Source organism: Myotis yumanensis, unplaced genomic scaffold (genome assembly GCF_028538775.1).
Source record: "Myotis yumanensis isolate MYYU_CA2020_CCGP unplaced genomic scaffold, mMyoYum1.0.hap1 SCAF_22, whole genome shotgun sequence".
Lineage (NCBI taxonomy): Eukaryota > Metazoa > Chordata > Mammalia > Chiroptera > Vespertilionidae > Myotis > Myotis yumanensis.
The window spans coordinates 13,558,969-13,803,420 of record NW_027223773.1 but is presented as its reverse complement, the minus strand read 5'-3'; the positions used below and the strand labels follow the sequence as shown (position 1 = coordinate 13,803,420).

The 244,452-nt window shown below is 53.6% G+C and overlaps 1 protein-coding gene and 2 pseudogenes across 1 annotated transcript; 1 reads left to right on the top strand and 2 right to left on the bottom strand.

Moving 5' to 3' along the window:
* Positions 1-4,721: 4,721 nt before the first annotated feature.
* LOC138999351 (kinesin-like protein KIF26B) lies at positions 4,722-235,222 on the bottom strand. Its single transcript, XM_070401463.1, has 19 exons — positions 235,213-235,222; positions 234,210-234,274; positions 232,477-233,013; positions 196,189-196,355; positions 104,401-104,581; positions 61,510-61,716; positions 56,450-56,543; positions 55,110-55,372; positions 51,585-51,768; positions 41,809-41,968; positions 15,021-15,183; positions 13,171-14,178; positions 11,576-13,127; positions 10,831-11,541; positions 8,299-8,502; positions 8,055-8,062; positions 7,696-7,846; positions 6,530-6,674; positions 4,722-6,058 (listed from the first exon to the last, which is right to left on the bottom strand). Exons 1-19 carry the CDS (start codon positions 235,220-235,222, stop codon positions 5,896-5,898), a joined length of 5,973 nt encoding a protein of 1,990 aa, XP_070257564.1. The 3' UTR covers positions 4,722-5,895.
* On the bottom strand, positions 163,285-164,327 carry LOC138999330 (5'-AMP-activated protein kinase subunit gamma-1 pseudogene; annotated as a pseudogene).
* Positions 235,223-238,261: 3,039 nt separating the features above from the next.
* Positions 238,262-238,737, top strand: LOC138999350 (large ribosomal subunit protein uL23 pseudogene; annotated as a pseudogene).
* Positions 238,738-244,452: the final 5,715 nt, after the last annotated feature.

The following is a 244,452-nucleotide window of genomic DNA, read 5'->3' as shown; positions in this document are numbered from 1 at the left end:
TAATGCACCATCATTTGATCTTCTTAAACACCAGGATCTCTTTGACAACACTGTGCACCTCGTATGCCGCAGACAATGTCTCACACGGAAATGGCAGCAGCTCGTGGCTCGTGGCCCCAGTCTACGCGACCATCGCTCCCGGTGCCTGGTGGTCCTCCGGTCGCCTGCCGTCCGGGCCCCCGTGGGGACGGCTGACTGGCCGCCGAGCTGTGCGCAGGCCCAGGCACAGACCAGCCTCCTCCTAACGGGCTGCCGGGCCCTGCCCACGGACAGAGTCGCTGCATTTCTGACTTTAACAGATGAACTTTATTAAACATTTTTAACAGCAAACACTCGTAAGCTAAGAACTCAATGTTCAAAACGGCACCAATCTTTTGTCCAGTTAAACAGTGAATTTCAAACAATGACATTAAATACAACCATTGACTTTGCCAACAGGATTTCATGAACTTGGTGAATGTTCTGTTTCAGACACGATAAATGCACTTGGGCAGGCCTTGCCGCCAACGTCCGGCGGGCCCGTTGCTACGCGAAGCATATTTACATACACATACGTACGTGACGGAGCTGGAGGAGCCACAGTCGCATTTAGCACAACGTCCCCGTTTTACAGACCAGACAGTTCCAGGGAAGTCAGGCCATCGCCCAAAGCCACAGGACTAGGGTCAGAACCGGGTCAGAGCCGGGCTCCTGTCCTGCGCTCCTCACCACACCGCAGACCTTCTGCACACATGCACCCGCCCCGCCCCATGCACACACGTCAGCGCCTCCGTGTGGTGCATCACCGGACACACACCTGGAGCCGCAGCAGCTCGTGGGAGGAGCCCCAGACGCACGCGGGCTCGAGCCAGTCCTGCCAGGAATCCCGCGGTGCCCGGCCACCTGCTGACTCAGCGCTCTGTCTCCCGCCGCAGCTCCCATTTCTTCAAAGCCCGTTACCCCTCCGCTACCCGCTTTCTCTCCACACGACCCCAGAGGGCAGCTCTCGGGACCCCGACCCTCCATGGGGAGCCCGAGGCTCAGCACAGTCCAGCGACCCGTCCAGGCTGCACAGCAGGTGTCCTTGGCGTGAGGCGTCCCTTCTGCTCACCTGTCTCTGCCATGAGCCAGGGACCCCAGCCCTCCCGCTCCAGCCGGGGGAGGGGGGGACCAGACCCCTCACACATTTCGGGCTGTAAGACTCACTAAAGTGCTTTGGCTTCTCCAGGAAAAGGCGGTGCTGTGTGTCCCAGGTAAGGAGCTCTGGCTGCTTTTCCACACCCCTCAGGGGCAGCGGGTAGGCTTTAGGGGAACGCAGGAGCCTAACCCTGTGCCATTTTTCAGATTTCAGCCTCGAACCAGCCGGGTCCTCTCCACCCCCCGCCCCCCGCCCCCCTACAGGCCCACGGAGGCAGATTTCCAAGCCCCTCATCAAACTCAGAAGGAAGGTACCTCATCCCTGTCAGCTGCTCACATAGAAACAGCTCAGCCTGGAGCTGACCCCGTGCTGGCAGGACTGGGCCCTCATCCCTGTTCTCCTGGCTTCTTTCTTTCTCTTCCCTCCCTGGCCCCCGACTCGCCAGAAGCAGAACAGCCCCCGCAGACCCACCGAACGCATGCGGATGCGGAGGCGCGGACGGCAGCGCCCGCCCTGACGCACAGGTCAGTGATAAGTCGCAAGCGACGCTCCCGAGCCACATCCTGATTTACAAGTAAATTGCAGCCTCGTTAGTTGGAGGTGACGCGGGGGTGTCGGGCAGCAGAAGGGAGGATGCGAGAAATGAGCCTTTTTGGCTGCGGAGGTGATTTCTATGTCCACGCGAGAGGGGCGCATGCGGGCCTCGGCCTCACCCCTCCACATGGGCGCGGACGGCTCTATGGAGGGAGGGAGGGAGGGAGGATGTCGGCTACATGCAAGGAAGGCTTGACCGCCTCCAGCTCCATGTGCCCCCGCACTGTGACACCATCCAGTTCTGAATCGGCCGCCCAAAGCAGGGGTGGGCAAACTTTTAGACTCGAGGGCCACAATGGGTTCGTAAACTGGACCGGAGGGCCGGAACAAAAGCATGGATGGAGTGTTTGTGTGAACTAATATAAATTCAAAGTAAACATCATTACATAAAAGGTTACGGTCTTTTTTTTTTTTTTTTAGTTTTATTCATTTCAAATGGGCTGGATACGGCCCGAGGGCCGTAGTTTGCCCACGGCTGGCCCAAAGGCAGATGCGTTTGTTTCAAGGTGGATTAAAGCAGCTTCTAAGAATCTTCAAAAAGCTTTTTTGGGAGAATATGAGTTTGAATGGTAAGCACGTCTCATGGATTGGAACCGTGTTTTTATCTGGAAATGATAAGCCGTTTATAACAGAAAAAATATGTGTTTGTCAAGAAGACTGCTGAGCGACGCAGTTTGTGGGTTTTTATGGATGTTGACGGATTTGCTGGAGGAGGAGGAAGAGCTATGACAACGCAAGGAAACTACTTCCACCTCCTGTGCGTGCCCGTCCCCAGGCCAGACCCCTCAGTGCCCTGGCATCGCGGTGTCCTGTGCTGCTCCCCCCGGCCCAGAGGACAGCGGGCAGGGCCGGCCCCTCGGGCAGACGGGGCTCCGTGCCGCTTGTTGAGTTGCACCCTCCGCCGTGGACAGGCTCCAGGGACAGGGGCGTAGACAGTTTATCCAGCATCGGCCGGTCGTGGACAGAACTTTCCACATGCTTCTTCCTGGCCCAGTTTCATGGCCTTTGACTGTGTGGAAACCCCTCCAGATGCGCTTGAGGGTGGGCCAATGCCCCGCAGGAAAGCGGGGCCAGGAAGTCTGTGAACCGTCTGGTCTCAGCGGGAAGAGAACTCCTCTTCCGTCATGTCTCTCTCAGGCTAAGATCCCTCTTAGAACAAGGAACTGAAGAACATTCACTAATCGGTATTTTGGAAGCGAGGAGGGGTCGCGGTGGCCCAGGACAGACGGCTGCCCAGGCCGAAGGCTGCTTTCCCATCGAACGCCGGAGAAAAGTGATGGGAGAACCAACCCAGATCAGCATGAGAACCGAAGCCCAAAGCAGGGCTTCTTGCTCAGTGTGAAGGGGAACCAGAACCAGCACCGGTGCCTGCCTGGGGCCAGGGCCACCTGCCAAAGCACACCCTTCGGCTCCAGCTGACATGACAACGGCCGATTCCTGCCTCCTGTCCCCACGCTGGGCTGTGGCCTCGGTCCCCTCCCAGCCCGTCAACATGGGGCCGACCTCTGTCTTCACACAAGGCCCCGCGCCTGGAATAGCAGCCGGAGATGAACCTGGAGGAGACGAACGTGAGGGGAATTCAAGGACCAGATCAAACATGCAGCTCGCGGGCGGGGACAGACTTCCCGGGAGAAAGCGACGTCGCTTCCGCACGCAACACCATCGTGAACGCATGGCCTCACTCCCAGGCGACAGCTTCTCGCTCGGTTCTGGGATCCCAGCTTGTTCTGCTGCAAATGCTTCCTCTTCGCCCTGAACTAAGGGGGGGGGGGGGGGGGGGCGGGGGGGGCGGGGGGGGCGGGTTTCAGGCAGGGGATCAGGCTCTGCCTCTAGGTGCTCATTTCAAGTCCCAGTTTCTGTCCTGTCACGTGTGAGTGATGACACCCCTCTGCCTTCGTGGTTCTCTGTCGCTCAGACCGAAAGGAGGCGGGGCCGCCTCGCGCTGGTCACTGCAGCCCCAGCCCTGCTCCTCGGGCCGGAGGACCGACCGGCTTCTGTGTGGCCCACGCACAGGTGGGGCCAGGACACACCATTGCAGCCCAGATTCGTGTTTCGTCCGTGTTCACAGGACTCTCCTAAGGCGGCCACAGTGCCCTGAGGTAGCAGCACCGACAACGGCCTCCACCCGCTGCTCCTGCTCCCGCTGCCGGCGCCCTGAGGGTTGGCTCACGTGCGGCGTCGGGGACAGCCAGGCCGGCGGAAGGCAGCTCCTGGTTCACGCAACCATCTGACCTCGCAGAGGCCACGAAGACCGGGCCGTGTGGCAGGAGGCAGGTGAGGAGATCTGGGAAGAGCGAAGTCTGTGCTGTTTCCACTGGGGGACCCTCCAGGCGAGGCGCCAGGCCCGAGGCGTCTGCCCAGGAGGGACCCGGGATGTGCCCGGGGAAAGGCCAGGGGCACTGACTGCTGACCCGGATTTGTTCCCAGCAAAGACCAGCCCCTCACTGTCAGCACCCCCGAGAAGCTCTCCTTTCAAACCGCCACCAAAGGGCGCCACGTGGAAACTCAAACCCAGACTGGGGTCCCCTGGGGCCCAGGCGCTTCCACGACGTTGCTGGCTCATCACATGCCACGACCAGGTGGGCAGAGCCTGCGGGTGGGGAGGCCAGGGGACGGGGAGACCCGCCCCCCAAAGGGACAGACGCCTGGGAAACGAGGGGAAATGTTCATTTGGAGGAACCCTGTCCGGCAGGAAGATCAGAGACTGAGAACTCACCGATCTCGGGTCCTACAGCCGAGTGGGGCCGAGCGGGGCTGAGCGGCTGGGCACCTGTACCCAGAGGCACATGGATGAGGAGCGCACAGGCTTCCCCAGGGCCCGGGCTGCGGGCCGGTGCGGGGGCTGGGAAGCAGGCTCATAGGTATGCTGAGCTGGAGGGTACACATTTCTGCAAAACCCTGGCACCTCCCAGTGGGCGAGGGCAGGGGCGGGGGGGGGGGGCGGGCAGAAGGCAGGGGATGCCCTGCTCCCCGCTGGTATCATGAGACAGTCCCCCCACGCTCTGGGCCACGGTTCCCTTCACTAAAATGGGTATAATAACAACCTCAGGGAGCGTGGCAGGATGAGTATCCTCATCTGAGAACAAGGCTCAGAGTTCCCGGAGCCAAGCCCTGTCTGTCCGTCTGCCCGAAGGGCTGTGCTCACAGATGTGATGAGAACGCCTAGGCGCCCAGGCAGGGGCTGTGGGCCGGGGGACCTGGGCCGGCCGTGTCTGAGCAGCACTCTGGACAGCAGGACGTGTGTGCAACCCCCTGTCCCTTCTTGCTCTCCAGCAGAGGTGCGGAACCTTTTCCCCACCATGTAGATACTTATCACATCATCTGTGGGCCATACAAAAAAAATCAACTTAAAAATCAGCCCGCTCTACTTGGCCAAATGTTTAACTCACCCCTCATGCCTTGGCAGGGCCAGACCACATGACGTATGGCCCGCGGGCTGGCCGTTCCCCAAACTGCGAGTCTCCAGCGGCACAGCTGGCGCCCCCGAGCGCATCCACGCCCAGGAAGCCCCGGAACCGGCAGACTCCCTGCTCTAACCCACGCACAAACCCAGAGCACAGAAGGGACGGCGCCGGTGTGGGTTCAAGCTTCCAGTCCAGAGTCTTTGGAATGAAATGAGAATGTTGCAGGGCCCTGAACACCGGATGATCGGGTAACGGAACCTGAACGTGCGGGACTCGGAGGGACCCTGTATGGACAAGCACCCGCCCACAGGACACGCGGGGCCGGCGCAGAGGCCCCTCCCCTTAGAGAAGCCGTGTCTTCTCATCGCTCCAGCTCAGGTGCCCGCCCCGGACGCCCTGCCGCTACCACCTCCTTGGGAGAAACAGCAGCTGGGCCGTGGGGCCTCCACGTGCGGCTGGGGCGGCCTCAGCAGAAGAGCCGTGAGAGACGGGTAACATTTATTCATACGCAACACCGACTAGGAAACAGCTCCACACACAACGACTCAGAAACACAAGTCGGGATCAGGGCGCAGCACCCGGAGCAGCGAGCGGGGACAGTCCCGACGGCTCGCTTTGCGCTGTTTTGTTGTTTGCGTCGTGACTAGCACCATCTGCGCACAACCAAGGAGGACGTAAGTGGGTAACAGTGAAGATTTGCAAGGCACTTAATCAGTCGTCTGGGTGACGATCCGGCGTTGTCTCGGCTTCCAACAGCAACCCACGTCCACCTGCCCTTCCTCACCAGACCAGGGCCCGAGGGAGGTCTCTTTTGCCAGCGGTCCTTATGGACAAACAAGTTCTAGAAAGTTCCTCAAGTGCTTTTTCAGTCTCACGGGGCTTCCACTTCCCTTGGCCTCCCATCGTTCTCTCCTCCCACGCGTGTCCGGTGTTGGCACCGCTCCTACAGAAACAGCACTGCTCAACGCCACCGCAGACTTGCCACCAACCTTCATCCTCCTTCCGTGGTCTCAGCGCCGCCTGCATGGGGTCTCCAGCATGGGCCTGGCTGCGGGTCCCAGGAGCCTGGAGTGGGGGCCTGGCTGTGGGTCCCGGGGGCCTGGCTGAGGGTCCTGGGATGCTGGAGCGTGGGCCTGGCTGCGGGTCCCGGGGGCCTGGAGCGTGGGCCTGGCTGCGGGTCCCGGGGGCCTGGAGCGTGGGCCTGGCTGCGGGTGTCGGGGGCCTGGCTGTGGGTCCCGGGGGCCTGGAGCGTGGGCCTGGCTGCGGGTGTCGGGGGCCTGGCTGTGGGTCCCGGGGGCCTGGAGCGTGGGCCTGGCTGCGGGTCCCGGGGGCCTGGAGCGTGGGCCTGGCTGCGGGTGTCGGGGGCCTGGCTGCGGGTCCCGGGGGCCGGGGTCGGGGGCAGCGTTGGCTTCACCGGCGCCGGGAGGTGATGTCGAAGCAGGTGATCATCATGAGGTGGGCCTTGCAGAAGTTGACGCGGCTCTCCAGGCGCTCCGTCACGCACTCGAGCGCCTCCAGGTACTCCAGGGAATCCAGCTCCCACACCTGCTCCAGGTCAACTGCGAACGAGAGAGGCTGGTGGGAAAGGCGCCCGCACGGCCCGGTCGGAGCTGCACCCGTCACCGTGGGAAGCTCGTCCCCCTCCCGTGGGCCCCGCCCTCGCATGCGGCTGCCCCCAAGCAGGTGAGGACTAGGCTCTGCCCCTTGCTGTTTCCCCCACCCCCTCACCCCCTCCTCCCTCAGCCTCAGGGCCACACTCTGCCCGCTGTGCCTCCCCCACGGGCGAGCGGGTGACGTGTGCCGGGCGAGGCACGGGGCCAAGGGCTGGGGTGGAGCTGGGAGGCCACGGGGAAGGAGCTGTAAGGGCAGAGATGCGTGTGCCCCACACGCTGTCTTCCCGCATCGGGTCCCCAATCAGTGCAGCCTTTCGGGACCAGATTTGGGCTTTGTTTTGTGGCAAAGGGGACGGTTAGGAACAAATACATAGGAGACCAGGGAAGCCGTCTCTCAAAGACAGAGGTGCTGCAGGTGTCACTCATCCTGGGCTTCCTGCCGAGGGGAAATCTCACTGCGTGTGATTGTTTTCACTCAGAATGCTCGTCTTACTTCTGCACAGTCTGCAGGCCTCCCTAGGCCTGCGGTTCTACCCTGCACAGAGCCCGTAAACCCTTGTCGGTTTCAGGCCAGATGACGGCGTGCTTCCGTGGCCGGGAGCAGGCGTGCCAGCCGCCCGCTTGTGGGCGCCCTTCCAGGAGGGAACCCTCATTGGCAGGGGCTCTGGACTGAGACCCAGAGCAGTCATCTTGCAAGAGCGATGCTCACATCCCTCCCCACTGCCCCCGCCCCCCACCCCCTGTGAGGGGGTGACCGTCTCCGTGTGATGGGCACCGAGGCCCTGGGATTCGGACTAGACACGGGCTCACCCCGCTCACAGGCCAGGCTGCTCGGCGGCGACCCCGGCTACAGTGAGGTTAACAGGGTCGTTTTAGGGGTCAGAGGCCTGGTGCTTGGCCGTGGAGTGACAGGAGGCCCAGCGACACTCTGCTAATGAGGATGATACATCAGCGACCCGGGCCTTACACTCGCTGAGCCACTGGTCGGGGTCCAGCATCAGGTGCTGCTTGGTCGCCTCCAGCTCCTGCATCAGCCACTCGTACTTGGCCCGGACCTCGGCGATCCTCTGCTGGCGGCGCTCCAGGGTCCTCAGCTTGACGTTGAAGCCCATGCCCTCCTGGGCAGGTGGGGGGAGAGGCGGGAGGTGGTGGGGAGAGGCAGGAGGTGGGGGGGAGAGGTGGGAGGTGTGGAGAAGTGAGTGAGGAGGAGGAAAGGACTGGTCACAGGGAATGTGGGGGGCCGGGGACACCGCAGCCCACTCTCAGCTCAGACACCCCACCCCGGGCAGGGCCACCACAGGCACCTGTTACATTTAAAGCAGCTGCATTGGGAGCTGGAGCCAGAAAAGCCCCCAACACCACGACCTCCCAGCCCTGGAGCCTTGAAGGCGTTTAGACGGGAAACGTGGAGCCCTCCCACATCCTGTGCTTGGACCGAGCCCTGAGACCCACCCACTGGGAAGCCGGCTGGGGAGTCCCCGGGCCCGAGTCCCCCGCAGGGCATGGCCCCATTCCTGCCCCAGGGACCTGCCGGGGGGACACCCCACCCCGGGTGGGAGGAGGCGCTCACCTTGCCGCTGCCCCCCCCGCCGCCGCTGCAGCCGCTCCACGTCATCGATCTCGTAGACTTTAATCTCAAAAGGCTCCCCGAGGCCCCTCTGGGCGCTGCGCAGGGGCCCGTCCACCCAGCGAAGCCCTGCACCCGGGGCCGGCTTCCTCGCGGGCGAGGGCGTGTCCAGGGACAGCGCGGGGATGAGCCTCCGTCTCTGGGAACCTGGAGGGGTTGAGCCCAAAGTTCATCTTGTGAATTCCCATCTTTTAAACAGATTCTCTGTGATGCATGCGGTGGGGCCGTGCCAGGGCCCAGAACCTACGGCAGAGGTGAGTCTGAAACACCCCAACGCCCCTCACTGAGCCCCTCAGCACTGATCCCCTCAGACGGGCTGGGCTTTACCTCCCGAGGCTCGGGGAGCCCGTCTCACCGTAGAACCACCTGCAGTCCCACCTGAGATGCGCACACACCCGCATGCGCCTCATCACAGCCCCACCGGGCACCTAGGCTGACACGGAACTAGAAGTGCAAGTGCAGTGACACAACAGCCCAGGGAGGCCAAGTGCAGGTGAGGAGCAGTCACTCACACGCAATCACACGGCAAGAACTGTGTGCGCTGCCAGGTGGCACTGGAATATAGGGGAACCACTTCGTAAATTATGTAAATGTCTAATCACCTGAAACTAACCCTCTCCTATATAATAAAAGGCTAATATGCAAATTGACTGAACTGCGGAATGACCGGTCGCTATGATGCACACTGACCACCAGGGGGCAGATGCTCAACACAGGAGCTGCCCCCTGGTGGTCAGCGCACTCCCACAGGGGGAGCACTGCTCAGCCAGAAGCAGGATGGCGCCTCTGCTGCAGCGCCAAGGATGCCCGAGGGCTCCTGGACTGTGAGAGGGTGCAGGCAGGCTAAGGGACCCCCCACCCCGAGTGCACGAATCTCGTGCACCAGGCCTCTAGTGCCAAATAACATTGAACGTAAAGGGCACTAGTGAGTGGGTACCTTGGACTTCCTGAGTGGCTCGGATTTGGTTACCAGTAAATCCATTCCGAGAACGAACTGGCGTCACCCACCAACCACTGCGGGGCCTCCCTGCCCTCTCGCCTCCCCCACAGGTACTTGGAGCCCAGTGTAGGTGTGTGTTGGGGGGGCAGGGACCCCAGGAACTGCGAGTGCCAGAGGGTGGGACGGGCCACAGGCTGCACCCTCCTGGGAGAGACTGACCACAGGCCTGGGTCTGGGTCCTGCACACGCCACCCCCACTGCAGACCTCAGTCTCTGCCAACGACCACTGCCTTCCAGTTGCCAGAAGGTCAAGGGAAGCAGCTCAACGGCCAACGGCGTGGGGCCCGGCCACAGCCTGAACCAGCCTCCTGCCGCTGGGTTCCTCCTCCTCCGTCCCTCCCTGCTCGTCAGCCCAGCCCGTGCCCAGCACAGAGGGCAGGTAGGGAAGGTGTGCAGGCTGATCACTAACTGCGCGAGCTGTTGCTGCCTGAAATGGCCCAGATCTGACCGGGAAAGCCCGCCCCCCAACAGGGACTGAGTCCCCGCAGCCCTGGCGGCTGACCACACGCACGGAGGGGCCCTGACTGCTCACAGCCGCTCTCTCCTCCGCAGCACGCGGCCCCGGGAGAAGTCTGACATGTTCAACATCGGAGTCCGGACAGAAGAGCCACACGGAGTCTGAAAACTTGGCCTCTTATTCAAATGTCGGGAACACGGTGCCTGGGCGCGAGGCCTCACAGCATCGGGGAACGCTCGTCGGTCTGGGCCCCGAGAGCCCCCTCCTCAGCCCGCCCCCGTCTTCCCTCTGACTCGGGTGTGGGGCTAGGAAGACATGAATCTAAAAGCATGAGGCCCCAGCGAGGGAAGGAACCACAGACGTCAGAGGTAAGAGGACAGAGGAATCAGTCTGAGTGATCGCACAGAGCATGAGCCGCGCTACCACATTCGACCAGTAAAAGCACAAAGCATCTCCCACACTCAGTGCCCACACCCATGGCCACGTGACCAATGCCACGCAGGGCTCTGACCACCGGGACTGCACGTTCAATGGGACACAGTGACTCACCCAGTCCCAGAGCCTCGGGGCCACCAGCCCCACATCAGCTTCTGCAGCCACAGGTCAGAGAGCAGCTGCTCTGACTGCTCCCTGGGGCTCCAGCAGCCACATTCCTGGGCCTGGGCGCTGGGTGGGGGAGCCGAGGAGGGACAGGCAGCCTGTGCCCACAGGGGTGAGTGTGGGGGGCACCGCTGGTTGCCCCAGCTCCCGCCTTTCACCAGGCTGCTGACCAAGGGGCAGTCCCAGTCCTGAGGCCTCATCACACCCCAACAGTAGGTCTGATTCACAGTGAACCCTCCATGCTGTCCCGGGTGCGGCCGGCAGGGGACAGGCTTGGGGAAGGAGAGACCAGGTGTCAGTGCCACCAGCCTGGGCGCCCTCACCACCCGCAGGGCAGGCAGCATGGGGTCCGGCCCTGTGCCCCTCTTTGCCCCATGTGCCCCCATGGCCCCGCTGCACACTGGGCCCAGGTGCCTACCTGAATTGGAGCGTTTCTTTGGGGTCTTGAGGCTCCGGCACCGCCCGCCCACGGAGCTGCTGTTCTCGCTCATGGAGTCCTGGGCGGAGGACGCGCTGCCCGTGGCCTCGCTGTCGCGCATCATGCTCTCGTAGCCGCTGCTGCCCCCGCTGTGGTAGAACAGCGCCGTCTTGCCCATGGCGGGCGGCAGCTCCCCGCTCAGCACGCTGCTGTTGTCGCTGCCGTGGCCGCTGCTGCAGCGGTGCGGCTTCCGGGGCGGCGTGACCTTGCTGTAGGGCGAGGGCAGCAGGGGCACGGAAGCTAGCTTGTCCTCCGGGACCCCGGCGCGCTCCTCCTCGGGCCCGGCTCGCGATGGCACGGCCCTGGGCCCCGCGCCACCCTGGAGCAGCTCCGAGATGCGCCCGTTCACGGCCCGCAGCGGCAGCTTGGCGGCCAGGCCCGCGCCCCGGCTGCGGCTCAGGGACTGCGTGGACCAGGACATGTGCCTCCCACCTGTGGCCTGGGCGCAGCTCTGGCCCACAGACTGCGGCAGGGACTTGGTGGAGAAGCTGAGCGTCTTGGTGGGGGGTGTGGACAGGCTGCGCGCTTTGGGGCTGGCCAGCAGCAGCTTGCTCACGGCCGAGATCTTGGACTGGCTGGCCTTGGGCGAGGCCCCGGCCGAGGGCGGGGGGGCCGGGGTGGGTGGGTGAGGCCCCGGCGCTGCGGCCCAGGCTCCGGCCCGCGCGGGGCATGGTGCTGTCCTTGCCCGCCTGCAGCCGTGCGCTCATGGAGGCCAGGCTCTCGGCCCGCTCCAGCGAGAGGCATTCGTAGTGGCTGGCGGTCGCCCGGCCCAGAGAGTTGGTCCTGCTGGCCAGCTGCTCGAGCTTGGCGCTGAAGAGCTTGCTGCTGCTGCTGGCGTTGGTCCTGCCGCCCGGTTCGTCGGGGAAGCTGGCCAGGAAGGGCGGGGGCTGGTTCGAGGGGCTGCTGGTGCCACTGCTGCCGGCGCTGTGCTGGGGGCTGGCCCGGTTCTTCTGGTCCAAGCTGGACTTGCGGACGGGGGGCAGCGGCGGAGTGCCTTTGGGCCGAGCCAGGACGCTGTGCTTGGGCGACGCCACCTTCCTCTCCAGGGTCGCCCGGGAGGCCTGGCCGCCCAGAGCGACGCCGTTGGTCTCGGGGGCGCAGTGGTAACAGAGGCCGTCGAGCTCCTGCCGGCCGCCTTTCTGGAAAGCCCGGGGCAGGCTGCTGGACTGCAGGCTCCTGCTGGGGGGCACGGGGCTCTGGGCAGCCCCACTGGGCTGGGCCGTCTCACAGCCGTCCACCACCCTCCTGACGCTGTCGGTTCCGGGGGAGGCGGACACCTCGCCGCTCAGCCTGTGGCCTGGGCTGGTCTGCCTGGGCTGGTCCCGCTCGGCTCCCGCCTCAGGCTGTGCGGGGCCCATGGCCGCCTCGGACCTCACTCCGTCTTCCCTGGGAGGTGCAGTCTCTTTCTTGGCCTCCTCCTCTCGTCTCAGCCACGGGTCCTCGAAGGTCATCTCCTTCCTGGCGCTGGCCTCCTTGCTCTCCTGGGGCGGGGCTACCTTGGGGACGGTGGCGCCGATTGCCTCAGGCTCCGGGCCGCGCCGGGGGCTCAGGGCGATGCAGGGGTAGACGGTGATGTTGGTCTTCACGGGGACGCACCCTCCGCCGCCCAGGTGTGCCGTGTTGGAGATGGTGACCATGGCCTTGCCCAGGGCGGAGACCTTGCAGCCTTGGGGGGCGGTGGCTTTGGGGAGAGAGTCCTCCCCCAGCTCGGACAGGATGAGCACGCTGTCGGGGCCCGCCCCGGGCTTCTCTGGGCACACGGTGGCTTTCTGGACACTGCCCACGAGCTCCGAGGCCGGAGGGTCCGCCAGCGCCTCCCCGTGCCCGAAGCAGGTCTGCGCGATGAAGCTGTGGCAGGACTGCTCGCCGTCGCTGCCCCCACTGGTCTCGCTCAGCCAGGAGCTGATGGAGGACCGCCGGCTGCCCGCCTCCCGGCCCTTCTCCTCCAGGCCCAGCGTCGGGAGGGGCAGGAACTGCGTGATGCTGACCTCGGAGACAGGGGCCGTGCCCGGGCCGCGCTCCAGGTCCTCGCTGACGCTGCCGATGATGCTGACGGGCCGTGAGCCCGAGGCCAGCGCCTGCACTGAGCAGTCGCTGTTGAAGCTGATGATGCTGGCGGGGCGGCCGCCCAGGGCCCCGCTGATGGTCAGCTCCTCCACCAGCGTGAACACCAGCTCGTCCTCGCCGTTCAGCTCCAGCGGCTGCTGCACCGTCACTGTTGTGGTGCTCACGACCCCCTTGGAGCCCGGAGACGCCGCCTGGCGCGTGTCATCGGAGGGGCTGAGGGGGGGCCCCTGGCTCCCGGCAGACAGGGACTTCTTCAGGACCTGGGGGCTCATGCCCACCGGGGGGGTGCGCCCCTCGGGCGGCGGGGCCTCCCCGGACACCGTGCCCGAGTCCGTGCTCAGGGGGGGACGGGGGCGCGGGGCTGGGCAGGACGCCCTTCTGGGTGTGGACTTTGCACCGCTGCGAGGGCGAGCTGGCGGGCCGGTACTCGGCCGTCTTGGACAGGCTGGCGACGCCCAGCCGCGGGGAGCCCAGGGGCCGGGGCTTGCCCTCCACGAACCCACAGGAGGTCAGGCTTTCTCGGCTGCTCTGCAGGCTGGGGCTGCGCACGAGCTGGGAGGCGCCCTGCTGGCTGGTGCCGCCAGGAACACTCCGGGGTGAGGCAGGGGTGGCGGCCGGGACAGGCGAGTGACCCCTGGGCATCCCGGAGGCTGGGGCATCGGCGCCTCCTCTGTCGGTCAGCTGGCCGTCTGACCCCGCGTCTTCCTTGTCAGACTCACAGAGCAGGCTGGCCCGGGCAGTGGGGCTCAGCGGGGGGCCCTTGCCCGCCTGCTCCGCCGCGCCCTGGGCAGGCAGCTCCGGGAACGGGAAAAGGCCGAGCTCCTCACGGCCGTCGATGCAGTCCAGCCGCTCCTGCAGCTCCGCGAACGTGTTGCACTTGAGGCAGTCCCTCTCGGGCTTGCGGGCCGTGGCCGCCCCAGCCTCGGGGGGCCGGCTGTCACCCCTGGGCTTCTGCAGGGCCGGCACAATGGGCACGAAGTCGGGGGGGCCCTCGTTGTCCGTGAGCTCCTTGTCGGAGAGCGCCGTGCCGCTGGGCCCGATGTAGATGACCGTGTCGCAGGACTGCTCGCTGCTGGACGAGTAGTCGGGGTCGCTGGACAGCTGCGGGACGGGGAAGTCGGGGTCCACGGCGGCCCTGGCCTGGAAGGGCCGCAGCTGCGTGGGCCTGCGCATCCTGCCTTCCTCACAGGAGCTCTCTCCCCCCGACGAGCTCGACGTGTACTGTGGGTGAGAGGACAGTCAGCATGGGCTGCCCCAGGGGCCTCCAGGAGCCCCCAGAAAGCTGCCAGGGACCCCCAGGGAGCTGCCCAGGGACCCCCAGGGATGCTGGTTGGCTATAGGCTCCCGGCTGCGGGCTGGCTGCCCTGCATGTGGGCAGCTGCCTGGCTGTGCCTGGCCAGTGCACCTCCTATACCACGGGCAGCCCGTGCGTGGCACACAGGACAGAGTCCGCTCCTGAAGGGGTGACCAGCCGGGCCGGGCTGAGCTCCTCAGGGCGGGGAGTCATGAACTTGGCCCCCCAGTTTATTATTTATGAAAAGCTACAGAAAGGAGGGGAAAGCCCACGTCACCAGCCGGCCCTGAATCAGAGCGACCAGCATTGGTCACTTCCTCACACAGTCGTCTCACGCCCCCGCTGGCTGGCTTGGCCTCTGCCTCGCCAGGTGAGCCCAGGGTTGTGTCGCAGACTCTGAGCATGAACCAGCAACCCCTGACCTCACAGGGCAGAGCCCAGCAGCCTGAAAAGGCCTCCTGGACACGCAGGGGGAGGGCCACCTGAGCGAGGGATGAGCAGTCGTCCGGGGCCAGCCACTGAGGGACACGGGACACGGTCTTGGTCTCCATCGGACCAAGGCCGGTGGGAGCCGCTGTGCGTGAGTCCTTCCGTCCCTCCCATGTGGACGTGCACCCCGGTCAGGGGTCCGGGCTGGATGACCCCGAAAGGCAGCGACGGTGGGGCCCGGGAGTGACGGACGCTCCTGCCCCAGGTGGGCGGGGAGACTGCTGAGCTGTTTTTCTGAGTGGCTCCCACACCCCTCCCCCCGACCGCACCAGCACCCTACCTTTGTTTTCTTCTTCTTCATCCTCAGGACTCGGGAGGCGATCTGGATGGTGGACAGGGTCTCAGCGTAGCTGCCGGCGGCGGCCGAGATGTGCGCGATCATGGTGGTGCGGCAGTTGACGTTCCCCAGGGACTCGCGCAGCAGCATGGTGAGCTTGCTGTCCCTGCGGGCACAGGGCTGCGTGAGCGGGCAACCGCCCGGGCTCGGGCCTCTGCAGGCTGCTGCTTGTGGGCAGTGGGTTTTCATGGCGGACTGATCAGCTCACTCTCTAGCACGAGGCTCTTCGCACTTGGCAGCTGAGCAAGAGATTCTCACCCCAAGGACAGAGCTCATGCAAGCGCCTCCCTTGGCCCCTGCGCCCGGCCGTGATGGGCACCCTGTGTCTGTACCCAGATGGCACACAGAGGCCTGGGAACAGAGCGGGAGGACGGCTGTGGCCAGGGATGCCGCCGCTGGCTGCACACACGGCCCACCCCGCTCACGGCCCACCCCTGCACACAGCCCACCGCTGCTCATGGCCCACCCCTGCTCACAGGCCACCCCTGCTCACGGCCCACCCCTGCACACAGCCCACCCCTGCACACAGCCCACCGCTGCTCACAGGCCACCCCTGCACATGGGCCACCTGTCTCAGGCCACCCCTGTACACGGCCCACCCCTGCACACAGCCCACCGCTGCTCACAGGCCACCCCTGCACACGGCCCACCCCTGCACACAGGCCACCCCTGCTCACCGGCCACCTGTCTCAGGCCACCCCTGCTCACGGCCCACCCCTGCACACAGCCCACCCCTGCTCACAGGCCACCCCTGCACACGGGCCACCTGTCTCAGGCCACCCCTGCCACAAAGGCAGCCCCCGCCCCGCCCCGTTGGGAACTTGCATTGAAGATCTGGGGTCTATAAAATGCACAAAGGCCCTTTGCCACAGAGTCGCACCCCGTTTCTTGCTGTTGTCGTGTAACTCATATTTGCATGGAGTGGTAATAAAGGAATTCCTGTTCCTAAAAGTGACGAAACACAGACACAGCCCGAGCACTCAGCCAGCCACGGAACAGAACCTCCTAGAAAAACCTCCTCTGGGGACGCTGCGGGGCTGAGGGGCAGGGCCCTGAGCCGTGAGCCGGGGCCCAGGCGTTTACACGGTTTCCAGGATCCTTAAACATGGACGTGGAGGCAGCTCCGGTTCCTCCCTGTTCTTGTCCCCGCTCCTCCCTGCCTGGCTTCCGGAGGGCGGCTCACATCTCCAGCCACAGGTCTGCTCAGCTGCTGCCACCTCATCTCACTTCGGGAGGCAGCCCACTTCCCAGGCCCCTGTACACACTCATCTCACAGCCCTGCGCGCGCTCACACTCCTGTGTGTGTTCACAGCGTCATCTGAGGGGTTTGTCCTCCCCTCAGTGCCCCTGTCAGCCCCCCTGCACAGTTCCCTGAGGGGAATGGGCCCGCTTGGCTGACTCAGTGTGAGACGCAGGCCACCATCCTCAGAGATCAGACCTGGGAAATGGGAAGACATTTCTCACGTGACCTGCATCCGCCTTCGGGGAGGAGAGACGGGTGTGAGAACAATCGTTTTTCCTTTCCATCTGGGACCAATTCAGGTGCCAGTTTGGGGCTGCTGGGCTCACTCAGGCTCAGTTCCAGGGCAATTTAAAAATATACCAGGGTTTCCTTTCAAGCAAAATAACCAGTGACAGAGTGAGGAAGGAGAGGGGCTGAATGTGTGTCCTCCCCAGATTCATGTGATGGTGTTAGGAGGTGGGCGTCTGGGAGGTGATTAGGTCAGGAGGGTGGGGCCCCCATGAACTGGTTAGTGCCCTTGTAAACGAGGCCCCAGAAGCCCCCTCACTCCTCCCACCACGTGAGGTTATGGCAACAAGACGCTGTCCAGGAACCACGAGGTGGGACCTCTCCAGACCCTGAACCTGCGGTGCCGTGATCTTGGACCCAAACCCCCGACTGTGCGAAATAAACTTCTGTGGTTGAAGCCACCCCATCTGTGGTAGATGTCACAGCAGCCCAGACTCAGCGAAAGGTATGGGGTGTGGAGGAGGAGCGGGCCTGGTGGCAAATATCTAACGCCTTTCACAACATACCCAGAAGGGACGCCACAGCCACCAGCAGCGCCGACGACCAAGGGGAAGTCATGCCTGCTCCGCTCCGGGCAGACAGGCTCTGTGCAGGCGCTGTACCTGGCAGAGCCGTGACGGGCCCTGGCGGCGGGGGGCGGGCAGTGGAGTCGGCGTCCATGGGGTCAGCTGTGCGCACATACAGCCAGTTCTTAGTTCTCATGACAGCAGTTCTGCTAACACTGAATCAGTGCACACGGCACGGCTGCTCCCGGGAACACACGGTGAGGTCCCGGGGGCCTCGGTCCCAGGGCGTCCGTTGGTCAATATGTAACCTGGCTGCATATGTGTTTCTGTTTCAAGACACCATATCGAATGGGTATTTCTTACAAAGGCTGAACTAGAAGCACTGGTTTCCTTCTAATAAAGCACTGGCTGAGGAGGGCGTAACCCGCCTGACCCTGGGCAGCAGGACATACATTCCTGTGGCCTCCAGCTCACAGCGATCCTGCCCACTAAACTTATTTAGTCAGTCCTCATCTTGTGAACCTCCAGCACTTTCCCATAGCTTCATCATGCACTTTATTTCTTAAATTTATTATTATTTTTAACCCTCACCTGAGGGTTATGTTTTTATTGATGTGAGAAAGAAACATCGATCGATTGCCTCCTGCACGTATTTGGACCAGGGATCAAACCCACAACCTTTTGGTGTACAGGACGACGCCCCAACCAATTGAGCCACCCAGCCTGAACCATCCATCATGTCCTTCAGATGTAACTTAAGACTGTCCATTCCAGCCTGACTACAGGTCCATGAATCCTCTTCCTTTTCCCGGATGCACATTGTTGGTTCGTGAACATTAAATTCACACCAACAGCGAACGGAGGAGCCTCGGTAACCACGGGTGTCCTCTGGAAGGCACGCCCAGCCGCCTTGCACAACAGGACTCTGGACGGCACCACAGGCCACACCGGGGGCGGGGGCGGGGGGGGGGGAGGGGGGAGCAATTTAAACAGTGAAATTGCCAAGGGAAAGCTCACACATGCAGATCGCGAGCACCACTGCACAGACTGTAAGAGGACGCTGTTCCCAGGCCGAAGGGGGTGAGGGCAGAGCGAGGCCTCGTCCAGCCCGGCTGGGAACACGCTTATCGGCAACTCAGCCTCAGCACCGCGCACGTCGGTGAGAGGCGAGAAGCGACACGCGTCGCGATTCGGGTTACAAATGCATCTTAGCGAGTTGGCAGGTTTGCCACACGAGCTCTGCAAGTGACATGACTCGGCCGCCAGGAAGCTTCTCATGACAAGCCCTATAAGAGGTGCATTTTACTCGCGTGACCCCGTACGTTCTCAGGAAGACACCGAGGACAGAAGAGAACGGGCGTGATGCTGTTAGAGCGAACCGTTTGCCCCGTGTACCCCACGTGATCCCCATTCATGAGCAACCAGGACATTTTTTAAGTCCACGTTGCGGGAAGAAGCCAGGGATGTGCGTTGCTTGGCAACCAGCAGCTCGGCTCCCCTTATGGGAAGCCAGAGAAACTGCCAGCAACACGCTCACCTGGGCCTCCAGACTCCAGAGCACATCGTCATGGGAGTGAACAACGGTGGCAGTAAAGCTGAGGTTTCCTCCCTCATCACCCTGATCCTGTAACTCGGACGACGGCGTTGGGGACGGGGTGAAAGACGGGGCAGGGGATGGGAGGCTGCAAACGGCAGGTTTAACTCGGTGTCTTTGTGGGAAAATAAAAGGGTTTAAAGAGCTTCTAGGGCAACGGTCAGCACAAACTCAGTCCGCACCTTTGCACCAAGAGTGAGGCCAGAGGAGGGGAACTGGGGTGCAGAGCTGCCGTTTCCCAGCCCCACGGCCGGGCTGGGGGAGGGACTTAGGAACTCGGGGCTGGGGGAGGGTCCTGGCTGGGGGAGGGTCCTGGCAGGGCAGGGCAGCAGGGGCCCGAGCAGCGACGCTGGGGGCAGGAGGACAGAGCCACTCTTCAAACAGCCACGTTCTATCTGCACACATTCCTCCCTCCCACCCTAACCGCACAGTTTTTCAGAATGACGTTTTGTTGTGGTGGTTAATCCTCACCCGAAGATATATATTCCCCTTGATTTTTAGAGAGCATGGAAGGGAGGAGGAGAGACAGACAGAAACATCGGTGTGAGAGACATCGATTGGTTGCCTCCTGCACGCACCCCAACTGGGGCTGGGGATCGAGCCTGCAACTAAGGTACGTGCCCTTGACCAGAATGGAACCTGCAATCCTTCAGTCTGAGGGCCGACGCTCTAACCACTGAGCAAAACCAGCCAGGGCTCAAACCGCAGCCCACGATAAGGAAAGATGCCTTGAGGCTGGAGGTGACTCCCTCCCCCCCCCGCCCCCCCCCCCCCCCCGTCACTGTCCCTTCCTGCTGGAGAACACCCAGGCCTCAGGGGTACCAGGCAGTCCTGTCTTCTGCCCGGGGTCTCCCACACGGCAGGATCCAAGGCTGGAGGGAGACCCTTTATCTGCTGAGGCCCCTACAACACCCAACGAACTCACCTCCTTTCTAAAGGGGCAGCCGCTGAGCTGGCAGGCTGCCCTGACATGAGGTCAGGCTGCAATGGTGGCCAGGTAATTCCACAAGAAAGAGGCCATTCCTCTCATGACAGTGTTGAGTCCACTTCTCCAGAAAGGAGGTGGCGGACTTGGAGGGAGAAGGTGGGCAGGTGTAGCCACGGCTCCTGCAGCAGGAACCAGCGCTGGGCTGGGAGCACCAGGGCGGCCCTGCTTCAGCACCACGGACAGCCCCTCCGCCATGGCCTGCTTCTCCCGGGAGAAGCCCATCTCTATGGAGGTCGCCGAGGTTGCCACTTACAACAGACACAGTGCCCTTCAGTACAAACACCGACAAGCAGAGGCCGGCCTCTCCTCTTACCTCACTTCCTAATACACTGAAAGGAAGGAGCTGAGTTAACCCAGAAACTAACTCAGCTCCAGAAGAATTTGCAAGAGAAAACCTGGTCAGCAAGACCCAAAGCAGACATAGAAACCGTAACCGTGCGCACACATGCCCAGGTGTCAAGGTAACAACTAACATTAAATGTCAAGAAGACCCCCGTACCCCTCACGTCCTGAGGGTGTGAAGCCACTCTGCGTCCCAGGAACCGTCCCCGTTTCAGCCCCTCTACCCGTCAACTGCCAGGGTGTGTCGTGGAGGCTCACAGGGACGAGATACTGGGCAGTTCTCAGCCCTGAGCCCCAAGCCCCAGGCCCTGCCCCCACCCGCTGGCCATCAGGAGGGGAGAGGAGAGGAGACGGGGAGGGAGAAAGAATGGAGAGGAAAAGCAGACAGAGGGGAGGTGGGATAAAGTCACGAACTTGACATCGTTTCTGGCTCCTCGAGTGGCACTCGGCACCCTCCCTCCTACCTCCTTCCCGTTCGCTTGCTGTTGGTCTGTGAGCTTCCTTTTCTACCGGCACCTGAAGGGCCACCAGTGACCTGAAGCCCAGGACACCTGGGACCAGCTGCTGAGACACCGGCACCCGGGCCCAGTGCTCTGGCCAAGGTGGGACCATCTACAGGTTCCTTACCCATCAGACAGGCTGTGCCGAGGACACATGGTGCCACATGAGGATACTTGATCCTGCTTACCTTCTGGGTCCCAAGCAAGCCCCTTAGTGACACTGTTAAGTCACAAGAGACTGAAAGCCATGCCTCCACAGGGCAAAGCCACTTCCCTTGGGCTTATGTGTTTGTACGGGACTCGGTGAGCCCCGGTCATGATGGCTTCATGGACATTCGCATCTTTGGGAGAAGACTTTATACACCTTCCTTCCAGGTAACAGACGCAGGCTCGTTGGTGAGTGCGTTCGTTAGCCGACCTGCAGGACCAGGTTAGCAGTAATAACAACTTTTGACAGGATGCAACTTACAATGTGAACACTGCTCTTTCATTTGTCACATTATCTGAAATCTCACTTCCTTCTCCACGTTTACCTGGCCCCAGCCAGCGCCATGACTTACGGTGCTTTGCCATAGACACCCACCCGGCCCTGCGGCTTCGCGTAGAGCCTTCCTGGTGGTTTGTGACCGCTCTGCTGGGGGAGAGTAAGGAAGCGTCTAGTTCAGTGACGGCGAACCTATGACACGCATGTCAGAGGTGACACGCGAACTCATTTTTTTGGTTGATTTTTCTTTGTTAAATGGCATTTAAATATATAAAATAAATATCAAAAATATAAATCTTTGTTTTACTATGGTTGCAAATACCAAAAAATTTCTATATGTGACACGGCACCAGAGTTAAGTTAGGGTTTTTCAAAATGCTGACACGCCGAGCTCAAAAGGTTCGCCATTACTGGTCTAGATTATGGTGCGTTCTCACCATTATGCATATCTGAGTAAGGATGAGCTCATTGTGCTATTAGAAACTTAGCTGCTCTCCTCAGGGTTAAGAGCTTCTTTTCGTTCCAATGTCGGAGGTCGCTGCAGGATCCCAAAAGGGAGCTGGGCACTGGTGGGGGACACAGATGGACTCCGGAGTCATGTTGTCATGGTAACTAGAGCCTCCCCCCTGATTTCCGCTCACGCCTGTCCTTTCCTGTGGGTGTTTGAAGAATTCTCCAGATGAAAGAATGTGAAGATAGTAAGCGGAATGCTTGATATAACGAAACCCTCTTGCCTAGTGCCTTCTCTCAGATCTCGCCCACCACCCCATCCCCTACCCCCCGGGTCACCGCAGTGATCGACTTGTATTTTCAGGACATCCCTGCGCTTTCCCTTGAGTCTTACTGTTGGTTTCAGGTGAAGCTCAGGGCTGACTGGCATTTTGATGGTGCTTCTCCCATAGCTCGGTCTGCGATCCCCTTCGGGGTGACCTCAGGCCTCGGTGGAGTCGGGCTTTGGGAATCTGCAAGCTTATGTCACGTTCTTTCTAAAGAAACGTGTTTGCAAAAAAAAGGCAGGAAGACATCTGGAAGGGCCTCATCTACTTTCCCACCGTCTCTCTAAGCAAAACTCGGGGATGACAGAGCAGCCTGGGTGCCGGGTGCACGGGGGGCGTTTCTCCTCCCGCTCCGGATACCCGGCCAGCTGCCTGGCGCCACGTCCCAGGGACAGGCCAACAAGGGGTTAAACGGCATTGATGCTCATGCTGGATTACAATCGGGACTATTCCAGTCTCCAGGGTCCATTTGGCTGATTCCAGGCTTTCTCTCTTTCAAAATAAAATAGAGAAAATGCAGAGATGAGCCGGAGCAGTCCCTTCATTTGCATCCACGTGACCATGTCCTGATCTCTGCTCAGTCGGCCTGCGTGTCCGTGTCCGGGGTGCCCTCGTGTGTAGGACAACCTTCCGAGAGAAGACATCGCTGGCGTATCAGGCGAGGCCGGCGGGATACAGAGGCCCCGTCGGTTGGACAGGTGGGATGACGAACCATGTCCCGTCCTGTGATCTCGAGCTCATCTCCCTGCGATGGCCTTTCTCTGAAGTCAGTTAAGCCACGTGGAGCTTAACATGGGATCTGACGTCAAGGTCAGGATGAGCCACTCATGCTCTCCCCTTCCAGCCGTGGCCCTGCCCCCAGCCAGTGTCCTTCCCAACGCCCTGGGGCTAATGCCATGGTCCTAGGGGGAACCGCGGTCCTAGAGGCCCGGGGATGCATCATTGCCACCCAGTCCCGCTATTCACCGCGATGGCGCCTTGGTGCCGCCCGATGGGCTGCCGACCAGCATGCCCACGGCTCTGACCCCTCATTACCTCACTGACTGGGTCTGGGAGGCCTCCCCCTGCACGTGGGTGGCAGTAAAGGTGAGTTAGTGGCTTTGGACTGGGTTCCGGGCAGCCCAGTAGCGGGGAGGAGTCACAGCGAGGGGGCGGGGGAGAGAAGCTGCAGAATACCCTGAGGTCGCTCCGGGCACCGGGGACTCCGGCTGCACCTCCCCTCGCGGCTCCTTGACTGAGGCGGCTGCGTGCCTCCCCTGCCCGTGTTCACCCCGGCGCTCAGCCCCGAAGGCCCTTCCCCGTAATGTCTTTGTGGGAGCTCGCCCACACCCAGCACAATCCACGGGCCCAGGAAAAACGGGGGAACAGTCCCAGCCACTCCTGGGGACCCAAGTGCCAGGAAATCACCCGCCTTTCCTCCCCTTCTTTATTGTAGGAAACAGGCACAACATAAATGCCCTGTTTTAACACTGTCCGTGTTTGGTTCCCTGAGTGACTTTCAGGTGCGGACACGCCACCTTCTGTCTTCCATTCCCCTGCCCGAGGGCACGGCACTGTGCCCGCCCGCCCGTTCTAGGGCAGCTGCTGTGAGCGTGGGTGCCCACATACCTGGTCGAGGTGCTGCTTCCGTTGTTTTGGGTGGGCACCCAGGAGGGGAGCTGCTGGGTAACAGGGCGATTCTCGTCCGGCGCTTTGAGGCACTGCCACGTGATTGTACATCGCAAGCCTCTGACATTCTCAGCGCCAAGCACAGGGATCCGCGTCCCACCTCCCTGCTGACACTTCCTCTCTCTGTTTACAACAGTCTTCCTAACGGATGGGAAGTGGTCTTCATTGTGGTTTTATTGGTACTTCTCTCACGACGGGGTGCCTCTTTTCACGTGATTATTGGCTATTTTGTACATCTTCTTTGGAGAAATGTCTATTCAAGTCCTTTGTCCATTTTCTGTTGTTAATCCTTACCAGAGGATATTTTTTCCATTGATTTTTAGGGAGAGTGGAAGAGAGAGGGAAAGACAGAAAAATCGATGTGAGAGAGACTCATTGATTGGTTGCCTCCTGCATGAGCCCCGACCAGGGTCCGGGCCAGGGAGGAGCCTGCAACCAAGGTACGTGCCCTTGACTGGAATTGAACCTGGGACCCTTTGGTCTGCAGGCCAATGCTCTATCCACTGAGCCAAACTGGCCAGGGCCTTTGTCCATTTTTTAATTGAACTGAATTTGATGATTGTTGTTGAACTGTAGGAATTCTTCATATATCCTGGAAATGAATTGTATATTCAATATATGATCTGCAAACATTAGCTCACAGTCTGAGGCTTGATTTTCAATCTCTCGATAGTGTCCTTTGATGCCCAAACGTGCCATTTCATCTTTTGGTAACACTTGCAGGGTTTTAGATTTTAACCAGCATTTTGAGCATTTGTGGCCCATGGCCTTCCCCTATTGGCTTTCCTGTGGTAAGCTTGTCCATGGAGTGACCTCAGATCGCCGATGCTCTCGGTGCTGAAGATGCTTGTCCAGCGTGGTCCTTGTTACTTGCTGACCACCAGCCAGTCCGCAGCTGGAAACCTTAAATGACGCTTGTTAAGCACATGTGCCTGCGCTGCCCGGGGATAAACCTCTTTTGAGATCAAGTGTAACCGACTCCAAGGAGGGTAGTGAGGGCAGCTCCGTCAGAGTGCCTTCTGGGCGTCACGTGTGGTTTGAAAAACATGACTTCACGCTCTTCCACAAAGGCACCGATTGGATTGGCTTTTGGCACAAAGACCGGTGTTTAGAGACTAGAAAGAATTTAAGGCAGTGACGTTACAGAGTGGGTTCCGTGACTCGTACAAGTCTGGGGGCAGATGTCGCACGGAGGCCACGTTTCGTTTGTTTAATAACTTACAACGGAGCCCAGGGGATTGTAACGGGCAGTGACACGAAGGAATCGTGCATTTCTTAAAAAAAAAAAAGAATGAAGACAGACTTGCTTCCCAGTGAGGTTTACTTTGCTTGATAAAAAGACAGGCTGCGGCACGTTTGTTCGCATCGTTTACGGCGATAAGTTCAATCCCAAATTCACTTCTTACCTGGGTGACTGTGGGCTCAGAGCCTCATCACTGTTTCCCCTACAAACGCTTCAGTCGTCAATTTCTCAAAATCCCGCCAGTGGCACGGCGTACCCATTAGGAATGGGGGTTGTCTTTCTGTAAATATTTGAACCCACACCTAATGGGCATTTAAGTCTTTCCCAGCTTCCTAACTCCGTAGCTTCCCAAACATCCTCCTTTCTTCGTCCTCATCACAGCCGTTGTTAGAATGAAACCAAGGCTGACCCACTGCCTTGGGCTGGAAGCAGCGCCAGCGCCCGGGCTCGGTCGGTCTCCCCCACATACGGGCACCCCTTCAGCCTCCCTGAGTGTCCGGAGGACACACACGGCCCCTCGGGTGCACAACCCACAATCTTCAAGGACAGATCACAGGGGCACTCACGCCGAGGCCACCACCAGACCCCTTCAGGCACCTGTGCAACCACAGTCCCCAAAGAGGAGGCAGCAGAACCGTCAGCATGTGAGTCAACGTGGCCACGGCAGGCAGGGCCGTCTGCGAGGACCGGCGTTCCTCACACAGACCACGTGGGTCCGGAGGGCTTCAGTGCAAACCGTTTGGTCCCAGCAGGTGTGTGGGTTCCGAGGGCTGTCGGCCAGTTTGTGGGGTCCAGCTCAGTCCCTTCGGCGTGAGGAAAAGATGTTCTGAAAGGCAACAGGTCCAAGCAGAGGAAGCTGCTCCCTGCTAGGTGGGGCCTGGGAGGGTCTCATGGCAAAACCAGAAGGCGCCCATCCTCAGTCCTTCGCACTAGCAAGCATCCACGTGGGTGGCTCACCCAGCAGGCGGTGGTAGGGACCTAGGATGGAGGCGGGCCCGCTGCGAGCCCTGGGGTTACCAGCACAGATGAGTCACGGCCCGGCTGCGGAGGGCTTGCCGTTAGTCGAGGCAGAGGTCCTGTTTTGCCCCGAAAGGTCTCAGTTTATGCCTGTTATACTGCATCCTGTCTGATGTATTTTGTCCTGAATCTCCCACTTTTAAAAATAATGTGTTATTATGAAAACTTACAAAAAATAAGAAGGGGAGACGTAGGCAGACCCTCACTGCCTATTTCACGGTCTCGTTGAGCAGCACAGGCAGATGAGCAGTGGACGGGGCTCAGCGTTCCCACCAAATGGAGAAACTTGTGCTGAAGCGCATGGGAGTCGGTTACCGCACACACGCTCCGTAACTGCCGAAACGCAGCTATTTCTGCCCGAGAAATACAAGCTGTCGTCAAAATCTGCCCCGTCTATACAGAGTGAGAGCGACTGGCCACGAAGTTCTGTGATGAAGCTCACGGGACATGAAAACCACGCCACTCAGGGAGCGAGCGGGTCTCTTGCTGTCTGTCACCAGTTGGGTTTGAGAAATATTTGAGACTTTAAAACCAGTTTAAATGACATAAAATTAAAAACCGACAGATGACAGTCTTTAACTTGTTTTTTTTTTTAGATTTTTCACAGAGAAGGAAGCCGTCAACAAAGCCAGACAGCTTTCACTGTAAGACATGGTGTATGAGTCTGCCTGAGTGGCTTACAGACAAGGACTGGAGTGTTGGAAACCAACTAAATTTTGATTCCATTTTGTTCCAAAGAAGTTGCCAACCCGGAATGAGGTCAAACGCAAACACCTCCGCCTCCGTAGCTTGAACTGAGCTGCAGTTACTAAATGGAACAGAACTGCCGACAGGGAGAGCTACCTGCACCCTGCAGAGGCGGGGGCAACGGGGGAGGGTCAGACACAAACCCACAGGAGAAAAGGGTAACTTGAAATTCCACAATTGTGCTCCTGAAACAGACTTGGGGGAAGATCTTTGGAATTTTTTTTTAAAATATATTTTTATTGATTTCAGAGAGGAAGGGAGAGGGAGAGAGAGATAGAAACCTCAGTGATGAGAGAGAATCATCGATCAGCTGCCTCCTACACACACACACAACCGGGAATCGAACTGTGACCTGGTTCATAGGTCGGCGCTCAACCACTGAGCCACACCAGCCGGGCTGGTCTTTGGAAACTTTAACATAACAGTCTTATGAATTGAGAAACTTGTCCCACTGAAATGAACGTCGGCTGGTTGTGGCGCACATAAATTCTAAATCATTTTCCACCAGACTACGCTAATTCTATCAGGAGAAATAGATCATTTTGTATGTTAACACACATGCACATACATATACACAAATACACAGGTAGGCAGTTAGGTAAACGAAGAAGAAAATGCTGAGGCTCTAAGACAATATCAGAAAAAAATTCTTCTTAAGGAAAATACCATTAACATGTACTGGGTACAGGTGTGGTAAAAACAATAAAAACATACAAAGGCGTCTCAAGAAAAATTATTCTACTTTGTTCTAATGTTCTAACAAACAGTATAAAGACATTTTTAATGTTTTACTTTGATGCACATGGATTTTTTTGTAAGAAGTTATTTTATTGTCCTGGCCAGTTTGCTCAGTGAATAGCGCATTGAACCATGGACTAAAGGGTCCCAGGTTCGATTCTGGTCAAGGGCATGTACCTTGGGTACAGGCTTAGTCCCTGGCCACAGTTTAGGGTGCGTGCAGGAGGCAACCAATTGATGTGTCTCTCTCACATCGATTTTTCTCTGTCTCTCTCCCTCCCTTCTACTCCCTCTAAAAATCAATGGAAAAATATCCTCAGGTGAGGATTAACCAAAAAAATATATATATTTTATTTTTGAAGGTAATTTTTGAACAGAACTATTTTATAAGTCCATTCATATAAATGGATTTGTCAGAATATATTTCAGAAAATTAATAATATTGATGGCTACTTTTCACTCTCAAAAGTATCCAGGTTTGGATAGTAAATTCTGTGGTTCTCTTAGTTATAATTTAGAACAGGGATGAGTACAGAAAAGTAGCACAAAGCAATACAGTAGCCTCCTTAGCTAAGAAGTCCTTCAAGCACCAAGTACAATTAAACATTGTGGGTAAGATATTCTCACAAATCTTATTAAATGCATTGCTGGGCTCGTAAGAGAGTAAGGAATTCTGTGGCCAAAAAATAAATGAATTGGCAACTCAGAGAAGTCAGCAGAACACGGAGGCTTGCTCTTACCCTGAAGCCATTTGCCAAACCAGGTAATATCCGGCTTAATTTCATGGAGCCTTAACGGGCGTGGAAACAGAAGACGGAGCCCACAGCCTGCCCAACGTGAGAATTTTAAGAGAAAATTCCCCTCCACAACCACTCCCCCCGCCCCCCTCACATCTACAAGACACAACTGTCTGGGAATTCAGCCCTGAGCAAAAAAGACAGAAATTATCGCGAGAGTTGGGACCACAGGCCAGATTAATGCAGGTCTGTAGCTTTCATTCTCGATATCTGGGTGGTGCGAAGTATTTCAGGCTGAGGACGTCATGCAGATGGTCCTCAGCTGCTGGAGATGCCAGGCAGCAGGCAGAGCAAACGCGAAGACGAAGGCAAACCCTCGTCACCCATGTCTCACGGAACCGCACACGCGAAAGGCCAGTGAGGTGTGAACACCCCACGGGAATAAACACACGAGAAACAGGCGCCTCGACGAAGACCCAGCCGAGCAGCCGGGGCAGCACAGGCCGAGACGTTCCTACGTAGATCACAGATAAACAGCAGGAAGTTGATGGGCTTGTTTAAGTAAACTAAGATGTCTAAGGAAATAAACAAAACAATATCAGGAATGACCAATTTCTGCTCCTGGCCATGCTGGAAACCAGAAACTAGATGTACTTTCCAGACTAAATAACTAGCAAACGAGAGAGAATATGAGAGAGAACGGGTGTGGAGACGGGAAACAGCAGCAGAGAAAGGCGATGTTGGAGAGAAGGGAGCAGACGGCGCTGAGCGGCGTGCCCGGCTCCTGCCGAAGAGGGAGGCCCGCACCCAGCAGGGCCCTCGCCTCCCGGAGCGGCTGCTCTGCTCCCCCGGCTGCTGTGAACACGGCCCGGGGCCCAGACCTGTGAGGTGGTCCCCGAGCAGAGGCCTGAACCGGGGAGAGTCCGGCTCTGTGGGAAAGGCTTTCAGAGGAACCATCCCACGGCTCTTTTCATTTACAAATTACAGGTCACACGAGTGACTTCGCTGAGGAAAGGACCTTGGGGTTTTGGAAGTCAAACTGCATGATTTTTAAAGGTGGCCTTTCCCCGTCTCCACAGGAGATTGTCAGGTGGGGGCCCCGCTGGTTCCCAGGCTCCCAGCCAGAAGTCCGGCCGGGAGGTTTCCTTTTTGAGAATCCGATCGTCACGGTGGGGAGGGCGCTGGGCTGTGGGTTTGTCCGCGTCCCTGGAGCGGACGGAAGCTAAGTGAACCAGGAGTGAGAGGGCCTGCAAGCCCCTGGGCTTTCACCAAGAGAGGCTCCATCTCGAGTATTCAGGAAGTTCACTGTGAGCGGATGGAGCCCACCCTGCCTCGCCGGGGTGTCCGGGAACCAGGGTGCGTGGCCTTCCAGGTGCAGCTCAGAATGGATGGTCTTGTCAGAGGGGGGCTGCCACCCACATCTGGGGACATGGGTCATGGCAGCCTCGCCTTAGACTCACGCAGTCCTGGGACCTCCTCCCACCAGCCCTCGGGCACCAGCTCCGGAGCCTGCAAGCAGCCTTGTCGCCACGAGGAAGTCTGAGGAACTAACCCTCGTCAACGAACGTGGAGACTTACTGGTTCCAAACAGATCCTAGGCACCTGGAGAGCCGCGGTGACAAATAAGGATCTGCAGCCTGCATTCATCGCCATTTGTTATTGCACAGCAAACACCTTCACAGACACTTCCTGAAACCCTTACCTCTCCCTAGAACAGTGGTTCTCAACCTTGGCTGCACATGAGAATCACCTGGGAATCTTTTTTAAAATCCTGATGTCTGGGCCTCATCCTCCGGAAATTCTGTTTCTTTGTGACTCATGTTGTGGCCCCACCCCAAAACAAAGAAACAGAATTTCTGGAGGATGAGGCCCAGACATCAGGATTTTAAAAAAGATTCCCAGGTGATTCTCATGTGCAGCCAAGGTTGAGAACCACTGCGCTAGAACGTACTTTACAATGTGCCTCGCACCCTCCTGTTTGGAATTCATCCCTCACAGGGGCTGGATGAATCGTCGTAACAACCCGGCAGAGCGGACGTATTTGCTATTTGATTCAGGAAGTACGGCTCTAACCCGGAGCCTCGCCCGCCACACTGAGATGGGCACGTGGCGAAATGGCCGCAACTGATAAAAGCTAAGAACTGCCAACCAGGAAGGAGGACCACCCCCCAGTGAACTTATGGCTTAAAACTGGCAGAGACCCGCTCGATCCAACATGGTGACTGACCCGCCCTGGGCACCCCCAGCCTCACAGTACACTCGCTCTAATACCTGAGCATCCTACCCGACACGCCCCGGCCACGGTGACCGGAAACGGGAAGCCACACGAGGACACAAAACGGCCAGCAGCTCTTCTGAGAATCTCCGCCCCTTCCCCGGAGAGATTCTGATACCCCTCCCCCCAGGGAAGGTCCTGTCCCCCTCCCTCAGTGAAGGAGCCTCAATAAAGGAAGCAAATGGCGTGGAAGGGGCTGCTCAGCTGTGGACCCCCTCCCCCTCTCACTGCTTCACCAGTAAACTCACTCTCACTTGCTCCGCTGGCTCCGGTGGGAATTCCTTCCCGCGGGAAGCCCAGAACACAGCGGTTGCCCACCCTCAGGCCCCCAGAACGCCTGCATCAGCTACACTATGAAAGGGCGCCCGGTGTACTCGTCGGGAAGGGGTTCTGACAGCCACAAAGCAGGTCTCGTGGCCCAGAGGCGCCTCCAGGTCTGAGGCTGCCATCACAGCGGTGGAGGCGATGTCTGACTCGTGTCTGCGCCGCAGGAAGTGGCGTTAGAGCAGGTTGGTTCGATTCAAATTAGTGCAAGACAAGAAGGCGCCTGAAGAAAACCCCTCCGTCGTTACCCTGATGAGCTCGTCCTGCAGGAGAGAGAGTGAGTGAGCAAATAAACAAAACTCGACACCAGTGGCTACAACAAGCCCCACAGAACGACGGGTTAGAGCCGGGACATGACTGTCCTGGAGCGGAAAGCAGAGGAGCAAGGAGAGCAGGTACGGCTCGAAGAGGAAGCCGTGAGAAATACTAGGGAGCAGGCAGGAATGCGAGGGTTTTTAGTGTTAGGAAACCGATGAATGCAATTCGCCGCATTAAAGGACGGAAGGAGGGAAACCACGTGATCCTCTCATTAGATGCAGAAATGGGCTCCACAGAATTCAACAATCAGGTTTTTAAAATCTCTTAGCCATTCGTCAACAGAAGAACAAGTACCTGTGATAGTCTTCCCACAATGGGAAGTGATGATCAATGGGAATTAATCAACATCCATCTGGCGTCAAAAATGAAATATCGGTTTTAAAACGCAGGTTACCGAAGGGCCGGGAAGAGAGTGTGATTCCCTTTACGTAAAGGCCAAAAACAGACAAAACTAAACAACGTATTTTAGGGGCATAAACGGAGGTGGTAAAACCGGAAAGGAAGCCAGCGGCCTGTAAACACACAATCAGCAGGTGGCCCCCGGGAAGGCAGAGCCACAGGCCTCGAAGACACTGAGGTGTCCCAGGTGCTCACCTGGGGGTGGGCAGGTAGGGAGTCGATTTGCTACCTTCACCCTGGGCAGCGGCGTCTCTATCTGTATCTGCGACACGTTCACAACACACATGTAAGAGAAGAGGGAAGGCGCTCACTCAGGGGGAACCAGGACAGCCCTGGGGCGCGTGTTCTGGTCGCCATCACTGAAGGACACGGAGGAGCAGACCATGGCCGTCTGCGTGAGTGGCATCTCCTTCAAGCAGGAGGGTGTGAGCGGGGAGGGATCAGGAGGCTGGGCCCCGTCTCCTGGTCAGACGGTGGGTGGGGCCTACATTCTGAAGCATTTCATGGGCCCTGAAAGGGTTTGAACCTGTCCTGTAACCAGCAACGCGCCCCTGCAGGGTGTAGGGAAGGGGACATGGGATTGCATTTTCAAAGGGCATCCTGGCCGCCCTGTGGAGGGCGCGAAACCACAATAGTCTCTGCTTCACCCAAAAGAAACAACAGAAGCGGCTACGGCGCTCTCCCATGGGGAAGAGAGCAGGGCAGGAGCTTTAAAATGCTCGCAATACACAGGGCAATCGCAGTGAGTCCTCGCGAGGGGATTCATGCTCGGGGAGGGCGGGGTTCCTGGGAGACATGAGGCCGGGGAAGGGCTTTGAGGGAAGGGCTGGCCTGGGCCTCAGGACAGGACTGTTCAACACGCATGTCAGGGCGCAGCCAGGAGACGCATGCGCGTAACGGGGCCTCCAACCCCTTCCTTCACTCAAACCGGGAACCCCCGACAGTTCTGACCGACTTCGCTGGTAGGATGAGAAAGAGTGATAAGGACAAACAAAAGTAACCAGCGATTGTTGGGGTTGTCGCCCCAAAGACATGACTATCGTAAAGTCTCTGCAGCCCCCGGCTCTTCAAACCGGTACCCCCGTTCACCGTCAGCGTCTCCATCTCTTCAGCTCTCTACTGAGTCAAAATGAAACCCAGCTCAGCTTTAGCTAGAGAATTACCAGGTACGCTAGGCAACTTGGTGCACCGTAGCTGCTGCACGGATAGGACTGTCTGACAATTGTGCAATGACACATGAAATGAATTAGCACCTCATTTGCGTGGCCCCAAAAATCTATTCATGCTCAATTGAGCCCGACCCAGTTGTGAAGCAGGTGAGAGTTTATGGCTGAATGCTCCCACGAACGCTCTATTAACGTTCACGGCGGTTTTTTAATGAATTAAGCCCCGACTCATTTGTACGCACCATCCCCTCGGCGGCCTCGCTGTGCCTAAGCAGGCTCTCCCGGAGCAGCCGGAGCCCCCGGGGGCCCTGACCCCGGCCTCCCTCCCCTGTGGCTGTTCTCCTCTGGTAGCAACAGGACTTGCGAGACGATGATTGGTTATCGTCAAAGATAACACTCAGCGATGATTGGTTATCGTCAAAGATAACACTCAGCTACCTCCTCGGACTTGCACCTGGCCCAGGAGCTACATCATCCCAGCCAATGGCAGGCCAGCTGTGGAGGGCTCCGCGGTTAAAGGATGGACTGTGGGCGTTTGGAAAACACGGACGAGCGAGGATGGAGCAGGAGCGGAGGGGAGGCGGAGAGGCATCAGAATCAGCAGCTCCGTGCGGCCGGCCTAGCTGCCGCCGCTGACTCCATCAGCCTTCCCTGGGCCTCTGTCCTCGGGGTGGCAGCCCTGGTGCTCACCTGTCACCAGGGTCACCAGGCGTCAGACTTGGTTGTCATGTCTGCATCTCCGCTGGACGGCAAGTCCTCCCAGAGTGGGTCAGACTGCGTTACTCTCCATTCCACCTCAGGGCCGTGAGCACACGCAGGCGTCCCAGCAGCATTTTTGAATGAATGAATGAATGAATGAGGGAATGAATTACCGAATTGGTAAAGGAACAGGAATTTTGCTCTGTGTCTCCCAAAGTAGTTCCCGGATACGTTCGCTATCCTCTGTCAGACCTGCAACAAACCAGCCGCTTACACTCCCAGCCAGGGCCGCCGGCTGATGAGAACGGCACCACGCGCCACGAATCATGGAGTTGAACGCCTGTGTCACTTGGGGCTGAAGCACAAGGTTGTCAGCCGTGAAAATCAACGGGAAAGAGAACCCTTCTCCCCAAGCCCAGCCCGGCCCAGGCTGCCTCAGAGCGGGCCTCGCCCTGCCTGCTGAGCCAAAGTACCTGGTTAGCACTTACAGGCCAAATCATGAAAAAGTCGTATCTTAAGTACCTGAATCGAGCGCTAGTCCGCGGGGTACGCAGATAGGACTGGGGGAGCAGCAGCGTCTGCCCCACGGCGCTCACCCTGCCCATGGGCGGCCTCACTGGGGGCCACTGGTGTCTGTGCATCAGGCACACGAGTCCCCGGTGAGACCGCCGACGCCTCGCCTCCAGGGCAGGAACCCCGTCCGCTTGGCCAAGGAGACGGCGCTCTGAGCGTCACGGCGCCGATAAAGACGGGACAGCGCGGGCCAGCCTGGGTCCCTTCCCGAAACCCCGTGAGACCCAGTATTTCCGTCTCAGAGGCTCGTGGCTTTAAGGGGCTGCCACTCACATTGTCCCCACGGTCCCCACGGTGTCCCTGAGGGAGAGGAGGCCGAGGATCAAGCCTACCACGGAGGTACATGCCCTTGACCGGAATCGAACCTGAGACCCGTCAGTCGAGGGCTGACGCTCTAACCACTGAGCAACGCCAGCCAGGGCAAAGCCACCAGCTGGACGCACGCATTTCTGTGGGAGCCCGGCCTGGAGAGCCCCCTCACATCCCAGCGCCAGGCGACTATCTTATCCCGGCCCCGGGGTGGCCGATGTCCTGGAAGCTCCTTATCTCCCCTCTGACAGCCCTGCCATCAGGCTCACCTCCCGCCCATCCCTCCCTCAACTCCCTTGTTCTCGGCCAAACGTCAAGCCACAGACCGGCGATAGCCTCCGCTCTCCTGGCAGATGTCTCCTCTCTCAGGAACGCTTCCAGGAGCCCGCTGGGCACTGCGCAGGGAGGGGGCTCCGAACCCCGTCTTATCAGGAGGCTGTGGGAACGGCCAGCCTCCGGGCTGAGCCCACCCAGCGAGGCAGGGCTGCCACTGCCCCGCCCAGGGGAGCCCGGAGCGCCCTGCGCTTTTCCCCACCAACCGGGGGAGGAAGAGGGGGGGAGGGTAAGGGGGGGCTGAAAGGTCCCCACAGACTCCCAGGCTCTGAGGTGAGGAAGGGGACAGCAATTAAGAAAGAAGAAGAGACTCGGGAACTAGCTGAGTGGCTGAGATCGGCCGCTGGGGTGCCCAGAAGGTGAGGTTCAGCCTGTTGTCCCCCCCTTCCCCCCCAGAGCCCCTGAACACGGGAGCCCACGTCCCGCCTCCCACCTGCTCCCGGGCCCTGCACACACACGCTCTGAGCAAAGAGCCTCAGCGATTCTCACTTTCTCATTTAGTATCTCTTTTTAGATGTTCTTATTGACATCAGAGGAAGGGTGAGGGAGGGAGAGAGAAACATCGATGGTCGCTGCCTTCTGCTCGCCCCACACTGGGGATGGAGCCCGCAACCTGTCCTGTGCCCCGACCGGGAATCGAACCGCCACCTCCTGGTTCATAGGTCGACGCTCAACCCCTGAGCCACGCGGCCGGGCCTCACGGCATTTCTGGTCCAGCCCCGTGAGTGGCTCAGGTTCTGAGAGGGAGACTTTTCTCCTCTGTCTCCCCATTTATTCCCACTCTCCTCGCTGCCAGGGTCCAGACCGTCAGCTTAGCCATCACAGAGAAGGGGAGACGGGGAGACCGCCCTGAATGTCACCGGGCCCAGCCGGCCGCCCCCTGGCCCCCCGTTCCCCTCAGCCAGCGACACACACTGAGGGTTTGCAGACACGCGGAACCTGGTCTTGCCTCATGTATGTCAGCAAACGCGGGCTGCACCCCATGGCCCCGCAGACGCCGCGTGAGGACGCGGAGACACACGGGGGACGGTGAAGCGCTGTCACTGCCTGGCTGTGTCCACGTGGACAAGCCCCTCACCCCAGCCTCAGTTTCCCCATCTGTGACACAAGGATGAGCATCACAGGACCCACGTTGTTAAGTAAGTTAAAGGCCCATAAAGAACTCAGAACAGCTCCTGTGCCGGGAGAGAGCCATGACCTGAGCGGTTCGTTCCGGTGATGCTCACGGTCAGCGTAGACAGCCGCCGCCTGAGCTCCTGGGTGCACCGTGCGAACTGCCTGGAGCGCAGGCGAACGCGGACGGTGGATACCGGGGGTGACATTCTCCCCGTCCCTACGACCCAGCAAGTGTATGAGCCAGGAACCTCATCCCCTGGAAGCAAGAGAAAAAGGTCCCACTCCTCCTCCCGCCCTGTTAGTCTCCTCTCCCCGTGGGAGGAGAGGGCCTGCTGGGAGCTGGGAGTGTCCCGGGCACGGACAGCCGGGGGCTGTCTGTCTGTCTGTCTGTCTCCCTGCCGGTCACACACAGTCCTCCACTTGCGCCCCGAGACTCTCCGGGTGAGTGGCTGCTCTGCCGACACCTGCCCACCCCTGAGCCCTGGGGTCCTCGCTGCGGAGGGACAGGCGGGGACCCCCTTCACCTGCCAGGACTGAGCAGACGGGGGTTCGAGTCCCAGTCAGACTCCTGTATCGATCTGCCGGTTGGTTCAGCATCTGCAGAGAAGCGTTTGGTAATCAAGGGAGAAACCTGGGAAAGCGAAAGGCCAGGGAGGAAGGCTTCTGCCCCGAACCGATGGCCCCTGAGCCCAGAGGGACTCGCGCAGGCGACAGGGAACAATGCGCAGTGCGGTTGCTGCCGAGCGGTGAGGGGAGCGGGCCCAGCAGCCGGCCGGCTCCCATTCAGAGGCCAGAGCGTGGCTCTCGGGAACAGAGAGGGTGGCGTGCGGGGTCTGCGTGTCCACCCAGCAGCGAAGGACCCGGGTGGTGACCCCAGCGGGGTCCCCGACGGCCCGTCTCTCCCGGGACGTGGTGGCTCTGTGATGAAGCTGGCAGAAGTCATGCCCGTAGTTCCCTCACGGCCTCCGCTCCCAGGGAAACAAGACCCGCCTCTGGGATTTTCCGTGATTGAATGTGGAGATGCCCTGGACAGGAAGTGCGTGGAGGCAGAGGATGAAGGGAGGGACCACAGGGATGTCTGTGTCCCGACGATGGCCCGGACCCAGTTTCTCCGCATCCTTCCTTACGGCCATTAAAATGTATAAAGATGAGTATTTTTGAAGCAGCCGCACTGAGAATTAGCATTGAGGCCGTTGCTTGGCAACCGGAGACTTTGGTTATTTTATTTCTAAACAGGGAATGCTACAAACTGGGAGCTGGAGTTTGTGCAAATAGCTCCAAATTGACGCTCTCCCTGTAAATCGAGATCATACAGCATCCGCGTGCATGTAAAGGCCGCTAAATGCACCTGTGTGTGTGGGCGTGTCTCATATCACACACACACACGCGCACACACACACCTTACACAGAGCTCTCTCCATTACCTGCCGTCTTATGCAAATCCGAAACACTGATATTCCTTTGCATTTTTCCTGGAAAGTATCTATTTGATCTGATGTTAAGTATAAATGACACACATTAGGTCCTGAGGCTCACGCCTTTCACTCCCACAGAGCCGGAAGCTACATATTGAGGCTGATACCAACCGTGAGCTCCTCCCTCTCCCTCCCTCACTGGCTACCAGGACCTTGGCCGGGTAGCTCAGTTGGTCAGAGCGTCGTCCCCATACGCCAAGGTGGCGGGTTCGATCCCCAGTCAGGGCCCATGCCAGAGGCAACCAATGAATGCAAAGGGAAGTGGCACAGCCCGGCCGGCGGGCGCAGCGGTTGAGAAAGGCACAATGTGACTCCCGGTCGGGGCACAGGCCCGGGTTGTGGGCTCCATCCCCAGTGGGGGGCGTGCAGGAGGCAGCCGGTCAAGATTCTCTCTCATCATTGATGTTTTTCTCTCTCTCGCCCTCTCCCTTCCTCTCTGAAATCAATAAAAATATTTAAAAATAAATAAATGGCCCAACAAATCCGTGTTTCTCTCTCCCTTCCCCTCTCTCTCCCTAAAAATCAATAAATAAAAATTGTAAAAATTAAAGTAACCGGCCCCAGGAGAAAGCAGGACGGGAATGTGTGCTTCCTCAGCGCTGCCCGCGCTCAGCCCCTCCTGCCCTCCGACCGCCCGTCCTGCCTGCACAGGGCGAGGTGAGCGCTACCTGTAAAAAGCCGCCTCTGTGTTAAAGCTGCCATTTCTCCACCATCGCTGACGCGAACGTGCGTTTCCAGGCTGCTGGTGGTGTGGATGACGGCTGGGCCCCGAGGCGGCTATGCCCCCAGAAATGACCTGGGCTCCTGACCCCTCGCCAGGGCTGACAGCCACAGCCCGGCTCCACCCGCTCCTCTGGGGAGACCGGCCCCAGAGAGAAGGGGCAGCAGGAGGGCAGCGACTGAGTCCAACCGACAGGACCAGCTCTGGGTCTCAACCACAGGCCACGCCATAAAGGAGGCACCGAGCACCCCCGCATGGGGCTGCGTGCCCAGCCATGACGCCTGGGGCCGACAGCGCGGCAGGGTCACGGAGGGATGGAGCCTCCATGACCTCCTGCTGCATGCAGGCCAGACGCGTGAAAGTGCCTGTTGCTCAGAACCAGAGTGCGAGCACCTGGCCGGCAAACAAGCAAACAGATGGTTCACTCCTCACCCTCCCCCCAGAGCAGCCGTCGCCAATGGAGGGGCTGCGTCAGGGCCTCAGGTGTCCCGAGGGCAGCTGTGCCTCCTCGGGGTCTGTCCCCCGAGGGACCAAAACCCTATTTTGAGAGAACCGGGTGGTGGTGAAAATGCCCAAGTGTCTGCCCTGGCCGGTGTGGCTCAGTGGATAGAGCCGCGGCCCACAGACTGAAGGGTCTGGGTTCGATTCCGGTCAAGGGCACATACCTCGGTTGCAGACTCGATACCCCACCCTGGTCAGGGTGCGTGCAGGAAGCGACCAATCGATGTCTCTTTCTCATCAATGTTTCTCTCTGTGTCTCTCCCTCCTTCCACTCTCTCTGAAACTCAATGGAAAAATACCCTCGTGTGAGGATCAACAACACAATGTCCGAGTCTGAAGACAGCAGAGACAGGACTTCAGCCACGGCTGGTTTGGCCTGGACAGACCCGTGGGTGGCCCCGCTGGGGACCGGCTCCGGCGCTGGCTTTGGGGACGGGAATCCCTTTATTGCCTCTGCTTACTTTTTCTAATCTAACGGGGAGAGTCTGTTACCTCGGTGCCCGGGAGGTGGGAGGAAGAGCAAATGGCTGTAATGAACGATGGAGGGAGCCTGCCAATGTGCCGCCAAGCCGCTCAGGACTACAGCAGATTTCCCCAGACAGGGGTCCCCAAATTCAGGTCACCTGTGCAGCCTCTCGGTGCAGGACCGACTAGGGGGTGGGAGCCCTGGGTGTCTCTGCCCCCCGGATCCTCTTCTGAAGGGTCTCACCGTGGAGCGCTGACTGATGGCGCGTGGACTGGCCAGCAAGCCTGGGAGACGCGATGGCCAAGCTGGGAACCCATATGCGCCTGCGTCTGTCATTCACAAAGGCGGGGCATCTGCAAAGTCAGCAGCACCCTGGGCACCCGGTGCCGGGCGGGGCGGCGGGGGGGGGGGGGGGGGGCACGGGGACAGCTAAGGGACCCACCTCGCTTCCCGTCCTGCGCACACAACAGAGCAGGGGTCCTCAAACTACGGCCCGAGGGCCACATGCAAATACAAATATTGTATTTGTTCCCATTTTGTTTTTTTACTTCAAAATAAGATATGTGCAGTGTGCATAGGAATTTGTTCATAGTTTTTTTTTAAACTATAGTCTGGCCCTCCAATGGTCTGAGGGACAGTGAACTGGCCCCCTGTTTAACAAGTTTGAGGACCCCTGCAACAGAGTCTGGTCGGGGGTGAGGAGAAGGGACAGGCTATGTGCATGTTCCCGTTAATGTCCCGGAAGCAAGCACAGACCGCGGCTCCGCAGAGCTGCAGGTGACGGGGGAGGGAGCGGGTCCCCCTGTGTGTCGTGGGGGGTGGGGTGGGTCACACACCTGGAGCCTGTTTTCTGCTTTTCTCCTGTGAGTGAGCAGCAGGTAACAGGAAAGGCCCCTCTAAGAGCTGCCTGCGCCTGGAAGGCGTGCAGGATGCTGCGTGACATGGCCATAGAGCCCAACAGAACAGACAGAGGAATCCGGGCCACCCCTCGGGCTGAGCACCCTCCCACGCTGGGCGGAGCAGAGGCAGCTCACGGTCCTCAGAGCTGGACCAGCCGAGCGGACGGCAGCCTGGGCTCGGAACCCCCGTCTCTGCCGCTCTGGGAAGCGGAGCCGTGTGGCCCGCCACGGATGGGCTGGGGGTTTGAGCACATCCCTGCCTGGTCTTCCTGAGCCGCGGAAGAGGGTGGTTTCTCGTTGGTAACCCCTTTGCACACACCGGACTGGATCCAGGCCGCGGCGGAGCATTGGGGACACGGACGCAGCCGGGTGGCCCATGAGGTCCCCAGGAGTCCTGGTGGCTGGGCCAGCGCAGAGGCCGTGGCCGCTCAACACTGCAGTCAGGCCAAGTCTGCACCTGCGCCTGCTTCAGGCCTGGAAACATTGCAATCGCCCTCCCTCAGAGCCAGAGCGCAGGCGCGAGCCAGACAGGCGCCTGCCGAGAACGGAGCCTCACACTTCTCGGCCCTCCCGAGGGACGGGCCGGTCGCTGTGGCTGGCTGGTGTTTAAGTGAACCAAAACCTTGAACTAGCTATAAAAACAACTCATATATATGTATGAGGAGGTGGAGCCCACAACATGGGCATGTGCCCTGACCAGGAATCGAACCATGACCTCCAGTTTCAAAGGTCGATGCTCAACTAGCCAGCGATGCCAGCCGGGCCTAAGACAGTTCTTAATGTTTCCCTACATGTTTATACTAAAGCCCAACTCTAACCAAAAGGAAGTTTCTTCATCTAAAGCAAAAGTAATTGCATGGGCTCATATCCATCCATCCTTCCCAGCATCGATCCAACAAATACTTACTGAAATCATAAAAGCATGTCACTCTGCAGAAACAACGGGGGAGAGAAATAAGTAAAACACTTCATCGGTGACCTCAGAGGGTGGTATCTGGAATTTTATCCGCATCATTATCATTTATGTTACCATAGTAACAGGCACGTTTCCATTTTTAGGGACGAGGAAACCAACTGAGGTCAGTAACTCTCTTTCTAAGGTCTCCACCCGGACAGTACCAAACAGCCTTCCTTTTCCTCTCTTTCCTTCCTTCCTCCTTCCTTCTCTCTCCTCTCTCTATGACAAGTTGAGCATATTCAACTGTAGAAATAATATTGGATGAAACTTCATAAATCTTCAACTTGGATTTTTTTTCTCATAGAAAAGGGCTGGGGGAACCATTTCTAGATTTATCCAAGTAGAATTCCAAATTTCAAGAATCAAAATTGCCGGTTAAGCTCCTCCTGCCAGTCCACAGCGATCCTGGTGGGAATGAGACGGTGCTGGCCTCCACTCAGGGCAGAGGAGCGAGAGGACTCGAGGACGGTCCGAGTCTCAGTCATGGGAATACACTGCCTGCCCCCCACACACACACACACACACAGCAGCACCTCACAGTTGGAGGCTGTTACAGATGGAAACCGTGACCCCAGGTATACTGCTTAACCCTCATGGCAACGACATCAGGCAGGTGTCATTTCCGTTTAAACAGACGAGGACGGCTCCCGATTAGTCTCGTTGGTTTCTGGTCACGGTGTTCTGAATTTTACAAATCCTTTCCCACGCATTGTATCATCCCGAGACACGTCCTCGGATGTACAGCTACAACCCCAGTTCACGCCGAGTGAAGGTTCAGAAAGAGGGAAGGAACCCCCACAGTGGGAAACGCATTTGCACCGACGATGGGTGGTAGACCCCAGCTTTCTAAGCTCTGCTCCGTAGGGTTCTTAGATAAAATACAGGATTCCCACACACCGCCTGCAATTCTGGGCGGCACAATTATACTAAAGGTGATTTGCTGTTTATCTGAAACTTAACTTGGCAGCCAGTAGTGTCATTGGTTAAATCTGGCCGCCCTCGTCCTAAGGGGTGGGCCAGCCCATCATCTGCCCCTTGCTCTCATCACCATGAGACAGGGACATCCGTGCAATGGGTACACACCCGCCAAGGGCCATTGCGACTGGAGACCTCAACTCAGACGCCTTCCTGTTCCCTCTGACTAGAGCAGCCTAAAGCCAGGACGGGGTGGACGTCAGCATTCCCATCGTTGTTGAATTTGGAGGATCACGCATCACACGGCTGTCAGCGAAGGCTGGTTTCTGGCACTGAACTAACACGCGGTCCCGACCGTCCACACCCGCCCGGCACCACACCGGCCCGCCCCCCTCCGCGGGAGCGTCGCTTACTTGTAGGGGATGTGCTTGCTGCCGTTGACGAGGGCCAGGATGACGTTGCCCAGCGCGGACAGGGACAGGCACAGCCCCGCGCTGCCGTCGCGGTTCTTGCTGAGCGCTTTCACACAGCTGCCCAGGTCGATGAGGTGCAGGCGGCTGCGGCCTCCGGACACTGTCGGGGAGAGAGGACCAGAGAAGGGTTAGGGCCTGGCAGACACTCACCTGTCCTTCAGTAGCTGCTCGGGGAATCTGAGGTTTTGGAAAAAGAGAAGAGAAAACAAAAGGTTGACGTTCATGGTCTAGTACGGTGGTCGGCAAACTCATTAGTCAACAGAGCCAAATATCAACGGTACGACGATTGAAATTTCTTTTGAGAGCCAACTTTTTTAAACTTAAACTATATAGGTAGGTACATTGTTATGAACTTAATGAGGGGACTCCTAAGCTGGCCTTTGCTAAAAACATCCTCAATCTGATTGAGGTACGCTCGCTGAGGTCGACCCCTTCCAACTCTCCCATCCACACTCGTCTTGTATACTTGTTTCGTCTATCTCCTTTCATTCATTCTCTCTATATGTCCACCCTCCACTTCTTCTAACGCCACTTCTTCAAAATAGACTTGCCCAGGCCGAAAACCGACTTCTGCGCATGAGCCACAAAGTTTCAATCGCACTGTACGTGCGCGCCCGCACGTGGTATTTTGTGGAAGAGCCACACTCAAGGGGCCAAAGAGCTGCATGTGGCTCATGAGCCGTGGTTTGCCGACCACGGGGCTAGTAGAAAACACAACAAAATCACGCTGGGTGACAAACGCCATGGTTCCCTGACATTCCATCCAGCACACGTCACCGATCTCTAACATGTACCGATTCGTCCTATGAGCGAACGAGGAATGCCTGTGGGTGGGACTGGAGGGGATTGCAGGGAAGGAAATTCCCAGTGAAAGGAGAACAGGTGTGTCCTTGGGCCGCAGGATCCTGGAACTGATCGAGTTGGAACCTGAAGGACCCAGGTGTGACCATCTGCGTTGGTTGCTCATCACAGAGACCCTGACCGGAGCTCAGGTCATCGGGGTATAACTCAGGGTCACACCAGGCAGAGGCCAAGCCGGTGCCGAGAAGGAAGAGCCCACGTGTGAGCGAGTGTCTGCCACTCGCCAGGCACCGCACAGACAGCCGCATGCGATTCCCTCGGTAAAACCGTAAGCCAGACACCCTCGTCCTCTTCATAGATGAGAACACAGACGTTCAGGAAAGTTCAGAAACTTGCCCACAGGTACTACTGCTTCAGGCCCAGATGAAGTGACAGGGATCAGATACATCCTCTCTGAACCAACTAGTGAAACAGCCCAAGTGTCCATCCGCAGGTGGACAGGCAAACGGTGGCCCATCCACCTAGACCTGTGGTCGGCAAACTGTGGCTCGTGAGCCACATGCGGTTCTTTGGCCCCTTGAGTGTGGCTCTTCCACAAAATACCACGTGCGGGCATGCACGTACAGTGCGATTGAAACTTCGTGGCCCATGCGCAGAAGTTGGTATTTTGTGGAAGAGCCACACTCAAGGGGCCACCAAAGAGCCGCATGTGGCTCGCGAGCCGCAGTTTGCCAACCACTGGCCTAGATGATGGGCTGTCCCTCAGAGATATACATAAATGAACTACGGACAAGTGCCACAGAATGACCGCATCTCAAAGTAAGTATGCGAAGTGACGAACACACAGAGGACAGACTAGATTAGATTCCATTCGTGTAAGATCCTGGGAAATGCAAACCAATGTAGAGGCGCTAAAGCCGGTCAGTGGGTGCCTGCGGGTGGGAAGGGAGAAGGGAGGGGAGCTGGAGGGAGTGACCGCAAAGGCCCCAGGGACTTTGGGGTGATGGGTATGTGCACTCCGGGCTGTGTGCTGGTCTGTGGGTGCACACATCTAACAAATCTTACCAGATTATACACCCGCCCTGCCCCCTCTCGCTCCCCCGGCCTCTGCATCCCCACCCGTCCAGGTGCCCAGCTCACACCTCCCACCTGCCCACCCCCGTAGCTTCCTGTTTCCACCGCCTTCCCCTCCTCTGTGTGGAAGGGACACGGCAGAGGTAGCCATGGACGCTTCCTGTGGGCACCGGCTGGCGGGGGTAGGGGGGACGGGGTTGGTAGAGAAAGCTGACGCAGGGTGGGTGTGGCCGTCTGGGTCCTGGTGGATGTGTGGGGAGCGGGGTGGGCGGGGTGCAGTGTCTGGGCAGCCTCGGTTCTGCAGGCGGGGCCACATGACAGGGCTGACTTGGAGAGGGAGGGTTCATGCTGCAGGGCAAGACATCCGGGGACCTGGGTCCTAACCTCGGCTTTCTCCCTGCTCCCCTTCAGTTCCCACCTCTCGCACTGAGAAGGCGAAGGAGGTGATGCTGGCCGCAGACATTCCTTTCCGGGCCTCGTTACCCGGCGCATCTACGGCAGGGAACGCCTCACACTCGGCACGTGATGCCTTTTACCTCCCAGTGTGTCCAGCAACACATCCTTAGGAGGGAAGATGCCCTATGTTCCTTCTCTTTCACCCATTTCCTATCCTGCCAGGTCAGGTCACGGCACCGTGCAAGTAAAATAGTTATTCTTAAAGCAACATATCATCTGCTTTGCAACCTAATTATATAGACAGGAGAAGCGCGGATATCCCACGTGCCCCGCGGATTAAAGGGCAAAGACGGGCCATCTGAGGTCATGGAATCAAGTGCGTGACGTGCAGGCAGTGAAACAGAGAACAAAGGCGCAGTGTGGGCTGTGCTGGGGAACATTACGAAACGCCGGTAATTACACCTGCGTGACTCGGACGGACGGGCCAGGCAGACACGGGAACGGGGCGCGGCTCCACCCACCACAGGGTCTTGTCGCAGGATTCTGAGTCTCACACGCGGCGTTTCAGCTGGAAGGCACGAGGTGCGCGAGCAGGGCCATCGCTGTGAGCAAGAATCGCGTCACTATGGGTGGCCGAGAGGGCAGCTCTGGGAGCTGTGAACGGAACAGGTGACGCCTAACAGCAGGTTCCTCAGAGACTTTTCAGGTTTGGGGGTCACAGGGCAGGGTTACAGGAACATAGCTAGGTGAGCCCTGAGGAATCCTTTGTCTATCGTCCAATGTGGGTATTTTAAGTCGACTCTGGCCGAACCAAATTCCTCACAGGTGTACTCGCCCATAGAGCAACATACAACCCTGCCCACCCCCACCACCGTCCCGGGGGCTCCTGACCACCTGCAGGTGCCAGGAAACGCGAAATTCTCCTGCTGTCACTCAATTCCTACAACGACCGGTCATGCCAGAACCGGCTCCCGCGTACAGATGAGGGAGGCGAGGCGCACGGATGCTACGTAAATGGCCTGAGTCGCACAGAAGATGAATGCTGAGCGTAAGACGAACGCCCAGAGCTGTCTACACAGCATGGGGCTCTTTACCTCCCCCGCCCCTAACCAAGTGGTTCTCAACCTTTGCTGCCCATTGGCATCACCTTGGAACCTTTAAGAATAACACGTATGGCACGGCCAGCGTGGCTCAGTGGTTGGGCTTCGACTTATGAACCAGGAGGTTATGGTTCGATTCCAGGTCAGGGCACATGCCTGGGCTGTGGGCTCCATCCCCAGTGTGGGGTGAGCAGGAGGCAGCCGATCCATGATTCTCTCATCATTCATGTTTCTATCTCTCTCTGCCTCTCCCTTCCTCTCCCCCTCTCCCTTTCTCTCTAAAATCAATAAAAATATATATTTTTAAAAGAAGTGCTATTAGAATTAGACATGGCATCTTAGCCTCTTTATATTTAAAAAAATAAATAACCCGGATGCCTGGCCCCCACTCCCACGCCTTCCAATGTGACTGATCGAGTGTGACCCGGGCACTGGGAGTCACTGAACAGCTTTCCACGTGATTCTCATGGCGGCAAAGCGTGGGAACCACCACCTTGTCACCTGGCCAGGTATACCAGCGCTCTCCACGGCAACCACGCTCGCCAAGGCCGTGTCCCCCACTAAGCATGTGCACTTCTCCCCACAAGTGAGCTCTAGGTCAGCGGGGCTTCTCCCTAGGTCTAATCATGCCTCTTTCACTGGCATTAGAGATAGAATATAATCATCCTATATAACAAAAGGCTAATATGCAAATCAACCAAACAGCGAAACAACCAGTAGCTATGACGCACACTGACCACCTGGGGCAGACACTCAATGCAGGAGCTGCCCCCTGGTGGTCAGTGCGCTCCCTCACGGCTGGCGAGCACAGCGGCGGTGGTGGGAGCCTCTCCTGCCTCTGCGGCAGCGCTAAGGATCCTGGGGGATGTCCGACTTGCCAGACTGCGAGAAGTGGGTGCAGGCTGGGTTGAGGGACTCCCCCACCCCCCAGTGCACAAATGTCATGCACCCGGCCTCTATCTGTTATGAAAAGCAGTAACAAGATTATGTGAAGACTAATGTTTCTAAACTAAATCCAGTGCTTTGGAAAGATGTGATAAAAATGAGTTGTTGTTTTTTAAAAAGATGCTAAATAGGTGTGAATGGAAAATTTCAGAGTGGAAAACCGGGTAGGAATCTAGAGCAAGTCTCTCCCGTTGGCTGCACAGGGCATGTGAAGCCCCTGAGTCACGGAGAATGAATGTAAAGAACAGGCCAGACGATGACCATAAACGTGGTTTACGAGGGGCAGAACCTCAGCCTGAACAAGCACCTCAGAGAGGAGGCCCCGCCCTGGACCTGGGACCGATGACTGAGGCGCGCGTGTCGTAAGCTGAAATCACATGTTGATGACATGCACGGACCATTTTCTATGACTTCCCTTTCTACACTAATCCCCTCAATTACTGCCCGGCTCCTGACGGTGTTGCAGACGGGCGTGTCTCTGAATCACAGGATGACAGGTTGGCCTCTCTCTCGGAAACGCAGCTGAACTAGACGAGAGAGAAAGTCACTCATTGTTCACAACACAGCACACGCTCCTGCGACTGAATGTAAGGACCGAGCGCTGACGAGCAGGCACACAGTAGGCCCGTGGAGGACGGGCAGGCGGACAAAGGTCCTGTCCTCAGGGGCCGGGGAGTCTCCGGGACTTAGACGCGCCCACAAATGACTGAATTGCAAGGTGGACGAAGGCTCCGGCTCCACCCAGCCTGGCCCGGGGCCAGAGGAGAAAGATGGCGCACGGCCGGGAGTCGGCAGCGCTTCATGGAGCGGGCAGCTCAGGGGGCAGTGAGACACACAAGGTGCTTGTTTTCACTGTTGATGTCACCGTCCCTTCCCTTCTTTCCAAAAGGAGGCAGCCCTGACCTTGCTGGGAGGGGAGATGGAAGATGAAAGCCTGAAAAGAGTTGATGGGGTCCCCGCTGGCGGGTCCCAGAGAGGCCAAGGGGCAGGATCGGGGTCCAGGGGACGGGGCAGGCTGGTCCACAGGAGGAGGGATTCTGAGTCCGAGAGGAGAGCCGCCGAGGCGACACCAGCTTAGCGCTCGTCCCTTGCGCGGAAGCCGGCTCTGTGCTCGTTGCCGGGCACGAGGATCGAGGGTTTGCCGCTCTCGTGAGGGTGACGGGAGACCATGCGGACGAGCGTGGGGATTCCAGGCTGCAGTGTCTGCAATGCTGTCTCCTGGCCGAGGAACAGGACAATCACACTACAGAAACCTAGAAATATAAAACTGACACTTCACCCGGCCGGCGAGGCTCAGTGGTTGAGCGTCAGCCTATGAACCAGGAGGTCAGGGTTCGATTCCCTGTCAGGGCACATGCCTGGGTTGTGGGCTCCATCCCCAGTGTGGGGCCTGCAGGAGGCAGCTGATTGGTGATTCTCTCTCCTCATTGATGTTTCTCTCTCTCTCTCTCTCTCTCTCTCTCTCTCTCTCCCCCTTCCTCTCTGTGATCAATAAAAATATATATATTTGTAAAACTGACATTTCATTCCTGACCAAGGGGCCGTGAGAGCCGGTCGTGAACCTGCGCGTGTGCTGTCCCTCCCGCGCGGGCTCTGCTGGGCGGACAGCAGGTTCGGCCATGCCTCCCTTGGAGGCCACATTCTTTCCTAGATCTCGCCCTACATCCACACCCACCACCCAAGCGACACACAGCCGGACAGGGCACGAGTGATTCAGCCATTCCCGCCACGTGAGGAAGGAGTGGCTGCGTGAAAAGAAAGCTGAGGTCTGGGACACCGTGTGATCAGACTTGTCAACAGCTGGGTGCCCACGTGCACACACCCCCGTTTGACCACAGCCGGGCCAGCCCACACCGCCTGGAGGCTCCCGGGGGCAATGAGGGGAATGAACGGATCGGAGACTAGGTGCCACCCTTGGCCCTGGACCACGTCGCTTGCAAGCTGCGGTCGCTCATCCAAGCGAGGCTTTCAAACAGCACCTTTGTCATCTGGACTCTAAGTCTCTGGACCAGGGACATACTCCCAGGAAGTAATGACTAGCACCATCTTGCTTTAGACTCTGAAGACAGAGCTGGACTTCCCAGGGGGCCCGCAGCCTGGACAGATTAGCAAAGCGGGGGGGCGGGGGGCGTGTTGGGTGAAGAGTGGGTCCCACTAATGCTCCACAGACTCTAAACCAGGAAATACTCTAAGCGTAACCTAGTGCATCTGCAGAGCAGTGCACGCCCACACGGAACTGCCCTTCCCATCCTGCCTGGACACGTCTAACACATGTCGATCTGTGTGGATCCGTGTGTGTACAGCACGTACGCGTGTGTGTAAGATGCAGGCGCGTGCTCACGGGTGCTTAGCCCTTGCCCTGGAGACCTCGCTGAACCCATCCTCTCCGCTTCCCATGGCCAGTGGACAGCGACCCGCTGCTCTCTGCCTCCGGGCAGGTGGCGAATTAATAACCGTCCCCTTAACCAAGTCTGAATGCCAGGCCCACAGGGGTTATTCCCTACATATAAGCAAACAACATTTCCATTTTGAACAACACTCCAAACCTCCTCCTTACATGTTAAACAGATTTAACGCACAGAGGTCACGCGAGCCCTGGGCTGGGGGCGTGCATTCTGGCCTGACCCCTTCCCACAGCCAGGCACGTGGCCGGCAGGGGCACCTCCAGGGCCTCCGGGCTCGCCCCACGGGCGCCTGGCCTCTCCCTTCCTTGTTCTCATCTGCAGATGATTCGGAACGCCGAAGAGGTGTGGGAAGCCATTAACGGCCCGTGCCTTTCTCTCTACCCTGAATTTATTATTTACGAGCAACTCGCGCCCACGGCTTATCAATAGGAAGACGATGAGGTAGAGGCTAAGTATTTAGCGAGCACCCAGGGTTGGGTAAGTGCTGACGGGGTGGACGGTCGGGTTAGGGAAGGTCCTAGCCGGCACTTCTGTGGAGGCCGAGTTCTAAGTTCCGACAGTTGAAATAATTTCATTAACGGCTTCTTTGCTTCCAAGAGTCCTCCCGACGTTCTGATTCCGAACTGACAGCAGAACCAGGAAGCACAGGCTGAGAAGCCAGAAGCAGAGCTGCCGCCGCGAGGTCTGCAGCCCCGGGAGGGGACCCACCCGAGCGCTCCCCTCGGGCGTGTGGCAGCCGTTGGCCCGAGATTCAGGCCTCTAGCGAGTCACCCTTTGCCGAGAGGACCCCGATTCACTGCAGGCTCTGACCATTATTATTATTATTATTCTTACTAACAGCTTAAAAGAATATATCTGGATCCTCTCACCTCCCTCCTAATCCCTCATCGGTTCCTTCTTTAAGAAAGTTATTCTAGCCCGAGCCGGGTTGGCTCAATGGATAGAGGGTTGGCCTGTGGACTGAAGGGTCCCTGGTTCAATGCCCAGGTTGCGGGCTCGATCCCCAGTGGGAGGCGTGCAGGAGGCAGCCAACCAATGATTCTCTCTCCTCATTGATGTTTCTATCTCTCTCTCCCTCGCTCTTCCTCTCTGAAATCAATAAAAATATATATTAAAAAAGAAAGTTGCTGTACACAAGGAGTGGGGAACATCCGGCCTGTGGGCCATATAAGGCTGCAAACTCATTGGGTGAGTGAATTCAATGTTTGACCAATACAGCAGGCTAATGTTTAAGCTGATAACTGTGTTTGGCCCGAGAATGACGTTATAAACACCCACAGGGCCCTGGGCAGGAAAGGGTCCCCACCCCTGGTGTACACAGTGCGAGCTCCTTGAGAACCCATTTTCCTGAAAGATTCCTGCTCACACCATCTGACCTTCCTCCCCCATCCCCCAACCCCCAACCCCTGCTGGTTGCCAAGAGAGACCCCAATGGCCCACCCCCTGGCGCCCAGGGCATGAATGAAAGGGAGGGCCAGCGCCGGGCCAAGGCTGATGGTCAGTCGGAGCCACGAAGCCAGCCTCAGGGAACGGGACTCCAGCCCAGGTCAGGCCCACGCTCGCTGAGACTTCAGTCCTGGGAACAGGGGTACGGGACGCGACCTCAGGCCCCGTCAAAGCTGAGTGAGTGGCAGCAAGAACAAGCGGACGACTAGTACAGGCGACAACGTGGGTGGACCGCAGAAGCCCCATGAAAGAGCCAGACCCCAGGCCACCCATGGACCACGCGATCCCACGTGTCTGACGTTCCGGATGGAGGCAGAACTATCAGATCCGCTTTGCCGGGGGCCGCGCAGGGAGCGGACGACAGGGACCCCAGGGGACTGCATGTGGGGGGCTCTGCTCTAGATCTCAATAGCGGGCGCTGGTCACCCAACCGCACAGATTTCCCAACACTCACCCACGGACACACAGCAAGGGTGTTACTGAGTGTGAACCGGCCTCATTAAAGCGGAATTAAAACAGCAGCCGAGGAGCAGGAACAAAGGAGGAACGAGTGGGTCACGGAGGCGCTGAGATGGGGGAGGGAAGAGCTTCCACGTGGGGGCAACAGGCACCCCTTAGCGCACCCCCAGGGCAACAAGGAGACGTGGGAGGAGTTGGGGAGCCCATCCCCGGATCCCAGGGGGCTGTCTGAATTCCAGGCTCCACTCCAACCAGGCGAGTTGACTGCCTCCGTGTCAGTCGCTGAGCTCACAGTTTCCAGCTCCAGGGTGTCTCCTCAGGCAGGGCCACTGGCATTAAGCACCCTGAGACCATCCTTCCGGGAGCCCTGGGCCCAGCTGCCGTGGGGTGAAAGCCCTATAGAGGCGGACGCTGAGAGACGGGGAAAGCCGCCGCCCGGCCTGCCCCGCCGTGGCCCACACCTGCCGTGAGGCAGCGGGCCGCCCTGCCCTGGTCCCAGGTCCCCGCTGAGGAACTCGCCACGGAGCCTGGACAGACACGCCTGGCAGTGCAGGCCAGAGCGCGGCCCATGGTCAGCGCGCCCTGCAGACAGCCCGGAGGGCCTGAGCCTCCCCCCGGGCGGGTCCTGGCCCTGCAGCTGCCACAGGACTCCGAGGGGCTGACAGGGCACCCCCACGAGGGGCGGGGCCTGGGGAGGGAGGCAGCCAGAATCCGCTTGGCTATTCCATCGCCTGATCACAGGCCACTTAAAGAGCAGGACCTGCTTCCTTCCGGGCCCATACAGCGGACTCAAGCTCACGATTAATCACACTGCCAGGTGCCTGGCGGACAAACGTTGGTCTTTTATGATGGGCACCTTCAGGGTTTGGGAACAAAACGATACCACGAAGCAGCTGCTTGGCCTTTTAACTGTTCTCTCCACGCCCATGGCAGGGACACTCACAATTATCTTCACCAGGAGCACCTTCCCCTCGGCCAGGTCAAAGGTAGGCGTCGGCCCGGACTGCACAGGGGGCGCCGGGCCGGGAAACCCGCCCGCGTGGACCAGGTCAGGGCCCCCCGGGGGTGCACGGGGGGGGGGGACACTTACTGCCGCCCTTCCCGCTCTTCTCCATGCGGTACTGGTAGATGTGCAGCGTGAAGAGCATGTGCGAGTTGCGCAGGTCGTCCTCGTCGCAGTCCTGCCGGTGGCCCCGGCGCGCGGCCAGGGCGGCGTCCAGGAAGAAGGCGGCCTTCTCGGCCGTGGGCGCCCGCAGCTCGCTCTGGTTCTGCAGCTGGAAGACACAAGCCGAGAGCTGACGCCCGTCCGGGGGCCTGGGCTGCCCTCCCACGGCTGTCTGCTCAGCACCGAGAAGCTGCGTGCCCCTCCACGGCCCCAGGTCCTTCCAGAACACGGGCCACACGCACGTGCAGGTCTCAGCTTCATTCACTCATTGCTGACGATTCCCGTTGGGCACACTTACTGGAGGGCATTTCCCCATTTTACAATTTAAGCCACATCTGTAAACAGCAGGTGTGGAAAGCAAGGGGATGGCCCAACCGTCGACCTGCAAACCAGGAGGTCACCATTCGATTCCCGGTCAGGTCACATGCCCAGGTTGCAGGCTCGATCCCAGTGGGGGCGGGCAGGAGGCAGCCCCTCAATGGTTTTCTCTCTCTCTCCCTCTCCTTCCTTTCTAAAATCAATCATATATATAAATAAAAGCATCCCTAGCTGGTTTGGCTCAGTGGATAGAGCATCGGCCTGTGGACTGAAGGGTCCCTGGTTTGATTCCAGTAAAGGGCACATGCCTGGGTTGTGGGCTCAGTCCCCAGTGGGTGGCATGCAGGAGGCAACCCATCAATGATTCTCTCTCATCATTGATGTTTCTATCTCTCTCCCTCTCCCTTCCTCTCTGAAATCAATAAAAATATAAAAATAAATAAATAAATAAATAAAAAAGCAAATGGGTGTATCTGAGTGGGAGCAGAAGGCCCCAGAGGACAGCCCACCAACACGTGGGGCAGTCCGTTCACCTAAGGCCGTGGTCGGCAAACTGCGGCTCGTGAGCCACATGTGGCTCTTTGGCCCCTTGAGTGTGGCTCTTCCTAAGCCTTAGGTGTACCCTAATTAAGTTAATAACAATGTACCTACCTATATAGTTTAAGTTACAAAAATTTGGCTCTCAAAAGAAATTTCAATCGTTGCACTGTTGATATTTGGCTCTGTTGACTAATGAGTTTACTGACCACTGGCCTAAGGGAACCCCGGGGAGGGGCCTGCGTCTGACCTCACAGGTGAGACGGCTGCAGGCAGGCAGGCGGCGAAGTGTGATTCCACTTCTGTGATTTACTGCATGGCGCCCCAAAGAAGTGGAAGAACTTGGTTAGCTTAGCTCAACTCTCCGTTTTTCTCAGCCGTTTAATTAAAGCCAATTCTAGACCACATTTCCTGGCATGGTTGTAAGCAAGACGTAAGTGTCAAAGACGAATGAAAACACCCGGGATACTTGGATGCCTCCTCTAGGCTATTTAAGGGGCGTCTATTTTTATCTGCAGTCACTCAATCCATGTGCTTGGCATCCTCATTAATGGGCTAAAGACAGCATCGTGGGCAGCGGGTCTGAGCCCCGGGACCCCCTGGCGATCACAGTAAACCCTCAACAGAACAACGGTGCCCTTTCTGGGGAGAGAAAAGGAAATTCATTATTTCTGATTTTTCTAAAGAAATGATTTGCAGGAGGTCTTAGGGTCGGTACAAATTCTGAAAACGTTCTGCTCTGACTGTAGCGATCCCTATCACTGAACTGTGAGGGCTGCTATCTGGAATCTGAGACCATAAAAATCCTCAGACTTCAAAGAGAGATTCTGTTGTGTTCGTTGTTTTGTACTCAGTTTGACAAAAACTTTTCACCAAGAAGAGTGAACATAAAGAGCAGGTTGGTCTCTCTCTCTTCACCTTCAGTTAACCTGCACCTTCACCTCCAGGGACCTGCATTAAGGCACAAGTGGGTGGACCCTGTAGCATAGTTGAGGGTGCAGGTAATTCTTGGAGCAGGAGCCGGAGGGGTGGGGGGGTGGCGGGGGGGGGAGGGCTGATCTCCATCGTAGGTGCCGGGTAGGTGCCTCTGAGCATGTCCTCTGCTACAGAAGGGTGGTCCTCAAAGTGGGTCCCTGGACCAGCAGCAGCAGCAGCACCAGGAACTCGCTAGAAACCCACACTTTGGAGCTCTGACCAAGGACCACTGACTGGGGGAGGCTGGAGGCGGAGCCCTGGTGTCTGTGTTAACAGGTCCCCCAGGGGGCTCTGATGAAGACTCACGTTTGAGAACCACGGCATTAGAGTTTCCCCGACCAACTGGTTTGCGTCCTAATTAGGTTCCCCATCCAAAGGCGACGGATGCATCTGTTACAACTATGAGCAGCCAATCCTGGTCAGACACGGTGCCCGCCCTCTGGGAGTTGCCGAGAACTCACCGGCCAACACAATACAACTGCTAAGCGTGTTCTAGTGACAGGAGAAGCATCTGGGAGGGCTTCCTGGAAGAAGCAACAAGCTAGCTGAGACCTGAAGGATGAGGAGTTTGCCAGATGAAGAGCGAGGGGAGGGGGAGTCTCCGTGCATAAGGAATAGAGCGTGCAAAGGCCCTGGGGTCAGAGGGAGCAATGCCGGTGCCTTGGAGCTCTGCTGCTGCAAGTGTGGGCATCATTGGGAAGCTCGTGGGAGAGGCATAATCAAGGCCCCGCCCAGACCTGCTGAACCAGCGTCTGCATTTGTAACAGGATCCCCAGCGATTCATAGGCCACTGAAGTGTGCGGGCACCGATTCCTAGGTAATCCATCAGGAGCGGCGGGAGGGGAGGGTGAGAGATGACGCTAGAAGGTCCATGTAGGGCCTTGTGAGCCACGAAGAGCTTGGGGGAGGAGGACTCACAACAGGGATGGAAGCCTCTGTGCAGGGGAAGGACGCGGTCCGGTGTGAGAAGGGGATCCTAACCTTTGCCTGAACGCCTGTCTGAACAAGGAGGCATCCGGGAGGACCAGGCAAGAGAGCCGACTGCCGGAGCCTGGAGAATGGTGTCGGGACGTGAGCCAGGCTGCCCAGCCTTGTGCCATCTCGTGGAGCAGCAGGAGAGCAGCACTGGACAGGCGCGCAGCCTGACAGAGCGTGGCAGCTTCCCCTGGCTCCCACGGTCCCAGCACTCACATCGCGGTTCTAACCGCACAGCGGGCACGCGTGTGACGGCCAGGAAGGCCGCACAGAGCCGTAAACAGCCCCGCAGTGGCCGCAGCCATGGGTGCAGAGCAGCAAATATTTCCGTTTGTTGTTAAACAAAAGAAAGATTGCACTTTTTCCCTCCCCCCCTCCCCCCCCACGAAAGGGGTGTAAAGGATGTAAATTCAATTTCCTCCAAATGCGACCACAGTGGTGAGTCCTGCTCACTGTCAATTAGGTCCGAGGTACAAATATTTAGGTTGGGCGAGCAGACGGCCCATAGCTGGCGGCCGTGAAGGTCCAGGCCACGTGGGCGTAAACACGCGTGAGCCGCCCTGTTCCCGCCCTGTTCCCGCGTCCGGGAGTCAGCCTCGGAGGTGGGCTGAGCCCCCGGAGCCCCGGCCCCGAGCTGTCAGTCACCTGCGTGCCGCAGATGGGGTCCTCGCACAGGTACACGCCCGGGGACTGGCCGTCCTGCAGGCTGCCCGTGGCCACCTCGGACAGCAGGTCCCGCAGCTTCTCCTCCTTGCCCCACACCTCCACGGCCGAGATGCGGACGGAGAAGCGGGCGCCGGTCTTCTCCTTGCGCTCGTTGATGAGCTTGAAGAGCCAGGCGATGGCGCAGGGGATGATGCCCAGGCTCTGCGTGGAGTCGTCCCTCCCGATCATGGTGTAGGACTTGCCTGGGCGGGGGAGGGGAGAGATGGCGTGTGAGTGTCCAGGCGGCACTACAGCCTCAGGAGGGGATGCCGAGGAGGCAGGCGAAAGGCACGGAGGCGGGAGAGGAGGGAGAGAGGAGAGGACGGTGAACGAGATAGTCAGCATTGGCGACAATGACAACAGGCCACTTCCTGGCGCTTCTGATGAAATGGCTACAGTGAAGACCGCAGAGCCCTGGCAGGGGACGAGACTGAGTCACCAGGTACCTCCAGGAGGACCCCAAGGCCACACGCCCCCCAGCTCTGCACTGTCTTACCCAGAGGGGGAGGCAGGGACTCCTCGCTATTCCTGTGCGTCATCTCACCGCCCACCTCCTCACTTACATCCCCCCTCAGGTTCAGTGCTGTGCGTCTCTTTACAGCGTGAGCAAAGCCCATTAAACCGGTCATGGCTCTGATCAGAGATGGAGAAGAGAAGGGGGCGGTGGAAGGGCTCTCCGTTCCGGCTGGACCTGCCCTCCAGCACCGGGGCCTCTGGCGGCATCTCGGCCAAGGGACACTTCTTACTAACCCCCGGCCTGAGGGACGGCCTGTGAGCAGGCGGCCAGGGGTCAGGGTGGAGGAGGCACCTTGGAGTTCAGCTGCCTCCCTCCCAGGGCCTGGTGGGCTGTGCTGGGCTGGAGGTGGGGCGGGGGGGAAGCGAGGCTGCCAGAACCGCCGACAGGGCAGCCGTGGCCTGGGCTCCGCTGGGAGCTGCTCCTCTGACTGTTACGCCGGCTCCATCTCCAGCCCCCACCCTCCCGGCAGCCCCCGCTCAGGGAGGGTACGTTGTCCTCTGGCTTTCTGGGCGTGACCCTGACCTGGACCAACGGGAACACCCACTGCTCCCCTGCTCGTCTCCTGAACTCGAGGGCTTTCCCAGATGACGGGGATCCAATCAGAATGGACATCTCATCTCGGAAGCAGAGATGCTCATTCGGGGTCATTTAACTCGGCACCGAGGGGACAGCCTCTCCTCTGGCCTGAGGACCGGACGGTGCAGCGGGAGGAGCAGGGTGACGGGACCCAGGAGCAGCGCACGGGGAGCTCGGGCTCACTCACCCAGCTTGGCGTGGCCGAAGCAGAACACGCAGCCGTCCGCCCCGTTGACCACGGACTGGATCACCTCCGCCACGGTCCCAGCGCACACCTCCGCCTGCGGACACGAGAGGAGAGCGCAGTGAGTGGGCCTCGCTGGCGGACATGAAGGAGCCGGCTCTCCCGGGCTGGGGTCACGGCCCTCCCAGACGGGACGCTAACAGGTTCTGGAGATGCTCACCCTCGGAGCCTCCTGCCCACCCCGCCGGGCGTCACAGGCAGTAACTGCGAGCCCCTCTGCTCCCTCCCGGTGCATCTCGGTGCTGTCCGCAGACCAGGCAGGAGCCGCGGAGGGGACAGGAGCCTCATGGACCTCACGCCGCCCGACACTATTCTGGCCTCCGGACGAGGCATTAAACTTTCCATTTGCTCTCTGCTAAGTAGATCCTTCCTTACACACAAACACACTCACACACACACGCACATACACAGGCACACACACACACGCACACACACGCACACTCACACACACATTTACACACACACTCACAGCATTCACACACACTCACACACTCACACGCACTCACACACACATACACACGCTCACACACAGGCACACTCACACACACACGCTCACACACAAACACACACACTCACACGCACTCACACACTCACACATACACACACTCACACACAGGCACACACACATGCATGCTCACACACACACGCATGCTCACACACACACTCACACACACACACACGCTCACATGTGCACACACACATGCTCACACACACACGCACACAAGCACACGCTCACACACAGGCACACACATGCATGTTCACACACGCACACTCACACACACACGCTCACACGTGCACACACACATGCTCACACACATGCACTCACACACACACATACACACACTCACACACACACACGCACACGCTCACACCCCCCCTTATAACCAGCCTTTTAGAGAGGAAGGGTGACCCGCCACTTCAGGAAGGTGACCTTGAGAATCACTGTCATTCCAGTCTAAGCAGGAGGTTGGTGATGTCTGTATTCTCTCTCCATCTCCCTCCTCTTTCCTTCTTTTCAGCCTTTGCTTTCTTTCTGCACTGATACAGTCAACGTATACAATTCCCCCACAAATAAATCACACTAATCCTGAGATGGGGGGACGGGGGAGGGGGGCAGCAGGGGGGCAGGCTCCTGAAGACCCTGTGCAGTTCCCACTAACACTCCTGCGCTGCGCCCTGTCAGCCCTAGGGCCTCGGTCCATTCTGGGGACCACGCAAGAGATCCAGGACCCGCCCTGGCCGGGCCGAGCTCACAGCAGCCGGGAACAGAGTGATCCACTGCGCCCGCCGCCTTCCTCTCCATCCCAGCGCAGAGCCCGATCTCTCTCGGGAGCATCCAGGGGCTGTGCGAACCAAAGGCAGCTCTGCAGCCAGTGCCATGGCCTCCGATGGCATCCGGGAACCGCGGCCTCGCAATGAATGGGCTATTTAGCGCCAGGTCACCGCAGCGCCGAGAACCAAGTATTCAGAAAGCAACCTGCTCTCCTGGCCCGAAATGGAAAGCCACACTCCCAGCAGCTGTGAACTGTCCCGGTGTCGCCAGAGCAGCCCTGCTGGGGGCACCGCCCAGGGGAGGAGGGCCAGACGGGGCTGACGCGGGGTGGGGACTCCAGGATCCATCACACGCCCGGGCCCCAGGCCCCGCGAGCCTGGGGCTGTAGAATCTCGGTGGAATTTGCCGGAGGCTAAGCGACTCTGCCTTCCTGGGACATGGGGGAGACAGAGGCTGGAGGCTGAGAGCCCCCCATCCATCCCCCAAATCAACGGCACAGACACGAGGTCAGCAGGGAGCACGCAGGCTGAGTGTGGACCACAGGCCATAGAGGAGGCAGGAGAGGCCTCCGTGCACAGGACAGGCTGAGTCCTTGCCCCGTGTCCACCGAGAAGTGTGGTGGGTGACTGTCCACCTGGGTTTGTTAGGAAATGTCCGCAGCCCCAGGGGCCACAGGCTGCTTTCCTGGGGCCCAGAGACGTAGGCGACCCTCCTGAGCCCAGAGCAGGGAGGGCCCAGGCCCCAGGGAGCCCTGCTCTCCCACAGGGGAGCCCTCCCCACCCTCCTGCAGGCCTGGATCTGTCCCCTCCAGTCACCTATGATGGTGTCAGGAGGCGGGCATCTGGGAGGCGATGAGGTCATGGGGTGGAGCCTCCTGAATGGGATGAGGAGAGAAGCCCCAGGCTCTGGGTCCCTTCCACCCTGAGGTCACAGCGAGCCGCTCTGGGTCCCTTCCACCCTGAGGTCACAGCGAGCCGCTGTCTATGAACCAGGAAGGGGCTCTCGCCAGACACTCTGAGCTCGGATTTCCAGCCTCCAGAACGTGAGAAATGCATTTCTGTTGTTATGAGCCACCCAGAGGGACTAGGTCACCTCCGCGAAGCCAGGCCAGCAGGGGCTGCCCCGGCGCAGGCAGCTGGCGACAGCCACGGCCACTGAAGGACATAGGATGCTAATAAAGGCCACAGGAGCAAGAAGGTTCTGTCATTGCTTAGCGTCAAGAAGCTGGTGTCCGGCCCAGCCGGGGTTGCTCAGTGGTCAGCGTTGACCCTTGAAACAGGAGGTCATAGTTTGATTCCTGGTTAGGGCACATGCCCGGGTTGCAGGCTGGATCACCAGTGGGGGGCCTGCAGGAGGCAGCCGATCAATGATTCTCTCTCATCATTGATGTTTCTCTCTCCATCTCCCTCTCTCTGAAATCAATACAAAAATGTTTAAAATATTTTGTTTAAAAAAAGCTAATGTCCTTAGAGAGGAGAGAAAGCACAATTCATCGCTGTCTGGGCCGCTCAGGGCCCCTGCAGACCCACAGGCCGACAGCAAGGCCTCGGCAGAGCCCGCCTCGCGCACCGCCGGCTTCCCTGCTGTGCGGGCTCGAAGGGCGCTCGCCCGGGAGGCTGGGGCTGGCCATGGCCAGCAGAGTGACGTCAGTGGCAACAGTGATGACTGAATAGCAACAACAACTCACATGTGCTGGGCACTGACTAGGTTCTAAGTCCCTCATGTGCATTAATTCCATGAACCACCACAGCCTGAAGGAGGTGCACTCGGCTCTGTCTCCATCCACAGATGGGGACACTGTGACCGTCCACAGACACGCTGCTGGGAAACGTGGGTGAAGTGACAGGTGGTCACAGATGAACCCCCGACGGAACAGGACACACAGAGGTCCAGGGGAGGGAGCTGGGAAAGATCCCGCGCAGGGAAGGGGTCATGAACAAGACGTCAGCTCCGAGTCTCAGTTTGCTTGTCCATATGTGCAACGAGCAGTGCCTCCCTTCCTACACCAGAGCATTCTGGGAAGGTGAGTGGGTCAAGTTAGAGGAAACTTCTTGACACTAGATTTTTTCGAACTGTCACTGATGATAATGTTGGAAATGTTAGCAAACATTAAGCATCTAAAGAGAATGCTCTGTACCATCGAGCATGCGAGCTCTGAACCGAGCACGAAGTGTAAATAAAGACTAGCAAGAAAGGTGCCTCCTTTCCCTGGAATGAATCTGAAATGCACTCGTAGTCCGAGCTGAGTTTAGGGTTTGCGTTGGAATTCTTACAACTTGGGGAGATCTGCTTGGCAAGTGTTCGCTGCGTTAATGAAATGATTTGTGGGGCATTTGTTAGACCCACTGTCGGGTTTAGATGGAGGAGCCCAGGGGACGGTACAAAACACAACCTATGCAAAGAAGAGGAAAACTGTTTAGAGGCTATCGGTGCCCCTCCTGACACTGCCGTGTGTAAGTGTTGGAAAGCGCTGGGCAGTTATCAGGGAGGCGCAGGTGTCTGGTGTGAACATGCGGGCTCAGCAGGCCACTGCACCCCTACAGCCTGGGTATAGTCTCTACGAGAAGGTTCAGTCGCTCCAACTCATTGCCCAGGAACTGCCCCAGATGGTGCAGCTAATCTCCCATCAGACATCTGCTCCTGCCGGGATGGGCTCCAGGAGCGTGGGTCTGGGAATCTTGGCACCCTGAGCTCCCAAGATTATAGTCAGAGCCGATAAACAAAAATGGCCACAATTCCCGACCCGTCCGTGTGCGCATGCCCCTGGCAATGTGACTTTGCAACCCCTCCAATCAAGAGGCGGAGTCTCTTCCCCGCCCCTCGAACCTGGGCCAATGGGACACGCACAAGAGCTGGTGCTTCCGTTCTGAACCTGGGCCTAAGGGCTGCAGGCTGGGGCCATGCCACGGCCACGAGAGTAAGTCCAAGACGAGACGATGTGGAGGGAGACCAGGTGACCAGCCAAGGCCGTTCTAGAACCCCCCAGGCATGTGACAGCATCCAGCCTAGCTCAGCAGAGCTGATCACAGACACACAAGTGAGCCAAGCTGGGAGCGGGAGGACGCTCAGCTGACCGACTCATGAGCAGTAGTGAACACTTATCGCTTTAAGCTGCTGAATCGTAGGGTGGTTCGTAACGCAGCAGTAGCTGACTGACTCAACAACTACCCCTACCCCCTCTTCTCCCCTCTTCCCGTCCACTCCACGGGTCCAGGCCACAGGACTGCAGGCCACCCTCAGTTTCCCTGCCTGTGCTCCAGTTCCCCGTCAGGACTATAGACCGGCCTCCTATAGCTTCTAGGATCCTGCCTAAATCTAACCCAGCTCCCGGAAATGCTTTTCCCTCTTACACACCCACACTCAGAGGTGGGGGCGGGAGTGGGGTCCTAATAGGTCTCCAGGTCGTGGTCCTGAAACTTCCAACTCTCTCCACCACCACCCACTTCCCGGTGGCACCCACTGGCTGGCTCACCCCTCCTTCTCCCCGGGATCTGTCTTGTTGAAATCCTGGCACAGTGGTCCTGCCCACAGTGTAACTCCAGTTACTCAAAAGAACAGACTGTCCAATGGAGCCCAAATGGGCTCTCGTAGGTGGAGGGCCTGGTCCTGCGGGTGCTCTGGGCGCCACCTCCAGCGCATGGGCCCCAGCGAATGAGCAACAGCTCTGGCAATTGACTGGGCACTGCCTGGCCCTGGGGGAGGGGGGCGGGGGGGGGGGGCCCGCACCCACCTGAGAAGCGTCCTGCGGGAAAACCGCGTCAAAGGCGAACATCTTGGGAGGCACCTGGCTGCCTCTCTTCTGGAAGGCGCTTTGACCTCCGCACGCCAGGGGGTCGGACAGCGTGACCTGCTTCTTGCGGGGGTCCACCTTCAGGAAGGAGCTGGACTCCGAGGTGTCGCGGGCCAGCGTGGAGCAGATGCGCAGCATGACCTTCACCTGTTAGGGAACAGGGAACGGGACAGACGTGGACTGAGGCGGATGGAACATGCATGGGGCCTTCACGTGATAAATGGCGGTGCGCCCGATGAACCCGAAGCACGAGCCTCCGTGGGCTGTGGGGGAGCAGGTGCGTTCACAGTTGCCGGGTGGCCCATTCTGTGTGCCCTGGGCTTTATTACAGAAACAGCACGCAGGCTCTTTGCCCCCCTGTTCATATAAAGCGGGAAGAGCGGCACCCTGGTGGCCCAATTACGTAGGGGAAAAGGTCGCCCGACCACCGCCTCTCGGGGCTGGTGTCGTCCCCGAAGCACACAGATCAATGAGCCCGCACATAAAAGTCAGCTCCGCGATCTGCTCCTCGCCTCCGCGCGTCGAAAACCCACATGATTAGTGTCATCGCTAAAGGCCTGCGCAGGGTCAGTGTTTGAAGTGTGTTCCAAGGGAGCCGCGAGGAGAGGTTTGTTTGAGCTGGTATTTGGGGTCCCATTAAGTGAGCGCATGGAAGTCGCCTCTTCAGGGCACAGAGGCACATCTCCGTGGGGGACGGACCCACGCCTGGCAACGGCACATGGACGTCTCCAGGGCTCATGACCGGCCCCCTCCCCACGGCCAAACGTGCTACCTATGGGAACGCCCGCCTGCCCTGGGCCTGAGCTGAGCGGAGTCGAGCTGAAGCCACACACGCAGCTCTGGAGACTCGGGTCCTGGGACAGGGACAGCGCTGACGCCCTGACCAGCTCTCTGTTATGATGCCGCCAGTTCAGTCCAATGGTGTTGAGCACCTACTATGTGCCAGGCACCAGCCTAGGCATGAGGGCTGCAAAGACACGCGATACATAACGTGGTAGGGCAGACAGACCATTTCCGTGACAGGATGGGGCCCATTCTGAGCCTGTGCACTGATGTCCAAGTTCACTGATCTTTAATTTTTTAAAAAATATGTTTTCATTCATTTCAAAGAGAGGAAGGGAGAGGGGGAGAGAGATAGAGAAACATCAATGATGAGAAAGAATCATGGATCGGCGGCCTCCTGCACACCCCCCACTGGGGATCGAGCCCACAACCAGGGCATGTGCCCTGACCGAGAACTGAACTGTGACCTCCTCGTTCATAGGTTGATGCTCAACCACTGAGCCACACCAGCCGGGCAAAGTTCACTGATTTTTTAACAATCAGCTTAGTAGAAACTGGTCAAAGCAAGGTCAGATCACCTAACCCAGTGGTCGGCAAACTCATTAGTCAACAGAGCCAAATATCAACAGTACAACGATTGAAATTTCTTTTGAGAGCCAAATTTTTTAAACTTAAACTATATAGGTAGGTACATTGTTATGAACTTAATTAGGGGACTCCTAAACTGGCCTTTGCTAAAAACGTCCTCAATCTGATTGAGGTACGTTCGCTGAGGTCGACCCCTTCCAACTCTCCCATCCACACTCGTCATGTATACTTGTTTCGTCTACCTCCTTTCGTTCATCCTCTCTATATGTCCAAACCGTCTCCACATACCTTTCTCAATCCTCGACACTACCTCTTCTTTCACTCCACAACGTTCCCTAAAATTAACTTAATAAACTTTACTTAAAGTTTTAAGTCAACTTCGCACTGTACGTGCGCGCCCGCACCTGGTATTTTGTGGAAGAGCCACACTCAAGGGGCCAAAGAGCCGCATGTGGCTCGCGAGCCGTGGTTTGCCGACCACTGACCTAACCAGAAAGTCCACTTGGCATCATGCTTGCCTCCATCCCAGCAGGCCTGGGATTACCTTTAAGCCTCCGCATCTATTAAGTTCCTGAAAAGTGTCTCCCAGGCAAGTCAGGGCCAAAAAGAAGGTTCCTCAGAATCCACCAGCCGGAGGCGTGGTGGGGAGAGTAGAAGAAGGGAGGCTGCCAGGGGGACTCCACATCCTAAGGAGTCCTCCACCCGCTGGGACAGAGCAGCCGACCTGCAGAGCACGTTCACCACCGAAACCCATCCGGGGCCTGCTTCCCTCCCCCGGGGCCTGCTTCCCTCCCCCGGGGCCTGCTTCCCTCCCCCGGGGCCTGCTTCCCTCCCCCGGGGCCAGGCCGGGGCAGCGACGGGATGCTGGTGTCCTCACGTGAGTGTGCGCCCCGGGAATGCCGGCCATCATGTGGCTCACGGGGGACTCTGCTCCGATGGGAGAGCCCAGGGTCGCAGGCCCAGCCTGATGGCAGCAGAGAGCGAGCAGACGCAGGCCCTGTGACCCTCAGTGCAGACCAGGAGGCCTTCCCGGGTTCGAGGTATTTGGGGGGATTCAGCTCTTGAGGGAAAAAGGTGGAGGGACATCAAAAGGGTCCATTGTACCTCATGAGCGCATCTCCTTTCTTACAGGCTCCCGGTGCAACGGCCCTGCAGTGAAGTAGAAGCCAGGAGACCGGGTTCGAATCCAAGCTTCACCCCCTGAGTGGCTGTGTCATCCAAGGCGTGCGCCTCGGTTTCCTTACCCCCAAAATGGGCCTGTTGCGCCACCGCCCTTGAAGGGCATTTGCGAAGAAACAATTAAAGAGCCCGGCCGGCGTGGCTCAGTGGTTGAGCGTCGACCTATGAACAGGAGGTCACCGTTCAATTCCCAGTCAGGGCACACGCCCGGGTTTCGGGCTCAATCCCCAGTGGGGGGCGTGCAGGAGGCAGCCGATCCATGATTCCCTCTCATCATTGATGTTTCTATCTTTATCTCCCTTTCCTTCCTCTCTGAAGTCAATAAAAATAAATTTTAAAAAGAAACAAACAAATAAAGACAAGGAAAGCAGCATAAAATGTAAAATAATGTTCTAAGAAGGAAGGGAAGGAGGGAGGGGAGAGGGAAAGAATTTGTATTCCTTTCTCTATCAAATGACTGACATCAGAAGCCTTTCTCCTAAGCTTAATTTTAAAAATTAAAGCAAAATATGCTTTCATGCACACACACATCGCAGCAGAGAGCAGATGATCCCTCCTCCCCCAACGATTAAATCAAAGGCTACACGTTTGCTGCATGTTTGTAAAGGCGAGTAACCCACGTGAAACCTGCTCTGAGCATCTGAAACGGAAGTGAGTTCTTCCCTTACTTTACTCCCTTCTATTCTGTCCTGATCAGCTGTGATCCATGTGCTCACAGTGTCTGCTGAGGGTCCATCAGTCACTCCAGGGGAATTCTCCAACCGTTCCACGTAAGGTGACGGAGACACTGAACTTTAAACCCACTCCTCGATGTGTGCGCTTCCAAGCACACTCGCGTTTCTGATCAACCAAGATCAGCAGTCCTCCCCGTCCTTCTGTGCTCAGGACAGGCTGACAGAGCGACTGGGAAAGATTTAATGAAGGGCCCATTTCTAAACCACACTGCAGGGCGACGGGCGATTCCCAGGCCTGACTTAAAGAGCACGTTCCTCTTCTGATATAATTAATGTACCACTCCCTGCTAGCCCACACGGGCACGCTGAGCCCCACTGCTAACCCGCCACAGTCACACTGGACCCCAAGGCCAGCCCACCACGGGCACACTGGACCCCACTGCTAACCCACCACGGGCACACTGGAGCCCACTGCTAACCCACCATGGGCACACTGCACCCCACTGCTAACCCACCATGGGCACACTGCACCCCACTGCTAACCCACCACGGGCACACTGGACCCCACTGCCAGCCCATCATGGGCACACTGGGCCCCACTGCTAACCCACCATAGGCACACTGGACCCCACTGCCAGCCCACCATGGGCACGCTGGACCCCACTGCCAGCCCACCATGGGCACACTGGGCCCCACTGCTAACCCACCATAGGCACACTGGACCCCACTGCCAGCCCACCATGGGCACATTGGACCCCACTGCCAGCCCACCATGGGCACACTGGACCCCACTGCTAACCCACCATGGGCACACTGGACCCCACTGCTAACCCACCACGGACACACTGGGCCCCACTGCTAACCCACCACGGGCACACTGGGCCCCACTGCTAACCCACCATGGGCACACTGGACCCCACTGCCAGCCCACCATGGGCACACTGGGCCCCCTGAATGAGACCTCCCCTGCCCCCTTTAACTTACCCAACGTGCCCTCCTAACCTGATAGGAGAGAGAAGCAAATTAAATTTGGGTTTTACAAAAGGCAAAGGTTTAAATACTTCTCTAATAACATTTCGAGCAATGGTCAGAAGTTATTTTCTCTGAAGGAAGATCTTAATTGTTTCATGGGACTGAAAGTTTCTAGAAGTTTCCTAGGAGACCGCAAGAACCAGATCCCTGTAGCAATGACCTTGGAGGTCCCACCCCCAAGCCTGGGAGGGAGGCCAGCGGGCCTGCTCCGGAGCGACTGCGGGCGCTGTGAACACATTTGCAACGTCAGTGTCAGTGACACATGAAGACACAGTTACCGTTAAGAATCGCAGATCCACACCTGCCGGGACCCCAAAGACGCTAAGCTCAGTGTAGCTGCTAGTCACAGAGCAAAGCCAAACGGGATGGAATTTCTCTGCATACAACACAGCACTAATCCGACGCGACCTATTCAAAGGTCACGGGGCTGTAGTCCCGGCAGGAAGTGCTGAGTGGGGGGATCCAGCGCCGAGTTTGGGGGTGGGGTGGGGTGAGACCCCGGGCCTAGTCTGGGGCCGTGTCTGCTCTGCTGACAAATCAACACCTCAGCCAGCCAGCCCTGGGCACCACTGCCATAACGTCTCTCAAAGTTCCACAAACTCACATTCACTAATGACTACTCCACGTGGCTCCCCACAGCTGTGTTAGGGGACATCATTCCCATCACCACCTGCACCCCTCCTGAGGCTCAGGAGGCTGAGGTCCGGGCACTTCGGAGGCTGGTCCAAACCCACTGCCCGGCAGAGGGGCAGGGGCGGTGGGAGGCCTGGGACCGGCTCCCCTGCGGTGAGTGTCCCGGTTGAGCCCCGCCCAGCAGGGCCAGGGCACGCTCTCCCCGGGGCTGGGCCTGGGTGAACCTCCTCTGAGGAGTGGAGGCTGTCCCTGCGCTGGGGACACCGGCTCTCAGAGGTGTCAGCGGGGCCCTTGTGTGGTCCCAGGCGGCCAGTAATGAGCCGCGAGGCCCTCCGAGAGGAAGATGTTCATGCGTGGATGCCGGGCTGGGGACGGTGACAGAGGCGGCACAACAAAGCTCAGTGTGGCCAGAACGGAGCCGGGTAATGAGATGTTCTCCGGACAGAAGCGCTCGGAGAGTGGGGGGACGGAGACTCCCCAAAGCTCCTCGTCAGCAGGAACCTGTCGCCAGCAGGGACTGCGGCGCGGAGGGAGGATAAAGCCAGGGAAAGCCCTTCTCAGAGGCGCTGCATGGCACCGCAATTAGCAGGTGGGCACAGCTGGCCCGGCTGGGAGACGAGACAGGCGTCCCGGGCCGGGCTGTCAGCAGAGGCCGGATCCTGACAGCCGCCTGTCGGAGAGGCCTCGCTCTCGCTCAGTGCTGGGAGCTGGTTAAGGAGCTGATGAAAGGCACGCTCAGGTAGAGCAAGCTGGGGTGGGAGGGAGGCGGGGCCTGGGGCCTGAGGAATCCCTGGGGACTCCTTCAATATTAAAGGCGCTGGATGTCAGCGCCCTCCTGGACCGTGTGGAGTAGGGCCTGGCTCAGTGGTTGAGCGTCGACCTATGAACCAGGAGGTCACAGTTCGATTCCTGACCTGCAGGCTGGATCCCCAGTGTGGGGTTGCAGGAGGCAGCCGATGGGTGACTCTCTCATCATTGGTGCTTCTATCTCCCTCTCCCTCTCCCTTCCTCTCTGAAGTCACTAAAAATGTTTTGTTTTTTAAAAGAAAGCCTTCCTTGCAGGCTGCGTCTGACGCAACGCCGGAGCATGCATCACGCGTCAGGAGGGACGGGGGGGGAGGGGGGGGGGGCAGCTGCACTCGCCGAGCGACAAGAGCGACTGAGCTCAGGCCCACAAAGCCCTCGATAGGCCCTTGTGTATCGTGTGGGACCAGCATCATCGCGGCTGCGGAGGCAGGAGGAGCCCCATTGTGGGCACCACCCAGGCTCTGCTCCTGCGGGTCCCCCCCACGGAGCCTGGTCCTGGGCTCCAGCTCACACAGGCCTGTTTAATTCCCCTTCCAGCTGACCCGCCAACCGCCCTGCTTGTGTTCCCCAAGGGCCTGCTCTGCCCCATCAGAGCAGGGCACTCAGTTCATCTTGCTTGAACTAGGAAACCTCAGGCCAGAAGAGACTTGCCCAAGGGACAGAGCCTGGCCAGGGCCTCTCCCAGACCACCCCCCGGAACTATTCTAGGAATAAACACCAGGTTGGGAGTCGGGAGCTCCAGCCCTCCCTTCCTCCCTCCCTCCCTCCCTCATCCATTGGTGCCTCTGACTCTGGGCCAGGCACCATGCAAGGCTCTGGGGTTGTAAAGAGCTTAACAGCCAGCTGTTGTCTCCCCGGGGCCCACAGTGTAGCGGCTAAGACCCAACCGTGTAACAGCGGGGCCCTCTGCCATCTGCACCGGGCATTCCCGCCAGGGGGGCGGGGCCGGGAAGAGGCCCCAGGGACCTGAAGGGGAGTCAGTGTAGCCAGACACCCCGGGCGGGGCCCGGGCACCCTGTGCAGGGGGAGTGTGCGGCAAAGGCAGGGAAATACATGGCTGTAACCTGCAAGTAGCCACGGGGCCTCGCGTCCCGTTTCCTAGCTTCTCCGGCCTCGGTTTCCTCATCTGTGAAGTGGGGATGGAGCTGGCCTACGCCTCCTGGGAGTCGTTCTGAGGGCTGCATGCGAGGCTGCCGGGAAGCTCCTGGGTGTTGCTGTGATTTCCCTCTGACGGAGTCTCAAGGGGGGAGGGGGGGAGGGGGGAGGGGGGAAAGAGATTCAGCTGGAAAAAGAGGTGGATGTCAGACTGTGGGGAGACTTCTATTCCAAACACAAGTCTGTGCTTCACCCAGACAATGGGGGGCCCTGAAGGACAGAGAAGGAAGGTGACTGGGAGGCCCCCGGGGCCACGCTTTCCCATCTGGAACGCAGTGCTGCCAGCACTGCCTACATCCTCCACCCGGGGCTGCTAGGACCTCAGGGGGCAACGCTGGTGCAGCTTGTACTTTACAGCCCACGTTCACAAGCGTGCCGGCCGCCTGTGCCACGTGTGCACTGCGGTCTGTGTCGATGACACGGCCGTGCAGTTAGGAGTCTGTGTGCGAGCGCCAGCCACGTGGCCTGACCAGGAGAATAATGAAGCACTCAACACAACGATAAATATTAAAATGCCAACCCGCGAGGCTCCCTCCTGACCCAGGAGAGCAAGCACGCCGAGCTGTTGGCCTTCAAGATGGAAGACAGCTGTGCGCCGGGCTCTCCGGGAGCGAATGTTTGCTCTGTGTGTGCACGCGGGTCCACAGGCGGCTGTCTGACCAGGAGCAGGCCAGGCCGGCAGCAGGAGCTGCCTGAGGGACACACATCTCTTTCCTCTCCCCCCGGACACTCCTCTTCCCTGAACCTGATTCACGTCCCCAGTGAGCGCCTGGGTGTCTGTCCCCCAAGGTGCAGCGCGGGCTCTTCCCTCTGCAGCCTCTTCCGAGCCCCATTGGGTTCAAGTAACTACGGCTTCCCAGGAGGTGATTTCACAGAAGCCCACAGGGAAGCTCTTTCTCTTTCTCTTCTCTTCTCTTTTTTCCTTTCCTTTCCTTTTCTTTTCCCTTCCTTCCTTCCTTCCTTTTCCTTCTTTCCTTCCTTCCTTCCTTCCTTCCTTCCTTCCTTCCTTCCTTCCTTCCTTCCTTCTTTCTTTCTCCCTTCCCTTCCCTTCCCTTCCCTTCTCCTTCCTTCCTTCCTTCCTTCCTTCCTTCCTTCCTTCCTTCCTTCCTTCCTTCCTTCCTTCCTTTCTCTCTCTCTCTCTCTCTCTCTCTCTCTCCTCTTTCTTTCTCCCTTCCCTTCCTTTCCCTTCCCTTCTCTTTCTTCTTCCCTCCCTCCCTCCCTCCCTCCCTCCCTCCCTCCTCCCTCTCTCTCTCTCTCTCTCTTTCTTTTTTAATATTTTTATTGCTTTCAGAGAGGAAGAGGGAGGGAGAGAAACATCAATGATGAGAGAGAATCATTGATCGGCTGCTTCCTGCACGCCCCCCCACTGGAGATTGAGCCTGGAACCCGGGCACGTGCCCTGACCGGGAATCGAACCCGGACCTCCTGGCTCATAGGTTGACGCTCAGCCACTGAGCCACGCCGGCCAGGCAAGTTTATGCCTCCTTACTCAAGGACAGCAAACCACTCAAACTGAAGTGACCTGTGGAAACCCAGGGGCTGGAGCCCCTCCCAGGGTTCAGATTCAGTGGGCTGGGTGGGCCTGAGGGTGCGCATTCCTAGCGAGTCCCAGCTGCTGCTGATGGTCTGGGCCCCACCTTCTCAGGAAGTTCACGGGCTCATCCCCCTGGAGTCTTCCCCTCAAGCCCCACTGCGACTCACAACACAATTCATGCGACTGTCCTCTCCTGGGCAAGCGACAGTCGGATTCATTTAAAGATTCTGGTTTCTGGAGAAAGAAGGTTCTTGCACTGTGAAAACAGAAGTGGTGCCCGGCCAGTGTGGCCCAGTGGTTGAGCATCGACCTATGAACCAGGAGGTCACGGTCCGATTCCCCGTCAGGGCACATGCCCCAGGGTTGTTGGCTCAATCCCTGTGTGAGGCGTGCAGGAGGCAGCCGATCAATGATTCTCTCTCATCACTGATGTTTCCATCCCTCTCTCCTTCTCCCCTTCTCTCTGAAATCAATAAAAATATATTTACAAGGAACAAACAGAAGTGGCTTCTGACTCTATTGCATGATCGGCTTGAGGAGAACTCTTGCGTTCTCACATGCAACAAGATGTGTCAACCTTAGGAAGGAGCAATAGTTTAAGAAACTTTTCTAAACGGAACCCAAGTCCTGCAACCGTACTATCTGGCTCTTTAACTTTTGCCTCCAACGGCTTTTACTACCGTCATGGACACATCAACTTCCCACAGTAAAAACCAAACCAACTCGTCCTATAGATTCTTTTCTTCTTTCCGCAAACAAACAATTATTTGGGACTGGATGGAATTATACTCATCAGAAAAATCAATATGAGAAAAAAAATCAGCAATTGTTTCCAGACCATTTCTCCCCCTAGAGACACTCCCCGGGGTTCCGCAGTGTGTGTACGCGTGTGTGTATGAGTGTCTGTGAGGACAACGTTTAACGCTTTGATCTAACATTTTCTAGAATCAATAAGCATGTTGGTTGGGTAGAGCAGTCAATATTTACTTCGGATGGAAAATAGTTATTCAAATGAGAAGACGTGGGCTCCCTTCTCCAGGGAAGGCCCCTCCGCTTCTCGGCCACAGTTCGCCGGAACGATGTCTGAATCTGACGGGAGGATTCCAGAATCAACCCGTCACTGAGAACACGTGGCCCTCACAGGGTGGGCCGAGGGCACTGCTTTGTTGGGGAGGTGGAAACTGGCAACCTTCCAGCCCTTTCCTCCAGCTCTGACACTGGAAGTGAGGACGCTGATGTAACCCAGATCCTCCGTGAAGGCCAGCTCGGTACCAGAAGATCTCATTACGCTGCTGCCCACCTGTGACACAGTCCAGACGGCGAAGGGCCCCGGGCACATGAGAGAGGGCGCCAGCGTCTCCAGGCGGCAGGAGCTGATGTCATACCCTCTCGTGCGTGATAAGAAACATTCATCTATAAAACTAGAGAAAATGGGGCTGTAATGCGTTTTCCCAGAAGGTCGAGTTTAGGGTAGGGACGTCTGGGTGGCGGCTGAGAGAGACTCTTAGCCGGGGCTGGTACAGAGTTGGCGGTTATGCTCCAGGCAAAACCCCTCATGTTCATTCCAATTTGTAAAACTGCGAGGGCTTTGAAAGCCAACCGGCATCTTAGGTGTCCTTCCCTCCCCAGCATCCCTGACAGAGCTGCCCCCCCACCTCGCCCCAGCTGAAGCTCAGCTCTCCAACCTGAGAGTCAGAAAGGAGAGATGGAAGTTTGCAGAAATGGGGTCTTTCCTGGGAAGGTTCCTGATGAGGATACAAAGGGAAATGAAAGAATGAACGGAGATATGAAGGAAGAGGAAGAGGGCTGTAGACATGATCATGACCAATTAGATCAGGGGTTGGAAATGTTGTAAAGGCAGCCTGCCCAGATTCTAAACTCTTCTATATTTTTAGGGAGATAGGTAGGAGGGGGTCGTTATGCTGACTGGCGGGGTAGGGAGTGTGTCTGAATTTACAAAAGATATGGGGCAAGTGCATGCTGACTGCTGGCCTATCTGAGGGACGGGGTGTGTGTAGGGATGTGAGGGTGGCAGAGAAAGCTGCCTGCCCGTATGCTCAACGTCAGCTCTTGCACGTGGTCTCCACTCAACAAGCATCTCCTAAGGTCCTACCTCTGCTGAACCAACCCTCCCAGCCGCCCTGTCCAGGGGGCCTTTTCCTGTGATGCAAGAACGAGGTCCCAAGGAGCAGAATGGCTTCCCTAAGGTCTCACAGGAAGCAGCAGCAGGAAGGGATTCAGCCCCCGCTCTGGTGAAGGTCGTGCACATGTCCCGTCTACCGACTTGCCTACCCGGTGGGGACCAGGCAAGAGGACGTAGAAGAATTTGAGATCAAGCCCAACCCATCGCAGCTAAACTGTGCACAGAACAGGCCCCCGCCGAACGTATTTATGGTGCTTTGGCAAGTTTTACGAATTCCCTCGAGTCCCCTTTTCCTTGTGTTGCTGCGCTTTATGGAAACGTATTTCATCCCTTTAAGAAAGCACAGGCTATGATTAGGGATATTAAGGGACTTTTAAAACTTAAATTAATGGCCTGGTACGCTGTAAAACAACTCAAACTTGTGTAAATTTGTATTCAGGGATTTTCAAAAATTGTAAGTTATTGGCGCGATGGGCTGTAACGAGACTTTTGAAAACTGTTCTGCTCCATTACTCAAATCTTTACGGCGCGGCTTATGGACAGGTTGCCAAACACGATGCCCCGCTGGTGGGCGCATGGGTAAACTCAACAGGCGTTAGCCCTCAGTCAAGAGGGTGGCTGGTCACCCAGCAGGCACAGGGCGGGGCTCAGGGTGGCACTATGGCCGCGTGACGGTTAGCAACCTTCATCCTTTCTCGTGTATCCATTGGTCTGGCTTCCAATGGCCATAACGTCTTTGTCAAGTCTCAGCAGTTGTCTGGATGAACGGTTACCCCTGTGTTACGTGCGGTTGCGTCGGCTCTGACTCCCGGCCACCCACCGAATGAGTGGAGCCCACCGTGCCCTGTCCTCAGCCCCTGCGGACCCAGCCCATGGCGTTTTTAGGGAGTCAGTCCATCTCCTGTGTGCGGTTCCTCTTTTCCTTGTATTTTTCCCCAGAATTATTGTCTTTTCCTAAGAACCCTGCCTTCTCAGGGCACTCGCATTGCTCTGTTGGAGTAGGAGCCACCTTGCGCTCACTGTCACATTTACAGATTCGACGCCTGAGGCACAGAGAGTTCCAGTGATGTCCCAAGTTCAACACTTCCATGTGCTGAACCAGCATAGCAAGCCGTTGATGAGTCTGTGGCCATGGACTCTTGTAAGAACTGACAACCCCAAGGCTGAAACCCCATTCAGCCATCTTGCCCATACAAGCCACTCACTGAACGGAGGTCATGGTAAGAGAATAGATGGCTGCCGAAACCGGTTTGGCTCAGTGGATAGAGCGTCAGCCTGCGGACTGAAGGGTCCCAGGTTCGATTCCGGTCAAGGGCATGTACCTTGGTTGTGGGCACATCCCCAGTAGGAGATGTGCAGGAGGCAGCTGATCGATGTTTCTCTCTCATCGATGTTTCTAACTCTCTATCTCTCTCCCTTCCTCTCTATAAAAAATCAATAAAATATATTTAAAAAAAAAAGAGAATAAATGGCTCTAAGCCAACTGACTCCGCTCTTTAAACCACACACACACACACACACACATATCTATCTATCCATCCATCTATCTCTCTATCCAGCTGTCTTTGTCATTATAATGCTCCAGGATGCATTTGCATGAAACTCAATGCTATTTGGCTCTAGGGCCACGTCTCATCAATGCTCTTGGTTTGAACTTGGGGAAAAGAGGGGGCAGAGCTCCTGGTGAATACCCTCCCAGGCAGCATCAGCTCTGGCAGGTCTCTTTGGTGACAACGTACCTGAAGAAACCCTTTCTACTTGTTACTCAAGGAGGCCAAAAGGATCGACATCCAAAGGGCATACTGTTGGCTCTCTCCCCACGGTTGGAATCCACATTTGAGCAACCAAACTAGCGAGTGGGCCAAAGCCATCCCTGCCCACCGTGTCCCACGCAGCCAGAATCTGGTCGGCCAGGGCTGCCGAGAAAGACCGTCTGCCTGGAGGAAATTGGTGCCATGAGCTCCGAGTAGGTGCGGGTCACTCGGGTGGCAGAACAAACGGCGTGCTGTTAGCAGCGGAAGGGATGATCAGAAATAGCCTGTGGCTTCTCCAGCCGTTATTATGGCACAGAGGAAGGAATGAGGGCAGCCAACAGGATAGAAATGACGGGGAGGCAGGGGTGGGAGGTGTCAGCTATACCCATCAGGACACAGAAGGATGGAGAGAGGAGGCAGGGGTGCCTCTTAGTCTCAGCGAGTGGAGGGCTATTTTGAAAGAATTGGTCCGATCCATGCTGGGCCAATTTTCCTCCGTGCCCTTCAGATGCACGGTCTGCCCTTGGCCATCCTGCTGGTTCCGGGGAGGCGGGCTTCCGGACCACATCTGGAGGGAGGAAGGCAAGTCTCTGGATACTTCCGTTTCTCTGGGTCAGAGACAGCTCCTCCTCTGAGCCTGAGACCTAAGGGGTACGGGCAACCGGTGTTACTGGCCCTGGGCGACTGTTCTAGTTTTCTGTACGCATCCTTCTGTGAACAATCCTTTCATGACACTCTTCTCAAAATTCCCAGTTTGAGGATGACAGCCCTTTCCCTGTCAGGATCCTGAGATACCCCTGATACTCAGGTAGCATCCTTCTCTCGGCTTCCCTCAGCGTGCAGGCCATGGCTGCTGGGGGAGGGAAGTGGAGGGGAGAAGAGACTCTGCTTCTGATATTCCATCAGCAAAGGGAAGGATGCACGGGGAGGAGTGGGAAGGGCCCGGCCCGGCCGGTGTGGCTCAGTGGTTGAGCATCGACCTATGAACCAGGAGGTCACGGCTTGATTCCCGGTCAGGGCACATGCCTGGGTTTCAGGCTCGATCCCCCGTGGGGGCATGCAGGAGGCAGCCGATCAATGATTCTCTCTTGTCACTGATGTTTCTATCTCTCTCACCCTCTCCCTCTCTGAAATCAGTAAAAATATATATTTTTAAAGTAAATACTGGGGGAGATGCTGGGGTTTTGACCTGATGATATGACATCCATGATAAAAGTCTGAGTTCTTTAAAGCTGTTAGAGCAGCGGTTCTCAACCTGTGGGTCGTGACCCCTTTGGCGGTCGAACAACCCTTTCACAGGGGTCGCCTAAGACCATCCTGCGTATCAGATATTTACATGACGATTCATAACAGTAGCAACATTACAGTTATGAAGTAGCAACGAAAATAATTTTATGGTTGGGGGTCCCCACCACATGAGGAACTGTATTAAAGGGCCAGAAGGTTGGGAACCACTGTGTTAGAGCCACTGTGTCCAAGCATCACAGACAGGACGGCTGGACAGCTCTGTCCCCACGTCACTGGTGAGGGACGCGGCCGAGGGAGCGAGAGCCTCCCCCAGCCACACGGTCACGGAGCAGACAGACTCCGCGGAGCCCCTCACAAACACAGGCTGGAATTAGTGAAAAGTGAGCTCCCTCTACTCACCCAGCTGCTATTTCCCCCCTAGGAAATTTCAACTGTGGAGATAAACACGACTTTTTCTTTGTTCAGAAGTTTCCAGAATGTCCCTCCTTTATGTGGTGGAAAATGGGGCACTGTGGTCCCCGTGTGCATGGCGATAAAATGCAGCTCACAGCACCAACTAATTGCTTTTTCCCTGGGGACGACGACCAGGTGGCTGCACAGGAAACACCTCAGAAACACAGAGAATGCTGTTCCCTCAAAAAGTCAAAGAAAGAAGCAGCGCAGGGCACGTTGAGAAGCCTTTTCTTCGCAGCAACGATTTCTTAGAACAAAACCACAAATGCTAGTAGCACAACCAGAACCTCTTATTCCTCAGTCCATTCGCTATGTTCTTGGAGCCTCTGGAACTATCTGGAAGTCATTTCAGCCCAAAGTTCTGTGTCTATTTTGGTATTTCTAGCACCATGTCAACAAGAGGCTCAGAGGGGTGAGTGGCTTTTGCTTGGCATGTGGGCACGGCCCCCGGATGAAATCCTGTCTCCTAGGAAAGGCACCTCCGACAGCTCCATGGAGCTCAGAGCCAAAGACGGTGCAGTAACCAGACTCCATGCCAACCTGTCGCAGGGAAACCAGGCTGAGAGCCGGCCCAGAAGCGCCCAGCTGAGAGCTGACCTCTCGCCTATGAAATCCTGGGAACTACACTCGTCCTTCTCCATCGGAAAGTGGCAAAACCCTGGGCCTTCATTACCTGCCACGGTCCGCGTGTCGAGGGCCACAGGTGTCCGCTAAACCTGCAGCCACGAGAGAAGACTGACCCAGACTTAAAGGAGAAACGGGAGGGAGCCCTGTACACGTCGGTTCGGGGAACAGCCGAGGAGGAAGTGCCCAAGAAACCGAGACTCGGGCCTCCACGAGGGGAAGGAGCTCGGAGCCGAGCGGCGTCCACCTGGCGGAGAACGAGCCACGCTCGCCGTCTGAGGCTGCGCAGCCCCTGCCTCGGGCTGGTCCCTGGTTCTGGCTGCGTGGACGGTCAGCACACACGGAGGACAGTCCTCTGCTCCCTGCATTCCTCCCTGGAGTCTGTCTGCTCTGGACACACACCCTCTGCACTCCTGAGACATACCGGCCCGCAGAGAAGTTCACGCGTGGAAACTGAATCAGTGAATCATGGGCCGGTTCTACCCGGAGGCGGGAGACCGGGCAGAGAAACGCATCTGCCCAGAGTCCCACAGAGCTCGTGCTGGCCCTGGCTCCTGAGCCGCCTGCGCCCTCGCCCCCCCTCGCGAGCCGGGAGTGCCCTTGAAGACCACCTTGAGCTCGGGCAGCCAGAGCTTAATTCTGCTGCCCAATCTGGGAGCCAGGGCACCGGGGTCCCACTCCCGACTCTGCCACAGCCTCACTGTGTCCACCGCCAGGCCAGTGGCTCTCACCTGGGAACATCTGGCAAGGTCTGCAGACACTGTTTGTCACAACTGCGGGGGGGGAGGGGGGAAGGGAGTTATTGGCATCTAAAGGGTAGGAGCCAGGGTGCTGCTAAGCACCTACAACGCACCGGGCACCCCCCATAGCACTCAGCTGGCCCCAGATGTCAACAGAGCCGCTGTTGAGAAACCCTGATGCAGAGTTCTGCTTTCTAATCTGTAAAATAAGAGGTTTGGATTAGATCATTTTAGAAAAACAACATTTTCGGAGACAAAATTCTGAAATGCAGATGAAGTATTTGGGCAAGTATATAATTTTGTATCAGATTTAGATACGAATCACATCAGAGATGAGGCTGAGAAGCAAAAACCAGTCCCGCCAAGTACACAGAGGCGGTGAGGCCGCTCATGGGGGAGGAACCAGGAAACGTGTCCTTGAGGCTCGAGTGGCCCTCGTGCTGTAAACATGCGAGAAGCCGCACTGTGTCAACAGCCTCCCCGACCAGGCACCCACTTCGAGGCCGGAGATTCCCAGGTCCGAGTCCCAGGCTTCCCCTGGGAGAGTCTGGTGGGCAGTGATACCTACAAACCCCTTTGTCTCAATTATGTTCCGAACAGCAGAAGGTGGAGGCGAGCCACGTGAAAATGGTTTCAGAGGCGCTGCCATCAAGGCCTCCCTCCCCAGGCCCTAGCGGAGTGCGCACCGTGGAGCCCATGTACCAGGCAGGAGGGCGGGGAGGGCCCAGGGAAGCCCGCCCGAGGCCCAGGCACGCAGCGTGCAGGTCCGGAGGCCGCCAGGAGGCTTCTGACCGTGACGGTGGCAGTTAGATCAGAGCAACCCCCCATCGCAGAGGCTGATGTCATAGGTCTCTTTGGAGGGCCTCAGAGTCAGCATTTGTCCCTAAAAAAGTCACTAAATCCTCCCAAAGACACCTGACGGCAAATATGATCACTGGGAGTGGGGGAGGGGGGGAACTAAGGTCATAAGAAAGAGAGAGAAGACCCCAGCGACGATGACAGGCGGGTGCCAACCGGGGCGGAAAGCGATGCTCTGGTACCTCCAGGCCAGGTCCGAGGCCGCCCAGCTCAGGGTCAGGGGACGCCTGCCGGGCCTCCTCGCTGACAACTGTGCTGTGAATCCCGGGGGCTCCTGCTTTCATTCTCTTAAATATCTCGTTCTCTCATTTTCAGATTGGAGAAAAACGGGGCCAGCTGGACTCCCCAGAAATCAGGGCCTGAGAGCCGGCCCTGGAGGGTGATGGGGTCCTGACTCCCTCAGGGGCGCCGGCAGCCGGCAGGGATGGAGCCCAAGCTTTGACCCGTGTGTCCTGGCGGCTGTCAAGGGCATGCAAGTGGGGCAGAGCGCGGTCCTGAGGAGACGGGCAGGAAGGCCCCCAGGATAAGGAAGTGACACAGCAAGAGGCAGGACAGAGTTCAGGGCACAGACTTTCTTTGGACCATAGGCTCATTTGCATAATTCAACAAAAGTCATTCCGGGAAAATGTCACACAAAAACAACATTGATTGGAAAGGTAGCCCCTGTCCCTGATGGGGCCGCTTGTGAAATTACTGAATTGGCAGCGCTAATAACGCTACAGATTTCAAATCTTCATGTCCCACCATCCTCACCACCTGACAGCATTTGATTGAACAGTCACCTGGGAGGGGCAGGTAGAGAAGGCAGGCGCTACTGAGCCACGGCTCCCGCAACCGGCTCACCTGGGAGTCGGAGGCAGAAAGACCCAGACAATGCCCGCGAGGGAAATGGTTTGTTTTGGGTTTGTTTGTTTTTTAAAGTTAACACATTTTAAAAAATATTTTTTATTGATTTCAGAGAGGAAGGGAGAGGGATAGAGAGAGAGAAACATCAATGATGAGAGAGAATCATTGATCAGCTGCCTCCTGCACGCCCCACACTGGGGATCGAGCCCGAAACCTAGGCTTGCGCCCTGACCTGGAATCGAACTGTGATCTCCTGGTTCATAGGTCAACGCTCAACCACTGAGCCACACCAGCCAGGTGGAAATGGTTTTTTAGAGATATATTTACTATATTACACAACATTCATGACTATCCCATTCCAGAATATTCCATCCCCCAAAAGAAACCCCATACCTGTTAGTAGTGACTCCCAAGTCCCCTCCCCCGGTCCCTTGGTAACCACTAGTCCGCCTTCTGTCTCTATGGTTATGCCTGAGGATGGATGCTGAGAGGGAATGCCAATGGCTGCCTCAGCCACATGCCCACTGTCCTGGGAACAGGACGGCACAGAGGAGCCCGAGGGTCTGGGCCACGGAGAGGGTCCCCGTGTGGTCAGCGCCAGTATGGAAAGTTCATGCCTGAAAACAGCTCAGGGGACAGACGTGTGTCTGGCCCCCATCCAGGGCCACACCCTCCCGCCAGCCACACCCCAGCAGCACCTCTGTCCCCAGGAAAGGCCAGCCACTGCGAGATGGGTCCCCAGGGCCCCCACACCCTCCGTGTGTGAAATACAATAACATCCTCCACCTCCTTCCGTCTCCAAAAGCGACTGCTGCCATGGGAGCCCCCGCTGAATGTGACGGGAAATCTGGAACATTCTGGGCCGGACGACGAGAGGTAGGTGAATCCTGCCTGCCCAGGGCAGAGCCCTGGCAGGAGTGGAGGGGGAGGGGCCGTCTGCGGAGCTGACACACAGACCCTTGGCCTGGCAGCCTTTCGGAATCGAGGCCACGAGGGCTGGGCCTCCTGCGCTCGCACCTGCCAGCCGTCACCCTCAGCCGGCAGGGCTGCTCCCCAGGACATTGTTCTAGCGGAGCCTCCATGCCGGCTCCACGCAGAAGCCGGGGGCAGGCTCATCCTGTCTCAGTCCGGTGGTTTGGAGGGACGGCGCCGGGGGATCTGTCGTGGGGACGGTTAACCCTTCGGCAGCAGGAACCGAGTGCAAGGCTGCCTCTCCCAAGCCCTGGTATCTACGGCACCAGGAAGTAACATCTTGCGTCTCTCAAGGGCAGAGAGGGACGAATGTCCTCACGGGCGGATCCAGAGGTTCACGGGAATCCGTACACACACTAAAGGTGCCCAGGACCTACCACCAGAGACCCCAAGCCTCTGGGAGGCAGGAGGGGCCACAGCCCAGGAGCCACTGGGCGCACAGAGCTTCTGCTTGCTTGTCTCGCATCGGGAGAAAGGCTTCACTCATTCTGTGCCTTGATGTGTGGAGGGAGCCTAACGGGAGGAGAGCGGAAGCTGAGGGACAAGCACCTCCCAAGGAAGCCAGTGGGTATGGACCTGGGAAGAGGCTGCACTCGTGATCCCTGACCAGCTCCATCTGTGAGGGAGCAGGAGGCCGGGGGACAGAGGCTCTCTCCAACTGGGAGCCTGGCTCAGCTGCTCCTCCATCGTGTGGAAACCTGGTGCATCTGCCCCTCCATCGCGGGACTGTGTCATAACTGGGAGCTCTCTCACAGACAACGACGTGTGGAAGCCACATGGTGTCATGATAGAGACACAGGTGGGACTGGGGAGCAGGAGCCCCATTCAGTCCCAACACCATGAACCCCCACCCCTGGGCACATCACTCATAGCCAATGACACCACTCGTACAGGGCCAGGGGGTAAGTGCACGCGCCCCACACACTGGGCACACAATATTCTACTAACAGAATCCGCGAATGAAGACGCCTCTTTGTCATGGAGGGACTGCCCATCTAGATGGTGAGGACGGTGTGACAGAAACAAAACACGACAGAATGCAATGCTGTTCTTTCATACAATGAAAATGCGGGTTGAAAGGTGGGCAGTATTAGCATCCTCATGACACACTTTAAATTATTATGATGGGCACTTAAAAATATTAGACGTAACTAATATTAGACATGAGAGAGGCCACAAATTACTTATAATGAGCCTTGGTGACATCCGCAGAGTCAGGTGAACATGATATAACAAGATGAGTAACGTGCCCTGATACCCAGTTTGCAGCTAGACCAGTGGGTCCCCGTTCTGAGAGCACAAAGCCATTTCGGCTGGAGCTCTCACTGACTCCGTGCCCTGAGGCGGTTGGCTGCATGGCACAGAGGAGAAGTGCAGACGCGTACAGCCCTGTGCCCGCTCCATGCAGAGGCCCGCACTCCAGAAGCGAGTGCTGAGGGCTGCTGGGAGTCGGGACGAGGTGCCGAGAGGCGCAGCATGTCAGAAACCTCCGCACAGCCTTTCCTGTCACAAGCACCCCAAGGCCGCCTCCACTCTGTGCCCACAACCCACTGGAGGCGGCCAATGCAGGGCCCGGATGTGGGTTCATGTTCCCAAGATCCAGAAACTCAGGGGAGGCGTCAGGAGGAGCCGACCGGCCCCTGGGAGGCAGTACAGGAAACCAGTATGGATACGGAGAGAAAGACGCACGGACACTGCAGGGGAAATATGAACAGATCTGGTGATGGACTGACTGTGGGATGAGTAGAAGAAACACAAAAACGAGGCTCCCGTCTCAATCATGGGTGGCTCGATCACCTGACACGCTTGAGTCTCAGTTTTCTCATCTAGAAAGTGGAACCGGAAGACATCTGTCCCTACCTAACTCCTAGTGCAGGGGTGGGCAACCTTTTTGTGAGTGCGTGCCAAAACCAGCAAAATCTCTGACTCAAAATTCTTCTGCGTGCCAACCCTAATTTTTTGAGAACATGTTATGCCTACTTGTTATCTCTTAAGGTGTACGTATGTGAAGAACCTTGAAGAAATAATAAAATTCATTCGAGCGACAAAAACACAGTATATGATGATGAAAAATACATTTATTTTTTAATGTATACATGTTCTGTAAAATTATTTATTTAAGATGCACCTACACTGAATTTATCTGAAATATAAAAAAGTCGATATTAAGAAAAAAATTGTAAATGGAAGATTATAAGAGAGGGTTTCGCGTGCCAGCAAAAGTTACTGGCGTGCCATGTTTGGCACGCGTGCCAGGGGTTGCCCACCCCTGTCCTAGGGGAAGGTCATATGAAAAGAAAGTGCTCAGAAAAGAGACAAAAAGAACTCCTGATTATTCAAAAAGGCCGTAGCTGGATTCTTCCCTTCTGTACCGTTAAGGGGACATTTTCCTCAAGGCCCAGTGGGATCTCCGGAAGGCGGGCAATGCACAGGGGGGTGAATTATACAGAGAGAAAGAAGGGGAACTCGGGGGCCATCTGCCTAACATTCCATCCAAACCAAAGTCCAAACAGTTCCCAGCACGAGGCTCCGCACTCCCCTGGCGGCCTAACAGCACTTATTCGTTGCCTACACGGATTCTTCTTCTTCACACCCAACCACACTCTTAAACCAATGCCTCATCTTAGTCCAGCGAACGTGGACCAGAACCAATCACCTTCATCATCTTCCACGTGGCATTAGCTGTGCCCTCCCCTTGGCAGAGCGGGGAAATCCCAGAGCTCGGTCTCCAGTTTAAACCCACTTGTGCCGTATTCCTCTTGTGCCCACACGTTCCGCTCAATTCAGGCGCACAGCCTGCATGGGCGCTCCGGTCCTCGGAGCTCACGAAACTCCTGGGATTGTTTATTGTTTCCCATGTCCCTGACCCTTGCTTTGACACCGAGCGATGAGTCAGGACACGCAAGAGAACTCAAAACAGGGACCGCCTCTCCATGACCTCCGTTCCTTGTAAGCAATCCCTCAAGGAGCCCTGTGACCCCAAAGGCCAGAGGATGACGCCACTGGACCAGACCACCGGCTACTCAATAAACACTCAGGCAGCTCCACCTCCTCCCCCTCACCCCGCCGCCCCGCACCCCCCCCCCCTTCACCGTTCCTTCTGATGCCTTTACACACAGCAGGGACGAGCCCGAGCTCTGTGAAGCTTCATGTGCCTTTTAGTGCTTTTAAACAAGGCCTCGGGCGCCCTTCCCCCTTTCATTCTAACCTAAGACTCTGATTTACAGGTAAACATTGGGCCAGGGAATGATGACAGAGAACAGAGGCAATGACACACTGCCCCGCAGCCCTGTCCTACTTGCACGCTTAGTATTTAAAGAGAGAGATGTGTTGTCCTGACACCCAGCTACACAGCACCCCCGAGTTCGCAGAGGTCAGCTAAGGGGACCCAGGCAGCAAGGGAGACGGTTCATCCGTTTCCTCAGCACGGTTTGCTCTGAAGAATGTGAGAAAGCCCCACAACCAACCAAACCTCCCTGTAAGGACAGCGTGTCTTCCTGCCACTGGTCATCCTGTAAGTTGTCAGCTTTGGTGGGGACGGGATGGGTCACTTCATGCCACTGTCTCTCTCCCATGGCCCCACTCCGCAGCTCCTGGGGACAGGAGGAGGGACGGGTGCTCCGAGGGGGATGGCGGCTGGAGAAGGCACGTCTGCCATGTCACCGTTTGGGAAGGTGGGACTCTGGGGTTCAGCTCTGCCCAGCACTGGGCTCCGAAAGGGTGGCCGAATCAGAAGCTGTGAAGCAGCTCCTGAAACCCACCAGGGCTGACCTCTGTGGGAACTCCTGGGAGGAGGAATAAATCAGCAGCAGGAAGGGCTGCCATGTGGGTCCCGCCGCCTCTGGAAGGTCTCCTGTCATTCCCGTTGCATCTGGAAGGTCTCCGGGGAAATGCTAATTGCTGGCCTTTACAGGTCTGGTCCGCAGAGACAATAACCATTGACCTGATTCATCGTCGGTGGCTGCTCCTGACCCTGTGCCCTGGCTGGGGGCGGGGCTGGCCACTGGGAACCGGATCTGGGAGTGGGCAGCTGCCATTCCGAGCCGGACCCCGCGCTCTGGGCTCGAGAAGGCAGGGTTAGAAACCGGGGTGGGTGACGGAACGCGTTTGCTTTGGAGGAAGGTGAGGAAGAGAATACGTTTGCCCATCTTTTCTTTCTGCCCCCCTTCGTAAATGTCGGCATCAGCAGTTGTAGTTGGCATTTATCCACTCGCTCCCTCTTTCATGCACATTTCGCCTTCTTCCAGAGGAGACTTTGGACAGTGAGCGCAATTATCGTTCAATTTGCCTTTAACCTGCAGGACCCTGAGGGAACGGACAATGAATAGTGGAACCTATTTGGGGGTAGGAGGTGGCGGGCGGATGTGGCGGGAAGCAGGTAAAGGCTGAACCGAAGAGAAGAGAGGCGCCACAGCCCAAAGTAACTACTCCACGTTGGCCGGGGGCTGGTGTGACTGCAGCAGGGCTCATGCCTGTGGGAAACGTACCCGTTATCGCCATGAACGAACTAGGAGTGTCCTCAAGGGAGGACCACGTGGGCAGGCGCTGTCACCTTTGTTCCGTGTGGACACATCTCGGAGGTGAGACAGTGTGAGAAACTGTTTATTGCCTTCACTATCTGATAAGCATAGACAGAGAACCCCCTGAAGGCTGGGTGCCTTTGAAGCCTTAGCAAAGGCCAGAGCTAGGCGCCACCTGTTTGTCCAGACAGTGGTAGCTGAAACCACTCCCCCATTTATTATTATGTAAATCCTTGCTGATGGGCTAGTCTGCCTGTTGCCAGGGGTCACCTGGCCAAGGGCTATGCTAGGGGTGTATCCCAGATCAATAAAAGCTTGGTGAGGCCTGAGCACAGGAGGAAGTCCTTCCCCTTGAGTTGGACTTGCCCGCCTGGTCCCCCAATATTTCCAATGATCTCTTGTCTTTTCATTTTCATTTGTGTGCGGCTCTGCTTCCAGTTCCTGAGCCCTGATCCACGCGGGACGTGGGAAGGAAACACTTACGACAAGACAGTACCTGGCAGCACCATGTCTCGCCCTTAATTTCTCCCCCAACAAGAGCACACGACCGAGGAACGCTGCACAACCGACTGGCAAGGCCCGTCAGAACCGAGAAGGTAACGTGCCCTCGGGCCACCAACAGCGCCCTTCCTGACAGTGACGTCTGAATTAGTAAAACCCTCCACCACCGCGAGCTCCCAAAAACGGTGGGAATTCGATTGTTGCTCTTTAAAATGTTGCTCTGGAAAGGAGAGCGGTCCCTGGTCCCGGGTCCCTGGACTCTGACGTCTGCCGGGGATGGGCGGGGCCGTGTGTGCACCTGGAGGCCTGGGTTCCGTGGAAAAGCCTCCGTGTCTGCCTGATGGAGGATGCCGAGCCGAGGCAGCCCCGTCCCTGCGTCCACATCCCTGCAGCCAAGCCTCGCCGTGGCTCTCATACAGGGGACACTGTGACAGCTGAAGGGGCGGGGGCAGCACCGCGGGTATCACATGGGGGCAGGAATCGTGCTGGTGACCGGGCCCAGCTTCTGCCGCCGGCAGAGGGCTCAGTGTATGGAAGGCAGAGGCCAGGATGCAGACCGTCCGCGAGATGGAGGAAGGGCAGGACACTCTGCAGGCAGAACCGGCCACAGGATGAGACCGTGGGAAGCTCTTCTAACACAGAAACAGGCGCAAAGATTCAGAGACACAAAGGCTGTGGCCCGTTTAGGGGACACGGAGGCTTCCATGTGGCTGCGGTGGGAGGTGGCATCGGGGGGCAGGGGGGGGCAGGAGGGATGCTGGGAGCCTCGCTGTGCCTGAGCCTCGCGTGACCTGCTTAGCTGTCCACCACAATCCAGCTGTTCAGGGTGGTGATGGCTTTGGGCTTTAGGAAAAGGATGAGGCGGCTGGGAGGACACTTTGAAGAAGGAGCAGAAACAGAGAGAGGCACCGACAGGAAGACTGACAGAGCCCTACGGGACGTGGAGGTGTCTGCAGGGGCATCTGAAAGGGCCGGCGGGGCACGTGGCCCCGCAGGCATCCGGCAGGGAGGATGACGGGCAGCCATGGCCGAGGCAGCGCCTGACCAGATAGGCGCAGGCCCGCGGACGCCCAGAAGGACCCGGGCCACCCTCCTCGGCCTCCGAGTCACTTTCGGGCCGAGCAGCGGGCGACCCAAGGGCCAGGCGGGGTGGTGGGCGGCCCGCCTCCCGGTGACGCCCACGGCGGCAGGCCTTGCATGGGAGCCGAGTGGCTGGCTTCCCATCCATTAAGGGACCTCCATTTTGTATGGAACCATGTGCTCAGCGAAGGCTCCTTCCCCCTCAGAAGGAGCCTCTGCTAGCCACACCCACCATTTCTCTGGACTAACCAATGGTAATCAAGGGAAGTGCACGCCATCGCTATGACCACATCCTGTGTAATGGGTCACCAGCTCGCACCTGGCCAATTGGCGGGGGGCACAGCCCCCTCTCCCACCCCTACTCCAACCCTCTATGAAACCCCTGGTTCGAGCAGACTGCTCTCTCTTTGCCACCTGCTGCTGCGTCAGTAAGGAAGGTAGAGGAGCTAAGCCCGGGCTTAAAATAAAAGACTCTTTGCTTTTGCATCGGATTGGATGGCTCCCTGGTGGCTTCTTGGGAATCTTGAAATCTGGGCATAACAGCATCTAACGCAAGGCGTGTGGATCTCGCTGGCTCCCACCGTTAACAGACCCTTTCAGATCCATTCGCCGGTGACCCACATTCAATCCCTGAGCAAACGCATTTGAAGCGCCTGCTCCTGTGCTGGGGGTGGGGGTTGGGGGGGGGGGAGGGGCGAGCAGGATGCAAAGATGATGATGAGCTTATCAAACTGCTCTGAGGAATTCTCTCTCTGATGGGGACGTTGGGTAAATAATGACAACACAGCCTGTAAGCGCTGGGGCACAGAGGAGGGGGACTCCATGGCGTTTCTCCAGAATTTCCCCAAGAGCAAGGGGCTGGCCAGGCAGAGAGCAGGGCCTGGGTGGAGGGGCTGGGGCCGCAATCACGTGCAAACAGGCAGATTCAGTGACTGTTCACAGATGGGAACTGGCTGGTCATGAAGACATGGCTGGAATCAGCGCTCACAGAAACTGGGAACAGAGCTCCACCCCCAAGGCCCGCCGAGCTCTCCTGGTGAGAATTTGCCAACACACAGAGCCAGCCATGAGATTTGGGGTAAATTTCTCCCTGAAGATCCCTTAAGGCAATGTGAGGGTCCTCCTCTCTTAAGGGTATAACCTAAGAACTGCCATTTGTTGCCACCCAGATGTGACTTGAAGAGTCTGTCATATTAAATGAAAAAGGCAAGTCAGCCACACACAAAATTAGTGTCCCTGACCTTTCCCCACCCGCATGCCCGGCCCCTCCCAGGCTCAGGGCTTTGCTCTCGGAGGCGGTCACTAGCACCACCGGGCGGTGTTTCCGAGCCACCAGCACAGCCGGGCGGTGTTTCAGAGCCACCAGCACAGCCGGGCGGTGTTTCAGAGCCACCAGCACCGCCGGGCGGTGTTTCAGAGCCGAGTCCCCTGGAGGAGACAGAGAGCCTGGAGGGCCAGTCCCAAGTCTGATTCAGCCCCTCCTGAGGTTCCCATCAGCCATCCAGGTGTGGACCCGTGTCCGCAGCTGCCTGGGGACACAGCTGGACAAGCCCTCTCGTCCCCCCTGAACCCGCCACGGCTAGGGATGCATCTCTGCCTCCCTTGCAGAGTGCTCTGTGGGTCTGCTGTGCGGGTCGGGGGCTGAGGAAACTGCTGCTAAACCACGGCACCTCCTTACAGGGGGGATCGTGGGTGAGACTGAGACGGGCCGTGGACGCAGGTCCAAGCGGCAGAGGCGGGGGGGCCGCGGGCCAGCGTCCAGGAGCTCGGACTCTGGAGCTAGAGGTGACCTGCTTAACCTCAGGCAAGTGACTCTGCCTCAGTTTCTCATCAGGTGGCTTAACGAGTGAATGCATGTAAATGGCTGTGTATGTAAATGAGTTCATGCATGTAAGTGGCATGTGTGTAAATGAGTTAACACATGTAAATGGCATGAATGCAAATGAGTTAATGCATGTAAATGGCATGCGTGTAAATGAGTTAGCACATGTAAATGGCATGCATGTAAATGAGTTCATGTATGTAAATGAGTTCATGCATGTCTTGTGGACTGAATGTTTGAATCCTTCCCAAAATTCCTATGTTGAAACTACCCCCAATGTGATAGTATTTGGGGTGCAGCCTTTGGGAGTTGATTAGGTCATGAGGGTGGGGCCCTCCTGAATGGCATTAGTGCCCTTTAACAGAGACCCCACCCCCAGAGCTCCCTCGGCCTTCCCACAGTGAGGACCAGGGAACAAGAAAGCCGCCTGGGAACCAAGAAGTGGGCCCTCGCCAGACACCGGATCTGCCAGCACCTTGATCTTGGACTTCCGGCCTCAAGACTGTGGGAAGTAAACGTTTGCAGTTTAAGTCCCAGTCTATGGAGTTCTGTTATAGCAGCCTGAATGGACTAAGATAGTATGCAAATGCGTTATGTATGCAAATGATTTTGTGTATGTAAGTGCTCTGTGTGTATTACATATGTAAATGAGTTAATGTATGTAAATGAGTCGATTATATAAATGTATTGGTATGTAAATGAGTTAATGTACATAAAGCACTCAGAAGAGCATTCAATATACAATAATAGGTGCTAACTACTCTTATCAGCTACTATTCTCATTACATCAGAACAGGAATGCTATCCCCTTGGCTGGGACTCAAATGTCAACAAGGGTTGGAATCCCAGAGAACGTTCCAGTGTCCTCTCCGCAGTGACGCTGCGTGACCCTCAGCGATAAAGCCCGTCACTAACGTTTGGGGGTGTGCGTGAGGATGACGCCCCTTTCTCTTCCAGGAAGAGAAGCTACACACACCAAAGGGTCCCCGTGGCTCCCCTGTGTCTGCAGCGGCCCAGGCTGCTCCCACACACCCACTGCCTGTCCGCTTGTGCCCACACCACTGCTTCTCGTTGTTATCAGGCCAAGCTCAAGTTGGAACAGCGTGGTGTTGTGGGGTTCAGCACCACCCCTGTCTGCCTGGTGCCCCTCCTGATAAACAGCCACCAGGAGCCGAGAAGGTTCCAGCCCCCTGGCGCCTGGCGACGGGCCGGGGGCAGCTCTTGCCCCTCCCTGGGGAGCTTTGGTTTCTCCTAAGGGGCAGGGGCACCCTCTGTGTGTCGCATCTGCGCGGGCTGCTACCCACCAGACCTCCCACGGGACCAGATGGGCGTGACCTGCATCGTACCTGACACCCTTTAAGGGCTGTGATGCTGAAAGTGAGACTCCAAAGTCCAGAACTGATTCTCTCCCGGGCACAGAGGGGTCTGGGGAGGCTACCTGGGTGGAGACAGGGCCCCACTGTCTGAAGAAAACCCTGAGGGACAGGGAGTGGGGGTGCGGTGGGAGGGAGCTGGGTGCTGGAGGCAAGATGCCTTCAGGGGAGACAGCCCACCTGACAGCCAAGTAACAACCTGAGATGCACACCAGAGTCCCTGGGCAGGGGGGCAGGGCTGACAGAGTCCCTGGGCAGGGGGGACTGATGGCTTGCGGTCCCCCCTTTCCCAGAAAAGTGAAGATCTACAGAACCTCCATGAAGGCAGTGAGATGCTTTACACCCCTGTGCCCCGCGGAAGCCGCACAAAACCCCAGATCCCTCTGTTTCTTCTCATATAACTAACAACAGACGATAATAAAGCAAATTAACATCCGGCGAGCTCTGAGCTTTACAACAAATATCATGGCGGGATTAAAAGGAAGCAGCATCCGCAGCTACACTTTTCTCTCCTGGGAAAGAACTAGAACAGCCAGGCCTGTGCGCGGTGCACACCCAGCTCACAGGCTCTCTTCTCCCTCCGGGGAGGGAAGGCCGCGTCTCGGGCCTGGGTCCCGCCAAGAGGGGAACCGGCAGACAGCGGGTCTCCGTGGCTGCAGTGAGTGGGGGTCTGTGTCCATGTGAACCCACCCCCACACGGTGGGCCCCAGCCCTGCCCCTCCGCTCACGGTCTGCAGGGGGGTGCGTGGCACGTGCAGGAGCGTGGCGGAGGGGGCAGGTGACATGGGAGCCGGGCCTCGAGGGGTGAGCAGCAATTTTCCAGGCCAACATGACGGAGAGATGAGCGTCCCTGGCAGAGACGCAGGAGGGAGGCGGGGAGGGCCTGGCACGTCCGTGGCACATGGCGCCTCATCAAAACCTCCCGTCGGGAGCCAAAATGTCGACGAGCCTGATCGCAAAAAACAGACGAGCCCCAGAAAAAGCAAAGCCCTCTGACTCGCTGTCCATCGGGCAGTGAAACTTTGAATAAAGAAACCAGAATCCCTTACGTTTGATTTCCACGCGATGAGCCCGCAGCCCAGAGGCTGTGAGAACACACGTGGCGGCTTCCACGTGAGGGTGACGAGGAGCTGCTTCGCTCACGTGACCTGGCAGCATCGGCCTCGACTCCTGTCACAGGTTGAGAGCATCGTGGGCGACGCTCAGTCACCTGGCGGAGAAGGCGCAGCCTCCCCTCCCCCTGTCACCACCTCCCGCGACGCCCAGGTCTCCGAGTGACACTCAGGCGTCCTGCTTTGCAAATAGACGAGTCTTTCCCGAGCATGAGTTACACTGTTAGCAGGTCAACAGTGATGGAACTCCCCACACGGAATGTTCCGGGAGGGCAGGCCGGGTAACGACCGGGGGGCGCCCAGGCCCTGCCCCTGCCTGAGCTCTGGTCCTGAGTGAGCGGACATCATCCAGCCCCTGGCTGGTGCAGGGGGGATGGGGAGGAGGCCTGGTCTGATGCTCCCGAGGAGGGGAGGAGGCCAAGCTCAACCCGGCACAGTACATGCAGCGGGGGCCTCGCACAGGGGTGGGGGGCAGCGGGGGCCTCGCACAGGGGCGGGGGGCAGCGGGGGGGCCTCGCACAGGGGCGGGGGGCAGCGGGGGCCTCGCACAAGGGCGGGGGGGCAGCGGGGGCCTCGCACAGGGGCGGGGGGGCAGGGGGGGCCTCGCACAGGGGCGGGGGGCAGCGGGGGCCTCGCACAGGGGCAGGGGGCAGGGGGCAGCGGGGGCCTCGCACAGGGGCAGGGGGCAGCGGGGGCCTCAGGGGGATGTCCTGGGGGAATAGCGACCAAAGTCAAGCCTGAAGAAGATAAGAGTGAAGGAGGAAGCTGGCGGGGGGCCGGGGGAGAGACAGAGGCTGGAAGTGGGAAGAGGCAGGGCCTCCCTGCAGCACTGACAACCGGTCACGGGCGTCCAAGGGGCAGTCAGGGGGCAGAGCTGGAGGGCAGCAGCTCCACAGCCCTGCGCTGAGTAATTTCGAGTGTCCACTGAGCAGCGTGTCCACTGAGGAGTTTGAAGGGGAAGCCGTGCGGTCACTGGGCAGAGCGAGGGGTCATCTGGGTTGGAGCGGAGGCAGGGCAGCCTTGGGCAGTCCTGCTGGGCCCGCATCCAGGCCGTGGCCGCTCCATGCTGCCCTGGCTCTATCCCAGACCCCAATTTTCTATAAATCACAGGCCTTGTGAGTATCCAAGATGTATTTCTCATCCTCAAAACCCAAGGTTGCCGGCAACCGGGGTCCTGGAATAGCGGCCATCACTCCCTCCGCATCACCTCGTGCCCCTTGACCTTGGAGAGCTGCGGGCTAATTGCCTCGTCTTGGGTTGGGTGGGAATCTCTGAGATGGGCCTCAGTTTGGACCTTTAGGCAAATGCGCCTGTGTTTCACCTGTGCTGCTTCTCCTCAGAGTTTAAATCCCAGTTTGGGTCCTAAACATGGACTCACATTCCCCACAGCCATCTCTCCAACACCGACACAGCGCGTCCCCAACCACGAGTCACGGCAACCTCAGCCCCGCCTGCCTGCTTGGAGCATCCACGGCCTGAGCCCCACGGGCCCACGGGAGAGGCCTTCCCACCCTCATGGCTCAGGCCCGCGTCCTCCAGCACGGCCGCCGGAGCCCTCAGTCACCCGGGAGAGAGCATACTTACTGGCCCCACTTTGCCTGCATTCCCTCCAAATTCATATACTGAAATCCTAGCCCCCAAAGGTGACGATGTTAGGTGGTGGGGTGTTTGGGAGGTCATTACGTCACGAGGATGGAGCCCTCGTGAATGGGATTCGAATTCTTTTTAAAACTATATATTTCTATTCATTTCAGAGAGGAAGGGAGAGGGAGGGAGATGGAAACATCAATGATGAGAGAGAATCATGGATCGGCTGCCTCCTGCACGCCCCACACTGGGGATTGAACCCGAAACCCAAGCATGTGCCCTTGACCAGAATCGATCCGCGACCTCCTGGTTCATAGGTCGACGCTCAGCCACTGAGCCACGGCGGGGCTTGCCTGGGGCTCCTGGTCCAGGAGTGTTTCCTGGTAGCACAGGGAGTCAGACTGGCTCGGATTGAGAGGCCTCACTTACTACCTTGTTCAGGCGTGTGTTTCACAAAGAACTCTTAGGCCGGTTGATTTCAGAGAGGGGGCTCCTCCGCCTTGAGTTCCCTCCCGCTAGGCAGTGGGATGGCTGTGGGAGCCGCGTGGGACTGGGGTAACCGGAGAAACAAACCTTTTCATTAAGATTAACGTGCAGAAATGAGGGCATTTTTGTTCTACAGGCCGAGCAGGTGTGGCCCGCACTCCCCGGTGGACGTGAGACCATCCGCCTGAAATCGATGCCCCACAGGCAGGGCGCTGGCTCGGGCTGCACCTGTCTATAGAGCAGTGGTTCTCAACCTTGGCTGCACATTAGAATCACCTGGGAATCTTTTTAAAATTCTGATTTCTGGGCCTCATCCTCCGGAAATTCTGTTTGTTAGTAATGTTGTGGCCTCACCCCATAACAAAGAAACAGAATTTCCAGAGGATGAGGCCCAGAAGTCAGGATTTTAAAAAGATTCCCAGGTGATTCTAATGTGCAGCCAAGGTTGAGAACCACTGCTATAGAGAGATGCACCTGTCACAGGGCACCTAGGCCTCCGAGGGTTTAGACCAGTGATGGCGAACCTTTTGAGCTCGGCATGTCAGCATTTTGAAAAACCCTAACTTAACTCTGGTGCCGTGTCACATATAGAAATTTTTTGATATTTGCAACCATAATAAAACAAAGACATATTTTTGATATTTATTTTATATATTTAAATGCCATTTAACAAAGAAAAATCAACCCAAAAAATGAGTTCGCGTGTCACCTCTGACACGCGTGTCATAGGTTCGCCATCACTGGCTTAGATTCTCCTCCCGCTGCACGTCTCTCCCCTCACTCCCGGCTAAGCTCTGCACGCCACTTCTCCCTAAGCTCTGAGAGTGACTATTCTCCCACAGAAACTGCTAGATGACTGTGGAAAGGCTGTCCACAAAGGGAGCGCCCAAAGAAACCCTCGTCTCAAAAGCACACGGTCAACACTCAGTGCGTGCTGGCTGGCTCGGCATGGGCCACGCCTGCACTGGAGGCTCATTATCTCGGCCTGGGCTCCCTCCTGAGCGCTCAGGGACGCCTCCTGCGAGTCATCTGGAAATTCAGGGTGGCTTTCATGTGTCTGCCAGCCTTCCGAGGGTGGTGGCTTTCTCTCCTTGGACATGCTCCTCCTCCTCCAACCCTGTGGTGACAGTGGGATCGGCCACTTCCTCCCACCCACCCACCCCCTGGATCTGGGCGATCCCAGCCCTTCCTGGGAGTCTGAGCTCAGGGCAGAGAAGACGGGGCCTGTCTGGTCGGTGGTCGGTCGGCTGGGGGAGCTGTGAGATCCGACACTGCAGGGCTGCCCGGCTGTGCGAGGGGGACGCCGGCCTGCACTGAAGAATGAAGCCAAATGTGGGGGGAGCACAGGAAGAGTGCCCTGGTGCCTCAGCGGCTCCTACGTCAGGTTCCAGGGACCCCAGTCCCCTCCAGGCCCTTGCAGCTCCTGAGAATTTGAGTTCCTTGTTGCTTGAAACTAAAAAGTCTTCTAATTAATATAAAATCCCTTTCACTCTCCTCTAGCCCCATCTCCCACCCCCTTCTAGGATACTGCCCTCAGGTACACATAGCTTTCACGGTAACTCCACATCTCCCATCGCTGATGCCATCTCCTATCTCAGCAGCAGCCTCCTCGCAGAAACGAGGCAGCACCAGCATCTGACAGGCAGGGAAGCAGAGTGGGGAGTGCACGGGGATGGAGGGCATAACCTGAGGGTAGGCGGCTTTCTGTGTGACCTTGAGCAAGCCCCTCGCTCCACACCACCTGTTGGGGGTGGGGATGGGGTTACAACTTCCTTATCACACGCGTCAGGGAATTCTATCCATAAGCAAAGGGTGAGTGAGTTCTCTCAAGGAAGAGCCTGTGTCAATGCAGGTGTTTTGCACGCCCCCGAGATTCGTTCATACGAAGGAACTGCAGGGACTTGCAGGCAGCACATCCAAGTGTTAAAAATGGAACAAGAGTACGTCCTGCCGCCTGCCGCCTCTCGGGCGGCCCCACGCTGCCGTGTGAATACGCGGGACAGTGCCGTGCACTCGGCAAAAAGGAGGAAACTCGCCGGGAAGCCAATTATCCTGCACGAATTGCGGCCGTGTCGGCCCTGAGAATCGGAGTGATGATGACGAGAGGTATTTTTAGTTTGCCTTGTCTACCTAAAGAATGGCTTTTAACTCTTTCGAATGGCAATTTCTGGGATCCTTGAGGACAGAGACTACTTTGAACTCCTCTGTGCATCCAAAGTAGCCAGCATACAGCAGGTGCCTAATACATGCCTTATGCATGAATCGATGGACAGACACGTGGATGGATGGATGATGGATAAATGTATTCAGAAAATATCTGCTACACTCTATGTTCTCATGGCTTTTGGTTCAGGGAGCTTTGTCTGCCTGGCATTGGGCTAAGCAGTTGGGGGGTATGAAAGCATAGAAACCAAGGTCCCTGCCCTCAAGACTCAGCGGAGAAGATAAACTGCACCCATGAAACACGACAGCAGTGCTGCATGAAGCAGCAAGTGGGTCATGACAAGAATCAGTACAAATATCAGAGAAGCGAGGGAGCCAGTTTGGGGTAGATACGGCCTGTGTCCTCATCTTTCAGCAGGGCCTAACACTTCCCCTCCCTCCCAAAGCCCACCTCTGAGGTGTGTGTTAAAGATCCAGGGACATGATACAGGTAAAAGGGGGTGTGAGCAGCAAGGCCTCACACAGGTAGGAAGGATCATCAGAGCAGGAGAGGAGGCCCAGGTCGTGGTCCCTTCTATCCATTCACTCACCTAGTTAAGTTTATGTGTCAACTTGGCTGGGTCCAGGTCCCCAAATATTAGGTCAAATATAATTCTAGATGTTTCTCTGAAGGCAGTTGTTTTTTTTTAAAGATAAAAATTAACACTAAAAGCAATAGACTTTGAGGGAAGCAGATTGCCCTCCATAATGTGGTGGGCCTCGTCTAATCAGTTGAGGTCTTAGTGAAAAACGAAAGACTGGCCTGGAAGGAAGGAGAGGAAACTGTGTCAGCAGACTGTCTGCCTTTGCACTTGAACTGTAACTCTCCCCTGGGTCCCCATGTGCTGGCTTGCCCTGCCGAGTTTGGATTTGCCAGCTTCCACAATTGTTTTCTCTCTCTCTTTCTCCCTGCCCCACCCCCAATGAGCCTTTCCAGGACACTGCCTGACCCCCAGCAGCTACTCCGTCAGCACCAGCTCAGCCAAGTTCACTGCATAGTCTCAATCCTCTGCCTTCCTCCCCAACCTGAACCGCTGCAGGCTTTCAGACACAGGCACGGTCACAAGTTCAGGACAGGTAGTTGTGTTCTAGGGTTTACTGCAGGGCCCTGGCAGTCAGCCGGGCCACCTGGGATGGGGCAGATAAACACACCTCTTCCCCCAGCAGGTGGCATGCCTCTGCGAGCTCACACTCCTGAAGAAGAGAACAGAACTTACCAGCCCAGGAAGCTAGCGCCGGGAAACAGAGACCAGATTTATCATCGCTGGCTTGCTTCGCAAGAAAAAAATCTGATAAGCTACAGCTGGTAGAGTGCCCACTAAAGAATCCACCAAGTGCTCACTGCTGGTGGCAAAGAGATCTCAACTGAACCACACGTGGACGAGACTTCTGAGTAGTTGGCTGTGGCAGGGGGCACTGAGCGGACCAAGGGAACAGGGAGGGAAACTTGAAAGGACTTTCGTCTCTGGCACTAACAGCTACTATAATGGTTCTACTTCTGTTTTGTTTTTTTTTAATCTGGAAAGTCAACCACTCTAATCCAATGCTGGGGCTTAGAGGTCAGTGTTGCGGACTGCGTGACTGTGTCCCTCCCAAACGTACATGTTGAAATTCTAACCCCCAAGGTGATGGATGGCATTCGGAGATGAGGACTTTGGGAGATAATTAGGTCAGGAGGGTGGTGCCCTCATGCTGGGATTAGTGCCCTTATGAGAAGAGACTGGGGAGCTGGCTTTCTCTCTCCTCTCTTTCTCTCTCTCCTTTTCCCCTCCCCATCTCTCCTCTCTACCATGTGAGGTGCAGCAAGAAGATGACCATGGTCCAACCAAAGAGACCCCTCACCAGGCACCAGGTCTGCCATCACCTGGACCTTGAATGTCCCAGTCCCCAGAACTGTGAGAAATACATTTCTGTTGCTTGAGTCACGCGATCTATGGTATTTTTGTTACAGCAGCTGGAGCAGACTAAGACAGTAGTACAGAACAGAACTGGAGGACTTGTCAAGCAATTTGAGCGAACACAGGGGGTCTTATATTGTGGATCTGAGTAGTTAGAGGATTTTTAAATCAGAAACCATTTACCAATCTAAAGAAAATTATATTTTGCTTTTAATAAGGTATCAGAGTGACTCCCCCTCCGTAATGATACAGTTCAGTTCCATGAAGCATGAGAAAGGAATTCAAGTGTTTTGTTATACAAGCCATTCACTAGGCAAGAGGAGCATTTTCTACTCTGAGGCACAAAGGAAAACTTTCTAATTAACTCAGCAGTTTGGACTCACCATTCTTTATAAAAATGACTATCAATCCCATTTTAATGGGATAATTACAGCAAATCACGATTAACTTCCCTTTCAGCCATTAGCAAGAGAAAGACACAGTAAGATAAGATGCTGGAAATGTTAGCTTAAAATATACCTACTATTCCCCTTCTCTTGGTATCAGTAATTGTCTAATTGTGCTGAGCTGACTAAAATGTGTGTGTGTGTTTTGGACAAAGAATGATCAAAAGCCTTATTCTGGCATTATAATCCATCTTATTGCCCTTTGGTTAATTGAGAAAGTGGCATTTATTCCAGAGAGAATTCCCTCATTTTATCTCATGTTTTCATTCCATAATTCAGGATGCTAATTAGGGATTACAGGTGTTCTGGGAGGCCCCAGACCTATCCTTCAATTACGATAAAGGTTTCTAGTTTTTATAAGGCCCCTTAGAAAAATCACCTCCCTATTCCTCTCTCTGCACATGTACGTACACACACACACACACACACACACACACGCCTACCATCACCACTTAATGTCTAAAAAACAGAGTCAGCCCTGGCTGGTTTGGCTCAGTGAATAGAGTGTCAGCTTGCGGACCAAAGGGTCCCGGGTTCGATTCTAGTCAAGGGCACGTACCTCGGTTGCAGGCTCCTCCCCAGCCCAGGCCCTGGTCGGGGCTCGTGCAGGAGGCAACCAATCAATGTGTTTCTCTCACATCGATGTTTCTCTCTGTCTTTCCCTCTCTCTTCCACTCTCTCTAAAAACCAATGGAAAAATATCCTCTTGTAAAGAAATAAATAACAGAAAACAGAGCCAATAGAACTGAGGCTGATCAAATTCTGCCCTAAAATCCTCATGACTGACCATCATTTACACTCAAAATTTAAAATTCTCCCAAGTAAATGGGCTAGCAAGTTAGTTCATTTTGTTGGGGCTGCAGTTTCCTGGTTTTGAAAATGTGATGATTGGACAAGATGCCCTAGGAGCAGAGTCCTCCTTGCAGTGTGCTAGTCCTCCAGGAGGAGGCAGCACCTGACGGCACTCTGCCCGGGTAGCTCCCATGCTGAGGGAGAGTGGGGCCGAGGGCCAGTGGGGTCTTGTCCTTTGGATGCCCGTAGTGTTTGTCTCATCATCACAGCTTCATCCCACAGGGTGGGTCCTTCCCAGCGTTGACTACCTGCTCGGGACTTCACAAGTTCTCCAAAGAATTACGTAAAAATACTCAGTATTGGTTGTGTCCTTTGTGTAAGCGGACACTGATGGGGCACAAAGATGAAAAGAACATACTCCCTGCTCTCACTGAGCTTACGACCCGATGAGAGAAACTGAGAAGACCATTTCACCAGGGATGCAGGGGTGAAGCTAGCTGGCCCACATGCTTCTTGTGCTGGTGGCTGTAGATGTCAGTGTCTGGAAGGCCAAGTGTCCCAGGAACGTAAACCAGGAGGTTTTCAGAAGACCCCAGCTCCTGCCCTAAAGCAGGCCGGGCAGTTCAGAGAACTGGAAAATGCAGGACTGCCATAAAGAAAAGAGATGGAGCCCGGCCGGTGTGGCTCAGTGGTTGAGCGTCAACCTATGAACCAGGAGGTCACAGTTCTGTTCCTTGTCAGGGCACACACCCGGGTTGCGGGCTCGATCCCCAATAGGAGGTGTGCAGGAGGCAGCCGATCAATGATTCTCATCATTGATGTTTCTCTCTCTCATTCTCCTTTCCTCTTTGAAATCAATAAAAAAAAAATTTTTTTAAGAAAATGGATATAAACTTGCTTCCTCTTTCTATGCCCCCAATGCTACACTAATGCACCTGGGCTATCAGGCAGGTCACTTTCTGGGGTCAAGACCACAGGCCTCCTCCCTGCTTAGCCAGTTTCCATGCCGTTTGCTCCGTGTGGACATCCTGAGCAAAGAAAGCCTGAAAACGAGTATTTTATGTGGAATACTGTGCCATCTTATCACGATCTAATTAAGCTGAAATGTGCTGCCTGCCCTTCAAGCGCTCCACCTAACAATGAAGACAAGAGAAAATTATACCCAGACAACTCGACCAGCGGTGCCAAAGGCCGTCATACTAAGATGAAAACCAAACTGGCACGGCCCTTTTTTAGGCATGTTTTACCCTGGCCTTCCTGTACGGTGGCCCCTAAATAGAGAATATCCCCCTGACACGTCCCTTTCGTGTGCAAGAATGAAGAACGCTAACGCCTTTTAGGGTGGCAGGGGGTGGAGGAAAAACTCCCCCCGACTTAGGTCATTCGGGTTTGGCCCCTGAGGGTCCACACCTGCGCTTGTGAGCCCTGAGTTTCGGGGATGGTGCAGCTGCACACTGAGCATGTGCGGCCGGAGAAGGCGGCGCTGGGACTGCGCGGACACCTCGGCCTCCGTGGGAAAAGGAGACCAGACGGCGAAGATTAATGAGTGGAAAGATTTCCCCAAGTCCCCTTTCTCTGGAGACGCAGGCTGGAGGAGGGGTCAACATAAGGAAGAAAAGGAGAGGAAGACCCGAACCCGAGCTATGTACGTGGCCTTCGCAGGCTCGACCAAAGCCAACGGAGCGCAGAAAAGGCAACTGTAATTAGGAGGGAAGGTCACACGAGTGTTTCCCGGGAGAGCTGACGATTTAATTTACAAAGCGGCCGGCTTGCCATCCCGATGAATGTGCACGTGTGCGTTTTCACAGTCTTCCCCTCGGCTCGCACACACACACCAAAACAGAAAACTCACAAGTCACCTTTCCCATCTGTACGTTTAAGGAGGGAGTGGTCACAGGTGAGTGAGACGTGGAACCCGGAATTCTCCATCACAAGGGAATCCACTGCTGCACAGCTCCTTGAAATGGCTTCACAGCTCCTTGAAATTAACCTGCCTACCTGTTCTCTCTGACAGAGCTGCAGGACGAGGGAAGGTAGAAATAAGGATGAGGTATTCAACAATCTGCACACTGTTTGTTCAAACACCCCGGCCCGTGGTGGGCTGGACGGCGTGACAGTCCCTCCTCAATGGAACGTGGCATCGCTTCTTGAACAAGGGACCCTGCACCAGCCACGTCTACTTGCTGATAAATGAGTAAGAGCTACGTTAGCAACTCGTCAAGGTCTTAAATGCTTTTCTCTCTTTGTTTCCCCTTCTTCTCATCAGAATGTCAACTGGACAAGACTCTTGGCTTCCTTTTCCACGCGGTGTTTGGTAAGGGCTCGGTAACTGAAGGACTTCTACCCTAAAAAATGGTCGTAACTCTGCAAAGGGAGTGGTGCTTTTAGGTGCCTTTTTCCCTAGGCCAGCGGTTCTCAACCTGTGGGTCGCGACCCCTTTGGCGGTCGAACAACCCTTTTATAGGGGTCACCTAAGACCATCCTGCATATCAGATATTTACATGACGATTCATAACGGTAGCAACATGACAGTGATGAAGTAGCAACGAAAATAATTTTATGGTTGGGTCACAACATGAGGAACTGTATTTAAAAGGCCAGAAGGTTGAGAACCACTGCCCTATGCTATTAGTTTACATACCAAACAAGAGAAAGTTTAGAAATAGACTAATTATAGACAATACAGGACCTGGTGACATGAGCCAAGTAGTGAGCGTGTGTGTGTGTGTGTGTGTGTGTGTGTGTGTGAGAGAGAGAGAGAGAGAGAGAGAGAGAGAGAATGAATACATGTTCATATGATTCAACAGAGGTCAAATATGCTGCTACTGGGTTTGAAAACAGAGCCAAATAAGAGACAGGTATGATTTCGACTCCAGGACTGAGAAAACAGAGACGAATGGCTCCAGCCTTTAATGCGTAAGAGGCATAATCTGGCCAGACAAGCAAGTCTGCTTCTCAACTACCAGCTGGAGGATTCCACCAGATGCCCTGCCCTGGGCCACACCGTCCACGGAGGAGGAAGCTCAGTGAAGCCACTCAGGAATGCCCAGGCGGATGGGCATGGGCATGGCCGGTGATCCACAGCGGATGCCACACCCCCTTCTGCTGCCCCGACGAGGCTGAGAGAGGACCTGAGGAGAAGGAACCATCACTTGTAGCCCAGGAGTGGTGGCTGGGGCTGATGCCAGGCAAACATTTCATGGGGACCTAGAGTTCATGGAGCTCAGGATACGTTCTCCTTCCTCTCCCTTCGCAGGGATGTGGCCTGAGTAGCTACTCAGCCCCTATGTGCTGTCCCTTGTGGTGACACCTACTGCAGTACCGGGAACACACTACGGCTGTGGATACTCACTGAATGAGTCAGGTATGGCAAACCCCCCTCAATCTGTCCCCAGCTTAATTTCCCATCATCCCCCTTCACATTTGTTCCATCCAATTTTTAATGAACTTTCCAAATTCCACAGTCCATCCTCTTGCTGCTGGTACTGACCTCCAAGAGTTTTCTTTTATCCCCAAAACATGTTGGGGTTGGCGGAAGGCATTCCTAGAGATTATGAAGGAATTATTATGAAGACATTATTTCCCTCCTGATATTCTTCTGGGAAGAGAATTAGCCAACACCCAGGTGGACTGTCATCACCAATGCAATTTCACCATTACCATTCTTACCTTTAAAAGCGTCCATGAGTTTGTTTGTTCATGTATGTTGGTTTTTTAAAGATTCCACGTGTAAGCAAAATCATATATGGCATTTGTCTTTCTCTGCCTGACTTATTTCACTTAGCATAATACCCTCTAGGTCCATCCATGTTGTCACGAATAGTAAGAGTTCATTGTTTTTTTAGGGCTGAGTAATGTTTACTTTGTAAGGTATATAAATGTCTAATCACTATGCTGTACACCTGAGAATAATAAATAATATAATACTGTATGTCAGCTATTGTTGAAAAATAAATTTTTTAAAGATAAAAGCATGTATGCACCCATGGTATGGCTAGAGTCATAGACATAGTGAGTTAACAGATCATGGGAATTGCTCTAGAAGCTCATCACTCAAGACAAAGAGCTCTGACATTAAGCTGTGACACACTAATACATGAACCTTAAACAAGGATGTTAATTAATTGTGCAAACAAATTTCACTACGAGTGGATACTGACTTAGGAGAAGGAACCATTTCCAAACAGATCAGCCGTATCATTTACATGTAAGCCAAATCAGTGAAATATAAACAGGGACTAAACTGCTCCGATCCACCAATCATCTCTATCAGTTCATTATGAATGTCTTTACAAGGCCACTCAGTAGCACAGTTTCATTACATCATTTCAAAGTTAGGCAGAAATATTTTAAGTCTGTAATTCCACCTTCTTAGATCAAACTGTCCTTCATGTTGGTACAGGTTGCTGAAATGTCCAAGACTAATTGGAACAATGCAGATTACAAGTGTTGTAAGAGCGGGATTCTGCCTCATCTGCCTAGGCTGAGTTCAAGCCTAGCGCCCAGCACCGGTGCCTGACACATAGTAGGTCCTCAATAAATATTCGCTGTGAGCCAGGATCTGCTCTAGGTGCTGAGGAGAAGTGCTCAGTGGCCAGCAATGGCTCCAAGTAGAAGGTGGCTGTGGGTAGCTACCCCGGAAACAGCAGGGAGTGGGAGCCAGGGGAGGGGTGGCTGGAGCGCCCAGATCTCCTGTGTCTGCTCTCCCAGTTCCTGCCCTTTCTCTCCCAACCATGACTCTGAAAAGGGACACATGTCCTCCACTGGATGAAGGCAGCTGGTTCCCAGCGTTAGTCGGCTATCATCATGGCCCTGTGACACGCTTATCTCTAGTCCAGATTCTGAAAGGGCTTGTGTATCTAGGGGCAGCCCAGTGAGACAACAGAAAATAAAGGACTCCTTGGATTAATTCAGGAGGCACTGGAAAAACTTACCTTCTCTGGGCCTCAGTCTTCCTGTCTACTTGATGAGAGGGGAGCTCTCAATGGACCCCTAAAAGCCCTCCCACACTGCCCCTCCCCTGGGAACTGCCCCGAAGACCACGTCACCACCCACACTCCCTTTCGCTTAGACCACATTCCAGTGCTCAGACCTTTATCTTTCCCCTCCTGACTTTCCCAGGATCCGGACCCACCCAGAGAGTTCTCTGCCGAATAAGCCCGCCTGGAGTCCCTGACAACCTCCGCCTTCCCACCCCTGGGTGCTGGCATCATTTGGGGGCTCAGCCCATCTGGTCTCCAGATGAACTAATCCTATATAATAAAAGACTAATATGCAAATTGTCCCCTCGACCAGGAGTTCAACAGGGAGTTTGACTAGGGGATGGGGCCAACCAGTCAATCTCCTGCATCCCCTTCCCCCGGCCAGCCTGGCCCTATTGGCCCTGATCGGGGCGGGCCCGCCAGCTGGACCCCACCCATGCACGAATTCATGCACCGGGCCTCTAGTAAATCCATAATTCTTTACCCCTTTCAGCCTCGTGCATTCCGCCTTCAGTGACCCTAACACTGAGGAAGTCCTTGGGGGCTGGGCATGAGGTGGGGGTTGGGCTGGGCTTGCTCCCCTCCCCCACCTCATGAGGCCCCTGCTCTGGGGTTTAAATAATTAGGTTGCTTTTGGCAATTGAATCAAGTTTATTAACATCAAACATACCGATTTATATATATACTAGAGGCCCGATGCACGAAAATTCATGCAAGAGCAGGCCTTCCTTCCCCCAGCTGCTGGCACCGGCTTCCCTCTGGCACCTGGGACCTGGCTGGCTTTCCCTGGGCCCAGCTTCCTCAGGAAGGACGTCCAGAATGACGTCTGGAAGACGTCCGGTCTAATTAGCATATTACCCTTTTATTATTCTAGATGATATGTAGCATCAACTACTTATGTTCTATATTAAACTCCATTGTATTTCCTTAAGAGGGCCCCAGGTGAGGCCCAGAAGGACTGCCTCATGGCTGAGGCCACTGACAACCATGAACCTGGGACAACCATGTCTGAGGGCCCAGGGGAAAGAGCAACAGTGACCAAAATACACGGCCGCAGCTCCCTTCGGCCAGATCTGCACATTTCCAAATGAAGCCGGGGCCTCCCATGGCGCTGGCACTGACTCCCCGTGCCTGCTGGAAGCAAGGGACATGGAACAGCCACCTCGTTCTCTCGCTCAGGTTTCTACCCACCTCGGCTTCTTTACCAACTGAAGACTAAACCGCAGTTGCTTCACCCAGATGTTTATCAAAGAGAGAGCATTGAAAAACCAATTTATCTCAACGTGGTTGAGCAACACTTGGAAACAGTGCTCCTGCTTCTCTTTCTAAGTCTTCATCAAAATTCAAAATTGCATTTCTTGGCTAGAACAGGACAACTGAAGTCGCTCCCCAGAAACCCCACCAGCAGTCAGGCCCCAAAGCAGAAGCAGTGATTTCTCTGAGGAGGAGGAAACAATGAGCATGTCACTGCATCTACGAAGCATCCTCAGGTCTTATTCCCGCGCTGTGTCTGCGCGCGGCCTCCTGCCTCTGCCTGCCGTCTTTGGTGTTTCTTTCAAGGGTGACAATTCTGTCCAACAAGGGAAACCCCTTTTTTGTGCCAAAATCAAATCAGATCTCCATTAACTGGAATGTCTGAATTTACTGTTGAGTACAGGTAACCAAAGAAAACCCTACAGGACTTCCAATGAATTCCTTTTCTCCCCGCCACCTCCTTTTTTCTTTCTTTCTTTCTTTTTTTTCAGAGAGGAAGACAGAGGGAGAGAAAGATAGAAACATCAATGATGACAGAGAATCACTGACCAGCTGCCTCCTGCACGCCCCACACTGGGGATCGAGCCCGCAATCTGGGCATGTGTCCTGACCAGGAATTGAACCGTGACCTCCTGGTTCATAGGTCAATGGTCAACCTCCTGTTTTAAACAAATGAACCGGAGCCCTGGTTTTCTCCTTTCCCCGCATACAGAGCCCCACACCCTGAGCCAGTGGAGACGGCGGGGTGCCTACCTTGCCCAGGCCCGGCGTGTCCTTCACCTTGCTGACCGCCCGCAGCAGGCAGGGCGGGGCGGGGGGCGGGGAGGTCTGCAGGATGCCACTGAAGCTGGTGCCGAAGAGCGGGGGCTCGGCCACGGAAGTGGAAGGTCGGTGCTTCTTCTTCTTAGAAGACAGATTCAACTTCTGGGCAGCTCTGGAGGGAGAATGCAGAAAGTGAACAGTAAGGGGAAAGGCTGGCACCATCACAGATGTGCACGTGACTTCATTCTCTCGCCCTTAAAGAACCTCCTCGTTCTCGCTGAAGCTTAATCGTTCTCTCTCCATCCTCCGTGGGCTCCGTAGCCACCCTAAACTACAGTGGAGTTGACTTAACGAGCTCCCCAATCATTTCTACGGCAGCAAAGAGCAGTAAAAGTGCCCGGGTCTGCGGTGGAGATTTACACAGGAGTGTCTGTTACCCAGAGACACGTGGCTTAAGCAGGAATAGGCCGGGCGTCTTTAGGGGTAAACAGTACCTATCAGGCTAATCACGCCATAACTTCTCCAGCGTGAACTCCAGGGGAGAGGCCTTACGCCTGATGTAGAAATTCGGACGCCTTGTAAAGCCAGGCCGGCCTGATGAAGGGCCACAGGTAGGCCGATCAAGGCACCCTTTGTACGTGCCTGTGGGAGAGAAACACACGCCCCAGCAGTGGGGGAATAAACCGAGCTGCTTTTAGGAACGGAACAGCAAATCGGAATGAATGCGGCCGGCTGTGCAGGGCTGGGGTGGGGCTGCCGCCCGGAAACAGGCTGGTTGTGCAGGGTGGTCTCCCAACACAGAACGCGGTCCCCAGGCACGTGGGAGGGTGAGCAGGTCGGAGCCAGCGAGGGCACCGAGGGGCCGGGAGGGCGGGGGCGAGGCTGCCACATCACTGACAACACTGGCTATTTCCACCGCATCTTCCCTCGTTCAAATGTTCTGTGTCAGGTAACGCACCATCGTCTGATCACAGCGAAGAGGGAGAACACAGGGAACAGGGTCAGGAGAAGGCATCTCACGGACTATCCCATACTCATTTCTGGATTAATTCTCAGTGTTTCCAGACTCTTGTTCAAAGAATCCCCATGTCCTTATCGAATGTCATTCAACATGGTGAGCTGCTGCGTAAGCAAATGGATGGCCAGGACTTCCTTCTGCAGATCAAAACCTGATCACCACCCGGTGTTCCTAGCGGTAACCTCGCAGGTCGCAACAGCGGCGATTCGAAAAGATAAAATCAGCATCGTTTCCACCTTCCCGCTCCCTCCCCGGCCTCCGCATTGGGAGGATCTGGAAAAGTTAGTTTTACTTTTGTATCAGTGGTTATCATGCCTTTTTTCTACTGTTAATCCTCACCCGAGAATGTTTTTTCCATTGATTTTTAGAGAGAGTGGAAGGGAGGGGGAGAGACAGAGAGAGAAACATCGATAGGTTGTCTCCTGCACGCGCCACAACCAGGCCTGGGGATTGAGCCTGCAACTGAGGTAAATGCCCTTGACCGGGATCAAACCCGGGACCCTTCAGTCCACGGGCCGACGTTCTATTCACTGAACCAAACCAGCTAGGGCCGTGGTCAGCAAACCGCAGCTCGCGAGCCACATGCGGCTCTTTGGCCCTTTGAGTGTGGCTCTTCCACAAAACACCATGTGCGGGCACACACGTACAGTGCGATTGAAACTTAGTGGCCCATGCACAGAAGTCGGTATTTTGTGGAAGAGCCACACTCAAGGGGCCAAAGAGCCGCATTGGGCTTGCGAGCCGCGGTTTGCTGAGCCGCAGTTTGCTGACCACTGACTAGGGTAGTAATTATCATGCTTTTGATCGACCAGTCCCCTGAGCTATAAAGCTGCCACGGCACACATATAGCGAAGAATTGCTATTTCATAGCTTAGGTTTTCTGAGCCATAAAACTGAACATCGGATCCACAAGAGTGAATAGAGGAAGAACAGATCTTGCTGGAATGACACCTCACAGCCCCAATCCCGAACGTAGGGAACCCTATGGGCACTCAGGTGAAGGGCGCTGGAAGGTTTCCACAGAGCTCCTCGCGCCAGTCGGCGGAGAGAAAACCTTGGAATCGTTTCTTTTCATGGCCTCATTGTCACGCTCCCTCCAGCGAGGCAGAGCTGGTCAGTGAGGGGTCGGGGCCGCGAGGCAGCTTTCATTCCGAGATTCTCTCCCTGAACCAACAGTGACTCGTGCGGATGGACGTGCGTGTCAGCGTCATGCTCTCCTGGCACCCAGTCCTGCGCTCGGCGACCCCTCCCGCCTGCCAGCCCGGCTGCCTGTGCCCTGGAGGGTCAGGAAGAGGGGGAGATGGTGACCTACGACTGCAGGTGCTGCTTCTCCATTCACAATAGGATTCTTTTGTCCAGGCGGTTGCTGTGGTTCCCACTCCCCGACCAGTTGGGGTTCCCAGTCCAAATGGGGGGACAGAGAGGAGAAGGGAGGAGAAGGAAATGCTATTGAAAGGCAACTGAGAAGGGCCGGCTGCTGCTTTCCTCTTTCTTATCTGTCCCACCCACACCCACACTCCCTGCCCAAGGGGAAAGTGAGGGTCCTTGAAATTGAAGCACATGAAAGTCATACCCGAGAACATAACACCAGGGTTTCTCTCCTCTGCCCTCCCCTCCCCTCCCCTCCCCTCCCCTCCCTCTCCTCCCCTCTCCTCCCCTTTCCTCTCCCCTCCCCTCCCCTTCTCTTCTCTCTCACAATATAAACTTTCCCTCTATACTAGATCATCTCCAGTGGCATACAAGTTTGCTGTTATGTCTTCCATCTTCAAAGCTAAAACACAAATCCTTCTCTTGATTCTTCTTCCCTAGTCAGCTACTGCTCCGTTTCCTTGCTCATCTTTTTGAAGGAACTCATGGGACGTGTGTACACTTGCTTCTCCAACTCTCCTCCCGTTCGCTATAAACTCATTCCAATGAGGTGACTGGCCCGCTGCTCCTCTGAAACTGCCCTTGTGAGGCCCCAACGACCCTCAGGGCTCCTGGGTGCGACAGTCTCAGCCCCACCTTACGGGACCCCTCAGGGCACTGGGCACATCCTGCCGGACACACTTGCTTTCTTAGGCCCTTCCTTCGCAGTTTCCTCTTCTTCTCCCCAGCCCTCAGCGCTGTGTGCCTCGGGGCTCAGTCCTTGTCCCCGTCCCTCCTACACTCAGTCTCTTCCTGTTTTCTTCTGGGATCACAATTTTAATAACATCATTATACCTATGATGCCTGACTTTTTATTTCCAGCTCAGGCCTCTCTCTGGAACACTATGCTTATTTGTTCAACTACCTCTTCAACAATTCCACTTGGATAACTAAGAGACACCTCAAACTTTCATCTCTAAAATCGGATTTCTGATCATTTCCTGCAAAGCTGTGTGCCCTCAGCCTCCCCTTGCCGTTTTCAGAAAACGGCAATTCCAAGCCTACAATGACCCAGAAGTTCTATGCCCCCTCCCCCTCTTCCTCACACCACACAGCCAGTCCATCGGGACATGGTGTTGGCTCTAGCTTCAAAACAGACCTATGACCCGCCCACCTCCACCACCTTTACTGCCACCATGTTGGTCTGAGCCACTAACCGCTCTTGCCTTGATGACTACAGTAGCCTCCCTTGTTCTGTCACCTCCCCGCCACCCAGTCTATTCTCTTCACAGTAGCCAGAGTGACCCTTTTTAAAATATATATATTTTTATTGATTTCAGAGAGGAAGGGAGAGGGAGAGACAGATAGAAACATTAATAATGAGAGAGAATCATTGATCGGCTGCCTCCTGCATGCCCCTTACTGGGGATTGAGCCTGCAACCAGGGCACGTGCCCTTGACTGGAATCAAACCTGGGACCCTTCAGTCCACAGGTTGACACTCTATCCACTGAGCCAAAGCAGCTAGGGTGCCAGAGTGATCCTTTTAGAACATAACTGCTCAAGACCCTCCACTTTGCTTCTCATCTATATATATAAAAGCCTAAGCGACCATTACAACCAAATGACCAGAACGACCGGTTGACCAGTTGCTACAACGCGCACTGACCACCAGGGGGCAGATGCTCAATGCAGGAGCTGCCCCCTGGTGGTCAGTGCACTCCCACAGCCAACCTCCCACTGCCCCTCCCCCTGGCCAGCCAGCTGCCATTGCCCCTGGTGCTAAACCATTCCTGGAGACCTGCTTCTGGGTCGGGGTTTCCTATGTAGCAGAGCAGCCCCCTCGCTGCGATCTATTGAAAGTCAGCCCTCGACACAAGGGTTTATCTCGCTCCCATCCTCTCCCTTCCCTGGGAGCTGCCTGCCTGCCTTGGTGGCAGCGTGGCAGCAAGGGAAGGAGGAGGGGGGAGGCAGGGAACTGTGCAGTGGCGGAGCGCTGACGGCAGCGTACAGCGTCCAATCCTTTCATGCCCAGCCCGGTGACTGTCGCCTCCTCTCCTGACCTCACCAGGGCCTTCAGGCCCAGGCTGGGATGGGGAACCAGGGGAGGGTGGCAGCAGACACAGCCCCTTTCCTAGGTGGGTGCCGGCCAACCTACTGTGCGCCCCCCCCCCCCCCCCCCCCCATGCACAATTCATGCACCGGGCCTCTAGTCTCATAATAAAAGCCAAAGTACTTACAATGGCCTATAAGGCCTCCCATAGATCCTCCCCCATATCTCTCAGACCACCTTTCCTGCTCTTCTCTTCTTTGATTGCTCTAATCTAGCCATCCTGGCCTCCAAATGCTCCTGGTACACTCCCCACCCCCCAGGGCCTTTGCCCAGGCTCTCGCCTCAGCATGGAATGCTCTGCCCCATATAGACAGGCATATGGATCACTCTCTTACCTCCTTTAATCATTGCTCAAATGTTACCTTCATCCATGAACCTACCCTACCTACCATGGCAGACTACATTTCCCAGGTGGCTATGCCAAGATGGATTCCATCCCATGTATTCTTCCTATGATACAACACTGACACTTCTCCAGTGGGAGGTAGAGTTCATTTTCCTTCTCCTTGAACCCAAGTGGACCTTTGAAACTTCCTTTACCAACAGTATATGGAGGGAATGATGCTATATAGCCTCCAGGGTTAGGTCATAAAAGGTAATATGGCTTCTACCTGACTCTCTCACCCTGGGATCCCAGCGTCCATGTGGGGAGAAGCCCAGGCCACATGGAAAAGGCCATGTGGAGAAGACATGAGGCCTCCAATTGGCCACCAGGGTCAACCAGCTGACAGATAAGTAAATGAGCTTCTAGATGATTCCAGATGCCATCTTCACATCTTCTGACTAAGGCCCAAGGCATTATGGGGCAGAGATAAGCCATCCCCACTATGTCTTGTCTGAATTTCTGAACTCTGGAAACCATGAGCAATCACTGCTGCTTCAAGCCACTACATTTTAGGAGTCACTGGTTACATAGCCATAGTAAATGATACACCACCCACTCCCAGTGTCCTAATTTCACCTGCCCTGCTGGCCTTACCCACCCCTCCTCCCCACCATGGCAATGATTACCTTCTAACATAATAGACTAGAGGCCCGGTGCACGAAATTCGTGCGTGGGTAGGGTCCCTAGGCCTGGCCGGCAAGCAGGGCCGATCTGTGGGGCAACCGGTGGGGCGATCAGGGAGCCCTCACTGGCACCCACCTTGGCCGGCCTGGCACCACCCGCTTGTCAGCCCCACCCCCTGCCGCTGCGGCCAGTCGCCTCCCTCTGCGGGGCAACCTGCAGGGTGATCGGGCGGGGACTGGCACTCATCTTGGCTGGCCTGGGCCTGCACGCTGGGGGCAGCTCCTGCATTGAGCATCTGGCCCCCATTGGTCAGTGTGTGTCATAGCGACTGGTTGTTCTGCTGGTCATTCTGTCGTTCGCACGATTTGCATATTAGGCTTTTATTATATAGGATGACTAGTTATCATGTGTGTTGTTTAGTGGCTGTTTCCTGACTAGAGTGTAAGTTCTGATAGGACAGAGTTCAGACATATTTGTTGAATGAATGACTCAAGACTGAAGGAGCTAGGGATATTGAGACTGGGGAATATAAACCTGGGAAAGGGGGAAGGAAGCCAGTTTTTTTAAAAATGTCTTTAAAGATGTGAGGAAATGATATGTGGCAGGAAGAATTTTTCAAGCAAGACTTCTCGATAATTTCCTAGGCCAACTTTCTTAATTTCAGGAAGCCGTGTGAGGAAGATAACAGTACTCCCATTCACCAGACAAAGAAATGAGGCTTAAAGAATTAAATTCAGAGTCCTTTTCATATCTGACCTGATTTTGAACATGCAGCTTTTTCAGATACTAGGCAGATAATAGGCAAGTCACTCAAATCCTGGTAATGTTTATAATGTACATAAAGGGCCTCGCGCAGCACCTGGCACATAGCTGGCATTCAGTAACACTATCATCATTATCATTATCACAAATATTAGCAGCAAGCCTCGCTTTCTGCATAGCAAGATACAGCAAAAATAGAACCCACTTTTATAGACTCTTTATGAAAATTAAATGAGTGCATATAAAGTGGCTAGTACACAGGAAGAACTTCATAGGTGGTACTTCAAAGGTATATAATACTAAATAGTGGAGACCAGAATGAATCGAGGTCTGTGTGCCTCATACTGCACCCTAAAATCTCTACCCAGGGATCAAAATAAGCAGGTGGGATATAACAGTAGGTATAAGGGGCATCTTGGTAAGCTTGGATAAACCATGAGCAATGGATCTGCTTCATGGAATAGTGAGCCTTCTGTCACTAGACGTTTCCAAGTAGTGGCTAAAAACCCATTTACATGGAATATGGGGATAAGTGAGCACGCATCTGGAAAATCAGACGATTCCAAAATCTCTGCCAATGCCGAGACTCTGCAAGGATCCTGGAATTTCTATTCCATTTAGGGAAGCCCCTGTTGGCCTCCATGCAGAAAAATAGTAATGGAGGAGTTTATTTTGACATTACATTTAAAAATCATTTTCTTGCGGAATCACTATGTTGTATACTGAAACTGATATGATATTGCATGCCCACTGCAATTGGAAAATTTAAAAAAAACATTTTAACGGTTATGTTCTTCTTAAACATGTATATAAAAATACATGAGAATTCCACAACTTAGAAAGTAATAAGTCACATTTTATAGCCATCTCTATAATCTGTAGGAACATTTATTTTAATTTTGACATCATCATAACCAGCTGTTGGATCTCTATTTCATGTGTTCCAATTTCTTGGAAGTCAGCATCTTCTGTTCTTTTTATATAGTACCTCAGACACGCAGACAGGAGAAGGTGAAGGTCAGGAAATCACTCCTGTATAATTGTATTACTCAGTGACATAAAGGAGAAGCAGTCAGGAAAGAATTGAAAAGGTAGAGAGACATTCTGGCTAGAGGTGTATTTTGTGTAATTAATGCCTTACAAGTTCTTTGTTCATACGGAGAAAAAACAAATGAGTGGTTGCTTTACAAGATTTCAAACAACAAAAAATTAATCTCAACAGCCATTATAAGCAATATTTCCTTGTCTCATTCCTAGCACAGATAGTGTCACATTTTTCCTAAAGCTATTCATACAGCTTTAAACCTCCATGAGCTTCATTTCATTCTCTGCGCCTTATTTCAGAAAAAAACAAGACAGGTCCTCTAGCAGGATGAAATTAATATTTACTGAACACCTACAGAAAAGTCGGCGCCACGCTCAGCATGATCGCGCTGCGAGAAGAGCGATGGTGTGGACTTGGCAAGAACGAAACCCTACTGAGCTCGATTCTTCCCTCTGGGTTCTCCCCCTCTGTCTCCATAGCCTTCCGCATCCCGCCCTGGAGACAGCCACCCTCAAACATCAATGTGGTGGTACATGAATTCAGACACCAGCGTAGAACTGAGGTGACCTTCCCATGGGTGGGTGACTTTTTCTCCCTGTCCAAATCTACCCACATCTAAAAAAACAAATCCGGTCAACAATTACCTGTTGAATTTCACTGGTTTAGGTGGGGAAAACGCCTTAGGTCTCTACGTAGATTGGAGAACTTATGGAGATTTTCTGTTTTTTAAATTTTTTGGCATTTGTGTGACAGACTACCTGACCTTGGGTTTTCGGAATTGTGAAATGCTTCAACGGAAAGCCCTTCAGCCTACGTGCCTCTCATGAGAACTAAATTGGGGCCTCCCAACCTTAGTGTCAGGGATTCCTGAAATATTGACCTATCGATCTTCTAAGAATGATTAGTTTCCTGAGGATCAGAACTTTCCTTAGGCAACAGGCAGGAATAGCAGGCGGCACAGGCATTTCTTAAAAGATTTGCTTTCCTTTGAAAAATTCTGACGCATTGTGTGCTGCTAACCACGCCCTGGGCGCATTTCATCTTGCCCAATGGTGGTGGTGGTGGGGGAGTTCCAGTGTGAGATGCTCTGAGAGGTGGGTAACGGTTTGTAAAAATTAAGAGGTCATTCAAGCGCTCCTGGATTGGACCAGGCGATTGATTGGCGAGATGGCAACTGGAAATCTGCCCCAGAGGAGCCCGGGGGAGGCCCTCAGAGCAGCCACATCTGCTGCAGAGAAAGGGTCCTGACCCCGGAGGCAGAAATCTCCACCATCAGCACGAAAAAGACAATCCAAGCTGTGATTGAATGTGACAATGGCCGGGCCGCCATGGGCTCCGTGGCCTCCGTGCCATTAGAAGGCATGTCAATGCTCTGAGGATGGAGACTACCTGATAATGAGCAATGACGTGACAGATCGCAGCGGCTCCGGGAATCCGTGGGGTCAGTGACACGGGGGAGAGGGAAATACAACAGACTGTAAAGCAGGAGGCCACGTGACAAGCTGCAGTGGTCTGGGGCAGAGCTGGCTTCCGGAAACAGTGAAGATGTCCGTCTACATGGAAAGAAAACACGCCAGCCCGGCTCCATCCTGACACAGCACCTGTTTCACAGTCTCCTGGCTCTGCCACAAAGCACGGTAGCCCTTTTGGAAACTCTCCAAGCGGGAATAGGGCATCCTCCCTCACCTCTCCCTTTTCTAATTGGCTGTCACCAAGGTCATTTCCATGTCCCCAGAGACCCAAAGCATATGGGTCTGGGGTTTTTTTCCCCCTGATGTTTATGTAAATGATCCATTTCATTAGTGCAGGAAATAATTCATGACATGACTTCAAATAAAATGTTTACTGCTAGGAGGCAAAACATGGCCGGCCGGCAACCTCCAACAATATTGTGGAAATGCCATAGCCAGGCACGGTTGCAATTAGAAAATGGATTGATTTTTGCAACTCGATGCATAACGTTGACCCATAGTGATGATGGCTCCAAATTTCCCTTCATTTTTCTCTCTAAAGTGAGCCCATTCTTCAAGGGCTTGGGCACATGGCCCTCACTGACTCCTTCAAGGACCACCTGCCGTTACCCTGAAACCTCACAGCCATTGGACTTGAGTATACGCCTTTCGGTCTAACACCTAGCCAGATGCTGCTCTGCTACGAGGCCTTTCACTGCTCTACGTTATTAGTATTCCTCCATCACTGCATTGTTAACTTGCTGAAGGTCAATACCACGTGTTTCCTCCCGTCTGCGGCTCCCGGACCTGCCCGTGGCTGTGTGCCCTGTTGATGGCATAGAATACGCTCACTCGGTGCTTCATGGCTCCACTTTGGATCCACACCCACACAGGCTGAGTCCCGAGAGGGAGCAGCCTGCAGCTGTCGGTCATGCTTGGACCTCGGCATGCTTCACTCCTCCTGATGCATTTTCCACACATGGTGACATCCATCCTCACTCGCCTGTGAGGTGAGCAGAGGAGGTGATCGGACTGCAAATGACAGGTTTTTAAAACGAAGGCTCAGCAGTTCCCTGATTTCATCCACGGTCACAGGACTAGTGCTTCTCAGACCTGAGATTAGGATTTAAGTTTTCTGTCTTCCAGAGCCAGGGTCTTTCCAGTGCATCGTGCTATTATGCAATTTGCTAAATGAAAGCGGTTATTTTATTTTATTTGGGCAAAATAAAACCAAATGATAATCACTTGCCTAGTAATAAAGACCAAAAAAAAAAAAGCAGTTACATATTTTTATATGTAACTCAAATCAAATCATATATAAGCATTTACCAATTACTGATCCAGTTGCTTAGCAACATAGCTCCGTATCACAGGGGGAAAATGTCTCAGCTGAGTGAGCTAGGTCATGCCCAGAATGAGGATGAGAAAGGCAAATTACAGGGAAATGGCTTCTCTGTTTCTATAACCCCAACCCAGAGCGAGTCCTTGCGTGACGAGAACCATCCAACCACAACCACCACCATGGCACATCGCTAGGCCCCCTCGTGCCTCTCCCGCACCTACAGAATGCTGGAAGTTGCTTAGGAGGCAGTCAATCAATATTCACTGAATGCACAAAAGAACCATGCAATCCCTAGGCCATCCACATCCCTAAGGTCACCCTGCATCCACCAGCAATTGCTCTGGGTTCGACAGTCCCCCCCTAAACTGCACAGGGAAGAAGGACCCACATCACCAGCAGACCCTGATCAGGGTGTGGGCTCCACCACATGCAGCAGAGAAGGAGAGACGCTGGGAGAAGCCTGCAGGCACGCAGCCGGAAGCCCCGCACCCGCTAAAGAGCTTCCCGTCACGTTGGAGCTGAAAGCTTTTCCTGGACTGTGATGTCTGGGGAGCAGAGCACTCACTCGGGCCCAAAGGCACGACAGGAGAGGGCGGGGGAGAAGGGAGAGGGGAAAATATCGTCAGTAGCATTGTGGTAAGTTCGCAGGGTGACAAATGATCATTAGAGTTAGTGCGGTGATCACACTGTCGGGTATAAAAATGTCAAACCACCAGACTGTCACCTGAAACGAACAGAACCAATATAACATTGTATACCAAATATGCGTAAGTATTTAAAATCCATGCTGTTGGTGGATGTTGCTGATCCATGTGTGTCTGGATTTTTCCATGGACAGAGTGACAACATGTCGGGTAAATGAAAATATGACTCAAGGGGAGACTCATAGGAGAAAAGGGAGCCCATTCAGAAACTATTTTTTTTTACAAAAGCTATTCAAAGGCAAACCTTCTCCTCTGCGTAAAGCCTGGCGCCTGTACTAACAGCTGAGATGCCATCTGCAGGGGGCTGGGTCCAAGGGCCCAAGAGAAGGATGGGAACCTACGTTCTAATGGACTAAATTTCACCCAGAACATGACGACTTGTTGCCACACTCTATGGGCAGCCTGCGGACGGGTGGCCTTTCTCATGACACGTCTCTGTTTCTGTGTCTTCGGCAAACCCAGTAAGTCAGCCCCAGGCACTGCTAAGACATCATGTTCCAAGCCACGACCCTAGAGGAAGACACGCCCCATCCCACCCCCCCGGCCCCGCAAACAGGGAGGTTCCGTTTCTGAGACGCGGTGGCCTCAGCAATGCCCTCAACTTGCTTGAGCCTCAGCACCTCTCTTAGTTTAGGAGCGAGCACCCCCACTCTTTCAAGGCCGCTGGAAGATGGACTAACCCAAACATATCCTCCCTCACGTGTGCTGGGAAAGGCTAAGGGAGCACTGCACGTGGAAACTGCCTTTGAAGCCACGTGCACGCACTTCAGCTTGTGACTCGGAGGCAATCGGCTTCATCCTTACGGCCGAGTCAGTGTTCCTCCGAGGCCCCTTCCTCGCTCCCTGGGGTCCTGGAGGGATGCGCTCCAACCCGCTGGACACACTCGTAAGAAAGAACTGAAGTATCAGGGAGGACAAAGCCTAGGAAACGCACAGGCTGGAGGGGCCTCTCCAGGGCACTCTGCTTGCAGAGTGTGGACTGAGGTCCCTGGGCAATGCCAGGGGGCACAGCCTGGCCTGCTGTCTGACCTGGTGCCAGCGGCCATCACCTGGTGTGACAGCCTAGCTGCACCCCCGTTCCTCCCGCTCTTATCCCTGCTGTGCAGCCCGGGCCACGCCCTGGGTCTGGGTCCTCCAGCCTGGACAGACCGCACTGGCGTCCTTCCTGTTAGCACGCAGGTCCCCGGGCTCTGGTTCCTGCGCTCACTGGCCTTTCCAGTCATCCATCCCTCTGACCAGATGCTCGCCGTCTGCAGGTCATTATGGCCCGGCTGGTGCCTGCTCGGTACCAGGGAAACTGGGCAGCTTAACCTCCTCCGGAGCCAGGCCCTGGCCAACTGGGCTCAACACAGAAATTAACAGAGGCCTCGCCGGTTTGGTCCGTGGATAGAGCACTGGCCCTCGGACTGAAAGGCCCGGGGTTCGATTCTGGTCAAGGGCACGTACCTCGGTTGGAGGTTAAATCCCCAGCCCTGGTAGGGGCATGTGCGGGAGGTAACCAATGGATGTGTCTCTCTCACATCGATGTTTCTCTCTCCCTGTCTATCCCCCTCCCTTCCACTCTCTCTAATAATCAATGGAAAAATATCCTCAGGTGAGGATTAACAACAACAAAAAATTAACAGAACTGTGAATACCTACGACGCCAAACCTACGAAAAGGTGAACGTATGTTTAAAAATCCAGACTAGATACGTCTGGTTTGAGTTCATTGCCATTCCTGGTATCTGTCATAAACATGAGTACATGAGAGCTGTCTAGCCTTATGAAATGGAATTGATGAAACCATGTAACTACAGCCCAGCTAGTACACTTGCCCGTAAGTATAGACAGAGAAAGAGACAATCCTACACTATTAAAGCCCATTTCTTGTGGGCCAGCAGTGCCTGATTTTTCTGCTGAGAAACCACTGTCCATAATATATGTATATATAAACCTCTAGAGTTCAAGGGTGATCCAACTAAAATTAAGATTCCTTCAAGGAATAAGCATATTCCAGATAATTCGATTTCAAGAATCTAATGAGTCTAATGTTCTTTTCATTACATCATGCTGCCCCTTAGATGCTAACTCCAGTAGTTTCTAGTTAAGCCATTCATATATATACATATTTATGTATATAAATATGCTAATGTAATGTAAAAAAAGGAACCCACATGACCTACCATAAACAGATGGCCATTTAAAGGCCAAGGGTGACCACTCCTTCCTTAGGAGTTTTCCTTAATATTTATCTTCCTCAGCTGTTTAGTAGAAAATCGTCTTGCTTGAAAAGCATTGGAAACTGGAAAGCAATTTCGTTGTTCACTTTTAATGTCTTTTACAAAAAACGGTGTACCAGTCTCACTGTCCTCCTCTGTTGATCATGCGAAATTGCAAACTGACGTGAAACCCCACACTTTGCAGGAGCTGTGGCCTGAAGCAGCACGTGGCCATCAAGGTGTGGAGCTAGGGATGGACAGCGCTGGCAGGGAAAACAGCGCCTCGCTTCCGACCTCCCAGCTCAATGCCTGCAGCTCCTTCGGAGCAACGCTAATTAATCGTCAATGCGGGGCGGCACGTTCTGGGGTTTGGGGGCTTCCTGGTTAATTAAAACTGAATACCACCGTTAGTTTTGCTTGCTAAAGGGAGTTTTTTCTTCTTTGCCCTTTCATATCAAAATCTCTTCTTGTTGAACAAATTATTTACTACAATTGAAATCTGAAGAAATAATTAAGCTGTTTCAAAGAACAGCACTTTGCATGGGGTCTGTGCATTGCAGGGATCAGACAGTGGTGGCTGGGACACCTGCCCTCTCCCTCTACGCCCCTCCCCCCGAGCCCCTCTCTTCTCGTGGCGAGGCTGGAGGGCCCAGACCCGAACTGTGTGCTAGACTGCCAGCCCGCAGCAGCCCCACGAGAGGGACAGAGGCAGGAACTCACAGCCCTTTCCCACCCACTGCCCTGCCAGGCCCCCTGGGATGGAGCCTGCGCAGATGGCGGGAAACCATGGCGAATGCACCCTGCGATGAAGTACACCGCTCACGGTCAGGTTCGGGAGCCCGGAGCAGAGGAAAGAACGCAGCTTTTGTTTTCAGTAGAGACGTAGCCTCCACGAAGCAGACGGTATAGATGAGCGATTGATTACTCCAGCAAAATAACTTGTGAAAGGAAGTAGATCCCATAGGAATCGTGGCCTATGGAGACTCCACGGCCAAGTCCTTTTGCTAACAAAGACCTGAAACTTACATTTTGTTGAGCCGACCTGCTTATTCGCCTATTTCTGCAGGTGCAGGGCGGTTACGCTGTGAAGTCGCACGGGACAGGAACAGCCACCAGGGACAGGACATGAACTAACTTGGGCATGAAGAAGGGACTCCCTCCACCCTTCCTATTCCCTTTCTTACAATGATTTTCTCTCTAATGCTATGGCTAAGTAGCTTGGGGGTGGGCATGAGTGAGTGAGTGAGTGTGTGTATATAGTCTGGGGAGGGAGGGAGAAGGCAGGGAGAATAAGCAAATTAAAAATAAGCAGATAACTCAGTGGATTCCCCTCAAGTAATTCATCTCTCTCAACTCGTGTCTTTATTACATCCTTCATGGTTACTTTTTTGTCTTGTAGCTAATAAGTGTGTGTGAAACAATTAAACACAGACCTACAGAAAACAAATTATTCTGAGAGAAACTGTAGGCAACAGAGAGATTTATCTAAATCGAGTGAAGACGTTCCGACTTCCTGGTTAACTCTGTTATGACGCTAGAGCCAGTGGAACTGCACACGTCACTGAAGTTTCTTCTAGGGCAGTGATGGTGAACCTATGACACACGTGTCAGAGGTGACACGCGAACTCATTTTTTTGGGTGATTTTTCTTTGTTAAATGGCATTTAAATATATAAAATAAATATCAAAAATATAAGTCTTTGTTTTATATGGTTGCAAATATCAAAAAATTTCTATATGTGACACGGCACCAGAGTTAAGTTAGGGTTTTTCTTTTTCTTTTTTTTTTTAATTGATTTTTTTTACAGAGAGGAAGGAAGAGGGATAGAGAGTTAGAAACATCGATGAGAGAGAAACATTGATCAGCTGCCTCCTGCACACTCCCTACTGGGGATGTGCCCGCAACTAAGGTACATGCCCTTGACCAGACTCGAACCTGGGACCCTTCAGTCCACAGGCTGACGCTCTATCCACTGAGCCAAACCGGTTAGGGCTAAGTTAGGGTTTTTCAAAATGCTGACACGCTGAGCTCAAAAGGTTCGCCATCACTGAGATAGAGGCAACAAGTATACAAGACCAGTGTGGATGGGAGAGTTGGAAGGGGTCGACCTCAGCAAACGTACCTCAATCAGATTGAGGACGTTTTTAGCAAAGGCCAGCTTAGGAGTGCCCTAATTAAGTTAATAACAATGTACCTACCTATATATTTAAGTTTAAAAAATTTGGCTCTCAAAAGAAATTTCAATCGTTGTACTGTTGATATTTGGCTCTGTTGACTAATGAGTTTGCCGACCACTGGCTCTAGTCTCCTGAGGGTTCCCAGGCCCACTCGTGCCCCTGCCTCCCTACCCACACTCACTCACGCCACAGTGCCCCTAAGGGAAGGCGGTGGTCAGGGCTCTTACTATCACCTCTCCAGTGGAAGCCGTGCCAATGAGAGCCAGGGCTTTCATTGTGAATGGTGCCTGGTACACAGTAGGTGCTCAGGAAACACTTGTAGAATGAGCGAACGAATAAACAGATTTTTCTGTTTGTTTTTAAAGTTCATTGGCTTCTTAAATGACGACACTCCATAAGAGATTTTGTGGCACGGGGCTTTGCAGGCTCTGCTCATAAAACAAATATAATTATTGTCTTCGTTGTAATTATTTGTCCATGTCCTTATTCGTCTGCATCGAGGGAGGGATGTTTTGAAGTTGCCTAATGAAGCAGACATCCTCCCCCGGTTCTCCAGGAGGTGAAGGCTGTGGATTTCTGCTTTATAAGGTTAATTCCAAAAGTCAATTTGATTAGACGATCCTTTCCTCCATTTCCGACCTTTAGGGGAGAAACCATTTGCTGCCAGGCTAGCAGGGGAGGGCTCTCTCTCTCTCTCCTCCAGAGGGGGCTCCGAGTCCACGTTCCTGAGCTTGTCCCTGGGGTAGTTGGGATGGGAGACATGCCTTTAGGTACTGCTTACATTTATTATTCCCTAATGAATCCTCAATTTTTAAAAAACTTTTTTTCAAAATTGTATTTTCAAGGTAATTAAACCAATTATGCTCTTGTGCTTGAACAACATGTTCTTATTAGAGTGACAATTCAACAGCTCAATGTCACCCTGCTCTGCCTCCCCCAGCACAAAAACAGGCGTTAAGTCAAAACACTTAATTTCACCAACTTTTTCTCTCTTGCTGGAGACTCTAAATTCCTTACATAAAACAAATACGGGCATCAAAGTCCGAGTTAATGCACACATTCTCTATTTCAGGCACCGTCATCCATTTTGCTTGGAAGCAATTTTCCATTTCTGAACTTTCGTTTCAAAAATAACTTTCCACTTACATTCTTTTTTTTTTTTTAAATATATTTTATTGAATTTTTACAGAGAGGAAGGGAGAGGGATAGAGAGTTAGAAACATCGATGAGAGAGAAACATCGATCAGCTGCCTCCTGTACACCCCCTACTGGGGATGTGCCTGCAACCAAGGTACATGCCCTTGACCGGAATCGAACCTGGGACCCTTCAGTCCGCAGGCCGACGCTCCATCCACTGAGCCAAACTGGTCAGGGCTCCACTTACATTCTTGACCGCATGTCTCACCTCCTCACAGGACGGTAAACTCCTGGAAGGCACAGCAGTATCTCATTTAAATGTTTAGTCTGCGTGTTGAAACGTCTTTAAGAACATTTGTGGAATGAAAACACTCGGGTGCCCAGATGGACCCAAGAATGAACGTGTCGGAGCGTGGGAGTGCCCACGCTCTGCTCTCAGACATCTGCACCGTTCCCACACCCGGAATGCCATTCTCCAAAGATGTGAAAAAGTCATCAAAACAGATGATCCCGAACGACTCCCCGAGCTCTCAAATGCTACAGCTTTTGTAAGCAACGTGACACTTCGCCTTGCTATTAAAAGCATCCAAAACATCGATTCCACCCTCCCTGGGTGTTTTAGAAGGCTCATCAGTACTTTTTCCCAGTACCATGAATTTGGGGTGCACACCTTAATAAAGTAACCGGCCCTAGCTGGTCTGGCCAGTGGATAGAGCGTCAGCCTGCAGACTTGAAGGGTCCCAGGTTCGATTCCGGTCAAGGGCATGTACCTTGGTTGCGGGCACATCCCCAGTTGGGGGTGTGCAGGAGGCAGCTGATTGATGTTTCTCTCTCATCAACGTTTCTAACTCTCTATCCCTCTCCCTTCCTCTCTGTAAAAATCAGTAAAATATATTTAAAAAATAAAAAAATAAAGTAACCGGTTAACAGAACACTGACAAGTAGGTAGATATTCATTGCAACTGTAAAAAGACTGAATTACTCAATCCTGTGCTGTACTGTAGACAGTTTCCGATTTCTTCTGAATTCTCAAGTGAAATCAAGTTCTTAGGACTCAATAGTCTGATCTCTCTCTTCGAGCAGTGACTTGCAGGAACGGATATTCAGTGAAGACGAGTTAACAAGTAGAATGAGACACCCACCCCCTGAGTCACAGAACCAAGGCTCTCAGCACAGGCGGGGGTCCATTCCTGTATCCTTTCCTATGTCTGACCCAGGATCCACCGTCTCTAATCGGCGTGAAAATGTGACATAACGTTGATTCTTATCTGATACAATTGATCATCACCATCATACCATCCTAATCGATGTGACCTGTTTTACTAACCATTGCCTATTTTGAGAATCTGGAGAAGTATTTTGTTTTAATGTGCATGCAATAGGCATATAATTGCATGATGCCTTACACCAGCGGTTCTCAACCTGTGGGTCGCGAACAATGAAAATACATCCTGCATAACAGATATTTACATGACGATTCATAACAGTAGCAACATTACAGTTATGAAATAGCAACGAAAATAATTTTATGGTTGGGGGTCCCCACCACATGAAGAACTGTATTAAAGGGTTGCGGCATCAGGAAGGTTGAGAACCACTGCCCTACACGTTCTTGCCTCTGTGCATAAGCAGAGACTCGTGCCAGCTCCCTTAAGACGTCCTCCCTCCCAGCCACCTTCCTGCTCACCCTTCTAGACCGAGGCTCCCGGCATGTGACCCCTTCCCTGCCACTGTGCATTACAATAGGATTGTTTTAATCACTCCTCTCCTGGATTCATTGCAAAAAGTGCCTGTAAGGTATTAGGTGTTCAATAAACGTTTGTGTCCCGAATATCTGCTTCCTGCCCTAACTCCCATCTGCAGGCCTTTACTGTAAAGTTACATGTACAGTAAACCATTGAAATGATTGTTATTAAGCACCTGATAGAGTTTAAAACATAACACAATAGAGATTGAAACTTGTACAGATGCAGGCTCTATGGCCGAAAGCTAAATGCTAGCAGCTACTTTTCCCGTCTCCATTTATATATTCAACTCTTTTCCTATTCTGAGTGCCATCCTGTAAAAATGTCGTCTACACGGAGGAATCAAAATACCAGGAGAGACAGCCCCTGCCGGGAGGGGGGGATGGGGGCAGGGAGTGAGGGCGAGGGAGAGGGTGAGGACCGCAGCCTGGAAAGCAGCCAGCAGTGTCAGAGCGACCAGCCAGCCCCTCCCCACCCACACCGGCTGGAGTCCCCAGTGTCCAGGGACGGTCTGGCGACGGGGACTTTGTGTTCAGCTGACGAGAATGTGCGAATGACAGCTCGGCTGTCAGGGAGCTCATTACCTAGCGAGGAGCTCACATATTTATGAGCTGACAGCTCCGATCGATCGGTGGCTGCGCAGGATTCCTCTATCCCCTTCGGAGCGGCCAATGGGGGCGGGCAGGCCGGTGGGCTCATTACTCCCACATCCCCCGCCCTGCCCCCAACATGCAGCAGGTGGCTCATTTGTGGAGACATCGAGGGTCAGGAGAGGGAGTGAGGAAGGAGCCCCAGGCTGGGCCGGGAGGATGAACAATAGAGTCACCGTGTATCCGCTCTGGTGGCAATGGCGCTGCCGTGGGCTTTCCCATACACATGCACAGTGTTAGCAACACGCATCCCCACAGAGCGGCCCATTCACAAAGCACGTGACCAAGAGCGCGGTCACCCACTGGGCCGCCTGGCGACTCGGCATCAGGACTGGCCATTGGGAGTGACTACTGCTGTGAAACATGCCTTTTTTCTCCTGCAAAGGTCATCTTCTGAAGGAAAAACCCACCTAACACCAAGAAGAGCCTGGTTCACCCGAAACCAGATTCCAGCATTGCTCCAGAGAGAACCTGCGAGAAGCACAGCAAAGACCCAAGTCTGAGGCTGGAGACCAACCCTGGCGGGTCAGACGCAAGATCCCCGCTCTTCCCGGGATGGGCCACCTCCACCGTGAAGGCCAGAGAGGGGCCAGCGTGTGTTGTCGGACCCAGCACCTCTTCTCTCTCCCCACCACTGATTTTATTTATTATTTATTTTTTATTTCTTTAAAATATATTTTTATTGATTTCAGAGAGAAACGGAGAGGGAGAGAGAGATAGAGACATCAATGATGAGAGAGAATCATTGATCGGCTGCCTCCTGCACGTCTCCCATTGGGGACCAAGCTAGCAACCCGGGCATTTGCCCTTGACCAGGAATTGAACCTGGGACCCTTCAGTCCGCAGGCCGACGCTCTACCCACTGAGCCAAACGGGCCAGGGCTCACCTCTCCTTGGGCACCCAGCTCCTTCCCACCCCCTTGGGCGGGATGGGCCGCCACCCGCTCACCCAGGGGCAAAATGAAGTCGCAGAGAGACCCTCCCAGGCCCTGCTTCCAGTCTTCTCTCTCTCTTCGGAAGGAAAAGTCTTGTCGCTCTTGGGGTTTCAAACCTCAGAGCCCCGGGTCCACCAAAACCTGTCCTGCTTCTATGACAAACAACGGCCCCATCCCGCCAGGACAGCACAAGAAAAGAGTATCATTTTGTTTCACTGAAGTTTATGAACCTTAGTATCTAAGAAACCCACTGAAACATTGGGACTAAAAGTGCACTGTGCTCACACGAACGTAAAGCGAAAGGCCACGGCGTAGCATCGCTACTCGTCAAAGCCTTTCACGCATCCTTCATTTCATCTCCACACGGGGCTTGTGATGGGGGCTGGGCAGTGTCCCATCCTTTCTCTCATCCAGGCGTCCACTCAGCACAAGCTTGTTGAGCCGGGCCCTGGTCTATTTTTTTTTAAATATATATTTTTATTGATTTCAAGAGGAAGGGAGAGGGAGAGAGATAGAAACATCAATGATGAGCATCATTGATCAGCTGCCTTCTGCAAGCCCCCTACTGGGGATCAAGCCCACAACCAGAGCATGTGCCCTTGACTGGAATAGACTCAGGACCCTTCAGTCCGGCAGGCCCATGCTCTACCCACTGAGCCAAACCGACCAGGGCCAGGTCCTGGTCTTGATACCAAATGCAGAGCTTCAAGACAGAGGGGTCACGGCCAAGGTGACTGCAGCCTAGTGAGAGAGGCGGGCAGGCACACTGATGTCAGGGGTGGGGGCTCAAATAAAGCAGGCAGGGGTCCCGGAATTGCAGAGGGGGCCCTGACCCAGGAGCAGGGGACCTGGGAACGTTTCACAGAAGAAGAAAATAAAGGAATTAGCCAAGAGCAGGCAGAAAAGAGAACATGCCGGGTTGAGGAACTAGCATGAATCGTGAGGGAGTAACCCTTTAGGGAAATGGAAGGGTGGTCATTGTCCTAAGGCAGTGATGGCGAACCTATGACACGATTCATGCTTGGTTGATTTTTATTAAATGGCATTTAAATATATAAAATAGATGTCAGAAATATACATCTTTGTTTTACTACGGTTGCAAATATCAAAAAATTTCTGCATGTGACACGGCACCAGAGTTAAGTTAGGGTTTTTCAAAATGCTGACACGCCGAGCTCAAAAGGTTCACCATCGCTGTCCTAAGGTCATGCAAGTGGTTGTTAACAGAGCTGGGACTAAAACACCTGGGCCTGGATTCCTACCCTTTCCATTCTAGCACAGGTCTCCCCAGAACCCCCGCATTCAGTGCTGATCAGTAGCTCCTATGTGCCCCATACCAATCGCTTCTGCTGATTTCGATGTGATCTAACAGCAGTTCTTCCCCGGGCTCCAGAGGAAGCCACGGAGGAGAGATGGCAAGTCCGTCCTCCTGCCAGGAACGCGTGTGCGGGCACTTCTCATGGGTCTGCCTTGCTGTCCTCGTGTATCAGAGACAGACTCTCCTCTCAGCCTCTCCCCAGGAAGAGTGCGCAGGGAGGTGAAGAATGGGCGCATTCAAAATAAAGAACTAAAGAAGGTGATGCAAGCAAGTACTTCCTACTAAAAACTAAAAGAAGGAAAGAATGGGTGTGCCCGGCCGGCGTGGCTCAGTGGTTGAGTGTCGACCTATGAACCAGGAGGTCATGGTTCGATTCCAGGTCAGGGCACCTGCCCTGGTTGTGGGCTCGATCCCCAGTGTGGGGTGTGCAGGAGGCAGCCAATCAATGATCCTCTCTTATCATTGATGTCTCTCTCGCTCTCTCCCTCTCCCTTCCTCTCTGAAATCAATAAAAATGTATTTAAAAAGAAAGGAAGGGAGGAAGGGAGGAAGGGAGGGTGCATTGTGTCGACAGGGCACTGGCTCTGCAGCAGAACTCTCCAGAAGCTCGAGCACAGGTGCCATGAGGGAGGAATCGCATTGGTGTGAGGAGAATGGTGACAGATGTCAAACGGAGGCCGATTTGCTCAGAAACGGACAAAATAAGGAGAGAGAGGAGGCCCTCAGAGGAAGCGCTCTCCTCCGGGTTGAGGACGGGAAGACCTCAGCTTGTGAGAACTTCCTTAGCTCCCAGCTTCTGGGTGCAAACCAGTGGCTAGGAAGATGGACACAGAGAGCGTGAGAGCCCAGCAGGACAGGTGGGACATGCGAGGGCGGGCAGTGCATGGGGGCAAGCATTTCAGCAGAATGTGAGGCCGGAATGGGAGCTCTGTCCACCTGCAGGGCCCTGACCTTCCCCACCCGGCCTCATCAAGGAGCTGCTGGGTGCCTCACAGAACTGGTTTAACTCCCCAGAGACAGCGCCTCCCTCCCTCTCCTCTCCTCTCACCTTGACTCCCGTTTTGTTCATTGCTCAGCATTTTACTGATGCCAATCGGCTGCCTCTCAAAGGCTGCCTGCAGGTATCAGCGTATCTGGCCCCTTTGCTCATTCACCGCCACAAAGCGCTCTCCGCCCTCCACGCAAACCCTGCCCTTGGCAGCTCCCCGAGACCTTCACAGGACACAGGAGAGTCCTGGGGGACCAGCGCTCCAGGGGACCCTTCAGAGGCTCAGACAGGCAGGCTGGCCGGAGGAGGCAGAGCAGGACGGGTGGGGACAGGGGGTGGGGACAGGGGGTGGGGCTTGCTCTGTTGAAGTGAGCAGCAACTCGAAAGGTTGCTTCTAATTGGCTTTTTTATCTTTCTGGGGAAAACCGCCTCCTTTGCTCACCCTCCCACGTGGCTCGTGAGCATCTCTGTCTCGGCGAGGCCAGAAAACCTGCTTTAAGAGACGCACCTGCTTGAACAAACGGACCCACATCCAGGAGGGTGGCGGGGATGTGAGTGAGAGAATTACTCCTCTTCCATGTGACTTTGCTCCTGAGTACTTTCCCTTGTCCCGGCATGCACTGCTTCACGGTTTCACTCCCCATCCCGCCCCCCAACTTCCAGATGCCGAGCCCGGCAGAGCCCCGTCTAAACAAGAAGCCAAAACGAAACGGCACAGGATCGAAAGCATTTCCCCTGCGATACAACCACCTCGTGCGCAGACCCACGTGAGGCTGCCAACCTGTGTCTTCTGTCTCAGGTTCCCCTGATAACAAAGGACAGATTTTAAAAGGCGTGGCCCTGGGAGTCCTTGGCCAGCAGGGATCTGGAAGCGTCTGGGGGTTCAGTTCGGTTTCACTCTGGGCCCCTCAGGTGCTCAGGGTCATGGCCGGCCCTTGATGATGTCCAAGTCGGCCAGGATCTCACGCGGCTGCTGAGAGCACTGCTTCACTATTCAGAACTCACTGAGCTCATGCGATTCCAGACTTGGCAGCCGTGTGCGCTGCGTACAGCGCTGCTCTGTGCAGCTGGCCAGGGGAGAATTGAGAGGCGGCTTTCATGAGGTTCCAAGACTCAGAGGGAAGGATGGGGGCAGGGAGCAGGCAGGGGGGTGGGGGGCAGGAGGGGCAAGGCCCTGCCTGGGGTGTGATGTGAAGGAGAGGAAGGCCAAGGTCACCCGGAGAAGCACCTTGCGGTGCCCTCTCAGAAAGCCCACACCCACACCTGAGCAGGTGTTCAGATGCCAGATATTTGCATTAACGCCGTGGCACAGACGCTAAAAGAAAAAGATGCAACTGGTCATTTAAAAAAAGAAATCCACAATCTATTTTGATGTCCTTACCTAACTAATGTATGACCTTTAAAGTAGCCTTTAAAAGACTGTTTTTCGATCAAGAAAGCGTAAGTTCCTCTTTCTATACAAAACTAACCTCGCTTCAAGCTTCCAAGAGAAGGCAACTCATGCTCTTTCATTTGTATTTCTAACCTTTTCGATGCTGTTCCTGTCTCCTGTGAAATAAACTGAATGTGGCCCCCGAGTTACTCGGTGCGTTTTTTCTTCCCCTGAATCCTGGGGGGTGTACGTGCTCACATGAAGCCCTAGCACAGCAGAGTGGGCAACCCCGTGCCTGGCAGAGAGGGGCTTTCAAATCACAGTGTCTGCACCCAGGGGTGACCAGACACTCAATGCCACAATGGGGAAGTGTCCCGTCTCAAAAGCTGGAATGGAAGAGAAACATAATCGACATTTAACATGAGAAAATGTTTTTCAAAAGTCTCATGTATGTCACCAGAAAGAACCTCTCCTGAAAGCCACAGGCTACCTCCATTTATGATCCTGTCCAGAGACACATCTGAAATCCGTCTTTGATTCTAAGATCATGCCAAGCGTTTTAGCAATCCAGAAAAAGTCAGATTATAGCAACGACTGTCAGTTCAAAACCTGGTTCATTTACTTCCTGCTTCAGTCAAATCCTGGGGGATGTTTGCAGATTCTACCCGGGAGTCTGGGCATCTCGGCTCACACAGCTGTCCATGAATCCTGCAAGTCAGTCGAACAGGAAGACAGCTCATAAAATCTGGCCCCTCCTAACTTCTTTCAAGCACTTTCTACATTTTCTTTGCACTTTCCTCAAAAAGAAATTTGCTGAAAAAGTTACAGGACAAAGAAGAAAGCCACGACGACAGACCATCCAACTACAGGAGCACGTACAACTGCTACTTACACCGCTTGCCAGTCCATCATCGAGACATCCTGGCTACATCGTCGAGAGCAGAATCCATGCCTTCCCGTGGGCTAGCAAACAGCTCCTCTCCAGTGTCCTGCAGGTCTGGGCCATCTCTGGGGGAAGCAGGGAAGTGCCAAGGGGAGGAGAAGAGCCGGGTAAATCCCAAAATCCATGGGGGTCTGGGGATCCTCAGAGCAGAGCCCGCTGCAGCACTCCTGCCACTCCAGCCTGCGGCTCAGCCAGGACCCTGGCCGCCCGGAGCCGCCAGTCACCTGCCCTGTCCAGCTCAGCCCCGGCCCCAACATCGCCTTTCCCTCCAAGAACAGCGCATGGATGGAGGGGACGCGCGGAGGCTGCCAGTCCAGTCAGGAGGCTGCTTGCCAGTTCCCTCTCCTGCCTGCTATCTGCGAGAGAGGGAGGGGAGAGCAGAGGCGGGCAGGGAGGGAGGGGAGAGCCAGGGAGAGGGAGGGAGAGCCCAGCGGAGACAGAAACACTCGCTAAAACTCCCATTAACCACAGTAGCTCAGGAATTCCCTGAGCACAGAAGCGGCCACACACACTCGCAAAATGAAATGGTTCAGATCCTTCCTTTCCCCTCCACACCCACTTCCAGCAGAGAAAGCCGACCGCACCAAGGTTCCGGATTCGTGTGCGTCCCTGTCAGTAAACACGTGTAGACACGCATGCAGGCAAACGTCCCCACGAGAATAACATCTACACGCATGTGTTTCAGTGAAAATGTCTCGTCTCGCAGTTCACGTGTCCTGAAACTATTCAGATGCTCTCGGCGACGGAAGTGCAAGTCAGACGGGCAGCCCGTTGCCTCTGACACCATCCTCGATCGTGCCTTCCCCAGCTCTGGGGGGTCCTGTTTCTTTTTCCTGCCTCAGGACAGGAGCCCCCCCCCCCCCGCCCCATAAGAAGAAGGCAGAGAGGGAAGGCAGCCGCTTTCGTGTGACTCATCTCTCTCCACATGCCACACGCCACTGTCTGAGGCACTGCAGCCCGGGACCCTCCACAGACAGAGCAAGGCACAGATTATGCCCGAGGGATGGAGTGACATGGAGCAGGGACACGGCACACACGGGGCTCTGCAGGGGGCACAGGGGCAGGGGCGACACAGGAGGAGGATGAACTAACAGGCACGCTGGGAGGGGCAGCTATGAAGGTGGGCAGAACAAGACCATCTGCGACGCATTCCTGAATGTTCCCTACATGTTCTACACGTGTTTCTCCAGCGATGGCCCCAATCTTCCCCATTAGAAACACCTGGCAACTCGGGTCCTCCGACCCTCCCCCACAGATCCTGCAGTTTCCCAAGCCCGCCTCCCCACCCCGGTGAGTCAGATGCAAACTTCTGATGAAGTTCGAGAAGACCCATGTCATCATTGGTGTTGAGGGAGTGGCCGGATGAATGAAAAATCAAATGAAATGAGACCCTAGGGCAGTGATGGTGAACCTATGACACGCGAACTCATTTTTTTGGTTGATTTTTCTTTGTTAAATGGCATTTAAATATATACAGTAAATATCAAAAATATAAGTCTTTGTTTTACTATGGTTGCAAAGATCAAAAAAAATTTCTATATGTGACACGGCACCAGAGTTAAGTTAGGGTTTTTCAAAATGCTGACACGCCGAGCTCAAAAGGTTCGCCATCACTGCCCTAGGGAACCCTTGTGAGAACCCAGCATTTGTGGCGGGTGGAGGGACAGAATAAAACTAACATGAGTGGGGAGGTGGGGAGGGTGGGGAGGGATGAGCCAGGAGAGAGAATCGTAGGAACCAAATGAGAGTTACGAGAAGGAATGACTTGCCACTTTCCAAACATGCCGCATGTCCTCACGGCTAATAACTCCCAGAATGCTCCTCTTCCGCAGACAAACCGTCCCTGAAAGCTCGGTCGGAAGTCTCATCCTCTTGGAAGCCGTTCTAAGCCTCACGGAGCCGGGACAGGGACCAGGGGCAGGGGTGGCGCCAGGCGCGTCTGCAGGCATTTCTCGCGGCAGCACCTCTGCGCACTGATTATTAACAGCCAGTCTCGTTCTCCCCGTTAGGTGGCGGTGAGCTGTTTCACATAAACTAGATGATCTCTCAGCCGGTGCTACACATCCTCGAGTTCTGGGCACAAAGCAGGCACTCAGTAAACACGCACCGATTAAACGGCTAAATGGATCATGAGAGCGTTTCTTAGCCTGTGTGGTTGGTACACAGATGTTTGCTCTATTAGTGGGCGTTAAACTGAGCGTCCCTCCATGTTCCATATACTATTTTTGTGCGCACGATACACACACACACACAAAAAAAGCTTACACAAGTTATAACATCTGAGACTTGGTCTAGAAAGTTAGGATTTAGTGGATAATGAAGAGAAAAAAATCGCAAAGAACTGACCCCTGGTGTTCACAGGACAAGAAGCAAAGGGTGCACTGGAGCGCATGAGCCCAGGAGACGAGCGATGTGTGGAGGAGGTTTCTGGTAAGCGGATGTGTTTGGGGCTCAGGAAGGTCTCACGTTTGCCATCAGTGGTGGCAAAGAGGTGTCCTGAACAGAGCTGGGCCGCATGAAGTGGGAGCAGAGCTTTACTACCTCCCCTGGAGGACCACCAAAACCAGCAGAAAACAAAATCTCCCACTGATTTGGCTTAAGAAGTTTGGAGCAATTATAAATGAAAAGTTAGGAATCACTCATATTAATAATTGAATGAACTGATGGATGGATGGATGGATGGATGGATGGTTGGTTGGATGGATGGATGGATGGATGGATGGTTGGATGGATGGATGGATGGATGGATGGATGGAGTGAAGGATGGATGGATGGATGGATGGATGGATGGATGGATGGATGGATGGATGGATGAGTGGGTGGATGGATGGAGGGGTGGATGGATGGATGGATGGATGGATGGAGTGAAGGATGGATGGATGGATGGATGGATGGATGGATGGATGGAGTGAAGGATGGATGGATGGATGGATGGATGAGTGGGTGGATGGATGGAGGGGTGGATGGATGGAGTGAAGGATGGATGGATGGATGGATGGATGGATGGATGGATGGAGTGAAGGATGGATGGATGGATGGATGGATGGATGGATGGATGGAGTGAAGGATGGATGGATGGATGGATGGATGGATGGATGGATGGAGTGAAGGATGGATGGATGGATGGATGGAGTGAAGGATGGATGGATGGATGGATGGATGGATGGATGGAGTGAAGGATGGATGGATGGATGGATGGATGGATGGATGGATGGAGTGAAGGATGGATGGATGGATGGATGGATGGATGGATGGATGGAGTGAAGGATGGATGGATGGATGGATGGATGGATGGATGGATGGAGTGAAGGATGGATGGATGGATGGATGGATGGATGGAGTGAAGGATGGATGGATGGATGGATGGATGGATGGAGTGAAGGATGGATGGATGGATGGATGGATGGATGGATGGATGGATGGATGAGTGGGTGGATGGATGGAGGGGTGGGTGGATGGATGGATGGATGAATGAGTGAGTATGTGAGTGAAGGATGGTTGGATGAGTGCCAGAGTAAGAGGGCTCAAAACAACTCTGGGGTTTATCACTATCTAAGGGGCATTTTAAATACTGTTTTAGTTTCGAAGTGTTTTATTTGGTATCAAGTCCCCCATGAACAACTGAGGAATCTTAGGTCAGAAAAGGTAAATGACCTGCCCAAGGTCACAAAGCTAATGACTTCCAGAATGAGCTCTAGAACCCAAATCCTTCCACACATAAACCGCTGCCTTTGCCACTGTACCGAAGTAAGCCCTCACAGATGAACATGCCATTAAACTTGGTGAAAATGAAAAACAGCCACAGGATTCCATCTTAAAACCCAAAGGGGCAGCTATCTGAGGACTGACCTATTTGTCAAAACATTTGCTTAGCAAGCATCCCACTCGGCATGATGGAGTTGGGAATCCCTAGGGGAAGTCTTGGGTGGCCGAGCAGACGGCTGGGAAACTGCCTCCAGCGTCCTCCTCTCCACTCCCTGTGCTCTCCAGAACTCCCAGTGGCCCTCTGCAGTGGAGACAAGGAGACAGATGTGCCTTCTAGATCGTGCTTCAAGGGAGGTCTTGTTGTCCCAGCTGCGGACAGCCAGCCTCCAGCTGTCAGCTCGTTTAGGATTTGCCTCCGCTGCAAAAAGCCACTTTTCCCAAGAGCATGGCCTTCCCAGGGTGGCCCACATCCAAAGATGGATGGAGGTGGGCGTTCAAGGGCCCAAGAAAGCTATTAAGTCCAAGAGAGGTCACCACCAGGGCCCTTTATGTCCCAGCGTGTCCCTGTGGGTCGGCGAGGCTCTGTGGGGCCCCTTAGGCAGTTTGGCATGGTCCTCTGTGCACCCGTGTCCTGCCACCATCCCACAGGTGTCAATAATAAACATTCTGCGTGGCCAACTCCACCTCAGTCTCCAGAGAACCCAACCTGCAACCCCCTGGGACAGAGCAGTGGTGTCCTTGTGCGGGGCCCTTGAACCCCACCCCCTCAGTCACTGTAGCTGAACTACCTGCAATCCCCACACAGGTGCCACTGGAGATGTCAGAGCTGCAAGACAACACAAAGCGAATCTCCTCCCCCGCCCCACCCCAAATGCTGGGCGACTGATTCTCCCTCCAGGTCTGAGTCCCCTCGTCTGGAGGAAATGAGAGGCGGTGAGCTCTGGGGGCACAAGGAAGTGCGATCCCCCTTCAACCAGAGATGCTCTACTTTTACCCGTTCGCTGTGTTGAGGATTTCCTTTGAAATTGGGCCTTTACGGTGAAACATATTTTTGGAAAACATGGTTCAGATGATCCCACAGACCCCCTCCCATCGTCTGTAATGCTCTGTCCTCAGGGGACCCCCAAAAGTGGAGCCAGGGCATGTGCCCTAGGCCATCCACTGACTTGGAAGAAAACAAATCAACTCACATATAAAGACGAGAGCATGATACAGATTAAGTGACAGACTCCATTTATTGCGCAAATTGAAAACTGCATAAATGATGAGGGAATTAAGAGTTGTTTCCTGGAAGATTTGGATAACTTATCAGCTTATGGGGTTATGGGAAGAATTTCGGATGGCCAAGAAGAGGGAAGAGCTTTCAGTTAAGTGAACGACGTTCCCTGGCTGCAGTTACGTCCTCCTTCCTAGCTCCAAGCACCGTGAGTGGTGTGTGACAAGGGCTGGCTTGGGGGACATAGAAATTAGACCCACTGTGTCTGCAGGGAGCCCAAGAGAGACTATGTCCTTTTATAAGGAAATACTATGCCAAGTACTAATTAAAAAGAAAAGAAACCCAAGAAGCTGAAGGTCGACTGAGACATTTTACATAAACATGGATGTATTCGTACGCAAGGAAGAATGTTTAGCGGTGAGAAAATAGTTAGAATTTTCTTAAACTCTAAAAGAATCAGACCTACGTTACCTGTGAATTTCCCTAGGGCAGTGGTCGGCAAACTGCGGGTCGAGAGCCACATGGGGCTCTTTGGCCCCTTGAGTGTGGCTCTTCCTAAGCCTTAGGAGTACCCTAATTAAGTTAATAACAATGTACCTACCTATATAGTTTAAGTTTAAAAAATCTGGCTCTCAAAAGGCATTTCAATCGTTGTCCTGTTGATATTTGGCTCTGTTGACTAATGAGTTTGCCAACCACTGCCCTAGGGGAAATACCAAACACTGGAAAATCCTTAATCATTTAAAGACACCAAGACAAAACTAAGTCATGTGTATTCCGAAAGTCCAACGCAGAGATGGTTAAAAGCCGTTTGTGTTCCTTGACGTGTGGAGCCACCAAGTCCACACATTTTACATGTATGTTTGGTAATTATTTTCAAGATCTAGGTTGTACAGAAAAGAAAGTGAGCCCGAAGGAGAGGCAGTGTAATATGTGATGCGAGTTGTGCACAGGCCTCGTCTACAGCGCTTTGTATCTTCAAGACCTCAGTTGTCCCCAAATATGGATCCCAAGTCTGCTAATGAGTGGACCATCCCTCTGCCACTATTTGGAGCTGTTAAGCGTTGTAGAAGCCTGGGCATAGCTTTTTTTCTTTTAAAGTACTACGTTTTATTGGCTAATTTTCCAAAGGTCAGTCATTATGCAGTTTGTCTTTCAGTAGAAAGTTAAGGATGTGTACATTTAAGATATTTAAACCATACAATTTCCTTTGTAGGTTCCTATAGTCTTTTGTAGCCCATTTTCCTAGCCTCGTTCTGGGATGGGGTCAGCCCTGAAAGAGCGCCAGTGTTAATGGAGGGAGAAGAGAAAGAGCAGAGAGCGAGGAAGGAGGAAAGTGTACAGCAAGAAAGGCAGAGAGGAGTTAAGAAGTTCTAGAATGAAGGACTATGCCCAGAGGAGGGGGAGTGAGCATGGGTGGGAGTCAGCTACTGGACAAAACTGGGCCCAGAGCCTCCTCTATTCCCACAGCCAAACCCTACCCTCCTGGGCCTGCCCCTCCTTACCCCCCTCCACCCCACCCACCCAGACCCTTCCCCCTGGCTCTGCCTCCTGCCCCTGCCCCCCTGGCCCTGCACCCCCACTCCCTGCCCCCTGCCCCTGCACCCCTGGCCCTGCCCCCCAACTCCCTGCTCCCTGGCCCTGCCCCCCTTGGTCCTGCCCACACCTGCTAAGTGGGCAGAGAAGACTGGATGCTCTGAAAGCCTAGGAACTGGTATGTGTTCCGTGGCCCCGAGGAGGATAAGAAAATGACCCCGGCAGGACCAGGCTCCTTCCCTCGGGGGGCCCCTCGGGGAGCCCCTGCACTGGGACATCACCCCACTTAGGAGAACCTTTGAAGAACACCTCGTACCCCTGGGGATGGGCCCACAAGGAGCCATGCGGCATCAAACCCCACAGTGTGGCTGGGGTGGCCCTGGAAACCATGAGAGCCTTGCGGGAGAAGAGACTGACGTGCAAACCTTCCCAAGGCAGACAGCCACCCCATGGCAAAGCCAAGACTAAAACCCCGACATCCCAGCTCCACGGCCATTGGTCTGTCCGGGGGGCGAAGCATCCGTCAGCATCGAGCTTTCTTCCGTGGACCACAATCTCTCTTCAGATGAGTGGGCCTGCGAGGCCCTTGATCTTCCGTCTGGGGACTTGAGAGAGGGTTTTCTCCCTTTAAAGAACTGAGGAATCCTCTCCATAGAATGCATTTGAGAACAGAGGTCTTTTGTGAGAATAGTCAGGACATCAAACATTTCTTTTTCAAGGAAAGGTCAGATACCTCTAATATTTAGTTAGATCTGCGTGGGAAAAAGGAAGCACTTTTAAAGATTGTAAATGCCATTGGGGGGGAAGCCAATACCTTAACCCGACACGTGGTATATACAGGGTGGCCGGCACTACCGAAACTCGTGGCATTTTATACAAATTAGGAGTTTAATTCATACCCTATACAGCCATGTGGACATGAAATCTATGTGTGAAGGAGGTAGAAGCATGAGGAAAACTGACACATGAAATTCTAGATGTAATCTGTAAAAGACAAATTAGGAAAATGTATGTGTGGTTTAACTAGTTCGCCGTAAGGTGCTTTTCTAATCAATATAGATAGGTTTTCCGGGAGACCCCCTCACGGAGAGGAAGGATTTGGTACCGGTGACCTCCTGGGTCCTTTAGTCCCACTGACATTTCACTTCTCTTTCCTGACCTAAAGGCATTTTCTTCACACCGAGATAATGTCTATAATCATAACTGGTCCTTCCTTTCTCCCTTCCTTCCTTCCTTCCTTCCTTCCTTCCTTCCTCCCTCCCTCCCTCCTTCCCTCCCTCCCTCCCTCCTTCCCTTCCTCCCTCTCTTCCTTCCTTTCTGCTTCCTTCCACCAAATTTGCAGGGAGTACCAGGAATAAGACCCGCCTAGCTTTGATCCTCATTGAGCTCGCAGTCTAACGTTAACTAGTCATGGTTTTCCAGAATAATTGTTGCTTCTCCTCCTCACTCCATCTGGATCTTGAAAAGATGCAAGAAAATATGTGGGTTTTTATTGATTTCCTTTTTCAAAGAGAGCAGAAGGGAGAGGAAGGAGAGAAACGTCAATGTGAGAGCAAAACATTGATCAACTGCCTCCTGCACGCCCCCTGCTGGGGACTGAGCCTGCAACCCAGGTGGAACCAGCAGGCTTTCGTGCACAGGATGACGCCAATCAACTGAGCCACACTGGCCAGGACAGGAAGTGGGTATGTTTTATCTGGTTTTTCATGAAACTCTGAATCTCTAGTTGGTAGAAATCCTATCTAATAAAGAGGGAATATGCTAATTGACCCTCATGCATCACAAAGATGACGGCACCCACAGCCAATAAGGAGGTAATATGCTAATTGCCCCACCCTAAAAGATGGTGGCGCCCACAGCCAATAAGGAGGGAATATGCTAATTGACTGCCCCGCACTCAAAGATGGTAGCACCCACACCCAATAAGGAGGGAATATGCTAATTGACCACCATGCCCTCAAAGATGGCGGTGCCCAATCCCCCTTAGCCCTGCTGGGGTGGTAGGTGCATGGTAGGTGCCTGCCTCCAGAGACCCCCAGTCACCTCAGCCCCCCAACCGCCCAGGGCCGGCCAAGACACAGGTAACCAGGGCTGGCTGAGGCTTGCGCTGCCGGCAGTGGCAGCAGCAGAGGTGTGATGGGGCATCGCCTTCCCCTTATCGCCGGGTTGCCTCCCGCCCCTGAGGGCTCCGGGGTTGTGAGAGGGGGGCAGGCCAGGCTGAGGGACCCCCCCTCCAATGCATGAATTTTCATGCACCGGGCCTCTAGTCATAATATACAGAGCTCTGGTATTAAGGAGTCATAAAACAATAGACAAAATGACTTTATCAGAAAGGAGAGCCGAGGGATCTGGCTGGGCCCGGAGTCTGTGGTCTGACGGGTCTGCTGCCTCAGGGGGTGTCTGTGCCGGCCAGATGCTCAGAGGACCCCCAGATGCCCAGCTGGTGTGTGTGCCGCAGGCAGCAGTTACCAACATACCAGGGACACACAGTGTGGGCGTGATGAAGACGGGCTGCTTCTGTAGACTGTGGAGCAGCCAAATTTAGCAAAAGGCTCAACAGGCCTGTGTGTTGCTGAAGCGATAGGACTCTTGTGGACGGCTGTATGCCTCCAACTATGTGGCTACTCTTAGCAAAACTGCAATTGCATTTACTTCACATTATAGAGCCTAATGTTGACATGAATTCTAAAGACTAGCCCTGGACAGCAATTAGCCTCCACTTAAAAAGTGCTCTGCAGATAAAAGCAAACAAACAAAAAACACCTCCATGATCACTTTGTCCTCTAAAGCAGGACTATCATCCCTTTTCAGATGTAAGAGAAATCGGAAATTTATCCCACTTGCTTTTATAAAGTCACAGAACAACAGGTAACCAAGAGCCTTGGTATCAAACCAACATAAGATGAAATCTCTCAGTGCAGCTGCAACCAACCCCCTCGACCACAGACACCTGGGCAGCCCCCACCCCGTGCCAGGCCCATGCGCAGGGCTGTCCACCCATCGGCTTATTTAACCCTCAGTACAACGCTGCCAAGTGCGTTACTGCCCTCGGTCTACAAAGAAAGACACTGACCCACAGGGAAGCTCAAAGCTTCTCTGGAGGTGGTATCGCTACTCAGTGGCAAAGCCAGGACCGGCGGTCTGGTTGTAGGGTCCCCTTATATAAGTGACTCAAGTTCTCTACGGTCTTGTTTTATCTGCGACATGGGGAGAACGGTGCTGAGCCCAGGATCGCCAGGATGCTGAGATAAAGCACCGAAGATGCTTAGTCTCTGATTATTAGCAGTGCCCAGCCATCATCCCCCCACCCCCTGCCTTTCTGGCCTCTGTGACATCACGGAGTCCTGGTTCCATGTGCACTTGCCTCTGGTTGCCAGGGGATGGAGGCAGCAGTTGAGCTCGAGAGAGCAAGGAGCAGAGTTGGGGAGGGGAAGGAGTTTCACCTTGACCCTCACCCTGACCTTCATGGAAGACACCAATCAAGGAATTCATCCCATTCTTACCCAGCCTCTTGCCCTCCCTCCCGAGGCCCCTTCCCAGCTCTGCAGGGTTCCCCCTCGAATTCCGGGTGACCCTCGAGTTGGCCCAGGTGAAGGCTGAGGACTACGCACACCCCGCATCTTGGATGTTCTTCTGAGAGTTTGGGAGGAACTCTGAGTTGGTCTCTGACAAGTTATTGGCGAGAGTAGAGGCAGCGCCTGCCAATTTGCTCCAGGCACTGAGCATGTTACCAGGTATTACACCAGGTGTTATTACAACAAACCCCGTTCTCAACCTAGTGTGTGGGCCAGCGTTACAGGATTGTACTTCACAGAGCCACATCTTTTTTCTAACTCGGAAAACTCAGAATGTGTCTGAAGAGCTCAGTCCTCAGATGTGAGCTAAACTTATTGCAAATGAGTCTTATTTAGGAATCAGGATGTGGGCTAAATGAGCAATACTATTTCATATATTTTTTTTTCATTGATTTCAGAGAGAAAGGGAGAGGGAGAGAGAGATAGACACATCAATGATGAGAGAGAATCATGGATCAGCTGTCTCCTGCACACCCCTCGCTGGGGATCGAGCCCACAACCCGGACAAGTGCCCTGACCGGGAATTGAACCATGACCTCCTGGTTCATAGGTCAATGCTCAACCACTGAGCCAAGCCTGCCGGGCATATTTCTTCAGATCAAACCATTTCTAAAGGGACAACTGTCACTCCCAGAACTCAGCCAGTCACAACCCCGGGGGTGAGGTCGGTGCCCTGGCGGCATCGGCTCTGGAGGTAAGTCAGCAACTTCATCCTTGGCTCTCAGGTCTGGAAGGGATGCCTGGAAGGCCCTGCTCTGCTCTGGGCTGAGGGATGGATGGGTGTCTAAGGCACGAGTCTGAAAACTCCCAATGTCCTTAGCAAGAGTCAACATTCCAATGGATGCCAGGCAGCTACCCAGCCCAAAACAGTGTGCCCTGGAGAGTCGGGGAGCAGGGAGGAAAGTAACTCCCACCCACCGAGGCTCCCCCGAATCCGGAGGAGGGAGCACCTGCCCTTAAGGAAGGGACCCCTGCACGCCTTCCACGCCACTCACCTGGCACCCCGTTATCCTACCAGCCAGAGCACCACAGGCAGAACCCCGACCGAGCAAGCTTCTCTCCAGTCCTGCGTCCCCCTGGCCCAGGCCTGCAATTGGTGCATCTGAAAGCCCCGTGACTGAGAAGCCGTTTCCAGGAATCAGGTGATTTCTGAAGCCGTGCCCCGCCCCGCCTGGCCCCTTCCCTGGCTTGTCGGGGGAGGTCTAGAACATCTGTGAGTGGGAACTTCTCGGTCACTGAGATGTTACTACATCAGCAGGCACCTGCTTACTACGGTCAGCTGTGGGCCTCCAGCGACAGAGGCTGGACTGGCCTGCGAAAGGAACATCAGATGCTGATCTCTCCCTTCCTTCCCAGAGGCATGGCGGAAGTCAGTGTGTGGGAGGGGCTCTGACTTCCAACCTCACCGCGTAGCCTCGGCTGCGTCCCTTCGTCCGTCCGAGCAGATTTATTTAACTTCTTCATACTTGGATGATGTTGGATTAACCTAGGTGATGTTTGTAACGTGTTTTGACCCTCTCCAGGGGAGGCAGCCACCGGCACGCATGTGCAAGCATGCACACACACATGCACGTGCACACACACGCGCACACGAACACACCGTCACTGTAGAGTTCTCTCTCACATTCTAATATGGGTCACCGCCGAGGACGCGGACTGAGAGCTGACCTGTGTCGGGAGCTTCCACACACCTTTCTCCCCGAGCAAAGGGAACCCGAGTCCTGCCTGGCCTGCTGGAAAGATACCTGACGCAGATAAAAATGGTACAAAAATGCAAAGTTCTCTTGGCAGTGGCCACACTCGTCTGGCAACCTGCTGCCTCTTCATGGAGTTGTGTCTGCTTCTCTTAAAGGGCACCTGCTCATTTCCTCGTCCTCCTCCCCCCCCCCCCCCCCCCCACACACACACACTTCTTCAGCCACATTCACTACCTGATGCAGGGGGAGGGCAGTGGGAGCCAGCGTGGAAGCTCAGGTTGGCAAGGGACAGGCGAGAGGGAGACTAGCCTTGCTCCTGCCCTCTCTGGCCAGTGCTGCTCAAAGTCTGAACCATGAAGGTCAGAACAAGAGGCAAAACAGTCAAGATGAGCCTTTCCCAGGGGTAGCTCGGGAGGGCAGTGACTAAATTACTGAAAATTCCAGGCTAAAAGGGAGTTAAATATTAATGACTCTATTACTGAGAGGAAGAAAACTTGACATTCCACACTATCTTTTCTACAGATATATATATCTATACCAGAGGCCCAATGCACGAAATTCATGCATGGGAGGGGGGTGTCCCTCAGCCCAGCCTGCACCCTCTCCAATCTGGGACCCCTTGGGGGATACCCGAATGCTGGTTTAGGCCCAATCCCTAACCATCAGTTGGATATCCCTCTCACAATCCAGGACTTCTGGCTCCTAACCACTCGCCTGCCTGCCTGATTGCCCCTAACCACTCCCCTGCTGGCCTGATTGATGTCTAACTGCTCCCCTGCCAGCCTGATCGCCCCCAACTGCCCTCCCCTGCCGGCCTGGTCCCCCCTAACTGCCCTCCCCTGCTGGCCTGGTCCCCCCTAACTGCCCTCCCCTGCTGGCCATCTTGTGACGATGTCGCACGACACCACTAGGCTTTTATTATATAGGATGTATACCTATATGTATACCTATCTATATCTCTATCTCTTATTCAGGAGACAATTTATTCACTTGGTGCTCTGGCTGGCAATGGAATCAAACTGGCAACCTTTGGGTGCATGGGATGACGCCCAACCCAATGAGCCACACCTGCCAGGGTTCCACACTAGCTTTTCCAGAAGAAGCCCAGCATAGATGACCAAGTGCCATCAGATAGCGCTTCAAAGAAACCATCCCCTGGTGAGAAGACAGCCAACTGCTGCACCTGCCCACCCCTCCCTCTTTCGGAGATGCTGTGGATACACAGTTTTCAGTCGTGGTTCACAGCCTCTGCCTTCAGCTCGTTCTTCCTGAACTCAGCTGCTTCTCAAGTGAAGATTTTCCTGGCGGAGCAAAGGATGATATTCCATGAGCTTCTAATTAAGCTCCGGGAGCCAACACTGATAACCTCCCACCAGGCTGACTCATCACTGGCTGCCCTCGAGGTCTCTGATCGATAAAGCTTTCGGGTTGAAATGTTAGAACTTAAAGTGTGGCCGACCAGGCTCTCAGCCTGCCCACCTCCCTCTGCTCCTGGGAAGACTCCCACAAGGGAAAGAGACACCCAGAGACGGGGAAGAAGGTGGAAACTTGACAGATTATGAGTGATGTTTGAATGCTGAGAAATCACCTGGAAATTACACGTTCAGTTGCATTATTCTTTAGATGGATGAATAGAACATGATAGAATTAGCGGGGGGGGGGGGAGGGGGGGGGGGGTTGCGGTTTGGATGGATGAGAATAGAATAAGTGTGTTTCACAATAGCTTTATCCAAGCATTGTTTTTTTTATATAATAACTAGAGGCCCGGTGCACAAAAATTTGTGCACTCGGGGGGAAAGGGGGTCCCTCAGCCCATCCTGTGCCCTCTCCCAGTCTGGGACCCCTCAGGAGATAACGACCTGCTGGCTTAGGCCTGCTCCTGGGTGGCAGAGGGCAGGCCCAATCCCTAGGTGCATCCCCTGGTCAGGCTCAGAGCAGGGCCGATTGGGGAGTTGGGGCGCCGCCCCCTGTCATGCACAGAGCAGGGCGGATTGGGAGGTTGCAATGCCACCCTCAGTCACGCTCAGGGTAGGGCCGATTGGGGGGTTGGGGTACCGCCCTCTGTCACACTCAAGGCAGGGTCGATAGGGAAGTTGCGGCGCCACCCCCTGCCACGCACAGAGCAGGGACCATCAGGGGGGTTGGGGCTCCGTACCCTGTCACACACAGAGCAGGGCCGATCAGGGGGTTGGGGCGCTGCCCCCTGTCACACACAGAGCAGGGACCATCAGGGGTTTGGGGAGCTCCCCCTTGTCATGCACAGAGCAGGGTCAATCAGGGGTTTTGGGAGCTCCCCCGTGTCATGCACAGAGCAGGGCCGATCAGGAGGTTGGGGAGCTGCCCCCTGTCACACACAGAGCAGGGCCAATAGGGGAGCTGGGGCACCGCCCCCTGTCACATACAGAGCAGGGCCCGTGGGGGGGGAGGGTAGTTGAGGCACCACACCCTGTCACACTCAGGGCAGGGCCGATGGGGAGGTATGGCTCTACCCCGTCTCACATAGAGCAGGGCCCGTGGGGGGGGTTGGGTGCCACCACTGTCACACACAGAGCCGCAGGGCAATCAGGGCGTTGGGGCGCCGCCCTCTATCACCAACAGAGCAGGGCCAATCAGGGGGTTGGGGCGCTGCCCCCTGTCACACACAGAGCCACAGGGCAATCAGGGGGTTTGGGCGCTGCCCCCTGTCACCCTGATCCCAGTGCCGGGAGGTCTCGTGGCTCCGCTGATCCCGCCCGGCAGGGTCACAGATCCGGGTCCCAGACCGCAGACAGCCTCGCCTGCTGCCGCCTGCCTTCAGTGTGCAAATTAGCCGCCATCTTGTTGCTTCAGGGTGGGGGTCCCACTGGGGTGCCTGGCCAGTCTGGGTGAGGGGCTGAGGGCCGTTTTCAGGCTGGCGGGCGACTGGAGCTCCAAACCTCTCCTTTTTTTCTTTTTTTTTTATTCTGGCATTTATTTACCTTCTATGGCTGTCACTGGAGCTGAGAGCCGGCTTTCTCTCTGAGGCTCGGCTGAAAGCAGGTTTCTGGCCTTTGTTTTCTGTATTCGAAACAATGTTGCGACTCCAGCTCTGAGATCCCGGCTGACTGACAGGAGGTTTCTGGGGTTTGTTTATCTTCTATAAATGTTACTATGTTTCCAACTGAAGCTCAGAGGCCGGCAGGGACGTTGGAGTCCACAGCAAGCAAGCCTCCTGTTAGCTTCCAGCTGCCTGGCTGCCGGCTGCCATCTTGGCTGACAGTTAATTTGCATAAGGATATGCTGATTAGCCAATGGGAAGGGTAGCGGTCGTACGCCAATTACCATGTTTCTCTTTTATTGTGTAGACTAGAGGCCCGGTGCACAAAAATTTGTGCACTCGGGGGGAAAGAGGGTTCCTCAGCCCATCCTGTGCCCTCTCCCAGTCTGGGACCCCTCGGGAGATAATGACCTGCTGGCTTAGGCCTGCTCCCGGGTGGCAGAGGGCAGGCCCAATCCCTGGATGCAGCCCCTGGTCGGGCTCAGAGCAGGGCCGATTGGGGAGTTGGGGCGCCGCCCCCTGACACGCACAGAGCAGGGCCCATCAGGGGGGTTGGGGCTCCATACCCTGTCACACACAGAGCAGGGCCCAACAGGGGGTTGAGGAGCTCCCCCCTCTCACTCACAGAGTAGGGCCAATAGGGGAGTTGGGGCACCGCCCCCTGTCACACACAGAGCAGGGACCATCAGGGGGTTGAGGAGTTCCCCTCTGTCACTCACAGAGTAGGGCCGATAGGGGAGTTGGGGCGCCGCCACTGTCACACTCAGGGCAGGGCCGATGGGGAGGTTATGTTCTACCCTGTCACACACGGAGCAGGGCCCGTGGGGGGGTGGGAGTTGGGGCGCCGCACCCTGTCACACACACAGCAGGGCCGATCAGGGGGTTGGGGCGCAGCCACTGTCACACTCAGAGCAGGGCCGATGGGGAGGTTATGGCTCTACTCTGTCACACACAGAGCAGGGCCCGTGGCGGTGGGGGGGGGGGGGGGGGGGGGGGAGTTGGTGTGCCGCACCCTGTCACACACAGAGCCGCAGGGTGATCAGGGGGTTTGGGCGCTGCCCCCTGTCACGCTGATCTGGTGCCAGGAGACCTCTCGGCTCTGCTGATCCCGGTGCTGGGAGGCATATTACCCTTTTACTATATAGGACAGAGGCCTGGGGGCCGGCTGGTTTGCCCTGAAGGGTGTCCTGGATCAGGGTGGGGGTCCCCACTGGGGTGCTTGGCCAGCCTGGATGAGGGGATGATGGCTGTTTGCAGCTGGTCACACACCCTTCAGGGTGGGGGTCCCTACTGGGGTGCCTGGCCAGTCTGGGTGAGGGGCTGAGGGCTGCTTTTAGGCTGGCGGTTGTTGATTGAAGCTCCCAACGGCTCCTTTTTTTTATTTTATTCTGGGCCAGCTTTAGCTCTGGCTCTAGCTCTGAGAGCAGGTATCTGGTTTGTTTCGGTTCTATAATCGAAACAATGTATAACTTCAGCTCTGAGATCCTGGCCTATATTTGTTAGAATGTTTCAAACTGCCGGCTCAGAGGCCGCCAAGTCAGGTGGGGAACGTTGGAGTCTGCAGTCACTGGAGCAAGCAAGCCTCATGTTCGCTTCCAGCTGCCTGGCTGCCGGCCGCCATCTTGGCTGACAGTTAATTTGCATAAGGATACACTGATTAGCCAATGGGAAGGGTAGCGGTCGTACGCCAATTACCATGTTTCTCTTTTATTAGTGTAGATTGGACATCTCACCTAAAACACTGGCTTTACTCTAATGATCTCCATTCTTGTTACCCTGTCAGCAATTTACTTTAAAACACAGTCCTTGGGCATAGATAGTGGGTTATATGTGTGGATTAATAATGATTTACCCTCTGGGGATAGTGAGTTAACATCTCAAGTGCCTCCGTCGGGCATTCACGCTGCAGGATGGTTCGTTAGTCAGTTAGTTAGTTAGTACTTGATGAGCCAGCTTTTCATTATCATTTAATTTCAAAATAGTGCCTCATTTCCACTGACATTTCTTTCTTCCAAAGGTTTGGACATTTTCTATTTTCTTTGTCACTAATCTCTAGTTTAATTGGGTCCAAAAAACAGTCTGAATGAAGTCAGGCCTTTGACTTGTATCTTGAGCCAGCAAGCCGGTCAGCGTGGGGAACTTGGGAAAGAAATGGCTGCTTCATGTTGAGTTCCGTGGTCTGTGTCCACCACGTGGGCGAGTGAATGAATGGTGTTGCTCAGATCTTCTATGTCCTTGGTTTGTTTGTCTGACTGTCCTATCAGTTCTTGAGAACGGGGTGTTAAAGCCCCCACGATGACTATGGGTTTGTTTATTTATCCTTTTAATTCTGTCTAATTTCTGCTTCTCACGTTTGGAGCTATGCTACACGCTATACGCAAGCGTAGAATTGTTGCAACTCCCACCTGCCTACGGTGTGTCCGTTAGCAGAGGCTGTCGGTGTGTGGACGGAAAGGACAGCCATGTGGCTCTTCACCGTCAATGTAACTTACAAAGTGATCTCACCAATACATCTAGCTCCCATCTGCCACGGGCACCCTAAGTTCTAGTTCCCATCTGACACTGGGAACGCCCTGCGAGCTTGCTGGCACATGCTGTAACTCCGGCAGAATTTGGGGTAAGATTTCTCCTCCTTACACCACCACCTGGAAAGGTTCTGTGGGAGGAAACCTACAGCCCACTTACCTGCACGGGAGGCTGACAATCCCGACCCAAATCACTGCAAAGCACCCAGCTGGCCCAGGTCAGAGTGAAAGCATTCTTTTGTGTTTTAATTAACTTTCATTAAAAATATTTCTTTCAGTTACAGTTGGCATACGATATATTAGTTTCAGGGGTACTGCCTCGTGATTAGACTCCACATAACCGATGAAGTGCTCACCCCGATAAGCCTATGCCATCTGACACGGGCACCCCCAGTTCACGGCAGCGTGACTCACAGCAGCCGGATGTGGAAGCAACCTAAGCCCCATGGAAAGAAGAATGGAAGTGCCCTCTGCACCCAAGTCAACTGAAGACCTTAGTGACCCCGGGGCCTTATTTGCTGGGTTTGCACCTTTGTTTTTCTTTTAAAACATCATGGGAACTGTTGTCATCTCGGCTCCTTCTTGGCCTGATTTAGCCCCATTTTCTTACTGTTCTCCTTGCACACAAAGAGGAACTGGGGTTACCGGAAGGTCTCCCTAAAGCTGACAGCAGAGGACTGTATTCTAGGGACCAGGACCCTCCCTCTCCCCGTCGGAAGAAAGCTCACCCAGCTTGTGGGTATCGCCCTAAGCAAAGAGAACATTGGAATCAGACTCTGCTTTAGTGAAACACATCAAGGACCTAGAAAGGCCACCAAGTGGCACTTCCTGGACCAGACCTGGCAGGGCTCAGCCCGTGTCCTCAGGGGGCTCCATGGGACTGCTCCCCGTCCCCTCCCTCCCAGATGCAGAGAGTGGAAGAGCACTGATTACAGCCTGCCCTCTTGTGAACGCAGACAGCATGGGATTCTTGAACTTAAACTTGGCAGGAACTTACGAGATTTCCTGGTCCATTATCTCCATTTTATTCTCAGAGAAACTGAGGTCAAAGAAGCTTAGGCCTGGCCAGGGTGGCTCAGTGGTTGAGCATCAACCTATGAACCAGGAGGTCATGGTTCAATTCCCAGTCAGGTCAACCCCCAGTAGGGGGCGTGCAGGAGGCAGCCGATCAATGATTCTCATCATTGATGTTCCCATCTCTCTCCCCCTCTCCCTTCCTCTCTGAAATAATTTTTTTTTTAATTTTTGAAAGAAAAAAGCAGCTTAGTATCTTAGCCAAGTTCACGCAGGAGGGAAGACCTGACCCAGAACTCGGTTTGCTGGGCTTTCAATCCCTTGTGCTGTTTAGGGCTCCCTGCTTTCTGTCCCCCGTCAGGAGCACCGGGAGGCTCCGGGCTGGCTCTGCCGACCTGACCCACGTTAGGGCCCCCACACGCTGCACCCGGCCCAGGACTTTTAGGTCCCCTGTGCCCATGCAGCTGCCTTGCACGTGAGCGGAATGCCCTACACCCGTGGTCGGCAAACTGCGGCTCTCGAGCCACATGCTGCTCTTTGGCCCCTTGAGTGTGGCTCTTCCACAAAAATACCACAAAATACCACGTGTGGGTGCACACGTACAGTGTGATTGAAACTTCGTGGCCCATACGCAAAAGTCGGTACAGTGGGGCCTTGACTTACTAAACTCATTCGTTCCGTGACGAAGCTCATAACTCAAATTACTCATATGTCAAATCAATTGTGAACGAGTGAGACACGTGATGCTGGGCTGATGTTGTGGCGTTCACTGTGACGTTCGCTGCGCCAACTAGTGGTGGGGTGTCTGAAGCTGGCTCGTAACCCGAATTTTAGCTCGCAACTCAAAGCAAAAAACTGGCCGAGAGACGGCTCATATCTTGAAAAACTCGTTAGTCAGGACACTCGTAAGTCAAGGCCCCACTGTATTTTGTGGAAGAGCCACACTCTAGGGGCCAAAGAGCCACATGTGGCTCGCGAGCTGCAGTTTGCCGAGCTGCAGTTTGCCGACCACTGCCCTAGACAATGAAACTAGATGTTGTTACATCCAAGTAACAGGAAACAACAGCAGTCAGTGATGTGGACTGCTTGTAATTCTGAAATTGCAATATAGAGTTATTTTCTGTCCAGGAGAGAAATGTGAAAATGCTGGAACCCGCCAGACAAAGCCACTTATGTGTTAGCTTTGACCTAATGTTGAGGCCCTTCCATCTCTGGTTGGAATTCATTTCATTTTTTGGGTAATTCTAGCAGAGAAGAAATACGCTGCCTCGAAAGAAAGAATAAGCAGAATTAAATCTGTTCGGTGATTTCTCGTGGGGCCAATGCCAATCTAAGCAACGGAATGAAAGGGGAAGAATTCTTCATTACCGAAGAGATGGGCATGTGGCCGAATTTTCTGTAAAAAATGGAAAAATACAAGGATCTGATTGATTTGCCAATATCATAGGTACTTCAAAACACCATTTCCTTGCTCGCTTTTTATGTCTCCGGCTACAATTGGAGTGTATTTTATAAATGAGAACTCGCAAAGGACTTGGGATTCTTGAAAGAAAGACTCACAGACAACACTAGAGGTACCAGAAAACCACCCTCAGATATCCCCACATATTTTCACCTTACACACCATGTCCCAAGAATTCAATGTTGAGGAAGAAAAAAAAACCAGAAGTAGAATTAATGGAAAATGGGCATTGCTTTCCATGAGATGCTCATAGCAAACTGCCTACTGTTTATTCTGTCGCCTGCTGACAGGCACAGTGGTTCTCAACCTGTGGGTCGAGACCCCTTTGGGAGTCAAACGACCCTTTCACAGGGGTCGCCTAAGACCATCCTGCATATCAGATATTTACATTATGATTCATAACAGTAGCAACATGACAGTTATGAAGTAGCAATGAAAATAATTTTATGGTTGGGTCACAACATGAGGAACTGTATTTAAAGGGCCAGAAGGTTGAGAACCGCTGGGCTAGAAGAACTGGTGAGGACTCTGTGATAGAGACGTGTTCTACGGAAGCCGGGTGGCATGGGGCCCGCGCAGAAGTCCCCAGGGATAGAACACTCAGGCCGGGATGGGAATGGCGACTCCGGTCCATCTTCCCTTTGTGCTGGCTCTACCCTTTGCAGATATCACACCTCAATCGCAGCCACATTCCTGCCAAGCGCCATCTGAAGGCAGAGGCCAACCTTTGAGTGTCGCGAGCAGGAAAGCTGAAACTGATTCCTATCCCGGGGAGTGACACAATTCTCCGTCGGCAGCACGGGGTTTAGACACAGAAGGAGGTTCACCCACAGCGCGATCGCCTAGTGAACTGTCCTGGGACATGTTTCTTATCCTCCCTGCCCCTCTGACTCTCCTTCTAGAAAACTAGGTTATTCACAGACTCTCCGTCAATATGATTTTGTAAAAATTAAATAACACAACTAGGATAAAGTTCTTAGCCGCGTGCCAGGGGTGTTGGCATGCAGCGGACGTCAGCTGTTACTAGCACGGATAGAATCATGGGAACATCAGTCGCCGTGTCTGAGAGCGAGCTCTGGTGTGTGTGCAACTGAGCCACGTCGTGTTAGACCTTCTGAGCAACAAGTTTGCTTCTTGCTTCTGACAACCCTGGACGTTGCCCACCCACCACCCAGAGAGGACTCAGAAATGGAACACACGTTTTCTCGCTTTAAAAAATGACAAGCCTCCAAACACTACAATCAAACCTTCCGAGAGGGATGCAGTCCTGTGTCTAAAATGCACTGAGTCTGGCCCGGCCGGCGTGGCTCAGTGGGTTGAGCATCGACCTATGAACCAGGAGGTTGCGGTTCGATTCCCAGTCGGCCCACATGCCCGGGTTGTGGGCCCGATCCCCAGTGGGGGGCGTGCAGGAGGCAGCCGACCCATGATTTGCTCTCATCATTGATGTTTCTATGTCTCCCTCCCTCTCCCTTCCTCTCTGAAATCAATAGAAATATATTTAAAATGCACTGAGTCTGTCTATCCCGGGAAGTGAGCAGCTGAGCAGATACCTGCGGGCTGTCGCCAGTCATTTCAGCCTGTGTGACTGGCCACCTCGTGGGTTTCCACCCCCGGACTTGATCGCAGATTGGATCATTTTAAAAGAAAACGAGCCATCAGATTTCCTCCCAGGGGGTATACACGTCCTCCCTGCATGTGCATCACGCGTCCAACCCATGTCTATTCGTAATTGAATGCAACTGCAATTTAACAAAAGAGGCTCTCTCTCTCTTCTCTGCTCTTGAGGGTTGAATAGGATGCATTAGTCCTCCCTGGGCTGCGTTTCAATAAGTTTGTCCAGGAAAAAGCCTGCAATGCCGAGGGACTGCTTTATGATGGACACGCGTATGACGATCAACACACGGCCCTTCCCTGCATCCCCAGCAAGGAGGTCGGGCTGCCGGGACTAGCTGGCGCTGCCTCGCAGTGACTGGTAAGACAGGAGGAGCTGCTTTCCTGTCCCTAAAATCCACAGGGACTCCGGGGAGCTGGAGCCCAGGGAGTCCTCCGAGATGGAGGCGAGAGGTCATTTGCAAATAAAAGAGCGTGCAGCTAGCTCAAGAGTCCTAGAGGAGCTTTCATCTTACCGGGATCTTTGCATCTTCCAACTGCACACCCAGCCCATGGTGCACAGAATCTCGTCTCCCGCCTCCGTTGTTAAGGGCTCCCTCACAAAATTAACCTCTGAGAGCTCTGCCCTCTGATCTCAGCGTCTGAAATGCAAATGGGGCCCCGCTGTGGTGCCTCGGGATAATTATAATCATCATCTTACGGCTGAAACGCTTCCCTCTACTCTAAGTCTCCTTACAGCCCAGGCCCCTGCCTTCCGTCCACCAGGAGGCAGATGGAGGAGCACAGGGCCCAGCGGAGTGATGTGATCTCCGGTCAAGATCTGACCCCAATCATGGGCCCACCAGGAGGCGCCAGGGCCTCCCAGGCTAACGGGGGAATCACTCCCAGGAGCCTGTTCCTCCAGGAACCGGGCTGTGGGGTCCTGCTCAGCCCAAGATGTGACAGATGCCACCGCCAGTCCCTTCCCCCTCGCATTCTCTGGTGCACGCCCACCCTGCGAGGACCGGTGTCTATTCGGTGTTTTTAGGGCAGTGATGGCGAACTTATGTCACGAGTGTCAGAGGTGACACGCGAACTCATTTTTTGGGTTGATTTTTCTTTGTTCAGTGGCATTTAAATATATAAAATAAATATCAAAAATATAAGTCTTTGTTTTACTATGGTTGCAAAGATCAAAAAATTTCGATGTGTGACACGGCACCAGCGTTAAGTTAGGGTTTTTCAAAATGCTGACACGCCGAGCTCAAAAGGTTCGTCATCACTGTTTCAGGGAATGCATCCACTACTGGGATCTGCTGGCAAAACTATGGTTCAACGTCAGGCGGGTGTGAAGCCTTTTGCTCCTTTTGATCATGTGGCCGGGGGGCCTTTTCAAGCTACGTAAGCCCAACAGTTGCCAGCAAAGCAATGGAGAGAGGAGGCGCTGTCGCAAGACGTCCAACCAAAAACTGTGGGTCTGAGAAGAGGGCTCAGGTCTCGGGACGGCCAGCCACCTTTCCTTTAACTCTTCCCCTGTGCCAAGGAGAGAGGCATGGGGCCCATAAAAGTGTGGGGGAGGGGACACGCTTGCAGCTATAAGATGAATGAGGCCTTAGCATGGTGACCAGAGATGATCATACTCTATTGTATAATTGAAATTTCCTTAGAGAGTAGGACTTAAATGTTCGTTCTCTCTCTCTCTCTCTCTCTCTCTCTCACACACACACACACACACACACACACACACACAAGAAATATGTGAGGGCGTGGATGTGATGATTAACCAGATGGGAATCCTTTCACAATGTATCAGTATTTCAAATCATCACAATGCTCACTTTAAGTATCTTACAATTTGTCGATTATACCTCAATAAAGCTGGGGGAAAACAATTTAAAACAAACAAACAAAAGGAAGGTGGGGGAAGGCCGCCCCCAGTCCCCCTGTGCACTGTGCAGAGGCGACCTGCAGAGGTGCTCGAGTCGGCTTGTCACCATCTTGTGATCTTTAGTAATTTTTGAGCAAGAGGCCCGCTTTTGCCCTGGGCCCCGCAAATTATAAAGTCCCGGCAGTGGCGTACTCTTAGCTATGTATGAGCCTCCCATCTGTTTAAACCTGTTCACCTTAAGAGCTCAAATTCAGGAGTTCAAGGCCATTTCAGAAATGTAGGGCATGATTGTATGTACAAGGACACACGAAAAGACATGGCACTGCTGAAATACTTCAAGGGACTCTCAACACACAGGGTCTCTGTGTTCCGCAATTAGAGGTTCATTTCACATGTACATGGAGCCACGAGGGTTGACAGTGGGGAGCCAGCACCATGACACAAAGCCAGCCTCAGGCCTGGGCCTTATGCATCGGTACAGCAGGTGCCGTGGCCAGGGACGTGACTCTCCTAGAGTTTGGTCGTCTTCTGGCGCCTGCGTGACCTTGAGCAGGCCACCTATGAACGCCGAAGTTTCATTGCCTCGGCTGTAAAACAATGATCTCTGTATTGCTGAGCCATGGTGAGCATTAAATGAGATACTACAAAGGAAGTTATGTATTTCAAAGTTCTGTATGAAAACCATTGGTGTAGTACTACATGTGATGTTCTTTTCTCCTTTTCCTCTTGAATTGCCTGCTCAATCTTACACTTTGCCGAAACCTCTTTCTTGGAAATGATTTACCCAACTGACAAATGCTTTTCTTCCTTCTGTTGCTCCAAGTACGACCCTCATTAAAAAAGAACGAGGAGGAGGAGGAGGAGGAGGAGAAGAAGGAACAAAAAGGAAGGAATGTTTTTCTGGAGTTTCTCAATGATTTTTAAGAAATGCTCAGTGGAGCAGTGTTGGCCCACACGGAGAGGCTAAAACAGGAATGGGTTACAACAGAGCCTTAAGAAATGTGCACTTAAATTAGAACCAACATTGCTTCGCTTTGCCGGCATTAACCCTTGAGAAAGCGAGCACACTCCTATTTTTAATCAGGGTGCGCGGGTTCCTCCCAAGCCTTTCGGAAGGGTCAAGCCTGAGAAAATGCCAGCAGCTTTAGGATAACAGCTGGGAGGAGGGTGCTAAAAAAATAACACTCCCATTTAACCGGAACACAAAATGACCGCTGACCAAGATGCAGCGATAGGGGATTTTACCTCTTTCCTTCACTTACTGATTCCCCACATGATGGAGAAATGTCAGCGTCACTCGTGGGAAAGGTCACTGTGTGCCAGGGACAGTCTCGCCCGAAGGACTGTGCCCACGGAGAAGGGCTCCACTGGGCACCGGTTCCCAGGGCACTGCAGAGCAGCATTTTAAAAAAATATAAATTTTATTGATTTTTTACAGAGAGGAAGGGAGAGGGATAGAGAGCCAGAAACATCGATGAGAGAGAAACATCGATCAGCCGCCTCCTGCACACTCCCCACCGAGGATGTGCCCGCAACCAAGGCACATGCCCCCGAATGGAATCGAACCCAGGATCCTTGAGTCCGCAGGCTGATGCTCCATCCACTGAGCCAAACTGGTTAGGGCCAGAGCAGCATTTTTTTAAAAAATATTTTTAACTATGGTAAATAGATATATAACATAAAAACTGCCACTTTCACCCTTTCTAGGTGAACGTTTCAGTGGCATTAAGTACAGTCACACTGTGTGGCAACCATCAGCACTGTCCACTCCAGAACTTTCTTCTTCCCCAACTGAGTCTGTGCCCATTAAACTAACCCCCCCGTCTCTCCCCCGATAACAACGGTGAGGCCTGCGTCTCTATGAACTTGCCCCCTCTGGGTTCCTCGGAGACGTGGCAGGGCACTGTCTTCCTTCTGTGACTGCACGGCTCCCCATGTCGGGGCGTGTGTCAGAACGTCATTCCTTTTCACGGGCAATTCCTGGGGAAACCACATTTGGTTTATCTATGCATCTGCTGGTGGATACTTGGTCAGTGTTATTTTTATTTCTCAGTTTCCTTTGGGAAAACAGACTTAAATACTCAGGAGTCTGCTTATCTTTTTTTTTTTTTTAATATATTTTATTGATTTTTTACAGAGAGGAAGGAAGAGGGATAGAGAGTTAGAAACATCGATGAGAGAGAAACATCGATCAGCTGCCTCCTGCACACTCCCCACTGGGGATGTGCCCGCAACCAAGGCACATGCCCCTGACCAGAATCGAACCCAGGACCCTTCAGTCCGCAGGCCGACGCTCTATCCACTGAGCCAAACCGGTCAGGCCTGCTTATCTTTTGTCATCCCCCTTAACCCAGAGAGGAAAAGCCCCTCTCAGGGCCCAGTCAGAGGCCCTCGCACTCAAGGGTGTCCCCAAAATGTGTATGCATACTTCCACAACTGGCAGCTCAGTTTTGAAAATGGAATGTATTTTAACCAACGCGGCCTTTATCATTATTCAAAGGCTGTGTATACAGTTTTGGGGACACTCTATATACTGTGTTAAAGACACACACAAAAAGTTCCAAACTGCTCGAACGATCTCCAACTCCGTGATTTGGAACAAAATCCAAACTCCAATCTTTGAACGATGCTCTAACACCTGTTTCATGGCGCTACGCAATTTCCATCAGTCTCGTCTGTGAGCCAATATTCCAGAAGCGCATCCCAGCAACTACGTGGAGTAGCAGAGACTGACCAGTTAACATGCATCAGAGAAGCTACCATGTCTGGTTACAGGGCGAGCGGTGCATCTGCCCGCTGACCTGGTGACGGTGACGGGCAGCGCCCTCCATGCACCGTCTGTGGGCCCCGCAGGAACAGGGCTCCGGTGACTGCGTCAGGTGCGCGCAGCTCATCTGCACGTGTGAGATCAGAGGTCCAGAATGGGGACAGCTCCTCAGCGCCTTCTCTAGCAGGCGAGATGCAGAATATCGGCCAGAGTGAGTAAAAAGCTAACCCACGATGATTGGCACTTGATCATGGAGGGAAGGCAGCCAGGGGAGAGGTAAAGGGAAAGAGAAAAGATATGAAGGTGAACACCCCTGGAGTGGAGAAGTAAAAAGCGCCCTGGTATAAGGTTTCCGTGACCGAACACCGTTATTATAGCGAAGAGCTCCAGTTCAAGAAAAGATATCAGAATGAAGAAAAGACAGAAGGAAACCACAAAGGCAGACGAAGAAATCTGACTTACAGGTTTTTATATCAACATGTGACTAATATGTTACTGAGAGCTGAACAGAAAGAAAAAACATTTGATAGACTAAGAAAGAAATATCCTGACTCAATCCAAGCAGTTGCTCTGAGTAATCAGAATGTGGGGTTTCCACAGGAACCCTGACGAAATTAGCAAGACGAATGTTCCAGAACTGAGATCTGCCTTCTCCTTTTCAACCTTCTGATCCAGCCACCGCACCCGCCGGTCCTTGTGGGAACTCGCAGCTCTGTGCCCACCTGGGCGGGTACCTGAGGCAACGTGTGCGGGCAGACCTGCTCCAAGTCCTCCCAAATCAGTGGGTGAAATTCCTCCTTAAGGATTTATAACTTTAAAAAATATATACTTTTATTGACTTCAGAAAGGGAGAGGGAGAGAGAGATAGAAACATCAATGATGAGAGAGAATCACTGATGGGCTGCCTCCTGCAGGCCCTCCAGTGGGGATAGAGACCACAACCCAAGCATGTGCCCTTGACCGGAATCGAATCTGGGACCCTGTAGCCTGCAGGCCAAAGCTCTATCCACTGAGCCAAACCAGCTAGGTCTCCTTAAGGATTTAAACTTAATTCCTGCACTTCCCCTGCTGCCCTGAAGCCAGGTCATGTAGCTGAGGTGACCGGAGGCTGGGCGGAGCCAGGGCTGGGCGGAGCCAGGGCTGGCAGAGGCTGCAGTTCAGGCTGGGGCCCTGGGGTCATGGAGACCTGCATTTCCACCCCAACTGATGACATTGGACTACTCTCCTGGCCTCTGGAAACTTCGTTCCCTCACCTATAAGGGGACACTAGAACCCTGGGGGCTGGGGGACACGATGGCTGGGCACCTGCTGGGGCAGAGCACGTGCTGTATGTGTAACTGTTGTTGTTTTTCTTGCGATCGGATCTGCGACAGCCTCCCGCCACCAGGCTCTTGGATTCCACATGAAACCTCAGACCCCGGCCCATGAGGCCCCTGAGGTCTGGAGGGGACAGAACAGGAAATGCCCAGAAGTGCTGACGGGCACCCACTTCCCTGCCTTCCAAGTGAAGCTGTGCCCAGGAGTGCCAGCCAGCACCAGCCGAGGTGCCGCTCACACCCAAAGGGGAGGCTTTCTCCTGTGGCGTGGATGCTCCGATGTGATGATCTAGGCGCTTCTCACCACGACACCGCACACACGCCCGTGCTCCAAGCCCCCAGCGTCAGAGACACTGGTGCGTTCACTAGTCCCTTAGAACCGGGCACTCACGCACCCGCTTCCTGGATCCACATGGGCCCCTGGGGGAGCCGTTCACTGGTGGGAGCACCGGTGGGAGCACTGCTGGTAATCATACCCACCGTGAGGAGGCTCAAGAGGCATGGGATGTTGCTGCCCTAGCAGGTTTGGCTCAGTGGATAGAGCGTTGGCCTGCGGACTGAAGGGTCCCAGGTTCGATTCTGGTCAAGGGCACATGCCCAGGTTGCAGGCTCCATCCCCAGAAGGGGGCAGCCAATCAGTGATTCTCTCTCATCATTGATGTTTCTATCTCTCCCTCTCCCCTCCTCTCTGAAATCAATAAAAATATTTTTTTAAAGAGGGATGAGATGGTAATTAAGGCTCCAGAGTCCATCAGTGAAGTGAGTCCCATGGCCCTTCCCCACCCATCCCACCCGGAGGTGTTCTCTCTTCTCCACCCACAGGAGACGGGGCGGGTGGCGTACACGGCGCGGGAAGCAGGGGCCCTCGGGCAGTTTCTTCCCGGCGCTGGCGAGCCGGCTAATGATGTTTACATTCCGCCTCTGGATTCGTGTGCAGAACAGTGTGGACTCTGACCACACAGCTCCCAGGGAGACATCCAGTGCTGATGTTGGCGACAGAGGGTCACTCATGGAAGCTCTGACCTACAAATAAACGTCTCTCCCACTGAATGGCCCCTTCACTTCTCCGCCGTGGCTCACACCGACTCCTCCACCCACACGGCTGCCCCTCGTCCTTTCCCTTCCTTCGCTCTGGGCCTCGTTAGCGAGGACAGGACAGTGCCCCCGGGGCCCGAGCAGGTACCGAGTGGTGGATGCCGCTGTGTCGCTGATGAGAAAGAGGATGGTGACATGGTGACACGCTGTCACATGCCGCCAGAGTCCACTCGGGGTGGCGAGAACGTGGACCAGGGTCTGCGGGTGAAACCCCAGCCTCAGGCCCCAGGGGCTTATGGGAGGTAAAGAAGGCTGATGCTCGGCAATGCCAGCTCTTGCCTTCATCGCGCCCGATGCTGCCAGCACGTGGCCACATCTGTCCTCGCGTGATGGAAAAGGAAACCTCTTCCTTGTTTCGAGTTGAGTGGACAGGGGGTCTGACACTCCAGGGAAAAAAAGAATCTCTTCAAACATTAGCTCCATGTGGGGAGATCCAAGATCTGAGAGCTGGGACGAGTGTGGCATCTCTGTCTACAGCAAGCATGTCAAACCTGCGGCCTGTGGGCCACACGCCTCATTTATTTGGCCCGTGTTAGCCTTTGAGTTTGACATGCTCGCTCTGCAGCGCGGACCAGGGCGCTACGTGACGCTGGAGTCCAGAGTCTGCCTGTGTCCTGCGGGTCCTCTCCCACAGGCCGCCCCGGGAGCAGTGCAAACACACAAAGCTGGGAGGTGCGCCCTCCTTCCTTCCGGGGGAGCATCAGAATGGCCAGGGATCCCACCGTTCTCTGGACAGACTGACTGAAAGGGGGAACAGGACCCACACCAGTCCTGCCCAGCTAAGCGGTGGCTGTGGGCCTGCCCTGCGCCCAGGCCTGGTGAAAGGGTTTGCCAGTTACCGCTGATGGAGAACCCTTCACAGTCAGAAAGGTAACGGCCCACCGCCGGTTCTAAGAGACACCGCTGACAGGTGACATTGTAAAGAAGGAAATGCATGCGCAGGGCCCGGCCACCCAATGCCTGGCACATGACAAGCACTTCTCGTGTGGTAGTTGCTGCCCAATCTGAACGTAACAGAACTCTGGGAAGACACTGGAGAGGGACTAAGAGGAGAAAGTCTGAATCAATGTGCTCCCCCCGGTAACTGCTGTGTGGATCCTGTCTTCTCTCTTTCTATAAAGTGAGATTAGACCAGGTGACCTCTGTCTGTTTTACTGAGAACATTTCCTGATTCCAAGCCAAGTCTCTCTCCATCACCATTCAGCCCCCGCACTCCCTCCTCTACCTCCCCCACACCATCCCATCGTTAGCTTCTGAGACACGCCAACCGAGACCCATGGAATTCATCAGCTGGCAGAGCTGAGAGGTCCTGGCCCATGGGAGTCCCCCTGGTTGTGCCCCCGACTGTGGTCACCCCGCTGACACATGTTATGCCAACAGGGTGGTGGGTGCACGGAAGTTCTATTTAAATGCAGATTTATCTATTTGCAACCCTTACCCGCGAATCCTAGTTCTGTCTAGGCCAGTGATGGCGAACCTTTTGAGCTCGGCGTGTCAGCATTTTGAAAAACCCTAACTTAACTCTGGTGCCGTGTCACATATAGAAATTTTTTGATCTTTGCAACCACAGTAAAACAGAGACTTATATTTTTGATATTTATTTTATATATTTAAATGCCATTTAACAAAGAAAAATCAACCAAAAAAATGAGTTCGCGTGTCACCTCTGACACGCGTGTCATAGGTTCGCCATTACTGGTCTAGAGCAACATACAAGTCTGTGCCCGTTCAAATATCTGACGATAACTCCCACTCCACCTCCCTCCCCTCTCCTCCTGGCTCCTCCCCTCGGGTCTACAGTTGCTCCTCCCTGACACGCTTCTGGGCCAGTCAGCATCCCAAGTGCCTCTTCCGGATGAACTTGATGCCGTGGTAGAGTGCTCATTCATCTAACAACGTCAAGGGCTGCTCTTCACCATCCTCTGCCCTCCAATGAGTCAAGTTACTAGTAGGTAAGGTTTCCACCCACTTTTTACAAATGTCTCAGCCGAATAGCCATTCCTGCGCCTTCTCATACCCACCACAAAGCAAGGCACACGTAAGAGGACAGAAAAACAACCCCAACGTGGACAGCAGAGCTAGGAGAGACCTCACCCAACAGGGATGCCATGGCCCCAGGCATTTCCGGTGACTCTGTACATGTACCCCGGGTGCCTGCACACATAAACGTGTACATATGTAACGTAGCTCAACCACCATTACACATGTGTTTCTGGAGAAGCTTATCTGTGATGTGTGTTTTCAGTTATGACATGAGCTCATTGTTAGAACTCAATAAACAGAAAATATTACCATTCTCTCCGAGTTTATGTTATTTTGGCCTTAAGATAAATGGGAACCTTGGTGACCCTGCTCAGTTTCATGGTTTTAAACACCGTCTCTATGCCAATGAGCCCAAATTTATGTCCCCAGCCCAGACTGCTTCCTGCGCACCAGACTCATTTGTCTAACCGCCCGCAAGACAGCACCTCTTGGATGTCAGGGGCAGTTCAACGCCGCATTTCCAACCGGACTCCCATCTTCCTCCTTCTCATGCCTTTTCTGTCTCACTAGTGGCGGCTTCATCCTTCCCGTCGCTCCAGCCCAAATCTTTGGGTTTATTTTTATATTCTCACTTTCTCTCCCACTGGCTACCTCCCAAGTATCTGCAGAAGCTGAAGAGGAACAGAATGTAACTGGAAATTCTTGAGCCAGTTATCAAATCAAACATATATATTTCTGAGCGAGAAAGATGGGGAGGAGAGGGAGAGAGAGAAAATATGAAACGGTGCCGGGGAATCCAGAAGGAAATGAGCATCTGAAAGTTACATAGAGATTATTTAAAACTAAGGGCCCAGTAAACGAAATTCGTGCACAGGTAGACTCCCTAGGCCTGGCCGGCAATCAGGGCCGATCAGGTTCCCCACCTCCCCGCCTCCCCGCCTCCTCCTTCCCTCGCTCCCTCAGCGCCCCATGTTCCTCCTTCCCTCACTCCCTCAGCCTGCCATGTTCCGTGCCACCCCCTGGTGGTCAGCACACATCGTAGCGAGCAATCAAACTCCCAGTCTCCCGGTCAAACTCCCAAGGGGACACTTTGCATATTATAGCCTTTTATATACATAGATTGTGCACCAATAGTCAGGGAATTTCAAACACACCAGGAAGGCCTCTCGTCCTTCAGGAGGTCAGACAAGGACTGTGGAGTGCTCCAGACCACAGCGTTCTTCAGGCGTAAACTGCTTGGCTGCCCTTGCCAATCCCCCCCGCCCCCCAGCCATGACTTGAATCCATTGCTTTCTGTGCGCGTCTGCCTGATCCAGATCCTCAGTAACTGCAGCCTCAACCATCGCAACAGCCTGTTCACCCCCTTCCACCCAATTCATTAGCAACGCGGGCTCTCAGTGCTTACAGTCCCTCAGGGAGCACCCCACCGGCCACAGCCACTAAGCCTGGTATCAGGTGCCCTCCAGTCACACTCACCCCCCAACACAGCGCCCTGGGCTGAGAGGCCCAAACTCTGAGTAATCAGAATGCGTGCCCTGGAGCATTTGCTCATCCGAATCCTCTTGGTTCTTTAAAGACCTAAGTTGAACCCCATTTCTTCCCTATGACTCCCCACTCCAATCCACCGTGACCTCCAGTTCCTCTGACCCCAGGGAATTCCCTTCTGGTTCTACTCAACGGGCCTATATCCCTCCACTACCTTTTGCATCCGTTTCCCTGTGCACCTTTAAGACGTTCCAATGAGATCTTGGTCCCTAAAATCAGGGACTGGATCACATCCCCCTCACGGAGCGCAGCACAGCGCTGCACACACGGTAGGTGGACGGTAAAAAGGATTCAATGTTTAAGGCAATTGGGTTTGGGATGCGTTGCATTAGGGCTCTAGGTTGTCCTTTCGTTAAACACGGCAGCAACAATGCCACTCAATCACGGATACGTGGGAGTACAAGTTTTTACAAGTCTGTGTGGCAGTGTTGAAAGATTTGACTAATACAAAAGTCACTTGAAAAAGTCACTTCACTGCGCCTCACCTCACGGTAACCACGAAAAACATGGTTTAATTCTGGAGTAAAAGATAGCCCTGATTAAGCCACGATTGCTTTTGCTACAGGTAGGGAAGGTTAAAATACATCCAAATATTAATAATACACCCGAAATGCCTGAGGACTCTGCCAATCAATGCGGCTACCACCCCCTTAATGGATTACGCCCCCCCTTTAATGGATACCACCAAAGAAAAATGAAACACACACACACACACACACACACACACACACACACACACACACAAATGAAGAGAAAAGTGAACCACAAATCCCCACATTAAAGCCAAGTTAAGGGCTTGATTTTAATTGAGATAAGAAGCCAGACAATGACAAGTGAAGACGGGTCACCCCTTCCCGACATTCTCCCCGAGTGACCTAGTGTGTCTGTCGCCGCAGCTCAGAAGCACAGCCGACAAACGAAGGCAGCGTTTCCACATGACAAGCAGGTGCTGGTGCTGGACAGGGGGCCATGCTGGTGGGGGAGGAGGCAGGTCGCTGCAGTGGCAGCCGGAGTCTCTTCTTTATACCCCCGGTGGCAAGGACTCTCCCAGCATAGACCCTTCTCCTTTTTTAAAAAAATAAATTTTTATTTATTTCAGAGAGGACGGGAAAAGGAGAGAGAGAAATATCGATGATGAGAGAGAATCACCGATCGGCTGCCTCCTGCACGCCCCAAACCAGGGATCGATTCCCGGTCAGGGCACATAGCTTTTGCTACAGGTAGGGAAAGTTAAAATACATCCAAATGTTAATAATACACCGGAAATGCCTGTGGACTCTGCCAATCAATTCAGCTACCACCCCTTTAATGGATACGCCCCCTTAATGGATACCACCAAAGAAAAATGAACCACACACACACACAAAAAAAAAAAAAAAATGAAGAGAAAAGTGAACCACAAAATCCCCACATTAAAGCCAAGCATGTGCCCTGACTGGGAATCGCACCATGACCTCCTGGTTCATAGGTCGATGCTCCACCACTGAGCCCTGCTGGCCAGGCGACACCCTTCTCTTTCTACCCCAGCTGAGGTTACAAAACAAACCAACACACACCCATGTATTTAGTGTGTGTGGACATAGTGTGTGTATGTAACATATTTTAAAACATATATATTTTTTAAATAACTACTTTAGCAAGCAGCCTCACTTGCTGAATCAATAATATCTCCCCTGCAAGAACCTTTAATCCAACAGTCTAGATGCAAACTGTTCCAAGAGCACAGCTCGCAGAAACGAACCAAACCAAACCACAGGGTGTAACTGAGCTGTTATCAGCCGGCTCGAATGTCAGACTTCATAACCTTTTAATAAAGAAAAACGTCACTCAACTTAGTAACAAGGGCGTCTCCCCTCCCCGCCACCCAACCTCTCTTTCTCTCCTTCTTTAAGGTAGAAGAATTCCAAAAAATAACTTTTTTTAAGAGGTTCTTCATTTTAATTAGGTTTGCCATGAAAAGCAATAACCTTAACTAATCACTTACAGTCCTCCTCCGCCCAACCCCACTTCTCTTCGTATGAATATCGCACAGGAACCCAAAGGCCTTCCTCCCCATGACCCTCCCCACTCCCACTATGGGAAGAAATGTGACTGCATGGACTCAGCCTCCTCCATACAGCATGAAACAGGATGAATAAAAATGTTTTTATGAAGAGTCGTGCTGTGGTGGGGGGAGTCAGGGGCAGAGAGAGAGAGGCAAAGACCTGCTCTCTTAGAGATCAGAATTTGTCCGAGCGGCCCAGAGCCCACAGTTCACCCAGAATGGGGGCATGTCTAAGTGGACAGGGGCTGGGATGGGCTAGGCCAGTGGTCGGCAAACTGCGGCTCGGCAAACCGCGGCTCGTGAGTCACATGCAGCTCTTTGGCCCCTTGAGTGTGGCTCTTCCACAAAATACCGACTTCTGCGCATGGGCCACAAAGTTTCAATTGCACTGTACATGCGCGCCCACACGTGGTATTTTGTGGTATTTTTGTGGAAGAGCCACACTCAAGGGACCAAAGAGTCACATGTGGCTCGCAAGCCACGGTTTGCCGACCACAGGGCTAGGCTGAAAGTTTTCCTCATGTGTGAGGTATAGGACAGCTACAAATCCATTCTCCTTTCTTTCCCCATATCTTCCCTGGCTCTCAGGTAGAAGGGTAGAGGTCTCCTGGGCAGGGAACAGAGTCACAATTCTCTCAAGGTTTCATCTGTGGTTCCAAGCTTGGTGCAGGCACTGAGTGGGCATAACCCTTGGTGCCACCTGACCCCTTCCCCTAGCTCGGGGCTCTTCTCCGCCTGTGAGCACCAGGGCCTGCAGGATGTCTGACAGTGCGACAATGCCCTTGACCACTCCATTCTCAACCACCACTACAAGTCGGTGAACTTCTGCTTCCACCGGCGTGTTGATGATGGTCTCCAGAGTTTCATGCAGGTGGCACTGTAGGACACCCTCAGAGCAATGTGATCGTTGCTGGAGGGCTTTGGTCAGACACATCTAGGTTGTTGAGGTCTTTTCTGCTGCCAGATTGATAACATCAAACTTGGAGGAGATGTCACCACACGCCCTTTCTCATCCTCCACAGGCAGGGCCGGGACTCGGTGCTGCACGAAAATACCCAGAGCCACGTAGACGGGGGTGGTAGTGCAGACCATAGCAATGTTGGCATAGGTGCCTGTCTCTAGCTCTTCCAGGGACTCAGACCTGGACTCTGGCTTGGGGAACTCGGTGATAAGTAATTTGAGGAACTTGAGGATGCGCTTGTGGGTGAGGATGTACAAGGTGTTGCCTGATTCTGGGTCAATAACTGGCAGCCAACGAATCTTGTTCCGGATTCATGAAGAGACAGCATCAAACCAGCTGGCATTAGGAGAAATGCAGACACGTGGTTTAAGGAGTCCTGTAAGTAGGCCTCTCTCCCAGTTTCCATCTTGTGTTCTTCCAGCTCCTAGATGTGTACCAAGGCTGACTTGTAGTAGCGGTGCAGAATATTGATGGAATCAGTGATGGTCAGCATGCCCACAAAACTGCTTCTTACTAGCCCTCAAAGGGGCAGCTCGTACACCATAAAGCTTTTTTCACCTGCAGGGAAGTGTCAACCACAACCAATTTGGGGCTTGTGGGAATCAGGTCATAGCGGCGATGAGACTCCATGAAGGAAGTAGACACACTATTGCTGGATTCTGGGGTCTCTGAGGATCCTCATCTTCCAGAGCGGGGGAGTTATGTGAAGAAATGACCGTCTCCATTGCTGGAGGCGCCCGCTGGCTGCGTTCACTTTAGAAGCTCGCTGGGGAAGGGGCCCAAACAATAACTCCTTTGGCAAACAGCTCCCTTCTTTCCAGCAAAAGCCTCATTATTTTCTTATTCTTTTCTCCAACCTCCTCATATTTTCATAAAAATGGCACATGACGCACGGGACATTTTGCAATGAGGAGCCCTCTCGGGAGAATGTCATGCCACCGCCCTGCTCCTTAGATGCGATATCGGGGCCCCCTTAGCACACAACTCTGGGTGCTTGTCTTCTGGATACGGATGCCACAACCCTGTCCAGTAAGAAACACCCTGTGCTGTGCACACATACACAGAAACACACACACATGCACGCACACACATGTTCACTGCATGCCCACCTGCATATCCACATGTGTGCACATGCACATGCACACATACACACAAGTCCGTGTGTGTAGACATGTGCCCAGTCGCATGCATACACATGCGCACACACAAGCACACACACACGCTCACCAGGTCAGTGGACCCGCCTCACTCTATCTGGCCCCCCATCTCCTGCAGCCTCGACCCCCCTCCCCACGGCTCTCAAACAGCCCGGCACCACGGATGGGTCGGCAGTAGCAGCTGTGGAGTCAGAGACCAGCGTGTTTTTTTGAAGGGCGTTCCCGTTCCTGGTGTGTGTTTCCTGTGTTGACCGCGGGCTCCTCTCATGTCAGAGACGCGGGAACTGGCAGGAGTTTGAGGACAGACTGAAAAGAGCTGGGTCTGCTCGTGGCATTGATCTGCTGGCGGAAATACGCACTAATGTAACAAATGCACAAGTTATATGTTTCGGGAAGTTAGTGCAAAACTGGACTTTAAAACAATTTAGAGATTAACTTTTTAAAAAATATTATATAGAGAAAAAACCAAGTCTGTCTGTGTAACGGCATTTCCTCGATGTATCTTGAAGCCACTGCATTTGATCAGAATTTTTTTATTGATTTCAGGGATAAAGGAAGAGGAAGAGAGAGATAGAAACATCAATGATAACAGAGAATCACTGATCGGCTGCCTCCTGCACGCCCTACACTGGGGATCAAGCCTGCAACCCCGGCATGTGTCCTGACCAGGAATTGAACCATGACCTCCTGGTTCATAGGTCAACATTCAACCACTGAGCCACACCGGCCAGGCCCCATTTGACCAGATATTGGTGTAACTCACTCCACTCTCAATGGTATTCCTGAGTGATAAGGTCGGTTCCTGGAGTTTTGCAAAATTCTTCCACCATTCCCAGTCAGAATCTCCCGTCTTCACAACACCTCACATTCAATTCCTGCGGCCATGGGAACTCATTGGCCTATCTGCATTCCACCTCCAGGAAGACACTGTCCTAGTCTGAGACGGCGCCACTTAGCACGCCATGCGCGCAGCCAGACTTGCGAGACCACAGATGCCCCTGGAAGCCCAGCACAGAGCTCTCAGCCTCACAGGAGCCACAGGCAGGCCCGGAGGCTCCCTCGGGCCGAGGCAGGGCTCAAGCAGCTCCGGCTAATTGGAGGGAAAGATGGATATTAATTTCTTTCCTCCTTAGTGGACTTCTCGCAACAGATTACACTGACTGCTGTCGTCACACACGCTGGCTGGTTGCTGGCTGCTTGCTGAACACAGTATCAGCTCAGCCGACTGGTCACAAGGTTGGGGAAGTGAGCTGAGACAGCAGAGCCAGAGAGCAAGTCCGGGTTTCAGCGACCCAGGCTTCCAAATGGGCTCCCCCAAACCTTGTTGGAGAATTGGTCCAGGACTCAGGGGCTCTAACCTCCCCCTCCCCCTCCCCCTCAGAACGAGTTTCCCTGAGTGTCTGCTCAGCTGGGCCAGGGAAGACGGCTCTGGGAGGCTTCGTGGACTCGGGGGATGGACAGGAAGAGTCTCTCATGGGAATGAAAGGAACGAGGGGAACCCCAGGGTCTCAGTGCTGGGCCTCCTCCAGTCTCCCGCGGAGGTTGGGGTTCCCGCCAACCCTGCTTCTCTATGTGTCTACAGGGACTCAAGCTGGGAGATATGACTTTGGTCACTTTTTGTAAAAATATATATTTTATTGCTTTCAGAGAGGAAGGGAGAGGGAGAGAGAGAAAGAAACATCAGTGATGAGACAGAATCATTGATCAGCTGCTTCCTGCACGTCCCCCCACTGGGGATGGAGCCTGCAACCTGTGACCTCCTGGTTCATAGGTTGACACTCAACCACTGAGCCACACTGGCCGGGCACTTTGGTCACTTCTGTTTGCAAAATTTGCTTGCATGTCTGCCTCCCCCAGTTCTCAGAAGGGCTTGCTTCTGCCTTCCTCATCTTCGATCTCCTGTTTTGAGTGCAGAAGTTCAAGAAAGTCTGTTGAACTGACGTGGGCCATGATGGCCCAAACCCCTCTAGAGAGGGTGGCCTCACTCAGGAGCCGTGTCCTGCCCCCACACAGACGCGGGCTCCGTGCTCCCTGCCACTGGGAGAGGAGGCAGCTGTCACCTGTCCACACGCCTGCATTTCTTCCAGAAAGCATACCCCTCTCTCGCACAGCTCTGCGGGGCCAAAGGGCTTTCCAGGAACTCCCACACTGGCATTCCTTGACGTCTTCTCTAAGGCGGGGTGGGGGGCGGGCAAACTTTTTGCAGAGTTAACCGGTAAACATTTTAGGCTGAGCGGTCTCTGTCCAGTTACTCACCTCCAGTATCGTAGGTGCCACACACCGTCCAGAAACACACGGGGGCGGCTGTGTCTCAACGAAACCTTATTTACAAACTCGGGTGGCTTCGGCTGGATGTGGCCCTCGGCCACCTTTGCTCACTCCTGACCTAAGAGCCACGTGACCCAGAGAGAAGATGGTAAGCTGACTCTGCTGTAAGAAAACTGTCCACAACCCGGGCGACAGTTAATCCAGGGCTTTTCTTGCCTTCCTCGTCCATTTGGTCACCGGCGGAAACAAGTGAGAGGACCGGGGAGCGGCCTATGAACCTGGAATCGTAGATTTGACATCAGGCTGCAACGAGTCACAAGTCCTCATGTCAGGGTTTTCACTCCTCCATGCGCTGTGACAGAGCAGGGGCCCAGTCAGGGCCGCGTGCTGGGGTCTCACCCACTCCTCCACCCCGACACTGCCTTCTGGTTTTGCTGCTTTCTCTAGAACTTAGTTCTTTTCCCAGTCCCGGTGACCCCAAAGTACCTTTGCATCCTTTCATTGACTCAGTCAATCCTAAAGCTCTTCATGACAAGGTCACATTCCCCCCTATATTCCACCCCATCGTCTAGTGACCAGCCTCACGTTGTAGATCAGTGGTTCTCAGCCTTCTGGCCCTTTAAATACAGTTCCTCATGTGGTGACCCAACCATAAAAGTATTTTCGTTGCTACTTCATAACTGTAATGTTGCTGCTGTTATGAATCGTCATGTAAATATCTGATATGCAGGATGGTCTTGGGCGACCCCTGTGAAAGGGTCGTTCAACCGCCAAAGGGGTGGCGACCCACAGGTTGAGAACCGCTGTTGTAGAGGGAAGACACACGTGGATGCCGGGGGACAGAGGCCCTTGTGATCCTGAGCGGGTGTAAGTATGAAGCTTTGGCGACTCTTCCTGGAAGCACATTCCACAGCAGAGAAGGCTGCGCACAGGTGAGATGATGGAACCCTGATGTTCCCAGGCGCTGGTCTGAAGGCAGGTCCGAAAGGCTCAACAAAATCAATAAATAACCAGGTGGAGGTGGAAGAGGAGTGAGAATCCCAACCTCTATCCATCAATCAATCAATCGAAGCAAAAGAGGGGAGGCGGTGGCCAGCTGGACTTCCCTGGAAACGTAACCGAGGAGCCACTGGAGTTGTGTTTCGCAGCCCGCAGGACGGAAATAATTGGCTGTTTGCAAACCGAGCGCCGGAGGCGGACATGCTCAACCCGCCGCTGTAATTAGTCTGTCGATGCTGCGTGTCTGTGATGTGCGCGCAGGGCGGGTGCGTCCCTGCGGCGGCTTCCTCCCGCCTCCACCTTCTCCTTCCACAAAGGGGCCTGGATGGTAAAAGGCAAGCGGACGCAGGACCGCGGCCAGCCACTCCGTGAGCCCGACTCGGGCCTGGTCCCCTCCCCGGGGCTGCAGGGCCTAGAACAGTGTCGTCATCGGCCGCTCCAAACCCTGATGGAAGCGCTAACCCTGGAAAATTATAGGGTCCGGAGAGTGAATTCCATGCCCTTATTTGCAGGCTGAGGACACCGCCACCGCTCCCGACTGGGCTCGCGTCATGTTTGATGAATGTCCACACAGGATGGGACCAGCAGCATTTTCTCTGAACATTGCAGCGATTACTCATTAGGAAATGAGGGCCCTTGGGCAAGGAATCTGGTCTGAAGACGGAGTGCCCTGTTACCACCAGATGCAGCAAATTAATCCTGGAAGTTTGGCACTGGGAATGGGGACGACAGCGCTGCGATTGAAAGGTGCAGGTACAAGATGATATCCGTTTCCACTCCTAAAAAATGCATTTGACCTTCCTATTGCCAGCTGTCTACCCAGAGGAGATGACACGGAAGGGCGTGAAGGTGGAGCTACGTGCCCTGGGCTCACACAGGTGGAGGGAGCCGGGAAAGAAGCCGTGTGGCTCGCTGCTGCCGCCGCCGCCGGGCCTGGGTTTGGACTCGGACCTGCCGATGCTCAGCGGACTTGGGCACACGAAGCAGCATCTGGTGCCTTTTCCTAATCCGTGGAGCAGCAACGCCAGCAAGGCTGCCTCCTTCCTCAGAGGTTTCCTGTCGGCCAACTGGCTGCTTCTTTGTACCATCATACATGTGGCCTGGGGGGCACCTCTCTATGCCGGGAGCATAGTCTAGGGTTCAGAGATGGGGCGTGGGAACCATATGGCCTGGGTTGAATGGGCCTTGTCACTCACTGTCTGACCTTAGGCAAAGATCTGCAAGTTCATTGTGTCTTGGTTTCCTCATCTATAAAATGACTAGAGTCCTGGTACATGGATTTGTGCACGGGTGGGGTCCCTCGGCCTGGCCTGCGCCCTCTCGCAATCTGGGACCCCTCAGGGGATGTTGGAGGCCCAGTGAATGGATTCGGCCCAATCCCCACTGGCCAGGCTGAGGGACTCCACCGGTGCACAAATCCGTGCACCAGGCCTCTAGTATGCATTTAAGATCTTTGACTAATCTCTTCCTGCCCTCCTGCCTTCCCTCTGAGATTCATCAGTCTGTTTCATGTTTCCATGCCTGTGCATTGAGCACCTGCCCCCTGGTGGTCAGTGCGTGTCACAGCTATCAGTCGAATGGTCGAATGATCAAACGGTCGAACAGTCACTTAGGCTTTTATATATATAGATGAGGTGAGGATTAAATATGCTGAAACATGTAAAAACCCTTAGAACATTTCCTGGTCCACAGGAAGCACTCACAAGATAGTCCCTGGCCTTACTAATCTAAATGTCCATGGGGGGACTCAGGTATTTATATCATAGCTTAAACCCGTGAGAACAATAGGGCACTTTCTAGGAAAGGGGGTGCACGTATCTATGACTTCGCCATCCCATTGCTGCCCTAGAGAAACCCACATATGTGAACAAGGGGACACAATCAACACTGTTCATCACAGTGACATTTGCAAGAGCAAAACAGTGGAATGAACACCAGTGGGGAAGTGGATATATAAGTTGTGAAATTTACATGATGAAATACCATGGAAATGGATCAATGCCCCCAAACTTGACATTAAATGAGAAGAGAAATGTTGCAATAAGAAATTTATAGCATGACACCATTTATAAAAGTTTAAAAATGAAAAACAAGACACCAGATTCATGCCTATGTCATAAAAATATGAAAACACTCACTCGAGTGAAAAGTACCATGTTCAGAATAACAGCCACCTCTGGGGAGAAAGGGGGGATGAGATGGGAGAAAGGAATGCGGGAATTCTACTATCCTGGGAATGTTGTATTTCTTTAAAATACGATCAGAAAATAAAGATTTAAAGTAAGTTTTATAGATCATTCGATTTATATTTTGCACGAAGTATTGCTTCATTTTTTAAAATTCTGAGTTATACTTTTATTTTGATTTGTAACAATGGTCCTTTGTGATGTCACATTTATGAATATAACTTGTTTTTATTCTCCCATCTTCCTTTTCTGGGATGACTCATTATAAAAAACTTTCCTATTGTAACTCCGAGTGGACTAAAAATGCGCATCTTAGCTCTACTAACCAGCCTGTGCCTCAGTGGCGTGCTTCGGTAATGGCTCACCCTCTCAGCAGGAAGCATTTATACAGCCCCTTGAGTATGCACAGCTCTGTTCCTGGCATACGGCTTGGAAATGATAACAGGGTTACAGGGAAAAGGAGACCAACTACTGTTGCTTCATTAAAATTTAAAATGTTTTGCTAACTTAGTTCACACTTCACAGTAGCAGAATTTTAGAGTCCTTAAAAACCACTAGGAAAAATGCCCTAATGGGAGGGATGAATGAAGGACAGAAACATTTTAGCACAAGGACTTCTTATGGCAAAATCACCAAAAGGGACACAAAACGTCTTCAAGCAAATGAGCAAAAAAAGTATTGGACAAATTGTAAAATGAGGGGAGTTAAACTACCAAATTGGCAAAGGTAATATTTGCTACTGGTATAGGTTCAGGAAGTTAGGCGCTCACGTACTGCTGGTGGGTAATTTGGACGTTATGTGTCAAGTGCCTTAAAAATATCAAACACTTGCCCTAACCGGTTTGGCTCAGCAGATAGAGCGTCGGCCTGGGGACTGAAGGGTCCCGGGTTCAATTCCAGTCAAGGGCATGTACCCGGGTTGCGGGCACATCCCCAGTAGGGGGCGTGCAAGAGGCAGCTGAATCAATGTTTCTCTCTCATTGAGGTTTCTATCTCTCTCCCTCTCCCTTCCTCTCTGTAAAAAAATCAATAAAATATATTTTTTTGAAATAAAATTAAAAAATCAAACACTTTGACCCAATGATTGTCCTACTAGGATTTTGTACCAAGAAAATAGCCCAAGATGTACACAAAGATTTACGGGCAAAGATTTTCACTACAGCATCATTTGTCAAAGCAAAACACCTAAATATATAATAGAGTATTTGTTAAATGTTTCCTATACAATGTAATAACCTGCAGTCTTCATATGTATTTATTTTTAAATTTATGTTAAATGATACGGGCAAGTGTTTAAGAGATCATGTTAGTGGAGAAATCAGGATACAACACTATTGCATATGCATAGGAATCCAATTCTGTAAAATAAATATCTATGCACGGAAAAAAGACTGGAAGGAAACACACTCAGATGCCTGGGCTCACTCATGGGTGTCTCCCTTCTCTACACCCTTACGTTGTTTTCAAATATTTTTCAAGGGGCCCCTCTTACAATTAGAATAAAACATAAATGATTAGATAATTGCAGAAGCTGAGACCGAGGAAGGACCCTTCGGCTGTATAGATGGGAAGGATGAACTGAAGGTGGTACCACTGCTGGGTGGCTGCACCCCTTCCTGGCCTGGCCGCCAAGTCCTGAGGGACCCCCAGAGAGGAGCAGCAAGACCCCTGCAGCCCAGGGTCCATGCAGAACAAACTCCTCACACTCCTGGGAGAACGGCTCCTGGGACACCCTTTCACTTCTCGAATATTCCATCTGTACCCACTCGGGCTCATCTCAGTGACTGAGAGAAGAAGGCAAGCTAAACAGTTCATTTGCCGTGGTACCGCCAGCTTAAGTATTGCTTATCACATACGCTGCAACTATAATTAGAAAGTAATAAAGTATAGTTCGTCTTTTAATTACTAGCTGACTTTTTAAAAAATATATTTTTATTGATTTCAGAGAGGAAGAGAGAGGGAGACAGAGATAGAAACATCAATGAGGAGAGAGCCTCATCGATCGGCTGCCTCCCACCTGCTCTCCCCTGGAGGGGATGAAGTGGCATGTGCCCTGATCGGGAATCAAACCGTGACCTCCTGGTTCATAGGTTGATGCTCAACCACTGAGCCATGCCATGATAGACGTGTAGGGGTTCAGAAATACTTAAAGGGATTAAAATGGAGCAAGGGGTGGTGGCGAGAGATTTGGGTACCAAACAAACCTGATACAGAGCCAGCCGGGAGCAGACGCTCCAAGCAGGAACCAGTGAGGAGGCGAGCGGGCTGCCTGGCACAGCCTGGGGACCACGCATTTGATTTTAGGTGCTTTTAACAACCATACACACAAGCCCGGCCAGCGTGGCTCAGTGGTTGAGTGTTGTCGACCTTTGAACCAGGAAGTCAGGGTTCGATTCCCAGTAGGGGCACATGCCCTGGTTGTGGGCTCGATCCCCAGTGTGGGGTGTGCAGGAGGCAGCCGATCAATGATTCTCTCTCATCATTGATGTTTCTATCTCTCTCTTCCTTCCTCTCTGAAATCAATAAAAAATAAATTACTTTCAAGAAACATACACACAATACTACCTCGCACTTATTTCTCCTTGAACTCCTGCGTTTGTCCCAAGTGAGTCTGCTATAATCTAAAGCAGAGACTCCAGTTCCACCAGTGGACAGAGATATCCTGGCATTTATCCACCTGGGAAAACAAAGCCGGGCCCCAGGGTTATTTCCATCTCCAGAGCGTTCCCACATTCCTACAATAGAAAGGAGAGCAACAGGAGAGAAGAAAGGCTGGGGCTGGGAGGGGGCAGCCTTCCCTCCGGCCGGGCTCCTGACAGGGAACTGGGGCAGTTTCTGGGGCAGATCAGATCCTGCCCGAGGCCTCAATGGCGCTCTCATGTCCACCCACCCGAGCATCAGCTCCGGACAAAGTGCATTGTGTGGAGGCTCCCAGCGGACGTTTCAAAGGGAAAGACTGGGTGCTGGGGGCCAGGGCTTCCCTGCGCTGCCCCTGCTGCTCTGAGCCCAGCAGGAGACAAAGGGGGAATTTTGGAGCAAAAATATTCACAAATGCTATACTACTGCTGCGAGTCATAGCTGTAACTATTACAACGGCCGTTTGTCTTGTAGGAGACAAAACATCAGTTTTTTCTTCCCGTTCATGTAGCAGAGAGAGGCACGAATGCATTTGGAAGGGGCTGGTGAGGCCGAAATGGAGCCATATTTTATTTCCACCTTCGGATGCGCCTCCTGAGATGCTAGAAGCGCCGACACAAGTGCTACTTGGGAGAAAATGAGAAGGTCTCGGGGCGAGGAACAGTTCAAATAAAGCCGATGCAGAGACTGTGAGTTACGGGAAGAAGTACAAACGGGAAAGATCAGGGGACTCAGCTCTGCCCAGCGCAGCAAAACAGCTCCCTTCTTCCCTCACGAAACTTCTACTCGGCGGGAAAAGGAGGAACGCTGACCCTCTGTGATGGCTCAGGTGGACCTGGGGAGCATTATGCTGATGAGATAAGCCAGTCAGAGAAGACAAGTACCATATGACCTCACTCACATGTGAAATCTAATGAACCAAACAAACTAGCAAACAATATAGAAACAGACTCACAGAGACAGAGAGCAGACTGCAGTTGTGTGTATGTGTGTGTGTGTGGGGGGGGGGGGGGGTGCGGAGGGACAGGGTGAAAAAAGATGAGGGATTAAGAAAAAAAACACAAGTAAACAGGGGATAAATGGTGATGGAAGGAGACTTGACTTTGGTTGGTGAACACAAAACAATATACAGTTGATGGATTATGGAATTGTACACCTGAAACCTGTTTAATTTTATTAACCGGTGTCGCCCCCATTAAAGAAAGAAACTTCTAGAAGCTCAGAAAGGAGGCCCAGAATCTCATTACTAAAACCAAACTTCCCAATTACCGAGTAGGCGGCTCACGCTGCTTCGCCTGACGGGCATTCCTTCACCAGCGCCCCTCGTGTGGGGTGAGTGTCAGTTCCCTGAGCGGAACCGCGTGCGGCCTGAGCTCACCCGCCCACCCCTCCCAAGTGCTTGGCTGTCCTGTGGCCCGTGCAGGGCTTGCACGTGAGAAGGAAACTCGCTGTAGCTTTTATTTGCACAATTTCAGCATGATGCCAGTTCCACATGGAAGTACACTGAGGCTGTTACCATATCAGTACTTAGAAGCACAGCGATCGGCATTTTTATTTTAATGAGTATAATTATTTCACCCTCTTCCACGACCCTGGGCCTCCGTGTCATCATATGTAAACTGCGGACCAGCTAGAATCTCCAGTTTTCCCCAGAGTCCGTGATTCTGATACCAGACCAGGTAGGACCCAGGTCAAAAAGCATTCAACAAGACAAACGGCCGTTGTAATAGTTAAAGCCATGACTCACAGCAGTAGTACAGCATTTATGAATATTTTTGCACCAAACGCAGAGCAGCCACTTTTAAGAGAACAATCCTACACGAACCAGACAGAAACACATTAATACTAAGAGGCTGAGACCCAGAGCCAGGACCAGGTGAGGTGAGGGGGCATTTTCCTTCGATGCCAGTCCCCACCCCCACCCCTTCCAAACTTCATGTTCAAATCTGAACCCAGTCAACTGATGCGGGTGGCAGGCAGGCTCCCTCAGCCTGTACACTCAGGGATTTGCAAGGAGCTGCTCTGTTGTAGGCCAGAGAACGCAACTTGCAGATGGAACCACAAAGTCCACAGAGAAAAGAGAGAGCGGATGGCCAACTGGGGAATCAGGTGAGGGCCGCTCAAGGGAATGAGAGCGAGGCAAGCGAGGCACACCCTGCTAGACAGGCACCCACTGCATCTTCTATCCAACGTGGGTGCTGCCCAAGGCAAAACGCACGTACAGGCCACCCCGACACATTTCTCTCCTCGTCCATCACAGATGGACATCTCTCACCTGGACAAGGATGGAGAATGCTCACACAGGAAAGGGCAGATTCCACGTATGGTAAACCCACTTGCAGTGACTCCGTTAGCGGAAAGCATTGGCAATAACCACCTAAGATATCAAGCCGACTGTAAAAGGCATCTATGGCCCTAGCTGGTTTGGCTCAGTGGATAGAGCGTCAGCCTGTGGATGGAAGGGTCCCGGGTTCAAATCCAGTCAAAGGCACATGCCCAAGTTGTGGGCTCGGCCCCCAGTAGGGGGCGTGCAGGAAGCAGCCAATCAATGCTTCTCTCTAATCATTGACGTTTCTGTCTCTCTCTCCCTCTCCTTTCCTCTCTGAAATCAATAAAAAAAAATTTTTTTAAGGCATCTTTGGTAGGTGAATGTCCTCGAACAAACTGTTATTTGAGATGGAGGTTTTTGTCTTCTGTTGGATACATTTCCTCCCAGCTGTAAGGTATCAAGGGTATTTTACCTCTTTAGTCAGCCGAGGGCTTGAGGTAATCTTGATTACAGAATTCCATAATCCAGTCTCAAATGGAAAAGCCATTATCATTTCTGTCTCCCGTGTAAGGAGCCCGAGGCTAGCCAGGTGGTTAGTGAACGCACTTCCCAGCTCCTAGTAACGTACCCAGTTAACAGTCCAGAGTGGAAACGTCTGTCAGCCACGGAGAGGGCGATGGGGACGAAGCCCTTAGGGCGCACCCACTCCCAGGAATTGGATCTGCGAAGGAAACACCGCCCTCCCGGTCCAGCCACCGTGGCAGCGATGACTGGACACTTCACAGCAAACGCAACTCAAAGACAAGTCATCTACAGCCTCCTCCGAAGCAGGTTATGGGAAATGCATTTCCTTTGTGGTGTGTCCAGCTTGTGTCTGGACTCGGGCTTGCAAACCGTTCTCACTGATTTTTAGAAACATCTGGGTTCTCTTCACCCCAATCGCTTCCATATGAGCAGGGTCCGTGGGGGCGCAGAGCGCCATGAAAGCGAGCGCCTTGATGTGCATGGCAGCTGCAGCTCCGGCCTTTCTATTATGGTGATGGGCTGTCTGCCGCTATATTCACTTTAGTTCAAACTCCACATGATGTTATTCTGAACTTGTGCGCCAAAAACAGCCTCCGAGGCTCGATCCTCACGGACAGATGTGCTAAACTGAGCACCAGGGCTCTTCACTCTCAGAAGGCCGGGCTGTGAATGTCTGGGATCGCTGTAAGGACTTGCTAGCTGCTTTGTTCTTCTGGTTTTCAAAATACGAGGCTAGCCAGAGCCTAGCAGGCCCCACTACCTGGAACCCATAGACTATCTGGAATTCACTGAAATACATTTCTCAATGAACGCATAGCATGAAGTCATTAAAACCCAAGGTCGCTCTATGTACGCAAGAGAGGATTCGACACTTCATAGACTGTGGCCCATTCTGAATCTAACAACAGTTACCAAACTTCCGACTGAATACAGCCCTGGGATGTTTGCATGACGCTCCACAGAGAACCCCAGGTCTCCTCCGGGCTCGTGGCATCAGCCACACCCCCAGAAGGTCCACGTTCACTCCTTCTTCCCAAGGTGAGTCCTCTGAAGAGTTATGGTTTAGCATCCCAGTACTCGGCACATTCTTATTCACTCAGTAGACAGAAGTGGACTCAAGACAAAAGACAAGGTGGTCAGGCCTGAGTGAAAGCATCAAGGCTAGCGCACGTCCCATGAGCGCCTTGGCGTTCTCAGTATCAAGTGCATTGCACAGAGAGACCTGAGCTCCCTGGGGGCTGGTACCTGAATGGGCAAGAGCACAGCAGCTGCACCCAGGGAGCCAGCAAGGAAGCCATCAGCTCCAGGGCCGGCCGGCCCCACTCCGGGCTCGGAAGGGAGGGGAGGGGCAGAGCTGAGGCCACCCAGAGAAGCCACCACAGGGAAGATGACCATCCCGTCCATCAGTCACTCCATCGGTCACCTCCAATCATCTAGCGAGGGTGTGATTCTGACGGGAACGAGCAACAGGAGCAACCCCAAGAGAGACGCGGGAACAGGACGTCCTATACTTTCAGGTGGAGACGGATAATCCAGGCTCAGTCCCAGCAGGAGGTGAACAGCACATTAGACAGAGGGGAAAAGAGAATGAAATAGCGCCCGCTGCTCGCACTGGTGGTGGGGACGCCCCCGGTATGTGGTGACCACAGTATGCGCATCTCCTGGGAGACGGACCACTGCGTGGTTTGGCTTCTCTCCTGTATCACAAGGTGTACTTGCTGGAACTTCAGAGGAACTTGTAGGTGCAGAGTTTCATTTTGTCCAAGGGGAAATGATACCTTTCACTTTATTGCCAATATTCTTTATGATCATGTCCATCACACTGCCACTGCTGGTGTCCCTGGCCATGATCTTCAGGGCCCTACAGGCAGCAAGTCCTCAGCTTGTCCACCATCTCACAGAACTAACTGTCTGAGTGGTTTTACCTAAACGGCCGCTCCTTGCTCTCGTTACAGCGCTTCTGCTAATCTCTTCTCCTGTTCATTCTACCCTGACGATGTGGTATTACCTGGAAGAAGTTAGTTTTACACACACATTTGGAGATTTCCCATGGTACTTCTTTATCTTGATCCCTTGGAATAATGTTAATGAAAGTCCGTTCAATATGCTTTTCTGTGGGTTCCCATTATGAACACTTTTCCCTCCAAATATCCCAACATTGTACTTGCTCTCTAAGGCCATTCTCTCCCCATCTCAAAACATTTTCTCTAATCCCAATAAAACTCGTTTGTTTAGCTTTAGTGAAGTATAACTGATACAGAATCAACTGTGCATATTTAAGTAGACAATGTCATGAGCTTTGTCATATGTGTACACCTGTGTCATGTGCACATGACAAGGCAATGTGCACGCCCATTCTTCTCATGCCCATTTGTGGTCTGTCTCTCCCTCTCACGGCCATTCCTAGTCAAATGCTCTGCTTTCTGTCATTATAGATTAGTTTGTAGAGCCTATAATTTAAAATAAATGAAACCATACCATATGCAGTCTTCTGTTTTGGTGGGGGAGTCTGGATTCTTTCACTCACTATCATTATTTGAGGCTTATCCATGCTGCTATATTTACCAACAATTTAAATACCCTCAGTAACATTCCACAGTACACATATACCACGTTTTGTTTATCCATTTATCAGTTGGTGGACCCTTGAGTTGTTGTCAGTGTTTGGTTATTATGAATAACTAGGGGCCTGGTGCACGAAATTCATGCACTGGGAGGTGTCCCTCAGCCCAACCTGCCCCCTCTCACATACTGGGAGCCCTCAGGGGATGTCCTAGTGACAGCTTAGGCCCGCTCCCTGCTCCCCTTGGGGATAGGGCCTAAGCCACAGTCTGGCCTCCCTTTGTGGGAGGTGACCGGGCTGATCAGGGGAAGGCACCAGCCCCATCACCCCACTGCTGTGGCCACTGCCAGTCACCACAGCCACCAAGGTTTTTTCATCAACACGGACTCCAGTCCCTTCACCATGAAAAAAATGACAACTTTCTTTAGGCACTTTCAAGATGTGTCTTTCATATAATAATAATTTCTTTATTATTTTTTTTTATCCTCACCTAAGGATATGTTTCCATTGATTTTTAGAGAATGTGGAAGAGAAAGGGAAAGACAGAGAGAAACATCAAAGTGAGAGGAACACTTTGATTGGTTGCCTCCTGCATGAGCCCTGACCTGGGCCCTGGCCAGAGAGGAGCCTGCAACCTAGGTACATGCCCTTGGTCAGAATTGAACTCAGACCCTGCCATCGGCAGGCCAAGGCATTATCTACTGAGCCAAACAGGCTAGGGCAGGATATGACATTTCTTAGCCCTCCAGCAGCAGACTTTCGCTTTTTTCACCAGGAGTGTGGTGAAAAACCCTAGATCACCTTTTTGGATTCTTATTACCCAAGTTACTAAGAATATTACCAGTGGCATACAGGGAGCTTAACCAATGAGCGGTCAGAAAAGGTGTTTCCTCTGTAGTTCACACCAATCGCCAGCGTGCCCCCCGCCCCAGGCCTGACGCCTCTGGCCCAGGCTTCAGGCCTGGGCAGGGGACCCCCCATCTCCCCCCCGATCACCGGCTCCGCCCTCACCCAGGCCTGACGCCTTGGCCAGAGGCATCGACCCCCATCACCCTCCGATCGCCAGATCGGCCCCTTGCCCAGGCCTGATGCCTCCGCCAGAGGTGTCAGGCCTGGGCAGGGGACCCCCATCTCCCCCCATCACCGGCTTCTGGGGCTTCTGGGGCCGGCCTGTGGCCCGGGATGGCGGCTTGTACTGGCGGCTGCGCTGTCCCACCCTGCCTGCAGTATGCAAATTAGCCACCATCTTTGTTGGCAGTTAATTTGCATATCATGCTGATGAGCCGATGGGAGGTGTAGCAAAGGTATGGTCAATTACCATGTTTGTCTATTATTAGATAGGATACTAGAGGCCCGGTGCATGACATTCTTGCACTGGTTGGGGGAGGGGGGGGCTCAATCCTGACCTCATAAAGTGGCACACAGAAGCCAGGCCTGCACCCTTTCGCAGTCTGGTACCCCTTGGGGTATGTCTGACACCCCATGGGGAGTGGGCCTGATCCACAGTTGGATATCCTTAGTGCTACTGCGGAGGCAGGCCACTGCCTTCGCCAGCTATGAGCCCAGCTTCTGGCTGAGCAGTACTCCCCCTGTGGGAGCACACTGACCACCAGGGGTCAGCTCCTGCGTTGAGTGTCTGCCCTCTGGCGGTCAGTGTGCATCACAGCAACCGGTTGTTCCGCTGTTTGGTCGATTTGCATATTACTCTTTTATTATATAGGATTACTATGAACATTCATGTACAAGTGTTTGTGGGAACATGCCTTCATTTCTCTTCGGGAAACCCTAAGTGTGGAGGGCTGGGTGGTATGGTAGTGAAAACTGATTTCTGCTGCTTCAGTATGACTTATTTGTAAAGGCTTACTTAATAATCTGATTAAAGTATATCCTCTCTTTCTCCTTCATTTATGCACTTTCTCAAAAAAAAAGTAAACATAGTTCTCAAAGAACAAAATGAAGAAGTAAAAGCATATGGGGCCTCGAAGTTGTGTTGTTACTTCTGCAGGACATCGTCGCAGGGCTGCTCAGTCCTGACCTCGCACACAGAGCCACCTGGCCCAGGTGGCAAGCACTCCCACAGCGATGGGAGGAAAAAGCATTTCCCCCCTCTCGGGAGCTCTGTGGTGAGCAGGTGCCCAAACACGACAGAGCCAATCAAATTCTTCCCAGCCTGCTTGGGTGGATTGTTTGAGTACATGGAGGCAGCTATGGCTCAGAGCAGAGAGAAAGTAAAGAAGACTTTCCCATGTTTTGTTTCTGATGCTACTAGACTTGTTTTAAAATATGTGCAAAATAAAAAATCCAAAACCAAAACCAGAGAGAGGTAAGGGGGAGGGAGGGAGGGAGGGAGGGAGGGGGGGAGGGAGGGAGGGAGAGACAGAGAGAGAAAGAAAGAAAGAAAGAGAAGTAACAAGTAACAAAAGAGGAAGGTTAGAGAGTGAAAATAATGGCACAAATTCTTAGAGTCTACATTTCAGGTCAGTAACTTTCTTATACCCCGCCCCCCCCCGCCACACACAAAAATTTTTTGTAAGCAACAGTCAAAAGACATGGAGGAATCACTGCTTGGATTATAAAGCTATGATGAGAGAGCCTGTTAGAGCCATAACGCCACCACCCCCCATTCCCCTTTGGCAAAGGGAGAATCACGGAATGAACAGATTTGTAATTTTGAATTTCCAGGTGTATAGGATACAGACTTGTTGTTTTTTATTTATGAGCTCCCATAGCAATAGTAACGTACGTTTGACTTTTTTTCCTGAATGTGTAAAAAAATACTAGAGATTTTTAAATTTACTGCCACTTGCTTTAACAACACTTTGCTTCCCTCCCCACAACTAAGCAGGATCTAGGCTCCATAAATCAATTTCCCTCACGGGTCCAGCTTAAGGGAAATGAAGATCGTGCAAGTAGAAACCCACTACACGGCCATGAGGCTGTGGTGGGCGATCAGGACCACGGCGAAGCTTAAAGGTGAATGATATCCGGTTGTATTTTCTTAAGCTGTGGTGTAAAGGCTAAAATTAAATGCTCACATCTTAAGCTGTCAATGATAAGGGACCCTCCCATTTATCCACAAGGCATGAGGATTCAGTTAAACATGCCAACAGCAGAGACCACGGAAGCACAGGATGAAGATGAAGGTGAGCGAGGGAGGGCAGAGGCACGCCTCCTGGGCACCCGCAGGGCAGCCCGCAGGGACGGGAAGTGTTCTCAAGTGAAACTCGGTGCTGGCTCTCGGTGTGATGGGCAGCTGGCGAGGCTGTGGTGCTGGCTGTCTGGTCAAACCCCAGTCTGAGTGCTGCTCTGAAGGTGTTTTGGGGTGTGACTAACATTTAGATCAACAGACTCAGGAAAGCACTCATCCTCCATTATGTTAAAGGAGAGCGCTTGCCTCAGGTAAGGGTTAGGCCAAGTCCTTAGTTGCCAAGGAGGGGGGAGTGGAAGAAAGCCCTGCCCTCAGTTTGGTGGCCTTGGGAGGGGGGGGCGGGCGGGGACTCCTCTCCCACCTGCCTGAGCGAGGCTGTCGGGGTGCGTCGCAGACACTGCCTTCAGAGAGGAGCTCAGCTTTACTGTAACACAGGTGGGCTCCTCTGGGGCCAGGGCGACAGAGAGGCTCCTGCAGGCCCCACCAGGCCTCTGAGAGGTGCTCACCCAGCATTCACTGCGGTCCAGCCCTGTTCTGAGAGCTGAGGAGGCGAGGGTGGAACGAGACAGACAAGAGCCCTGGATCTTACATTCTGGGAGGGGAAAACAGCAATAAAGAAGCAGGTGACTAAGATAGTTTCTGATCATTGCAGGTGTGGGAAGTCATCTCTAACTACCAGGCAACCTGAAGACTCAGGGAGAGCGACACAGGGAAGCCTGTGTCCTGAGCGTCCCTGTTGCTTCTGTCCAGCAGAGGACTGGCTATCCCGTTGGACTAGGTGCTCCCTGATGGCAGTGGCTGCTGCTTGCTATCCTCAGAGTCTAATACAGTGACGCCGAACCTATGACACGCATGTCAGAGGTGACACGCGAACTCATTTTTTTGGTTGATTTTTCTTTGTTAAATGGCATTTAAATACATAAAATAAATATCAAAAATATGTCTTTGTTTTACTATGGTTGCAAATATCAAAAAATTTCTATGTGTGACCCGGCACCAGAGTTAAGTTAGGGTTTTTCAAAATGCTGACACACCGAGCTCAAAAGGTTCGCCATCACTGGTCTAATATAATGTCTGGAATACAGTATGGGCTTGCCAAATGCTGGGGGGAGGAGGGAGGAGGGAGGGGGAGGGAAGGAGGAAGGGAGAGAGGGAGGGGGATAAATGGACAGCTAGATGGATGGATGGATGGGTGGGTGGAAGGAAGGAAGGAAGGAAGGAAGGAAGGAAGGAAGGAAGGAAGGAAGGAAGGAAGAATAAATGGATGGATGGATAGATGGATGGGTGGATGAGGATATATCGCCAATATCTTATGCTGGGTTTCTGTAGAAGCACCTCTGGGAAAAGATGAGAGTGCTAGCAGGTTTAATCAGGAGATAATTCCAGGAAGCAGCAGGAGGGGAGTGGGAAAATGAGACAGAAAGAGAAAGAAGCCAGCAGGGGGGTGGCATGAAGCCGATGTGGGCAATTGAGGCTCAAGCCTACTTAGGAAATCTGAGACACACGGTGGACGCTGTCTCAGTGTTATCCCAACCAAGGACCAACGAAGCTGGGGGCACGTTTCCCCCCACCCCCTGTCAGCCTCATTTGGGACCTGCCCCCAAGAGGACCACCTCCCTGGCCCCCTGGCCTGCCCCACACGTGAGCGCAGGGGGCTCCAGCAGCCGGAGAAACCCTGGGGCAGTCACAGGGCTGAGCCTGGAGCAAAGGGCTTTGCTCAGAGGATGATGAGCAGAGAATCATGGAGCCCTGGGAGCCCACAGGACCTGCTGCAGCCACCTCCATCCACCTGGAGAATTCCGGGGGGACCCGGAGACAGTGCTGTGTGAGGGGCTGTGGAGCAGCGGGGGGAGGAGGGGAGGTTCTGGGAACAGCCTGGACTGGGGCCAGGGCAGACTTGCAGCCTCGCCGGTAATCCTTGGCCCTCTTCCACTCCCTCTCAATTTCAACCTGACGCTTGGAGCTCCTCAAGGGTGGAAACAAGGGCTCGTTTTGGTATTTAGACACTTGTAAGTGGTGCGAGTACGTGTAGGAGCTTAAGACTGTTTACTAGCTATTTCATCCCTAGAGGCGAACCTATGACACGCGCGTCAGAGCTGACACGCGAACTCATTTTTTTGGTTGATTTTTCTTTGTGAAATGGCATTTAAATATATAAAATAAATATCAAAAATATAAGTCTTTGTTTTACTCTGGTTGCAAAGATCAAAAAATTTCTATATGTGACACGGCACCAGAGTTCAGTTAGGGTTTTTCAGAATGCTGACAGGCCGAGCTCAGAAGGTTCGCCATCACCGCCCTAGAAGGTGCCTCTAAAATGCTGGATAGTCAGGTCAGACGGGAGCCTGCTTTCCCCACAAATGCCACCTCGTCGCGTCAGGCTGAGCACCAAAGAGCCTGAGATGATAATAAATGAAAATTTATTTGAGAAAAATGAACTATATATATATTTTTTTTTGAAGCACCTAGAAGACTGGCAGTAAATGGTGGGGGATGGTTTCTATGTGCTTGTTGTTGATTCCAAGTGGCTTGTCTGGTGCGGTCACACCCTCTCACCACAGGTGCCCCAGGGGCTTTTCTTTCTCTGTCCCCGCCAGGCCCTTTCTGTCCTCTGCTGGGGTTTACAAGGACAAACGGGGACTCTGAAGGCTCTGGGTTTGGAAGATGCCAAGAAAATGACACAGGCCATTATTTCCAGGCTCATAAAAGCCCGTTTCCCAAATTCCAGTGCCCTCCGCAAACAAGCAGCCAGGTGCTAAGAGAAGCATCGGGTTACAGTGATGAGCGACAGAAAGAGGTGGCGATCAGAAAGAGTGTCCTGCGGAATCTGTGCTGAAATCAACAAGGAAAAGGGTTCCTTTCGCTTTTTATCCATCAGAATGGGTTTTTTTATATACTTCTTTTATTGATTAAGATATTACATATGTGTCATCGGAATGGTTTTTGTCGTGAATCCTGGTACTTGCGGTAAGGACAACTCAGAAGCTGCACAACAAGCGTAGATGTTTCCAGCACAATCCCACTGCTGTTCCGCTTTCGTTTCCTGAAGCGTTTGGCCCTGTGAGAAGCAGGGCTGATTCGTTCTTGCAACTTTCATTTACTGAGCTGGTCCTCTACACCAGGCATGACTGACCTGTGTGTGCATGTGTGTGTGTGTGGGGGGGGGGGGGGGGCAGTTGCACGCTGTTCCCATTCTCATGAAATCTACACCTTAGCAACCAGGTAGAAGCAAAGGAAAATTCACGATTTCCATTTTAGAGGCAAGAAGACAAGAACCCCACCTTCAGTGACACGTTGGAGCATAAACAGCCGAGCCTTCAGCTAGGTCTCTCCGTGCTTCGGTTCCACCTCCGTCCAGCCAAAGCACCACAGCTGTGCTCCCGACAGCCTCCCTCCCGCTCTCAGCGAGGAGCCGATTTCTCCCTCACTCGCCAGACGATGCAGGGACAGATTTGTGTTTTCATCGGCAATGTGACTCGTCAGCACCCCGACGCTCTAGCCGGTCCCACGTAACACAATCCATCTTTAGTTCCCATAATGTCTTCCACATGACTTTATCCCCAAATGCTTTACATACTTCACCAAGACAGCTATCGAATTAAAATAATAAATCAACGCGGGACAGGACGCAGAGAGGTTTGTTCAAGGGAGGGAAAGGCAGGTTTTCCGAGAGACAGGAAAAAAGATGGGAGCCCACGGCCTCAGTGCTCGTCCTATAACTCAAGCTCCTTCCTCAGTTTTAACTCCTTCTTGGGTTTACTGTCCGGGCAGCACCACTTGTCCCATCTCTTGCAAAACCTCGAGAAAAGACAACGAGGTACTTACGCTCTGATAAGAATCTCAATTTCCCAGCGAAGCCTTTGCCCACGCTGTACTGTGATGCTATCTCCCCAAAATGTCCTGAAGCTGAAAGAATAATTTAAATCCTGAGCCTGTCGTTTGAACCGAGTGAGGAAAGATGGGAACTTCTCCAAGAACTGGAGTGGCGAACAATCCAGAGCAGGGGTCCTCAAACTACGGCCCGCGGGCCACATGCAAATACAAATATTGTATTTGTTCCCATTTTGTGTTTTTACTTCAAAATAAGATATGCAGTGTGCATAGGAATTTGTTCATAGTTTTTTTTTAACTATAGTCCGGCCCTCCAACGGTCTGAGGGACAGTGAACTGGCCCCCTGTTTAAAAAGTTTGAGGACCCCTGATCCAGAGACTTAGCTGCCCATGTCCCTTTTAGCCTGAGACTCATTCATTCATTCAGACACTCATTCAACAAATATTCTAAGACAATAGGCATGACATGCAGAGACGGAATAGTTGTGATATTAAACAGGGAGGGCAGAGAAGACCTTGCCAGTAAGTGGCATCTGAGCAAAGGTCTAGAAGGAGGGCTGAGTCACACATTACCTGGGCGAGGGCAGAGGGAACAGAGAGAGCAAAGCCCAGGGGGTATGGATGGTTGGCACTTTTTGAGGGAAAGCAAGGAGGTTCAGGTACCCAGAGCAGAGTAAGCAGGAGGGAGAGTGGGAGAGGGTGGGGGGAAGGGCAGACTGTGGAGAAAGCCTTGTAAGTCCCTGAAAACCCTTCAGCTTCCACTCTGAGTAACAGAGGAAGCAATATTTTAGTAACCAGAGAAATGAGGCCAATGAAGAGAAGCGGGTCCGATGTCCTCCCTGCCGCTTCTGCGGTTGCTGCGCATCCACGGCCTCCCTTGGTCTCCTTCGCCATCCTCGTGCCGAGACCACATGACGACCCACCCACCACAGCCTTGAGTGTGGTGGCAGGAGAGCACAGGCGCTGGGAGCATCTGCTGATTCATTCCACGGGCATCTCTCAGGGGCTCGTCCAGGCACCGAGGCTTCAGCCAAGATCAGAGAGACCAATGGGACCCTGTGCCTTACACTCGGTTCACAGCTCCGATGGCCGGGCTCAGGTACCTGCTCATCACCTGCTGGCCACTGACCGTGGTTCCCACATCTAAACAACGGGACAGTAAGAGGACCACCTGGGCGCGGGGGAGGATTCAAAGGTTAAATTTCTGTAAAGAACTGAGAGTAGTGCAGGAAACCCTCAACAAATGCCGGCCATGGCTGCTACATGAGCAAGTGCTGACGAAAGGAAATGAGCCCCGCAGGCGTGGCCGTAGGTGGTGGTGGAAGCGCAGCCTGGGAGCCACATTTTAAGAAAACCTCGTAGATAGAACTGTGTCCTCTCCCCACCCACCCTCTCCTCCAGGACCCGGTCACCCTGTGCTCTGTCTGCGTGGACGCCATGCCGCCTCACTCTGGCTCTACAGCCCCATTCACACCCCGAGGCTATCAGCAAACGAGGGGAATGTTCCCCCTTTCGCTTCTCTTTCACTTCCTGCTCTGGTTCACGTCCGAGGTCAGTGTCATGGCTGAATCCCAGCTCCCTGCTCTTGAGTCACCACCAAGCCATGTGGTAGCAGCATTCCTAGGTGCTCCTCCCTTCCCCTCGCCGTCTCCCTGATTGTGTGAGAGTTTTTCTAGGGCATAAAGCTACAAAATGAGGGCTTTCAAGAGGTTTAGAGTTGCACGCGGAAGCCCCGCTGGGGAGGGCGGAGTTTCTCTCTGTGTAGGTTACTACCGTTTCCCACCAGCAGGGGCGCCTGGCTCTGTCTAGCTGAGGCTTTCAGGGCTGAGTGTCTAATTCGCCCCATGTAGGTGCCTCTGTCCTCGAGGCATATGCTTGCCCTGCACCTGGCCACAGAGGCCCAGGCTGTCGAGGCAGGTTACGAAGTGCCAGGTGAACACGCTGCAAAGGCAGCTTGACAAGTCCTCTACTCAAGAGACCACGCTGAGAACTCGTGGATTTCCCACTGAGGGCCGATTCCCTCCTCCTGAAGAAGCCCCCTCTCCAATCAGCTCTAGGATTTAGATGGACTTTGCACAGAACTGTCGCCGTGCATTTAACCCTCCCCCAGTCCTGGGAAGGAGACATGGTGATCGCCATCCGGTAGAAGAAACTGAGGCTCAGAGAGGCTCGGTGACTTGCCAGACGTCAGTGTGGCCGTGGCAAAGTCTGGATCCCACCACAGGCCACCGCCTTTCCTTGGCTTTGCCCAATACCCTCTTCCCCACCCCCACCCACATCAGTCAAGAAGACATTCAAAGTGTCACTAAGAACGGAAACGCCTAACCCTGGGGACACCGGACAGCAATCACTGGGTCCCTCAGGCTCCCTCTGCCTTCCAACATCCACACCAAGGCAGGAACTGGGTTCCAACCGAGGCAACGCTGTGCAAATGACTCCCAGATGCTGTGAGCTGACTGCCAACACCCCAACCAGCCATCAGTCAGACAAAGGGCTTGTCTAATCAGAAAATGCCCCATTTCACACACCCCCTGCAGCAGGAGATGGGGAGGGGGCTGCAGACACTGGCCATTTTCTCTAGGACAGATCACCAGCCAGGATGGGCCATGAATGCCGCTCTGTTATGGTCGGCACAGCCCCAAAGTGAATAGTCCTGGGGGCCGTGGGGTTCGGTTCTCTATCTGGAGAGTTTTAGAATTTATTTTTTGAACATAAAGAATAACAGTGCAGACACTGAATTAGGCCACTTTTCCTTCAGCACCACTGCTGCCTCTCATAAGCCATCAAGGATTTACCCCCTTTTACCCTATATAAAAAAACCCTAATATGCAAATAGACCCAATGGCAGAACCACGGGTGGAACAACCAGTTGCTATGATGTGCACTGACCACCAGGGCACAGACGCTCAACGCAGGAGCTGCCTCCTGTTTTGAGCATCTGCCTCCCGAGAGGAAGGTGACTGGCAGTGGCAATGGGGGGCGGAGGGGGGGCAGGGCCAGCACCACAGTTAGACATCCCCCAAGAGGTCCTGGATTGAGAGTGGGCACAGGTGGGGGGGGGTGGGTGGAATTTTGTGCACCAGGCCTCTAGTTTAAATATATTTTTATTGATTTCAGAGAGGAAGGGAAGGAGGGGAGGAGGGAGGGAGGGAGAGAGAGAGAGAGAGAGAGAGAGAGAGACATGAATGAGAGAGAATCATGGATCGGCTGCCTCCTGCACACTCCCTACTGGGGATCGAGCCCACAACCTGAGCATGTGCCCTGACCGGGAATCAAACCGTGATCTCCTGGTTCACAGGACGACCCTCAACCACTGAGCTGGGCAAGGATCTACCTCTTTGTTCCATAAACACCTGAAAGTTTCTGGGGGCCCTTGTAATCTGATGGCACTAAATACACGTGCCTCTCAATGTTTTCCTTTCATACTGTGACTGATGTGCATTCCAGCGAAACTATATTCCTACACTAACTATGATCCCTAAACGTTCGCTTCACCAATGCACATGAGAAAGAGTCCCTTGTTTTCTGAGAAGTCCATGGAGTCTTTTCCAAGAAAAGTAAAGGTGTGACCTGCCAGAAATAAACAAGCGGGAGTCCCAGAGGGTGGGGGTTGGCCTCCCGCTCAGGCCTTCAAAGATCACGCCGGCCGCTGGCTGCCTGGCCACCAGGGAAGGGGCAGGGACAGTTGGTGTAATGGGACCCCAGGCTGTACCTTTGCACAACTGAGAAAAAGATGCCCATCTGGGTGGATGGAGCCCAGCAGGGGGCACTGGGCTCAGCCAGCAGAGCAGTGGCCACATGGAAGCCCCACTTGCCAACCCGCTCCTTCAACTGTTGCTCTTGTCTCCTGATTCTACACATCGGCCCCGACCACGAGGTCCCATAGGAGCTCAGGGAAAGCCCCTCTTCAGTGGAAGCCTGGACTAGGGCGGGAGCTGGGCGGGGGGGAGGGTGCGTGATGAGGCAAAGGGAACAAAAGACACCAGTCAGAGTGGGACGCTGGCGAGAGGGAAGGGGCAGGGTAGACACAGGGTAGGTGCAAGGTGCTTCAATAACAACAAAACCAGAAACAAGAAGGACATAACGATACAGAGAAGCTCCACAAAGCGAGCTCCTAAAGCGCTGACATTGCTTTGTTTGTTTTGTTTGTTTGGTTGTATTTTGTTTTGTTTTGTAGAGGCATCATTTTATCATAACGGACACGGTACTAGAACGTGACTTCCATTCTGTAAGACAAGGCGGAAACGCTGCCTCTCTCCACAGTGACTGGCAGGTAAGTCAGGTCTCGTGCACCCGCCCCATTTCCCACCTCCGAGGTCGCCCGAGACCAGCTGTGGTGGGCACGGCATGGCTTTCCTCTGGTCATAATTGTCCGTGTCTTTATAACGGGAAGACCTGAGCTTCCCTGGAGGGACCTGTACCTGCTGGAAGAACCAGAGGACCAAGAGCAGTTTCACGCCCCTCCTCATCCTTCCTGGGCTTAATACACTCCTAGCACGGAACCAGGCACTCCTGCTGTGTGCGAACTTGCCAGGGACTCACAAAAGCCTTCGCTGTACAGATTCCATAAGAAAAGCATTTGCCATAACCAGTGTACCAGGCCCCACGGAGCTGGCTGTGGGCAGGAATATGGAAATGGCTTGTAGGCAGGACCTTCGCTGTAGACACCGCAGCCCCTGGGTACACGGCACTGAGACAGGTCCCACCAGGGGTGAGGCGTGGAGCGACCTCGACCTAAGCAATGGCCTCAGAGGCCAGGGTCCACCCTCTGGGCTCCGCTGAGCTCCTGACCCCAGGAACCTGAGCGGGTCCTGGTTTTACTGCCGCTACAACCTCTGGTCTCAGTGGGTCACCAATCAAGTCAGTCATGGCGCCAGCCATGTGCTCCAGGGGCTTGGAGACAGCCGTCAGGTAACACAGGAGCCATCAAAAACCAAAGATAGAAGGAATCACATGAGAGAGAGAGAGATGGACAGAAATATAGCAACATCCCTAAGAAAACAGTGAGTTTGGGACAAAGTCAAGGAGCTGAAGGAGTTGGGGGAAGGAAATGAGGGACAGCATGGCAAGTGGGAAGGAGAAAACAGCAAATGGGTCCCACGGAGTGAATTTCAGAGCAACCGGTTAGTGAGGTGAACCCCAAATTCACCCAGAAATTCCAAACCCACGGACGGAGGTATTTTTAATCAACAGTAAAAAACTGTGTAAAAGATACAATCTTGAAGAAGGAAGCACAAAATAATCCTGTTCTTGAAGAACAGAAAGGAAGAGAGAAAGAGGTAGACGCTCTAACTAAAGTGACGGACCCCACAATGAGCAACGGGACAAAGAGGCGAGGATTTGAAGGCACTGAGTCGTCTGAATGAACCAAAACCTAGGGCAGGGGTCCTCAAACTACGGCCCACGGGCCACATGCGGCCCGCCGGAAACAGTTATCCGGCCCGCCGGGTGTTTTTGCCGTCGCTGTGTGCATAGGAATTTGTTCATCGTTTTTTTTTAAACTATCGTCCGGCCCTCCAACGGTCTGAGGGACAGTGAACTGGCCCCCTGTTTAAAAAGTTTGAGGACCCCTGACCTAGGGAAACCTATTTTAAAGGCATTTATTTACACTAAGAATATAGGAGACTTAAAAAAAAAACAACCAAAAACCATTGATAATCAAAAATGCCCTTAAATAATTTTGCTTGAAAATCTGACTTGAATTTGATAAAAAGTAATGGTCTTACGGCTGGAAGCAAACACTATCCCACTAGGCAGTGGCGTCTGCGGACTGGACCGAACCCACACGTGCTCACTAGCGCCACAGCCGGGCAGGGTTCTACACGTCTCCACTCGGAACTCGTCTCTTTGAAGTGCCTGTGATAGTTGGCAGTTCTCACCATTTTTCAAACCCTGTCGATGAAAATCCTCCAGAGGTTCATTTGCTCCATGAATTAAAACAACAACAACTCGGTTTTAAATGGTTATTTGGGAAAGAACATCAATGCGAAGAGATGAGATCATCTGAAAGAGGCGTCTTGCCTTGTGGACCAGGGTTCAAGGCAATGCTGTGCACAACCCAGGATTTGTTCACGGCTCTGCAAATAAAAATAAAGTCCCCACTCCCTTGGCCTACAACTTCGTATCTTTAAGGCTGAGTACATAATGAAATCTTTATCCAAAATTAACCGTCAACAAATGGGAAAATTGCATCACACCTACTTCATGTACCACTTCATAGTAACATGGGAATCATGCAAAGGACATTCGTTTGAAGAGTTCAAAGCCAACACGATCATTAACCAACTTGTTGACCAATTGTGTCAACATCCTTGTTGGATTACCATTAACATTTTTAGTGTTATTTTTACTACGCCAGTGTTACTCTATTTCCCCTCAAAATAACGTGTTTTTCCAGCAACTGGGCACAGTAATCCTGAAGCAAAGATATTTTACCAATATGCTGAGATTTAAATTCATAAAGAAATTCGGGGAGGGGAAGAAATTCTGGGGAGAGAAGCAGGAGACAAGTGCTTTGGGCTTCACCGCTTTCTAAAGCAGTGCTTCTCAGATTGTGATGAAGAATTTCTAGTTATATTCAAAATGTAAGTTTAAAAAAATATTTTTTATCAAATTTTTTTTTAGAGAGTGAGGAAGGGAGAGGGGATGAGAGAGAGAGGAAAAAAAAACATAAATGTGAGAGGGAACATCTATAGGCTGCCTCCTGCACACCCCCTACTGGGGATGGAGCCGGCAACTGGGCATGTGCCCTTGACCCGGAATTGAACCAGTAACTTTTCGGAGCCCAGGAGGAAGCCCAACCCACCGAGTCACACCAGTCAGAGCTCAACCCCACTTTTCAGTTCTTGGGTTCCACAGACATAAAGTCACTCTGTCACCTGCTCCCGAAGTTCCTAAATGCCTCCTCTCCACTTCTACCCCTCATCACAGACCAGTCACCGTCGGCCCGGTCGCCATCCACAGACCACAGACCACACCTGGGGTGGCCCTGGCCAAAAGCATCATTCCTCTTTCAGGACTGGAATTCTTATTTTATAGACGTTAAATCTCTGAAATGCAACAGGGTCCACCCCGACCTCTACCCAGAGCTCTGAAAAGCAAACTGGGGTACTGCGCTTCCACCACCCAGTAGCAGAAGGCACCGGACAGCGGTGAGCACGGGCTTGAGGCATAGGCGCTGACCCTGCCCCCACACCCTGTGCGGAAGGACCCCCTGTTCTTCAGCATCAGCCCACAGCCGCTGAAGGGCTGCGGTTTGGGCTCCAGCGACGGATCCAGATTCACCCGCATCCAAAGCTGCCGCACACGGCGCTGCTTCAGCCGGGACAGAAAGCCCTGGACGCCCTCAGGCTGCCGTCATATCCCGTGGACCTGGGGGGTCCAAGGAGGCATCCCTGGTTCTGTCTCTTGACTGAGAGCAAGACACTCCATCTTCTGCTTAGGCCCCATCAGGGACGGGCGGGTGCGGGGCCGGGGGCAAAGGGGGGTTAGAATGCTGCCTCACTCCTTGGGAGTGACATAGCCCAGAGGGATTGACAAGAACAGCAGGGCAGGGGGTGAGGGGGGATGAATGTACTTGTGTGTGTGTGTGTGTGTGTGTGTGTGTGTGTTATATACAGGGCAGGGCAAATGTAGGTTTACAGTTGTTCATAAGTAAAATAATACAACAATCTATAATAATAAAAGCGTAATATGCTAATTAGTCCAGATGGCCGAACAGTGGAGTGACCTTCCGGACAAAACAGGGCTGCGAGGGCCGAGCCCCTTGCACGAATTTCGTGCATCAGGGCTCTAGTTAATTAATAATAATTCAAGAATAAACTCCGTGTTTCGCATACTCACAACTGTAACCCTACTTGTGCTCCACTCTCTACATGTATGTACCTACATGAAGAATTATTCTTTCTCACACGGTACTTCCCCCCACCCCTGCAACTATAGACTGTAAACCCTTGACAATCCATGGACTTTTAATGCCTTGCGCCATGAAGGCCCGAGTGCTATCAGCATCCCCCTCGATGAAATGACGATCCAGGCCGCCCTGGGGATGTGTCCAGCTCTGTGCACGCTCACACCACAGCCATGGGCTTCTGAGACCACGAGTCCCATCTCAGTTCATCGCTAACTCCCTGCAGGGCCCCCCAGCCGCCATCTCCGGCCCAGCCGCCCTGGGTTCATGCAGTGTCCCCACTCGCCCCTGGCTGTACAAGCAAGTCTCGGGACCGGCCTGCCGCCATATGCCCTTCCGTCCGCTGATGCTCGCTTGCCTGTGTGCAAGTCCTCCCGGGTGACCCTGAAAGCTGGCCCCCAGCACGCATTTGTCCAGCCCTCGGATGTTCCCAGGGATCTCAGTCCGACAGCCATGCCCTGGCGCCGGAGATGCTGCGGGTTGTCCGGCCGCAGGAAGTACCTGTTCTCCCTAGACACTCCCATCGGGAGCCTCAACCCCTCGCTTCTCCTGCTTCAAATCCTCCTCTGGGGTTTGTCAGTCAACACATTGGGGAAAAAAAAGCTGTGGGTGAACTCTGACCTGATGGCTCTTCCCATTCAAAGAACTTCAGGTGAGGAGGGGCTCTGGAGATCACCCCCCAGCTAAGCACGGCCTGTTCTCTCCCCAGCGAGGCCGGGTCACCCTCCAATGCAAGCTTGACCTCCCCCAGGGACGGGGACCTCGCTCTCTCCTGGGCAGTTTGCCTGGTGAGCGAGTTCGCCTGCGTACTGACCTGGGAGCTATCTCCCTGCCATCACTAGGTGTTATTCAGCCTTTGCCCACACGGTTGGGTGACCTACAGAACCAACCACATCTCTCTTACATGCTGGCCCCAGGGCAACTGAGGACCCTTCTCCGGACTGAGCCTACAGGAGGCGGCTTCCAGGTCCTCAACACTCCAGTCACCTCCCCTCTGGACGGCTCCGATGGCCTGCCCAGGTCCTGGGGTCCTCTGTGCTGTGGCGTTTCCTCATACTCTGTTCCATCTCTCTATTCCCTCCCTGAATGGCATGGACATGGCCTCCCAGTGAGCCCATCCGAAGGTCCCAACAATCAGGAATCCATGTCCACACAGAGCCAGCACGATGGCCCCCGTGGATGGTGGCTGCACATACATGTTTCCTGTTACTCCCCATGCATTCAAGTTGGCCCGATTGCTCATAGGACAATAAACATGGCACCACAGTTTAATCAGGACCTCAAAGCCAGTCTTCCACAAGCCCACGTGCTGCCTGGCCTGCATCTTAACCCCGGGTATCAGCCCTCCGACCCTCCTCTCGCAATCTGAGCCCCTTGCTCACGTCTGTGCTTTCAATGTTACCATTCATGAGGGTAACGGGAAAAGCCATCCAACATTGCCCTACTGACATGCTAGCTACGTCCATTCTGAATTAACATCTGCATAGTCCTTTGTACCACACTCATCGCAACCTTCAGAGCAGCCCTAGGAGTAGGTGTCCTCCTTGCTTTGCACAGGAGGAAACTGAGGCAGACCTGGAACTGAGGACCCCTGGAACCCAAGGGTCATCTGATTTCCTATTTATTTCAATGTCGGGAGCTTAGCAATCTGAGGCAGGACAAGTTTTCTAAGGTTAAGTTTCAAGAACCAAATAAAGAATGAGCTGCAGAGGGGAAAAAATAGCAGAGGACTCGGTTTCTGTCTCGGGCTTTGCTGCGAATGAACCCCCAGGTTCAGGGGGCGGGTCCCCAGTTTCCTCATTCATAAGATCGGGGGACTGAGGTCAGACTCCCAGCTGTCCCCCGTCTGTGGCCCTGTCTCCACCAAGTTGCTAAATTAGGCAGAGAACATGGCTGAAATGCCTTTCTCTTTTGTTCCTCGTGTTTTCAGTTTCTAAGATTAGCTGGGCGGTATTTGGTGACTACCAGCGGGTCCCTCAAGCAGGAAGAAAACTGCCATCTCTACACTGTTCATGCTTAAGCAGCTCCTTCTGTGATAAGAAGATAAATCTGGACACGCCGGCCACAGAGCTGCACCCACGAAGGCCCTCACCCCACGCAACAGCACCCTTACAGCCACGTGTTCCCAGAACCGCGGTCAGGGGACATGTGCAATGGGAAAGGTGCCATAGGGATGCAGTGAGCAGAGGCCAGGAGCTGCTACTCACCCTCCAATGCACAGGACGGTCCCCACAACCCAAAAGGATCCGGCCCAAGATGCCCACAGTGCTGAGGTGGAGAGTCCTGTCCTAAAGGGTGAGGTCAGAGAATGGCCCCAAACTCTCCCTAGTGTTTTATTTTCAACTAGAGGCCCGGTGCACGGATTCGTGCACTGGTGGGGTCCCTCAGCCTGGCCTGCGCCCTCTTGCAATCCGGGACCCCTTGGGGGTTGTCGAACTGCTGGTTTCAGCCTCAGGATGTAGCAGTGTGGGAAGTGGCAGGCGGCCAGGGAGGAGCCCGAGCTGGGGCCAGGCGCCGCTTCCCCGCATCCCGGCCCCTCTGCGCCTGCTGCTGCCGCCACCGCTCAGTAGCGCTGCCATGGAGGTGCGAGAGGCTCGTGCCATGGCAGCTGCTCTCACCAGCCGTGAGCCCAGCTTCTGGCTGAGCAGCACTCCTGCTGTGGGAGCACACTGACCACCGGGGGGCAGCTCCTGCATTGAGTGTCTGCCCCCTGGTGGTCAGTGCGTATCATAGCAACCGGTCAACCGGTTGTTTGATCATTCGGTCGCTTAGGCTTTTATATATATAGATATTTTTTATAGATTTTTAGAGAGAGGGGAAGAGAGAAAGAGAGCAAGTGAAACATTGATGTAAGAGTAAAACATCAGATGATCTGATTGGCTGCCTCATGCACGCCCCCTCCAGAAGATCAAGCCCACAACCTCAGCTGTGCCCTGACTAGGACTCAAACAGCGACCTTTCAGTGCACGGGACACCCAACCTACTGAGCCGCACCAGCCAGGACACTTCCTAGTGTTTTATCGGAATTGGCCCACGCGAGAGGCTAACCAGACGGCTGATCTGACAGAACCGAGGCTCTGGAAACCTCTCTTACCTTGCGAAGAAGGACGCGGCCACGGAGGTGCCCGTGGAGGTCTCAATGGCCACACAGGAGCCCTGCGAGGCCGGGGCGCCGGAGGCGGACGGCTTGTCTGCATTGTAGCGATTCAGCACCGCTTCGGACAGGCCCTCCCGGCCCGTCTCTGTCATCAGCTGGGAGATCTGAGGAGGAAACGGACACAGAGCTCATTACTGGGGCTCGCCACGTGCCCTGACCACCACTGACAGCGTCGGGGGGAAAAGGAGCACATCCCCCCATCACACAGCATATAGGGTGCTCGGGGCTCCTCCAAGGCCATTTCTCAGCATTTTAGCCAGGATGCCTCCTCACTTGCGTTCAAAATAATGGAATAAAATCACCCGCTGACATTGTAAGTTTCCATTATGTCTGTCTTCCCTGCATTTGGAGGGGAGAGCATGAACCATTATCCGCGCTGTTTGCAGCCCAAGACCAGGCCGGTGCCATGGACCAGTGCCGGCTAGTGTCTTACCAGGAGTGGCCCCAAATGCTCTCCAACAGACGAGGGGGGCAAAGGCATCATTCTGTTAAGGGAGACGTGAGCCTGCTAATGCTGGGCATAAGGAATTAAAGCATCACTTGTTGTTTGCTGTAGGCAGTCGGCACGCAGATGATTTCAAAAAGCTCATAAAAATAGACAGAGTCGCCATGAATTTCAGGGGGGTTCACGGGGAGGGTGAGATCCTTTCATTTTCCTCCTGGATCATTAAGATAAATGGCTCCCGTTTTATTTGCAATCACTGCCTTCATAACAGAAGTTCTAGCCGCTGGGGCTGGATCCGTGTTGCCTAGATCCACATCATATGCTATGAAGAACTGTACTTCTGGGCACAATGAGACACTTGTGTAGAAATCTACTCCAGGAATGTGCTAATCCCGTGACAAATGTAATAATAACGCGGGCAAGTCTAGTGTGCTATTTCGAAAACCTGTGACATTAAAACTTTGGTCTATTTGTAAAAACCAAACATTGTTTTAAAAGGGGGAAACTTGAGTTCAAAAAAAAAGTGTCTCCAGACAGCCCTGGCCAGTTGCTCAGTTGTTAGAGCATCGGCCTGTGGACCAAAGAGTTGGGGGATAGATTTGCAGTCAAGGGCATGTACCTCGGTTGCAGGTTCCCCAGCCCTGGGGAGGTAACCAATTAATGTGTCTTTCTCACATCAATGTTTCTCTCTCTTTCTCTCTCTCTCTCTCTCTCTCTCTCTCTACCTCCTCCCTCCCTTCCACTCTCTAGAAATCAATGAAAAAAATATCCTGGGGTGAGGATTTAAAAAAAAAAAAAAGCCTGCAGCCAGCTCCAAGTTCTTAAAGCTGAGTGGACAGTGCTTCGAATTGCCTAGAAAATGCAAGTGCAATAGAGCGAGGACAGGGGGCAGTTTCCACTTTGTGACCGAGCAGACGGGGAGAGTCCCATTTGTTACCCTTTGGAACACAAACGCATTTGCACTTTTCATTACTGGCCGAACAGCCATTACTCTGACCTGACACTTGGCTTAAATTCACGCGCTTACTCGGAAAGCCTCGGCATTGTGCAGCTGAAATTCTGCCCACACACACTTTCTCCTTCTCATTCACTCAACGCGCTGTAAGGAAACCCGACCCACATGAGAGAGCGAGTAGAGGCAGCAGAGGCCGCGGTGCCTGGAGCAGGTCCCGGGCTCAGCAAGGCGCTGCCCAGGGCAGGGACTGGCCACCTCTCCCTGGGCTGCCTCTGCTGCCTGCTGCTGTGGGCTCCCCTCCAATGGCTGTCCCTCTCCCACAGGGACCCCTGAAACAACCGGGGGATGAAGATATGGCCATCACGCGTCACCACAAAACAGTCCAGTGTCCGTGGGGGGCAGCTTGAGGCCCGCCCTGGGCGCGGGGGCCGGAGGAGGAGGAGGAGGGGCTGAACCTGGGTCGCCTCCCACCTGCTTCTGGAGGAAACAGACCTGGGCCACCAGCTGCAGCCCCAGTCATACAACACGTATGTATGGGACGCTGCCACACGCCTCGGCCTCACCGTGACTCAGTCTCCCCACCTCAGGGCCGGCTGAGTGACGTGGGGCAGACACCACAGTCCTTAAAAGATCTGAGACGTGATCCCTCCATGGTCACTCCCACCCGTGGTGGCACACCCCTCCCAGGAGCAGCATTCTCCTGGCGGCACATTTCATGTCGTTCGTGGCTGCGGCCTTCAAAAGCGTCGCAGGGGGCTGGCTGTGGCTGCCAGCTCCGGCCCAGGCCCTGCTGTGTGTAAGTCACCCGAAAGCGTGGGCTGCTCCGAGGCTGAGGAGACCAGCCCCCAAGCTCCCTGGCCCTGCCCAGCCGCTCAGCGGCCCCACCTCCTGCTCCCAGGCCACGTGGGGGCCCACGCAGGGCTGGCGGATGGGCTGGGTGGGCCCCACAGAGCCCTCAGGTGTCACCTGTGGAAGCTGGGTTCTAAGATTTAACCATTTCCCCCTGAGGCAGCTGATGGGCAGGAAGATGGGGCCATTTACCCAGGGACAGGGAGTGGGGGAGCCAGGGCTGGACTGGTTTATTTAACTCTGAGACTATCTCCACTCTGCACTCCACCCTCAGTCCAGTTCCCCTCCTTCCCCACCCCCCCAGGACCACTTCCTGTCCTGGGGCTGCTCTCGGCCCCTCCCACATCCACAGGAGCCGGAGTGCCTGCTGCAGCACAGAGACCACAGCGGGAGCCCCGTGTACAGAGGACAAGGCTTGGCCTCTGCTCTTCAGGCCGCTCTGGATCAGTGTCCTCTCTCACGACAACGTGACAGATACACAACGGTCCCTGAGGAGATTCAGGTGCGAAAACCTCCAGCTAACACACTGGGAAACTGAGGCTCCGGTGGGAAGTCTGTTCCTCTGATGGTGTGTGTGCAGCCAGCTGAACCCTGCGGGCGGGTCCTACTCACAGACTAGGGGGAGGGGGACTAGATGTCTCAGCGCAGGGTTTTCTGGGTTTAGTTCTGATTAAAACCTGCCTGTAGCTCTCCACTCAGCTCCTCAGAACCAGTTCACTGAAGCAATGGTATCTGTTACTTTCAAAACACCACGGAGAGCATGCGCATGTGTGTGCTTATGTGGGTGTTTGCACATTTGCTTGTACATGCGTGTGCATGTGTGTTTGTGACGTGTGCTTTGAGCATGTGTGCATTTGTGCATGTCTATTTTCACGTGTGCTTTGAGCTTGTGTGTGCATGTGTTTGCACATGTGTGCTTGTGCATTTGCATATGTGTGTGCTTGTGCATGTGTGTTTGTGCACATGTGTGCTTGTCCATGTGGGCCCTCAGCATGCAGGAGAGCCCCAGCTATCACTCATGTGCACAGAGGTTGCTCTTCACAGACCTCACAGACAAAGCCAGCTCCACGTCTTCAACCACATACACATTTGCTCTCATCGTTCAGTATGAGGACCTGTAAATTCATCCCCAAAGAAATAGGAAAATCTTCCGTTTGGCAATGCGCTTGCCCACAGAGTCAAGACAAAAGATGTCTGGCTCTTACAAGCCAGGTCGCTTCCACATCTCGAATGGCAGACTGTGAGCCATTGGCCTCTAACCCCCTGCTGCCAGCGGCTCTGAGCTGCCAGCGTCTCCGGGTGGGGTCCGTCTCAAATGGCATTCCTGACCCAGAAAGCCACCTTCTCCAGCTCTGCCGAGGCCGCCGGGACCGGCAGCATCCATTTCCTGCGCAGAGGCACCCACGGGCGGCAGGTGCATCCTGCTCCGTCTCCAACCACATTTAATCACGTGCTGACCCCGAATCCCAGGAGCTAACATGTAACAGCATTTTCTCTCAGGAGGTCACCGTCTCACTGTTTGGGGACATCTCTTTTATTGTACTGACCACTGACACTATTACTTAATGTTCTCATGGTTGTGCAAACAATGGGTGCTCAATAAATATTTCCACGCACAAACCAACTTATAATTCTCTCAGGAAAGGTAACCCTCGGTATAGCCATGGGATGCAGCTACACTGTCGGCTGTCGAGCACTTAGGACGCCAGGGTACACTCTCAAACAGCCCATGTGAAATATAAACTAGGGAAGCATATCTACCAACAAAAAAGATAAAAAATGTATTCCCAAACCAAAGATCAAACCAAGTGCACTGCTCACGCCAACACCCCACGTCAGCCACGGGGATGCTGATGTGCACAGAAAGTCATCCGCTCCGTGCAGCATCCAGGCCACACTTTAATAATTTATCTTTATTGTTGAAAGTATTACAGATGCCCCCTTTCCTTTCCCCATTGACCCCTTCTAGCCTGCCCCTGCCCCAGGCCTTCATCACCCTATTGTCTGTGTCTATGGGCTATGCCTATCCTATATCATAGAAAGCTAATATGCAAATTGTCCCCTGGTGAGTTCGACCAACCAGGAGTTCGACCGCCTGCTATGATGTGCGCTGACCAGCAGGGGGGTTCAGAACAAAAGAAGGCCCCAGCCAGCAGATGGGAGCAGTGGAAGGAAGGCCCTGGCCGGCAGCTGGAAGGCCCCGATCAGCCCTGATCACCAGCCAGGCCTGGGGACTCTACCCGTGCACGAATTTCGTGCACCAGGCCTCTAGTATGCATATAAGTTCACCCATTAATCTCTCCCCACCCGCCCTCCCCTGCTTTCCCTGAGATTCCACAGTCTGTTCTATGCTGCTATGTCTCTGGATCTATTTTTCTCATCAGTTTATTTTGTTCTTTATCTTCCACATATGAGAGAGATCATGTGACACTTGTCTTTCTCTGACTGGCTTGTTTCACTTAGCATGATACTCTCCAGGTCCCTCCATGCTGTCTCAAAGGGCAAGAGATCCTTCTTTTTTGCTGCTGCATAGTGTTCGGAGGTGTAAGTGCACCCCAGCTTTTTTTATCTTCCTATCTGAGTCTTAGCTCTGGCTGCAGGAAGATGCGGCAATCCCCTCTCGGAGCACAGAGCAGACTCCACCCTCCCCCCTCCTACTATTCTCCCTCCCCCAGCTTCCCCTCCCCCTGGCAGCCTGCACTTCACACAAAGGGCTCCTGCCTTAGCAACCACGGCACACGGCGTTTGCTTTGGTACCACTCCTTCTGGGGCCAGAAGGCTTCCTTTCCTTTCCTGAGTTATTCTAATGTTCTCTTTGCAGGCACAGAAACGAAAGAAACACCCCACTCGAGGGAGAAGCACTGGGAAGTCGGGAAGCCGGACAACCTCCTTTTCTGCAGAGCCTGGGCAGGCCAGGATGCCCCAGCCCCACATCACACCGAGTCACGTCACACCAAGCCGAGTCACACTGAGCCGAGTCACACCGAGCCACGTCACACCGAGTCACGTCACACCAAGCCGAGTCACACTGAGCCGAGTCACACCGAGCCGAGTCACACCGAGCCACGTCACACCGAGTCACATCACACCGAGCCACATCACACTGAGCCACGTCACACCGAGCCACGTCACACCGAGCCACGTCACACCGAGCCACGTCACACCGAGCCACGTCACACCGAGCCGAGTCACACCGAGCCACATCACACCGAGCCACGTCACACCGAGTCACGTCACACCGAGTCACGTCACACCGAGCCAAGTCACACCGAGCCACGTCACACCAAGCCGAGTCACACCGAACCACATCACACCGAGCCACGTCACACCGAGCCACGTCACACTGAGCCACGTTACACCAAGTTACCTCACACCGAGCCACGTCACACCGAGCCGAGTCACACCGAGCCACGTCACACCGAGCCGAGTCACACCGAGCCACGTCACACCGAGTCACGTCACACCGAACCACGTCACACCAAGTCACACCGAGCCACGTCACACCAAGCTGAGTCACACCGAGCCACGTCACACCGAGCCACATCACACTGAGCCGAGTCACACCGAGCCGAGTCACGCCAAGTCACGTCATGCCAAGCAGTCGGTTAACCTGCTTTCCACAATTCGGTATTCCAGAACTCATTGGTTCTGATCCTTTCTTATGCTCACTGATTGCTGTTGGGCATTTGAATAGGACAGAACCCTGGCTGGTCTGGCTCAGTGGATAGAGCGTCAGCCTGCAGACTGAGGGGTCCCAGGTTCAATTCCAGTCAACAGCAGGTACATCAGTTGCAGGCCCCCTGACCCGGCCCAGGCCCTGGTCGGGAAGCGTGCAGGAGGCAACCAGTCAACGTGTTTCTCTCACACTGATGCCTCTCTCTGTCTTTCCCTCTCTTTTCCACTCACCCTGAAAATCAATGGAAAAATATCCTCAGGTGAAGATTAAAAACATTTTTTTAATTAAATAAATACCACAGATTATTTTCCTGTGGCTCTTGGCCTGCTGCCCCCAAGCACAGCAGTTACCACCTAGCTTGCAGCTTCCCCCCGGGCCTGGCACAGTCCTCGCAGCTCCCAGGGGCTCGGAGCCTCTGCCACTGGCCTTGAGGGATCAGACAGACAGACAACCCCTGCTGCCCGCCCCCCCGGCCAGCACCAAGGGCCCAGGCGGGATTCTCCTGTCCCAGGGCTGGGTGCCTGATTACCCTTATTATCTCAGCTTGCTTCGGCTATAAATTTTATTAGCAGCCATAAAATTATCCAGCCATAGCATTTGACTCAGTGACCTCTTGCAGGAGAGAATTCCGCACACCGGGCCGGTGAGGGCCCGAGAGGCCCTCCTCTCCTTCACCTGGATTTACAGCCGCACCGCCACCCGGGTCTGCCCTGTGGGATGAGCCTCGGCAAACAGAAGAGGCAGCTCCATTGCAGGAGGCCCCTTATCGGGGCTCGATCGGGCCCCTCCGACTGATGGCTGTTTTCTTTCCTTCTCTGTGTTGCTAGAAGGTAAAGGGGCAGGGCCACCCACAGGCCTCAGAAAGGACTGAGCTGCAGGATGAAGCAAGGACCACTGACACTTCTGTTCTGGCCTCTGCCCTGAGATTCCTTCGTTCCAAGAGGGCAGCCCAAGGCTCAAATATTCTTGTACGGAGTATCTTTTGACAAATGCTAAAGCCGTGCCACCGAGCCTGCAGTATTTCTACATGTGCATTTAACTTCACCCGGCAGACACGCTGAATCCCAATAACGTTAATACTTCATCCTCAATGCTGATTTGCGGGGTGGTTGTGGTGACATATTCAATGACATGTTAATGACACAAGGAGTCCAGCTGACATGATTTTGAGGAACGACATCAGGTGAGCTTTGCCTATGTCCTGTCATACTTAATCCTGATAAAACCCTATGAAGCAGGCACCATTATTACCAAATAACAGCTTCAACTCCTTACATGGAAAGCCTTGGAACAGGAAATGCTGCCGGGCGTGGTTTCTGTCCTTGGGTGTACCTGGCCCCAATACAGCTCTTCCACTCTGGCTCCCACTCAGAACATGGACAACAAAAGATTTGATAAAGAGCAGAGAACATGATTATTTGAATAATTTCTCAATGTGCACCAAGAGCTCATGCTATCCAAGTGCTTTGTGATGTCTATAATCGAATGAAACTAAAATCAGGTGGTCTGAATCTTGATGTAACTGATCTCATGTTCAGCTTGCAACTGGGCGAACTTAGACTGAGGAGTCAAGAGGAAATCACAACCCTTATCAGCCCAACCTTGACCTCGGGGTCAGCACACCAGGGACGACTCCCAAGGCCTGGCGGACTGACCCCACTAGTCCTGTATGGGTGACTGGGAGCTGCTCTTCTACTGGGGGAAGGTTCCCACTGCTCCCCACCCCCAAACACCCAGCCAAGAGCCAGGGCCCAAGAACGTGTGTCCTGAGCACCCGTCCCCACACGGACGGTCAGTGCCAACCCTCCGTGTGTCCCCAGCCCTGGGGACTGAGCTGATGCAGCAGTTAATCCTCTCACGGCACATGGCCTTTTCCGTCCCTGCTCAGCCGGCTGCTTGTCAGTAGAGGACATGGTCAGACATCTTTAAGAAGCAGGCCCTTCCCAGGGCACGTGGCACAGTCCTTCACCTGAGGGCTATAAGAGCAGTTGTTTATCTTGTAACTGATGACACTGGTCTCTCTGCCTAACCATGGCCAGCCCTGTGACAATAGGGACTGGGCAGTCAGAGAAAGATAAGTATCACACGATCTCACTCATATGTGGAATCTGATGAGCAAAATAGATCCAGAGATCTAGAACCATGAACAGACTGATGAATTTCAGAGGGACGGTGGGGGGTGGGGGGAGGGGAGGTTGATGGGGAACTTGTACGCATATATGCATGGCTCATGGACGCAGACAGTAGGGTGGCGAAGGCTTAGGAGGGGAGGAGGGTGTCAATGGGGGGAAAAACACACAAAGGGGACATCTGTAACACTTTCATCAATAAAGATAAATTAAAAAAAAAAACAATAGACTGGGTTTTGCTCACCTCAGTATCACCAGCACAGCACAGAGTTTAGATATGGAATATATGTAATAAATACATCAATTAATACACTACTTAACAAATACATGCAAATAAAAATGAACTTCATTTAGCTGAATTGGGATTGCTGGAGTTTGTTTGATTTTAAGAAACAGGTTATTTTCACCTGATTTAAAAAACTATGACTGGGGTGCATAAAGCTGTATTCAACAAAAATAACATATTTCAGCATATATGTAATTCGGTATAGCGGGGAGACATGTGGCTGAGTGGCGGAAAGAAAAGGCAAGCACAGAGACCCAGGGAAACAGAGAGAAACAGGAGGAAGGGGAAGAAAAAAGAGAGAAAAACAAAAAGAAATTTACATAAAAAGATTTAACAAGGGGGAGAGAAGACCAGTGATTGTCCCTCTTGGCCAGCATGAGTGTGAGCGGGTGAGAGCCACAGGTGGGGAGCTGGAATCCTCTGGAACATTGGACAAGGGACCCTAGGCCCAGGGCTCCCAGGAGAGAAGCCAGCCAGAGACTGAGGGCCCACTGCTGGCCCAGGAGCCCCTGGTACTAGACAGGAGTCTCAGCTAAACTCTGAACCCAAGGCCTGGAAGATAAAGAAATCTGAAGATCCAGGGCACAAAACGGAGCCACTCTCTCCCTTTTCCATTAAGAAAAATACTCCTAACCTTTGAAGAAAGGGGCTTGGAACTTTTGAATTCCTGAATCCCTACGTGAGGTCACCCGTGCAGAATGGCACTGTTTCCTACAGGGGGGAACAATAAGATTCAGAGGCTGCACATCAGATTCGCTGGAGCTGATGCAGCAGTTAATCCTCTCACGGCACATGGCCTTTTCCGTCCCTGCTCAGCCGGCTGTTTGTCTGTAGAGGACATGGTCATGCATCTTTAAGAAGCAGGCCCTTCCCAGGGCACGTGGCACAGTCCTTCACCTGAGTCTTGGCTAATGCTTGGAAAAGTTTCCAGAAAACCAGCGGTGCATTGTGGCCTGGAATCTTAAATATGCCTTCTTTGTGGGCATCTTACTTCCTCCTTTTAATTCTGCTCTTATGAAAAAGTCAAGAGGGACCTGTAGACAATTCTTGGCTCTGAGGGACCCACCTCAAGTCTGCAGAATGGCCAGTCTGCTAGAGGCAAAAGCAACCTTGCATTCTGGGCAAGACTGGGGAAGCAAAGGCATGCACTCACACACATGCACACACACACACACACACACATGCACGCACACCTATGCATACACACATACACACGCATGCACCCCTCAGGATGCTGGGATGGTAGCCCATATAAGGCAGAAGGGCGAGGCCAGCAGCTGCTGGAGCCCCGGCAGCAGGAGCCCTGAGAACAGTCCCTGTGTGGGACCTTTAAGGAGGCTACAGCACTGAGCCGGGCTGCACTGAGCCTGGCTCCAGATGGTAGGATTCATCCTGCTCGGCCCTGGCAGCTCCAAACCACAGCCTCACAGGACAGACAGTCAGACTGGAAACGGGCTGGACCAAATGGAACTACCAGTGCGATCCCGGTGCCCAGCGAAGGGTGGACCATGCTTCGGCCTCAGTCAATGTTGCATTGAATGATGAGAACCACGTCTGGGCCTGGCTTGGTGGATGACAGCACGAGGGACTCTCTTAGCCCTGACTCCCCAGCCGGGGGAACTCAGACTGTCTGGGGTGAAGTGGGGTAAGGTAGCTGAATGGGTCCTGTGGTTCCTCGTGTCACGACCAAATATAGCGCAGGGGCGTTTAGAAATAGTCCTGATCATCTTTAGAATGTGTCTCTGATTGAACATTTGTCTGGACTTTACACAAACACATCAAAGAAGACAACATTCTCTGACATTGTCGCAGAACTCGGACGGGGAACAAGGAACTGAGTTTAGGGGTCCGCTGGCGGCTCCACAGCGACGCACGGACTTCCGTGGTCCCGGCTTTGACTGACCTCTCGTCTCTGCTCTCCTGGTGACCAGCTGCAGAAACGCCACAGGCTACCCTATCCAAAAGCAATTTTCAAAACCACCTTTTAATGGAGCCGGAAAAGTCCGTAGGTGTATTCTAGGCCAACGTTCACCGTGTCCACGTGAAGGGACGTGGCCCGGATGGGGAGGCGAGTTGTCCAAAATCACACACCTCGTTTGTGGCACAGCCTGCCAATTGCAGGGCTTACTTATGCATATTAGAAACCAGCAGCAGGACGAGGGCGGATTCCAAAGTGACTGCAAATCCCTGGAATACAGAGAGAGCGCCTGCGGTTTGGCCATAAGCCAGGGGCCCGGTTCTAGCCAAGTGGCCAGCTGTGGGGCCTTAATAAAGTGGATTAACCTCGCTGCAACTTAGCTCCCAAAATCAGGGCTCTGGCATCAAGAATAATAAATACACACACGCACGAGCATCGTTCTCCACAAAGAACAGCGGCTTCCGACTCAAGACCAAGGCTTCACAGTCTCACTGGAAACCTGCTCAGGAGGAGGCAAACCTTTGCGGGCTGACCGCCCATCTTTTGGGAAGGGGTTTGGGATTGTTCCTCTGCCTATCCCGTCTGAGTTGGGGACCACTCCCTCTATAAAGCTGGCCATTTAAACTTCACATCGTCTCGCCCGGCCGGCGTGGCTCAGTCGTTGAGCATGGACCTATGAACCAGGAGGTCACGGTTCGATTCCCGGTCAAGGGCACATGCCCGGTTGCGGGCTTGATCCCCAGTGGGGTGTGTACAGGAGGCAGCCGATCAATGATTCTCTCTCATCACTGATGTTTCTCTCTCCCTCTCCCTTCCTCTCTGAAATTAATAAAAATATATTTTTTTAAAAAAAAATAAAACCTTCATATCGTCCCTACCATCCAGAATTCAGTGGCCAGCTCAGCAGGGCTGCTCACTGGGCAACTCTGGGTCCTCATCCCGTTCAGGACCGGCCTGTCCCCTGCCACCTGACCCAGGGCGGACTCGCAGTTGATGGTTTTCTAAGTCGGTTCACCCAGTTAGTTCAGATTATTAATGAAATACACTTATTTACGTATGCGTGTTTTCATTGCCTATCTCACTAGTAAAATTGACATTGAGAATGCTTTAGAACAGTGGTTCTCAACCTTCTGGCCCTTTAAATACAGTTCCTCATGTTGTGACCCAACCATAACATTATTTTCGTTGCTACTTCATCACTGTAATGTTGCTACTGTTATGAATCGTCATGTAAATATCTGATATGCAGGATGGTCTTAGGCGACCCCTGTGAAAGGGTCGTTCGACTGCCAAAGGGGTCGCGACCCACAGGTTGAGAGCCACTGCTTTAGAAGGTTAATAATGTTTGGATAGTCCTTAAATCCTTCCTTAACCCTGAATTCTCAAATTTAGGGATATTTTAAAATCGTGGGCCTCGTAAGTTGTAAAACCAAATTCTGAAATTAATTTTGCTGTTGTCAGATTCCTTCAAGTCTGTATAGTCTCTCAGCACCCCCTTGCTTTGAATATAATTAGCAAAGAGACGGGGATTTTCTGTGAGTTGGCACCGGGGAATTGTATAATCTCATTATGTCTTCACTAAATGAATATTCTACTTTCTTTCTCTGCTGTGGCTGTAACATTCCATCAGTGTCCTGATTTCTTTACTTGGTGATCCCGCTCAAGTTTCTCCTCCGTTCACTTAAGATGTTGGGATTTTTCTTCTATTGTACAGGCTGTGGCTTTTCCCAAAGCTCGGCTATACTTTCCACTTGTTAGAACTTTATAATGTGGGTCAGGCCCAGCAAAGTCAATGCCAATGAGCTTATTGTGAGCAATCTGACTAGATTCCCCTCCCTGACAAACCAGAGCCAGCAATATTGGCGGGCCCTGCCCCCTCAGGGACCCCGGCCAGCGCGCTCTATTCTCAAACACAGTTGGACCTGGGCTTCCTCTCTTCCATATCTGCCCTTTTGTTGCAGACCTTGAGTCCCTGGGGTCTGCTCTTGAAAACAGAACCGATCTTTTGGGATTCTTGCCTTTCATACACACTTGAAAAGCTATTCATCCAATGCTGAGTTAAAAGACTCTAAACTGTATTAACGAGTCAGTCTTGTTGCAATTCCCCTAAATGGAATTATTCCCTTAGAAGCCTGAAGAAAGAGCAACATCAAATCTTAGTGAAGTCTGTCGTCTTCCTCAACTACCCAAACCATGAATCTGCCTTTAACACAAAGGAATGTGACATCTACAGAACTTCCACGCAGAGGAAGAGCCAGGTCTGGATCCAGAGCCCGGCGTCCATCAGGCCATCTCAGAAAGACATGGTGGCCAACATCTACAACGTTCAAGACCAACCGAGAAGACACAGGACGTTAGTTCCCCTTGTCTGCATGGACAGCGCCTTCTCCATTTTGGAAGGTTGGTTCCGTGAAGGCAGAAACAAAGCCTGCCTTTGGAGCACTGTTACTACTCCAAGTGACCCCTGTGGAGGAAGTGGGAGACACTCTACTATTTGACTTTCTACGGGGCTTACCACCAGCACATTCGTAAACTTTCAGCCGGAGCAGGACAACGGACACTCATTTCACAGTTGGCTTAAAAGTTAGTCGGTTGTTTTTTCCCCAGAGTCTAAGTAAGTGCACGTACACACACACACACACACACACACACACACACACACCAGAATTGTCCTTCCAGCAAACAACAGCATGGTGATTATCAGAGGGAAAGGGGGTGGGGGAGGTAGAAGAGGATAAAGGGGGAATAAACAGTGATGGACGGAGACTTGGCATCGGGTGGTGAACACACAATACACAGATGATGTTTTATAGAATTGGACACTTGAACCCTATATAATTTTATTAACCAGTGTCATCCCAATAAAATCAATAAAAATTTTAGGAGAGGAATTCTGCTCCAGCAGTGTCTCTGAGAAAGAATGACTATCCCTCCCCTGGGGGAAAGAGTGTTAAGAAACAACTTGCCAAACATACGAAGACACAGTTGAAAACCAGTAAACACGTCTCCTGAAGAAATACATAGACTAAAGAACCTCAGGTTGGATCGGGGAACACGTCCCCAAAGTGAGGCTGCTAGAAGTTCTGGAAGGTCCTTCCTTCTGTAGAGACCTTTCAGGTCAATCAAAGTAGCCAGCTGTCCAGAGTGACTCTGGTGCAGCTCTACTGAGAGAGAGGTATACCAGATGCCTGGACGAGAACTCTGCTCACACAGGATCTTGATGCATAACTACTCCCAATGTCTACAATCTAGGCCAGTGCAGCTCTCTACCCACCGAGCTGCCATTGCACCAATGTCCCAGACAGACCTTAGCCCAGCGTGAACCTAGCGTGTCCCAGGCTTGCCTGCTGTCTCAGTTGATTGCTTTCTAAGATAGTCCTCATTGTTGCCTATCTCTGATAACCGCATCCTTCATTTTCCAGCCTCACTCAACTTAAACTATTTCATGTTACCATCCCCTGAGTAGATTTACATGTGTCAAATCCAGTCTCCGGAATTTTAATTTTTTTTGTTTCAGGAATCATACTTGCGCCGGATTACAGAGTTACTATCAACTTTTAACGAGTCGTTTGGGGAGGAAAATGCCGTTTGTCTGAAAGCCGCCTTATCTTCAAATTCTAGAAAAACTCCCCTCCGATCCAGGTCACCGTGGGGATCATTTGCCACATCCAAGGGTCAAACATGAAAAGGCGGTGGTGGGAACAAGAGGCGCGGGCTCGCTCTGCATCCCGCGAGCCTGCCAAACCGCAGACAGGAGGGACTCAGATGAAGGCACCCCGTTAAAGGAACTTTGTTCTGTGTGTGCTTTGTCTAACTCCCAGAGTGGGAGATGGCCCACAATAGCCACTTGAACCTCTTTTCTCTGTAAAGTCTCCAGCTGAAATCCAGTATGTGGGAGTTCTTTCAATAGCAGCTATGCAGGCCTTTTCAGAAACTAAATTTGAATACGCCACAGTGAGCAACTGGGTATATAACTGCTCAACAACTGACTTGAAAGCTAATGGCAGCCACCACCACCCCCCCAGCTGCACCCTATTACCTTCTGGCCAGGCCTTGGGGGCTTCCCAGCAGGCAGCCTCCAACCTCGGTGGCCCATGGGGCCAGGCGCCCCGGCCTGGGAGCCCGACCTTCTCCCTGTCGCCTGCTGTTATTTGCACTGTTGCTTATCTCTCCAAAGCGGAGTCATAAGAACAAACTCAGCTAAACCAAATTGGCCCTTTGTTTGCCATTATCATAAAAACTTTATGTCGGAACTAATAAAAACATGCTTTACGTGCACAGTTACGTGGGTTTACACAGGCAATAACACACAGCAAGTTACACCCATAAATCCGGTTATAGACACTTAGGAATAAAAATTTTATCTTTGCCAATATTTTCGTTTGCTGGAGGGAAGGTGTGAACACAGAGCCTATGGCTGATCTGTGGCTTCCCAGGGCCCTTACGTCTCCCTGGCTGCCTCTCCGTGAGGCCAGGAAGGTCCTTTCCAAGATTTCTAGAAATTTCTCACAGTTCTCTAGCCTCTTAAGGACTCACTATCAATCACACCTCCAGTCTCAGAAAAAGGGAAGCTTTTTCCGAAACTTTTAAAAACAAATCACTTTTTAAATGAGTTCAGTATTTTCTTAGAATTCTTGTAAGCAAACAAAAAGATCCAATTCTCGTCCCAGCTGGGACCTTGGAGCAGGTTTACAGTAGATTTAATTAAAGAAGCTTAATGAAACCTCCCAAAAATGGGGACTCGCCGGATTTCCACAGGAACGCACCCTCAAATTCACTAAATGAGTTGGGACTTTGGCTTGCATTTCCTTTCCTTCTAGATCGCACTGTCCAACAGAAATATAAAGGGAGCCACAAGGCAACCTGCATGTGTTCTAACAGACACTATAAACTAGATACTAGTTACTAGATACCATGAGCCGGACACTATAAACTCAGAATCTACAAACTATAGATACCATAAACTCAAAAGTATTAAAATCACGTCACCTCTAAAGTCCATTTGTTCTGTCAATGATTCATAGTAAAATAGGTAGAGGGAAACTACACTAGGTGAAAGGAGAAATATTTAGAGCAACAGCAACAAAGTCTATGTCAAGAGTTACCAGAGGTAAGTTAGAAAGTTACCAACCTGACCTCTCCCAGCCAATCAGAGCCCCTGAGGCTCTTACACACAGACCACCGCGCGGTCCCTTTGACATAAAACTGCACCCTTGGAAAATGAGAAGCCAAATCTTTTTTTTCATTTAAAAATGTTTCTCAAAGAATTTTTGGGACCAGATTTCTGTAACCTTAAAAAAATGGTCTCTTCTATATCCACCGTCCCTCTGTTAGGGTGGATACTAAAGAAGTCATTCATATAGGGCATTTGCTAAGTGAGGGAGTAAACCAAAAAGTCAGTATTGTAGCTCTGATTTTAAAAAATACATTTTTTATTTATTTCGGAGAGAGAAAGGGAGAGGAAGAGAAGGATAGAAACATCAATGAGAGCGAAACATCGCTCAGCTGCCTCCTGTACACCTGGATATGTGTCCTGTCCAGGAATCGAACCATAATCTCCCGGTTCACAGGTCGACGCTCAACCACTGAGCCACACCAGCCAGGCTATAGCTCTGGTTTTTCTAAAGTAAGTTTTGGCAAATTGTTCCATTTCTCGGGGTTAAACGTTGCCCACAATTCTGAGTCTGTGTTGTGTCTTGCATGCTTGCCCTGCTGTGTTATTATCGCTAGAAATGCGTATTGATGCCCATGAAGCAAGTTGCTCTGAAGGGCGGAGACCAAAATTGCTGAATGGACCCTTTCCTGAGCTGCCCCGGCGCTGCACGCGTAGAAATGCTCAGTTATCACGTGTGTTGCTGCTGTTGACTCATAAAACTCGGAAAAGTGCTGAGATAATGTAATGAGAGCGCTGAGTAAATGTAAAGATAAATTTTTTATCTGTTCCTAGATTCGTAAGAGTGTGTTGTTTCAAAATAAGTAAATACAAGAATCTCAAAATGGTCTCTGATTCTCCTCGAGGATGAAGGAAAGGCCTCTGGCAAGAAGGCGGATGGAAAACAGGGTCACCGGAGTGTGATTCCCAAAGTCCCTGATCTGCGTTTGTGTGTTTTGAGTCAAATAAAAGGTCACCCCTGTCTAAAGTGCTCACCCCATGCTCTACCCCCATCCCTAACCCCCGTGTGAAAGCATTTTCTATGGAAGGACATTTGGTTTCCAAGGATGTAGCCTTGGCTTTCAAGTAAATGAAAGGGGTTAAATATAGCCTAAGATTAGAAGTCATTTCATCTAAAGATTTAGACTAAGCCTCTAAAATGGCCAGTTAACTGTGACAATGTTACTCTTCAAAGATCTCCAGAAAGAGACATGACAACGGGTTGTCACCAGCCCTCCACAGAACCCTGCCCTGGAAGGGAAACAATGCTAGACAGGACGTTATTGGGGCAACTGACAAAAAACTAGAATGCACAGTGGCTGGCAGATCAGATAAAGTCATCCGTCAATGTTAATTCCACTGAATCTGATACTGTGCTCTGACTACACGAAAGAACATCCTGTTTCCTAGGAAATACACATGAAGTACCCAGGCATAGAGGCTCATGCAGCCCAGATGGCATGGCTCAGTGGTTGAGTGTCAACCCAAGAACCAGGAGGTCACAAGTGCTATTCCTGGTCAGGGCACATGTCCAGGCTGTGGGCTCAATCCCCAGTGGGGGGTGTGCAGAAGGCATTCGATTGATAATTCTCTCTTATCGTTGATGTTTCTCTCTCTCCCTCTCCCTTCCTCTCTGAAATAAATAAAAATACATCCTTCCTATATAATAAAAGGGTAATATGCAAATTGACCCTAAGGGTGGAACGACCAGAACGACCGCTGGACCAATCACTATGAGGCACGCTGACCACCTCTCGGTCCCTTTCCCCGGCCCGCAGACTCCAATTGCCTGATGGTGAACGGGGAACTGGGGGTGGGTGGCGGGGACGCTGGTGGCGCCAGGCCAAGGCCCCCACCCTGCCAGTTGCCCCACACACAGAGGGCGACCTGCGGCAGGGGTGGGGCCGGCGAGCGGGCGGGAACAGCCAACCTCTCGGTTCCTTCCCCCCGCCCTCAGGCACCAATCACCCGATGGATAATGGGGAACCAGGGGTGGGTGATGGCAGGGGGGGCAGGGCCAGCTGCAGGCAGCTGGAGAAGATGGCCCTGATCACAGGCCAAGCCTAGGACCGTACCCGCACACAGATTTCATGCACCAGGTCTCTAGAGTATGTGTGTGTGTGTGTGTGTGTGTGTGTGTATTTTTCCTTTTAAAGGCTCATGCACCTCACTCTCAAATGGTTCAGACAGTCTCTGGACGTCACTGCAGAAGGTGGGGAGTGGTGCCTGGCCTGCATCTGGTGAGGGGCCCCTCTCCTTGCCCCACCCCGGCTCTCACTCTGAGCCTGAGTCCCTCTTCCTGACGTCTCCATAGATAGAAGCGTGGACTGGGGTCGTTGGTCTCAGTGCTGGCCCAGGTTTCTGTCTCCTGCACTCGTTTCCCTGGGGTGGCTGCAGCCATCCTTACAGTGGCTCAGACAGCGGGTAAGACTCCCCATGAGGAAGCAACCACAGGCTTCTTGGAACCCCGGCTGCCACCACGGCCACCACCCACTGCCAGGAGTGCCCAAGGGTCACAGTACCGGTGGGAACAGCCCGGTCCCAGGGGAGAGACAGGTTTGTGACGGCATTTTGACAGTCTTCTCCTTCCCCACCTCTGAACGCCCACTTACTCCGAATCAACCTAAACCTCCCGTTTAATACAAAAACCTCCACATAAAAGAGAATCATAGAAGCAGAGGCAGACCAGACCTCAGAAGTCAACAGACCCACCCCCTCTCCTGACGCAGGGGCACCATTCAGGGAGCTGGGTCACTCCGCCCCTGTGGGGTCCTGCAGAAACCGGAAGCTCCTGTTTTGAAAGATAATTTTGGAAATCAGACCATTGTTGGGTAACTGACTGTTAGAAAGTTCTCCTTTGCAGGCGGCAAAAACTGCCTCCCTGGAAAGGCAGAACGGAGAGCAGGGGCGGAACTTCCTCTTTGGACCTCACTGCGTGCTTGCTGGAGGCACCGGAGAAATCGCTTTGGAGCACGTGAATCATGAAAAATCTCCCTGTGGGCTCCCCTTCTGTCCTCGGGAGCAGCAACATTCCTGTCCCCCGTCTCTCCCAAAATACAGCATCCCAAACACCTGAACACGGTTCATGCTCCCTGTCTTCTCTTGTCCAGACAAAAATCTGGCAATTTCCTAACCGAGCCTCACACTACATGACGTATAAGAGGATTCCTCATTTATAAAAAGGCAAATACAAGATAATTAGTAAAACAGATATGGTCATAGCAACCAGGACCTAGAGGAGACCTCTAACGAGCCAAACAGTAAGTTTACACCCTTCTTGGGGTTGATTCTGAAACTGGATTCGGATGCTGCTGGCCCAGGGTGAGCAGGGAGGCCTGAGTCTTGCATCTCTGTGTGAAGGGGGAGAACAGACCAGCTCCTCAGAAAAGACAAGGTTATTCCCTGTAATGAGGACGGGTGTCTTGTGTAGGACAGGCGTGGACACCAGGGAAATGGAGCCACGTGATGGCTACTCAACATCCTCTATTCAAAATGCACAGCCAGTGTTGAAGCAGAATTAACACAAGTGCCCCTTATAGTAATTTCTGATCACAGCTTGAAGGTGAAAGATCAAGACACAAGCCAGCGTGGGTGATTAAAAGGGTTATGTGGATTTGGTCCAGATATGTAAATACCTTCTTTAGTATTTTCATCTGACTGCAGGATGCGACTGAGAGCCGCTGGATCACATGTTAGCTGTGCTTTAAATTACTGACCCCCAACCACACGCCTCCTCCTCCGGGATTTTGAGCCCTGGAGGGGAGAAGGTTTGAGATTACACTCCTGAAGTGTACAGATCCTAGATTCTTGATTAAGTGGCTTCATAAATTTTGGAGACCAGATAAACATAAGGTAAAGTTAGTATTTTGTTACAAAAATAAGAATCCTAACCAAAGATGTCACAAACCTGCTGATATACAGAACGAGGCCACAGAGGTTCCTCCCCATAAAGCCAGGCTTCCTGCAGGCATGGTGTCCGGAGGGCCGACTGTCACAGTCGTTACTTTTTACAACAATCCTGCGAGGTGAAAACTGTTTCTCAGGTTCTACTGATTCAGAAACTGAAGCTGGGGCTCAGAGGAATTTGCCAGAGGTCACGGAGGCGGAAGTAGCCACGGGAGGACCGAAATGTCAAGCTGTCTGCCTCTAAATGTGTTATTTCGCCCATTGTGTCACCTGGCCCCCCTGGGCCTCAGTGTGGTGAGTACATACAAGGCCACGTAACGGACATATAATGACATAATTACGAAGCTCTGGGGCTTCATCGGGCTGCCCTGTGAGCAAAGTCAGGTCTAGGCTGAAAAAAGATTTAAAAACCAACTTTCCAGAAAAATAGACCCTGATCTGTGGCACTGCCAATTGCCAAGGTGTAAATACTCCCACCGCGGCATAGGCATGAGCTCCGATGACCACTGAGTCTAGAGGACTTGTTCCCAGGTGGTCATCTCCAAGAAAGTCTACTTGCACCTGTAGCTCCTCAGTGACCAGGGAAATTCCACATTTTCCTTACATTGCATTGCCTCCACCAACACCTGCCTTACCTTTTAATTTCACTTCATAATTTGAGCCATTTCTGGAAAAGGAAAGGGAAGGGAGAGAAATGGACTACATATGGACTAATGCAAGTAAATCGAGGTCACAGGAAATCCCATCTCGGAAAGCCGGAGCAACCTTAAAATGCCTCCATAGTGACTTTATCTTCAACACATACCTGTGCCCAGATCTACTGCGTTTGAACCTGATATTGATTACATATGACTGCTCAACACTAAAATCAAACTGCTTACTTTTCTATTAGGTCTGTAATATCTCCGAAATGAATATTTTTTTTAATCTTTGTGTAAGAAGTGGTAGGAGTTGAATAAATGCTTGTTACTATTAGCAATTTCACCTTCTAAGAAAATACCTTAGAGGTATTATTTCTGCCTTTTAAATATAAAAAAAACACTTCTGGTTGGAGATGGTGGGTTAAATACGTGCCTTAGCAATGTTCTTTACTGCAATCCTAATAAGATGACAATAAGAGGTTTTTAAGAGGACACAGGCTCGCAAGGCCAAAGGAAACATGGCAGGAAATAAACGCAGCACCGTTTTGGAAGCTGGAACCAGGATGGTGAGTGCTAAGTCACTTAGATCCAAAAAAGACGAGTCTCAAGCTAGTGATGGGCAAAGCTGCGAACAGCCCAGGTTACACCTCAACACCCCACAAAGGCTCAAGAACTGACGGCACCGGTACCTCGGGAAGTGGGGGTGACAGTGGAGCTGAACCAAGGGGGACTCGCTGGAATCCTGTTTATGAAGCAGTTAGAGCTCTGCCCTTTCTCTGCTCCAGGTGAGTCCACCTCCACCTGGCAGGGGCTAAAGGTTTAGCCTCCAAGAGGATAAAACCCAGAGTCTCTAGACTAGAACCCATTAGGCCAGCGGTTCTCAACCTGTGGGTCGTGACCCCTTTGGCGGTCAAACAACCCTTTCACAGGGGTCACCTAAGACCATCCTGCATATCAGATATTTACATTACAATTCATAACAGTAGCAACATTACAGTGATGAAGTAGCAACGAAAATCATTGTATGGTTGGGTCACAACATGAGGAACTGTATTTAAAGGGCCAGAAGGTTGAGAACCACTGCATTAGGCGAAGTTAGGAGATGGGAACTCATAAAGCAGCAATTCAGCCCAACTTTACATAATAATCTGAGGTCTCCCTGTCTCCTTTCTCTCTGCTCCCAGAAAACTAGAAGCTAACATTTTTTTGGGGTGATCTGAACCCCAAAGAAAAGAGCTAAGGAAATGTTTTAAATGGCTCCTCCAGGTCACCCTACAGGTACGACCCTCCCAGGCCTAACTTACCACCACCCAACTTACCAACACCCAACTTACCAACATCAACTCACCACCACCCAACTTACCAACACCCAACTTACCACCACCCAACTTACCATCATCAACTTACCACCACCCAACTTACCACCACCCAACTTACCAACATCAACTTACCACCATCAACTCACCACCACCCAACTTACCAACACCCAACTTACCAACATCAACTTACCACCATCAACTCACCACCACCCAACTTACCAACACCCAACTTACCAACATCAACTTACCAACACCCAACTTACCAACACCAACTTATCACCACCTAATTTACCAACACCCAACTTACCACCACCCAACTTACCAACATCAACTTACCAACACCCAACTTACCACCACCCAACTTACCAACATCAACTTACCATCACCCAACTTACCAACACCCAACTTACCAACACCCAACTTACCAACACCAAAACCCAACTTACCAACACCCAATTTACCAACACCAACTTATCACCACCCAACTTACCAACACCCAACTTACCACCACCCAACTTACCAACATCAACTTACCACCACCCAACTTACCAACACCCAACTTACCAACACCAAAACCCAACTTACCAACACCCAATTTACCAACACCAACTTATCACCACCCAACTTACCAACACCCAACTTACCAACACCCAACTTACCAACACCAACTTACCACCACCCAACTTACCACCACCCAACTTACCATCACCCAACTTACCAACACCAAAACCCAACTTACCACCACCCAACTTACCACCACCCAACTTACCAACACCCAACTTACCAACACCCAACTTACCAACACCCAACTTACCAACACCAAAACCCAACTTACCACCACCCAACTTACCAACACCCAACTTACCAACACCAACACCCAACTTACCAACACCCAACTTACCATCACCCAACTTACCAACACCAAAACCCAACTTACCAACACCCAACTTACCATCACCCAACTTACCAACACCAAAACCCAACTTACCAACACCGAACTTATCAACACCAAAACCCAACTTACCAACACCCAATTTACCAACACCAACTTACCACCACCCAACTTACCAACACCCAACTTACCAACACCCAACTTACCAACACCCAACTTACCAACACCCAACTTACCAACACCAAAACCCAACTTACCACCACCCAACTTACCAACATCAACTTACCAACACCAAAACCCAACTTACCACCACCCAACTTACCAACACCTAACTTACCAACACCCAACTTATCAACACCAAAACCCAACTTACCAACACCTAACTTACCAACACCCAACTTACCAACACCAAAACCCAACTTACCAACACCTAACTTACCAACACCCAACTTACCAACACCAAAACCCAACTTACCAACACCTAACTTACCAACACCCAACTTACCAACACCAAAACCCAACTTACCAACACCCAACTTACCACCACCCAACTTACCAACATCAACTTACCACCACCCAACTTACCAACACCTAACTTACCAACACCCAACTTACCAACACCAAAACCCAACTTACCAACACCCAATTTACCAACACCAACTTATCACTACCCAACTTACCAACACCCAACTTACCACCACCCAACTTACCAACACCTAATTTACCAACACCCAACTTACCAACACCTAATTTACCAACACCCAACTTACCACCACCCAACTTACCACCACCCAACTTACCACCACCTAATTTACCAACACCCAACTTACCAACACCTAATTTACCAACACCCAACTTACCAACACCCAACTTACCAACACCCAACTTACCAACACCTAACTTACCACCACCTAATTTACCACCACCCAACTTACCAACACCCAACTTATCAACACCCAACTTACCACCACCCAACTTACCACCACCTAATTTACCAACACCCAACTTACCAACACCCAACTTACCAACACCCAACTTACCAACACCCAACTTACCAACACCACCACCCAACTTACCACCACCTAACTTACCACCACCTAATTTACCAACACCCAACTTACCACCACCTAACTTACCACCACCTAATTTACCAACACCCAACTTACCAACACCCAACTTACCAACACCCAACTTACCAACACCCAACTTACCAACACCTAACTTACCAACACCCAACTACCACCAACAACTTACCAACACCCAATTTACCAACACCTAACTTACCACCACCTAACAAAAATAGTTTCAATCTCATGGAACCAATAAAAGGGTTTTAGGTACCCTAATCATTCATTAAGCACACTTTGAGAACTGCTGTAATAGGCAATCTAAAGCTAAATAAATCAATAGTAAATCAAAAACTAAATAAATGGAAAGAATGGCATGATCTGAAGGTAAACATCAGTGAACCTCCGCAGGCAGGAGGCGCCAGCACTCCCAGCGGTGGGCGGTGTCTCCCTTGTCATCTTGGCGAGTGATGGACTCTCACTTACGTGTCAATTGGATTTTGAAAACTAACACAAAAGACAATTTTTAAAAATTTAAACACCCTAAGTAACTGCAGCATTCCTCCAAAATGTAATTTACTGCTTCACATATTCAAGGGATTAGAACAACCCTTCAAAGGATAAACACAATTATGTACACTAAGCTTGAAATATAATCCCATTTTTAATATAGACAGAAGGTAAGCGATAGCTCTTTGTCAGCCAATTCCTGCAATAAAGGATAAATTATAACCTTTCCCGTGAAGCCAGGAGAGCTGAGTGTGTGTGCACGTGTGAGTGTGTATGTGTGTGCATGTGAGTGTGTGCACACATGTGCGGTGCACATGTGCGTACATGTGTGCATGTGAATGTGTGCACGTGTGCATGTTGAGTGTGTGCATGTGTGTGCATGTGAGTGTGTGCACGTGTGAGTGTGTATGCATGTGAGTGAGTGTGCATGAAGTAGACTTCTGTGAAATCTTGAATGATCAAGCCCCAGATGTGACAGGAACTGAACTTCCTCCTCTCATCCGAGCAAGAATGCATCCCTGGATACGCTTTCTTGCAGACTGTAAGCCTAACTCCAGCGGCAGCTCCACCAGTCCAAGGGCCGCTGCCCACCGCTCCAGGTCACCTCAGAAGAGACGGGCACGTACGCGATGCGGGCACACTTCAAGCCCAAAGTGGCTTTCCTGTGCGCAGGCCCGAAGTTCAGAACCAACCCCTGGATCTCACATCCCCCCCTCCCAGACAGTCGCACCTGGAGCAGCACTCCTGGTAGAAACCGAACCCTAGACGGACGGAACTGAAGGTCAGGCTCCCAGCAGTGAAGGAGGGAGCGAGAGGAGGCCCGTCCTCTGCCCGTGAGGCAGTCTCGGCATCACCCCACCAAGACGACAGCTCGCTCCTCACGGGAGGCAGGCGGCAGGTGTGGCCGGAACCCGGACCCGCTCAGTCACGCCCTTCGTGGTGGAAATACATCGGACCAGGTTCATTAACACCGTCGTTATCTCAGCAGTTCTCAGACCCGGTGGTCAATGCGAACAGCGTCACATGTGCAAGACACAAGGAAAAAGAGCAAATCTGTGCCCATCGGGACTGTGACATCTCTGGGACTGTGACTGGGCGTTGAAAGCAGCTGTTTGTTTGTTTTTAATTAATAATTAAAGGTGCATAATTCTATTAGTCATTTTAGTCTCATTTTCAAAGAAAAAAATCTTTCAAATCTATTTCATATATTTTTCTACTCCTTCACAAAGTATCAACCCAGAAAGAGAGTTATTATGTAAATCTTGGAGAGTGGTTTTCTTATAGTATCACAAAACCACCAAAAGGCTCAGAGCGTGGGCCTTTCTCCTGTAAGACTGCATCTCACCAAATACCGAGAGTGAACTTTATGTGCGAGGGTCCACGTCACGACTAGAAACGCCTCCGGTCTCATGACATGAGCAGCAAAGGGCCACCAGGGAGAGAGGTGTGGCTCCTTAACTCCAGGCTTCAAAATGACCTATTCTGCCTCAAAAACAGAAGAACAGATTCAACCAAAGTTGGTAACGGCAGCCCAGGGCCCTGGCCACTTCCTGCGGGAATGACCCGAGGCCGAGTGGGGCAGAAGAGGAGAAAGTGGAACCTGAACTTGGTCTTTGACGCCTCCCCTTCTGCCTGGTCTGCACGGGTCCACACCAAGGCCAGGTCCCTAGAGGAGGTGGCGGGCAGTCCTGCCTGCTGCTAGCACCGTGCGTGCCAGGGAGGCTGGGAGATATTGTTAAAGGAGGAATCGTGCCCGGCCAGCGTGGCTCAGGGGTTGAGCATTAACCTATGAACCAGGAGGTCACGGTTCGATTCCCAGTCAGGGCCCATGCTCGGGTTGTGGGCTCGATCCCCAGTAGGGGACGTGCAGGAGGCAGCCAATCCATGATTCTCTCTCATCATTGATGTTTCTCCCTCTCTCTCTCCCTCTCCCTTCCTCTCTGAAATCAATAAAAATATTTTTTTAAGGTGGAATCAAGAGCTAGACTGGGTAACACATCCTCTACTTCAGCCATTGGTACAAGACTTACTATTATTTCTGGATTACTGCTCAGATAAAAGTCCATCTAAGTCATAGTCACGAAACAACCCCCAGTGAGCTGCATTTTCCCTGATCCCTGGATGGAACGCATCCCTGGCTCCCACCCTATTTCCCCCCAGCATGGCATCTGTGCGTCTGTCCTGGCACTGACCCCAGTCTGTCCTGCATGGGGCTAAGCCTCACTCATCTGGACTTCCCACCCCTGACACCTGGCATATGGTGGGTGTCTGAAAACACTGACTGAATGAGCTTCTCCGACTGAACTCCTTCTCCTCCCAGGTCAGAGAGACCGAATGAGTGGGGACATCTCATAGGCCAAGCTGAGGAAGTCACCCATCACTCAGCTCATCAATGGGCAGCTCAAGAAGGAGGCTGTTCAAAGGCAGACACGGTGCTCACGCGGGTCTCACAGCCAGGTCAGCGGGTCCCTGTGACCCTGCGGTGTTTGGGGACACCGAGAGCAGGGTGGGGGCGGGGCAGGCAAGCATCTTCCGCTTTGGGTGGTCGAAGGTTAGTGCTCCGTAGCTGCAACGTGCTGGGCAGCAGGAGCCCTGAGCCCTCTGCCAGCAGCGTGGGCCACAGCTGTGCCCTCCATCAAGGGCACAGGGTCACTACCACCCACCTGCACACACACCCCCGGGTGCCCTCCGCACCCCACGCCCACACAGCAGCTCAGGAAAGGAGAGAGGCGTCGACCGCGCTTCACTGGCTCCGACACTGACACTCTGACAACAGGCAAAGTCCCCCTCAGGCCTAACGCCCGAGCTCTGTGTCGCCAGGGACCCGACAGCGCCTGGCTCAGCCGTTGGCTGCGCAGATGAATACATGGAGGGCCGTCTCCAGGGCGGTCACAGCACAGTCACTGCTTCCCACGTCTAGGCACTGACCAGACCGCGACAGAGGAGAAAACATGGAGCCAGCGCCCAAAGGCCTGAGTCCTGAAGAACTAGCTGCACGAGCCTCTCTTACCCACCTAGCCTCACCCACACCCGCCTCGCCCACCTCTCCCACGCCCACCTCACCCACGCCCACCTCACCCACACCCACCACGCCCACCTCACCCACACCCACCACGCCCACCTCACCCACACCCACCACGCCCACCTCACCCACGCCCACCTCACCCACGCCCACCACGCCCACCTCACCCACACCCACCACGCCCACCTCACCCACACCCACCACGCCCACCTCACCCACACCCACCACGCCCACCTCTCCCACGCCCATCTGCCCCACCTCGCCCACTTCTCCCACACCCTCCTCGCCCACCTCTCCCACGCCCACCTCTCCCACGCCCACCTCTCCCACGCCTCGCCCACCTCTCCCACACCCACCACGCCCACCTCACCCTCACCCATCTGTCCCACATCCACCACGCCCACCTCACCCTCACCCACCTCACCCCCACCCACCTCACCCTCACCCACCTCACCCACTCCCTCCTCACCCACCTCTCCCATGCCCACCTCTCCCACGCCCACCTCTCCCACACCCACCTCACCCTCACCCATCTGTCCCACATCCACCATGCCCACCTCACCCCCACCCACCTCACCCTCACCCACCTCACCCACTCCCACCTCACCTATACCCACCTCACCCTCACCCACCTCACCCACACCCATCTGTCCCACCTCGCCCACCTCTCCCACACCCACCACGCCCACCTCACCCTCACCCATCTGTCCCACATGCACCACGCCCAACTCACCCTCACTCACCTCACCCCCACCCACCTCACCCTCACCCACCTCACCCACTCCCACCTCACCCTCACCCACCTCACCCCCACCCACCTCACCCTCACCCACCTCACCCACTCCCTCCTCACCCACCTCTCCCATGCCCACCTCTCCCACACCCACCTCACCCACACCCATCTGTCCCACCTCGCCCACCTCTCCCACCTCACCCTCACCCATCTGTCCCACCTCGCCCACCTCTCCCACACCCACCACGCCCACCTCACCCTCACCCACCTCACCTATACCCACCTCACCCTCACCTACCTCCTGTACACAGTGCAGCCTCGCCTCTAACCCTCTGACCCTCAGCACGTCTGCCTCTGGACCTGAGGGCCCCGCAGACAGCCGCGCCCACGCGTTCAATCCCGAGCCTCCTGGGAGCCTGGCTGTTCCCTCAGGGAGTAGAGGGCATGGGCCCCAGCCTGAGGCAGCCGTGCCTCCCTGGGCACCTGCCGCCCATCGAAGTCGCCGTCCAGAGAAAGTGCAATCTGTCCTGGGAGGGCAAGCAACCTGCTGTCTGCACCAGACACGCCAACCCCCACCTCGCTGGCTGGCTCAGTGCCCTGGGGCTGAGGCCGCCGGGCGGGGCCTGCAGGAGCTGCGTTCCATACACTCATCACAGCCGATCGCGACACACGGAGCTGCCTCCACCTCCTGGGTCCCGGCCCCCTAGGCCCAGGGTCTGCGTGCCGCCCAGGGGTGTGTCCCTCGCCTGCAAATGTACTTTGGCTACAGGAAGGGCAGACGGCCACACTCTACACCCTGAAGTAGCCCAGGTGCCCGTTCTGTAGAATTTCTCAGTCTGGGATGTCATGATGTCATTTTGCAAGTGTGTGTGTGTGTGTGTGTGTGTGTGTGTGTAACTTCACTTAAAGCCAGTGCTTAGAACTCAAAACAATATTTTAGAGTGAATGGGTTTAATCCTCCCAGTACTCTTACTATCTACTTGGGACACTGATACTAGAGCAGAGGATACTGAAGTTTTGTGTGCTCAAATGTGACCACCCGAGCCCAGCCGGCGTGGCTCAGTGGTGGAGCATCAACCTGTGAACTGGGAAGTCAGGGTTCGATTCCCGGTTGGGGCACATGCCTGGGTTGGGGGCTCGATTCCCAGTGGGGGGCATGCAGGAGGCAGCCGGTCCATGATTCTCTCATCATGGATGTTCCTGTCTCTCTCATTCTCCCTTCCTCTCTGATGTGATGAATATCCAAGTGGCCCTGGGCAGGAAAATGGTTCCCCACCCCGATCTAGAGAATCTCCTCTGACCAGCCCTCGAAAGCTGTGATCCCTGACCCTGGCGGCTCCACCAAGACCTGGGCCCAGCCCCTGACATTCTGATGGAGTAGGTCTGGGTGTGGCTTAGGCACTGGCCTTTCCTTTTTATTTTTTTAATTTTTATTGATTTCAGAGAGGAAGGGAGAGGGAGAGAGATAGAAACATCAATGATGAGAGAGAATCATCAACTGGCTGCCTCCTACACACCCCACACTGGGGACTGAGCCGACAACCCAGGTATGTGTCCTTGACCAGAATCAAACCCAGGACCCTTCAGTCCACAGGCTGACGCTCCATCCACTGAGTGACACCAGCCAGGGCCACTGGTATTTCCTTAACGCTCCCAAGTAACTGGTGTGCACCCGAGGGTGAGGATTCCTGCTGCCTGGCAAGGGAAAGCCCATGACCCCGCTCCAAAACCCCCAGTGCCCGCCTCCTGCCGACCAGCTTCAAACGTGATCCCGCTAACACATTTTGCTCCACAATTTCCCAGCGCTTTCCATGCACCGGATCCTCGCGATGGTGACGTGATCGGGGCGGTTCTAGGAAAGACCATGCCCCAGGTCAGAAGAGCCTGCAGGGAGGATGAGCTTACTTCCGCACACGTTCAAGTCCCTCTGCGCCGCCCTCCCCCCGCACCCCCTCACGCGGAGTGCTTTCTGCGGTTCCCACAGCATGAGCCTTACATGGCGCTAACTGCTAGCTACAGTGGAGAGGGCTGCGGCCTGCGTGTTATGATGCTGTGACAAGAGGGAAGTCTGAGACCACGGAAAGCCGGCGTGTAGGGAGTCACCCCTTATTCTGTGGAGGCGCCCAAATGAAATGATCAGACTTGCTAACGTGCTGTCTGACCCACAGGGCCGTGCCGGGCGGGATGCACAGCCCGGTCCTGGCCACACCGCAGGTTCTGCAGCACCTCCTCGGGCCGCAACCCTCACCCAGCGTCTCCCGCCCAGCTGTTCAGCTACCAATGCCTGCCAGGGGCCTCGGACAGGTCGCAAGTCCGAGTGGGTCAGAGGGCTGTTCAGGGGGCTCAAGAGAGACGCCAATTCCTTGACGTTTCCAGCGTCCAGAGCAGGGATGGGGAACGTCCAGGCCAAGGGCCACATAAGGCCAGCAAACTCATGTGGCCTGGCCCTGCCAAGGCATTAGGGGTGAGTGGATTTAACCTTTGACCAAATACAGCAGGCTCATTTCTAAGCTGATAATGTGGTATGGCCCTCGAATGATGTGATAAATATCCAAATGGCCCTGGGCAGGAAAAAGGTTCCCCACCCCTGGTGGACAGGCCGCCTTCACCCCTTGGCTGCTGGCCCCATCCTCCAGCTTCAGAGCCAGCAGCGTGGCCTCTTGCCCTTTTCTGCTCTCTGCCTTCATGCTCACACTGCCTCTCTGACCTCCCCACCTCCCTCGTATAAGGGCCTTCATGGTTGTATCAGACCCACCAGGATAACCCAGAATGGTCTCCCCATCTCCAAGTCCTCAACTTAATCACACCTGCCAAACACTCCCTGACAATGCACAGGGGGTCAGGACAGGAATGTCTGGGGGGGCCTCGTTCAGCCTCCCACACCAGGGCAACGGCCAGAGAAACACTTTCTGACATTTCCTGATGACGTTTGTGGGTTCCCTTCCGACCGTGGCCCTGCCTCGGGGATGTGACAGCCCCTTTGGAATTCCACCGCAGCAGCACTTCCTTGAGAAGTCCTCTGTCTGCGACCAAATACACAACCGATTCCTTTTCTTGAGCCCATGGTTTGTCATGAAGCATGAGGATAAATAACTCCCTTGACCTTCTATAAACAGGACAAAACAAAACCCATGATGCTAAAAAAAAAGGCCTTCTGATGTCACATCTGCAGACTGGGACATCTCCTGCCCTGGCTGGGCAGAAGCAGCGCTGAGGGGGCAGCAGACGGACACACCGGGGCCTGAAGCGGACAGACGGCCGAGCAAAGGACGTGAATGGGAATTTTCCGCTCCTGGCCTTGCTCCTCCTCCACACGTGGCTCAGCCAGGACAGCGCACAGGGGCACCGTGGGCCTTGGACATCGGCTGCTTCTGGGCTCCGTGAGTCCATCACAAACAAGGGCTCTGAGTCCGGAGCACGAGCTGCCTCCCTGAAGCTCGCCTGTCTTTCCAGCACTAGGAGGTCCTCCAGAAACAGAGCCAGCACTTGCCCAGCTGGTGTGGCTCAGTGGTTGAACGTTGACCTATGAACCAGGAGGTCACAGTTCAATTCCCAATCAGGGCATATGTCCAGGTTTCGAGCTCGATCTCCAGTGTGGGGCGTGCAGGAGGCAGCTGATCAGTGATTCTCTCTCATCATTGATGTTCCTCTCTCTCCCTCTCCCTTCCTCTTTGAAATAAATAAAACTATTTTTTTTAAATAAAGAGGCAGCACCATGTCCCCCCCCAGGCCTCCGACCTCTGCAGAGCAAGGCCTGGTCCTGCGGAGGCCCCACGGCTTAGCAAACTTGGGTGGCTTCTGGTTGGTGCTGCCGCCGTGTCCCTCTTGCTCACACATCTTGAAGAGTAACTTCCCCTAATGCCCGTGCTTTCTAGACACAATGCATTTCTAAAGATGTAATAGAGACACTCCCTCCCTGACTTCAGCCGGAGTTCAGTCTAGCATTTCCTGGACCATGGGTTCCCACAGGTGCTTGGTGAGAAAGCAGGGTCATTTTTACCAAAGCTGCTTCCCTCGCTCGAGGAATGCACGCTGAATGCTCCATATGGATTTGTGATTCACGACTAATCTAACATCTTCTTGAATTTTCTGGATAAGGTCAATTTATCAAAACCCTAAGAAATAAAGTACTTCTACCCTTTCAAATCTCCCTGGATTGAGTGTGGCATCAAAATTCTATTCATTGCAACCAAGGACTTAATGAGTATTGGCAAGGATATTTTGGGTTAAAGATTTTTGGATTTCCACCAAAAATCTAAGGGTCCGAATAGATTTTTTTGGCCTGCAATTTTTCCCCCAAATCTAGGGCCCATCGTAAGAAACACCTTTCACGTTTCCCTGAGACTGAAGTTTTCTCTAACGAGCACACAGTTTTACACATTTAGCTGCTGGGAGGGACATGAGAATAAAATGGACCCCTGTCCTCAGTGAGCCTGTGATCCAGCAGAAGAGACTAAACCAAGATTCAGGAAGCTGAACAAAAGAAACTTCCTCTCTCTCAGTCTCGGGGTTCTCCTCTAGCGAAACCCGGGGGTTGAAATAGGCAATCCACATCGGTATCCCTGCCTTATACTTTATAAAAGTTTCATTTTTTTCTTAATTGCCCTCCACAATAGTCGTACAAGGTAGGGATTTCATAGGAAGAAAACAGACTAAGATGTTAAGCTACTAAACTATGGTTCTACAACTGGCAAGGACGTGGACTTGAACGAGGCACCCACTCCTCCTCCATCCTACAGGAGTGGATGCTGTCATTCTGTGACTCTGGAACCTTCTATGATGCTGAGTGTTATGTATACAGTCTTTCCTGCAGTTTGTTTACTGTAATGAATGGAAAGCAGGCAAAAGCAACTGCCCTTCAAAACCAGTTAATGTATGGCTGACTACAAGGAACTAATCAGTCAAAACTCATGAAGACCATGAAGGTTCTAGAGCAGTGATGGCGAACCTTTTGAGCTCAGCGTGTCAGCATTTTGAAAAACCCTAACTTAACTCTGGTGCCGTGTCACATAGAAATTTTTTGATATTTGCAACCATAGTAAAACAAAGACTTATATTCTTGATATTTATTTTATATATTTAAATGCCATTTAACAAAGAAAAATCTACCAAAAAAATGAGTTCGCGTGTCACCTCTGACACGCGTGTCATAGGCTCGCCATCACTGTTCAAGAGCAAGCATGTCAAACTCGCGGCCCGCGGGCCACATGCCTCGTTTATTTGGCCCTTGTTAGCCTTTGAGTTTGGCATGCTTGTTCTAAGCCTTTTCTGCTTTCATGTTTGCACAGACTGTGGCAGATGTCTGCAAGCTCACAGAAGGAAGTCTTTCTTCTGAAGCTGATCACAGATGGTTGCCCGGTGCTGTGGGTAACGGGGTTTGATGGATCTGAGAGCCTCCTGTCGCCCGCACACAGGTTCCCCTGCTTTCCTTCCGCTTCTCAGGCCCCAGGCTGTGAGTGAGGAGCAGCACCCCAGCAGTGACAGAGCCTGGGTGCCTCTCTGCCCAGGACCGGCCCTGGCACCGCCCCAGCGGGCCAGCTGCTCCGTGGAAGGAGGCGGAGTGGAGTGAGCAGGAAAAGTGAGGTCACCCTCAGAGCAGTCAACCATCTCTGCCAGGCGGGCCAGACGGTGAACTACACAGAATTTACTGCAGGGAGATGTCCCCAGCAGGAGACACGCAGTCTGGCCTGGCCCGGAGCCCGGGCCGCAGGGCACCAGGAGGACAGCCGTGCCACGGGGACGCTGACTCCCAGCCAGGCACCGAGTCGCTTTATCCCAGAGAGAGTTCCTCCCCGAGCTTGAGCTATTGCTCGAGGGAAATGCATGAATCGGGCTGCTCTGGGGTTGGCCGGAAGCCATCAGATCCGCCCAGGACAATCTCAGGTTGGTGGCTGGCGGGAATGCTTTTTGCAGCCGGCTTTAGGCCACAGCCGCCCACCCTTGCCCCACGGGAGGAACTGGGAGCCCTTCTGTGTGTCCTCCAGTGGCCTGGGCATCTCTCCGCCTTTGCCCTGACCTCGCTGGCTTATCACAGGAGGCTCAGCTGCCTCCTCCCCTGAGGACCACAGGGCAGGAACCTGAGTTTCCAGCCCCAAGCAGGAGCCCCGCCCAACACCTAGCACAGCGCCTGGCACTCGGTTAGAGCTCAGTAAACATCTGTTACCGCTCAGGAAACTCCTTCTCATCGGTGCTGGAGAAGAAGAGGAGGGACAGAGAGCATCATTGCCCAAGTAACAGAAATGTGCCACCACCCAGGTCTTCCTTTTAGGCAGCATCTCCAGCTATTCCCCCACCTCACACTAGCCTTCCAACACCTGGAATGTTTTACATGAAAGCGCCACTTCTGGGTCCTCTGTCTGTGCTCATCTGCGCTGGGCAGCAGCCGAGCCTTCTAACCAGCACCTGGCTCATGTTACCAGTGCTTCGGGCCGGGAGGGTGAAGTGGGAGTCATCCCTGGAGCGGGATCATGTGACAAGCACAACCCGAGACACGTTGGAAATCCGACGTGGGTAGAAGGATGTGCACCAGACCGTTTTACGTAGAGCAGCAAGACCCTGCACTCTACAAACTGATGCCTGGTCACATAAATCAGGCCACAGTCACAGAATGGATAGAATTCATATAATGGAATATTGTGCTACCTTTAGATCGTATTTTAGAAAAATAGAGGACGCCCTGGGAAAATGCACGCAGTATATCCAGCAAAAAGCAGATCACAGAATGGGACGTGGTCACTATTTTACCCATTGTGGGTATACAGAGGACTTGGAGGAAATAGCCCCAAATGTTACACCATCTATTTCTGGGGGATGTTGATTTTTAAAGTCTTATTTGAACTTTTTCTATATTTTTTTATTTTGTTGTACCACAGACATGGGTTACTTTTTGTCATTTTCAAAACAGCCTGTTTTGAAATTACAAACGGAAGAGGCATGTTATTCACCAACTTGGGAAGAAGCTCTTCTGCTCCTGCCCTCGACGGTCAAGTTCAAGCTCTCGACCGCGAAGCCACCCAGGGTGCCACTGGCTCCTCGTTATACTCATCCCCACAGCCCAGGAAGTTCTGCCCGAAAGTGAAGTGGCAGCCGGGCCCCTGCAGGTCAAAATAGGAGCCCTTTTATTTGGGGTGCGTGTCTGCAAAGGAGCCACCCCGGAAACGCTGTGGGCAGCAGGTAGCTCTGGGGGCGCCGGGAGCAGCCATGTAGGGGAACCCCTTCTTCTCGGCAGGAGAGAGCTGGTCTTGCTTCTGTCACTAACTGTGGCCACAGGCCATTCAACTTCAAATTCAAACGAAAAGCTGACATCTGCCCGGCCCCCCTGGTAGGCCTGTTTTAGGGTTCAACACAATCCTGGGTGCGCTGTATGCTGCAAGCTACGAACCCCCAGTGAATCAATGTCTGCCCGCCCAAGAATGTGTACTTCCTAAGATAATGATCCATGCTCCCAATTTTTTTTTTTTTTTTGCAAGAAATCACGAGAAGCGATTTATATTCCCTCTCGCACTCTAGAAAAGCTACCAGGAAGTTCATCGGCCACGGTGAACTCATGTATGTTTCCCTGTACCTGTGCCCCGTGAACAAAAACGACACTCTGTGTCCACTCAACTTGCTGCTTGCTTCTCTTGGGCACATGGACGGACTGACTCTCCCAGGCTCCCCGGAAGGAAGGTGGAGCCAGAGCCTGGACTCTTGCCACTGGAATGTGGATGGACGTTAACGACACCCTTCCAGGCTGGGCCCCCAGCCTCCCTGTGAGATCCTCCACACTCCCTCTTCCCTGCTTGCTGCTTCATATTCCGGGTGCATTTTCCCATGCCATTATCTATTTTGCTGAAATGCGATGTCTAATGGTAGCGTAATATTCCATTATATAAGTACTACCCATTACAGGAATGGGTCCTAATTTATGTGAACAGGCAACAATTTGCAGAGTTTAGGGTTTTGCTGTTCTACGTAAAATGGTCTGGTGCATACCCTTCTACCCAGGTCCTGGCTGGTTGTGTGAGATCTGGCGGAAGGCACTGAGGCCCCGAGGCCCCTGCAACATGTTGGCATGTTAGGTAGGGGAGCCTGAGTCCCTACATCTCAGTGGAAGGCCACCCCCCAAACACCAATACAACAGAGATATGAGAAATACATACCCCGAGCTCATCTGTTACACCAGTTATCTTCCCTGACTGATACACTGCATGACCCGGGGCACCTCCCACTCCACAGTTGACAGTCAATGCATTCGCAGGGGACAAAGGGAACAAATACGGTAAACCCAACCCTCGTCCAACAGAAAACTCAGCCAAGGAAAATTAAGAGAATCTGTTTAGATTCCTTGGGAGATTTAAGACCTGCTCTCTTATTCCTATAGGAAAACTTGGGAGTGTGTGCTAACTTCAACAACTGAGAAAAGATAATGACCAAAGTGGAAACCCGTGTGGTAACCTCACAGCAAACAGCAAAGGGTTATGGTCCCTCAGGTGGGAGAGGTTGGGAAGGGAGTCTACACCTCCTGTAGACACTGTGGACAATGGAAGCAGAGTGTTATTGTGGGTCAGTGGCTTCTCACATGTCTTATCCGTGGTTAGCAATATCCACAGGGGCCACGTGAAGCATCAAGCTCTGAGCTGGGCAGTTTCCAGAAGCACGAGAGTGGAGAAAGGCAGCATCACCTGCCCGCTTCTCTGCTTTGACTCCAACCAGCCCTGCTCTGCCTTGCTCAGGGGCTACTCACCTGGTAGGGGTACAGGGTGACCCCGTTGGTTCTTGACAGGGACCAGGTGCCATCCAGGTACTGGTGAGCCTGGATGGCCACGGCGTTGAGGATGTTCCCGTTGCTGGGGCTGGTGGCCATCTGGAGGCTGACCTTGGCCTGATGGGTGGGGGACACACTCTTCTTCTCGGCCCCATTGCTGACGCCGAGGCTGTTGGGTTTGCCGTTGTGCTTGTTGGTGACGAAGGCCGCGTAGTTGGAGGAGGCGTAGGAGGCGGGCACGAAGGCCCAGTCCCGGGGCGGCTGCAGCCCGCCCCCGTGCCGGGACCCCCCCAGTGCGGGGATGCTGGGCAGGGGTGGGGGCGAGCCGGGGGAGCCGTCGAAGTGCTCGCTGCCCGCTGCCTGCTCCAAGGTCAGCACCATCTGGATGGCCTCCTGCTTCAGCTGGTTCAGGTGCGTCGCACAAATGTCACAGCGGTTGTCCCTGTCATTCCAGGCCTTCCGGGTGGTGTTGGGGACCTGCAGCTTGTCGTGGATGACAGCCGAGAAGGCCGGGTCCTGTGGAACACACAAGCAGAACCAAGGGGAGCCTGGTGAGCACTCTTCAGATGCCGGTTTACATACACTAAGTCCTAGAGCAGCGGTTCTCAACCTTCCTAATGCCGCGACCCTTTAATACAGTTCCTCATGTTGTGGTGACCCCCAACCATAAAATTATTTTCATTGCTACTTCATAACTGTAATGTTGCTACTGTTATGAATCGTCATGTAAATATCTGATATGCAGGATGGTCTTAGGCGACCCCTGTGAAAGGGTCGTTTGACCCCCAAAGGGTCGCGACTCACAGGTTGAGAACCGCTGTCCTAGAGTTACTCAAAGCGCTGGATTGACATCCCACAGAAATGAGCACAGGAATGAGGCAGAAGAGTCCTTAGGTGACAAGCACATTTCACAAACGCAAGGTTTTTATAGCGGAGACTTAAGAAATTCTTAAAAATGAAAGATTTCTAAGCACCCTCCTTGCCAGGCCAGTCAATACATTCCAGGTTCTTCTCCTTGTGCCTGAAGGATTATGACCGCACCTGGGTCCCCGCACCGTGTCGCTAGGAGGCACGGGTGTTAGTCCAGGCGCAGCGGGCTGAGCACAGTCCTTCTGGACAAGTGCCCTGTGACCCGGCGCCTGGGAACCATGGGAAGCTGGTAAGGAATGGAGGTGCTGCCTGTGACCCCGAGCAGAGATTCTGTTCCAGGAAAACCGCGGCCTCCTGAGCACCGTGTGCCACGTGCCACTGAAAGAAAACCACACTCAACCGAGTCTGGCCCGAGACCCAGCCAGCTCCAGCGGCCAGCCAACCTCGCAGACTCACTCTGCTGACCTCTGGCCCGTGGCAAGCTGGCCGTGCCTGATTCCGAATCCTGATATCCTGATCAATCAGAAGAAAACTATCCCCTTGATAAACAGCCCAAGTTAATGTCCCCACGAAGTTCATCTAAAACTACTGTTAAAAACTCTTTAGCGCACAAGCCCTGACCTAAGAGAAATCAGGAAATTACTGAGGACACTTTCTTTCACTTCCTTTGCTTTAATTTTTCCAGGAAGGCAGGATTGCACAGAGAACTAAGCAGCAGGTGTGGTAACTGGGTATCAAAACATGTGGGGTCGTCGGGTCCAGCTCCAGTTCTGCCACGAATTAGCTGTGTGACCCTGGACAACTGCCTTAGCCTCCCGGAACCTGTCATCAATCACACATACCTTTGTCGTCAGGCCCTTCCGGCTCCATTTGTAGGGAAACCGGGACAGAAGAATACCGTGTCCACCTATGTGGACAGAGCAACCCGGCCATATCTGGGGCCTGGTTGAACTTTTGAGATTCAACAATTGTTGCAAATAACTGATAAGGCTTCTCTCGAGGCCTATCTTCCTCAAGGACCCAGGAGAAAACCTGCCTTTCTGAAACCTGCTGTCAGCCATCAGGGCCGAGCGGGGCTGGGTGAGCTGAGGATGAGGGCGGGGGCGGGGGTCACCAGGGCGGCAGGAAGCTCAGCAGCGGGAGGGCCGTTCTTCATTACGATCCATCTTGATTACAGTCCCCAGCATCTTGTTTTCCTTGTTTCACTACCCCGAACAGCCCCTCAGCGTGCACTGATTAATTGATTAATAAATCAAGAGGCCTCTTTACCCAGCAGCAGCGAGAAGTGACTCCGGAGGTAGAAACTCGAGACAGTCAGATGGAACAATGGGGAGCAAGAGGAGGTCAAGGTCGATCAGGTCTGGCTGACAAAGTGACGCAGACCAAGGAGACCTGCCCGCGGGGTCCGTCTCAATGCCTGTGCTCTGTCCACAGTCTCAAAGGGCAACTCGGGGGCCCTTCTGGACCATCCCAGAGCAGACTGTCCCCTCCGCCTCCAGATGAGGACACTGAGCTCCAAAGGGTTCAGAGCTTGGACAACGCCCAGACCTCTTGGCCACGAGTCCACAACATTTCACTTCAAGAGCCCAAGAGCGGTATTCATCAACGGACTCACATTTTTTACACCAACATTTTCTCCCCATTCATCTGGGAAATGGTCATTTGTCCAAAAGGAATTTATTTGGGCCCCCATATGGGTCGAGATATAGCCTCTTACTTTTCTTCACATAACATTACATAATGAGAATCTTCCCGTATCAGCAAATGTCATTTGAAAATGTGGTTTTTAGTGACCACGTGGTGTTCATCCTTTAGGTGTCTCATAATTCATTTATTCACTTCCACCTTCCACCATCGTGGTGGGAGAAATCAGAGACCACCATTCAAAACCAATCCGCAACCCACGGCTTCTGCTATCAGGCACCAACGGACTGGGTTCGAGAAGCCTCTGATTGCTCACTTAGAATGCTTGTGACCCCAGTCACGGGCAGAAGCGTCACAGGAAGGAGGCAGACACACGAGCAGGGCCATCCGCACGTGGCAGTTGATTTAGGTCCTTGTGGAGGCTGCACCGACTCAGGCATCTGCAGCTGGATGGCACATCTGCTCTACAGAACCGCAGTGAGCCTGTTCTCTCTTCTTCTTGGTTTCGACTACTCTCCCTGGAGGCGGTGCCTTCTTTGCTCCACGTACTGCCCTTTGCTGCGCAACTTCTAACAACTAACAAGTAACACATGTCGGCCACCTAACGAGCCAGGCCCTGCAGCATGCGTGAGAACGGTTTCTGTCCTGATTCACAGTGGAGGGGACTTCTTGGTGCCTAGACTACCAAATGCCATGTCCCTGTGCTGCCTCCTCTAGCTCTAGTCCAGACCAATCAACACACATACACACATACACACACACAAACACACACACACACACACAGCTTGGTGCCCCCTCCTGACTCCCGAGGCATCAACAACACAGCTGACTACCAGTCTGAGCGACGCGGCCACAGCCGGCCATGAGCCCGCTGTCGCCTTGTCCAGAGCAAAGCTGAGATGGGCCCTTTAATGAGCAACTGCCCCCTGATGTCCAAGAGGAGTTCCTACGTGACGCAGCCCTGATCTGGAGCCTGTGGGAGTTCTTATGATCAAAAGGCCTCCGTAAGGCAAGAGATCCATCCTAGGGGAACTAAAGCCCCTTTCAAATGCTTGTCCACACGCTATAAATATTTAGTGCAACTCAAAGCTTCAAAGAGGAACGGCCCACAGGCACAGCCTTCTGCGCGTGCTGGAATAGAGGAGAGCGCTGAGGCAGAGCCTCCGGTAATAGCAGGAAGGAAAGAGAAAAGGGGCCTTCAGAACCGTGGGTGACGCACGCATGCTAAGCTTCCCTGACGCAGACGCCAGCAGGATGCCGCGGCCCCAGTGGCCCCCGCAGACGAAGAGAAGAGCAGCACTGACCAGCTGACACCCAGGCACCTGGGCCGCAGGAGGAATGAATCAGGCACCAGAACCACATGCTACCCAGCTTGAGGCCTTCAGAGACATTCATGTTGTCTGTGCTGATTCATCCTGTGACATCAGGAAAGACGCAACTAGGAACGGCGGAAAGCCAGGCACAAGCTGAACCTCTTACTTTTTAAAAGGTTTTTTAAAAATTGATTTTAAGAGAGAAAGGCAGGGAGATGAAAAGGGCGAGAGATACATCGATGTGAAAGCAAATCATCAGTCGGCTGCCTCCTACACACCCCCTACTGGGGACTGAACCTGCCCTGACCAGGAATCGAACAGTCCCCTTTCGGTGCACAGGACAACACCCAACCAACTGAGCCACACCAGCCAGGGAGACCCTTGGCTTTTAAAGTCCTGCTTCTCATTTCTGCACGTATGACAATGGGCTATTGGGGTACCTGGGCAACATGGTCATCCTAAACGTTCAAGGTTAAGGTTCTGTGCTCAACACACTCTCATCTTTCAAAGATAATACAAAATTATGTTTATCCCCCATCTGCCAGGAAGAGGAATTCAAGAAAACACGTCACCGATTAGAAAACTGGAGAAGTTCCTCAGAAGGAAGGTGGGATGAATGAAGTTAACCTCAGGCACCTCAGTCTCCCTGAGCAGTGGCTGCCACAGAGAACAAAGCATATGCCCCTGATGGTTTCCGGTCCCTTGCTTCCTTTAGGACAGTGGTTCTCAACCTTCCTAATGCCGCGACCCTTTAATACAGTTCCTCATGTTGTGGTGACCCCCAACCATAAAATTATTTTCGTTGCTACTTCATAACTGTAATGTTGCTACTGTTATGAATCGTCATGTAAATATCTGATATGCAGGATGTATTTTCATTGTTCGCGACCCACAGGTTGAGAACCGCTGCTTTAGGGGCACTTCAGGGAAGGGGTGCTGCCAGGCTCTGAAGGCCTCTGGTTGTCTAATGGCCGTCATCGGTTAACTCATGTCCTGGGAAGATTCGATCTAAGAGATGCTGTGAAACCTCTCTCTCCTCTCGCAGGCATCAAGGCCATGTCCGTGACTGGGAGTTCTCCATCTCTATCCCTGCCCGACCTTCTCCTCAACTCTGACCTTATACCCCAGACCCCCGGGAAAACATCACCAGGTGAATACCCTTCTACTTGACAAGTCAGAATTAACTGTATTTGCCCCTAAACCTGTCTTTATTCCAACAGTGAGGAGTGAAGTGAATATTGTTGTTATCCACTCCGGCATCCAGGCTGGAAGTCTGAAACCTCCCACGTCCATCCCTTTTCTCTTCCATCCATCGCCAAACGTGGAGATGGTGCTTCCCAAGGCCGGAGCTGACCCTGTAATCACGCCCCCGGCCATGATGGTACTTTCAGCACTCCTCACATCTCCACCACCTCCCACCATCACACTAGCCTTGACTTCGCCACCCACCTCCAAACAATCCTATAAGATAAAAGGATAATATGCAAATTGACCAAACAGCAGAACAACCAGTCGCTATGATGCACACTGACTACCGGGGGCAGGCGCTCAATGCAGGAGCTGCCCCCCGATGGTCAGTGTGCTCCCACAGGGGGAGTGTCCCTCAGCCAGAAGTTGGGCTCACGGCTGGCAAGTGCAGCGGTGATGGCAGGAGCCTCTGCCACCCCCATGGCAGCGCTAAGGATGTCCAACTGATCCCCCAAGGGCTCCCAGACTGCAAGAGGGCACAGGCCTGGCTAAGGGCCCCCCCCCACCACCACCACCACCACCAGTGCACTGAATTTTGTGCATCGGGCCTCTAGTTTTCTTAATAACATAGAAACAGTGAAAGTGAAAGTTTTCAAAACAATGGATGGCAAACCTCAGGTGAATCTGAACCAAGAATACAAATCCTCATTCAGAAACATTCAAATATTTGGATTAGGCTTTTTACGAAGATGGCTCTGAAAGCTAAGAAGGAAGCCCCTGCCCCTCCCAAAGCAGGAGCCAAAGCAACAGCTTCGAAGGCAAAGAAAGTGCAGAAAGGTGACCACTGCCACAAAGAAAAGACCCGCACGTCCCCACCTTCGATGGCCAAAGACACTGAGGCTCTGAAGGCCGCCGGAATATCCTCAGAAGAGCGCCCCCAGGAGAAACAAGCTTGCCTGCTGTGCCCCCATCAAATCCCCCGACCACCGCATCAGCCACGGAGAAGCTCGAAGACAGCAATACGCTCTGTTCACTGGATGTCAAAGCCAACAGGCACCAGATCGGACAGGCTGCGAAGAAGCTCTATGACATTGACGCGGCCAAGGTCAGCACCCTGATCAGCCCTGATGGCGAGAAGAAGGCCTGTGTTCGACTGGCTCCTGATGATGCTGCTTCGGATGTTGCCAACACAATTGGATCATCTAACCTGAGTCCAGCTGCCTAATGCTAAACAGAAAAATTTTACACTGAAAAAATTTTTTTGGATTCAGATGTGTCTCAAAAAGTGGTATTTTTTCCACGTCGGTAGAAACGGAAAGAAGAGCCAGATATTTGGCCGAATCTTAGTTCAGCATTGGCAGGAAGGGGTATCTGAACATCTGAACCCGAAGGATGGGCCCAAAATGCCAACCAGCGGACGTAACTTCTTCCCCAGGAAGATCTGGTTCCTCGATGGTCACCAGCCCCCTGACCTTCACCTCTCACGTCCACATGTGCTAGACGGGTGTGGAAGGTCAAAGGGACAGACTGGACCAGGACAAGCTGGAGTCTTGTCTTTCTCACATGAGATGCTGCTCGCCCAGTGGTCACGTTGAATCTACCAGAATGTGTTAGAATTAGTTCACTCAGGTGAGACCTGGCAGCCGAAAGGACAGCCGGGGGGGTGGCAGCAACTCACCAGGCCCTGACCTCACAGACCCACCTCGTTAACACAGAACTTCCCTGGAAACTTCCTCTGAGCCCCAGGGTCCGCACGATCACTCGTCTGCTCCGTGGGCCCAAAGCACTCACTCAGCAACACGGATCACACACGCACGGGATCCGAGCGGGTGGAAAGGATGGATGTAAAGGCGCGCTGGGTAATGAGATCAGAGAGACCAAAACCCGTCGCAGGAAGAGATGTTAAATGTCAGACCAGAGCTGTTCTACACAAGAAGCCAAATTAACCCGGAATGTAGTGGTGGTGCCCGGCCTACACAATTCTGCTCGGATTCCAGCAGAAACGGAGCCTGTTAAAGACGCCAGGGAGGTTGGGGTTTGAGTGACGGGTCCCACACGGGAGGCCGTGGGAGCCAGAGGCGGGTGGGATGCCAGGGAACGGCCGGACTGCCGCTGCCACGCGTGAAAAGTGTCGCAGATGATAGGACTTATCTGCTTCAGAGGAAAAGGGTGGGGGTTTTTTATTAGAACTTAAGATGATGAAGGACAGTTCATGAATTACTCAAAAGAACAAGCGAGGGGTTTCTTATCACGGCCACAGAAAAAGTATTTTTTATGTCTAAGTCTCATCTTTTCCAACTGCATAACATGGACGGTGTCTCTTGATTCTTCTGAAGACTTCTGGTTAAGGATATGGGCGGTTCGAGTCCCTGCTGGGTCACGTAGGAGCTGTGTGACCAGGAGCTATATATGTTTTTAAATATATATTTTATTGTTTTTTTACAGAGAGGAAGGGAGAGGGATAGAAAGTTAGAAACATCGATGAGAGAGAAACATCGATCAGCTGCCTCCTGTACACTCCCCACTGGGGATGTGCCCGCAACCAAGGTATATGCCCTTGACCGGAATCGAACCCGGGACCCTTGAGTCCGCAGGCCGACGCTCTATCCACTGAGCCAAACCGGCTAGGGCTGGGAGCTATATTTTAAAAACCTATCCCAGCTTCAGTCTCCTTAGGTGTAAAATTAGAAATTGACAACAGCCCCTATATCGGGTTAAGCAAGGATTAAATGTGTTAAAACATGTGACATGTGTAGCATCATCCTGGTTCTAATAAATGCGACATAAATGGTAAGCAATCAATATCAACTAGAGGCCCGATGCATGAAATTTGTGCAAGGGGCTCAGCCCTCGCAGCCCCGCCTGCCTCGGCCGGCCCTCACAGCCCTGGCTTCGTCCGAAAGGTCACCCAGAAGGACGTCCGGAAGGTCATTCGGCTGTCCGGTCTAATTAGCATATTATGCTTTTCTCATTATAGATGTTATACTTCTCAGTATGTGATACAGCACCTTGTATATAGAACTATAGCGCCGCCGACGATGATGACGATGACAGCGATGAGGATTTTAGTCACTATATTGATATGAGGCTATTAAGCAGCCTATTATCTGGGAGGACTTAAACACTTTTGGAATTAAGAGTGACTTAGAACTGATCTTTGGTTGACCACCTCCTGCATTAGGGTAAGTCGGGGTCTTCTTAAATGAAACCCAAATAAGAATGGGTCCCGGCATTCCTGAGCTGGGACTGGATGGCTCCTCGCCTTCTCCTCTAGGTTAAGAGTAGTTCGTTTCCATGGATCTGAGTTTCCATGCGATGCTTCTCGACTGGAAAATATTCGTAGTTTCTCCGTTTGGAGTACATAATGCTCCTAAGAGCCTCTGCAGGATTTTCAGTGAGAATCTCAGAGCCATCACTGCCAGCATCTCCTGGCAGCTGCCAGCCCCTCCCCGGGAGAGGAGAAAGAGAAAGGTGATTTCACGTTAGCCTACCTACCTTCCAACATGAAGATCTTGCTCCCCAGTCTACCCCTTAGCCATGGGAAGCTAGGATCCAACCCCAGTGGAGGGAGAGCTAAGGATGGGAGAGTGGGTGTGTGACACCCACTTAAAATGCTCCCCTGAACTCTACAGTTCATGTTCAACGTGACTCCAAAGTTCAACATGGACTTCACAAATATGAAACACTAATTGCGATCCTAGTACGGCACACTGCAATTTCACTTTAAATTATTAAAGGCTATCTGGATTAGATGTATTTTTTTATGGGTAGGCGCCAATGTACCATCAGATGGCAAATGGATTTATTTTCAATCTGCAAGTAGCTGTATTAGTACAAGGCTATTAAGGAGCCTGTTAATTATCCAATTATGAAATTGCCTAATGTTTCTTTCTCCGTTAATTGATTCTGTATGCACGAAATACTGCAGAAATGTACTTGGCTATGTTTTCCTGGACTTACTACCAAAAAAATAAATAAAGCACCTAAAACTTGACATTGTTGCTATTGTTTCTAAAAGTTGAAATTTTGGCTGATAAGCTCTGTTCTGACATATCCCACCACAAGCAAACACGCCTGCTGGCTCCGCTGGGCCTGCCCCTGCGCCCCTGGTTTTGGGCCCTGTGTAACGTAATTCACGCTATCTCGTCATCGCCTCTCTCAGGGTCCTCACGTGACCCTCCCGTACAGTCAGGGTGGCTTTCCTCTGTCCCCCGGGAGCCCCGCAGTCCCTGTGCTGGGCCTTTGCTTACATTCCTACCCCGATAGGTCCCATCCCGCCTCAGAAACCAGAAGACAACGTGTGGGGTGACGGGCATGTTCACTGCTGTGACCCTGGTTTCATGGGTGTGTCCCTGTGACCAGACGTAGCAAATCATACACTGGAGACGTGTACAGGTCACTGAATATCAATTCTATAACCATTCAGCTAAAAAACAAAATACTTGTTCCCCCTCGTAAGGCCCAGCCTGTCCCTGAGGTCTGACTCCCCCAGATTTCCATGGCTCCTCTCTGGTCTGAGTTACTCACACCACTTGGCAAACTCTTCCTGGCGAGTTAGAGCGGTGCCTGCTGTATCTCCACCATCGAGGCAAATTCCTTGGGGGCAGAAACCGTGCCGTAACGTTCACAGTAAGGACAACCCCGACGCTTGCCCCCCGGAGGCTGCTGGGGACAGCAGGCCCGGTGAGGGAAGGCACAATGGCCTCATGACACATCAGACGGTGCCCCACACCTGTGGGCAGAGGGAGTTCCAGCGACACCCGAGAGACTAGCTCTGAGACCCAGGCGTGTCGCGTCTGGAGGAGCGGACCTAACCATCCATCGGGGACAGGTTTGTTTAGGGTGGGAGGGAGCCATCATGGGATGGTCCATAGCGTTTCCTGCCCTTCTCTCTCCCATAAAGATCTTCAGTGGAAAAGTCTCCACTGATGGGGAAGATCTGTCTCTATCAGCCACTGGCCAGAGGGAGACTGTCTGCTGTAGCCAGGGTGCCCCAGGCCACCGTGCTCAGCTCTGGACATGAGCAAAGCTTCATGGGAACAGCTCTGCCCGTGCAGGAGGCAGGGCTGGGGCAGAGGGACACAAGCCTCCATCCGGGACTTGGCCACACCTCCTGGCAGCTTTGGTTCACGGTCACACCCCACAACGCCAGAGAACCAGACAGACATCCTCCACGCAGGCTCCCCCCACGAACCCTGGCCAGGGTGACTGCTGGGCAGCGAGACCTCCACACATGACCACACACGTGCTCACGGCGTGGCGTCTTCCCCCCACAGAGGGCCCTCCCGGGAGGGAGGGATGCAGAACAGCTTGAGGATCTGAGCAAAAGCTGCAGCCGTCTGCTTTGAATGATTCCTTCTAGATGCTCCCATAGAGGCTCAACCACAAGCCGACGTTGAGAAAGAGAGAGAGAGAGAGAGAGAGAGAGAGAGAGAGAGAGAGACCAGGACTGTCCTCACTGCTGCCTCCAGCCATCCTAGCACATGGGAGCCTAGAATTGGACAGAACAGTTGTATTTATCTGCTAAAGCCAGGGGTGGGGAACCTTTTCCTGCCAAGGGCCATGTGCATATTTATAACATCATTCAGGGGCCACACAAAATTATCAACCTAAAAATTGGCCTGCTATATTTGCTGGAAGATTAAATCCACTCACCCCTCATGCCTTGGCAGGGCCAGCCCGTATAAGGCCCGCAGGCCAGACGTTCCCCACCCTGTTACAGGACTGGCAGACAGTCTGTGGCCCAGGACACTAGGAAGGCTTCTGAGAAGGTCAAGGGTCTCAGGGTGGATGTGATGCTACACCAAGGACACAATTAGGCAGACCTTTGAGAACAAGCTTTTGAAAAAAAAAAAAAAAATCAGTGGGGACTTGCACCTGAAACATTCAGAAAATTATATTTTCAAAGTCTCTGTCTTAGAACATTAAAAAAAAAAAAAATTATGTGGCTAGCCTCTTGACCATGTAGTTGGTCCTAGGAAGAAAGTGTTGGGAGTATTTTTTTGCTGAAACTGGCAGAAAACTCTCAAGAAATCTCCTTCAGGAAAAAGGCGATTCTGAGGCGGCAAGATCTGCCTGAGGATCAGCCACGGGCCAGATGGATGACTCTCTGCTGTACCCAGGATGCCCCACCCGGGCAGGCTGGGCTGGCACCTGGCACAGACCCGGAGGGATCCCCCCACCCGGACAGGGCCAGGCCAACGTCTGCATCCCCTCAAGGAACTGTGAAGGGCAATTACTTATGCAAACAACACCCCCAACACCTTTATCCCAGGAGGAGCTACATGGTCAAGAGGCTAGCCACGTAATTTTATAAAATGTTCTAAGACAGAGACTTTGAAAATAGGATCTTCTGGACGTTTCAGCTGCAATTCCCCACCGGTTTTTTTTTTTTGCAAAAGCTTGTTCTCAAAGGACTGCCTAACTGTGTTCTTTAAGCCTCAAATACGGATACGTTCCATATTAACTCCACCGCGTTTGGGGCTGCAGAGAGAGAGCCCAGCTGTGGCCGCTGGTTTGATTAATACCAGATCTTTCCCCATTATTACTTACAAGCAGAGTTTCAGTTGCTTTTATTGCAAAAAGTATAACGTGATTTATTGTAAGCTAAGCCTGGCCACTTTTCTGAGAACTTAATTCATTAAGCCAATATTATCGAGGCATTATTAAAAACGTTTAAACCCCAGACAACTAATATCAGGGTGGGTTTGGGGGTGGATATCTAGTAAATAATTCAACACTAATGAGTACTGTGTTTTTCAGAGGTTTCGGGAAGTAGTAAAATGGGATTATTGAAGCTTCCCTTCTAAAAAATACTGCGGTCCTTTAGCAAAACCACGGAGCTGCTAATGCTGTTACTTAAACTATTTCTGGCTATCAGCATCCACTGCATGCTCGCTGTAACCCTTTGCAGCCTGTTCTCACCGTTTCAGGTGCATCT

Excerpts from the sequence above, each read along its gene's own strand:
- LOC138999351 (XM_070401463.1), bottom strand. Across the intron at positions 55,373-56,449 it reads CTTCGGCCACGCCAAGCTGG|GCAAGTCCTACACCATGATC; the intron begins GTGAGTGAGCCC and ends TCCCCCGCCCAG. Across the intron at positions 14,179-15,020 it reads TGAAGAAGAAGAAAACAAAG|TACACGTCGAGCTCGTCGGG; the intron begins GTAGGGTGCTGG and ends TCTCACCCACAG.